This window comes from Pristiophorus japonicus, chromosome 5, assembly GCF_044704955.1.
Source record: "Pristiophorus japonicus isolate sPriJap1 chromosome 5, sPriJap1.hap1, whole genome shotgun sequence".
Lineage (NCBI taxonomy): Eukaryota > Metazoa > Chordata > Chondrichthyes > Pristiophoridae > Pristiophorus > Pristiophorus japonicus.
The window spans coordinates 263471827-263735275 of NC_091981.1; the positions used below are offsets into that span (position 1 = coordinate 263471827).

At 46.7% G+C, this 263449-nt stretch overlaps 44 non-coding genes across 44 annotated transcripts; all 44 read left to right on the forward strand.

Annotated features, from left to right (window-relative positions):
* The first annotated feature begins 90442 nt into the window (after nucleotides 1-90442).
* On the forward strand, nucleotides 90443-90515 carry trnak-uuu (transfer RNA lysine (anticodon UUU)). Its single transcript has one exon. It is a non-coding gene; the product is annotated as a tRNA-Lys (tRNA).
* A 17640-nt stretch (nucleotides 90516-108155) lies between these two features.
* trnak-uuu (transfer RNA lysine (anticodon UUU)) lies at nucleotides 108156-108228 on the forward strand. Its single transcript has one exon. It is a non-coding gene; the product is annotated as a tRNA-Lys (tRNA).
* A 21218-nt stretch (nucleotides 108229-129446) lies between these two features.
* Nucleotides 129447-129519, forward strand: trnak-uuu (transfer RNA lysine (anticodon UUU)). The gene has a single exon. It is a non-coding gene; the product is annotated as a tRNA-Lys (tRNA).
* A 2048-nt stretch (nucleotides 129520-131567) lies between these two features.
* On the forward strand, nucleotides 131568-131640 carry trnak-uuu (transfer RNA lysine (anticodon UUU)). Its single transcript has one exon. It is a non-coding gene; the product is annotated as a tRNA-Lys (tRNA).
* A 2048-nt stretch (nucleotides 131641-133688) lies between these two features.
* Nucleotides 133689-133761, forward strand: trnak-uuu (transfer RNA lysine (anticodon UUU)). The gene has a single exon. It is a non-coding gene; the product is annotated as a tRNA-Lys (tRNA).
* Nucleotides 133762-135795: 2034 nt separating this feature from the next.
* Nucleotides 135796-135868, forward strand: trnak-uuu (transfer RNA lysine (anticodon UUU)). Its single transcript has one exon. It is a non-coding gene; the product is annotated as a tRNA-Lys (tRNA).
* A 2048-nt stretch (nucleotides 135869-137916) lies between these two features.
* On the forward strand, nucleotides 137917-137989 carry trnak-uuu (transfer RNA lysine (anticodon UUU)). The gene has a single exon. It is a non-coding gene; the product is annotated as a tRNA-Lys (tRNA).
* A 2048-nt stretch (nucleotides 137990-140037) lies between these two features.
* trnak-uuu (transfer RNA lysine (anticodon UUU)) lies at nucleotides 140038-140110 on the forward strand. The gene has a single exon. It is a non-coding gene; the product is annotated as a tRNA-Lys (tRNA).
* A 2048-nt stretch (nucleotides 140111-142158) lies between these two features.
* trnak-uuu (transfer RNA lysine (anticodon UUU)) lies at nucleotides 142159-142231 on the forward strand. The gene has a single exon. It is a non-coding gene; the product is annotated as a tRNA-Lys (tRNA).
* Nucleotides 142232-144279: 2048 nt separating this feature from the next.
* trnak-uuu (transfer RNA lysine (anticodon UUU)) lies at nucleotides 144280-144352 on the forward strand. Its single transcript has one exon. It is a non-coding gene; the product is annotated as a tRNA-Lys (tRNA).
* A 2048-nt stretch (nucleotides 144353-146400) lies between these two features.
* trnak-uuu (transfer RNA lysine (anticodon UUU)) lies at nucleotides 146401-146473 on the forward strand. The gene has a single exon. It is a non-coding gene; the product is annotated as a tRNA-Lys (tRNA).
* A 2048-nt stretch (nucleotides 146474-148521) lies between these two features.
* On the forward strand, nucleotides 148522-148594 carry trnak-uuu (transfer RNA lysine (anticodon UUU)). Its single transcript has one exon. It is a non-coding gene; the product is annotated as a tRNA-Lys (tRNA).
* Nucleotides 148595-150642: 2048 nt separating this feature from the next.
* trnak-uuu (transfer RNA lysine (anticodon UUU)) lies at nucleotides 150643-150715 on the forward strand. Its single transcript has one exon. It is a non-coding gene; the product is annotated as a tRNA-Lys (tRNA).
* Nucleotides 150716-152763: 2048 nt separating this feature from the next.
* trnak-uuu (transfer RNA lysine (anticodon UUU)) lies at nucleotides 152764-152836 on the forward strand. The gene has a single exon. It is a non-coding gene; the product is annotated as a tRNA-Lys (tRNA).
* A 2042-nt stretch (nucleotides 152837-154878) lies between these two features.
* On the forward strand, nucleotides 154879-154951 carry trnak-uuu (transfer RNA lysine (anticodon UUU)). Its single transcript has one exon. It is a non-coding gene; the product is annotated as a tRNA-Lys (tRNA).
* A 2048-nt stretch (nucleotides 154952-156999) lies between these two features.
* On the forward strand, nucleotides 157000-157072 carry trnak-uuu (transfer RNA lysine (anticodon UUU)). Its single transcript has one exon. It is a non-coding gene; the product is annotated as a tRNA-Lys (tRNA).
* Nucleotides 157073-159119: 2047 nt separating this feature from the next.
* trnak-uuu (transfer RNA lysine (anticodon UUU)) lies at nucleotides 159120-159195 on the forward strand. The gene has a single exon. It is a non-coding gene; the product is annotated as a tRNA-Lys (tRNA).
* A 2045-nt stretch (nucleotides 159196-161240) lies between these two features.
* On the forward strand, nucleotides 161241-161313 carry trnak-uuu (transfer RNA lysine (anticodon UUU)). Its single transcript has one exon. It is a non-coding gene; the product is annotated as a tRNA-Lys (tRNA).
* Nucleotides 161314-163361: 2048 nt separating this feature from the next.
* On the forward strand, nucleotides 163362-163434 carry trnak-uuu (transfer RNA lysine (anticodon UUU)). Its single transcript has one exon. It is a non-coding gene; the product is annotated as a tRNA-Lys (tRNA).
* Nucleotides 163435-165482: 2048 nt separating this feature from the next.
* Nucleotides 165483-165555, forward strand: trnak-uuu (transfer RNA lysine (anticodon UUU)). Its single transcript has one exon. It is a non-coding gene; the product is annotated as a tRNA-Lys (tRNA).
* A 2048-nt stretch (nucleotides 165556-167603) lies between these two features.
* Nucleotides 167604-167676, forward strand: trnak-uuu (transfer RNA lysine (anticodon UUU)). Its single transcript has one exon. It is a non-coding gene; the product is annotated as a tRNA-Lys (tRNA).
* A 2048-nt stretch (nucleotides 167677-169724) lies between these two features.
* trnak-uuu (transfer RNA lysine (anticodon UUU)) lies at nucleotides 169725-169797 on the forward strand. Its single transcript has one exon. It is a non-coding gene; the product is annotated as a tRNA-Lys (tRNA).
* A 2047-nt stretch (nucleotides 169798-171844) lies between these two features.
* Nucleotides 171845-171916, forward strand: trnak-uuu (transfer RNA lysine (anticodon UUU)). Its single transcript has one exon. It is a non-coding gene; the product is annotated as a tRNA-Lys (tRNA).
* A 2034-nt stretch (nucleotides 171917-173950) lies between these two features.
* On the forward strand, nucleotides 173951-174023 carry trnak-uuu (transfer RNA lysine (anticodon UUU)). The gene has a single exon. It is a non-coding gene; the product is annotated as a tRNA-Lys (tRNA).
* A 2047-nt stretch (nucleotides 174024-176070) lies between these two features.
* trnak-uuu (transfer RNA lysine (anticodon UUU)) lies at nucleotides 176071-176143 on the forward strand. Its single transcript has one exon. It is a non-coding gene; the product is annotated as a tRNA-Lys (tRNA).
* A 2046-nt stretch (nucleotides 176144-178189) lies between these two features.
* On the forward strand, nucleotides 178190-178262 carry trnak-uuu (transfer RNA lysine (anticodon UUU)). Its single transcript has one exon. It is a non-coding gene; the product is annotated as a tRNA-Lys (tRNA).
* Nucleotides 178263-180284: 2022 nt separating this feature from the next.
* trnak-uuu (transfer RNA lysine (anticodon UUU)) lies at nucleotides 180285-180357 on the forward strand. Its single transcript has one exon. It is a non-coding gene; the product is annotated as a tRNA-Lys (tRNA).
* Nucleotides 180358-182405: 2048 nt separating this feature from the next.
* Nucleotides 182406-182478, forward strand: trnak-uuu (transfer RNA lysine (anticodon UUU)). The gene has a single exon. It is a non-coding gene; the product is annotated as a tRNA-Lys (tRNA).
* A 2048-nt stretch (nucleotides 182479-184526) lies between these two features.
* On the forward strand, nucleotides 184527-184599 carry trnak-uuu (transfer RNA lysine (anticodon UUU)). The gene has a single exon. It is a non-coding gene; the product is annotated as a tRNA-Lys (tRNA).
* Nucleotides 184600-186647: 2048 nt separating this feature from the next.
* Nucleotides 186648-186720, forward strand: trnak-uuu (transfer RNA lysine (anticodon UUU)). Its single transcript has one exon. It is a non-coding gene; the product is annotated as a tRNA-Lys (tRNA).
* A 2048-nt stretch (nucleotides 186721-188768) lies between these two features.
* Nucleotides 188769-188841, forward strand: trnak-uuu (transfer RNA lysine (anticodon UUU)). Its single transcript has one exon. It is a non-coding gene; the product is annotated as a tRNA-Lys (tRNA).
* Nucleotides 188842-190888: 2047 nt separating this feature from the next.
* trnak-uuu (transfer RNA lysine (anticodon UUU)) lies at nucleotides 190889-190961 on the forward strand. Its single transcript has one exon. It is a non-coding gene; the product is annotated as a tRNA-Lys (tRNA).
* Nucleotides 190962-193009: 2048 nt separating this feature from the next.
* Nucleotides 193010-193082, forward strand: trnak-uuu (transfer RNA lysine (anticodon UUU)). Its single transcript has one exon. It is a non-coding gene; the product is annotated as a tRNA-Lys (tRNA).
* A 1990-nt stretch (nucleotides 193083-195072) lies between these two features.
* trnak-uuu (transfer RNA lysine (anticodon UUU)) lies at nucleotides 195073-195145 on the forward strand. Its single transcript has one exon. It is a non-coding gene; the product is annotated as a tRNA-Lys (tRNA).
* Nucleotides 195146-197191: 2046 nt separating this feature from the next.
* On the forward strand, nucleotides 197192-197264 carry trnak-uuu (transfer RNA lysine (anticodon UUU)). Its single transcript has one exon. It is a non-coding gene; the product is annotated as a tRNA-Lys (tRNA).
* A 2048-nt stretch (nucleotides 197265-199312) lies between these two features.
* trnak-uuu (transfer RNA lysine (anticodon UUU)) lies at nucleotides 199313-199385 on the forward strand. Its single transcript has one exon. It is a non-coding gene; the product is annotated as a tRNA-Lys (tRNA).
* Nucleotides 199386-201433: 2048 nt separating this feature from the next.
* trnak-uuu (transfer RNA lysine (anticodon UUU)) lies at nucleotides 201434-201506 on the forward strand. Its single transcript has one exon. It is a non-coding gene; the product is annotated as a tRNA-Lys (tRNA).
* Nucleotides 201507-203554: 2048 nt separating this feature from the next.
* trnak-uuu (transfer RNA lysine (anticodon UUU)) lies at nucleotides 203555-203627 on the forward strand. The gene has a single exon. It is a non-coding gene; the product is annotated as a tRNA-Lys (tRNA).
* A 2046-nt stretch (nucleotides 203628-205673) lies between these two features.
* On the forward strand, nucleotides 205674-205746 carry trnak-uuu (transfer RNA lysine (anticodon UUU)). The gene has a single exon. It is a non-coding gene; the product is annotated as a tRNA-Lys (tRNA).
* A 5457-nt stretch (nucleotides 205747-211203) lies between these two features.
* trnak-uuu (transfer RNA lysine (anticodon UUU)) lies at nucleotides 211204-211277 on the forward strand. The gene has a single exon. It is a non-coding gene; the product is annotated as a tRNA-Lys (tRNA).
* An 8023-nt stretch (nucleotides 211278-219300) lies between these two features.
* Nucleotides 219301-219373, forward strand: trnak-uuu (transfer RNA lysine (anticodon UUU)). The gene has a single exon. It is a non-coding gene; the product is annotated as a tRNA-Lys (tRNA).
* A 12028-nt stretch (nucleotides 219374-231401) lies between these two features.
* On the forward strand, nucleotides 231402-231474 carry trnak-uuu (transfer RNA lysine (anticodon UUU)). The gene has a single exon. It is a non-coding gene; the product is annotated as a tRNA-Lys (tRNA).
* Nucleotides 231475-240576: 9102 nt separating this feature from the next.
* Nucleotides 240577-240649, forward strand: trnak-uuu (transfer RNA lysine (anticodon UUU)). The gene has a single exon. It is a non-coding gene; the product is annotated as a tRNA-Lys (tRNA).
* A 9243-nt stretch (nucleotides 240650-249892) lies between these two features.
* Nucleotides 249893-249965, forward strand: trnak-uuu (transfer RNA lysine (anticodon UUU)). The gene has a single exon. It is a non-coding gene; the product is annotated as a tRNA-Lys (tRNA).
* The last annotated feature ends 13484 nt before the right edge of the window (nucleotides 249966-263449 follow it).

The following is a 263449-nucleotide window of genomic DNA, read 5'->3' on the forward strand; positions in this document are numbered from 1 at the left end:
AAGAAGTTTTTCCTCATTTCGGTCCTAAATGGCTTACCCCTTATCCTTAGACTGTGACCCCTGGTTCTGGACTTCCCCAACATTGGGAACATTCTTTCTGCATCTAACCTGTCTAAACCCGTCAGAATTTTAAATGTTTCTATGAGATCCCCTCTCATTCTTCTGAACTCCAGTGAATACAAGCCGAGTTGATCCAGTCTTTCTTGATATGTCAGTCCCGCCATCCCGGGAATCAGTCTGGTGAACCTTCGCTGCACTCCCTCAATAGCAAGAATGTCCTTCCTCAGGTTAGGAGACCAAAACTGTACACAAACTCTAAATCAGGGCTGACACTCCAATGCAGTGCTGAGGGAGTGCTGCACCATCGGAGGTGCCATCTTTTGGTTGAGACATTAAACCGAGAGTCCCATGGCATTATTTCAAAGAAGAGCAGTGGAGTTATCTATCCCTGGTGCCCGAGCCTCTATTTATCCCTCAATGAACATAACAGTGATAAACATCATCATCATCATCCGGCGCACTGGAGGCGGCGATGAACCTTGTCGCCAACTTCTGCCCTTGCTGATAATAGGCTCCTGAGGTATGGAAAGTGGTCTATGTTGTCCAAGGCCACACCGTGGATTTTGATGACTGGGATCCTCCACCAACCTGACCCCACCTCTCAGTGATAAACAGATTATCTGGTCTTAATCACGTTGCTATTTGTGGTGGTTGCTGTGCGCAAGTTGGCTGAACGTTTCCCACATTACAACAGTGACTACACTCCAAATTGGCTGTAAAACGCTTTGAGATGTCTGGTGGTCGTGAAAGGCGCTATATAAATGCAAATCTTTCTACGGCACCCTACCACAGGCTCCTACCGCCATCCCATTCCCCAAACCCCTTCCCCTCGACTTAGCTCCTTGCCGGCAAACCTTGCGTTGGTGTCGGCACGCGATCGCCTGCTGCTTGAATTTACAGTCCCACCCGCCAGTCACCATTTCGTGCGGCAGGCAGTCGAGGCCGTGTCTCACACCCCTGACGCGGACATGTTTTGTGCGCGCCGTTCCCACCACCGCCTAACCAAATTCCCATCCCAGTTAAAATTCCTTCCATGTATTGTTTGTTCTTCGGTCTCGTATTTAACAGCATTGTTTGCGTCTTGGATTTCTTGAACTTTATCTGTTAACTTCATACATTGTAGTTTCTAACATTTATCAACAGATGGCACTGAAGGTACAGTATTTAAATATCAGGCTTTATTTGACACCCACCCCCCCCCCGCCCGCCCTACATGCGCACAACTACATTTAATTGTGGTTTATTACAAATGACTTTCCTTCACTTGCAGTCATAGAAACAAAGAAACATAGAAAATAGGTGCAGGAGTAGGCCATTTGACCCTTCGAGCCTGCACCGCCATTCAATAAGATCATGGTTGATCATTCACCTCAGTACCCCTTTCCTGCTTTCTCTCCATACCCCTTGATCCCTTTAGCTGTAAGGGCCATATCTAACTCCCTCTTGAATATATCCAATGAACTGGCATCAACAACTCTCTGCGGCAGGGAATTCCACAGGTTAACAACTCTCTGAGTGAAGAAGTTTCTCCTCATCTCAGTCCTAAATGGCCTACCCCTTAACCTAAGACTATGTCCCCTGGTTCTGGACTTCCCCAACATCGGGAAAATTCTTCGCGCATCTAACCTGTCCAGTCCCGTCAGAATCTTATACGTTCCTATGAGATCCCCTCTCATCCATCTAAACTCCAGTGATTAAAGGCCCAGTTGATCCAGTCTCTCCTCATATGACAGTCCAGCCATCCCTGGAATCAGTCTGGTGAACCTTCGCTGCACTCCCTCAATAGCAAGAACGTCCTTCCTCAGATTACGAGACCAAAACTGAACACAATATTCCAGGTGAGGCCTCACGAAGGCCCTGTACAACTGCAGTAAGACCTCCCTGCTCCGATACTCAAATCCCCTAGCTATGAAGGGCAACATACCATTTGCCTTCTTCACCACCTGCTTTACCTGCTTGCCCATTTTCAGTGACTGATGAACCATGACACCCAGGTCTCGTTGCACCTCCCCTTTTCCTAATCTGCCGCCATTCAGATAATATTCTGCCTTTGTGTTTTTTCCCAGCAAAATGGATAACCTCACATTTATCCACATTATACTGCATCTGCCATGCATTTGCCCACTCACCTAACCTGTCCAAGTCACCCTGCAGCCTCTTAGCGTCCTCCTCAAAGCTCACACCGCCACCCAGTTTAGTGTCATCCGCAGACTTGAAGATATTACATTCAATTCCTTCATCTAACTCATTAATGTATATTGTAAAGAGCTGGGGTCCCAGCACTGAGCCCTGCGGCACTCCACTAGTCACTGCCTGCCATTCTGAAAAGGACACGTTTATCCCGACTCTCTGCTTCCTGCCTGCCAACCAGTTCTCTATCCACGTCAGTACATTATCCCCAATATCATGCGCTTTGATTTTGCACATCAATCTCTTGTGCGGGACCTTGTCAAAAGCCTTTTGAAAGTCCAAATACACCAATCCACTGGTTCTCCCTTGTCCACTCTGCTAGTTACATCCTCAAAAAATTCCAGAAGGTTCGTCAAACATGATTTCCCTTTCATAAATCCATGCGGACTTGGTCCGATCCTGTCACTGATTTCCAAATGCGCTGCTATTTCATCCCTCATGATTGATTCCAACATTTTCCCCACTACTGATGTCAGGTCTGCAATTACCCGTTTTCTCTCTCCCCACTTTTTAAAAAAGTGGTGTTACATTAGCTACCCTCCAGTCCATAGGAACTGATCCAGAGTTGATAGACTGTTGGAAAATGATCACCAATGAAACCACTATTTCTAGAGCCATTTTCTTAAGTACTCTGGGATGCAGACTATCAGGCCCCGGTGATTTATCGGCCTTCAATCCCATCAATTTCCCTAACACAATTTCCCGCCTAATAAGGATATCCTTCAGATCCTCCTTCTAACTAGACCCACTGTCCCCCAGTATAATCGGAAGGTTATTTGTGTCTTCCTTCGTGAAGACTGAACCAAAGTATTTGTTCAATTGGTCTGCCATTTCTTTGTTCACCATAAGGGAAGGTGGCTCAACCGTGGCTATCAAGGGAAATCAGGGATAGTATTAAAGCCAAGGAAGTGGCATACAAATTGGCCAGAAATAGCAGCGAACCCGGGGACTGGGATAAATTTAGAACTCAGCAGAGAAGGACAAAGGGTTTGATTAGGGCAGGGAAAATGGAGTACGAGAAGAAGCTTGCAGGGAACATTAAGACGGATTGCAAAAATTTCTATAGATATGTAAAGAGAAAAAGATTAGTAAAGACAAACGTAGGTCCCCTGCAGTCAGAATCAGGGGAAGTCATAACGGGGAACAAAGAAATGGCAGACCAATTGAACAAGTACTTTGGTTCGGTATTCACTAAGGAGGACACGAACAACCTTCGGGATATAAAAGGGGTCAGAAGGTCTAGTAAGAAGGAGGAACTGAGGGAAATCCTTATTAGTCGGGAAATTGTGTTGGGGAAATTGATGGGATTGAAGGCCAATAAATCCCCAGAGCCTGATGGTCTGCATCCCAGAGTACTTAAGGAGGTGGCCTTGGAAATAGCGGATGCATTGACAGTCATTTTCCAACATTCCATTGACTCTGGATCAGTTCCTATGGAGTGGAGGGTAGCCAATGTAACCCCACTTTTAAAAAAAGGAGGGAGAGAGAAAACAGGGAATTATAGATCGGTCAGCCTGACATCGGTAGTGGGTAAAATGATGGAATCAATTATTAAGGAGGTCATAGCAGCGTATTTGGAAAGAGGTGACATGATAGGTCCAAGTCAGCATGGATTTGTGAAAGGGAAATAATGCTTGACAAATCTTCTGGAATTTTTTGAGGATGTTTCCAATAGAGTGGACAAGGGAGAACCAGTTGATGTGGTGTATTTGGACTTTCAGGAGGCTTTCGACAAGGTCCCACACAAGAGATTAATGTGCAAAGTTAAAGCACATGGGATTGGGGGTAGTGTGCTGATGTGGATTGAGTACTGGTTGGCAGACAGGAAGCAAAGAGTAGGAGTAAATGGGTACTTTTCAGAATGGCAGGCAGTGACTAGTGGGGTACCGCAAGGTCCTGTGCTGGGGCCCCAGCTGTTTACATTGTACATTAATGATTTATTCGAGGGGATTAAACGTAGTATCTCCAAATTTGCAGATGACACTAAGTTGGGTGGCAGTGTGAGCTGCGAGGAGGATGCTATGAGGCTGCAGAGTGACTTGGATAGGTTAGGTGAGTGGGCAAATGAATGGCAGATGAAGCATAATGTGGATAAATGTGAGATTATCCACTTTGGTGGTAAAAACGAGAGACAGACTATTATCTGAATGGTAGCAGATTAGGAAAAGGGGAGGTGCAACGAGACCTGGGTGTCATGGTACATCAGTCATTGAAGGTTGGCATGCAGGTACAGCAGGCGGTTAAGAAAGCAAATGGCATGTTGGCCTTCATAGCGAGGGGATTTGAGTACAGGGGCAGGGAGGTGTTACTACAGTTGTACAGGGCCTTGGTGAGGCCACACCTGGAGTAGTGTGTACAGTTTTGGTATCCTAACTTGAGGAAGGACATTCTTGCTATTGAGGGAGTGCAGCGAAGGTTCACCAGACTGATTCCCAGGATGGCGGGACTGACATATCAAGAAAGACTGGATCAACTGGGCTTGTATTCACTGGAGTTCAGAAGAATGAGAGGGGATCTCATCGAAACGTTTAATATTCTGACGGGTTTAGACAGGTTAGATGCAGGAAGAATGTTCCCAATGTTGGGGAAGTCCAGAACCAGGGGTCACAGTCTAAGGATAAGGGGTAAGCCATTTAGGACCGAGATGAGGAGAAACTTCTTCATCCAGAGAGTGGTGAACCTGTGGAATTCTCTACTACAGAATGTTGTTGAGGCCAATTCACTAAATATATTTAAAAAGGAGTTAGATGTAGTCCTTACTACTATGGGGATCAAGGGGTATGGCGAGAAAGCAGGAATGGGATACTGAAGTTGCATGTTCAGCCATGAACTCATTGAATGGCGGTGCAGGCTCGAAGGGCCGAATGGCCTACTCCTGCACCTATTTTCTATGTTTCTATGTTTCTGTTATAAATTCACCTGAATCCGACTGCAAGGGACCTATGTTTGCCTTCATTAATCTTTTTCTCTTCACATATTAATAGAAGTTTTTGCAGTTAGTTTTTATGTTCCCTGCAAACTTCCTCTCGTACTCTATTTTTCCTGCCCTAATCAAACCCTTTGTCCTCCTCTGTTGAATTCTAAATTTTTCCCAGTCCTCAGGTTTGTTGCTTTTTAAGCCAATTTATATGCCTCTTCCTTGGCTTTAACACTATCCTTAATTTCCCTTGTTAGCCATGGTTGAGCCACCTTCCCCATTTTATTTTTACTCCAGACAGGGATGTACAATTGCTGAAGTTCATCCATGTGATCTTTAAATATTTGTCATTGCTTATCTACCATCACCCCTTTCAGTATCCTTTGCCAGTCTGTTATAGCCAATTCACGCCTCATACCGTTGAAGTTACCTTTCCTTAAGTTCAGGACCCTTGTTTCCGAATTAACTGTGTCGCTCTCCATCTTAATAAAGAATTCTACCATATTATGGTCACTCTTCCCCAAGGGGCCTTGCACAACGAGATTGCTAATTAATCCCTTCTCATTACACATAACCCAGTCTAGGATGGCCAGCTCTCTAGTTGGTTCCTCGACATATTGGTCTAGAAAACCATCCCTAATACACTCCAGGAAATCCTCCACCACCGCATTACTACTAGTTAGGTTAGCCCAATCAATATGTAGATTAAAGTTGCCCATGATAACTGCTGTACCTTTATTGCACACATCCCTTATTTTTTGTTTGATGCTGTCCCCATCCTCACTACTACTATTTGGTGGCCTGTACGCAACTCCCACTAGCGTTTTCTGCCCTTTGGTATTCCGTAGCTCCACCCATACCGATTCCACATCAGCCAAGCTAATGTCCTTCCTTACTATTGCTTTAATTTCCTCTTTAACCAGCCACGCCACCCCGCCTCCTTTTCCTTTCTGTCTATCCTTCCTAAATGCTGAATAATCCTGGATGTTGAGTTCCCAGCCTTCGTCATCCTGGAGCCATGTCTCCGTGATGCCAATTACATCATATCCGTTAACTGCTGTCTGCGCAGTTAATTCATCCACCTTATTCCGAATACTCCTCGCATTGAGGCACAGAGCCTTGAGGCTTGTCTTTTTAACACACTTTACCCCTTTAGAATTTTTCTGTAATGTGGCCCTTTTTGTTTTTTGCCTTGGGTTTCTCTGCCCTCCACTTTTACTATTCTCCTTTCTATCTTTTGCTTCTGCCTCCATTTTATTTCCCTCTGTCTCCCTGCATAGGTTCCATCCCCCTGCCATGTTAGTTTAACTCCTCCCCAACAGCACTAGCAAACACTCCCCCTAGGACATTGGTTGCGGTCCTGCCCAGGTGCTGACTGTCCGGTTTGTACTGGTCCCACCTCCCCCAGAACTGGTTCCAATGTCCCAGGAATTTGAATCCCTCCCTCTTGCACCACTCCTCAAGCCACGTAGTCATCTGAGCTATCCTATGATTCCTACTCTGACTAGCATGTGGCACTGGTAGCTATCCTGAGATTACTACCTTTGAGGTCCTACTTTTTAATTTAGCTTCTAGCTCTCCTGACACATCAGCAGCCATTGTTAACAAAGCACAAACTATAGAATCATAGAATCATAGAAGTTTACAGCACAGAAGTAGGCCATTTCGGACCATCATGTCCGTGCCGGCCAACAAGAGGCTACCCAGCCTAATCCCACTTTCCAGCTCTAGGTCCGTAGCCCTGTAGGTTACAGCACCTCAGGTGAACATCCAAGTACTTTTTAAATGTGGTGAGGGTTTCTGCCTCTACCACCCTTTCAGGCAGTGAGTTCCAGACCCCCCACCACCCTCTGGGTGAAGAAACTTCTCCTCAAATCCCCTCTAAACCTTCTACCAATTACTTTAAATCTGTGCCCCCTGGTTGTTGGCCCCTATGTTGTATGTGTTTTAGAAAATAACAGATGATTGTGGATGGATGGCTTCGTGGTTTCCCATACTGGCTCCAGGACAACTCAGCATCACCTTGCTGTCTGTGAGGCACCGGCTGCTTGTCACCTTCCGAGACCTAACCTAGATTTCCACTTAAGCCAACACACAATAAGTGAACATTGCTTTCAAAAGAATACCTGGAATTTCAAAGGTAAGTTTAAAAGCGTTGAGGGAGTGAAATGCAACTGCGACGAGTGGCCGTGGTAGTGAATCGATCGGCTGTTGTACACCTGACACTATTTTCCTTCCCAGTGAAGTCAATCGGACGGGTTTTACAACTAATGGCAATCCCCTACCACATGCTTTGTACGCTTGCTGAAGTTGAATTTCACTGCCAACCCCCGCCCCGCCCACACCGAGAGTATTATATTTTGAGTAGTCACAAATATTAAACATGTTGATTTTGAAATGGCACTGTGCAACATTGGAACATAGGAACAGGAGGAGGCCATTCAGCCCCTAGAGCCGGGTCTGTCATTCAATTCGATCATGGCTGCTCTGTACCTCAATCCCATTTATCCACCTTTCATCCATATCCCTTGATAAAAGAAAGAAAGCCTTGCATTTATGTAGTGCCTTTCACGGCCTCAGGACATCCCAAAGTGCCTTACAGCCAATGAAATATTTTTTGAAGCATAGTCACTGCAGTTGATACTGTTATCCAAGAGAAATCTATCGATCTCAGCCATGAAAATGTTAATTGTCCCAGCATCTGCCGTCTTTTGGGGGAGAGAGTTCCACATTTCCACGACACTTTGAGTGAAAAAGTGCTTCCTGTGGGATACAAACGTGCAAATATTTAATAAGTTTGTCTGAAATTCCTCTCGCTGCTCTTTTATTTTAGATAAGTTGGTATCTAAACTAAAATAAACCCTTATAACTAGGTCACCTCCAGTCTCAGGAAATGCTCTTTTCTCGCATATTAGTGCTTTCCGTTTCCTGAAGCCAGTTTTAACCTTTCTGCTGCGAGGGTCATCGACCCGAACCATTACCATTGTTTCTCGCTCCACAGATGCTGTCTGACCTGCTGAGTATTTCCAGCATTTCCTGTTTTAACTGTTCCTACCGGAGTGAATGGTAACATGAAATCATGGGCCCAAGTTTCGGCATCTGGTGAAAACGGCGCACCTCCGAGTCTTACGTGACCTGCCTGCGCCGGAATATTCTGCAGCAATTTTCCAGTCCTCCTGGACCATGGCGTGGCGTGGCGTGGCACAGCGTAGTATCCCTGGGGAGGAGACTGCCTGCAGGGGGGGCGGGGCTAGGGATCATGCCCTCTCCTCAGAGCCGGCAGCGTTGCGCAGGCGTGCTGGAGCATGCGCACCTGCGCAATGGCTCGGTATAGCGTGGGTACCGGGGGGTGGGGGGGTGGGTATGTGGATACTGGGGGGGGGCGCGGGGATGTGGATACTTGGGGGGGGGGAGGGGATGTGGATACCGGGAGGGGGGGCGGGGATGTGGATACCGGGAGGAGGGGCGGGGATGTGGATACTGGGGGGGGGGGCGCGGGGATGTGGATACCGGGGGGGGGGAGGGCATGTGGATACCGGGGGGGGGGGCGGGGATGTGGATACCGGGAGGGGGGGCGGGGATGTGGATACCGGGGGGGGGGGGGGCAAGGATGTGGATGTGGATACCGGGAGGGGGGGGAGCGGTGATGTGGATACCGGGAGGGAGGGAACGTGGGTACCGGGGAGGGGGGGAAGCGTAGGTATCGGGACGGGGTGGGGGGGGGGCGAGTGGCAACCGGGGTGGGGAGGGGGGGAGCGTGGCAACAGATGGAGGGGGGAGCGTGGCAAGGGATGGAGGAGCATGGGTTGGGGGGCACTCAATGGTCAAAGGCCGGAGAGAGAGCAGGGGTGCCTCTTTGTAGCCTCTTCCCCCCCCCCACACACCCCCATCCCCCCACACACCCCCCACCCCCACACACCCCCACCCCCAACACACACCCCCCCCACTCCCCCCACACACATCCCCCACCCCCCCACACACATCACCCACCACACCCCCCCCCACACACAACCCCCCACCACACACACACCCCCCCCCACACACAACCCCCCACCACACACACACACCCACCCCACACACACACACCCCCACACACACACACACCCACCCCACACACCCCCACACACACACCCCCCAAACACCCCCCCACCACACACTCACCCACCCCACACACACACCCACCCCCCCACACACACACACCCCACACACACACACACACCCACCCCACACACACACCCACCCCCACACACACACACACACCCCACACACACACCCACCCCACACACACACGCACACACCCCCCCACACACAAACACCTACCCCACACACACACACACATCCCCACACCCCCCCCACACACACATCCCCCCCACACACACACCCCCCCACACACACACCCCCCAACACACCCCCCCCCACACACAACCCCAACACACACACACACCCACCCCACACACACACCCCCCACACACAACCCCCCCCACACACACCACCCACCACACCCCCCCCCACACACAACCCCCCACCACACACACACACCCACCCCCACACACACACACACACCCCACACACACACACACACACCCCACACACACACACCCACCCCACACACACCCCCCCACACACATACACCACTCCCCCCACTCCCACACATACACCTCCCTCCCCCACTCCCACACATACACCACCCCCCCCACTCCCACACATACACCACCCCCCCCACTCTCACACATACACACACACACACACCACAGACACACACCACACACACACCGCCCCCTCCCCGCACCCCTACACATACACACACACAGACACACAGCACACACCCCCCACCCCCCCGCACCCCTCACTGTCAGATACAGGGAGAGAGAGACCCTGCAGAGAGAGACACTGACAGAGACACCTTCTCTTCACATAAAGGTAGGACTTCTATTTTTATTGATTGATTGCTTATTACTTTGGTCTTGGTGCTTTAGGTGCAGGGTTCCTTCTATTTTTTATTAATTAATTGCTTATTACTTTTTGTGCTTTGTTTAGTGCTTAGTGCTTTAAATGTACTTTGCTTCTTTAATGTTGTTGTGAAGGTGTTTATGGAAAACCCTCTAACTTCCCTTACCCCCCGCTGTTGTGATGTTGATGTGTCCTTTGTGTTTAATGCTTCCCACCCGCCGTCTCTGGCTGTGCCTGCACTAAACTTAACTCTAGGTAAGGTTTTTCAGAACTTACAAAAGTGGACACTTACTCCATCCTGAGTTAGTTTGTAGTAAGTTTTCACTGCCGAAACTTGCAAAACAGGCCTGAGTGGCTGGACACACCCCCTTTTGAAAAAAAAGTACCTTACCTAAAGCCAATCTAAACTAACTCACTAGAACTGGAGCAAACTAATATCTGAGAATTGCAATTTCTAACATACTCCAAACTAAACTAGTTGCTCCAAAAAACTAGGAGCAACTCCACCCGAAACTTGGGCCCGGAGAGTGGGATTACCCATTATTCTCTGGAGTCTTCGCTATGAATTGTTTGCAATCAAAATCTCATCTTTTATTTTAAGTTGGTAATTATGTTTTGCTAAAGGTGAGTCCAATTATGTTTCTATAGCAACTATGTCCACTTTTAACTGGAACTTCTTGAAAGGAAAATTGTAATTTTCGGTCCAACTTATGTTATAGCAGAGATTTAACACTAGTATGATGCATTGGATCTTGACTTCTTTAGTTTGACCTCCTCTATAATCCACTACACACACACAAACACACAGACACACACATACAGACAGACACACACACACACACAGACACACAGACACACACACACGCACACAAACACATAGACGCACACAGACACACACACACAATCAAACACACAGACACGCAAACACACACACAGACACACAACACACAGATACACAAACATGCACACACACACACACACAGACATGTACACAGACACACACACAGACACACACACAGACATACACTCAGACACACACACAGGCATACACTCAGACACACACACGCAGGCAGGCACAAACACACATAGCCACACACACACACCATAAAAATCTTTAATTACAGCAAACTTTCATTTTAACAACATTAAACTTCCTTTGAGACTGGTAGCAGCAACAGAACCTGGTCCAACCATGGTTTATAAGGATAGAAATTCCAATGGTTGAAGTTCACACTTGAACACTTAATACACTCGTGTTACATTCCTGTACCCACTATTTTTATGCGGGTGTTAACTTGTTTAAAATAAACAGGTTTGTGCCTGTAAAAATAGTGCACACAGGATCATAATGCAGTATTTCAAGTGAACTGCCTCTGTCAACGTTTCGAGTGACAACTTGGCTCAGTGGCAGCACTACTGCCTCGGAGTCAGAGGTTGTGCTGTCGAGATCTCCTTGAAGAACTTGAGCACATAATGACACACTTCTCCCGACCTTTCTACGTGCAGGGTTCATTTGGATAGCGGATCAGGAGTGAAAGCTTTGGCCGATTCCTCCTTCCTATGCTAGACGTGCTGACCAATTTTCATCATCGTTATGTATGCAATATAGGTTCAAACCGAGTACTGTTTAACTAATCAAGGTACAACCTTGGCTCTGCGTAATTAGGCCCAAAGTGCCTGACTCTCAAAATGGCTGGCCTTTTATACCTGAGCAGCGCCATGCCAACAATGACGCCATCTGGTGGCTACAAACAGAATGTACATACATGACAATCATCATAGGCAGTCCCTCAAAAATCGAGGAAGACTTGCTTCCACTCTAAAAGTGAATTCTCAGGTGATTGTACAGTCCAATACAGGAATTACAGTCTCTGTCACAGGTGGGGCAGACAGTGGTTGAAGGAAACAATGGGTAGGGAGCCTGGTTTGCCACACGCTCCTTCCGCTGTCTGCGCTTGGTTTCTGCATGCTCTCAGCATCAAGACTCGAGGTGCTCAGCGCCCTCCCGGATGCTCTTCCTCCTTTTTGGGCAGTCTTGGGCCAGGGACTCCCAGGTGCCAGTGGGGATGTTACACTTTATCAATGAGACTTTGAGGATGCCCTTGAAGCGTTTTCTCTGCCCACCTGGGCCTTGCTTGCCGTGTAGGAGTCCCGAGTAGAGCGCTTGCTTTGGGAGTCCCATGCCGAGCATACGGACGATGTGGCCTACCCAACGGAGCTGGTCGGGTGTGGTCAGTGCTTCGATGCTGGGTTTGTTGGTCTGAACGAGAACACTGACGTTAGTGCGTCTGTCCTCCCAGTGGATTTGCAGGATCTTGCGGAGGCAGCGCTGGTGGTATTTCTGCAGCGCTTTGAGGTGCCTATTGTACATGGTCCACGTCTCTCAGCCATATAGGAGGGTGGGTATCACTACTGCCCTGTAGACGATAAGCTTGGTGCCAGATTTGAGATCCTGGTCTTTAAACACTCTCTTCCTCAGGCAACTGAAGGCTGCGCTGGCACATTGGAGGCAGTGTTGGACCTCGTCATCAATGTCTGCCCTTGCTGATAGTAGGCTCCCGAGGCATGGAAGATGGACCACGTTGTCCAAGGCCGAGCCATGGATTTTGATGACTCGGGGCAGTGCTGTGTGGCGGGGTCGGGTTGGTGGAGGACCTTTGTCTTACGGATGTTTAGCATAAGGCCCATGCTTTCGTATGCCTCAGTGAAGGTGTTGACAGTGGCTTGGAGTTCGGCCTCAGTGTGCGCAAACGCAAGCGTCATCCACGTACTGTAGTTCGATAACAGAGGATGGGACGACCTTGCATCTAGCCTGGAGGCGACGTAGATTGAACAGGTTGCCATTGGTTCGATAGTTTAGTTCCACTCCAGCGGGGAGCTTGTTGAGGGTGAGATGGAGCATTGCTGCGAGGAAGATCGAGAAGAGGGTTGGCGTGATGACGCAGCCCTGCTTGACCCCGGTCCATACGTGGATTGGGTCTGCGGTGGATCCATTGGTCAGGATCACGGCTTGATGTCGTCGTGGAGTAAGCCAATTTTAACTCCCTGCTGCCGCACTAGCTAAATCAACACAGACGGATTGAACAAGAAACAGTCCTGGTCAATGTGGCTTAGCTATTCATTGAATAAGGCTGCTGAATAACCTAGAATTTAGTAAGCCTATCCTCTCCTATTTTTAAGCTCATCATACAGACCTTGATTCACCTCCCGTTGGTGAGTTTGTGGCAGAGTGATACTAATGCGCGCCAATGTCAAACCACCACTAACCTGTGTAATTCCTCCAAGAACCCTTATTAGCTACGAAGGGCAGTTTTGGAGGCCAGATAACCACCCATCCATTGGATTACCACCACTGGTAGGAAGGGCGATACAGTTCTGGTGCAGCATTTAAAGGGCTGCAGCCAGCTAAAGGGCAACGAGGCTGAGAAATTGATTTTGCATCAGAAATCGGTTATAAGTGGGTGGTGCACCTGGAACACGCACCTGAAGATCTTGGCCTGTCACTGATATCAGGAGGCACATCCCTCCAACAGCAAACCGATATCAAGAGGCACAGGTGTCAGCTGTGGCTCAGTGGGTAGCACTCTCGCCTCTGAGTCAGAAGGTTGTGAGTTCAAGTGTCACTCCAGAGACCGGAGCACAAGAAAATCTAGGCTGACGCGCCAGTGCAGTGCTGAGGGAGTGCTGCACAGTTGGAGGTGCCGTCTTTTGGATGAGATGTTGAACTGAGGCCCAGTCTGCTCTCTCAGGTGGATGTAAAATGCTAGTTTGAAGGAGAGCAGGGGAGTTATCCCAATGCCTTGGCCAATATTTATCCCTCAATCAAAATAACAAAAACACAGTTTATCTGGCCATTATCACATTGCTATTTGTGGGAGCTTGCTGTGCGCAAATTGGCTGCCATGTTTCTCACATTACAACAATGACTACATTCCAAAAATAATCCATTGGCTGTAAAGCGCTTTGAGACATCCGGTGGTTGTGAAAGGTGCTATATAAATGCAAGTCTTTCTTTTTAGCATCTGGGAGGATGCCCCTTAGCTCTGAGGAGGGCAATTCTCTTTTACTGCACCTTGAGGGCAGAATCTTCAAATAGAGTAGTCTTGCCCCCTCTGTTGCTAAGGACTTGATTTTCCAGTTTGCTGCTCTTCTAGGCAGCTTTCCCTTTTAAGCGCAGGAAGCAGAAGGTCCTGACTCACTCCAGAGTCAGTGAACCCATGCACCTGGGGCATCGTCGCAAGGGAACAGCTTAAAATAACGCTGACGAGGCGACATGAGGTCGTCTCTGCAGGAACTGCGTGTGCATTGTAACCACCCACAGCCCAGTGACAGCGTGCCGCAACGATAATCTCTATCCTTTAATAGATTCTACCCGAGAATTATCAACAGACATTTTTTATACCTGTCTGATACCTTGGAGCAGAATTCAAACAGTCCAATTCCTGTTGCTGCTCAATCTGCTGATGCGCATTACTCAAAGTAATTCAGCAACATCTGCATAATTGCCTTTGGGGAAAGGATTTTGGAATAAAAAGGGCATATTTCTAAAATTGAGCAAACGTTGGCTAAGCCTTTATATTTAACAGAGACATTTTCATGATGTTTGACAAGCTGCCATTTCCACTGGGGAGCGGGGGGGAGAGAGGGGGGAAATTAATTCCAGCCCTCCGCGCTTAATGTCTGAAACTCCAACTGTTGTTTCAATATTCTTCTTTAAAAGTGAACAACCTTCTAATTTGCTTGCAGCAAGAACACCAGGCTTTCACCCCGTCGAACTTAGACGGGTTGTTACTTTAAGAAATGTGTTCTGAGTTAATGCGATGTTACTTAATATTCCTGGATTGGTGGCAGGAGCCCAATCACTCTGCTCCTGGAGTCGCTGAGTCTACATGAACCGCTGGAGTTTTGATGTCGTGTGCGCGTGAATGAGCGCAACTTCCATCATTTCTCAATTAACAGAAAAACTTGCTGGAATTTTTCTCTTTTTTTACACGCCAATGCCAGTTTCAATTCAAGGCTTTGGTGGCAGCTTCTGATCATGAAGATAGCTGATCCCAAGTGGACCATTTCCCCCAATTTATTAAATGATTGATGGGAATCACTCGCGAAGATGCTGGTCTGGAAATAGGTGACGAGAGGCTCCGCAGAGAGAGATGCGATTTACTGCCGTGGTGATTTTTGCACTTGCTGAATTCCACACGTGTTTTATACAACACTGTTGACCTGGAATTCCCTCGGACCTGCTCCTGCCCATAACTCCGCTGGAGGTGTGGCTTGAACCCATTGCAATGTGTGTAAGCGGGACTTACGCCGCACCTACGACGAAGTCACGGTGGATGGTCGGAGCTGCCGTGAGGGAACTCCTGGCCTTTGTTTTCAACTTAAGTGTACTAATTGGAGGAAGTTTATATTTGTTCTGTATTATACTGGGTCTGGATTTTCCTCCAAATTAGTGCTTGTTTTGGGGTGGTAAATTGTCTAAAACGCCTGTGAAATTTAATTTTTATAAATCTGGTCATTTCTGGGTTAGCATCAAGAAAAATATAACCAGGAAAGCTGTTGGATTGCTGTAAAAAACCCAACTGGTTTGTGAATGTCCTTCAGGGAAGGGAACTTGCCACCCCTACCAGTTCTGGCGTATGTGTGAGTCCAGTCCCAAACCATGTGACCGACCCTCAGAGCTACGAGAGATGGACAATAAATCCTGCCAAAACTCCATTTGATTAACTTTGTTCAATGTACAGCTTTTCATTAGATGATTTGGATTTCACAATGGGAAAACAATGTTTATGTTATGAGCTGTGGCTCAGTGAGTAGCACTCTCGCCTCTGAGTCAGAAAGTTGTGGATTCAAGTCCCATTCTAGAGATTTGTGCATGAAAACCTAGGACCGAGGCTCCAGTGCAGTACTGAGGGAGTGCTTCACTGTCAGAGGTGCTGCCTTTTGGATGAGATGTTAAACTGTGGTCCTGTCTGCCCTCTCAAGTGGATGTAAAAGATCCCATGGCATTATTTTGAAGAGCAGGAGAGTTATCCCCGGTGTCCTGGCCAATATTTATCTCTCAACCAACAACAAGAAGAACTTGTATTTATATAGCACCTTTAATGTAGTAAAACGACCCAAGGCACTTCACAGGAGAGTTATCAAAATAAAATTGACACCGAGCCACATAAGGTTATATTAGGGCAGATGACCAAATGGTTGGTCAAAAGAGGTAGGTTTGAATATCACTAAAACAGATTATCTGGTCATTATCACATTGCTGTTTGTGGGAACTTGCTGTGTGCAAATTGGCTGCTGGGTTTCCTACAATACAACAGTGACTACACTTCAAAAAGTACTTCATTGGCTGTAAAGCGCTTTGGGATGTCCTAAGCATGTGAAAGGCTGTAGAGAAATGCAAGTCTTTTTCTTTATGGAGAGGAGGAGGATGAGGACGTGGACGAGGTTAGATTGAAGGCCCTTGGAGTCAGGCTATACACTAGGTGGGCAAAACTGCTCTGCTCCCGGATTGGGGGCCGTAACCCTCTGGGGCCGGTAATTCCCGTGCCCAGCACAGGAAGTCCCGCCCCCACCATTAAACTCGGCTTACCGCCCCTCAAAGGAAGAGGAGCTCAATTTCGCTAGCTGCACTTCCTTTGGAGGCGGCTCCCGGGGCGCTACTGGGGCGGTGAGTCAAGCGCTGGGCGAATGCTCCACGTACTGCAGGCGCATTTCAATGCCCATCCCCTCCGCTTAAAGGTGAAGGGAGACTTTCTGATCATCAGAGCCTCAGAAGGCTGGTCATTGGGAAAAGACATCAACCTCTGGTTGAAGACCTGCAGACCAGCAATGTGTGTACCAGTCAAGGTCACCACCGCCTTGCATTTCTTTGTGACTGGATCCTTCCAGGCAGCAGCAGGTGAACTTTGCTACATTAGTCAGGCAGCTCACCATTGCGTCAAGAAAGCCACTCATGCTCTATTTAGGAGGAAACAGCCAAACAGAGAGAGCTATGCAGTTCCACAGGTGCACGGATGAGTAGTAATTGCTGATTGTAGCACTTTGCGATACTTTTGAGAAAATGCATAAAGCGGAGACTACCTATTGTAATGTATTTGCTTCATGGGCTTTTGCTTAAGAATTCATATCAATACATTGCTATTAACAACTAGTTGGTTTATTAGCAAAGGTTTAACAATCACACTACACATTACCAGTTCATCCACCAGGCTCACAACCATCTGCCTCATTGTGGATCCCCCGAACCCAACTGGCTGGGGTTTTATTGAGTCCTGTGAACATCACATGGCTGGCTGAGCCACTCGCAACTCAACAGCTCTGCAACTATTTTGGTAAAACTATAATGTAAGTGGACTGGCACTAAAATTGACAAATTAAATAAATTAAACTTTTGATAGTAAACAAATCAAATTAAAATTTGGTTGACGGGGGTGATAATGTACTCCAGTCCCTCCAGTGCCCACTTCTCGTGGAAGGCCAAGAGCATACCGGTGGACACTGCGTGCTCCATTTCCAGGGACACCCTGGCTTGAACATAACTGTGGAGGAGAGGCAGGCAGTCGGGCTGAACGACCCCCCTCGCCTGCCCGCTGCCTTGACTGGACAATGGCCACCTTGGCCGTGCCCAGGAGCAGTCCTACGAGGAGGCCTTCTGATCTGCCCGCTCCCCTCTGCACAGGGTGCCCAAAGGTCACGAATGTGGGACTGAAGTGCAACCAGAATTTGAGGAGCAGCCCCTTCAAATATTGGAACAGAGCCTGCAACCTGACACACTTGCTCCATGCAACATCCTCCAGACAAAGTCCCCAATAAATAAAGGGCGGACTCCCGCGTAGAGAGCACTCCATTGGGGACCCTCGCCTCCTCCAGACAGCAAGATGGTGCGCCATGGTGTGTCTGGATGGCAGACGAGGATGGCAAAATGGAGAGTGTGTAAGAGCAGCCCGCACAGGAATCCCCTCCGTGCAGAATTGAAAGGCACGGAGGGGATTTCCCGGAGGAGGATCAAGTTGTGAGAGGCCGGCACCTCAACAGCTCTATAACTATTTAGTTATGCATTTTAATCAAGTGCCCTCTGATTAAAAGGGGGGCACACTCCAAAACCTTTTTAGTGCCCCCTTGTTTTTTTTTTTGAGGGCACAAAAACACAAATTCTGCAAGTGCTCCCTGGCTAAAAGGGGGGAGGCACTAAAACCGACAAACATGGACAAATTAAACTTTAGACACTAACAGATCAAATCAAAATTTGGTTGCCGGGGGTGATGATGCACTCCAGTCCCTCCGGCGTCCACCTCTCGCGGAAGGCCACGAGCGTACCGGTGAACACCGCGTGCTCCCCATCTCCAGGGACACCCTGGCTCGGATGTAACCGCGGAAGAGAGGCAGGCAGTCGGGCTGAACGACCCCCTCGACCGCCCGCTGCCTGGACCGGCTGATGGCCCCCTTGGCCATGTCTAGGAGCAGTCCTACGAGGAGGCCTTCCGACCTGCCCGCTCCCCTCCGCACAGGGTGCCCAAAGATCAGAAGTGTGGGACTGAAGTGTAACCAGAATTTGAGGAGCAGCCCCTTCAAATATTGGCTACAACCTCGCATAATCAATAAAAACATCAAACACGGACTCCTCTAGACCGCAGAAATCACAGGCAGCCTGGGAGCCCGTGAGCTGACTTGAAAACTTATTGCACGGGACAGCTCCGTGCAACACTCTCCAGACCAAGTCCCCAATAAATAGAGGGAGGACTCCCGCAAAGAGAGCACTCCACTGGGGACCCCCGCCTCCTCCGGACGGCAAGATGGTTCGCCATGGCGTGTCCGGATGGCAGATGAGGATGGCAGAGTAGAGAGTGTGCAAGAGCAGCCCGTACAGGAATCCCCTCCGTGCAGAACTGACAGGCACGGAGGGGATTTCCTCGGAGGAGGCTCAATCAACAGCGCCACAAACCTGTGAGCATCCTCACAGGTGCACACATTACACCGGTGATGAGCATTTCCCAGTTTTTACCAACATTCTGTTGCCCCCTTGCCGTCTCCGACAGGGTTCTTGTCTGCCTGCTCACGATCTGCACCTCGTGCCTCCTCTTCATGTGCACTCAGGGTTTTCAGCACTGTTGCTACTTCCCCAAATACATTTCTTCGCTGCTGGTTTAAGCGATCTTTGACGTCGGAAGGAGAGAAGACAACATTAAGGGTATATACGAGTGACGTAGACACTTTCACCCACGGAACGGACGGGTTGGCGGAGAGCTCTGCCAGTCGGCCGCCTAAAAGTCAAAATCGCCCCGTGTCAGATAAAATTTGCCTATCTACACCACTTTGGCTCTTTAATGCCCTGCTTGCTCTAGAAACTCTGCCTTCCATATTCTCATGGGTGACATTTTGCTGCCTATGGCCTTGTGAGTGAGTATCTTCTGAGGTAAGTTTTTAACATAGAAACATAGAAACATAGAAAATAGGTGCAGGAGTAGGCCATTCGGCCCTTCGAGCCTGCACCACCATTCAGTAAGATCATGACTGATCATTCACCTCAGTACCCCGTTCCTGCTTTCTCTCCATACCCCTTGATCCCTTTAGCCATAAGGGCCATATCTAACTCCCTCTTGAATATATCTAATGAACTGGCATCAACAACTCTCTGCGGTAGAGAATTTCACAGGTTAACAACTCTCTGAGTGAAGAAGTTTCTCCTCATTTCGGTTCTAAATGGCTTACCCCTTATCCTTAGACTGTGACCCCTGGTTCTGGACTCCCCCAACATCGGGAACATTCTTCCTGCATCTAACCTGTCCAATCTCATCAGAATTTTATATGTTTCTATGAGATTCCCTCTCATTCTTCGAAACTCCAGTGAATACAGGCCCAGTCGATCCAGTCTCTCCTCATATGTCAGTCCTGCCATCCCGGGAATCAGTCTGGTGAACCTTCGATGCACTCCCTCAATAGCAAGAATGTCCTTCCTCAGATTAGGAGACCAAAACTGAACACAATATTCCAGGTGAGGCCTCACCAAGGCCCTGTACAGCTGCAGCAAGACCTCCCTGCTCCTATACTCAAATACCCTTGCTATGAAGGCCAACATGCAATTTGTCTTCTTCACTGCCTGCTGTACCTGCATGCCAACCTTCAATGATTGATGTACCATGACACCCAGGTCTCGTTGCACCTCCCCTTTTCCTAATCTGCCGCCATTCAGATAATATTCTGCCTTCGTGTTTTTGCCACCAAAGTGGATAACCTCACATTTATTCACATTATACTGCATCTGCTATGCATTTTCCCACTCACTTAACCTGTCCAAGTCACCCTGCAGCCTCTTAGCATCCTCCTCACAGCTCACACCGCCACCCAGCTTAGTGTCATCTGCAAACTTGGAGATATTACTCTCAATTCCTTCATCTAAATCATTAATGTATATTGTAAATAACTGGGGTTCCAACACTGAGCCCTGCGGCACTCCACTAGTCACTGCCTGCCATTCTGAAAAAGACCTGTTTATCCCAACTCTCTGCTTCCTGTCTGCCAACCAGTTCTCTATCCACGTCAGTACATTACCCCCAATACCATGTGCTTTAATTTCTTGTGTGGAACCTTGTCAAAAGCCTTTTGGAAGTCCAAATACACCACATCCACTGGTTCTCTCTTGTCCACTCTACTAGTTACATCCTCAAAAAATTCTAGAAGATTTGTCATGCATGATTTCCCTTTCATAAATCCATGCTGACTTGGACTGATCCTGTCACTGCTTTCCAAATGCACTGCTAATTCATCTTTAATAATTGATGCCAACATTTTTCCCACTACTGATGTCAGGCTAACCGGTCTATAATTCCCCGTTTTCTCTCTCCCTCCTTTTTTAAAAAGTGCCATTTTTAATAGCATGGCCACAATAATGAATAGAAAACATTTCTGAAACTTTCTTAAGCTGCTGCACCTATCACTTGCCTCAACAGCAAATCCTGTGGTAGGGTTTAAGTGCCAATTGAATTAATTGAACAATAGGAAAAATTACAAATAAATGACAATGATTATAGATATTAAACTATACCAACTCCTTGAAATAAGAATAATTAATTATTTGTAATCTCTAATGTTGAATTTTATATGTGCAATTGTTGTTCCCTCACTATAGCCCTGAAGTGACTTCACATTTTCCCACAATGAACTCCATCCGCCATAGTTTTGCACATTCACGTAATCGGTCTATGTCCCTTTGTAACGTGTTACTCCACAGCCTGAGCCTAAGTTAGGAGCGACGGATAGTGTGGATGGGTACAGGATGTCGCTTTACAACTTCCTGCTCCCATCTGCACTACTTTCCGTTGCTCCTAACTCAGGCTGTGGAGTAACACGTACTCAGCATATAGTCACAGACTCCCCACAGCTATCTCTGTCCTCTTTGCCGATGTGCTGGCCTCCAGATTGTTTTAGTGAAGATAGTGTTGCGATGCCAGTGACATCATTGGGCGGTCATTTCTGAATGCTCAGTAGGCCCCCCGGCTGCCCGGGCCGGGCGGCCCACCTCAACTATTTTTTTCCCCAAGTAAAAATAGTGACTGGCGGGAAACACGTCGGTGATGCGGCACAACCCCCGCCAACCGCCCTTGTGACTATTGGTCTGCCTCGTGGGGCTTGGTTAAAATTGGGCCTTATATTTTACAAATTGTTGCAGATGATTTGTTCCCTTCAGAAGTTTCAGCCGACTTCCTCTTTCTCTTGGATCGTGCAATCTAATGAAATAGTACGCTGAAAATTGCTGCCAGGACTTCATGAATTTGAATCACTCTCGGATAAATTCAAAAGAACTGGCACAATACTGAACAAATCCCACATTTGGTTATTTTGGTTTCTCCCGTCAAGCTTACAGCCCAGCAGGCAACATCACTGTCCTTGCAACAAACAGTTTAGTTTGGGGAAATGAATGTGAATTCCATTGTTTGTTTTGAACTTCTTGGGGGGCAAATTTTCTCTTCAACCTTCTCTCAGTGGTGGCTCTCTCACCAGTGAGTCAGTGTGTTCAAGCCCCACTCCAGATTGGAGCATAAAAATCTAGGCTGACACTCCAGTGCAGTACGTCCCAAGGCGCTTCACAGCCAATGAAGTACTTTTTTTTGAACTGTAGTCACTGTAGTGATGTAGGAAACGCAGCAGCAGATTTGCGCACAGCAATGTCCATCAAACAGTAATGTGACAATGACCAGATAATCTGTTTTAGTGATCTTGGTTTCATCTAGATGAAAACTACCAAGACTCACTCATTAAGAGAATTGCTGATTATCCAAGCCTGAAATTGAAAGCAGCCCTGCTTGTTTAACAAAAAAATACTCTTGCACAGAGCAGGCAGTTTATGCAGGAGAGCAAGCTGGATCTCAGCTTACTGATAATGCTTACAATTAATTAGAGTGACAGCAGCTGAACAGAGGCAGTGACTCTTTTCAGTACTGTAAAATGAGTTAAGTTCATTTACTTTAATATTGAAGGAATAAATGGCAATCTTTACATGCTGCTGTAATGCGTTTGTGCAATAGAGCTGTTGACAAGCTTTTAATTTCTGATTGTAGTTAACTCCATTGGAAATAGTTTTTCACTTATATTAATTATCTATCATCATATGTCACTGGCAAATGGTCTTTTAAACGGATGAAATGACAAATATGTTCTGACAAAGAGTTTTTTAATTGACTAAGTATTTAATCCTTTGAGACCTATAGTTGGAGCCTGCAATGAATAAATCTGACAAGTTTAATTAACATAAAACAATTTAATTCAGAATAAAGACGTCCAATAGGATTGAATTATTCTCTTAAACTTTTCTGGAGTTTAAAGCAATCCTTTAAATGCAGAAATAAAAAAGTAAGATGGTTGTAGCTTTTCTGAACAACAGTAAAACACAGTTGCATCTAAAATATTTTATTGCTTAAGGCAGAAATATATATATTTTTATTTTATGATATTCAACATTTGTACACAGTTTATGCACAGTGTCATTCACATGATTATGAGTTAGAAATGATAAAAGCAATTTACTAGCATATAGCATTATATTGTAATAACTAATATAAGGTTCATTTATAATCTGCGGTATTTAATTAATTTGATGTTGATCTGTTTCATCATTGACTTGCATGTTGTAACATACATCTGACCTTATACAACTTAAAACTGTGACCCCTGGTCCTCTGTGACCGATTTAATAGGAACAGACTGTCAACGCGAACACAATCTATTCCCTTCATCGTTTTATAAAGCTCGAGCAAGTGATCAAACTTACGCTGTCAATACATCGGGTAAGACATCATGCAGCCACGAACGCGCTCACGTTTGGTGGCCAGGGCAGCAGGGTAGGTGGAGTGAGGAGAAGGGGAATGCAATGGGGTGGTTAACATGAGATATGCTAGATAAATCTTTCTGTGGGGCACTCGGGGCAAGATTGCATGGAGTAAATTGGATGAGGTATTGTACTCTCTAACTGCGGAATCAAGGTCCTTAGCTAAATGTGAGATGCACATCCCTGGCACACATTCCAAACTTGTCTGGAGCTGAGCGGAAAACTGAGATCTCGCTGAAATCAGGAAGAACTGCAACTTCTTCAGAGGGAGGGGGCATTTGGGAGCTGACTCTAGGGAAAGGGCGGGAGTGGGATCCTAAGGTACAAAAAGAATAGAAAGGACTGGATTCCTGAAGCTATTGAGGGAGTTGTTTTGTACAAGCCTTTATTCTGCACTGCCACCTTGTGGATTTCCAGTGGAGCTGCACCTCAACACATGCCGAGTTTAAGAGTGGGAATACGTTAGAATGCTAGGTTTTGAGCTAACATTATGTGACTGATCTTTTATCATTACAAATCATGCACCATCTACAGGCGCAACAGGTACTGCAAGTAAATGTTGACACTTTTAAAATGGGGTTTACCATTGATAAAGCCTGATGTGGGAGCTTTCAACGTACTTTGGATTTGGAATATGGTGACAAATTCAGCATTTTTAATATTTAATAGATATTATTACCTCTGGAAGCTAGCCCACTACTGTATGTTAGGCTGACTGGCCTACAGTTACCTGGTTCATCATTTTCTTTTTGGAACAGAGGTGTTACTTTGATAACCCCTCCAGTTCTCTGGCACAACTTTGATATCCAAGGATGTTTGACAGATTGTAGTCAGAGCCTCTACTATTTCCTCTCTGACTTCTCAGACACAGGCTCTCATTTGCTCTGTGACTTTTCCACTTTGAGTTCTGTCAGTTTTTTTCAATACGACTTCCTTATCTAAAATTAGACTAAATATATATTTGTTCAGGACATTTACAATTGAACAGTGGAAGTTTTCACTGATGGTTTTTCTACTGTGATATAACTTAGTGAGTTTTAAAGGAGTATTACAGGGGAGGCAGGGTGCGGAACAGCCAGATAGCAATGTATTTGCTCAGGATTAGCTTTCAGGCCAGTCTGAAGTCATGACCCCTGATGCTTCCAATGGAACTGCTCTGGGAGGCACAGGAATATTCCCCATCAGTGATGTTATGGAGAAACCTAGCAGGTCTCTGTGTAGATAGGAACATTTTTATTTTCATTAATTAAAAAAATTCAAATAATTTATCCCTGTGTGTGTTTTTTTTCAGTATAAAATGGAGGAACTCTTTGAACAAAAACTACTCCTAAGTTCAATAAAGGAAGGATGGGTAGAGAGTCACAAAGGCCTTCAACTCTATCAATTGAGAGGGATTATGGCGTGTTCTCCTCAAATTCGGCTGTCCTCAAAAATTTGTCAACATCCTCCGCCTGCTTCATGATGACATGCAAGCCGTGATCCTGACCAACGGATCCACCACAGACCCAATACATGTGCAGACCGCGGTCAAGCAGGGCTGCATCATTGCACCAACACTCTTCTCAATCTTTCTCACTGCAATGCTTCAACAAGCTCCCTGCTGGAATGGAGCTAATCTATAGGACGAACGGGAAATTGTTCAACCTCCGTTGCCTCCAGTCGAGTACCAAGGTTGTCCCAACCTCTGTCACTGAATTTCAGTTTGCAGACGACGCATGCATTTGCGCACACTCAGAGGTCGAACTCCAAAGCATCGTTGCCACCTTCACTAAAGCGTACGAGAGTCTGGGCCTTACATTAAACATCCGTAAGGCAAACGTTCTCTACCAACCTGCCCCCACCTCACAGAACTGCCCCCCCGATCATCAAGATGCATGACAAAACCCGGGACAACCTGGACCACTTTCCATTCCTTGGGAGCCTCCTGTCAGCGAGGGTAGAACCCAACACCGCCTTCAGTGTGCCAGCGCAGCCTTCGGTCGCCTGAGGAAGAGACTGTTTGAAGAGCAAGATCTCAAACCTGCCACCAAACTCATGGCCTGAGAGCAGTTGAGATACCTGCCCTCCTATATGCTTCAGAGACGTGGACTATGTACAGCAGGCACCTCAAAGCACTGGAGTAGTACCACCAATGCTGCCTCTGGAAAATTCTGCAAATCCATTGGCAGGATATGTGTACCAACGTCAACGTTCTGTCTCAGACCAACATTCCCAGCATCAAAGCGTTGACCACCCTCGATCAGTGGGACACGTAGTCCGTATGCCCGATACTAAACTCCCAAAACAGGCACTCTACTCCGAGCTCCGTCATGGCAACCGAGTCCCAGGAAGGCAGAGAAAATGCTTTGCGGGCACCCTCAAAGCTTCCTTGAAAAAATGGAACTCTTTGGAATATACTGGCCCAAAACCGCTCAGGTTGGAGAAGAAGCATTCGGGAAGACGCCGAACACTTTGAGTCTCTTCGTCGGGAGCACACGGAAGTCAAGTACAAACAGCGGAAGGAGCGAACGACAAACCAAGCACCCCATCCACCCGTCCCTCCAACCACCACCTGCCACACCTGTGACAAAGTCTGTAGAGCCTGCATTGGACTTATCAGCCATCTTAGAACTCGTGTTAGTGTGGAAGCAAGTCATCCTCGACTCCGAGGGACTGCCCAAGACAAGAGAAAGAGGATTTCAATCTCCAGATTAACATTTCAGTTCACTTATTGGGTCACTGGAAATGGGTTTCCCCTAAATGTTGTGAAATAATGTCCTAGGGGGAGTGTTTGCTAGTGCTGTTGGGGAGGGGTTAAACTAATATGGCAGGGGGATGGGAACCTATGCAGGGAGACAGAGGGAAGCAGAATGGGGGCAGAATCCAAGGATAGAAAGAAGAAAAGTAAAAGTGGAGGGCAGAGAAACCCAAGGCAAAAATCAAAAAGGGCCACATTGTAGCAAAATTCTAAAGGGGCAAAGTGTGTTAAAAAGACAAGCCTGAAGGCTCTGTGCCTCAATGCGAGGAGTATTCGGAATAAGGTGGACGAATTAACTACGCAGGCAGCTATTAACGAATATGATATAATTGGCATAACGGAGACATGGCTCCAGGATGACCAAGGCTGGGAACTCAACATCCAGGGGTATTCAACATTCAAGAAGGATGGACAGAAAGGAAAAGGAGGTGGGGAAGCGTTGCTGGTTAAAGAGGAAATTAATGCAATAGTAAGGAAGGACATTAGCCTGGGTGATGTGGAATCTGTACGGGTAGAGCTGCGGAATATCAAAGGGCAGAAAACGCTAGTGGGAGTTATGTACAGACCACCAAACAGTAGTTGTGAGGTTGGGGACAGCATCAAACAAGAAATTAGGGATGCATGCAATAAGGGTACAGCAGTTATCATGAGCGACTTTAATCTACATATAGATTGGGCTATAACCAAACTGGTAGCAATATGGTGGAGGAGGATTTCCTGGAGTGTATTAGGGATGGTTTTCTAGACCAATATGTTCATGAACCAACTAGAGGGCTGGCCATCCTAGACTGGGTGATGTGTAATGAGAAAGGACTAATTAGCAGTCTTGTTGTGCGAGGCCCCTTGGGAAAGAGTGACCATGATATGGTAGAATTTTTTACTAAGATGGAGAGTGACACAGTTAATTCAGAGACTAGGGTCCTGAACTTACGAAAATGGAACTTCGACGGTATAAGACGTGAATTGGCTAGAATAGACTGGCGAATGATACTTAAAGTGTTGATGGTGGACAGGCAATGACTAACATTTAAAGATCACATGGATGATTGTACATCCCTGTCGGGAGTAAAAATAAAACGGGGAAGATGGCTCAACCGTGGCTAACAAGGGAAATTAAGGATAGTGTTAAATCCAAGGAAGAGGCATATAAATTGGCCAGAAAAAGCAGCAAACTTGAAGACTGGGAGAAATTTAGAATTCAGCAGAGGAGAACAAAGGGTTTAATTAGGAGGGGGAAATAGAGTATGAGAGGAAGCTTGCTGGGAACATAAAAACTGACTGCAAAAGCTTCTATATATATGTGAAGAGAAAAAGATTAGTGAAAACAAACATAGGTCCCTTGCAGTCAGAATCAAGTGAATTTATAATGGGGAACAAAGAAATGGCAGACCAATTGAACAAATATTTTAGTTCTGTCTTCACGAAGGAAGACACAAATAACCTTCCGGAAATACTAGGGGACCGAGGGTCTAGTGAGAAGGAGGAACCGAAGGAAATCCTTATTAGTCAGGAAATTGTGTTAGGGAAATTGATGGCATTGAAGGCCGATAAATCCCTGGGGCCTGATAGTCTGCATCCCAGAGTACTTAAGGAAGTTGCCCTAGAAATAGTGGATGCATTGGTGATCATTTTCCAACAGTTTATCGAATCTGGATCAGTTCCTATGGACTGGAGGGTAGCTAATGTAACTCCACTTTTTGAGAAAGGAACGAGAGAGAAAACGGGGAATTATAGACCGGTTAGCCTGACATCAGTGGTGGGAAAAATGTTGGAATCAATTATTAAAGATGAAATAGCAACGCATTTGGAAAGCAGTGACAGGATCGATCCAAGTCAGCATGGATTTATGAAAGGGAAATCATGCTTGACAAATCTTCTGGAATTTTTTGAGGATGTAACTAGTAGAGTGGACAGGGAAGAACCAGTGGATGTGGTGTATTTGGACTTTCAAAAGGCTTTTGACAAGGTCCCACACGAGAGATTGATGTGCAAAATTAAAGCACATGGTATTGGGGGTAATGTACTGACGTGGATAGAGAACTGGTTGGCAGACAGGAAGTAGAGAGTTGAGATAAACGGATCCTTTTCAGAATGGCAGGCAGTGACCAGTGGCGTGCCGCAGGGCTCAGTGCTGGGACCCCAGCTATTTACAATATACGTTAATGATTTAGCTGAAGGAATTGAGTGTAATATCTCCAAGTTTGCAGATGATTCTAAGCAGGGTAGCGGTGTGAGCTGTGAGGAGGATGCCAAGAGGCTGCAGGGGACTTGGACAGGTTAAGTGAGTGGGCAAATGCATGGCAGATGCAGTATAATGTGGATAAATGTGAGGTTATCCACTTTGGTGGCACAAACACGAAGGCAGAATATTATCTGAATGGCGGCAGATTAGGAAAAGGGGAGGTGCAACGAGACCTGGGTGTCATGGTACATCAGTCATTGAAAGTTGGCATGCAGGTACAGCAGGCGGTGAAGAAGGCAAATAGCATGTTGGCCTTCATAGCTAGGGGATTTGAGTATAGGAGCAGGGAGGTCTTACTGCAGTTGTACAGGGCCTTGGTGAGGCCTCACCTGGAATATTGTGTTCAGTTTTGGTCTCCTAATCTGAGGAAGGATGTTCTTGCTATTGAGGGAGTGCAGCGAAGGTTCACTAGACTGATTCCCGGGATGGCAGGACTGACATATGAGGAGAGACTGGATCAACTGGGCCTGTATTCACTGGAGTTTAGAAGAATGAGAGGAGATCTCATAGAAACATATAAAATACTGACGGGACTGGACAGGTTAGATGCAGGAAGAATGTTCCTGATGTTGGGGAAGTCCAGAACCAAGGGACACAGTCTAAGGAAGGTGTAAGCCATTTAGGACCGAGATGAGGAGAAACTTCTTCACTCAGAGAGTTGTTAACCTGTGGAATTCTCTACTGTAGAGAGTTGTTGATGCCAGTTCATTGGATATATTCAAGAGGGAGTTAGATATGGCCCTTACGGCTAAAGGAATCAAAGGGTATGGAGAGAAAGCAGAAAAGGGGTACTGAGGTGAATGATCATCCATGATCTTATTGAATGGTGGTGCAGGCTCGAAGGGCCAAATGGCCTACTCCTGCACCTATTTTCTATGTTTCTATGTTTCTATCCCCTGACTGACCATGGGAGATCTACCAGTAATCCGAAATATTATAAAGAGAGATACCTGTCTACTAATCGGGCCCTCAGTTGCTTTCTGATTTATGATTCAGGTGTCAGCCTTGGCTCAGTGACAGCACTCTAACCCATGTTAGAAAGTTGTGGGTTCCGGTCCCACTCCAGAGACTTGAGCACATAATCTAAGATGACACTGCAGCGCTGTACTGATGGAGTGCTGTATTGTCGGAGGTGCTTCCTTTTTGATGAGACAGTAAACTGAGGTTCCCTTCATCATAATCATCATCATCGTCATCATCATCATAGGCGATCCCTCATATCGAGGATGACTTGCTTCCATGCCAAAAAGGATGAGTTCACAGGAGTTCCAATGAAGGACCTAATATTGCAGGTCCTAAACTACATATTGAAGAGTGGACGATGCCTGTGCGTGGATTTTTTTAACGTGTGGTGACCGTTACACACCAGCCACCACACGGGCTTGACAGAGCTAGGTCTTGATCCAGTGGCAAGGATTAACCAAGACGACTGGAGACCAGCTCTGCTGCACGGACCTAGTACGCGCACATATCGCAGTGTGGGCTGGCCCGTGCTGCCCCTGAGCCCACGCCTCTTCTGGGCCCCAAACTCATGTCTCTCCTGGGCCCCGATCACGTCGCTCTGCAATCTCTCGCCTCTCATTCGCCCCGATCTCGCCGGTCCTGCAGTACCTGCCCACGCTCCAATCAGCGACCTGGATCTTGGTGACGTCCAATCCAGTCGCCCTCTTCATAGCCATCGCCCTCTTGAACCGGCTCACGCTGCACCTTGAAGTGGCACGCCTCCACGCTGCTCCTTTGAAGGCCACCCGACCCGGCAAAATATCTCATGGCGGTATTCAAAGATGAGCAGGGGAGCTCTCCTGGCTAAAAGTTATCCCTCAACCAATATGACTAAAACAGGTTATTTGGTCATTTATCTCATTGCTGTTTATGGAACCTTGCTCTGTGTGACTTGGCTGTCATTTTTTCCCACACTATAAAAGTGACTACATGTTAAAAGTACTTCATTGGCTATGAGGTGCTTTGGGACATCCTGAGGGTATTAAAGGCACTTTATAAATCTTATTTTTCTGTAACTGCTAGTTAGAGGCAACATTATGAATTATGCCATTTTAATACTTGTGGAATAAACTCAGTTACAAACCATTAACAGTGGAATCATCCGGTTCTGGTAATATTGAAATACTTTCAATTAGTGCCGAGAAATAAAACTATCTGTCCCAATTTTAAGGGAATAAAATTTATCATCTCTTAACTATACTGACAATTGAAATCTTATCTTTATTACACTTTAATAGCATGCCATAAGTGATACTGTCACGCTTGTACAGTTGGTGTCAGAGTGCAAACATAAATGAACTCACGCATAGAGTAAATGAAAGCCTTGCAGGGAAAACATCTACATTTCTTTTAGAAATATTGCACATTATTTAATGATAATGAGGGCCCCTGAACTACCTGTACTTTCTAGTTGTTCCCACGTGATTAGGTAAATAATGAACCACATTTGCAATGAACATTATCCAGCATTAAAATTAATGTGATTCAAAATGCAAATTGGACTCTCCTTCTGCCTCTCTCGAAATATTCAGAAATTAAGGGTCTTGCATATCTGCACATATTGATGCTGTCTTTATCCCAGAGACCATCAGTTCAGGTAAAATTGAATATGTCATGCCCTAAACCTCCCTGATTGCAGGACTTGGCATGTTTGTCAATAGGGCAAAAGATAAGTGACACACCAAAGTCAAGTTTAATTACTGTCAATGAAAATATCTGATCCGCAACTATATGAAATCATAATATTTTGAAAGTTTTAAAATACAGTTGTACTATTTTACCTGTAAACATGTACAGACTTTCCCCAACAAAAGGTAAGAAACAGCAACAATTACAAAATTTGATAGTCTGAATAATTTAACAGATACTTGACAAGTGCACAAAAATATCACCAACGCACTTGTGGAAACCTCATTAGTCAGTGATAGCACAGTTTCTGCATCAACATACAAAATGGAATATAGCTTGAAGTTTGAGGTCGCTGATCTGAGTATGATCCACATTTTGGCAACCAGTGTGAAACAATTTTTTTCAAAGCTGTATGTTTGTTAGTAAAGAGTCAGCAGCATAGTCAGCTCTTTAACAACATTCAGGGATTCGTTCAGGCCCAATTCGGGCCTGGAATTGGTGCTGCCAATAATCCTATGGGCGGAACTAGAAAGTAAAATTAGTCAGGGGCCCTCACTATCATTAAAAAAGGTGGGCTGTCAGTGCTATTCATAAAATCATAGAATGGTTACAGCACAGAAGGAGGCCATTTGGCCCATTGAGCCCGTGCCGGGTCTCTGCAAGAGCACTTCAGCTAGTCCCACTCCCCCGGCCTTCCCCTGTAGCCCTGCAATTTTTTTTTTCCTTCATACACTTATCCAATTCACTTTTGAAAGCCACAATTGAGTCTGCCTCCACCACCCTTTCAGGCAATGCATTCCAGATCCTAACCAATCACCACGTAAAAAAGTTTTTCCACATGTCACCTTTGGTTCTTTTACCAATCACCTTAACTCTGTGACCTCTGGTTCTCAACCCTTCTGTCAATGGGAACAGTTTCTCTCTATCTACTCTGTCCAGACCCCTCATGATTTTGAACACCTCTATCAAATCTCCTCTCAATCTTCTCTGCTCTAAGGAGAACAACCCCAGCTTCTCCAGTCTATCCAAGTAACTGAAGTCCCTCATCCCTGGAATCATTCTCGTAAATCTTTTCTGCACCCTCTCTAAGGCCTTCACATCCTTCCTAAAGTGCGATGCCCAGAATTGGACACAGTACTCCAGTTGAGGTTGTAGCAGTGTTTTATACAGGTTCATCATAACTTCCTTGCTTTTGCACTCTCTGCCTCTATTTGTGAAGCCCAGGATCAGGTTAGCTTTTTTAACCACTTTCTCAACCTGCCCTGCCATTTTCCACGATTAGTGTACATATACCCACAGGTTTCTCTGATTCTGCACTTCCTTTAGGATTGTACCCTTTAGTTTATATTGCCTCTCCTCATTCTTCCTACCAAAATGTATCACTTCACACTTTTCTGCATTAAATTTCATCTGCCACATCTCCGCCCATTCCACCAGTCTGTCTATGTCCTCTTGAAGTCTATCACTATCCTCCTCATTGTTCACAATACTTCCAAGTTTTGTGTCATCTGCAAATTTTGAAATTGTGCCCTGTACACCCACATCCAAGTTATTAATATAGATCAAGAAAAGCATTGGCCCTAGAACCGACCCCTGGGGAACACCACTGTGTACCTTCCTCCAGTCCGAAAAACAACCAACTACTCTCAACACTACTCTCTGTTTCCTGTCACTTAGCCAATTTCATATCCATGCTGCCACTGTCTCTTTTATTCCATGGGCTTCACTTTTGCTGGCAAGCCTATTATGTGGCACTTTGTTAAATGCCTTTTGGAAATCCATGTCAACTACATTGCCCTCATCAACCCTCTCTGTTACCTCATCAAAAAACTCCATCAAGTTGGTGAAACATGATTTGCCTTTAACAAATCTGTGCTGGCTTCCCTTAATTAATCCACACTTGTCCAAGTGACTGTTAATTTTGTCCCTGATTATTGTTTCGAAAAGCTCACCCATTATTGAGGTTAAACTGACTGGCCTATAGTTGCTGGTTTATCTTTACACCCTTTTTTGAACAAGGGTGTAACATTTGCAATTCTCCAGTCTTTTGGCACCACCCCCATTTCTAAGGAGGATTGGAAGATTATGGCCAATACCTCCATGATTTCTTTCTTCATTTCCCTCAGTGTGCTAGGCTGTATTCCATCCGGTCAGTGTGTGTATATTTTGCAGGTTCAGAATATCCCATTTCATACATGCCAGACATACCAGTCCAGCTTCTGATCCTGCCATTACTATGCTTTTGAAATCTGTGTTATTCTAGACTTAATTAAGTCGAACTAATTCTCAGTTATCTACTTGGTCTTGTAGATTCGAGCTCTTGCTGCCTCGCTACCAAATTCCTATTCAGGCCAAGCTCACTTCTTTCTCTTTCAAAAACTCAGTTGGCTTCTCAGAGCTCAAGAAGCCTCTGGCTATCACATATATACCTATTAGTGAGGCCACATCTGCAATACTGCTTGCAGTTTTGATTTCCATATTTAAGGAAGGATATACTTCCTTTAGAGGCAATTCAGAGAAGATTCACTTGGTTGATTCCGGAGATGAGGGGGTTGACTTACGAGGAAAGGTTGAGTAGGTTGGCCTCTACTCATTGGAATTTAGAAGATTAAGAGGTGATCTTATTGAAACGTATACGATTATGAGGAGGCTTGACAAGGTGGATGCAGAGAGAATGTTTCCACTGATGGGGGAGACTAGAACTAGAGGGCATAATCTTAGAATAAGGGGCCACCCATTTAAAACTGAGACAAGGAGAAACTTATTTTCTCTGAGGGTTGTAAATCTGTGGAATTCGCTGCCTCAGAGAGCTGCGGAAGCTGGGACATTGAATAAATTTAAGACAGAGATAGACAGTTTCTTAACCGATAAGGGGATAAGGGGTTATGGGGAGCGGGCGGGGTAGTGGAGCTGAGTTCATGATCGGATCAACCAAGATCGTATTAAATGGTGGAGCAGGCTTGAGGGGCCGATTTCTTATAAGAATCTATCTGATGAATGAATTCAGGAATTCACTCTCAACTCTCTTAACCATACCCTCAATACAAATTGCACAATTCAATTACCTTAAGTAAACATAAGAACATAAAAATTAGAAGCAGGAGTAGGTCATTCGGCGCTTTGAACCTGCTCTGCCATTCAACAAGATCATGGCTGATCTTCTACCTCAACTCCACTTTTCTGCACTGTCCCCAAATCCCTTGATTCCCTTAATATCCAAAAATCTATCGATCTCTGTCTTGAATATACTCAAAGACTGTGTTTCCACAGCCCTCTGAGGTAGCGAATTCCAGAGATTCACCACCCTCTGAGTGAAGAAGTTTCTCCTCATCTCAGTCCTAAATGGCCGACCTCTTATTCTGAGATTGTTAAACCTGGTTCTAGACTCCCCAGCGAGAGGAAATATCCTCCCTACATCTACCCTGTCAAGCCCTGTAAGAATTGTGTATGTTTCAATGAAAACACCTAAACTCTGGAGAATTTAGGCATAGGCTACTCAACCTCTCCTCATAGGACAATCACCCCATCCCAGGAATCAGTCTGGTGAACCTTTGTTGCACTCCTTCAATGGCAAGTATATCCTTCCTTAGGTAAGGAGACCAAAACTGTACACAATACTCCAGGTGTGGTCTCACCAGGGCCCTATATAATTACAGTAAGACCACCTTTACTCTTATTGTCAAATCCTCTTGTAATAAAGGCTAGCATATCATTTGCTTTCCTAATTGCTTGCTGTACCTGCATGTGACCTTTCAGTGATTTGTGTACAAAGACACCCAGGTCCCTCCGAACACCAACATTTCCCAATCTTTCTCCATTTAAGAAATACTCTACTTTTCTATTTTTACTTTCAAAGTGGATAACTTCACATTTCTCCACATTATATTCCATTGCCATGTTCTTGCCCGCTCACTTAGCCTGACTATATCCCCTTGAAGCCTCTTTGCATCCTCCTCACAACTTACATTCCCATCTAGCTTTGTATCATCAGCAAACTTGGATATATTACATTTGATCCCCTCATCCAAATCATTGATGTGGTCGTTAATAGTAGTTGATCTTGTTAATTTAAAAGGAAAGCAGCCTAATCAGCGTAACAACCTCAGTTACACCTGTACATTTAAAACACAGCATCCACACCAACTCCTGTTCAGGTACATCGCACTTCCTTAACTTTCTTCAGCAACGCTCAGTCTGCCAACCTCCATTGGCCTCTTGCAGTTCAACAATCAGTGCACCTGTTTTGATGTTCCCACATTCCTTCCTCGTCTACGCCTTGGAGCACCATGGGACGCTCCCCAAAGGAATTCCTATTCTTAGCACTACGCTGCAGCAACATAAGAACATAAGAGATAGGAGCAGGAGTAGGCCATTTGGCCTCTTGAGCCTGCTCTGCCATTCAATAAGATCATGGCTGATTTGATCATGGACTCAGCTCCACTTCCCTGCCCACTCCCCATAAACCTTTACTCCCTTATCGTTCAAAAATCTGTCTATCTCCACCTTAAATATATTCAATGACCCAGCCTCCACAGCTCTCTGGGGCAAAGAATTCCACAGATTTACAGCCCTCTGAGAGAAGAAATTTCTCCTCATCTCAGTTTTAATTGGACAGCACCTTATTCTAGCACTATTTTTAGTTTCCCCAATGAGTGGAAATATCCTCTCTTCATCCACCTTGTCGAGCCCCCTCATTATCTTATAAGTTTCAATATGATCACCTCTCATTCTTCTGAACTCCAATGTGTATAGGCCCAACCTACTCAACCTTTCCTCATAAGTCAATCCCCTCATCTCCAAAATCAACTTAGTGAACCTTCTCTGAACATCCTCCAATGCAAGTATATCCTTCCTTAAATACGGAGACCAAAACTGTACGCAGTGCTCTAGGTGTGGCCTCACCAATACCCTGTACAGTTGTAGCAGGACTTCTCTGCTTTTATCCTCTATCCCTCTTGCAAAAAAGGCCAATTGAATCCGCAAGCAATAATACTTGTGGGAAAAAAACAATGTTTTAGTTCAAAAGCAGCTGTCAAAAGGGAATTAGATAAATATTTGATGGAGAAAAAAATTGCAGGGATATGGGGAAAGAGCGGGGAAGTGGGATTAACTGGATTGCTCTTCGAAAGAGCCGGTGCAGACTCGATGGGCCGAATGGCCTGATTCTGTGCTGTACTAGTCTATGATTCTACAGTTCCACATGGATTCATTCACCTTCCTCATCTACGTTTTGGAGCACCATGGGAAGCCCCCCAAAGAAATTCCTACTCTTAACATTTTGCCGCAGCAATATCAATTGCCGCAGCAAGTAACAATACTTGTGGGTAAAAAAACTTGTTTGAATGCAGAAATAGCATCCTTCCCAACAACAGAAATGAATGCAGGGTGCAACTAAGCTTCAATTATTGTTGAAAAAAATGCAACTTTAGTACGAACTTTTACTACAGAAATCTAGCTTTAAGAATGGATTTGTCACTCATCCATTTCACGTGGGCCTGGTGATTAGTACCAATCATCATCATCATAGGCAGTCTCTCGGAATCGAGGAAGATTTACTTCCACTCCTGAAGTGAGTTCTTTGGTGGCTGAACAGTCCAATACGAGAGCCACAGACCCTGTCACAGGTGGGAAAAATAGTTGCTGAGAGAAGGGGTGGGTGGGACTGGTTTGCCGCTGCCTCTCTCCACTGCCTGCGCTTGATTTCTGCATGCTCTCGGCATTGAGACTCGAGGTGCTCAGTGCCCTCCTGGATGCACTTCCTCCACAAGGCGGTCTTGGGCCAGGGACTCCCAGGTGTCAGTGGGGATGTCGCACTTTATCAGGGAGGCTTTGAGCTTGTAGCATTTCCGCTGCCCACCTTTGGCTCGTTTGCTGTAAAGGAGTTCCGAGTAGAGCACTTGCTTTGGGAGCCTTGTGTCTGGCATGCAGACTATGTGGCCTGCCCAGCGGAGCTGATCGAGTGTGGTCAGTGCTTCAATGCTGGGGATGTTAGCCTGAATGAGGATGCTGATGTTGGTGTGCCTGTCCTCCCAGGGGATTTGTAGGATCTTACGGAGACATCGTTGGTGATATTTCTCCAGCAACTTGAGGTGTCTACTGTACATGGTCCATGTCTCTGAGCCATACAGGAGGGCAGGTATTACTACAGCCCTGTAGACCATGAGCTTGGTGGCAGTTTTGAAGGCCTGGTCTTCAAACACTGTTTTCCTCAGGCAGCCGAAGGCTGCACTGGTGCACTGGAGGTGGTGTTGGATCTCGTCGTCGATGCCTGCTCTTGTTGATAGGAGGCTCCCGAGATATGGGAAGTGGTCCACGGTGTCCAGGGCCACACCGTGGATCTTGATGACTGGGGGGACAGTGCTGTGCGGTGAGGACAGGCTGGTGGAGGACCTTTGTCTTACGGATGTTTAGCGTATGGCCCATGCTTTCGTATGCCTCAGTAAATACGTCGACTATGTCCTGGAGTTCAGCCTCTGTATGTGTGCAGACGCAGGCATCGTCCGCGTACTGTAGCTCGACGACAGAGGTTGGGGTGGTCTTGGACCTGGCCTGGAGACTGCGCAGAATGAACAGGTTCCCACTGGTTCTGTAGTTTAGTTCCACTCCAGTGGGGAGCTTGTTGATTGTGAGGCTTCCCACCACATCACCCATCAGTGACCTCCAGCGACCAGTGACATTCCCCGACGACCTCGACCTAGACCTGGCTATCGGGCCTCCACCCTCCCCTCCAGTGACGATCGGAACACCTCTAGCGGCAGCGGATGGGCCTCTCCTCCACGACGGAGTCTGGGCCTCCTCGACGAAGGCTGGACCTCCCGTGGCGACAGACGACATCCTCCTCAACGACGATCGAGTCCCCCTCTCCCACATCGGCGACTGGGAAGCGACAACTGGAGCTTTCCTTCCCCTCCGGGGACCTGGCCTCTTCTCCACTTCCAATACATGGTGAGTACTATGGCTGTCACCCCCCTGTCCTCCCACCCTGAACCCCGGTGGGCCACTGACCCTCCCAATGCCTGCCCCCAACCAGGCCTCGGACCACCTGCCACCAAGGGCACTACCCAGTGCTGAGCCTGCGGCCAACATCTCGCCGTAGGCAACTAGGTCCAAATAGCAGTGCCTGGTCTCCAGTCGTCTTGGACCCCCTTGGCACTGGATCAAGACCTCGCTCAGCTAAGCCCGTGTGGAAGCCAGTGTGCAATGACCACTCCATGTTAAAAGAACTCACGCACAGGCATCTTCCACTCCGTTAACATGATGTTCAGGACCTGGAACATCAGGACCCTCATGGACAACCCCAACAGTGACAGGCCGGAACACCGCACCATTATAGTTGCCCGGGAACTTAGATGATTTGATATCGACATCGCCGCCCTAAGCGAGACCCGGCAGGCAGGGGAAGGCCAGCTCAAGGAACAAGGTGGAGGTTACACCTTCTTCTGGAAAGGGAAACCAGAGGCAGAACGCCGCCTCCACGGAGTCGGCTTCACCATTAAACCGAGCTGGTCGACTGCCTCAAATTAGGGCCCATAACCCATTGGAGTTGCTGACAAGCTATATCTACGGTACTTAGGCGGCACAAATAACTTGAATGATTTCAGCATTTGTGCAACTAAGTATTTGTTTAAGAAAGACAGCGTCATTATGGAAATGGAATAATTTGGCCTTTACATAGAAAAATGTCCAGAAACTGATCCACTGTTCAAGGTCAAAACTGAATATTTACATTCTAGCATTTTATTACAGCATATTTGATACGAAGCTAGTTGTGGAAACTTATATAAATACACCACTACCACCTGCTGCAGGAAAGAGACCCATTCAGAAAATAATTCATCATGATTGATGCAATGTTTGACAGGAGACCCGACTTTCCAAATATTTAATATTTCTGGATTACTTGCCTTGCTGTCCTTCTGAACCCTATTGTACAGTGAAATTCTCAACCACACAGCAATCAATAATAATACTCGTCAGCAACCATTACCAGAATATAAAGCCTTTTTCTTATAGCACTTAGTCCTGGCTGTTTCAAATTACCTGTTATATGTGTGTTACATTATTAAATGTTTTAAGGTTAAATTTGTATTGATGTCTTTGATGAGTTACTATGTGACACTTCATTAAAAGATCAGAGCTTCCTGTTCTAGACTATTTACTCATATTATTCAGGATCACTTTTTGCACCGTTACACAGGAACTAATAGCAAGTCAGAATTAAATATCTAGTTGTTATTCTGATGTCAACAAATTTATGAGATCTTACTGCAGTTTTAACTGCCTTTTTTAATGAATATATTTATTTTATATATAGATATATATAGCTCTATAGGGCTCAAGTTTCGGACTCCCGCTAGAACGGCGCACATCGGAGAGGCCCGCGTAAGTTGTAGAACAAAAATTGCAGCGAATACTTACCTCGCAATTCTCCGATACCTGTAAGCCTGTTTCCAGCTCGGCGCGGTGCAGATGGAGCTGCTGGGGGTGGAGCTACAGCCCTGTGACAAAAACAATGCCGGCAGCTGCGCGCGTCCGCAGTAGCTCCTGGCCCTTCCAGCGCGTCCTGTCTCCGGGCGACGACCCTATCCTAGGCCGAAGGGACATCGCCCCTATCCCGGGCCGAGTGGCCTAACACATCTTACCTCGTCGGCGGCGGGGCCCGTCCGCCCGGCCTCTCGCTGGGGGTGGGCCCTGCCCGAAGTCCTCCATGGGAGCCCAGTGGCAGCGGGGTTCATTCAGCCCCCCTCCCTCCCCCCCCATTCAGCCCCCCTCCCTCCCCCCCCCCGTTCAACCCCCCTCGATCCCCCTCCCTCCCCCCCGTTCAGCCCCTTCCTTCTTCGCCCCCGTTCAGCCCCTCTCCTCTCCTCCTCCCCCTCACTCCTCTCTCCCCCCTCCCCTCTCCCCTCCCTCCCCTCTCCACCTCTCCTCTCTCCTGCCTCCGCTCTCCCCCCCCCCCTCCTCTCCCCTCCCTCCCCTCTGCTCCCCTCTCCACCTTCTCCCTCCACTCTCCTCTCTCCTCCCTCTGGTCTCCCCCCTCCTCTCCCCTCCCGCCTCTCTCCTCTCTCTCCTCTCCCCCTCCCCTCCTTCCCCTCTCCCCCCTCCTCTCCCCTCCTCCTTCCCCCTCTCTCTCCCCTCCCCCTCTCTCTCCCCCCTCCCCCCCTCACCCCCACCCCCACCCCCCTCTCCTCCCCCCCTCCTCCCCCCTCTCTCCTCCCCAGCCCCCTCTCTCCCCCCACCCATCGCTGTCAGAAACAGAGAGAGAGGGAGAGAGACACTGGGGGGGTGGGTCTGTCCCAGCATGCTGTTGGAGGGCTCCCGGTGCTGCAATCGGTGAGTAGAAACTTAATTTTTTTATTTATTGATTGATTTTTTAATTTTTTTAAATTTTTAAATTTTTTGATTGATTTATTGGTTGATTTATTGATTTATTTATCATTTATTATTGATGATGGCTCTTTATTTGTAAAAGTGAAGTGTTTAATGTTTTTAAACCCCCCTTTCCCCCCTCCCATCTCTCGTTCCCTACGCCTGATTTATAAGTGTAGGCAAGGCTTTTCTGAGTGTACAAAAATCTACACTTACTCCATTCTAAGTTAGTTTGGAGTAAGTTTTCGCTGCTTAAACTTGCAAAACAGGTGGACACACCCTCTTTTGAAAAAAAAAATCTGTTCTAAAATGGAACTATTCTAACTCACTAGAACTAGAGCAAACTAAATGACGAGAATTGCAATTTCTAAGATGCTGCATTCTAAACTAGTTGCTCCAAAAAAATAGGAGCAACTCAGGCCGAAACTTGAGCCCATAGAATCAGTAAATAGCCCTGCAAGAAAAAGGTACGTAATTGGTTTATTACTAATTATTTTAAAATTCTCTTGTAGTGATTTAAGTGAAAAGGGTCCTGAGAATGTTTTTATGATTTTTTTATTTTATGATTTTTGAAAAAATATTTTTTGTGTTTTTCTCCTGCTAGGCCCAACCCGCAGCCTCGGTGTAAATTTTTAGTAAATTTATTCATTATCGCCCATTTTCTTTAAGATCTGCCCAATCGGCCCAAGATTCCATTTTTTTGCTGAGAATCGGGGTGCAATGCCCATTTTTTGGGCGGATTTTCTTCTTTTTTTGGGCGAATTCTTTGCCGGCGATAATTTGGGGAATCTTAGTGGTATTTTGGGCGGCAATCGGGCGCTGGTAGATTGTTTGGAAATTCTAGCCCATAGACTTTTTTCTCCCTGCTTCACTGTGTTTAACACTGAAAAATAATCTCTGATTAAGAGTTTGACAGCCTGCACCTTTACACCCAGAGGCAGCAGATGGAGATGAAAAGGAAGATTAGAAGGTCTTAAAGGGAAAATTTGAAAAAGGCTAATGGATAATATTAAAATAAATAGTAGGGGCTTCTGTAAGCATTGACAAAGTAAAAGTATAGTTAAAGAGAGGGTAGGACAGTACAGGGATGAAGGAGAGAGTTTAATTATGAAGATATGTCAGAGATATTAAATAAATATTTAGCATTGTTTTTTTTACAAATGGTGATGTAAGTGAGAATGTAGGTGTACTGGAGGAGGATATTGAACAAGGTAACTGTTATGTATGTATGCCTGGATTTACCTGCCACCAGAGGGAGATCATTAGGCCACAGACACACACATGCAGCCCTTGCATATAAAGAAAGCCTCCATGTTTAATCCTCACTTTGAGAGCTAATAAAGTAGAGTCAGGTCGCACCTGATTGAGTTCTCAGTACTAAGTCTATTGAGTCATTGCTTATGCAACAGTAACATTCACTTTAAATTGTCATTAAGAAAGTGAAGAGAGAATTTATTCATGCAACAGGTTGTTGGAGCATGGAATACTTTGTCACCTGGAATGGTTGAGACAGACCGTTGCATCTTTTAAGGAAAATTTGGAGAAACATTTAAAGCAAAGTAAGATATAAGATTGTGAGGAGAGGCAATTGGATTCATTTTCGATTGCCAGGAATCAGCACAGACACAATGACTAACTCCTGGGAATCCCAGGCCCAAGACCGCCCGAAGTGGAGGAAGAGCATCCGGGAGGGCGCTGAGCACCTCGAGTCTCATCACCGAGAACATGCAGAAAACAAGCGCAGGCAGCGGAAGGAGCATACGTCAACCCAGGCTCTCCCACCCACCCTTTCCTTCAACCACTGCCTGCCCCACCTGTGACAGAGACTGTAGGTCACGCATTGGACTGTTCAGTCACCTGAGAACTCACTTTTAGAGTGGAAGCAAGTCACCCTCAACTCCGAGGGACTGCCTACGATGGTGATGAATGGGCGGAATGGTCTCCTTTGTTGTAAACTTCTATGATTTTTTAGGATGCCTGTTCTTATCATCAATTACAACAACAACCACTTGCACTTATATAGAACATTTAACATAGTAAAACGTTCTAAGGCACTTCACAGGAGCGTTATCAAACATAGTTTGACACCAAGCCACATAAGGAGATATTAGGACAGGTGAGGTAGTTTTTAAGGAGTGTCTTAAAAGAGGGGAGAGAGCTGGATAGATGGAGAGATTTAGGGAGGGAATTCCAGAGCTTAGAGACCAGGCAGCTGAAGACACAGTTACCAATGGTGGCGTGATTAAAATCGGGGAAGTGCAAGAGGCCAGAATTGAAGAAGCGCAGAGATCTCGGAGGGTAATAGAGCTGAAGGAAGTTACAGTGATAGGGAGGGGTGAGGGCCATGGAGGGATTTGAAAACAAGGATGAGAATTTTAAAATCGAGGTGTTCCCTGACAAGGACCCAATGTTGTCAGTGAGCATAGGGGTGATGGTGGAACGGGACTTGTTGCGTGTTAGGATACGGGCAGCAGAGTTTTGGATGAGTTCATGTATATGGAGGATGGAAGATGGAAGATGGGAGGCTGACCAAGAGTGCATTGGAATAGTCAAGTCTAGAGATATTAAAGGCATGGATGAGGGTTTCAGCAGCAGATGAGCTGAGGCAGGAGGGGGAGACGGGCGATGTTACGGAGGTGGAAGTAGCCGATTTTGGTGATCGAGCGGATATAGCGGTATGCTAAATCAAAAGTGTTCTCGTTCTTCAACACGCAAGACATTTTACATAGAATGTGCAATTTGTTCAACCCCTGTGTTATAGAGGTAAAGACATTCCAACTCCTGAGGTTTATCACTTTGTGCTCTGATAAATGAATACTAGTTTCTACAGCACCAACGTAGCTTACTGGACTCTTAAATAATGACTGCTCTCCTATAGTGGCCATACAACATTCTTGAACGTGATATATAGACGGTGTGTGACCCGGGGGGGCTGGTGGGATCGGACGGTGTGTAACCCAGGCGTGGGGGGCCAGGGAGAGAAAGCAGGAAAGGGGTACTGAGGGAATGATCAGCCATGATCTTATTGAATGGTGGTGCAGGCTCGAAGGGCCGAATGGCCTACTCCTGCACCTATTTTCTATGTTTCTATATATTTGAATGTGAGGCATACTTGGGCCGGACAGTGCCAGATGTGAGTGTGTTTTCTGCTTTTAGCCAATGTATAATACTCACCCTCCATTGAATTTGTTTGGGTTGGCTCTGTTGTGCCTGTGTGAAGACTGAAAAAATACACGGCGAAGTAATCCCATTAACCAGTACTTTCATCCCTTCAAAAAGTAACATCAACTCATCAGACTGGAGAATGTCAATCTCTATTCCTAGGAGTTTGTGAACAACAACAACAATGCGCATTTATGTAGCACCTTTAACATAGTAAAACATCCCAAGGGACGTCACATGGAGTGTTATCAAACAAAATTTGACACCGAGCCACACAAAGAGATATTAGGGCAGATGACCAAAAGTTTGGTCGAAGAGGCAAGTTTTAAGGAGTGTTTTAAAGGAGGAAACAGAAGTAGTGAGGTGGAAGGGTTTAGGGAGGGAATTCCAGAGCTTAAGGTCTAGGCAGCTGAAGGTACTGGAGCGATTATAATCAGGGATGCTCAAGAGGCTAGAATTAGAGGAGCGCAGACATCTCGGAGGGTTGTGTGGCTGGAGGAGATTACAGAGATAGGGAGGGGCAAGGCCATGGAGGGATTTGAAAACAAGGCTACAAATTTTAAAATTGAGGCATTGCTTAACTGACCTTGGCAGTGAAGGCCGTGTTTGCCATGTGGTTAGTCGAATGGACATTTTGTCTTGGTAAAGATAGAAAGGTTTTTTTCAAGTTTGAATGTAACATATGTGGCATGAAATTGAGTAATTGATAGTACAGTAACTGCATATCATTCCCTCATCTTGAATATGGATGGAAATGTTTAACATCTGAAAGAGCACACTGTTAATATTTCCAAATGATAAGTGATTTGTCATTCGAGCAATGACTTTAAGGTTGAAACTGCCTAAAGCCAGAGAGGCAAAGGAGATTAATTTAAATTGGAACCTTCAGGTGTTACACGTGTTTAATTACAGCAGCCTTGCTCTTGTCGACCCAAATAAGTGGAAATATTGCAGTGAAAGTGAGTGTCGTGCCAAAATGGATCTGGAACTTGGGCAAGAATTTTACAGCACAGAAACAGGCCATTCTGCTCAACAGGTCTGTGCCCTTGTTTATGCTCCACATGAGACTCCTTCCACCTTAAAGCAAGGAAGTTATGATGAACCTGTATAAAACACTGGTTCGGCCCCAACTGGAGTATTGTGTCCAATCCTGGGCATCGCACTTTAGGAAGGATGTGAAGGCCTTAGAGAGGGTGCAGAAAAGATTTACGAGAATGATTCCAGGGATGAGGGACTTCAGTTACTTGGATAGACTGGAGAAGCTGGGGTTGTTCTCCTTGGAGCAGAGAAGGTTGAGAGGAGATTTGATAGAGGTGTTCAAAATCATGAGGGGTCTGGACAGACTAGATAGAGAGAAACTGTTCCCATTGGCAGAAGGATCGAGAACCAGAGGACACAGATTTAAGGTGATTGGCAGAAGAACCAAAGGCGACATGTGGAAAAACTTTTTTCCGCAGCGAGAGGTTAGGATCTGGAATGCACGGCCTGAAAGGGTGGTAGAGGCAGATTCAAGTGTGGCTTTCTAAAGGGAATTGGATAAATACCTGAAAGAAAAAAATGCAGGGCTACGGGGAAAGTGCGGGGGAGTGGAGGAGCTATCAGGGATATGAGGGAAAGAGGCCAGGGAGGGATTTACTCTTGGAAGCATGCCTGGGGTGAACAACAAGCTCCTTATACTGCTGATATGCTCACTGAATGGAGCATGAACCATATATCTTATTCTCCTTGATAGATCAGTAAATAACATTCTATAAATTTCACACTATAAACTATGAATCAGATATATCCAGAAGTATAAAATTGCCGGAAGCAATACTCAAATAACAGCAGACAAATAAATCAAGGTATCTTTCTTAGAGATCAGTTTGAAAATAACAAAACATCTTGAACTGTCAGAAATTTCTCATAACTTGGAACATGTATCTGTGAGTTAATGTTTATATATGAATTTGGAGATTTATGGATAGACTCAGCAGGCCTAGTTCATTCACCTGCATGAAAAGTGGAGCCTAATTATAGTTATACACACTTCTTCGCTTTGAAACACAAATTGAGGTAAAGGAATATTGAAATGTACCTCACAATTAATCCAAACCTGTGAAAAAAGAAGACAGATAGATAAAGCTCGCAATTAATCAATGCGGACTCAGCGTAAATTACTTCAGCAGTGCTAGACCCTTTAGTTAAATTAGATTACATAGATGGACAAGATATGAGAGGTTTTGTGTGTCACAGCAGCTTATAATCTAACCATATTCTTAGGCTAAAAATTCAACAGCACTCGAAAATGGGTGTGGGGATCGCATTGCACAATTAATCCACGCCCGTTCAAAGTAATGCAGGCAGCACGCAAACTTTGTGCTGCCTGCTAATTTAAATGATAGTGGCATGTGCCCAATGCTAACAGCGCTGCTGAGTGGCCGCAGGATCAGCTGGGGGGGCCAAGTTCATGCAATCAAAGCTAGCCTGCACTTCTTAAAGCCAGCCTGCCCCTCTTAAAGGTGAGATGCAGTTTGACAACACCAGGCACTGGAAGTAATTACAGAAGGAAGTTTTACCTGGAATACATACAGGAATGGCACAACAGGCCAGAGAAAGGGATGCAGCACTGAAGGCCTTAGTACAGGAGGTGGAGAGGAACAGAGAGATGTTGATTCCAAAGGGGGCCAGGAGGTCCTCCAGACAGACACTGCGAAGGCAGTGGAAGCAGATAGCCACAGAGGCCAATGCCAACAGTGTTGCCCCGAGGATCTGAATGCAATGCAGGAAGAAGTTCAATGACCACACACGAGTGATCAAGATCAGTGAATGCATCTTCAAATGCCAAATCCCACAAACTGCACCACTAGCCTCACACACTGTTCAATTCACCATAAACCTATTACTTACCTTCCAACAGTCTCTATCAATCATGACTCATTAATATGCTCCATCTCAACTTGACACACGTACCATTGCGGCAAGCCTCACACTCATATTGGAAGCTCAACAACAACAACAACTTGTATTTATATAGCACCTTTAACGTAGTAAAATGTCCCAAGGCGCTTCATAGGAATGTTATGACAAAAAATAAATAGATTTGATACTGAGCCACATAAGAATGGCAGATGATCAAAGAGGTAGGTTTTAAGGAGCGTCTTAAAAGAGGAAGCAGGGGTAATGAGGCGGAGAGGTTTAGGGAGAGAGTTCTAGAGCTTAGGACCCAGGCAGCTGAAGGCACGGCCACAAATGCATGAGCAGTTATAATCAGGGAGGCTCAAAAGAGCACAATTGGAGGAGCGCCGATATTTCGGGGGGGTTGTGAGGCTGAAGGAGATTACAGAGATAGGAAGGGGCGAGGCCATGGAGGAATTTCTAAACAAGGATGAGAATTTTGAAATCGAGGCGCTGCTTAACCGGGAGCTAATGTAGGTCAGCGAGCACAGGGGTGATGGGTGAATGGGACTTGGTGCGAGCTAGGAGACGGGCTACCGAGTTTTGGATGACCTCAAGTTTATGTAGGGTAGAATTTGGGAGGCCAGCCAGGAGTGCGTTGGAGTAGTCAAGTTTAGAGATAACAAAGGCACGGATGAGGGTTTCAGCAGCAGATGAGCTGAGGCAGAGCGGAGACGGGCGATGTTACGGAGGTAGAAATAAGCGGTTTTAGTTATGTTGTGGACATGTGGCTGGAAGCTCATTTCAGGGTTAAATATGACACCTAGGTTTTGAACAGTCTGGTTCAGCTTCAGACAGATAAGAACATAAGAACATAAGAAATAGGAGCAGCATTAGGCCATTTGACCCCTCGAGCCTGCTCCGCCATTCAATAAGATCATGGCTGATCTGATCATGGACTCAGCTCCACTTCCCTGCCCGTTCCCCATAACCCTTTATTCCCTTATCGCTCAAAAATCTGTCTATCTCCGCCTTAAATATATTCAGTGACCCAGCCTCCACAACTCTCTGGGGCAGAGAATTCCACAGATTTACAACCCTCTGAGAGAAGAAATTTCTCCTCATCTCAGTTTTAAATGGGCGGTCCCTTATTCTGAGATTATCCCCTATGAGTGGAAATATCCTCTCTGCATCCACCTTGTCGAGCCCCCTCATTATCTTATATGTTTCGATAAGATCACCTCTCATTCTTCTGAACTCCAATGAGTATAGGCCCAACCTACTTAACATATCTTCATAAGTCAACCCCCTCATCTTCTGCATCAACCTAGTGAACCTTCTCTGAACAGCCTCCAATCCTTCCTTAAATAAGTACTCCAGGTGTGGCCTCACCATACCCTGTATAGTTGTAGCAGGACTTCTCTGCTTTTATACTCTATCCCCCTTGCAAAAAAGGCCAACATTCCATTTGACTTCCTGATTACTTGCTGTACCTGCATACTAACTTTTTATGTTTCATGCACAAGGGCCCCTAGGTCCCTCTGTACTGCAACACTTTGCAATTTTTCTCCATTTAAATTATAATTTGCTTTTCTATTTTTTCTGTCAAAGTGGATAACCTCACATTTTCGCACATTGTAATCCACCTGCCAAGTTTTTACCCACTCACTTAGCCTGTCTATATCCTTTTGCAGATTTTGTGTGTCCTCCTCACACATTGCTTTTCCTCCCATCTTTATATCATCAGCAAACTTGGCTACATTACACTCGGTCCCTTTATCCAAGTCATTAATATAGATTGTAAATAGTTGAGGCCCCAGCACCGATCTCTGCGGCACCCCACTAGTCACGGTTTGCCAACCGGAATATGACCCATTTATACCGACTCTCTGTTTTCTGTTAGTTAGCTAATCCTCTATCCGTGCTAATATATTACCTCCAATTCCGTGAACTTCTATCTTGTGCAGTAACCTTTTATATGGCAACTTATCGAATGCCTTCTGGAAATCCAAATACACTACATCCACTGGTTCCCCCTTATCCACCCTGCTCGTTACATCCTCAAAGAACTCCAACAAATTTGTCAAACTCGATTTCCCTTTCATAAAACCATGCTGACTCTGCTTGATTGAATTATGCTTTTCCAAATGTCCTGCTGCTGCTTCCTTAATAATGGACTCCAGCATTTTCCCAATGATAGATATTAGGCTAACTGGTCGATAGTTTCCTGCTTTCTATTTGCCTCCTTTTTTAAATAGGGGCATTACATTTACGGTTTTCCAATCCGCTGGGACCTTCCCAGAATCCAGGGAATTTTGGTAGATTACAACCAACGCATCCACTATCTCTGCAGCCACTTCTTTTAAGATCCTAGGATGTAAGCCATCAGGTCCAGGGGATTTTTCCGCCTTTAGTCCCATTATTTTACAGAGTATTACTTCTGTAGTGATAGTGATTGTATTAAGTTCCTCCCTCCCTATAGCCCCTTGATTATCCACTATTGGGATGTTTTTAGTGTCTTCTAATGTGAAGACAGATACAAAATACTTGTTCAAAGTCTCTGCCATTTCCCTGTTCCCCATTATTAATTCCCCAGTCTCATCCTCTAGGGGACCAACATTTACTTTAGCCACTCTTTTCCTTTTTAGGGAGAGGGGTGGCGTTGGTGGCTAGAGAACATAGTTTGTGGCGGGGACCAAAGACAATGGTTTCGGTCTTCCCAATATTGAATTGGAGAAAATCTCTGCTCATCCAATACTGGATGTCGGACAAGTTGTCTGACAATTTAGAGACCAAGGAGGGGTCGAGAAAAGTGGTGGTGAGGTAGAGCTGGGTGTCGTCAGCGTACATGTGGAAACTGACACTGTGAATCTGGATGATGTCGCCAAGGGGCAACATATAGATGAGAAATAGGAGGGGCTAAGGATAGATCCTTGGGGGACACCAGAGGTAATGATGCGGGAGTGGGAAGAGAAGCCATTGCAGGTGATTTATTGGCTTCGATTAGATAGATGGAACCAGGCGAGTGCAGTTCCACCCAGCTAGGCTCAGATTGGGGAGGGCAGCAGCAGTCAAGTTCATGGCACCATGGCTGGCTCTGCTGCACAGGAGGGCAGGAAAAAGAGTGGGAGAGCGATAGTGATTGGGGATTCAATTGTAAGGGGAATAGATAGGTGTTTCTGCGGCCGCAACCGAGACCCCAGGATGGTATGTTGCCTCCCTGGTGCAAGGGTCAAGGATGTCTCGGAGTGGGTGCAGGACATTCTAAAAAGGGAGGGAGAACAGCCAGTTGTCGTGGTGCACATTGGTACCAATGACATAGGTAAAAAAAGGGATAAGGTCCTACGAAATGAATTTAAGGAGCTAGGAGCTAAATTAAAAAGTAGGACCTCAAAAGTAGTAATCTCGGGATTGCTACCAGTGCCACGTGCTAGTCAGAGTAGGAATCGCAGGATAGCGCAGATGAATATGTGGCTTGAGCAGTGGTGCAGCAGGGAGGGATTCAAATTCCTGGGGCATTGGAACCGGTTCTGGGGGAGGTGGGACCAGTACAAACCGGACGGTCTGCACCTGGGCAGGACTGGAACCAATGTCCTAGCGGGAGTGTTTGCTAGTGCTGTTGTGTAGGAGTTAAACTAATATGGCAGGGGGATGGGAACCAATGCAGGGAGACAGAGTGAAACAAAAAGGAGACAAAAGCAAAAGACAGAACGGAGATGAGGAAAAGTGGAGGGCAGAGAAACCCAAGGCAAAGAACAAAAAGGGCCACTGAACAGCAAAATTCTAAAAGGACAAAGGGTGTGAAAAAAACAAGCCTGAAGGCTTTGTGTCTTAATGCAAGGAGTATCCGTAATAAGGTGGATGAATTAACTGTGCAAATAGATGTTAACAAATATGATGTGATTGGGATTACAGAGACGTGGCTCCAGGATGATCAGGGCTGGGAACTCAACATCCAGGGGTATTCAACATTCAGGAAAGATAGAATAAAAGGAAAAGGAGGTGGGGTAGCATTGCTGGTTAAGGAGCAAATTAAGGCAATAGTTCGGAAGGACATTAGCTTGGATGATGTGGAATCTATATGGGTAGAGCTGCAGAACACCAAAGGGCAAAAAACGTTAGTGGGAGTTGTGTACAGACCTCCAAACAGTAGTAGTGATGTTGGGGAGGGCATCAAACAGGAAATTAGGGGTGCATGCAATAAAGGTGCAGCAGTTATAATGGGTGACTTTAATATGCACATAGATTGGGCTAACCAAACTGGAAGCAATACGGTGGAGGAGGATTTCCTGGAGTGCATAAGGGATGGTTTTCTAGACCAATATGTCAAGGAACCAACTAGGGGGGAGGCCATCTTAGACTGGGTGTTGTGTAATGAAAGAGGATTAATTAGCAATCTCGTTGTGCGAGGCCCCTTGGGGAAGATTGACCATAATATGGTGGAATTCTGCATTAGGATGGAGAATGAAACAGTTAATTCAGAGACCATGGTCCAGAACTTAAAGAAGGGTAACTTTGAAGGTATGAGGCGTGAATTGGCTAGGATAGATTGGCGAGTGATACTTAAGGGGTTGACTGTGGATGGGCAATGGCAAACATTTAGAGACCGCATGGATGAACTACAACAATTGTACATTCCTGTCTGGCGTAAAAATAAAAAAGGGAAGGTGGCTCAACCGTGGCTATCAAGGGAAATCAGGGATAGTATTAAAGCCAAGGAAGTGGCATACAAATTGGCCAGAAATAGCAGCGAACCCGGGGACTGGGAGAAATTTAGAACTCAGCAGAGGAGGAAAAAGGGTTTGATTAGGGCAGGGAAAATAGAGTACGAGAAGAAGCTTGCAGGGAACATTAAGACGGATTGCAAAAGTTTCCATAGATATGTAAAGAGAAAAAGGTTAGTAAAGACAAACGTAGGTCCCCTGCAGTCAGAATCAGGGGAAGTCATGACGGGGAACAAAGAAATGGCAGACCAATTGAACAAGTACTTTGGTTCGGTATTCACTAAGGAGGACACAAACAACCTTCCGGATATAAAAGGTGTCAGAGGGTCTAGTAAGGAGGAGGAACTGAGGGAAATCCTTATTAGTCGGGAAATTGTGTTGGGGAAATTGATGGGATTGAAGGCCGATAAATCCCCAGGGCCTGATGGACTGCATCCCAGAGTACTTAAGGAGGTGGCCTTGGAAATAGCGGATGCATTGACAGTCATTTTCCAACATTCCATAGACTCTGGATCAATTCCTATCGAGTGGAAGGTAGCCAATGTAACCCCACTTTTTAAAAAAGGACGGAGAGAGAAAACAGGGAATTATAGATCGGTTAGCCTGACCTCAGTAGTGGGTAAAATGATGGAATCAATTATTAAGGATGTCATAGCAGTGCATTTGGAAAGAGGTGACATGATAGGTCCAAGTCAGCATGGATTTGTGAAAGGGAAATCATGCTTGAAAAATCTTCTGGAATTTTTTGAGGATGTTTCCAGCAGAGTGGACAAGGGAGAACCAGTTGTTGTGGTATATTTGGACTTTCAGAAGGCTTTCGACAAGGTCCCACACAAGAGATTAATGTGCAAAGTTAAAGCACATGGGATTGGGGGTAGTGTGCTGACATGGATTGAGAACTGGTTGTCAGACAGGAAGCAAAGAGTAGGAGTAAATGGGTACTTTTCAGAATGGCAGGCAGTGACTAGTGGGGTACCGCAAAGATCTGTGCTGGGGACCCAACTGTTTACACTGTACATTAATGATTTAGACGAGGGGATTAAATGTAGTATCTCCAAATTTGCGGATGACACTAAGTTGAGTGGCAGTGTGAGCTTCGAGGACGATGCCATGAGGCTGCAGAGTGACTTGGATAGGTTAGGTGAGTGGGCAAATGCATGGCAGATGAAGTATAATGTGGATAAATGTGAGGTTATCCACTTTGGTGGTAAAAACAGAGAGACAGACTATTATCTGAATGGTGACAGATTAGGAAAAGGGGAGGTGCAACGAGACCTGGGTGTCATGGTACATCAGTCATTGAAGGTTGGCATGCAGGTACAGCAGGCGGTTAAGAAAGCAAATGGCATGTTGGCCTTCATAGCGAGGGGATTTGAGTACAGGGGCAGGGAGGTTTTGCTACAGTTGTACAGGGCCTTGGTGAGGCCACACCTGGAGTATTGTGTACAGTTTTGGTCTCCTAACCTGAGGAAGGACATTCTTGCTATTGAGGGAGTGCAGCGAAGGTTCACCAGACTGATTTCCGGGATGGCGGGACTGACCTATCAAGAAAGACTGGATCAACTGGGCTTGTATTCACTGGAGTTCAGAAGAATGAGAGGGGACCTCATAGAAACGTTTAAAATTCTGACGGATTTAGACATGTTAGATGCAGGAAGAATGTTCCCAATGTTGGGGAAGTCCAGAAACAGGGGTCACAGTCTAAGGATAAGGGGTAAGCCATTTCGGACCGAGATGAGGAGAAACTTCTTCACCCAGAGAGTGGTGAACCTGTGGAATTCTCTATCACTAAATATATTCAAAAAGGAGTTAGATGAAGTCCTTACTACTCGGGGGATCAAGGGGTATGGCGGGAAAGCAGGAATAGGGTACTGAAGTTGCATGTTCAGCCATTAACTCATTGAATGGCGGTGCAGGCTAGAAGGGCCGAATGGCCTACTCCTGCACCTATTTTCTATGTTTCTATATTTCTGTGACTGAAGTCATGCAAATTAAGCTTGCTGCCATGCAAGCACAGCCTGCTGCCACCATGGCTGGATTTACCAGTGTTGAAAGGGACTTGCAATGTATGACAGCAGTCCAGCAATGTATCCTCCAGCAGATTACTAGGATTGCTGAGGCGCTGTCCTGGGAGAGTGGCAGTGGCTCCGTGGAGCTTGAACCTGTTGTCCTTTCTCAGGATGACAGCATTCATTGTCCCACTACTGCCACTCCATCAGTGCCCTTGTTGCTGCCTGTCAGCCAGCCAGCTCAGTCTGCTGTCACCCATGCCGAGGTGCTGCAATCCGAAGCCAGGCCTACTAGGCCCAGAGCTGCCCGAAGTCATCCTACAACGCCATCTGCAGTCTCCCCCACTGAAAATTAGCAGCCTGCCTCCAGCCATGTTGCAGACACTGGGGTAGCACAGTGTAAGGGCACTAGGACAGGCAAAGGCATTGAAGACAGGTACTAAGGGAATGCACAAGGGTGATTAGTTGGCTTTTGAATGAAATATTGCAATGGTATGATTCATAAAACTGGTTTGGAATCTATGAGAGAGAAATTCGTGTGATTTGCACCACATGTTAGTGCCACAAGATGGTGCTAAAATGACATTGACAGCTGTAATGACAGCTGATGCTGGTTCCAAAGCCATATGTCATATTGGTGTTGCTGATAGTGCTGCCATTGAATGCGACCACCAGGCACCTCGCCATCATGGAGATCGCGACGTCATTGAGTGTGCAATGCTCACTGGATGTCCGGTCTCACAACTTCGTTACAGCCACTTACCTTAATGGTAGCGCAGACCAATGACAGGGCAAGCTGACATCTCCCAGCAGGAAGCAGGCTGCAGCAGCGATATTTAAAGCTACCATTCCCAATCAGCTCCAACTAACATGGTTCTGCAGTTTCAGTGCTTGTTTGCTACTTCCTGCAACTGAAACTGCTTTCTTTAGCTATTTCAAGTTTATTAGGGAGAGTTGATTCAAGTGCAAAAGTCACTCATTGTTTGTTAAAGGCTTCTGCCCACAACAATTCCTCACAGTCATGGGGGCTGCGGGATTGCGGGATTACCTCAGGAGGATGACGAGGCAGAGGTGGATGAGGAGCAAGAGGAATAGGCGGAGGAAGATGAAGAAGACAAGGAGGAAGAGGACAAGGCAGAGGAGGACAAGGAGGAACAGGAGGAGGAACAGAAGGGAGGGTGGAAACAGCAACAATCGGCCTTCTGGACAGTCTGTCCGTGACCGGCTCATCAGACTCTGATTCGCATGAATGAAACCCCCGACCCCCGTAGCTCACCACATCCCCATCATACACCTTGTCTCATGTCATATCACAGTGTCCTCTTGGGCACAAAGATGAAATGAGAGAGCAGGCTATTCCAAACACATTTAATAAATGTATCTATAAACATATCACACATATCACATGAACTCTAATAACTAATGACCCTTGTGCCTGCCATAGTTGAAGAGCTGTCATTGTGTGCAAGGTGTGAGATGTGGGTGTGAGTGTTGCTAGGTATAGATTGTTGCTGGGTGTGCGCTGGAGATGTGGTGCATTGAGCAGTGTGTGAAGCTTGTGATACAGATGTTGGTATGTAGCATTTGTTGAAGCCTTCACTCACCCTGACCACCCGTGTGAGCTCGTTAAAATTTCTCCTGCATTGAGTGTGGGTCCTGAGGACCACAGCGTTGCCCCTGATGTGGTGTGGTGTGCCACCTGCCACATGGTCCGGCAGACTTATGGTGAGGGCCTCCTGCCGGTGGGGGTGGAGGGGGGGGAGTGGGGGAATACAGGACCCACCTTCTCTCCAGCGCTAAAATTAATGCCTCAAAAGCTTCCAGGGAAAACCTCCGGGCTCTCTCCCTGGGGCGGACATCTACCATCAGGATTGGTAAATAAGTGTTCCTTCTCCTTGTCCTTCTTATGGTTATTGAGGCAGCTGCACACTCAGCAATGCTGAGAATGAGGTGCTTTGGCATCAATGAACCTTCCCTTTAAGTAGTGAACAAAAGGCGTTTAGACTGCCCCCGATATTGGGCCATCTTTTCAGTGTAACGCCAACGAGCTTGGGTTTTTAGACTAGAATCATGGCTGCACTCATTTTAATGAGCGAGGACGAATTTTGCGTGCAGCCTAGACGATTTTCAAATGGCGCTACTTAACCATTTTTCTTTCAAACACCGGCCATTGCTTTGCTATAATAAATATAATAAAGCCCTTTGTTTTGTGGTGGCTTTCATTTCAGCATTATGGCCAAGAGGATGCTGTGATGGTCAGTAACAGAGGGAAGGTAAGGTGTGGGACTAATGTTGAATTGAGAATTGGGTTGCATTCACTGGTACCACAGTCGGAGGAGTTGATTGCGACAGCCCGGGCATAAAGGGACTGTTTCCCTTCCGCTTCCTCCTCTTCCTCCTCCTCAACAAGTCGCCGTAAGCCCGGTGGCAAGGGCTGCGCCCTCATGATAGCGAGGTTGTGGAGCCTGCAGCAGACCACGGCGAATCTGGAGACGTGCTCTGGCGAGTACTGCAGGGCTCCTCCAGACCGGTCCAGGCAGTGGAAGCATTGTTTAAGGACATCAGTGGTCCGCTCTATCAGATTCCGTGTGGCAACATGGCTTCCATGGTGTTCATGCTGCCTACATGTTGTGTGGGTTGTGCAGCGGAGTCATGAGCCAGGTGGTCAGCGGATAGCCCTTGTTGCCTAGTAGCCACCCTTTTGTTTGCTACGGTGGCTCAAATGCTGATGGTACAGCGGACTGCCACACAATGAAGGCATCACGACTGCTGCCAGGTTACCGAGCGTTGACCTGCGTTGAATGCTGAGTGTGGTTGCATACCAGCTGGACGTTGAGGGAGTGGAATCCCTTCCGGTTGTGGTACACCTCCGGATTGAGATACGGTGCCTGTAAAGCAAGGTGCGTGCAGTCAATGGCACCCTGCGCCATGGGGAGGCCTGCTATCCTGGCGAAACCGCGTGCTCGCTCCAGCTGCTTATCACGAGCAAGAGAGAATGAAATGAAGTCAGCGCTCCTTGCATACAGAGCCTCACTCACTTCCCTTATACAGGAGTGGACGGCAAACTGGGAGATGCTACAGATGTTGCCTGCTCCAGCCTGACGTGATGAAGGTCATGGCCACGGTCAGTTTTACAGCCACTGGCAATGTTGTCCTTGCCCTGGAGTAAGTGCAGCAGATGACAGAGTTCAGTGACCACCTCATTAGTAAAACGGAGACATCGCATGCATCGGTGGCCCTACTTTCAGCTGCCCCACCCCAAGCTCTAGAACGCCCTCTCTAAACCTCTCCGCCTCGCTACCTCTCTTTCCTCCTCCAAGGCGCTCCTTAAAACCTACCTCTTTGACCAAGCTTTTGGTCACCTGCCGTAATTTCTTCTTATCTGGCTCAGTGTCAAATTAATTTTTTTGTCTTATAATACTCCTGTGAAGTGCCTTGGGATGTTTTACTACGTTAAAGGCGCTATATAGATAAAAGTTGTTGTTGTTCCTCGCTGAGGTTGAGGTAGGAGAATTGTTCCCTGACAGCCCTGGGTGGATATGGCCTCCTGCTGAGGGTCTTTCTCTTTCTCCTCCTCCTGCCTCCTCCAGCGGCTTGCCCTGCTCTGTGTCGCCTCTGCTCATTCTCCTTGTCACGCTGCAGGCCAAGGGGGGTTATAAACTGGGAGTGACTGATCTGAACAGACCCCTCGCAAGTCAATAGCAAATCCTTGAGCACATGCCACACCGCTCCTGGTAGACTTTAGGCAACGTTAAAGAAGTTGAGAAAATACCAAACCCTTCTACAAACTCTGCAACAGCGAGTAGAAATCACTCGGCGACTAGCCTGTAAATAGGAGATGATCCCTTTAAGTAGCGCTGGTGGGGTGTCCTTCCTGCTGCTGGACACATGTTCAGCTGTGCAAGGTGAAGAGAGGGCGCAGCTCCAGGCTTCAGGTCGAAAATGGCAGCACTGCCGTCATGATCTGTGTACTCTGTATTCGTCTGGTGCACGCTTCCAGCGCTGATGCTAACACCCTCACCAAAATGGTGTCTGGTGCGGCCCGCACCAGAAGTGTGCGAGCGCTGTTTGGATGTCATTTTCGAGCCGATTCGGCACCCGTAGGTCCCAAACCACGGCCGCCATGCAACCGCATTTTTAGGCCTTATTGTTCAAGTCGTTTCCAACTTTTTTTTCCTTTGGTAAATGGCTTGACAGTTAGCAGAACACTTGCGGTCTCTTAAGAACTGAAACGTGTGTTACTGGCTGTCTGTCATCCTGAGTTAATGTAGTTCTAGGGTAACAATTAACCCCAATCACAGTCACTTACTGAAGATTAAGGTGGGTGTCTGCTGTGTCTCCTCTCAGTCAGAAGACAGAAACTATCACAATGCTAGACCACTTAGTATATACTAAACTACTACCTCCACGACTATTATTGCTACTGCTAAAACTACTACTGTGCTCAGTGGGTAGCACTCTCACCTCTGCACCACACGGTTGTGGGTTCAAGTCCCACTCCAGGAACTTGAGCACAAAAATCTAGGCTGACAGTGCAGTGCTGAGGGAGTGCTGCACTGTAAGAGGTGCCATCTTTCAGATGAGATGTCAAACTGAGCCGCCGTCTGCCCTCTCAGCTGGATGTAAAAGGTCCCAGGGCTCTATTTTGAAGATGAGCAGTGGAGTTATCCCCGGTGTCCTGGCCAATATTTATCCCTCAATCAACATAACAAAGAAAAACAGATTATCTGGTCATTTTGTGGGAGATTGCTGTGTGCAAATTGGCTGCTGAATTTCCCACATTGCAACAGTGACTTCACTCCAAAAGTGCTTCATTGGCTGTGAAGCGCTTTGAGACGTCTGGTGGTCGTGAAAGGCGCTATATAAATGCAAGTCTTTCTTTCTTTTACTGCGGCCATTACTACTGCAACGTTTTATATAGCTGCTTGAATGTATAAAAACGTCCCAAAGCATTTCACAGGAGAGCATTCTAAAGAATTAGATGCTGAGCTAAAGAAGGAGATATTAGATGGGGTGACCAAGAGCTTGGTCAAAGATGTGGGTTTTAAAAAGGAGAGGCAGCTGGGGAGGCAGAGAGATTTAGGCAGGAACCCCACAGCATGGGGCCAAGGTGGCTGAAGGCATGCTTGCTAATGGTGGGATGCACAAGAGGCCAGACTGAGAGGGTTGGATTGTTGGGTTGGGGTTTGGGGAATGAGGGGTAGGGGGTGGGGCGGGGAGGTTGTAACTCTGGAGGAGCTAACATGGATAGGAGGGGGTGAGGCCACGGAGCAATTTATACCTGAGGCTTGGATTTAAACCTGAGGATGGGAATTTTAAACTTGAGGCAGTGGGGATCCAGAGCCAGAGTAGGTCAGTGAAGACAAGGGGATTTGGGTGAGCGGGACTTAGTGCAGGATAGGTTACGGGCTGCAGAGTTTAGGATGAGTTGAAGTTTATGGAGGCTGGAGGAAGGGAGGCCGGCCAGGAGAAAAGAAAGAAAGACTTGCATTTATATAGTGTCTTTCACGATCGCAGGACGACCCAAAGCGTTTTACAGCCAACTAAGTGTTTTTGAGGAGCAGTCACTGTTGTAATATAGGAAACAGAGACCATCAGAATAGTCAAGTTGGGAGGTGAGGGAACATGTGAGAGTCTCAGTGGCAGATAGCTGAGGTAGTGGTGAAATCGGGAGATATTCCGAAGGTATTACAAAGTAGGCAATCTTTGTGATGGAGAGGCAATGGGAGTCAGAAGGTCACCTTGAAGTCAAATAGAGAACTGAAAAGATAAATTTACCATTAAAATGCTCACAGAGGCAAAAATCATAGGCAAATTATCCTGAAGTAAAACCGATAATACACATACCTGGGATGCCTATTTGAAAGAATATGTTACTTTTCCAGCTCCTTGCGGCAATCTCTAGTAAAGACAAAGGGGCGGAATTTCGGTCTGTTACCGCCTCTGCTCATGCCCCGGAGGTGCGGTAATGGCGGCGGAAATGATTTCCAGCCGGGCGACTGGCGTCCAGTGCCCCGCCAGGACATTTAGTGCCGGATTTGCCGGGGCGTGGAGCAGCACTGCCCGGGAGAGTCGAGCCGGTGTGCAACGCCCCCGGTTGCGACACCGTTCTGAAAGTTACCTGCAGTGGGACCCGTAGCTCGCCCTACTGGGACCGCCCGGGCAAGTGGGCAGTCCGAGCTGTTCCGGCGCGGTGAGGGAAGGAATGACTACCTGAGGTACGTGTGATTGGTTTTATTTTAGCGATTTATGTTTATTGTGGAGTGAGCATGGTTTTGGGAAGGTTTTTTGTGTTTTTTTTTTACTGATTTTCTTTTCCACAGATGCCTCTCTTAGGGCGCTCCGAGGCCGGCTGTTTAGCTCGGGATTTTCAGTTGCTCAGCCGGCCTAGCACCCTAAGAACGCCTGCCTTAGAATTCCGCTCCACACTCAGGGCCCAGCTGATGAATGTTGTGGTTTCAGACGCAAACCATTTCCTGGCACAAAATTTACTGCCCCGCTGCCATTAGCACCCTAATTAGCCTCCAACCGAATTTTCCAGCCCATAAAGGACGATATTCCTTCCATTTTTAAACCCATTTCCGACGTTATAAAGGAACTAGTCTCCTGGTGTGCAGCAGGTGACAGACTCAATGTACTGCTGTTACTGACTGCCATTAGACAGCTGGAACTTGCTAACACTCAGGAAATCATTTCCCTTGTACCACATTAGAGGATAACATTCTTTATCCATTCCCACTAACTATCCATTTTTGTTTAAGCCCTTTACCCTGTTGTTACCCGTACAACTAACTTGCGGTGTTATTGAATGTGACAAGCCATATCTCTAGAATGTTTTTATTAATGTGCAAGTACACATGGAATAATAAAAAAACTCACAATCATAACATCTTACTTAAAATCATTTCTCAACAAATAGCAGCTGGCGTCCAAAGATTTTCCACATCTAAACTTCAGATTCTAACCATAATTCATGTTGTCGCCACACTTTCCGTTTTACTCACTTTAACCCACTGCTGCCCGAGTCTTTGCTTACTGCTGCTTTTTAGACAAATCTGTTTTCATGTTTTTTAATGAATGGCCTTGCAGCAACTTACATCAATAATGACATATTTGCATGGAAAAACATGTAATTATTCCAATTAACAGTTACTGCAGTTTTTGTACAATTAAACTCCCCTTTTATAACATTTGATGTAACATATTATGACCTTAGCACACATGAGACAGTTAATTCAAATGTTTCCTATATTTGGCAAGAAGGATTGCTTCTAACAAAGGAAGCTAACATTTGGCTGAGAAATAGACACCAAAATGGAGCTAAAAAAAAATTAACAGCGTGCAACAGTATTTTCCATATACTTACAAAATAAACTTCTAACACAAAAATGTGACATAACAAAACACTTAATAATTCACTCTGTCAATGCCTGGCTTGTACAAGTCAGTTGTTATGTCTGTTTTGTGAGCATGGAGCCATCCAATGTAATGTGTCAAAGATGATGCATTCTCTATTTTCTCCATATGGGCTTGAACAATCCGAGGTAGTACCAAAGCAGAGGGAAAACATCTGCTGTTAGAAATTCTAGAAGCATATGTCTATCTTCACGTATCATTGAAAAGCATTGAGGGTCGAAATTCCGTTTCTAACGCCACCTGTTACCACCGGAGAGGGTGGCTAATGGGCGGCAAAGTCCTACCGGTGGCAGTAAGCGGCGTCCACGCCTCCGAAGAAATTCAGTTGGGTCTTTGGTAGAGGCGCCAAGAGTTAACACCTACGCGGTGACGTCATCCAGCGTGCAATGCCCCCTTGTGGCCGCTCTCGTGACATTTAGTCTCAAGGGTGGCCTTCCCGGCAGGCATTCTTATAGCCTGAAAAAAGTGGTGAGTACATAGCGGATCTCAGGCGCAATCGCCCAGAAATGGGTACGTTATTTTCTTTATTTATTTCTGCATTAGTTGTACCAGTGGAGAAGCGTGTGTGTGGGTCGGAGAAGTTTTAGCTTTATTTCTTTCCCGTTTTTCCCCCTACCATGCCGGCAGCCTCCCGTTGTGAAATTGAGTGGGCCTCCTGAGCTCCCGCCCCGTTGTCGCTGAGGATGAGTGTTCAACGCCACTTTTTAGCGCTGCTCTCTCATCTTTGGACGTAAAATCTCAATTTGGCAGTCGGAGCCGGCACCTAACGCCTGGCGGTAAAATCAGCACTCAGGCGGTGACGTCGCCTCAAACACGGCGGCACCCAATTTCGACCCCTTCGGGCGGGTTTACTCTTGGAAAGTAGTGCACTAACGCTGTAGTAAAGGGCTTATAGATAGATCCATATTTCTGGTAGGAGCCACACATTATTACAACAACAACTTGCACCTTTAACATAGAAAAACGTCCCGAGCTGCTTCACCGAAATGTAATTAGACACTGAGCCCAAGAAGGAGATAGCAGCAGGGGCTGACTAAAGGTTTGGCGACAGCAGTAGATTTCAAGGAGCTTCTTAAAGGAGGAGGGAGAGGTGGAAAGGCGGAGAGGTTTAGGGAAGGAATCCCAAATCTTAGGGCTGAGACAGCTGAAGGCACGGCCACCAATGATGGGGTAAAGGGAGTAGGAGGACGCACAAGAGCCCAGAGCTGGAGGAGCCACAGAGTTCTTGGAGGATTGTAGGACTGAAGGAAGTGACAGATGATATAGGTTAGAGACCACGGGGTTGATGGGAGAGGGGGACCTGGTGCGGATTTGGATACGGCCAGCAGAGATTTGGATGAGCTGAAGTGTGTGGAGACGGGCGCGTGGGAGCTCGGCCAAGAGAGGTGACAAAGGTATGAATGAGAGGTTTGGCAGCAGGTAAGCTGAGGCGGTCCAGAGATAGGTGATATTATGTTATGGATAACTAAATTAAACATAAAATAGATAATAAAGCAATAAAAAGCAGATTGTACATAGCAGTAAGAGCTGGTCCATTTCTTTCAGCTAAATAAGTAAGTGGCATGAAAAAGACCAGACAAGTTCTTTAATGAGTAAGTTAAGAAAAAATATTATGAGCTTTATAAAATGGTAGATGTGTTTGTTGGATTCTTCACATTAGTTGTCACAAATAAAGACTGTGGCTAAGTTCCAGCGACAGTCCATCGGGCTCAGGAATCTGAAATATCGAAAGGGGTCAGTAAAGCTTATGTTGTGAAGAATGTCACGGTAATATTTTCACAGAAGGCACCCAGGTCACACAGGATAAACCTTTCCGTTTCAGCTGTGGCTCAGTGGATAGCACTCTCACCTTTGGAATTAGAAGGTTGTGGGTTCAAGTCCCACTTCAGAGACTTGAGCACAAAACCTAGCCTGACAAGTCAGTGCAGTGCCGAGGGAATCTTTCAGCAGAGGTGTTAAAGTGAAGCCTGCCATTGCTTTCAGGTGGATGTGAAAGATCCTGTGGCACTATTCAAGAAGAGCAGGGGAGCTATCCCAGGTGACCTGGTCAATATTTATCCCTCAACCAACATCACTAAAACAGCTGATCTGGTCATTATCACGTTGCTGCTTGTGGGAGCTTGCTGTGAGCAAATTGGCTGGCACATTTCCTACATTACGACAGTGACTACACTTCAAAAGCACCACAATAAGTACTTTGGGGCATCCTGAGGTTGTGAACAGCGCTATATAAATGTAAGTCTTTCTTTTTTTCATTTTGTAAGGAAATAAGAGAGCTTTGGCTTGAACTTTGATTTGACGCCTGTAACGGCGGTAATATCATCCGGGCACTAAATTTAGTGCTGGAAGATTTTTAGCGCCGGGCCCAGCAAAATGCAGTTTTTGCGCCCTGAGATTGAAGTGCAGTGCTAAAGGAAGCGTTGCACATCACTGTGAGGGCACTAGGCCAGGAGCAGTACCGAAGATCTGTCGGTAAAGAGCTGGCTTCGTAGCACCCGAAGAGAGGCCTACGTGATAAAATAAAAGTCAGGTCCAAAATCGCAAAAAACATTCACCATGCATTACACAGCACAAATAAAATTAAAATCGCTACCAAATAGTGCAACAAAACTCACTGGAACTGACCTTCTGGAGTTATTCCTTCACTTAGCGCCCTGGGACAGCTGTGACCGCCAGAGTTCACCTGGCGTGGTTACCACGGGGCGCTAATGCTGGCGAGTGGCTTCCGAGTCACTTCCGGGTCGCTGCAGGTCACGGCCGGGGCTTTGCACATTGGTGCAAGGCTCCCGGGCGCTACCCCTTATCGCCACCGGTACCGGCCAATTAAATTTGTCGAGCGTCGCGACTGTTGCTGCTCACTGGCACTGACCCCCCTAGCGCCCCTGTAGCGCCCCTCATGGGGTGGGGGGGGGGGGCGAGGCGGGGGGGCCAGAAAAACAACCAAATTTTAACCCGTTGTTGTTTAATATTTTTAGGAGCTCTGCGAATAAAGGGACAGGCAGATAATTTATGTAATCCCTCAATATTCAAAAAGGAGGGAATTATGAATCAGGGGATTACTTCAATACTGATAGCGTGAAAAATGCCTAGTAGCATTTTTCATAACACTGTTATTGTTCACTTCAAGAACATAAAGTCAACTTGGCTTTAAAACCATTTGGGGCTAATATATCATGTCAGGCTTCATTGTAATGCGTCAAGAGTGCCACATAATAGATTTGTTAGCAATATTGAAGCCCATGGGATTAAAGAGGCAGTGGCAGCATGAATACAAAATTGGCTAGGAGACAGAAAGCAGAGTGTAATGGTGAACGGTTGTTGTTCAGTTTAACATCTCATCTGATAGATAACACCTCTGACAATGCAGCACTCCTTCAGTACTGCACTGGAACCTCAGCCTGATTATGAGCTCAGATCCTGGAGAAGAGCTTTACCCTATCAGTAGAAAATTGTCCAGGCATGTCCTGCCCACAAAAAGCAGGACGAATCCAATCCAGGCAATTACTGCCCCATCACAATCTGTGCCACACGAGGAAGGGTTAAGCCAGTGGTAGCACACTCACCTCTGTGTCAGAAGGTTGTGGGTTCAAGTCCCACTTCAGGGACTTGAGTTCATAAATCTAGGCTGACACTCCTGTGCAGTGCTGAGGGAACGCTCCACTGTCGGAGGTGCCATCTTTCCGATAAGATTTTTAACCGAGGCCCCATCAGCTCTCTCAGGTGGATGTAAAAGATCCCACAACATTACTTTGAAGAAGAGCAGGGGAGTTATCCTCGGTGTTCTGGCCAATATTTATCCCTCAATCAACATAACTGTTATGTATCTAACCCCTTGTAACCTTGTAACCTGCATCATACCTGTCCAACAGAGGGCCTACCTGTTGGAGTCCCAAGGGATCCCAGCATCCCTTGGGACTACAGTATATAAGCAGGCCACCCACAAGGTACCTGCACCCTGGAACTACAATAAAGGAGCTAAGGTAACACTTGCTTATTACACACAGTACTCGGTCTGACCATTTATTATGAGTATAACAATAACGAAAACAGTTTATCTGGTCATTATCACATTGCTGTATGTGAGAGCTTGCAATGCCCAAGTTGGCTACCGCATTTCCCATATTACAACAGTGACCGCACTCCAAAAGTACTTCATGGGCTGTAAAGCACTTTGAGACGTCTGGTGGTCGTGAAAGGCGCTGTATAAATGTAAGTTTTTCTTTCTTTCTTTCAATCATCAGCAAAGTGATGGAAGGAGTCAGCAACAGTGCTGTCAAGCAGCAGTTACTCACCAATAACCTGCTCACCGATGCTCAGTTTGAGTTCTGCCAGGAGCACTCAGCTCTAGACCTCATTGCAGCCTTGGTCCAAACATGGACATAACAGCTGCATTCCAGAGGTGAAGTGAGAGTGAGTGCCCTTGACATCAAGGCTGTATTAGACCGAGTGTGGGGGGTTGGGGCAGTGCGGGGGGGGGGGAGCATTCCTGCTCCTCCTAGCTCACACTTACCAGCTTGATCCAGCCCTTCTTGCATTTCTTCAGCTGCCGGGTTTCCCAAAGCCTGTTAAATCTTGTTAAATTGGAGGCCCGCAGGCTTATTAAAATATTTTTAAAATGGGCCCACCTTCTGGGACAGTTTAGTCGCCCACCTTCCAACCTGCCTCTGTTAAAATCGGAAGTTGGGGTCGGGTTCCAGAATTTAACATTTTTAACCCTCTTCTCATCCGTCCTGGGGTGTTAATGTTACCCCCAATGTCTTGTTACAATTCTTGAACTCAATGGGCTAGAAATTGCGCAGCGTACATTTGGGGCAATAACTTCTGAATAGTCGCAAACATATCGCCGGGTGAAAAAGATTTGCTACTCCCGGGAACTTCAGCTTCAGCGTTCGAAGTGCAGCGCTAAAACAAGCGCTACCACTTCCTTTAGAGCGCTAAAGTGTTGTCGCGACAGAGCGCTGCAGTTTTACAGGCTCTTTCCCTCGCTTAAAGGGAAGGGCCAATTGTTATGTATGGAAACCTGTAAATACCATGTCTAACCACCAGAGGGCTTATCCCCTGGAGTCCCAAGGGATCCCGCAATCCCTTGGGAGCACCTGTATATAAGGAGGCCTCACAGGCTGGAGAGGCACTCTGAGATCTGTAATAAAGGACTACGGTCACACCTTACTTTGAGCTTGCAGTATCTAGTCTGACTCTTTATTCAAGACATAACACCAGTGATGAGTTCAATCAATCTTTCTGCTCTCTCTGTGGGGCCACGGGACCTGTGCTACGTGCATAACAGTCCCAAGCACTGAGAGAGTGGAGGGCTGAGGAATCGCGAGCCTAAAAGCAATCAGAAGGCACCAGACTGGTGCAAGTAATGAATTTTGCCCTACCTGACCACCACTGACTTTAAATATCACTCCCCGAGCGGCCAGCCGAGGTGACAACACCTCCTGTAGTTGCCGTTGTTGCTGCCCGGCGATGCTGCAGGGGACGGGAGCGAATATCACATCCGGGACGGTAACGGGGCGCTGAGCACCCAATGACGTCACGATCTATGGGGCACAAGAGAGCGAGGGGGTATGTGTTAGAGTCAGCGCAAAACCGCCAGGGAGCTTCGCGGGCGGTCGGTAACCCCTTAGCGCCCCGCAGGTGCTAACAAGAGGCGCAAACCAGGCCAATTTCTCTACCAATCTTTCTGGGTCGAATCCAAATTTGTGCTACAACACGCTGTCTTGAGGTACCTGAGTTTCGTGACAGCAAGACAGAAGCACACCTGATTCACATGCAACTTTACATTTGTAAGCTGCAGTGTACATGATACACAGGGCATTATATATGGGTGAAGCTGACGTCAATCATTCTGTTATCAGCTCTCCAACTCGCTACAGTGTACAGTTTTCCTCTTACTTCCTTTTGCTGAGGTCCACACCATTCTTTAATTCAGTTTTAATGAGATTAATAACAGTCCGTACCAGAAATGGATGCCTTCCTAGGTTCGGAGAATATGCAGATGCAATCTGTCTTTACAGAATGAGGGTTCGACAGAGAATTGAGTCTTCTGCCTTTATTTGTGTACCGCATCTACATGATAACCCTCTTCAGCCACGTTAACTAACGGCGGGATTTGAACTCATGACCTCTGGGTTGCTATGATCTTCGCTAGGCTGAAAACATGTGAATTGTTCAGTAATTTGAATGAAGAAACATAAATAATACAGAAATAATGTTAAGCAAATTTGAATTATTAGATCATTTGAATTAAGCGGCTTTGAATTAAGAGGAGTGGACTGTGTTTCGAACGTACTTACACAGTACAAATCAAGAGTCAGGATCTGACCTGAATCGGCAGTGAAATAGAGTAACATTTGCTGGAGGATGGCATCTTACGATACCTCCTTCACTGGTGTCGTGTTACCTGGTTTACAAAGTACTCAGGAGGATATATTGAATCCTCGTTCCCCCCCCCCTCCCACCTTGGGCAATTCGTCACCATTACTCTCTGTATTCTGTGTCCGTTAGCCAATTTTGTATCCATGCTGTCACTGCCCCTTTAATCCCATGGGCTTCAATGTTGCTATTATGTGGCACTCCTGAAGCATTACAATAAAGGTTGTAAGACATGATATATTAGCCCCAAATGTTTCTAAAGCCAAGTTGACTATCCCTGAGAGCCTTTATGCTCTTGAAGTGAACAATAACAGTGTTATGAAAAATGCTATTAGGCATTTTTCACGCTATCAGTGTTAAAGTAATCCCCTGATTCATAATTCCCTTCTTTTTGAATATTGAAGGATTACCTAAATAATCTGTCTGTCCCTTTATCCGTGGAGCTCCTAAAAGTATTAAACACAACAGGCCTGAAGTCGTGCTCTCCACGGGTGGGTACGAGGTGCACACACCCCTGGGGTCCCCGCAGGTTCAGGGTTTAAGTATGCGAAGCGCATGCGTCTAAGCCCCGGAACTTGCAGAATGCTCTTGACAGATCCACCGCATGCAAAACTAAAGGACCTCCGCGGGCAGACAGTTGGACTATTTGTCCAACTCCAGCCCAGCGAGTGTCCTGCTGTCATCAACGTAAGACTTTTAAAGTACAGAAAATTACATTAAAAAACTAATTTAGACATTTAAAATCCTGTCAAATAAGGTAAGTTTATTTTAGGGCCCTTTTAATTATGTAATTATGTGGAGCGGAGAGTAGGCAGCGTGGGGTTGGCAAGCTGGGGGGGGTCAGCAGCGGAGGTTCGGCGGAGCGGAGAGTTGGCGGCGGAGGGTCGGAGGTCGGAGGTCGGGAAAAACCTACGTTGAAGACCTGCAAAGAAGGTAAGTTGAAGGTATAATTTTTTATTTCTTTTTCATCAATTCAGTAGGTAAGGGTTTTGTGAATGTTTTGTGATTTTTAACTTTTTTTGTATTTTCCCTCCTCCCTAGACCCAACTCGCAGCGAAGTGATTGGTGGTATTTTCGGTGAAAAAAATACTACTATCGTCGTTTTAAAAATTTTTCTGGATTTCGGACGCTCAACCTGTATTTGCATTGCAGGCAGTTCACAGAAGGTTCACTCGGTTGATTCCTGAAATGAAGGGGTTGTCTTATGAAAACATTTTGAGCAGGTTGGGCCTATACTCATTGGAGTTTAGAAGAATGAGAGGTGATCTTATTGAAACATATAAGTTGCTTGACAGGGTAGATGCAGAGAGGATGTTTCCCCTCGTGGGGGAATTTAGAACTAGGGGGCATAGTTTCAGAATAAGGGGTCGCCCATTTAAAATGGAGATGAGGAGAAATTTCTTCCCTCAGAGGGTCGTGAATCTTTGGAATTCTCTACCCCAGGGAGCTGTGGAGACTGAGTCATTGAATATATTTAAGGTGGAGATAGACAGATTTTTGAGAGATAAGGGAGTCAAGGGTTATGGGGAGCAGGCAGAGATGTGGAGTTGAGGCCAAAATCAGATCAGCCATGATCTTATTGAATGGCGGAGCAGGCTTGAGGAACCAAGTGGCCTACTCCTGCTCCTATTTCTTATATTCTTATGTTCTTAGTCACCAAGAAGTCCAATAGGGAATTCAGAAGAAACTCCTTTACCCAAAGAGTGGTAAAAATGTTGAACTCGCTACTACAGGGAGTGATTGAAGCAAATAGTATAGATGAATTTAAGGGGGGGGCTAGATAAGCATATGAGGGAGAAGGGAATAGAGGGTTATGCTGATGGATTTAGATGAGGAAAGACGGGAGGAGGCTCGAATGGGGCGTAAACGCCGGCATGGATTATTTGGGCCGAATGGCCTATTTCTGTGTCGTAATTCCTATGTAATCCTATGTAATCCTGTTGCTAAAGAGTTTAGTACAACTTTCCACTGAAGAGGGTTTTTCAAGTTTATATTATATGCAATTGATGATAAATTAAACAGTAGTTGTATCACATTTTACACAACTAGAATATTACTTATCATAACAGAATTAAACACAAAACTCATTTGAGGTCATGTAATAGAAAATTGCACAAGTATACAATTTAACTGCAGTCAGTAGATACTGTTGTCAGATAGATTGTTGAATGTCACTAATTTAAACAACCACATTGTTGTTTGACCATGGAGTCTGCAGATTGAGCATTTGTAACGTTCGCTCCCCGATCTGTGGTATAGGTTCATGGAGGTAAAATATTGCAGAAAGCAGGTTATACAGTGTGGTGTTGTTTCTACGTCAAGATGTGATGTCGAAAATATAATTCAAAGGAAACAGCAAAGGGATATTGATAAGATGGGGGAATGGGCTAAATGGCAGATAGAATTCAACGTCATTAAGTGTCAGTTGATGCATTTTGGTAAAGAGCCTGATCCTCGAGTGGTGATTTTACACCACGTGTTGATGGAGAGCTCATTAGAATAGGCCGCAGGGAGTAGAGCAGCGAATGAGAAGCAATGTGGCCTATGGTCAAAGTAAAAGCCCGTTGCGATGTGATGCTACTGGGGCCTGGAAGTGTTTGGAATAGATGTTTGAACTGATGGGCAAAAACAAGCACAAATTCAAATTACAGAAAGCTGATTCGCCTGAAGGATTGTTTTGATATCTGATATCTGTCGGGTTAGTTCATTAGATGGAACAGTGACTCCACCCCACCGCCCCCTGCTAACTTTCCATTGTGGATATACGAACATTACGGAAATCAGAGGTTTCTAGTGTCCTGTTGCTTGAGCATTCTGTAATCCCAGAGCTATTTCTGATTTGCTATTTGAATTGTAATAAGGTATAAATAGGTATATTGTGATCACCACATCCACAACACATGGCATTAACAATCTGAATTGCATATAAAAATGTCTCCTTCAGATGGTAGTTTAAGGCTAGGGGAGCAGCCCACTCCCCGCAGATATGTATGACTCCCATTGCTTTGCACTTGGCATCAGTGAACCTCGACACTGTCATAGCCACACCGCTGAACAACAACAACAACGTGTATTTATATAGCACCTTTAACATAGTAAAACATCCAAAAGCGCTTCACAGGAGCGTTGTAAAACAAAATTTGACACGGAACCATATAAGCAGATATTAGGGCAGGTGACCAAGAGCTTGGTCAAAGAGATAGGTTTTGAAGAGCATCTTAAAGGAGGAAGGAGAGGTAACGAGGCGGAGAGGTTTAGGGAGGGAATTCCACAGCTCAGGACCTCGGCAGCTGAAGGCACGGCCGCCAATGGTGGAGCGATTAAAATCGGAGATGCTCAAGAGGCCAGAATTGGAGGAGCGCAGACATCTCGGGGCGGTTGTGGGGCTGGAGGAAGTTACAGAGATAGGGAGAGGTGAGGCCATGGGGGTATTTAAAAATAAGGATGAGAATTTTAAAACACAACACCTGATGAGTGCAACATAACAATATCTTAATTTAAACGGCAAACTACGGTTCCAAATGATTACCCTAAACATACTGAGCCCACAGGCCATTCTGCAATGGCCTAAGTGACCTCAGAAGTCACAGCGATGTCGCTTCCGCAGACTCGATCTCGCCATTGATTTTAATGAGGGCGGAGTTATGATAATTAGCTGTTCTACCGTTTCGGCAAGAGAAACGGCGGAGTGGCACAAAAGTCTCAGGAAATTATGGAATGGCTGGTGTTACGTACACCATAGACATAGAAAATAGGTGCATTCGGCCCTTCTAGCCTGCACCGCCATTCAATGAGTTCATGGCTGAACATGCAACTTCAGTACCCCATTCCTGCTTTCTCACCATACCCCTTGATCCCCCTAGTAGTAAGGACTTCATCTAACTCCCTATTTTCCTATAATTTCCTATAACTTTATGCACTGTAAACCAGGCCCTGTGATGTAGATGTGTCAATGGTTTATATCTCCAGGAAATTCACAGACCTGTTGAGCATTTCAAGCATTTTCTGTTTTTATTCTAGGAAATTCAACATGCTTATCACAGAGTAACTATAGTTTCCGCATAAACTCTCTTCCATGATTTATTGAATTAATATTTGTAAATTTAGATTCAGATTCTGCGCTGTGATGTGTGCCTGTGTGTGTGTTGGGGTAAAGAGCTCTCTTTGTTTGCTGTCATGAAGCAACACTAGATTTTTCCATTACTCCGATTGTCAATTACATTTGGAAAAAAAGCAGGAACGGCTGCATCAAAAGTGCCAAGTTCAAAGCATTTCTTACAGCTCATAGAATCACTGCAGCAGATCCAACACGCACTTAACTTTTATGTTAAAATTAGCCATTTGAAGTCCTTCACAATCACTGGGTCTTAAACAAAGCGAATTTGTCAAAAACACCCATCACATGAGTTCTGCGCCTTTTCATTTGGCGCTTGTAATCCGCGATAGCAAAGTTGTTCAGGATAGGCTTCTGTGTACTGAGTTTGCTGCAGTGCTATTGGAATGAGGTCATGTTTCGCAGGTAGTAATCCTTAATTATTGTTACAGGCTTCCATCCATCTAACAAGGATTTTCTACCGCTTTGTCCACACCATTGGGGACGATTTTCACTGTTTGCTATTTTTATCAAAACTCTATGTCTGCAATTTTCTGAACCTTGGCGGGTCCGGGGCGGGTGATGTTGGTGGCAGGTCCCGACCCAACTGCTGGCTCCATTCCGCTCTGTAAAATGACTTTCCGTTGATGGGACGTCCGTCCAGTGCGTTTCCCGGGCCATTTAGAGGAAGCATGTCTGGTGATGTCAGTTCATGACGTGTCATCAGCCGGTTTCTTTAAAGAGGACCATGGCCAACTTTCTTTTAACATTTGTGCGGTCAGTGTTCTACAGCATTGAAGTGCTGCAAACACTGCACAAAGGTGCACGGCTGTACCCTGGTTCTCCCATGACTCCCTCCATATATTTAGGGAGGAAGTCGCAATACGCAAGAAGGTTCTCTTCATTTCCGATGTGCAGAAGAGACCTCCCCAGCACACCAACACAGCCTGGTTGCACATTGCACAGGAGAACACAAGCAGGGAGGTCATGAGGAGTACCAGGCTGCAGTGGTGCAAACCTTTCAATGATCTCAGTAGATCACGAACTGTTACTACAAAGCCACACTCAACCTCATCCTGCTGTGCCACTATCACATCCCCATCACTCTGCCTTCCCATACCTACTCCTGCACTTCCTTACTCACACCACCTCCCTCTCTATCTATCGACATTATCACATTCCCATCTCACTAGCCACCCCTCACACTAACCCTCATCCTAGTGCAATCATACCAAATAACAACACACAAGGGTAGATGACGAGATCGCAAAGTTGCTGCTTAATGAATGGACTCAGTCGAGATATTTCATGGACTTTATGGGTTTTTTCCTGAGGGTATTTTTCCCTGTGATGGGATCACCCTGTGCAGATAAGTGAAAAAGCTGGTTTTGTTAAAACTCCAGAGACCGCATGGCAGTTAGCTGTGAGAAAAGAACTGTCAGTTATCCAGTTTGCCCCACCAGTCACAGCTAAAGGAAGGGGGCCACGAATATTGACAAAAGAGCTGTCAGCCAGGAAGGGGGGCCATTGACAAAGCCACTCTAATATGCAAAAGCACCTCTTACCTCCATCTCAGAAGGAAAATCAGAAACAATGAACCCACCAGCCTGGCCAGCCAAGGAGGAGCCGGGTGTTTCCCAACACAAAGACTCAGAGAGATGCGCAGATTAAGGGCAATCAGCCCAATACACATGGGTTGGATGGCCCATCACTGACTAAGTACCCGTGCTTAGAAACAAAGAGGTTTTAAAGATTGGCGGGAAAGATAGGGATTGCAAAACTCCCATAAAGACAGGGCCTTTTCCACTTTATTTTTTAGCTTGAAGCGTGTAGCTTGCAGGTGGGAGTGAAGCTTGGAGCTTGCAGCTTGCAGCTTGTATCTAGAGAGCCCTCTCTCCCTCTCGCTCTCGCTACACCAAGATCGATATACCAGGAGGAAGCCGCAGAAGAAGACACCGAGACTGAAAACCAGGCACTGACTTCCCACGGCTGAGCTGAGCGAGGAAACCAACTGTGTGTGGAGTGGTGAGCATGGTCGCAAGTGTCCCAAGCTGGGTGAGACTAAGGGCGCAGGGTTTTCTCAGAAGTGAAGCTTTTTCAGGGCTATTCCGGGGAGGAAGCTTCGACTGGGTAATTCGTTGGTAGGGGTGGAGTTAGAATCCACCAGGGAATTACTGCATGTTACTAGGTCTCATTTCTGTACTGTATGTATGGTGTTTGTAACCTGGATTTTATTCTCCACAGCGACAGTGATTTTGATCAGTGGTGCATGTTTAAGCCAGTGTGTGTTAGACCAAATAAATATAAGTACGATTTTTCACCGAAGCATTCCTGTCCGTGACTCATTCCATTTACACTCTGAATAATAATTCCCGGGTCTAGAACTTCCGTAAGGCGGGGGTGATTTGAACCGTCCGTCTAGCAATTGGGCTAGTATCAAAACCGCTTACATCTTTGGTGACCGCGGCAGGACCCGGGTTAAAGGAGTGTAAATCAGTCATGGACAGAGCTTCTGGTGAAGGATCCCAAATAGAGGAAGGGATTTCTTCATATGTATTTAAGAAGGTTAACATCACTAAGAAATGGGTGTCAGGCTTGTTGCGGCTGAGCGTCCAGTAGATGCAGCGGCAGAATGGACGAAGGGCAAGGAGCATAAGCGCAGCATTGAAAAGGCGATATGGCTCATCTGTCGACAAAGACAAGTCCAACTGCTAGATGAGCAGGTTGGTAAGTTAGAGGCAGAGCTCAGGGAGCCCGAGGCACAGTCAGACGCAGGGGCGGTAGTAGAGAGCAGAGTGCACAAAGTTAAAGGAGAGGTTAGGCAAAAGAAAGAATGGAGACAAGAGGGAGGTAATGCGTGTCAATCCCAAGAGTGTTATAACTAGGAATTTGGGACACTGGAGCCGGAATTGTAGGCCCTCGAAAGGAGGGAAGCCAGGTTACGAGGGTGCTGAGGCAAAACAGAGCCACAGGAAGGCAGCCGACGACCCAGTACAAATGTCAGTGGCCACATTACAGCAGGTTATGGGCACGGGTGGAGAAAAATCTCTGATGTTTCAGTGTGAATGGTAAAATTAAAAGCATGTGGATGGTTTGTAACTTGTCTTTAAGTGAGTGTGTTTCTGTATAGTTTTTTTCAACTGGCACTGGTTAGTTTGAAATTGGTTTGAATTAATTTGGAATTGAGGTTAATTAACCTGGGAAAACCAAACTTTCATTATGGCCATGGTGGAATTTTGGTTGGTTTAAATTGTGTGAAAAACCTCTAGTTCCGGACATGAGGCAAACACATATATTTGGTATTTTAAAATAAAAATTTTCTGACCAATTCAAGAATGTGATCAGTGGAGAAAAGGCTGTGTGCTGCTATTATGCATGAAAGAGAGAACCATTGTAATATGTAAGCTATGGGTATGTGTGATACCATGCATCAGTATGCGTGTTTGTTGAAAAAAAAAAGCAGAAAGCAACACCTTGTCAAGAGTGTATAATTATTCTGTGCATTTGTAAAATTTTGAAGTTATATTTTAAGTTATATTTGAGTGGATGTTTTCCCTCAGTAGCAATAAGGGAAAATCAGCTTGATGAATTAACCCATTGGGCAGACAGAAAAGCCACAATGGATGTTCTTTTCTTTTTCTTTTAAGCAGGCAATTACCAGAGAGGTGTAATTGATTTATATGGAAATGACCTCAAGGTGTAAGAAACATAGAAACATAGAAAATAGGTGCAGGAGTAGGCCATTCGGCCCTTCGAGCCTGCACCACCATTCAATAAGATCATGGCTGATCATTCACCTCAGTACCCCATTCCTGCTTTCTCTCCATACCCCCTGATTCAGTTAGTGAGGCGCGAGTCTGGGGTCGGAGGCCTATAAAAGGCCCAGCGGCAGCGAGAGGCGGCCCGGTATGGGAGGCGCGAGTCCGGGGTCGGAGGCCTATAAAAGGCCCAGTGGTAGCGAGAGGCGGGAGTGCGTGGTGTCGGAGCAGCCTATAAAAGGCGTGCTTGTGCAGCTACGGGAGAAGGCAAAAAAGAAATAAAAAGAAACAGAAAGGTGACGTCATAGCCAAAGGTGTAAGTGATTGGCTGGTGATTGGTGAGTAGTTTTTCTTTCTTCTCTTTAACAGTGAGTAAACTTTAACATTAATGTTGCCTATCTAAAGGTTAAGTCATGGCAGAAGAGCTCGGTCGCATGTTATGCTCCTCCTGTACCATGTGGGAACTCAGGAACGACTCTAGTGTCCCTGACGACTACGTGTGCGGGAAGTGTATCCACCTCCAGCTCCTGACGGTCTGCATTGCGGAGTTGGAGCTGAGAGTGGATTCATAGAAACATAGAAACATAGAAAATAGGTGCAGGAGCAGGCCATTCAGCCCTTCTAGCCTGCACCGCCATTCAATGAGTTCATGGCTGAACATGAAACTTCAGTACCCCCTTCCTGCTTTGTCGCCATACCACTTGATCCCCTGAGTAGTAAGGACTTCATCTAACTCCCTTTTGAATATATTTAGTGAATTGGCCTCAACTACTTTCTGTGGTAGAGAATTCCACAGGTTCACCACTCTCTGGGTGAAGAAGTTTCTCCTCATCTCGGTCCTAAATGGCTTACCCCTTATCCTTAGACTGTGACCCCACGATGCTGAGAATGACGTGAGTAGCACATGCAGCGAGTTGGTCATACCTCAAGAGAAGGGTCCACAGCCAGATAGGGAATGGAAGACCAGCAGGAAGAGCAGTGCAAAGAAGTAGTGCAAGAGTCCCCTGTGGTCATCCCCCTGCAAAACAGATACACTGCTTTGAGTACTGTTGAGGGAGATGACTCATCAGGGGAGGGCAGCAGCAGCCAAGTTCATGGCACCGTGGCTGGCTCTGTTACACAGGAGGGCAGGAAAAAGAGTGGGAGAGCGATAGTGATAGGGGATTCAATCATAAGGGGAATAGATAGGCGTTTCTGCGGCCACAACCGAGACTCCAGGATTGTATGTTGCCTCCCTGGTGCAAGGGTCAAGGATGTCTCGGAGCAGGTGCAGGACATTCTAAAAAGGGAGGGAGAACAGCCAGTTGTCGTGGTGCACATTGGTACCAACGACATAGGTAAAAGAAGGGATGAGGTCCTACGAAACGAATTTAAGGAGCTAGGAGCTAAATTAAAAAGTAGGACCTCAAAAGTAGTAATCTCGGGATTGCTACCAGTGCCACGTGATAGTCAGAGTAGGAATCGCAGGATAGCACAGATGAATACGTGGCTTGAGCAGTGGTGCAGCAGGGAGGGATTCAAATTCCTGGGGCATTGGAACCGGTTCTGGGGGAGGTGGGACCAGTACAAACTGGACGGTCTGCACCTGGGCAGGACCAGAACCAATTTCCAAGGGGTATTGTTTGCTAGTACTGTTGAGGAGGAGTTAAACTAATATGGCAGGGGGATGGGAACCAATGGAGGGAGACAGAGGGAAACAAAAAGGAGATAAAAGCAAAAAACAGAAAGGAGATGAGAAAAAGTGGAGGGCAGAGAAACGCAAGACAAAGAACAAAAAGGGCCACTGTACAACAAAATTCTAAAAGGACAAAGGGTGTTAAAAAAACAAGCCTGAAGGCTTTGTGTCTTAATGCAAGGAGTATCCATAATAAGGTGGATGAATTTACTGTACAAATAGATGTTAACAAATATGATGTGATTGGGATTACGGAGACGTGGCTCCAGGATGATCAGGGCTGGGAACTCAACATCCAGGGGTATTCAACATTCAGGAAGGATAGAATAAAAGGAAAAGGAGGTGGGGTAGCATTGCTGGTTAAAGAGGAGCAATAATACAATAATTAGGAAGGATATTAGCTTGAATGATGTGGAATCTATATGGGTAGAGCTGCAGAACACCAAAGGGCAAAAAACGTTAGTGGGAGTTGTGCACAGACCTCCAAACAGTAGTAGTGATGTTGGGGAGGGCATCAAACAGGAAATTATGGGTGCATGCAATAAGGGTGCAGCAGTTATAATGGGTGACTTTAATATGCACATAGATTGGGCTAACCAAACTGGAAGCAATACGGTGGAAGAGGATTTCCTGGAGTGCATAAGGGATGGTTTTCTAGACCAATATGTCGAGGAACCAACTAGGGGAGAGGCCATCTTAGACTGGGTGTTGTGTAACGAGAGAGGATTAATTATCAATCTCGTTGTGCGAGGCCCCTTGGGGAAGAGTGACCATAATATGGTGGAATTCTGCATTAGGATGGAGAATAAAACAGTTAATTCAGAGACCATGGTCCAGAACTTAAAGAAGGGTAACTTTGAAGGTATGAGGCATGAATTGGCTAGGATTGATTGGCGAATGATACTTGAGGGGTTGACTGTGGATGGGCAATGGCAGACATTTAGAGACCGCATGGATGAACTACAACAATTGTACATTCCTGTCTGGCGTAAAAATAAAAAAGGGAAGGTGGCTCAACCGTGGCTATCAAGGGAAATCAGGGATAGTATTAAAGCCAAGGAAGTGGCATACAAATTGGCCAGAAATAGCAGCAAGCCCGGAGACTGGGAGAAATTTAGAACTCAGCAGAGGAGGACAAAGGGTTTGATTAGGGCAGGGAAAATGGAGTACGAGAAGAAGCTTGCAGGGAACATTAAGACGGATTGCAAAAGTTTCTTTAGATATGTAAAGAGAAAAAGGTTAGTAAAGACAAATGTAGGTCCCCTGCAGTCAGAATCAGGGGAAGTCATAACGGGGAACAAAGAAATGGACAAGTACTTTGGTTCGGTATTCACTAAGGAGGACACTAACAACATTCCGGATATAACAAGGGTCAGAGGGTCTAGTAAGGAGGAGGAACTGAGGGAAATCCTTATTTGTCAGGAAATTGTGTTGGGGAAATTGATGGGATTGAAGGCCGATAAATCTCCAGGGCCTGATGGACTGCATCCCAGAGTACTTAAGGAGGTGGCCTTGGAAATAGCGGATGCATTGACAGTCATTTTCCAACATTCCATTGACTCTGGATCAGTTCCTATCGAGTGGAGGGTAGCCAATGTAACCCCACTTTTTAAAAAAGGAGGGAGAGAGAAAACAGGGAATTATAGACCGGTCAGCCTGACATCGGTAGTGGGTAAGATGATGGAATCAATTATTAAGGATGTCATAGCAGCGCATTTGGAAAGAGGTGACATGATAGGTCCAAGTCAGCATGGATTTGTGAAAGGGAAATCATGCTTGACAAATCTTCTGGAATTTTTTGAGGATGTTTCCAGTAGAGTGGACAAGGGGGAACCATTTGATGTGGTATATTTGGACTTTCAGAAGGCTTTCGACAAGGTTCCACACAAGAGATTAATGTGCAAAGTTAAAGCACATGGGATTGGGGGTAGTGTGCTGACATGGATTGAGAAATTGTTGTCAGACAGGAAGCAAAGAGTAGGAGTAAATGGGTACTTTTCAGAATGGCAGGCGGTGACTAGTGGGGTACCGCAAGGTTCTGTGCTGGGGCCCCAGCTGTTTACACTGTATATTAATGATTTAGACGAAGGGATTAAATGTAGTATCTCCAAATTTGCGGATGACACTAAGTTAGGTGACAGTGTGAGCTGCGAGGAGGATGCTATGAGGCTGCAGAGCGACTTGGATAGGTTAGGTGAGTGGGCAAATGCATGGCAGATGAAGTAGAATGTGGATAAATGTGAGATTGTCCACTTTGGTGGTAAAAACAGAGAGACAGACTATTATCTGAATGGTGACAGATTAGGAAAAGGGGAGGTGCAACGAGACCTGGGTGTCATGGTACATCAGTCATTGAAGGTTGGCATGCAGGTACAGCAGGCAGTTAAGAAAGCAAATGGCATGTTGGCCTTCATAGCAAGGGGATTTGAGTACAGGGGCAGGGAGGTGTTGCTACAGTTGTACAGGGCCTTGGTGAGGCCACACCTGGAGTATTGTGTACAGTTTTGGTCTCCTAACCTGAGGAAGGACATTCTTGTTATTGAGGGAGTGCAGTGAAGGTTCACCAGACTGATTCCCGGGATGGCGGGACTGACCTATCAAGAAAGACTGAATCAACTGGGCTTGTATTCACTGGAGTTCAGAAGAATGAGAGGGGACCTTATAGAAACGTTTAAAATTCTGATGGGTTTAGACAGGTTAGATGCAGGAAGAATGTTCACAATGTTGGGGAAGTCCAGAACCAGGGGTCACAGTCTAAGGATATGGGGTAAGCCATTTAGGACCGAGATGAGGAGAAACTTCTTCACCCAGAGAGTGGTGAACCTGTGGAATTCTCTACCACAGAAAGTTGTTGAGGCCAATTCACTAAATATATTCAAAAAGGAGTTAGATGTAGTCCTTACTATTAAGGGGATCAAGGGGTATGGCAAGAAAGCAGGAATGGGGTACTGAAGTTGCATGTTCAGCCATGAACTCATTGAATGGCGGTGCAGGCTAGAAGGGCCGAATGGCCTACTCCTGCACCTATTTTCTATGTTTCTATGTTTCTATGCTGGGAAGTTCCAGAACCAGGGCTGACAGTCTAAGAATATGGGTTAAGCCATTTAGGAATGAGATGAGGAGAAACTTCTTCACTCAGAGGGTGGTTAACCTGTGGAATTCTCTACCGCAGAAAGTTGTTGAGGCCAGTTCATTAGATATATTCAAAAGGGAGTTAGATATGGCGCTTACCGCCAAAGGGATCAAGGGGTATGGAGAGAAAGCAGGAAAGGGGTAGTGAGGTTGAATGATCAGCCATGATCTTATTGAATGCCGGTGCAGGCTTGAAGGGCTGAATAGCCTACTCTTGCACCTAATTTCTATGTTTCTATGTTATGAGGACCCATGGATGTAGACATCTAGGGCACCCTGTATGGGCTCTTTCTGCACAGGATGGGTCTCAAAGTTAATCAGGGGTAACGGTCATTCATGCAGGTCCCCCTCATAGATCAGAAATTGTGGCAGCAATGTGGTGGGTTTGGAAATGGTATCAATGTCTCTTTCCATAAATGCCAATGTCCATTTGCTGAGGCGTTGTGAGGAAACTAGTTAATCTCCAGGTTTCATCAGTAGTTTCAGAGGTGTGTGTCCGCTGTGCAGGAATGTAGCCTGTAACCCAGTAATAAAGATAAAGTGATGTACCGACCAGAAGACGGCCAGTAGGTGGCGCTCGCATTCGGTATACGTCTTTTCTGCCCCCTGCAGGATTCGAGACGCATATACAATGGGCTGTATTCGATTAGCTCGCATTTGGCACAGAACTGCAGTGAGGTTTTGCTCTATAGCCCCGACCTTCAAATGGAAGGGCTGCATGGGATCAGGAGGGATCAGACATGCGGCCTGTATCACTGCAGTTTTTAATTTAGCCACGGACTGGGTGTGGGCATCAGTTCATGCACACTCTGCAAAGCCTGGGATAAAGTTCCTTTGGTACCCCACCAAACCCAAGAATGATTGTAGGGCTGTTTTGGAAGTGGGTAACGGCAGCCGCTGTATTATCTCCACCTTGTGAGAGTCGGAGGATGATCCCTCTGGAGAAATGGACACTCCTAGAAAGGTGACCCGTTCTTTTACTAATTGAGCCTTACGGGGATTCACCTTTACTCCCGCCTGAACCAACAATGTCAAAAGCTCGTGCAAAAGGGACAGATGCTCCTCCATGCTGTCGGTTGCCAGCAGTCGGTCGTCTATGTACTGCAGCAAGCAGGTAGGGTGGGAAAAGTCTTTTAAAATTGCAGCCATTCTTTTGTGGAATATCATGGGGGCATTGTGGAATCCCTGAGGCAGGCATGTCCAGGTGTAGCTCTTTAACAGGGATACTCCAGAATCCATTGGCGATGTTGAGGGTCGAGAAGTACTTGGAACCAGCAGGAATTTGAGATAATATGGTAGGAGTTTCTCTTACTACCTGTGAGCAGGCTGGTGTTACAGAATTTAACTTTCTGTAATCAATAGTCACTTGCCAGCTGTTATCAGGCTTTTTAACCGGCCATGTGGGTGAATTGATCGTGAAAGTGCCTGCCCTAAGAACACCCTGCTCGACTAGGGATTTTATGGTGTCTCAGATGTAAGGGTGACTCCCTTGGGACGGGGTACTGTTTAGTGAATGAGTGGGAGGTCCCTCAATAAATTCCTCGCCTGCCATTTTTCCACAGTCATGCTTGCATGTAACAAACACAGCTAGGTGTTTCTGAATTAATTTTTGCCACAGCTTCATTTTCGCTCCCCGGAGGGTCATACACAGATGGCTTTTTAATAGCAAAAACCGAGTGAGCGTCTGAAATTTCTATCACTCCTGCCTTATCTCTTAATCCCATCCAAACACAATCCTGATTATAATCTATCACCGCGCCATACTGATCCAACACATCATTCCCTACAATCCCCCTTCCATCGGGGGTGGTCATCAGCATCAGCGCTGGGACTTTATAAGTGAGGTCTCCCAACTGAAGTTCAGTGGCCTTCCCTGTATACACGGTGGTTGTATCACGGTTAAACCCTTTAAGATTCATATATCACTTGCCCGCCGCTGCAGGGTATGGAGTGTGGATGATGGTAACGGCTGAGCCAGTATCGATAAGCATAATCTCCTGCCTGCCCCCTTTTAAGACAACAAGGACTATTGGTCTCCTGCTACCATCATGTTGGAACCCCGCTTCCGACCAATCCTTGGGGACCGAATCCTGTCATAGGGTCGATCCCTGAATGAGTGTGCATCAGCGATTGTGTGCACCGGTAAATGATTTTGCATCCTCCCTCTGGCAATTTGGGTTTGAATGATCCAATTGTTGACCTGTCCTAGTCTTTTGCTAGGCGACCTATGTTCTTACAATTAAAGCACTGTCCCTTAAAGGGGTAGTATGGAGATCCCTCCACCATTGACACTGGTTTATTTGCAGTGGGTGGTGACTTCACCTTTAACTGGTCTTTTGCCATTTCCCAGACTCTTTGAGTGCTGCTATCTATATCTGTCCACTGATTGGTGGGCATCATGGCTATTCCCAGGGTGGCTTTAACTAAAGGGTGGAGTTGGGTCAGGAACATCGATTTAAATTGTTCCTGATTCTTTCCTACTGTAGCATTTGCGGGTGCCTGGTTCTGTGTCCGTTGATAGATAATGTACAGGCAATTACTGAAGGCTTCTGGTTGCTGCTTGGTCTGATTAAGCAGAGCCACTAAGCTCAAGTTTAGGATCTCGATCATGAGTGCATCGGCCGCTGTGCCTGGCTGGAGGACTGTGTCTGGAGGATTATCTTTTAGGGAAGTGGAACAGGCCAAGAAGAGGACTCGTGTTAAGTCTCTCTCTTCCAACTCGGGGTGACCGCTCCTGAAATTTTCCCACCTCCTATTAACTTCCTGTGGGTCGTCCCCATCATTAATGGGCCCCAACTCGTGGCTTCAAGCCGTGGCGTCAGCACCAGATATGGGCCATGAGTCGGTATGGTTACTGGTTATGTGGCCGTGCGCATTACATTGTGAAGAAGTGGTTACTATGGCTACGATTGGCTCTTGTGTCTCCAAGGTATCCCAGTCTACACCACTCTCCTGGGGATTATACTGGCTTCTTTCCCAATCTGTCTCCACTTCGTCCCCTTCTGCTGTCTCTGTTATGACTCCCTGTGTTACTGCAGGGGGCCTGCTGCTCCCCTAACTTACTTTTTAGCCTCGCTATTTCTGGTTGGCACTGTGAGTGATCTGCCTCCCTATGTGGCGTCTTAATGACTTCCCTTAATGCCTCCACCCCCTCAGTTGGAGTTCAGGACTGGAACATCAGATTTTTCTTCGAAACACTTGTGAACTTGTGGAAGCAAGTCATCCTCGTTCGAGGGAACTCCTATGATGATGATGAGCATCTTCTATCTCTTGCTGGAACCTCAAGTTTTCCAATTTATATTTTTTTAACTCTAATTTGTTTTCATTTGCTTCAACAATGGCTGCTGTGACATTTAAGTTTGAGAGACTTTGTTGTTGTAGCTATGAAGCTGCCTGTTTGGCCCCTTTTTCTAATTGCTTAATACTGTGGTTTAATTGGCCAATTTCTTGTCTTAAATGCTGTATTTCGCCCTCTTTTAACTGCTTCACAAGTTGGAACCCCTCTTCCTTTTAACATAAGAATTAGGAACAGGAGTAGGCCATCTAGCCCCTCGAGCCTGCTCCGCCATTCAATAAGATCATGGCTGATCTGGCCGTGGACTCAGCTCCACTTACCCACCCTCTCCCCGTAACCCTTAATTCCCTTATTGGTTAAAAATCTATCTATCAAATCTATTTTGTTGTTTTATACCTTTAATCTCTCTTTCTATTAATTGAATCTCTTTTACTTGCAACTCTTTCAAATCTTGTATCACTTTAGAGTTCTGTCTCATTAATTCCTCATTTGTCTGGGCACAATAAAATGCGCTGAAGGCCACTAGACTGATTGCCCCTTTTGGTCTTAGCTCTCCCTTATCTATTCTCTCCTGGATAAGTGCCACCAGCTCCCCAAAGGATGCTTGTTGACCCTTGTGGAGGTACCATGCCTATGCCTTTAACTCTTTTATATCTTGTATCGCAATCTTTTTGGACAACTTCTCCTGATTATCTAGCTCAACATTTCTTTTTATTGTTGGCTTTCTGTCTATGACCGTTCCCTTCATCCTCTGTCTTTTGAATATAACTACTGGTGTGTCCCCACTTAAACAGTTACAACCCACTGCACTTAAACAGTTACAACCCACTGCACTTAAACAGTTACAACTATCGAGATGACCCTCCTTAAGACGCAATTTCTCCCGATCTGTTTAATCGTTTCAAGCTATACTTTGCAAAACAGTTTAGGATCACAACTTTAAAAGAATCATCAAAAAGCTGTCTCACCAGTTGCCTGCATCCTCACCAATTGTAAGATTTCTAAATCTCTGGTATTAAATTTGACAGTGAGACAATTCTTTTAAAACAATTGGAACAATTTATTAAAAAAATACACACACACGCACATCCACCTTACAACAGATACAATGAGGTTATAATAAAGAGTGATAAAAGTTACTTCCCTTTGGCTGGCTGGTTCAGGAGAGTGAGAAAAGTCTTTGCCTGAGTTCTTTTAAACCTCTCAAAGCCATTGTCCCTCCGAAAGCCTCGGGATTGGACCTTGGTTCCAGGGCAGTTCCTTATTGGCTCTCCTCACACATGTGGCTGTCTGACCTGGCTCAGCCATCATTTGGTTAATTTAAATGGCTTTCCAAAACACAAAACCCATGCGGCAGCTCTGTGGGCTTCCATTTTGTTTCAACACAAACAGGCCTTTCCGTATAACCTACACTTTTAACATTTATACATACACAGAATCAATTTTAATAATTAATAAACACTTTTATTCTTACAACTGCGATAAGTGATATCACGAAGGAGGTGAGGTGAGAGTTACTGCCCTTGACATCAAGGCAGCATTCGGCCGACTATAATATCTGAAAGCCCGAGTAAAACTGAAATCAATGGGGATCAGGGGGGGGAATCTCGCCAGTGTTCCCCAGGATGCTAATAGTGGAGGATTCAGTGAAGGTAATGCCATTGAATGTCAAGGAAAGGTGGTCAGGCCATCTCCTGTTAGAGATGGTCATTGCATAGCACTTGAGTGACACAAATGTAACTTGCCACTTATCAGCCCAAGCCTGGATGTTGTCAGATCTTGCTGCATGTGGACGTGGACTGCTTTATTATCTGAGGAATTTTGAATGGCGATGAACACTGTGCAATCATCAGCAATCACCCAACCCCCAGCAGGTGCCCAAGATGAGCCTATAGTGCCATGAATTCCTGTCTATTTAACGTAAATGGTTACCACAAACCCAGTGTGGTCAGGCCACTGTCCCGCCGGTAGGGCATGATTCCACTCCAGCACAGTCAGGGCAGCGGAGCGGAATGAAAATCTCCGCGCGCTGTTTGAAATCCATCCATTAAAGTGACTCCCCCAGAGGCCCATCATATGTCACTAAACTAGGCCTTGAATGTTGCCCCATTTCTGTGGCTTGCTTTGTCCAACTCAATGCTCTTCAGGTCTCACGCAATGTGTGGCAGGTGAAATTGTGCTGCTGTTCAATATTTATATGTTCTATAATGTGCCTACTCAACCTATCTCCATAAGTCAAATCCCTCATCTCCGGAATCAAACTGGTGAATCTTCTCTGAACAGCCTCCAATGCAAGTATATCCTTCCTTAAATATGGAGACCAAAACTGTACTCAGTACTACAGGTGTGGCCTCACCAATACCCTGTACAGTTGTAGCAGGACTTCTCTGCTTTTATACTCTATCTCCCTTGCAATAAAGGCCAACATTCCATTTGTCTTCCTGATCACTTGTTGTACCTGCTTACTAACTTTTTGTGTTTCATGCACAAAGACCCCCAAGTCTCTCTGAACTGCAGCACTTTGCAATTTTTTTCCATTTAAATTATAATTTGCTTTTCTATTATTTCTGCCAAAGTGGATAACCTCACATTTTCTCACATTATACTCCATCTGCCAAATGTTTGCCCACTCACTTATCCTATCTATATCCCTTTGCAGATTTTTTGTGTCCTCCTCACAACTTGCTTTCACACCAATCTTTGTTTCATCAGCAAACTTGGCTACATTACACTCGGTCCCTTCATCCAAGTCATTAATATAGATTGTAACTAGTTGAGGACCCAGCACCGATCCCTGAGACACCCCACTCGTTACCGTTTGCCAACCGGAAAATGACCCATTTATCCCAACTCTGTTAGCCAATCCTTTATGCATGCTAATATATTACCCCCAACCCCGTGAACTTTTATCTTGTGCAGTAACCTTTTATGTGGCACCTTCCGGTTCATTGGCAACAGTCACGTCCAAGAATCATAGTGGCATTAAGAAAAATGTTGTTCTTTGAACACTTTCATTCATTAGTTACAAAAATATCGGAGATGTGAAAAAAATGGTTGTTTGACTGGGCAGGGCAGTTAGAGGCAAGAGGTCATGTGATGAAACCTCCAGGAATACGGCCAACCTGAATTCCCAACCCTCCTCGAGGCAGCGATCCCAGCAATGCACCAGGAGCAGAGTTTGAAAAGCCTAAACAAAGACTTGTTCAGTGGTTAAGATACACATGTTAGCCTGTTAGCTAAAAGAGACCCTTTTATTGCCAATACAGTTGTGAAATAAATGACTTCTACACAATACATTGAGATACACTAAAACATTGAAGAAGTAAAATTTTGAAATAGATGGGGTTGAAATCCAGGGGGAACCGTGGCAGGAACCTTTGGTGGTTGATCCCACCAAAGTTTCCAGGGTCAGGAAGATAGGAACAGGAGGAGGCCATTCAGCCCCTCAAGCCGGTTCCGCCCTTCCCTTAAATCATGGCTGATCTGTGACTTAACTCCTCGCCTCGGTTCCCTAACCCTTAATGGGGGCGTCCTTCCCCAGCCGGCAACCTAGAGAGACCCATGCAGGCTTTTTTTTAAAGGCATTACAACTTCCCTTCTCCATCCCTTATCTCATTCCGAGACTAAATTTATGTCTTTCAACCCAATGTAATCAATGATTGCGTGTTTTCTTTTGACAAGTAAGCGTTTCGAAAAAATGTTTTTTAAGACCAACGGGACCACGTATTTTTAATCTTTTGCTCAAGAAATCTATCCTTTGTGCATTTCCGAACTCCGTAACTTATCATCCGAATAAATCCGCACCTGCGTTTCTAATGTAAAATGTAATTCAATTCTAGGTTCACACTTTTCTTAAAACTTCCCACGTACAGAACAACACTACAAAGGGTTAAAAAACTTTCACTCTGTTTTAGCTCCACCCACCTTTTCAGACAAACAGACAGTTCTACCATTTTTTCAAACAGGCTTTCAGACACATGAAAAATTCATTAATTCGCACCTCAAATATTCTGCAGTCAAAAATCACACACGCACTTTCACTTAAAGACAGACATTCACATAAGTCTCTTTTTATTCAACAAAGCTTATTAATTGTTTGGCCGGCTCTATTTTTGGATCCATATGTCACTTAAGATAGTCACTATCAGTTTTTTTTAATGGCATTACGTAGTTATGTAAGTTACAATTAATGAATGGTTTTATTTGCCTTTTTACTAGCTGGGTTACCCATCTTACTTTGGGGAAGTATAAGGGTTTTGGGCACTCCCTTCAATTTGTGTTAGGTATGCAGGATGTTGTTTATACGTCTTCCCTTGGCACCGTACACTTGTACTGCCATGCTTCCGGGTCAATATGTCTCGTCCCTGCGCCGTACGCTCGTACCGCTTTGGGTCAATAGGCCTCACCCCTATTTCTTTCCTTGCGTCGTACCCTCGCACTGCCGCGCTACCTACACGTGCGCGTCTCAGAGTATGCCTTTTAACCCCCTCCCACCTCTAGATCGTCCTTGTCCTCTGTCTCCGTCCCTCCGGGACCTGCTACAAATGGTTCTTGTACAGAAGTTCTTCCCTCCCGGTTTGCAATGCCACAGCTCTAACTTGAAGGTGGTAAATTTAACATACTCACCCCAACAGCTGGATCATTGTTCCGTTTGGGAAGTTCTTGCACACCCTGCTCGCAGCGCCAAATGTAGGGGGAAAATGGGAAGGCTTCTCCTCCCACAAGCAGGCCCCCTGATATAGAGGGTCAACGCTTGCCCCAACCCATGTAGCAATTCTCAAAGCTAGCAGACAGAGACGGATGGCAAGGTATAACGATCTTTAATTATGAACGTCCGGGAACACCTCTCATCACAGCCGCCTGTGAGTGGAGATGCTCCTCGTATAGTAAAATCACACACCATTTGTACATTTCACAGACCCCTTCACCCCCCCCCCCCCAGTACGACCCTCCCTGATCTCCAATTGGGTTACCTTATCAGTAATACTTTGGATTGACAGACCCCAAGGCAGCCTTAGACCCTACTAAGATGACTTCATCAGGTTAGAATTTGCTGATTCTCCTTGGTGCCCATGAGTCTGCCTCGAGCCTCTTCGCAAGGTCTTATCAATATCTGTTTAGGTTCTCACATCATATCCTGTCAGAATATTATCTAATGTCCTGGTACATATTGAATTAATAACTTCTAGAGCCTTGGTACTGGAATGTGCAAGGCCGAAGAAAGGGCTTTTACTTCCTTATGGGTCGGTGCAGGAACCAGCACTTTAACCCTTGTCCAGCTGGTACCCCTAATGCCAAATTTCTCTGACAGTGGGCAAATGCATGGCAGATGCAGAATAATGTGGATAAATGTGAGGTTATCCACTTTGGTGGCAAAAACAGGAAGGCAGAATATTATCTGAATGGTGACAGATTAGGAAAAGGGGAGGTGCAACGAGACCTCGGTGTCATGGTACATCAGTCATTGAAAGTTGGCATCCAGGTACAGCAGGCTGTGAAGAATGCAAATGGCATGTTGGCCTTCATAGCTAGGGGATTTGAGTATAGGAGCAGGGAGATCTTACTGCAGTTGTACAGGGCCTTGGCGAGGCCAAACCTTGAATATTGTGTTCAGTTTTGGTCTCCTAATCTGAGGAAGGATGTTCTTGCTATTGAGGGAGTGCAGCGAAGGCTCACCAGACTGATTCCTGGGATGGCAGGACTGAAATATGAAGAAAGACTGTATCGACTAGACTTATATTCACTGGAATTTAGAAGAATGAGAGCGGATCTCATAGAAACATATAAAATTCTGACAGGATTGGACAGGTTAGATGCAAGAAGAATGTTCCCGATGTTGGGGAAGTCCAGAACCAGGGGTCACAGTCTAAGGATAAGGGGTAAGCCATTTAGGACCGAGATGAGGAGAAACTTCTTCACTCAGAGAATTGTGAACCTGTGGAATTCTCTACCACAGAAAGTCGTTGAGACCAGTTCGTTAGATAAATTCAAAAGGGAGTTAGACGTGGCCCTTACGGCTAAAGGGATCAAGGGGTATGGAGAGAAAGCAGGAATGGGGTACTGAAGTTGCATGATCAGCCATGATCAAATTGAACGGTGGTGCAGGCTCAAAGGGCCGAATGGCCTACTCCTGCACCTATTTTCTATGTTCTATGTTTAAATTGTGCTAGCGGGCAACTGCATCACGATAAGTGCATCTTGTGAACCCACCAGTCCGATGAGGCTGTTCCAAAAAAAAACAAAAGACTCCTTCAATGCTCTTTAACCAGTGGAGCAAAAGTCAGCAGAATCCCCAGGCTGCATCCCCACCTGGGATAAATTTCGTTCTTAAATTTAAATTTAAAGGGTCTGGGGAAAGGGCAATGGAATGAGTAGTAAGCTCTTTCAGAGAGCTGGCACAGGGTGTGATGGGCGGTAAAATTGTAGGATTCACTGCATTTACACACGCACACAGATGCATATGTTCAATAGCACTCTTAATGAACGTCAAGAATATTTCTGCTTTTTTTTGCCAGCTCAGTACAGTAAAACATAGCATTCAGTTGTTTTATGTCCTATGTCTGCCTTTAAGTAATGCAGAAGTTAATCTCAATGTTGACTAAGTCGATCACAATAAAATAACGATGTGTACTCCAAACTCATTGAGCTGTTTTTGCAGTCACATCACAAACCAATTTAGGCCAACCCACAGAGAGAATTGTTAGACATTACGAAAGTGATGCATTCCTGATCTCATCGAAAACTCTCAATAATATTTTTTTATACCAAAAATACAAGGACCACAAGCATGTGTACTATTTCTAACTGTGTTTCTATTATCTCAACAATCATGTCCTTTCTCTGCTGGCCCAGTCATCCTCCTTCTTCCTTCGTTAACCCACATTTTATGAGATCCCATAGTCAGAGGGCAAAGGGCACAAAAGCAGGGACTCAACCTCCATTTTTTTTGAGGCGCCTGATCTGCTGCCTGCAACAGAAACATTAGGTTGCGCTTCCGGCACACAAAATTGCATGTAAATAAGGAACTCCCATGTTATGTTAAAATGTCAGGGCCTGAATTTTGCGAGCCGTGACTAGGGTTGCCAACCCTCCAGGATTGTCCTGGAGTTGCCAGGGATTAAAGATTAATTTTACGAATTCTGACCAAGGGTCGTCGACCCGAATCGTTAACTCTGTTTTTCTCTCCACAAAAGCTGTCTGATCTGCTGAGATTTCCAGCATTCTCTGTTTTTATTATTAAAGATTAATCTTTGGATATTGTTGCGAGCAACCAGGGAGAAAATTCATAGCGGAATTACAAAGCAATATTTTTCTCATTTTCTTTGAACACGAATATTATTAGTTCTGCAGTATAGTTAGTATCAATAATGGTGACCATGTAACTACTGGATTGTCATAAAAATCTATTTTGTCAGTGTGACTTCCTCGTTAATATAGTAATCAATATTCCTGCCTATCAGGTGGGAGACCGGGATTTAATTCCGCGATGGGCAAAGTTTGAGCAGAACCCGGATAGCTCAGTCGGTAGAGCATCTGACTTTTAATCTGAGGGCCCAGGGTTCAAGTCCCTGTTTGGGTGTTGCTTTTAAATCGTGAATCTCAACTCCACTTTCATGCAGTACCATAAAACACTCGGGGTCGAAATTCGGTACCACCGTTTGTGAGGAGGTGATTTTACCGCCGAGCGTTCGGTGCAGGCTCCACTTCCACATTCAGTTTTTACGCCCAAAGATGCGAGAGTTTTGCAGTTTACTCACCTGCTGGGAAGGCCGAAGTTCAAGCTAAATATCGTGATAGAGGCGCCAGGGAGGCATTGCACACTGGATGACATCACCACGCGGGTGGCATTAGCTGGCCCAGCGTTAGCTCTTGGCACCTCTGCCAAAGAGCCGACTGAATTTCTGCGCAAGCATGGACACCGCTTACCGTTGAAGGTCGGCCTTTGCCGCCTCCCGCGCATAGTAACAGATGGCAGTAGAAACTGAATTTCGACCCCGAGCATTTCATAATTATCATAGGAATAAAGTCAGCCATTTACCGCCCTCGAGCCTGTGCCACCATTTATTCATATTAAGGCTGATCTGTGACCCAACTCTGTTTATATACTTTAACATGAGGAAAAACATTTTTATGCAGCGAGTGGTTAAGATCTGGAATTCACTGCATGAAAGGGTGTTGGAGGCAGATTCAACTGTGACTTTCAAAATTGAATTAGATAGGTACCTGAAGGAAAAAAAATTGCAGGGCTATGGGGAAAGGGCGGGGGAGTGGGACTAGCTGAAGTTCTCTTGCAGAGAGCAGGCACGGGCTCGACGGGCCGTATGGTCTCCTACTGTGCTGTAACCATTCTATGATTCTATGATTCTATACTGTGATATCTTCAGGGAAGCACACAACACACAACCTGTAAGATGGCTGTAGGTTCCGGCAACTTCTGACCTGCTGGTCAGGTGACCTGCTCTTTATTAAACAGCACTAGCTGCACTAACACAGGCATCCACAGTGTGGAGCTACAGAAATTACAGTTCTCCCTCCTTAATGAAGAAGTTATTATAGCAAACAATCATCATACATAACTTGCATGGTTATACATAACAAAGAATTTGGACTTATTTTGCCATATTTACAAATCAAGCTTAACCACACTGTGGAGCTACAAACATTACAAGCTTACAGACATTACACTTCTCCCTCCTTAATGAAGAAGCCAGCATAACAAACATCATACATAACTTTCATGTTTATACATAACACAGGATATAAACTTATTTTTCTTCCATATTTACAAATTTAACTTCACCACTTGTTTTCTGTTCCGAAGAGGATACCTTCACTATCGAACAGAACCTTCCAAACATGGTGTCAAATTTAAACTCATTCGAGGCTGATCCTGAGGGAACTTTTCCTCCAAAGGATGTCCTTGATTTCCATTTGAACTCTCTCTAACTTCAGACTGTTTGTTTTCCTGACTCGGACTCAGACTTAAATTCTGACTTTCTCTTGGATTTGTTTCCGGTACATTGGATGTAGGATATGCTACTGGTGTATCAAAACCAAGTCAGAAATATTTCCATGTCTGTGGATAAAATATGATCAATGTGAACAAACCTAACCTGTCCATTATCAAACATCTTGACCAAATATGTGCGAGGACCACACACTTCACCACTCTTCCTGGTAACCACTTTAACCATTTAAGGTGATGGTTCTTCACTTTCACCTTCTGATTTAATTGCACACTTCTCTCTTTTACTCTACCTCGATCATGATTCTCTTTCTGTCTTAATTGTGACTCTTCTACAGACCGTGCGAAGTTTGGTTGTAACAACGAGAATCTGTTCGTGTCTGTCGTTTGAGAAACAACTCTGCTGGTGTTCTACCAGTAGTTGTATGCAGAGTATTACGATACGTTATTAGAAAATTAGCTAATTTGTGGTCCAATGACAACTGTCGTTTCTTTGGATTTGGATCCAACATTTGATTGATGAGGGCACGTTTTATTATTTGTACAGTGCACTCTGCTGCACCATTCGAAGCAGGGTGGTACGGTAGAACCTTGGTATGTTTCACACCATTTATGCTCGTGAACTGTGCAAATTCTTCTGACCGAAATTGTGGTCCAATATCGGAAACAATTTCTTCTGGGAGGCCAAATGAAGAAAATAATCTTCGCAAAATGTCTAATATTTTATTTGTTGTTATTTTTCACGTTGGAAACACCTCGACCCACTTCGAATGACTATCAATCACAATGAACAATTGTTGTCCTTCTAGCTCAGCAAAATCAATATGTAGCCTTTGCCACACCCTGGGAGGCCATTTCCATGGTTGTAATGGTACTGATGGTGGTTGCTTGCTTACCGATTGTGTAACGTTTGAAAATCCACTGCCGCATTTTATTGGAACACCCTAAGGACAAGAAAACTAAGATGGAATCGTCCTATACATTTTAAATGAACATTTTTGGCCAAGTAAAATCCTCAGACCAGGCAGGCTAGGAAACTTATGGGGAGATACAGACATTGTGGAATGTGGCTCACAAGCGAGACAGAGGCACTGGCCAATGGGGGAAAAGTGCATTCTGGCAGGCCAATCAGGGTCGAGTCAGGCCTGAAGCGGGGAAATCCTCAACCAATGAGGACTACCCGGCCCAGTTCGAAAATATGACTCACCTATAATCAAATTATGAATGTGGACCATCAGCTACCTAATTAATATGGACAGTGGACAATAGTCTTGAGATCACTGCGGTGATGGCCCATCAAAGGGGAGGCCCAAACCGATTGACTCCCAGGACTGTTACAATGGACCAGCAGACTTTGAGGCACCAATGTGCACTGAAACAATACTCCTGTCCTCACTCCTACCAGTACCTGTGACATCTTCTGATTAAATATTTAAAGCTATCTCCCCGCCCAAACTTACACAATGGACCACCAACTGAGTTTGGGCGCGAAAAGGCCAGAACTAAATTGGATACAAATATAGGACCTACGGAACCACCGAGGGGAGAAGCAGCTGGAGCAGTAGGGGAAGGAGTCGAGGAGCAGTAGCAGTCACAGACAGACAGAAACCGAGAGAGAACGGAGTCGGACTGTTACCGGCTGGGAAACCTACCATCGAACGGGCCCTGGACTCGACTTGTGTGCAGAATATACAACCCAACTACCGAGAGGCCCAACATCGTCTCAAGAAGCCGAGCCGCACACCAAACAACGCTCCGAGGCCAACCAGCTGAAGAACCGGAGACCGAAGTAACTGGGAGAGGCAACATTCACTCCAGCTACCCCAACCATCCGAAGGCTAAAAAAAAATAACAGTCAAAAGGGATCGTAAGTATTATCTTGGGGTTTCTTTTCCCAACTGTCAGCCTCGTTCAGTCAGGTAAAAAGGGGGGTGGGGGTGGTGTTGGAAATGTCTTGTAAAGATACAATTGTGTAAGGTTTTCGTTGTGTCCGTTTCTTCCCATAGATTTTCATAGTTTATAAGTGTGTGTCAGATATGTGTTTGGATGAAGTTTGACCTTGTTGGAAACTTACCGTGGTTAGTAAATTGGGCTTACCTGTTTTTTTCGTTCCAAGGACCACTTGTCTCTGAGTGTTTCCTTGTGGAAGCTCATAATCCACCAAAATTCTGAGGTTAGAACCAGATAGGGGTGCTAGGGCGCTTTGAAACCGCCAGTTTAGTGGTCAGCGAGCCATAAGCTGCTGGACCGTCCCCTAGAAGGTCAACTCTGCTGGTGTTCTACCAGTAGTTGTATGCAGAGTATTACGATACGTTATTAGAAAATTAGCTAATTTGTGGTCCAATGACAACTGTCGTTTCTTTGGATTTGGATCCAACATTTGATTGATGAGGGCACGTTTTATTATTTGTACAGTGCACTCTGCTGCACCATTCGAAGCAGGGTGGTACGGTAGAACCTTGGTATGTTTCACACCATTTATGCTCGTGAACTGTGCAAATTCTTCTGACCGAAATTGTGGTCCAATATCGGAAACAATTTCTTCTGGGAGGCCAAATGAAGAAAATAATCTTCGCAAAATGTCTAATATTTTATTTGTTGTTATTTTTCACGTTGGAAACACCTCGACCCACTTCGAATGACTATCAATCACAATGAACAATTGTTGTCCTTCTAGCTCAGCAAAATCAATATGTAGCCTTTGCCACACCCTGGGAGGCCATTTCCATGGTTGTAATGGTACTGATGGTGGTTGCTTGCTTACCGATTGTGTAACGTTTGAAAATCCACTGCCGCATTTTATTGGAACACCCTAAGGACAAGAAAACTAAGATGGAATCGTCCTATACATTTTAAATGAACATTTTTGGCCAAGTAAAATCCTCAGACCAGGCAGGCTAGGAAACTTATGGGGAGATACAGACATTGTGGAATGTGGCTCACAAGCGAGACAGAGGCACTGGCCAATGGGGGAAAAGTGCATTCTGGCAGGCCAATCAGGGTCGAGTCAGGCCTGAAGCGGGGAAATCCTCAACCAATGAGGACTACCCGGCCCAGTTCGAAAATATGACTCACCTATAATCAAATTATGAATGTGGACCATCAGCTACCTAATTAATATGGACAGTGGACAATAGTCTTGAGATCACTGCGGTGATGGCCCATCAAAGGGGAGGCCCAAACCGATTGACTCCCAGGACTGTTACAATGGACCAGCAGACTTTGAGGCACCAATGTGCACTGAAACAATACTCCTGTCCTCACTCCTACCAGTACCTGTGACATCTTCTGATTAAATATTTAAAGCTATCTCCCCGCCCAAACTTACACAATGGACCACCAACTGAGTTTGGGCGCGAAAAGGCCAGAACTAAATTGGATACAAATATAGGACCTACGGAACCACCGAGGGGAGAAGCAGCTGGAGCAGTAGGGGAAGGAGTCGAGGAGCAGTAGCAGTCACAGACAGACAGAAACCGAGAGAGAACGGAGTCGGACTGTTACCGGCTGGGAAACCTACCATCGAACGGGCCCTGGACTCGACTTGTGTGCAGAATATACAACCCAACTACCGAGAGGCCCAACATCGTCTCAAGAAGCCGAGCCGCACACCAAACAACGCTCCGAGGCCAACCAGCTGAAGAACCGGAGACCGAAGTAACTGGGAGAGGCAACATTCACTCCAGCTACCCCAACCATCCGAAGGCTAAAAAAAAATAACAGTCAAAAGGGATCGTAAGTATTATCTTGGGGTTTCTTTTCCCAACTGTCAGCCTCGTTCAGTCAGGTAAAAAGGGGGGTGGGGGTGGTGTTGGAAATGTCTTGTAAAGATACAATTGTGTAAGGTTTTCGTTGTGTCCGTTTCTTCCCATAGATTTTCATAGTTTATAAGTGTGTGTCAGATATGTGTTTGGATGAAGTTTGACCTTGTTGGAAACTTACCGTGGTTAGTAAATTGGGCTTACCTGTTTTTTTCGTTCCAAGGACCACTTGTCTCTGAGTGTTTCCTTGTGGAAGCTCATAATCCACCAAAATTCTGAGGTTAGAACCAGATAGGGGTGCTAGGGCGCTTTGAAACCGCCAGTTTAGTGGTCAGCGAGCCATAAGCTGCTGGACCGTCCCCTAGAAGGGACAGAGAGGGCCAATACACCAACAGCCACCAAAGACCCCCGTAATTGGGCAGAGCAAAAACCCCCTACAATTGACATATCGTACACTGACTTACAATGTACTCTATATCTTTATCAAGACCTGGCCACCAAAAGTAACTGCACGTAAAACTCTTGGTCAAACACATTCCCAGGTGCTGGTCATGGAGGTCTCCTAATAATTTGGAACCTGAATTTATTTGGTATAACCACTTTTACACTCCACATGATACAATCTTTATCGTCTGATAATTCATTCCTACGAATGAAGAATGGATAAATATCTTTGTCTGTTTCCTGGTTTGGCCATCCGTTTGCAATATAATCATACATGTTTGACATCACTGGGTCATTTTTGGTTGCTCTACCAATCTCTTCAGCTGTGACTGGCAGTTCATCAATGTATGAAAAATAGAACACCTCTTCCCTATTGGGTGTAACTTGTGATGGGGAAGGCAATCTAGACATAGCATCAGCATTACTGTGATCAACTGATCGTCTGTATTCAATATCATAATTATATGCTGACAAAATCAAAGCCCATCTCTGCATTCGGGCTGCAGGTAATGTTGGAACTGGGGACTTTGGATGGAGGATTGCTGTCAGGGGCTTATGGTCTATAACAAGAGTAAACTTATGATCATACAAGTATTTGTGGAACTTCTTGACCCTAAAAATTAATGCCAAAACTTCCCTTTCGATTTGTGCATAATTACGCTCACTGGCACTGAGAGTGCGTGAAGCAAAAGCAATTGGTCTCTCCTCCTCACTATGTAATACATGAGAGATTACTGCTCCAACTCCATAAGAAGAGGCATCACATGCTAGCTTGATCTCCTGAGATACATCATAGTGAACTAACATGGTGCTCTCTCCCAAGTTGCTTTTACACTCCTTGAATGCTGTATTGCATTCTTTTAATCATTTGCAATGGACCTGTTTTTTCAATAGTTCATTCAGTGGATGTAATACTGTAGCCAAATTTGCTAGGAACTTCCCATAATAGTTCAAAAGACCCAAAAATGATCAAAGTTCTGTGACATTCTTGGGAGTGGGTGCATTTCTGATTGCATCCAGTTTTTCCTTGGTTGGATGTAAACCATCTTTGTCTATTCTCTACCCATAGTACTCCACTGAGCCTTGAAATAACTTACACTTGCGAGCAGACACTCATACTTGTGCTTCTCTAGCCATTTGAGGACTTCTGCAATGTTATTATGAATTTGCCTTTTTGGTGCTGAAATTAGTATGTCATCTAATAAAACATACTACCCCTTCAATACCTTTCAAAATCTGCTTCATTACCCCTTGGAATATGGCCGGGGCAGAAGACATTCCAAACGGTAGCCTATTAAATTGATATACGCCTGGATGAGTGTTTATAGTCAAGCATGACTTGGACTCCTCATCTAGTTCAAGCTGTAAATAGGCATTCGTAAGATCCAACTTTGAGAAGATCTGACCCCCTGTCAGTGTTGTGAACAAATCTTCTACATTTGGCAATGTATTGGCGACATTACTCTCTATAACCTGGTTTACGGTTACTTTATAATCACCACACAATCTTCCACACCATCGGACTTAGGTACAACAACAATGGGTGTAGTCCAATTACATCGATCTATCTTAGAAATAATGTTCTCAGTCTCTAGTATTTTGAGTTCTTGCTCAACTTTCTCCTTGAGTGCATATGGTATGGAATGTGGCTTGCAGTAAACTGATTTAGCATCCTTCTGTACCCTGACACTCGCCTTGAAGCCTTGGATCGGACTGCCCATTTCGCAGAACACCTTCGGATAACTCTTTGGTGCAAATCTCGTTTCAACACGAAAAATCTTATTCCAATCTAGCTTCAGTGATCCCAACCAATTTCTTCCTAGTAAGGCAGGCTTGTCTCCTGCCACTACTATTAGAGGCAAGCTCTGAACTTGATCCTTGTATTTCACCGGTACGGTGATACGACCTCCCACTGGAATGTTCTCTCCCGAGTAGCCTCGCAGCTCTATCTTGGCTTTCTCTAATGGGAAAATCCGCAATTTGTCGAGGTATAGCGATTCCGGTATTAAACTCACGGATGCACGAGTGTCGATTTCCATGGGTATCTTGAATCCTGCAACATCTATGTGGATTATGACACTTTTTGATTCGCCATTCATTAACCTCGTGCTCCTGATGATGTTTAACTCTAACATCTCCCCGTCCTGTTGTTGTTCTTCCATGCTAGTCTCTGGGGATTTCTATTCATAGCTTTGAAAGCTGGTTTACCCTTCAGTCGGCATGCCTTCGCAAGATGCCCAGTTTTCCTGCAGACGAAACACTCTGCCTTCACATATAGACAACTTTGAGCAATGCGTTGGACTTCATTGCTCTGTTCCCATTTCCAGTTTCTGAGACTTTGGTGCCCCACTGCCTTTTACTTTGAACCTGCAGGCGATTCACCTCGGTTGTCTGATGACTGAAATTAGTATGAAATTCTTGGGAATATTGGTCGGCCATGCTCATCGACCTAGTTGTCTGACAAGCTAAATCAAAAGTCAAGTTAGGCGTCATCAATAACTTTCTTCTGATCGCATCATTTTCATCCCACAAACAAAGCGCTCTCACAATGCTGGGTTCTGAAAATCTCCGAAATTATAGTGAATAGATAGCTTTCTTAATGCTACAATGTACTCACTGATATTTCCTTCGGCCTTCTGATTTCGTATTCTGAAACAGTAACTTTCAGCAATTTCCAACGGAACGGGGCTGTAATGTTGTTCTAGCTTAGTTAGAATCTGTATCCTTTGGCTTGTCAGGCACAAGCAAATTTATCAGCGTTTCATACAACTCGGGCCCGGCCTCAGTTAAGAATATAGCTCTTTTTCATTCCAACACCGCCTGGTTATTGTCTTCATTACCGAGAATTTCGATGATATTATTTGCAGTGAAAAACATTTCTAGCCAATCCACATATGCTCTAAAATTTTCATGGTCTCGTTGAAATGCTCCCAAATGCCCTATAACTCCATTAGGGGCAGCCATTTTGACTGTGGTAGTTTAACCAAGTGTGCTCGTAATTTATCTCAGATTTGTTGCTGTTTCCAAAAACAGAGAAGCTCTCAAAGTCTCTCTGTCGGCTGGCTGAATCCTTCAGTAACAAAAATTTCAGCTTTGTATTATCTAAGTACATAACATTCCCGTCGCCAAATGTGATATCTTCAGGGAAGCACACAACACACAACCTGTAAGATGGCTGCAGGTTCTGGCAACTGCTGACCTGCAGGGGGATGGGAACCTATGCAGGGAGACAGGGGGAAGTAGAATGGGGGCAGTAGCAAAAGATAGAAAGAAGAAAAGTAAAAGTGGAGGGCAGAGAAGCCTAAGGCAAAAAGCAAAAAGGGCCACATTACAGCAAAATTTTAGAGGGGCAAAGTGTGTTAGAAAGACCAGCCTGAAGGTTCTGTGCCTCAATGCGAGGACCATTCGGAATAAGGTGGACGAATTAATTGCGCAGATAGCAGTTAACGGGTATGATGTAATTGGCATCACGGAGACATGGCTCCAGGGTGACCAAGGCTGGGAACTCAACATCCAGGCGTATTCAACATTTAGGAAGGATAGACAGAAAGGAAAAGGAGGTTGGGTGGCATTGTTGGTTAAGGAGGAAATTAATGCAATAGTAAGAAAGGACATTAGCTTGGATGATGTGGAATCAATATGGGTGGAGCTACCGAATACCATGGGGCAGAAAACGCTAGTGGGAGTTGTGTACAGACCTCCAAACAGTAGTAGTGATGTTGGGGAGGGCATCAAACAGGAAATTAGGGGTGCATGCAATAAAGGTGCAGCAGTTATCATGGGTGACTTTAATCTACATATTGATTGGGCTAACCAAACTGGTAGCAATGCGGTGGAGGAGGATTTCCTGGAGTGTATTAGGGATGGTTTTCTAGACCAATATGTCGAGGAACCAACTAGAGGGCTGGCCGTCTTAGACTAGGTGATGTGTAATGAGAAAGGACTAATTAGCAATCTTGTTGTGTGAGGCCCCTTGGGGAAGAGTGACCATAACATGGTAGAATTCTTTATTAAGGTGGAGAGTAACACAGTTAATTCAGAAACTAGGTTCCTGAACTTAAGGAAAGGTAACTTCGATGGTATGAGACATGAATTGGCTAGGGTTGACTGGCAAATGATACTTAAAGTGTTGGCGGTGGACAGGCAATGGCAAACATTTAAAGATCACATGGACGAACTTCAGCAATTATACATCCCTGTCTGGAGTAAAAATAAAACGGGGAAGGTGGCTCAACCGTGGCTAACAAGGGAAATTAAGGATAGTGTTAAATCCAAGGAAGAGGCATATAAATTGGCCAGAAAAAGCAACAAATCTGAGGACTGGGAGAAATTTAGAATTCAGCAGAGGAGGATAAAGGGGTTAATTAAGAGAGGGAAAATAGAATACGAGAAGAAGCTTTCCGGGAACATAAAAACTGACTGCAAAAGCTTCTATAGATATGTGAAGAGAAAAAGATTAGTGAAGACAAACGTAGGTCCTTTGCAGTCGGATTTGGGTGAATTTATAATGGGGAACAAAGAAATGGTAGACCAATTGAACAAATACCTTGGTTCTGTCTTCATGAAGGAAGACACAAATAACCTTCCCGAAATACTATGGTACCGAGTGTCCAGTGAGAAGGACGAAATGAAGGATATCCTTATTAGGCGGGAAATTGTGTTAGGGAAATTGATGGGATTGAAGGCTGATAAATCCCCGGGGTCTGATAGTCTGCATCCCAGAGTACTTAAGGAAGTGGCTCTAGAAATAGTGGATGCATTGGTGATCATTTTCCAACAGTTTATCAACTCTGGATCAGTTCCTATGGACTGGAGGGTAGCTAATGTAACACCGCTTTTTAAAAAGGGAGGGAGAGAAAAAGCGGGTAATTATAGACCGGTTAGCCTGACATCAGTAGTGGGGAAAACGTTGGAATCAATTATTAAGGATGGAACAGCAACGCATTTGGAAAGCAGTGACAGGATTGGTCCAAGTCAGCATGGACTTATGAAGGGGAAATCATGCTTGACAAATCTTCTGGAATTTTTTGAGGATGTAAATGGTAGAGTGGACAAGGGAGAACCAGTGAATGTGGTGTATTTGGACTCAAAAGGCTTTTGACAAGGTCCCACACAAGAGATTGTTGTGCAAAATCAAAGCACATGATATTGGGGGTAATATACTGATGTGGATAGAGAACTGGTTGGTAGACAGGAAGCAGGGAGTCGGGATAAACGGGTCTTTTTCAGAATGGCAGGCAGTGACTAGTGGAGTGCCACAGGGCTCAGTGCTGGGACCCCAGCTCTTTACAATATACATCAATGATTTGGATGAAGGAATTGAATGTAATATCTCCTCGTTTGCAGATGACACTAAACTGGGTGGCGGTGTGAGCTGTGAGGGGGACGCTAGGAGGCTGCAGGGTGACTTGGACAGGTTAGGTGAGTGGGCAAATGCATAGCGGATGCAGTATAATGTGGATAAGTGTGAGGTTATCCACTTTGGGGGCAAAAATGCCAAGACAGAATATTATCTGAATGGCAGCAGATTAGGAAAAGGGGAGGTGCAGCGAGACTTGGTTGTCATGGTTCATCACTCATTGAAAGTTGGAATACAGGTACAGTAGGCGGTGAAGAAGTCAAATGGTATGTTGGCCTTCATAGCTAGGGGATTTGAGTATAGGAGCAGGGAGGTCTTACTGCAGTTGTACAGGGTCTTAATGGGGCCTCACCTGGAATATTGTGTTCAGTTTTGGTCTCCTAATCTGAGGAAGGACGTTCTTGCTATTGAGGGAGTGCAGCGAAGGTTCACCAGACTGATTCCCGGGAAGGCAGGACTGACCTATGAGGAGAGACTGGATCAACTGGACCCTTTATACATTGGAGTTTAGAAAGATGAGAGGGGATTTCATAGAAATATATAAGATTCTGACGGGACTGGACAGGTTAGATGTGGGTGGAATATTCCCGATGTTGGGGAAGTCCACAACCAGAGGACACAGTCTTAGGATAAGGGGTAGGCCATTTAGGACTGAGATGAGGAGATACTTCTTCACTCAGAGAGTTGTTAACCTGTGGAATTCCCTGCCGCAGAGAGTTGTTGATGCCAGTTCATTGGATATATTCAAGAGGGAGTTAGATATGGCCCTTATGGCTAAGGGGATCAAGGGGTATGGAGAGAAAGCAGGAAAGGGTTACTAAGGGAATGATCAGCCATGATCTTATTGAATAGTGGTGCAGGCTCGAAGGGCCGAATGGCCTACTCCTGCACCTATTTTCTATGTTTCTATGCTGGTCAGGTGACCTGCTCTTTATTAAACAGCACTTGCTGCAGTAACACAGGCGTCAACAGTGAGGAGCTACAGATATTAGAGATGGGGGAAAACTGCTGTTTGACTGGGCGGCGTGGTTAGAGGCTGGAGGTCCTGTGACGAAACGTCCAGGAACATGTCCCATCAGAGTTGGCAACCTTAGTCCTGGCTCACAAGTAGCTACAATAACACTGAGCATTTTTACTACACGGGTATTACCCCAGGGACAACTCCCCCCTGGGTCAGAGTGGTCCGCTTCACAAGGCAGGCTACCATTTTGAGCATCCATTTGAAATTCTCATTCTGAATTTTGAGAGCTGGCCCACAAGTAATCGTCACACGTGGAGTACTGTCGAATGATTCTCACCCACCCACAGACTTAAACACCAACACACCTCATGCACACACGCACACCATCATCATCATCGTCATCATTGGCAGTCCCCTGAAATCGAGTAAGACTTGCTTCCACTTTAAAAGTGAGTTCTCAGGTGACTGAACAGTCCAATACGGGAATTACAGTCTCTGTCACAGGTGGGACAGACAGTCGTTGAAGGAAAGGGTGGGTGGGGAGTCTGGTTTGCCGCACGCACCTTCCGCTGTCTGCGCTTGTTTTCTGCATGCTCTCGGTGACGACACTCGAGGTGCTCAGCGCCCTCCCGGATGCTCTTCCTCCACTTAGGGCGATCATTGACCAGAAAAGTTCGTATCAGTAATGGTAACCATATAGCTACTGTATTGTCATAAAAGGTAACTCTCCAGTAGGAGGCAATGAGCAGCTAGTTAAAACCAGTTCTGTAAACGACTGACCAGCAGTGAGTCATCTGACCTAGATACAGTTTAAAAAGAGGCAGCTCATGCAGAGCACGGAGTGCAACAGCATAGAGTGGCATTTGTGAGTTTGGTAAGTGGGTGAGTTCGGGCAAGCGGGGGTGGCAGGTGCTGTTTTGTCTTGTTTTTCCTACCAGTGCTGACACTAGAGCAGCTGATAAGGAGTGCGAGAGTAGGAGACATAGGCCCAGAGACCAGCCCAACCAGTTGCAGACAAAGATAGAGGGGTGCAAAATCGAGAGGTGATGTCACAGCCAAGCTGGTAAGTGGTTGGCTGTTCGACTGGTAAGTATAACTCTCTTTTAGACTGACTTTTAGATTGGTTTAATTGGCAGCGAACTACTAAGTAGCTGTTTGGTGTTCAAGTAAATTTTAGTAAGTAAATTAATTTAAGGTTTAAGTCATAGCAGGAGAGCTCAGACCCGTGTCATGCTCCTCCTGTGCTATTAGGGAAGTCAGGGACGCTTCCAGTGTGCGGGAAGTGTGTCCAGCTGCAGCTCCTGACAGATCGCATTACGGCACTGGAGCTGCGGATGGACTCACTCTGGAGCATGTGCGATGCTGAGAATGTTGTGGATCGCACATTTAGTGAGTTGGTCACACCGCAGGTAAAGGTTAGGACAGATAGTGAACGGGTGACCAAGAGACAAGGCAAGAGCAAGAAGGTAGTGCAGGAGTCCCCTGCGGTCATCTCCCTCCAAAACAGATATATCGTTCTGGATACTGTTGGGGGAGATGACTTACCAGGGGAAGGCACCAGCAGCCAGGTTCATGGCACTGTGGGTGGCTCTGCTGCACAGAAGGGTGGAAAAAAGTGTGGGAGAGCTACAGTGATAGGGGACTCTATTGTAAGGGGAATAGATAGGAGTTTCTGTGGCCGCAACCGAGACTCCAGGATGGTATGTTGCCTCCCTGGTGCAAGGGTCAAGGGTGTCTCGGTGCAGCTGCAGAGCATTCTGGAGAGGGAGGGTGAACAGACAGTTGTCGTGGTACATGTAGGTACCAACGACATAGGTAAGAAGCGGGAAGAGGTCCTACAAGCTGAATTTAGGGAGCTAGGAGTTAAATTAAAAAGTAGGACCTCAAAGGTAGTAATCTCTGGATTGCTACCAGTGCCACGTGCTCATCAGAGTAGAGGGAGCAGAATAGTTAGAATAAATACGTGGCTTGAGCAGTGGTGTAAGAGGGAGGGATTCAAATTCCTGGGACATTGGAACCAGTTCTGGGGGAAGTGGGACCTGTACAAAAGGGACGGTCGGCACTTGGGCAGGACTGGAACTGAAGTCCTAGGGGTAACATTTGCGAATGCAGTTCGGGAGTGTTTAAACTAATATGGCAGGGGGATGGGAACCTATGCAGCGAGATAGGGCGAAGTAATATGGAGTCAGAAACAGATGGTAGAAAGGTAAAAAGCAATAGTGGAAGGCCGAGTAAACAAAGGCAAGAAACAAAAAGGGCCACACTACATCATAATTCTAAAAGGACAAAGGGTGTTAGAAAAACAAGCCTGAAGGCTTTGTGTCTTAATGCAAGGAGTATCCGTAATAAGGTGGATGAATTAACTGTGCAAATAGATGTTAACAGATATGATGTGATTGGGATTACAGAGACGTGGCTCCAGGATGATCAAGGCTGGGAACTCAACATCCATGGGTATTCAACATTCAGGAAGGATAGAATAAAAGGAAAAGGAGGTGGGGTAGCATTGCTGGTTAAAGAGGAGATTAATGCAATAGTTAGGAAGGACATTAGCTTGGATGATGTGGAATCTACATGGGTAGAGCTGCAGAACACCAAAGGGCAAAAAACGTTAGTGGGAGTTGTGTACAGACCTCCAAACAGTACAGTAGTAGTGATGCTGGGGAGGGCATCAAACAGGAAATTAGGGGTGCATTCAATAAAGGTGCAGCAGTTATCATGGGTGACCTTAATATGCATATAGATAGGGCTAACCAAACTGGAAGCAATACGGTGGAGGAGGATTTCCTGGAGTGCATAAGGGATGGTTTTCTAGACCAATATGTTGAGGATCCAATTAGGGAGGAGGCCATCTTAGACTGGGTGTTGTGTAATGAGAGAGGATTAAAAAGCAATCTCGTTGTGCGAGGCCCCTTGGGAAAGAGTGACCATAATATGGTGGAATTCTGCATTAGGATGGAGAATGAAACAGTTAATTCAGAGACCATGGTCCAGAACTTAAAGAAGGGTAACTTTGAAGGTATGAGGCGTGAATTGGCTAGGATAGATTGGCGAATGATACTGAAGGGGTTGACTGTGGATGGGCAATGGCAGACATTTAGAGACCGCATGGATGAACTACAACAATTGTACATCCCAGTCAGGCGTAAAAATAAAAAAGGGAAGGTGGCTCAACCGTGGCTATCACGGGAAATCAGGGATAGTATTAAAGCCAAGGAAGTGGCATGCAAATTGGCCAGAAATAGCAGTGAACCTGGGGACTGGGAGAAATTTAGAACCAAGCAGAGAAGGACAAAGGGTTTGATTAGAGCAGGGAAAATAGAGTACGAGAGGAAGCATGCAGGGAACAGTAAGACGAACTGCAAACGTTTCTATAGATATGTAAAGAGAAAAAGGTTAGTAAAGACAAACGTAGGTCCTCTGCAGTCAGAATCAGGGGTAGTCATAACGGGGAACAAAGAAATGGCAGACCAATTGAACAAGTACTTTGGTTCGATATTCACGAAGGAGGACACAAACAACCTTCTGGATATAAAAGGGGTCAGAGGTCTAGTAAGAAGGAGGAAGTAAGGAAAATCCTTATTAGTCGGGAAATTGTGTTGGGGAAATTGATGGGATTGAAGGCTGATAAATCCCCGGGGCCTGATGGACTACAGCCCAGAGTACTTAAGGAGGTGGCCTTGGAAACAGTAGATGCATTGACAGTCATTTTCCAACATTCCATAGACTCTGGATCAGTTCCTATGGAGTGGAGGGTAGCCAATGTAACCCCATTTTTTAAAAAAGGAAGGAGAGAGAAAACAGGTAATTATAGACCGGTCAGCCTGACATCGGTAGTGGGTAAAATGATGGAATCAATTGTTAAGGATGTCATATCAGCGCATTTGGAAAGAGGTGACATGATAGGTCCAAGTCAGCATGGATTTGTGAAAGGGAAATCATGCTTGACAAATCTTCTGGAATTTTTTGAGGATGTTTCCAGTAGAGTGGACAAGGGAGAACCAGTTTATGTGGTGTATTTGGACTTTCAGAAGGCTTTCGACAAGGTCCCACACAAGAGTTTAATGTGCAAAGTTAAAGCACATGGGATTGGGGGTAGTGTGCTGACGTGGATTGAGAACTGGTTGTCAGACAGGAAGCAAAGAGTAGGAGTAAATGGATACTTTTCAGAATGGCAGGCAGTGACTAGTGGGGTACCGCAAGGTTCTGTGCTGGGGCCCCAGCTGTTTACATTGAACATTAATAATTTAGACGAGGGGATTAAATGTAGTATCTCCAAATTTGTGGATGACACTAAGTTGGGTGGCAGTGTGAGCTGCGAGGAGGATGCTATGAGGCTGCAGAGTGACTTGGATAGGTTAGGTGAGTGGGCAAATGCATGGCAGATGAAGTATAATGTGGATAAATGTGAGGTTATCCACTTTGGTGGTAAAAACAGAGAGACAGACTATTATCTGAATGGTGACAGATTAGGAAAAGGGGAGGTGCAATGAGACCTGGGTGTCATGGTACATCAGTCATTGAAGGTTGGCATGCAGGTACAGCAGGCGGTTAAGAATGCAAATGGAATGCTGGCCTTCATAGCGAGGGGATTTGAGTACAGGGGCAGTGGGGTGTTACTACAGTTGTACAGGGCCTTGGTGAGGCCACACCTGGAGTATTGTGTACAGTTTTGGTCTCCTAACTTGAGGAAGGACATTCTTGCTATTGAGGGAGTGCAGCGAAGGTTCACCAGACTGATTTCCGGGATGGCGGGACTGACCTATCAAGAAAGACTGGATCAACTGGGCTTGTATTCACTGGAGTTCAGAAGAATGAGAGGGGACCTCAGAAACGTTTAAAATTCTGACGGGTTTAGACATGTTAGATGCAGGAAGAATGTTCCCAATGTTGGGCAAGTCCAGAACCAAGGGTCACAGTCTAAGGATAAGGGGTAAGCCATTTAGGACCGAGATGAGGAGTAACTTCTTCACCCAGAGAGTGGTGAACCTGTGGAATTCTATACCACAGAAAGTTGTTGAGGCTAATTCACTAAATATATTCAAAAGGGAGTTAGATGAAGTCCTTACTACTAGGGGGATCAAGGGGTATGGCGAGAAAGCAGGAATGGGGTACTGAAGTTGCATGTTCAGCCATGAACTCATTGAATGGCGGTGCAGGCTCAAAGGGCCGAATGTCCTACTCCTGCACCTATTTTCTCTGTTTCTATGTTTCTACTCATTGGAATTCAGAAGAATAAGAGGTGATCTTATCGAAATGTATAAGATTATGAGGGGGCTTGATAAGGTGGATGCAGAGAGGATGTTTCCACTGATAGGGGAGACTAGAACTTGAGGGCATAATCTTAGAATAAGGGGTCACCCATTTAAAACAGAGATGAGGAGTAATTTCTTCTCTCGGAGGGTTGTAAATCTGTGGAATACGCTGCTTCAGAGAGCTGTGGAAGCCGGGACATTGAATAAATTTAAGACCATGACAGACAGCTTCTCGACCGCTAAGGGATTAAGAGGTTATGGGGAGAGGGCAGGGAAGTGCACCTGAGTCCATGGTCGGATCAGCCATGATGGTATTAAATGGCAGAGCAGGCTCCGAGGGGCTGTATGGCCTACTCCTGCTACTATTTCTTATGTTCTTATGTTCTTATGTTCGTCATTCGGACAGTGATCTATATTCCTGCCTATCAGGCAGAGACCGTGATTTAATTCCGCGATGGACAAAGTCAGAGCAGAGCCCGGATAGCTCAGTTGGTAGAGCATCAGACTTTTAATCTGAGAGCCTAGGGTTCAAGTTCCTGTTCGGGTGTTGCTTTTAAATCATGATTCTCAACTCCACTTTCATGCAGTACCATAAAACACTCGGGTTCGAAATTCGGTACCACCGTTTGTGAGGAGGTGATTTTACCGCCGAGCGTTAGGTGCAGGATGACATCACCACACTGGTGGCGTTAACCGGCGCAGCGTTAGCTATTGGCACCTCTGCCAAAGAACCAACTGAATTTCTGCGCAGGTGTGGACGCCGCTTACCATCGAAGGTCGGCATTTGCCGTACGTTAGCCGCCTCCCGCTCGCAGTAACAGGTGGTGGTAGAAACTGAATTTCGACCCCGAGCATTTCATCATTATCATAGGAATAGAAGTCAACCATTTACCGCCCTCCAGCCTGTTCCACCATTTATTCAGATCACGGCTGATCTGTGACCCAACTCTGTTTATAGAAACATAGAAACATAGAAAGTAGGTGCAGGCGTAGGCCTTTCAGCCCTTCGAGCCTGCACCACCATTCAATATGATCATGGCTGATCATGTAACTTCAGTACCCCATTCCTGCTTTTTCTCCATATCTCTTGATCCCTTTAGTCGTAAGGGCCACATCTAACTCCCTTTTGAATATATCTGACGAACTGGCCTCAACAACTTTCTGTGGTAGAGAAGTCCACAGGTTTACAGTTCAGTTTAAATGAGAGAAAACTGATCACTTTAAATGAGAGAAAATTTATCACTCTAATGGGGAATGCTTTACTCAAAGACAAGAGAATACACAGCAGTACAACACCTCCCACCTCCCAATTCCCCCTATCGAACTAGGTTAGGCTCCGGGGCTTCAGGGACTATGCTCACCAATCCTTCCTTGACAGTTGGTAATGGGTCGCAGTTTCGGTGTACGTTGGATATTGTCAATTCTACTTCCTCAGTTGGGTGGTGTCCGCTGATGCGGTAGGGCGCGTATTAGATTTTATGCGGTAAGTACCCACTTTCTTCCGTCAGCAGTAAGTTCTAAAGTTCTTTTGGGTAATGTGTTCCCCATTGGTAGCTCAGGGATATCTTGTAGAGCGGAAACAACTTGCGAATCTTCGGGTTTTTGTCGAGTTGTCTTCGGTTTGCAAATCGTTGGTCGATATTACCAATTTGGTTGCTGGTAATATCTTGGTGGTTGTTCCGTGAGCATCTTGCTGCCACAGCATGCTTGGTGCCCTGGTCGCTTGCGATGCTGTCTCGGTTGATGTTCTGAAGAACCAGGTTAACGAAGAACTGGTGTTCTGATCTTGAAGTCTGCCAGGTCTGAAGCATACGCAGCTGGTGTAGAAGCGGCAGTTGGTGAGAGGCGGGAGCAGCGTCGGAGTGGCCTATGAAAGGCCCAGCGGGTGTTCCACAGGCAGCGGCAGTTGGTGAGAGGCGGGAGCAGCGTCGGAGCTGCCTATGAAAGGCCCAGCGGGTGTTCCACAGGCAGCGGCAGTTGGTGAGAGGCGGGAGCAGCGTCGGAGTGGCCTATGAAAGGCCCAGCGGGTGTTCCACAGGCAGCGGCAGTTGGTGAGAGGCGGGAGCGGTGTTGGAACGGCCTATAAAAGGCCCAGCGGGTGTTCCACAGGCAGCGGCAGTTGGTGAGAGGCGGGAGCAGCGTCGGAGCAGCCTATAAAAGGCCCAGCGGGTGTTCCACAGGCAGCGGCAGTTGGTGAGAGGCGGGAGTGGTGTTGGAACGGCCTATAAAAGGCGTACCGGTGCAGCTACAGTGGGGAGAGAAGGCAAAAAAGAAGTAGAAAGTAATCAAAAGGTGACGTCACAGCCAAGGGGGTAAGTGATTGGCTGGTGATTGGTGAGTAGCTTTTCTTTTTCTTTTTTATATCAGTAAGTAAACTGTAACATTGTTGTTACCAATTTAAGTGTATCTAAGGGTTAAGGCATGGCAGGAGAGCTCGGTCACGTGTTATGCTCCTCCTTTACCATGTGGGAACTCAGGGACACTTCCGGTGTCCCTGACGACTACGTGTGTGAGAAGTGTATCCGCCTCCATCTCCTGACGGACCGCGTTGCGGAATTGGAGCTGAGGGTGGATTCACTCTGGAGCATCCACGATGCTGAGAATGACATAAGTGGCACGTGTAGTGAGTTGGTCTTACCACATGAGAAGGATCCACAGCCAGCTAGGGAATGGAAGACCAGCAGGAAGAGTTGTACAAAGAAGGTAGTGCAGGGGTCCCATGTGGTCATCCCCCTGCAAAACAGATACACTGGGGAGGGCAGCAGCAGCCAAGTTCATGGCACCGTGGCTGGCTCTGTTGCACAGGAGGGCAGGAAAAAGAGTGGGAGAGCGATAGTGATAGGGGATTCAATCATAAGGGGAATAGATAGGTGTTTCTGCGGCCGCAACCGAGACTCCAGGATGGTATGTTGCCTCCCTGGTGCAAGGGTCAAGGATGTCTCCGAGCGGGTGCAGGACATTCTAAAAAGGGAGGGAGAACAGCCAGTTGTCGTGGTGCACATTTGGTACCAATGACATAGGTAAAAAAAGGGATGAGGTCCTACGAGACAAATTTAAGGAGCTAGGAGCTAAATTAAAAAGTAGGACCTCAAAAGTAGTAATCTCGGGATTGCTACCAGTGCCACGTGCTAGTCAGAGTAGGAATCGCAGGATAGCACAGATGAATACGTGGCTTGAGCAGTGGTGCAGCAGGGAGGGATTCAACTTCGTGGGGCATTGGAACAGGTTCTGGGAGAGGTGGGACCAGGACAAACCGGATGGTCTGCACTTGGGCAGGACCGGAACCAATGTCCTAGGGGGAGTGTTTGCTAGTGCTGTTGGGGAGGAGTTAAACTAATATGGTAGGGGAATGGGAACCAATACAGGGAGACAGAGGGAAACAAAAAGGAGACAAAAACAAAAGACAGAAAAGAGATGAGTAAAAGTGGAGGGCAGATAAACCAAAGGCAAGAAACAAAAAGGCCCACTGAATATAAAGGGGCTGCAGGAGGGGTCAAAACTAAAAATCATGGTTTAAAAACTAGGATGAAAACACTCTACCTACATGCACGCAGCATTCGAAATAAAGTAAATGAGTTGACGGCACAAATCATTACAAATGGGTATGATTTGGTGGCCATTACGAAACATGGTTGCAGGGTGGCCAAGACTGGGAATTAAACATACAGGGGTATCTGACGATTCAGAAAGATAGACAAGAAGGGAAAGAAGGTGGGGTAGCTCTGTTCATAAAAGATGATATCAGGGCAGGGGGGGGGGGGGGGGGGGTGATATTGGTTCCAATGAACAAAATGTTGAATCATTGTGGGTGGAGATTAGAGATAGTAAGGGGAAAAAGTCACTGGTCGGCGTAGTTTATAGACCCCCAAATAATATCTTCACGGTGGGGCAGGCAATAATCAAGGGAATAATGGAGGCATGTGAAAAAGGAACGGCAGTAGTCATGGGGGATTTTAACCTACATATCGATTGGTCAACTCAAATCGCACGGGGTAGCCTGGAGGAGGAATTCATAGAATGCATACGGGATTGTTTCTTAGAACAGTATGTAACAGAACCTACAAGGGAGCAAGCCATCTTCATTCTGGTCCTGTGTAATGAGACAGGAAAAATAAACGATCTCCTAGTAAAAGATCCTCTCGGAATGAGTGATCACAGTATGGTTGAATTTGTAATATAGATTGAGGATGAGGAAGTTGTGTCAGAAACGAGCGTACTATGCTTAAACAAAGGGGACTCCAGTGGGATGAGGGCAGAGTTGGCTAAAGTAGACTGGAAACACAGACTAAACGGTGGCACAATTGAGGGTCAGTGGAGGACTTTTAAGGAGCTCTTTCATAGTGCGCAACAAAAATATATTCCAGTGAAAAAGAAGGGCGGCAAGAGAAGGGATAACCAGCCGTGGATAACCAAGGAAATAAAGGAAAGTATCAAATCAAAGACCAATGCGTATAAGGTGGCCAAGGTTAGTGGGAAACTAGAAGATTGGGAACATTTTAAACGACAGCAAAGAATGACTAAGAAAGCAATAAAGAAAGGAAAGATAGATTACGAAGGTAAACTTGCACAAAACATAAAAACAGATAGTAAAAGCTTTTACAGATATATAAAACGGAAAAGAGTGACTAAAGTAAATGTTGGTCCCTTAGAAGATGAAAAGGGGGATTTAATAATGGGAAATGTGGAAATGGCTGAGAGCTTAAACAATTATTTTGCTTCCGTCTTCACAGTGGAAGACACAAAAACCATGCCAAAATTTGCAGGCCACAGGAATGTGGGAAGGGAGGACCTTGAGACAATCACTATCACTAGGGGGGTAGTGCTGGACAGGTTAATGGGACTCAAGGTAGACAAGTCCCCTGGTCCTGATGAAATGCATCCCAGGGTATTAAAAGAGATGGCGGAAGTTATAGCAGATGCATTCGTTATAATCTACCAAAATTCTCTGGACTCTGGGGAGGTACCAGCGCATTGGAAAGCAGTTAATGTAACGCCTCTGTTTAAAAAAGGGGGCAGGCAAAAGGCAGGTAACTATAGGCCGGTTAGTTTAACATCTGTAGTGGGGAAAATGCTTGAAACTATCATTAAGGAAGAAATAGCGGGACATCTGGATAGGAATAGTGCAATCAAGGAGACGCAGCATGGATTCATGAAGGGGAAATCATGTTTAACTAACTTACTGGAATTCTTTGAGGATATAACGAGCATGGTGGATAGAGGTGTACCGATGGATGTGGTGTATTTAGATTTCCAAAAGGCATTCGATAAGGTGCCACACAAAAGGTTATTGCAGAAGATAGAGGTACGCGGAGTCAGAGGAAATGTATTAGCATGGATAGAGAATTGGCTGGCGAACAGAAAGCAGAGAGTCGGGATAAATCGGTCCTTTTCCGGTTGGAAATCAGTGGTTAGTGGTGTGCCACAGTGATCAGTGCTGGGACCACAACTGTTTACAATATACATAAATGACCTAGAAGAGGGGACAGAGTGTAGTGCAACAAAATTTGCAGATGACACTAAGATTAGTGGGAAAGCGGGTTGGGTAGAGGACACAGAGAGGCTGCAAGGAGATTTGGATAGGTTAAGCGAATGGGCTAATGTTTGGCAGATGGAATACAATGTCGGAAAGTGTGAGGTCATCCACCTTGGGAAAAAAAACAGTAAAAGGGAATATTATTTGAATGGGGAGAAATTACAACATGCTGAGGTACAGAGGGACCTGGGGGTCCTTGTGCATGAATCCCAAAAGGTTAGTTTGCAGGTGCAGCAGGTAATCAGGAAGGCGAATGGAATGTTGGTCTTCATTGCGAGAGGGATGGAGTACAAAAGCAGGGAGGTCCTGCTGCAACTGTATAAGGCATTGGTAAGGCCGCACCTGGAGTACTGCGTGCAGTTTTGGTCACCTTACTTAAGGAAGGATATACTAGCTTTGGAAGGGGTATAGAGACGATTCACTAGGCTGATTCCAGAAATGAGGGGGTTACCTTATGATGATAGATTGAGTAGACTGGGTCTTTACTTGTTGGAGTTCTGAAGGATGAGGGGTGATCTTATAGAAACATTTAAAATCATCAAGATAGAGGCAGAGAGGCTGTTTCCACTGGTCGGGGAGACTAGAACTAGGGGGCACAGCCTCAAAATACGGAGGAGCCAATTTAAAATCGATTTGAGAAGGAATTTCTTCTCCCAGAGGGTTGTGAATCTGTGGAATTCTCTGCCCAAGGAAGCAGTTGAGGCTAGCTCATTGAATGTTTTCAAGTCAAAGATAGATAGATTTTTAACCAATAAGGGAATTAAGGGTTACGTGGAGAGGGCGGGTAAGTGGAGCTGAGTCCACGGCCAGATCAGCCATGATCTTGTTGAATGGCGGAGCAGGCTCGAGGGGCTAGATGTCCTACTCCTGTTCCTAATTCTTATGTTCTTATGTTCTTATGTTCCTGCTGGCTGTAAAAACAGGCCTTAATTATACTTTGAGAGACTTCCTTATCTGTGCCCCAAATCAACCTTGGTTCTTTGTTTAAGTTTTGCAGCCCAGCTAACTGAAACTTGATTAAGTTTTAATCTGGCATTGATAGACTTTTCTGAGTTGATGAGCTCCTGCCCATTGTGATGGCACTGCTTTTTGCTTTCGGAAGCCTGGCCTGAGCCAGATATTTCTATGCCTATTGAAAAGGTGTTAGAATATGTATGTGACATTTGGGTCCTTTGGGTGGGGTGGATAATGTTCCTTCCGTGGTCGATGGTTGAAATGCTAAGTTCCCAGACACCAATGTCCAAACTGGCCTTTTAGAGATTGACCCCACCCCTTTTCTTGCAGACCCAACATTCACCTTTTAAAAATCGCAAACTTGGTTAAAACTCGTAGATTTCTTCCATAAGCATTTTAGGATCCCAAACTTTCTGTTTGATAGTCCCAAATCGAATTTCCTTTTCAATGAGTCCAAACACTGAGGGGTTTCCACGAATTTTTCAATCCTACAGTTTCCCCTTGATACTCTACATGCTAGAGTGTCATGCTAGCTGAGCAAAGTTCCTGATTCACGAGAGCCAACCTTCCCCTGTAATTTACCTAGCTAAACCCAAACGTACATTCCCCTTTGAAATGTGTTACTGTTTACAGGGAAATTCAGTCATAAGTTAATTACAACATAGAGGGGGTCCAACACCCCTCCATTACTCCAGTTTCACAAAGATACACGGCAAAACACACATAGTAAAAACCTTTTAACACTTGACCTCTGCGTTTTTTTTTACAGCGGGCGGAATCTAAACCAGACCTCACCGGGTGACTGCGAATTTTCTGCAGTGCCCTGTCATATTTTGTGTTTTCCTCCCTGATACAACCCTTAAATTCAGCTAGGGCTCGTCCAGCACCCTCTGGTGCTGGGACCGACGACCTCTGCCTCTCACCCTGCAGGTAGTACAACATCGATAAAGAATAATCGCGAGCTGGCAGATAACTAAAATGTGGGAAGCAATTCTGATCCCAGCTGGGACCTCTATATTTCTGAAAATATCCCACCAGGGTGGAACTGTGATCTCCAGCATTTTTCTCCCTATCTCAATTGCTTTCTGTTCTAGAGTGTAGAAATGTTTCTGTGATATTACTACAGCTTCCAGTGGGGTGGTAAGATGTTCGGGTAGAGGAGGGATTTCGTAACCAAAATGTGCAACATAGTCTTGCAGGTTTGTTATGTTGTCACTCACAGTGAGGTGAACAGTGGAGGGTTCAGGAATGGGGACAATCCGTTCCTGGGCCACTTGAACTTCTGCCTCGGGTTTAAAACAGAAACTGCTGTCACTCACCGGACACCAAAAGTGTTGTCCATGCTGGTAGTGGGATGCACTGGTGGTGACACAATATGTCCCACCCCCTATGTATGCTACCTGTGGAGGAACATGGTCCTATGCCATTACCTCCATGGTACAGTTGATGGGCTGTGCGCCAGCAGCTTTAAACCCACACTGTGACATGGAATAGGCATTCAAGTGCTGGGGACACAGTATTATGTGTGCAGCCTGGCTCCGGCACCCGGAGAGGTCAGTACCCGTCATAGCGTGCTCCCACTTTATGACATAAGGTGGGACCGCTGTGAAATGAACGTGTGCACCTCCTTGAATGACTCCAATGTTCTCCACCCTGTATATAGGTGCGGGTCGGGCTGTCCCACCCATGACCGGCATCCTTAATACTATCCCCATGATGATGTGATTAGAATGCCCGCAATCTACTGGGACAGGGTAGGCTTCAGAAGCTCGACGGAGCTGGCACAGGCTTAGTTTATTACTGTACAGGTGGAGGGCTGCGAGGTGCTTGTTACTGATCCAGGAGGGGACTAAACCTTGTTTTAAATCTTCCTGGTTGTTACGGCCCTCACCCAACAACCATGCCCCATACAGCACGCACACCTCGTTCTGTGCAGCCTGGTCAGAAGCATTTCTATCCTCCTATATGAGTGTATTCACTGTCTGTGCATGTTTTTCCAGCTCAGCCACAATTTCTTTTAAATGGACTGTCACAGCCTGGTCCTCGTGTAGCTCTGAGCCTACTACTATGTTTTCCTCTTTTAGGATCTTTCTCAGTTGGTTCTTTAGACCATTTATCTGCGTTTGCAGTTCTATATTATCTATGCTATTAACAATACCCGTTCCTGTACTTAACACTGTGGCTACATCATTCCAGGTCCCTCTTCTCTGCTTCCCGGACCCCACACTATTCCCAATTCCTGAAACATCACTTTTAACAGAGCTTCATAAAGCTTCTCCATCTTATTCGGGCACCGCACAGGCAGGTGGACTTCAGTCAGGTTCAGGATCACGGATGCCACGGAGTAGTGCACGTTCTGAAACAAACCGTTGTCAGTGGGGATTAACACCAACCCATTCCCTGGGACACCTATCTACAGTCGTCTGCACCATCGGGGCTCTGGGCGGGGGCTTCCTGGTGTATGAGATGAGCTCTGTGGTGTTGCTGGTGTTCGGGGGATTTGGGATCACACAGACATTGGGCCTCAAACCCACACAGACAAGACAGACAAGACATGACATGGATCCCTTGTTTCTCCTTCCACCACCTTTCTCAACACAATCTCGTATTTTTGGCTCAATTCATTCCTATTAAGACAAAAAATGAAAGAAAAATCTTTTGCTCTGTTGGGGCTGCCCCCTCACAGATCCGTCTCCAGTTATTCACACTTTTTTCATCTTAAAATCAATTTAGCTAAGTCAAATGTCCAGCTTTTGTGATCTAAATTACTGGAGTTCACACAGCACTGCCCCATCCAGGTTCAAGTTCAGATACACCTTGAGGTCATTTCCATATAAATCAATTACACCTCTCCGGTAATTGCCTCCTTGAAAGATAAAGAAAAGAACATCCATTGTGGCTTTTCTGTCCGCCCAATGGGTTAATTCACCCAGCTATTCCCCGCTTATTGTTACTGAGGAAAAACATTCACTCAAAATATAACTTACATTAAAACTTCAAAATTTTACAAATGCTCGGAATAATTATTTCACTCTTGACAAGGTGTTGCTTTCTGCTTGTACAGAGTGTTGCTTTTTTTTTGAAAGTTCGACAAACACGCATACTAATGCATGGTATCATACATACCAATAGCTTACATATTATAATGGTTCTCGCCTTCATGCATAATAGCAGCACACAGCCTTTTCTCCACTGGTCACATTCTTGAATTGGTCGGAAAATTTTTATTTAAAAATACCAAATATATGTGATTGCCTCATGTCCGGAACTAGAGGTTTTTCACACAATTTAAACCAACCAAAATTCCACCATGGCCATAATGAAAGTTTGGTTTTCCCAGGTTAATTAACCTCAATTCCAAGTTAATTCAAACCAGTTTCAAACTAACCAGTGCCAGTTGAAAAAACTATACAGACACACACTCACTTAAAGACAAATTACAAACCATCCACATGCTTTTAACTTTACCATTCACACTGAAACATCAGAGATTTTTAGTCCAGCATTTCTCCACCCGTGCTGTAATGTGGCCACTAACATTTGTACTGGGTCGTCGGCTGCCTTCCTGTGGCTCTGTTTTGCCTCAGCACCCTCGTAACCTGGCTTCCCTCCTTTCGAGGGCCTACAATTCCGGCTCCAGTGTCCCAAATTCCCACAGTTATAACACTCTTGGGATTGACCCACATTACCTCCCTCTTGTCTCCCTGTGCCCATAGTGTTCCCAGCGTGCAGGGTGTATAAATCTGATTTGTCTACTTTGCCAAAATCTAACTCGTAACATTTCTTGAACATTTCTCTGAGTAGGGCCTGGTATAGCTGCTCCATTTCCTTTGGGCACCATGCAGGTAAGTGTACTTCTGTAAGGTTTAAGATGACTGAAGCTACTGCATAGTGTATCCCCTGGTATTCCTCGATGTCACCTCTGAGACCCGTACTCGCCCCCATTATGGCAAGCAGGAGCAAAGCCCCTCTCATCATTCGGTTCCTTCCCTGTAGGGACACAAAATAGATAGCCTTGCCCTTGAGAAAAACAGTTCTCTGGCTTGGCAAAGGTGATCATGTTCTACAATCCAACTTGAACTTTAAAATTTTAAAATTTCTAACATCTAAACTTAACTCCCCAAAATATTTAAAACACCCTTAAAATGGTATAGTAACTATGTACATTCACCACCCGTCTCCGGGTGGCCAGGCTAAATCCTGTTCTGCTTCTTCCTTTTGCGGCTTGTATGGCTGGATGTAAGGTGGTCTGTACCACAGGACCCGGAGAACTGGGGGTTCCTCTGAGTGCCAGATGATTGGGGGAATGGCACCTCCGGTACTACAGCACACTACCCCCCTCTGAGTAGCTGCTGGGTCCATGTCGTTCCCTGTGAGTTCCGTGCAACCTGAGGCTGCAGACTGGGGACTCTCAGTTGGTGTCTGGTACCACCACTACCTCTCCCGTGAGTCCCTCACCGCCGAAGGCTGCTGGCTGGGGGGTCCCTGTCCGTAGAACGGTTCACTGTTCCCAATGGTAGCGGGATGGAGAACGACACAGCCTGTTCGTTCCCTGTGAAACCCACTAGACTCTACGGGACCCCGTTACATAGTGGTGAGGCGGCTGGGTTATCTGCGTATACAATGGTGCTTGAGGCTCCAGTATCTAGCAGATAGGTCCCTGTCACCTTCTCCACCTCCATCTTAACGCATGGTCTCTTGTATTCTAGGGGACACAGGTACACAGACGGCGCCGGTTCTAGTCATGGGTCGGGATTTGGCGGGGCGGATGGGGTTCCCCTCCCGATGGCCGTAGCTACCTTCCCTGGGCCGTCCAATACGGATCGGAGCGCGGCCAAGAACTCCTCGAAAGAAGAGGGAGAGTTCTGCGCTCCGGGTCTGGGTCCGGCCTTTTGGGCAAGTGCTGGGGGTTCCTTAGCTACGTTATCCTTCCAAGGGTTCCGATAATCCTTTCTCCAATGCCCACTTTTCCTGCACCTAAAGCACCTAGCTTGGTGTCGGAAGGGATACCCCCTACATGGTGCCATACCCTCTTTGCTTGATGGGGCCTTAACTCATGTACCCTCCCCTTGGGTGCGTTCTCCTCTGTCCCTTGGCCGCTCCTAAAAGCCAGGGTTAGTTGCCTAATCACTGTCTCCTCGGTGGCGTTGGGATCCCTAGGATCGAATCACAGCTTGGCTTTGGCCTTCACCCATTACAAACTGTTTGCCACCAGGCTCCGGAACCAGTGGGCCCTCTCATCCCGGGTCAAGTGATCCCGGTTGAGGATTCCACTGCAGGCGCTCTCGTAGATGGGCCACAGCCTGTCTGTGAAAGCTTGTGGGGTTTCCCCTGCCTGTTGCATCGTCTTCTCCACTCGGGAGAAGGGACCCCCATCGTTGAGGCCCATAACCTCCAGGATTTCTTCCTGGATGGCCGCAGATGTACTTTGCCCCCTCTTAGTGTTTGTGGAGAGAGACTGGTACAATCTACTGTCCAGGGAGAATAGGAGCATTTTTGCTGTTTCGGAAGTCATAGAAACATAGGCCCCAAGTTTCCAGCCGTGCCAAAAACGGCGCAGGCCCAAGCTGCACGCCTGTTCTTCGCGCCTAAAAGTCGCATGAAAAAAACTGCGAGATTCTCCGGCTCCTCGGAGCTCGATCTCAGCTTGGCGCGGCGCGCACTTCACAGCAAGGGGCAGGGCCAAACACTTGCGCCGATTCTGTAAGCAGTGGGGGGGCGGGTCTAATTTAAATGAGCTAACGTCGTGCCGGCAACCCTGCGCGTGCGCGTTGGAGAGTGCACGTATGCGCAGTGTCAAACAAACATTGGCACTCGGCCATTTTTAAAGGGACTGGAGAAAAAGTGAGGATTTGTCTCTTGGACCCCTGGAAAGGCTTGTGATTTAATTTTTGTGATATTTTTGTGTGCGAGGGACTGCTTTTAGCAGCACTGTTGAATAAATCACCTGTTGAAATCAGTGAGTTCAGCTTTTCACTGCTAAACTTGCAGAACAGGTGCTGCATTGGTGCATGCAAATTAAGGACTGAGTGTTTTGAGAAATAAGAGTGCCAATTCAACTTTGCAATGGATCAACGTCCACCAAGAACAAAGAATTTCTTGCATGAGGAAGTGGAGATATTAGTCAACGTCATTGAGCAGAGATGGCAGGAGCTAGATACCAGCAACAGAGGTCGCATAAAAGTGCTACCTAAAGAAATGAAGAAACGCTGGAACCAAGTTGCAGAAGATTACTGCGCAGTGGTGCATACCCTGAGATCTGGAAGTAAGTGTAAAAAGAAATGGCACGACCTTGGTCAAGTAGTTAGTTAAGTAATATTTCCCATTTTTAATTTAATCGTAATTGTAACCTGGCTATCTGTATGTCCCACCTTGCAGACTGACACACTCTGTAAAAAGTTATATTTTACTCTTTGCAGAAGAAATTGTCCCACAACAAAAGGGAGGTAACTCGTACAGGAGGAGGTGTGCCCAATCTGCATCCACTGACATCCTTGGAACAAAGGGTAGCTGCTATGATGAGTCGTACATGGAGAAAAGCAATCAGTACAGCACAAGCTGGGCCCGCACGCAAGGAAAAGGACAAGTCCTGAAAATGCATCGTGGCCCTTTAAATCAACCTGCTGCCTGGCCTGCTATGTGTGAGAGTACTCATGCCACCCATCCGGCCCTCTCCCTTGCTGTTAAACATTTGACTGTTCTGATGTATTTTGCAGAACATGATGATGATGATGACAATGCTGCTGAGGATCCTGAGGGTACAGAACAAGAACCAGTACAACCAGCTGCGGACGAACCAGACTGGATGATGGCAGCGATGACTGAAATGTCTGCAGGGGAGAGCTTCCAAATTAATGTTTATGAGCCCCCATCAAGGGGCATCAGAGTTTCAACCCCAGCATAGGTTTTGGTTCTACCTTCCATGGTTTTGATTCCGATGTTGCGGGTCCCAGTGCTGCTGCTGATATCATGGAGCAGTTTACACCCATTCGCCCACCATCCCAGCCCACGGCTCGCACTCGAGTGCTGTAGACTGGAACACCGAGCGTCCCACCGTCCCAGCCCGTGCCTCTCCCTCTAGTTCTGCCGTCTGGAACACAGAGTGTCCCACCATCCCAACCCGTGCCTCCCTCTCTAGTACAGCCATCTGGAACACCGAGCGTCCCACCGCCCCAGCCCGTGTCTCCCTCTCCAGTACTGCCATCTGCAACACAGAGCGTCCCACCATCCCAGCCCGTGTCTCCCTCTCTAGTACTGCCGTCTGGAACACCAAGCGTCCCACCATCCCAGCCCGTGTCTCCCTCTCTAGTACTGCCGTCTGGAACACCAAGCGTCCCACCGTCCCAGCCCGCGCCTCCCTGTGTAGTGGTGCCACGAGGCAGACTCAGGCAGAGGAGAAGGAGATTGGAGACACGCTCTCCTGAGATGCAGCGTGCAACAGATGCGGCTCGGGTTGTGGCATTGGGTATGGAGACCAATGAGCTTACCCGATCACTCATCGGTGGTGTCAGTGCAGTGGGTGAAGAGTTGACGGGCCTGACGGGAGAAATAGCAGTAATGACACGGGAACTTCGGGAGGGAATGTCCGAGGGAGTGCAATCGACAGCACAGGCCGTCAGGGTGGACCTGGTTGAGGTAGCTGCTGCAATAAGGGCACACAGTCTGGCCAATCAAATGACACCCCCATGAGGAAGTGAACATTCACTGAGATGTGGATGAGACATGGTTGCAGCCTTTCTTTGCTGCTTTTGTTCTTGTTCTTGATGTAGCTGTAGTAGCGTTTTTCAAATTGAAGTTTTGTAAGTTTTGTAACTTTACAACTTATAAGGGATCTTATGGTTTTTAAGTGATCTTATAGTGTAAATGCTCTCACATTTTTTTGTATCTTATTTAATTTTTCACCTAAAAAGTGATCTTGAAGTTTAAGTGTTCTTCAGAGTGTAAGATTTTTCACAATGAAACTGTTTTGTAAGTTTTGTAACTTTACAACATATAAGTGATCTCAGGGTTTTCAAGTGATCTTATAGTATAAATGCTCTCACATTCTGTAACTTATTTAATTTTGCATCTAAAAAGTGATCTTGAAGTTTAAGTGATCTTAGAGTGTAAAATCTTTTACATAGAAATTGTTTTGTAACTTTTGTAACTTTACAAGTTTATAAGTGATCTTAAAGTTTTTAAGTGATCTTCAAGAGTCATATTAAAAAGTATAGTTTGAGACAACAAATATTTTATTAGAGTGACGTTAACTTTTCAATAAAATATTTTTTCATTAAAACTGTTTCATGTTCCATTAACACAACACAACGTAGGAACAACTGCAAAGAATAAACATGTCCATGCGCAACAGTGGTCACAGAGCCCTCAGGCATCAGTAGTTGAAGCGTTCACGGATGAGCTGCAGGCGCAGGGCTCGAGCAATCGTTAAAGGGGCACGATGGACGGCCCTCCTCCGACCTCATGCTCTGGCATCAGTCACTTGCAAGCTTTCCTGATTGTTGTCATCATCCACATCCTGCTGTTCCGTAATATTATCATCATGCACTGGACCCTCACGTAGATCTTCTGGTTCCACTACCAGCCCCTGTTGCCTCATGATGGCTAAGTTATGAAGCATGCAGCTCACAACAGTGAAGTGACCGGCAATCTGAGGAGAGTATTGCAAGTGTCCTCCAGAATGGTCCAGGCATCGGAATCGCTGTTTCAATATGCCAATAGTCCTCTCAATGATGCTGCGCGTCGCAATGTGCGCCATGTTGTATTAACGGTCAGCTTCTGTCCGTGTCACGCGTAGGGGCGTCATGAGCCAGGTGGTCAGGCCGTACCCTTTGTCTCCCAGTAGCCAGCTCTGCCCTTCTGGCTGCTGCTGAAACATGTCAGATAGAACACTGTCGCGTAGGATGAACGCATCGTGGGTGCTGCCAGGGTATCTCGCATCGACTGACATGATGCGCTGCTTGTCGTCACACACGAGCTGCACATTGATAGAGTGGAAACCTTTCCTATTTCAGTACTGCTCAGAATCCTCCGCAGGTGCTCGCAAGGCTCTGTGGGTACAATCAATGCAGCCCTGTACTTTTGGGAAGCCGGCAATCCTGAAGAAGCCCACAGCCCTCTCATGGATCGCTTGTGCGGCCATTGGCAAATTGATGAAGTCATTCCTTCGCGCACACAGTGCAGCCGTGACCTGGTAAATGCAGGCATGTATTGCACGTTGAGAGATGGCACACACATCTCCAGTTGTAGTCTGAAACGATCCCGAGGCATAGAAAGAAAGTGCAGCTGTTACCTTCACTGCAACAGACAAGGCAGTTGGCGTTCTGCTTCTGGGCTGCAAATCTGCTCTCAGCATATCACAGATCTCAGTGACAACTTCTCTGTGGAAACGCAGCCTTTTCACACAATCAGCCTCGCTCATGTCCAGGTACGAGCGCCTGGCTCGATATTGTCGACGTGGGTAAGGTCTCCTGCCCATCAATCTACGGGCTACGACGTTCCTGGTGCGGTGAGCTCTAATCAATTCTCTCCTATGCAGTGAATTGATGGCAAACCATTGCATAATACGTGGTGTTGACAATGCAGCACCCATTCTGCAAATTTAAATATAAAACTGTCGATGTGGCAGCCTCTCCCTGTCCAAATGGCCTCAGTCCTCCTCAAAGCTCGAAGGCTGCTGCTGTATCTTCGGCTGCCGTCGAGCCACTGACGCCGCCCCTAAAGCGTGGCCGAATAGCCTCAACCCCCTTGAAAAGCTGCGTGCGTCCGGTGTTGATTCTTCGGCTGCCGGCCACTAACAGAATGAAGGCCTGCCTGAAGCACCGCAGCTCAGCTCGAAGGCTGCTTGCTGCCGCTGTTGGGGCTGCCATTGAGACACTGACGCCCCACCCCTGCCTGTCTCCAACATGAAAGGCCTGCCTGAAGCACAGCAGCTCGAAGGCTGATGCTGTTTCACACAGGTAGGAACATGGTTTATTTAATCTTTTCTTTGCTTATAAATTTTTATTCAGGTTGGATTTATTTGTATAATATTTGTATAAGTATAACTAAGGATTGATTGTAGAATTTAATGACTTTCCTTCCCCCCCGCCCCCTTGTTCCCTACGCCTGATTTGTAACCTACGCCTGATTTTCTAAAGTGTAGACAAGGTTTTTTCGAACGTACAAAAATCTTCACTTACTCCATTCTAATTAATTTGGAGTAAGTTTTCACTGCCTAAACTTTGAAAACAGGCGTAAGTGGCCGGACACGCCCCCTTTTGAAAAAAAATTCTGTTCCAAAGTGAAACTGTTCTAACTGACTAGAACTGGAGCAAACTAAATGAATTCAAATTTCTAAGATACTCCGTTCTAAACCAGTTGCTCCAAAAAATCAGGAGCAACTCAGGCCGAAACTTGGCCCCACAGAAACATAGAAAATAGGCGCAGGAGTAAGCCATTCGGCCCTTCGAGCCTGCACCGCCATTCAATGAGTTCATGGCTGAACATGCAACTTCGTCGCACCGATTGATGCCTGCCGCTTGGTCCACTTCCATAAAGTGAACCGAAGGGTCCACTTTATGGGTGAGCTTGTCCAGGTGGGCTACCATGGTTCTAAGCTGCTGAGTGCTGTGGGGGACCACAAAGTTACTTTCGAGGGGCCCTGCCACCCCACCGAGAGTGGGCGCACCGTACCTCTGCTGCCGTACCGGGCACATCGGCCCTGATCCTGGCCCTTGTCGTACTTGTGTCACTCCCACCTCTCCCTGCTGCCAAGCCGAGTTACAACCCGACGCCACAGGTGGTGATGCAGCATCCCCGTCTGCCCTGCAAACTGTTCGCCCCTCCTGCTGCCAAACCGGGATAAGTCCCCATGCCACAGGTACTGGGTGAATGTCCCTCTCCGCTCGCCCCTCCTGCTGCCTGACCGGGCTAAGCCCCGGTGCCACAGATACTGAGTGAACGGTTCCCCCCTGCTCTTCCAGGTCTGCCCGAGCTGTACTCGGGTTTATTAGGCAGAACATGCCTTTGACCTCAGAAAGAGCAAAGTTTAGACTCTCAATTTGCTTTTGGCAGGGACCGTGGTCTCCAGTCTCGAACCCTCTGCTGCTTGCTACCTTACAAGCGGCCTGTACATCCTTTAACTTCTCCTCTTGCTCTTTAATTATCCTGGTGAGGCAGGTGTTTTCCTCCCGCAACACCAGTTCTTGACCCTACGCTTCAGTGACCTGGCATTGAAGGTAATCCTGGCAGTTTCTATGTGTTTCCACTAACTGTAGTTTCCCTTGCTTTTGCTTGGCTAACTCCTCAAATAATCTCTCCCCCATGATAGCTTTGGAACTCGAGTGTTCCTCGGTCTCCCTGAGGTCTGCCTCCAGCGACTCGACATTCTTGTCCAATTGCTAGACCTGTCAGTGTAGGCAGACTAACCATATTGCTTTCTCCACAGAGCGCTTATGGTCCTTACTCTCAGTCCATTTCGCTGCAGCGTCCACAGGACGCTCAGCGCGCAATAGGTTCAGTACCCATTTCTTTGTTATATTGACTTTCTTGAATATGTAAGAGGAAATCCTCTCTTCCATTTTGCTTCTTTCCTCAAAAACAGTGTCTACTGCATGACACCCTTTTGACCAAGCTCCTACCTGGCTCGCCATTCTGTAGGGGGTGGTGTGTGGGGTCAGTTTACCTCCCCTGACCCAGAGCAGTTGCAAGTCGCTCCCACTCCTTGGTTCTCAAGCCTGGATTTATTAATCAGGGTGTGATAAAGTACAGCAGGCAACTGTTTTGTACAAAGAACTGTATGGTTTTTATTCAAGAAGAACGAATACACCTTTTATCACTTTAGATGAGAGAAAACTTGTCACTTTATATGAGAGAAAACCTATCACTTTAAAAGAGAGAAAACTTATCACTCTAATGGGGAATCCTTTACTCAAAGACAAGAGAATACACAGCAGTACAACACCTCCCACCTCCCAATTCCCCCTATCTAACTAGGTTAGGCTCTGGGGCTTCAGGGACTATGCTCACCAATCCTTCCTTGACAGTCGGTAATGGGTCATGGTTTTGGGGTGCGTTGGATTTTATCGATTCTGCTAGCCGTACCCCAAACGTAGGAGAGGACGTCTTGCTGCGTGTTCCCCAGTTGGGTGGTGTCCGCTGATGCGGTAGGGCGCGTATTGGATTTATGGGGTAAGTACCCACTTTCTTCCTTCAGAAGTAGATTTTAAAGCTCCTTTAGATAATGTTTTACCCGTTGGTAGCTCAGGGATAGCTTGTAGAGTGCAAACAGCTTGCGAATCTTCAGGTTTTCGTCGAGTTGACTTCGGTTTGGAAATCGTTGATTGCGTTGGCTCAATATTACTAATTTGGTTGCTGGTAATATCTTGGTGGTTGTTCCATGAACCTCTTGTTGCCACAGCATGCTTGGTGTCCTGGTCGCTTGCGATGCTGTCTTGGTTGATGTTCTGAAGAACCAGGTTAACGAAGAACTGGTGTGCTAATCTTGAAGTCTGCCAGGTCTGAAGCATACGCAGCTGGTGGACAAGCAAAGTTTCCTGCTGGCTGTAAAAACAGGCCTTAATTATACTTTGAGAGACTTCCTTATCTGTGCCACAAATCAATCTTGGTTCTTTGTTTAAGCTTTGCAGCCCAGTTAACTGAAACTTGATTAAGTTTTAATGTGGCGTTGATAGACTTTTCTGAGTTGATGAGCTCTTGTCCATTGTGATAGCACTGCTTTTTGCTTTCGGAAGTCTGGCCTGAGCCAGATATTTCTATGCCTGTTGAAAAGGAGTTGGAATATGAATGTGACATTTGGGTCCTTTGCGTGGGGTGGATAATGTTTCTTCCGTGGTCGATGGTTGAAATGCTAAGTTCCCAGACACCAATGTCCAAACTGGCCTTTTAGAGATTGACCCCACCCCTTTTCTTGCAGACCCAACATTCACCTTTTAAAAATCCCAAACTGGGTTAAAACTCGTAGATTTCTTCCATAAGCATTTTAGGATCCCAAACTTTCTGTTTGCTAGTCCCAAATTGAATTTCCTTTTCAATTAGTCAAAACACGGAGGTTTCCACAAATTTTTCAATCCTACAACAGAGATAGACAGCTTCTCGAGCGCGAAGGGATGAAGAGGTTATGGGGAGAGGGCAGGGAAGTGTACCTGAGTCCATGATCGGATCAGCCATGATGGTATTAAATGGCAGAGCAGGCTCCGAGGGGCTGTATGGCCTACTCGTGCTACTATTTCTTATGTTCTTATGTTCCTCGTTAGTACAGTGATCAATATTCCTGCCTATCATACAGGAGACTGGGATTTAATACCGCGATGGGCAAAGGTTGAACAGAGACTGGATAGCTCAGTCGGTAGAGAATCAGACGTTTCAGCTCCGAGCCCAGGGTTCAAATCCCTGCTGGGGGGTGCTTTTAAATCATGATTCTCAACTCCACTTTCATGCAGTACCATAAAACACTCGGGGTCGAAATTCGGTACCGCTGTTTGTGAGGTGTTGATTTTACCGCCGAACGTTAGGTGCAGGATGACATCACCACACTGGTGGCGTTAACCGGCGCAGCGTTAACTCTTGGCACCTCTGCCAAAGAACCAACTGAATTTCTGCGCAGGTGTGGACGCCGCTTACCGTCGAAGGTCGGCCTTTGCCGCACTTTAGCCACCTCCCGCTCGCAGTAACAGGTGACGGTAGGAACTGAATTTCGACCCCGAGCATTTCATAATTATCATAGGAACAGAAGTAAACCATTTACCGCCCTCGAGCCTGTTCCACCATTTATTCAGATCACGGCTGATCTGTTTATAGAAACATAGAAACATAGAAAGTACGTGCAGGCTTAGGCCTTTCAGCCCTTCGAGCCTGCACCACCATTCAATATGATCATGGCTGATCATGTAACTTCAGAACCCCATTCCTGCTTTTTCTCCATATCTCTTGATCCCTTTCGCCGTAAGGGCCACATCTAACTCCCTTTTGAATATATCTAACAAATTGGCCTCAACAACTTTCTGTGGTAGAGAATTCCACAGGTTCACAATTCTCTGAGTAAAGAAGTTTCTCCACATCTCGGTCCTAAATGGCTAACCCCTTATCCTTCACATGAGGAAAAACATTTTTCAGAAGCGAGTGGTTAGGATCTGGAATTCACTGAGGAAGGGATGTTGGAGGCAGATTCAACTGTGACCTTCAAAATTGAATTAGATAAGTACCTGAAGAAAAAAAAATTGGAGGGCGGGGTGCTTGGAGGCTGGAGGTCCTGTGCCAAAACCTCTGGGTACATGTCCTATCAGAGTTGGCAAACTTAGTCCTGGCTCACAAGTAGTGGTCACAACTGGGAACTCACCTGCTGAAACAGGCCTCTTAAAGGGAACAGCTTCATCATCCCTCTCATGCATTTTGCTTCAAACATTAATAGGTTTTACAAGGTAGGCTCCAGTGGTTGCTTTTTTTTGTTTTTTCGGCCGGCGTCGTTACTGTTGATTTTGACAATGTGCCTCACAAAGGGGTAAGGATTGGTGTTCCTTCGAGGCTGCCAGTCACACTACATTATTAAAATGAGGAAGAGGAATTAGTAAGCGAGCAACAAATGCAGGTACAATAACACTAAGCATTTTTACTGCACCAGTATTACCCCAGGGACAACTCTCCCCTGGGTAAGAGGAGTCCGCTTCACAAGGTAGGTTGCCATTTTGAGCATCCATTTGAAATTCTCATTCTGAATTTTGAGAGCTGGCCCACAAGTAATAGTCACACGTGGAGTACTGTCTAATGATTCTCACCCACCCACAGACTTAAACATCCACACATCTCATGCACACACGCACACCATCATCATCATCATCATCATTGGCAGTGTCTTGAAATCGAGGAAGAATTGCTTCCACTTTAAAAGTGAGTTCTCAGGTGAATGTACAGTCCAATACGGGAATGACAGTCTCTGTCACAGGTGGGACACAGTCGTTGAAGGAAAAGGTGGGTGGGGAGTCTGGTTTGCCGCACGCTCCTTCCTCTGTCTGCGCTTGTTTTCTGGATGCTCTCGGTGACGAGACTCGGGGTGCTCAGCGCCCTCCTGGAGGCTCTTCCTCCACTTCGGGCGATCTTTGACCAGAATAGTTAGTATCAGTAATGGTGACCATATAATTAATGTATTGTCATAAAAGTCAATTTTGTCAGCGTGACTTCCGAGTGTAACATAGCCAAGTTCCTCGTTAGTACAGTGATCAATATTCCTGCCTATCATACAGGAGACTGGGATTTAATTCTGCGATGGGCAAAGTTTGAGCAGAGCCCGGATAGCTCAGTCGGTAGAGCATCAGACTTTTAATCTGAGGGCCCAGGGTTCAAGTCCCTGTTCGGGCGTTGCTTTTAAATCGTGAATCTCAACTCCACTTTCATGCAGTACAATAAAACACTCGGGGTCGAAATTCGGTACCGCCGTTTGTGAGGAGGTGATTTTACCGCCGAGCGTTAGGTGCAGCATGACATCACCACACTGGTGGCGTTAACCGGCGCAGCGTTAGCTATTGGCACCTCTGCCAAAGAACCAACTGAATTTCTGCGCAGGTGTGGACGCCGCTTACCATCGAAGGTCGGCATTTGCCGTACGTTAGCCGCCTCCCGCTCGCAGTAACAGGTGGTGGTAGAAACTGAATTTCGACCCCGAGCATTTCATAATTATCATAGGAATAGAAGTCAACCATTTACCGCCCTCGAGCCTGTTCCACCATTTATTCAGATCACGGCTGATCTGTGACCCAACTCTGTTTATAGAAACATAGAAACATAGAAAGTAGGTGCAGGTGTAGGCCTTTCAGCCCTTCGAGCCTGCACCACCATTCAATATGATCATGGCTGATCATGTAACTTCAGTACCCCATTCCTGCTTTTTCTCCATATCTCTTGATCCCTTTTGCCGTAAGGGCCACATCTAACTCCCTTTTGAATATATCTAACAAATTGGCCTCAACAACTTTCTGTGGTAGAGAATTCCACAGGTTCACAATTCTCTGAGTAAAGAAGTTTCTCCACATCTCGGTCCTAAATGGCTAACCCCTTATCCTTAACATGAGAAAAAACATTTTTAAGCAGCGAGTGGTTAGGATCTGGAATTCACTGAGGAAGGGATGTTGGAGGCAGATTCAACTGTGACCTTCAAAATTGAATTAGATAAGTACCTGAAGGAAAACAAATTGCAGGGCTACGGGGAAAGGGCGGGGGAGTGGGTCTAGCTGAAGTGTTCTTGCAGAGAGCCGGCACGGGCTCGACAGGCCGTATGGTCTCCTGCTGTGCTGTAACCATTCTATGATTCTATATAAATATAGGAGATGGGGGAAAACTGCTGTTTGACTGGGCGGGGTGCTTGGAGGCTGGAGGTCCTGTGCCAACACCTCTGGGTACATGTCCCATCAGAGTTGGCAACCTTAGTCCTGGATCACAAGTAGTGGTCACAACTGGGAACTCACCTGCTGAAACAGGCCTCTTAAAGGGAACAGCTTCATCATCCCTCTCATGCATTTTGCTTCAAACATAAATAGGTTTTACAAGGTAGGCTCCAGTGGTTGCTTTTTTTTGTTTTTTCGGCCGGCGTCGTTACTGTTGATTTTGACAATGTGTCTCACAAAGGGGTAAGGATTGGTGTTCCTTCGAGGCTGCCAGTCACACTACATTATTAAAATGAGGAAGAGGAATTAGTAAGCGAGCAACAAATGCAGGTACAATAACACTGAGCATTTTTACTGCACCAGTATTACCCCAGGGACAACTCTCCCCTGGGTAAGAGGAGTCCGCTTCATAAGGTAGGTTGCCATTTTGAGCATCCATTTGAAATTCTCATTCTGAATTTTGAGAGCTGGCCCACAAGTAATAGTCACACGTGGAGTACTGTCTAATGATTCTCACCCACCCACAGACTTAAACATCCACACATCTCATGCACACACGCACACCATCATCATCATCATCATCATTGGCAGTGTCTTGAAATCGAGGAAGAATTGCTTCCACTTTAAAAGTGAGTTCTCAGGTGAATGTACAGTCCAATACGGGAATTACAGTCTCTGTCACAGGTGGGACAGACAGTCGTTGAAGGAAAGGGTGGGTGGGGAGTCTGGTTTGCCGCACGCTCCTTCCTCTGTCTGCGCTTGTTTTCTGGATGCTCTCGGTGATGAGACTCGGGGTGCTCAGCGCCCTCCTGGAGGCTCTTCCTCCACTTCGGGCGATCTTTGACCAGAATAGTTAGTATCAGTAATGGTGACCATATAATTAATGTATTGTCATAAAAGTCAATTTTGTCAGCGTGACTTCCGAGTGTAACATAGCCAAGTTCCTCGTTAGTACAGTGATCAATATTCCTGCCAATCATACAGAAGACTGGGATTTAATTCTGCGATGGGCAAAGTTTGAGCAGAGCCCGGATAGCTCAGTCGGTAGAGCATCAGACTTTTAATCTGAGGGCCCAGGGTTCAAGTCCCTGTTCGGGCGTTGCTTTTAAATCGTGAATCTCAACTCCATTTTCATGCAGTATCATAAAACACTCGGGGTCGAAATTCAGGACCGCCGTTTGTGAGGAGGTGATTTTACCGCCGAGCGTTAGGTGCAGGATGACATCACCACACTGGTGGCGTTAACCGGCGCAGCGTTAGCTATTGGCACCTCTGCCAAAGAACCAACTGAATTTCTGCGCAGGTGTGGACGCCGCTTACCATCGAAGGTCGGCATTTGCCGTACGTTAGCCGCCTCCCGCTCGCATTAACAGGTGGTGGTAGAAACTGAATTTCAACCCCGAGCATTTCATAATTATCATAGGAATAGAAGTCAACCATTTACCGCCCTCGAGCCTGTTCCACCATTTATTCAGATCATGGCTGATCTGTGACCCAACTCTGTTTATAGAAACATAGAAACATAGAAAGTAGGTGCAGGCGTAGGCCTTTCAGCCCTTCGAGCCTGCACCACCATTCAATATGATCATGGCTGATCATGTAACTTCAGTACCCCATTCCTGCTTTTTCTCCATATCTCTTGATCCCTTTTGCCGTAAGGGCCACATCTAACTCCCTTTTGAATATATCTAACAAATTGGCCTCAACAACTTTCTGTGGTAGAGAATTCCACAGGTTCACAATTCTCTGAGTAAAGAAGTTTCTCCACATCTCGGTCCTAAATGGCTAACCCCTTATCCTTCACATGAGAAAAAACATTTTTAAGCAGCGAGTGGTTAGGATCTGGAATTCACTGAGGAAGGGATGTTGGAGGCAGATTCAACTGTGACCTTCAAAATTGAATTAGATAAGTACCTGAAGGAAAACAAATTGCAGGGCTACGGGGAAAGGGCGGGGGAGTGGGTCTAGCTGAAGTGTTCTTGCAGAGAGCCGGCACGGGCTCGACAGGCCGTATGGTCTCCTGCTGTGCTGTAACCATTCTATGATTCTATATAAATATAGGAGATGGGGGAAAACTGCTGTTTGACTGGGCGGGGTGCTTGGAGGCCGGAGGTCCTGTGCCAACACCTCTGGGTACATGTCCCATCAGAGTTGGCAACCTTAGTCCTGGATCACAAGTAGTGGTCACAACTGGGAACTCACCTGCTGAAACAGGCCTCTTAAAGGGAACAGCTTCATCATCCCTCTCATGCATTTTGCTTCAAACATAAATAGGTTTTACAAGGTAGGCTCCAGTGGTTGCTTTTTTTTGTTTTTTCGGCCGGCGTCGTTACTGTTGATTTTGACAATGTGTCTCACAAAGGGGTAAGGATTGGTGTTCCTTCGAGGCTGCCAGTCACACTACATTATTAAAATGAGGAAGAGGAATTAGTAAGCGAGCAACAAATGCAGGTACAATAACACTGAGCATTTTTACTGCACCAGTATTACCCCAGGGACAACTCTCCCCTGGGTAAGAGGGGTCCGCTTCACAAGGTCGGTTGCCATTTTGAGCATCCATTTGAAATTCTCATTCTGAATTTTGAGAGCTGGCCCACAAGTAATAGTCACACGTGGAGTACTGTCTAATGATTCTCACCCACCCACAGACTTAAACATCCACACATCTCATGCACACACGCACACCATCATCATCATCATCATCATTGGCAGTGTCTTGAAATCGAGGAAGAATTGCTTCCACTTTAAAAGTGAGTTCTCAGGTGAATGTACAGTCCAATACGGGAATTACAGTCTCTGTCACAGGTGGGACAGACAGTCGTTGAAGGAAAGGGTGGGTGGGGAGTCTGGTTTGCCGCACGCTCCTTCCTCTGTCTGCGCTTGTTTTCTGGATGCTCTCGGTGACGAGACTCGGGGTGCTCAGCGCCCTCCTGGAGGCTCTTCCTCCACTTCGGGCGATCTTTGACCAGAATAGTTAGTATCAGTAATGGTGACCATATAATTAATGTATTGTCATAAAAGTCAATTTTGTCAGCGTGACTTCCGAGTGTAACATAGCCAAGTTCCTCGTTAGTTCAGTGATCAATATTCCTGCCTATCATACAGAAGACTGGGATTTAATTCTGCGATGGGCAATGTTTGAGCAGAGCCCGGATAGCTCAGTCGGTAGAGCATCAGACTTTTAATCTGAGGGCCCAGGGTTCAAGTCCCTGTTCGGGCGTTGCTTTTAAATCGTGAATCTCAACTCCACTTTCATGCAGTACCATAAAACACTCGGGGTCGAAATTCAGGACCGCCGTTTGTGAGGAGGTGATTTTACCGCCGAGCGTTAGGTGCAGGATGACATCACCACACTGGTGGCGTTAACCGGCGCAGCGTTAGCTATTGGCACCTCTGCCAAAGAACCAACTGAATTTCTGCGCAGGTGTTGCTTACCATCGAAGGTCGGCATTTGCCGTACGTTAGCCGCCTCCCGCTCGCAGTAACAGGTGGTGGTAGAAACTGAATTTCGACCCCGAGCATTTCATAATTATCATAGGAATAGAAGTCAACCATTTACCGCCCTCCAGCCTGTTCCACCATTTATTCAGATCACGGCTGATCTGTGACCCAACTCTGTTTATAGAAACATAGAAAGTAGGTGCAGGCGTAGGCCTTTCAGCCCTTCGAGCCTGCACCACCATTCAATATGATCATGGCTGATCATGTAACTTCAGTACCCCATTCCTGCTTTTTCTCCATATCTCTTGATCCCTTTTGCCGTAAGGGCCACATCTAACTCCCTTTTGAATATATCTAACAAATTGGCCTCAACAACTTTCTGTGGTAGAGAATTCCACAGGTTCACAATTCTCTGAGTAAAGAAGTTTCTCCACATCTCGGTCCTAAATGGCTAACCCCTTATCCTTAACATGAGAAAAAACATTTTTAAGCAGCGAGTGGTTAGGATCTGGAATTCACTGAGGAAGGGATGTTGGAGGCAGATTCAACTGTGACCTTCAAAATTGAATTAGATAAGTACCTGAAGGAAAACAAATTGCAGGGCTACGGGGAAAGGGCGGGGGAGTGGGTCTAGCTGAAGTGTTCTTGCAGAGAGCCGGCACGGGCTCGACAGGCCGTATGGTCTCCTGCTGTGCTGTAACCATTCTATGATTCTATATAAATATAGGAGATGGGGGAAAACTGCTGTTTGACTGGGCGGGGTGCTTGGAGGCTGGAGGTCCTGTGCCAACACCTCTGGGTACATGTCCCATCAGAGTTGGCAACCTTAGTCCTGGATCACAAGTAGTGGTCACAACTGGGAACTCACCTGCTGAAACAGGCCTCTTAAAGGGAACAGCTTCATCATCCCTCTCATGCATTTTGCTTCAAACATAAATAGGTTTTACAAGGTAGGCTCCAGTGGTTGCTTTTTTTTGTTTTTTCGGCTGGCGTCGTTACTGTTGATTTTGACAATGTGTCTCACAAAGGGGTAAGGATTGGTGTTCCTTCGAGGCTGCCAGTCACACTACATTATTAAAATGAGGAAGAGGAATTAGTAAGCGAGCAACAAATGCAGGTACAATAACACTGAGCATTTTTACTGCACCAGTATTACCCCAGGGACAACTCTCCCCTGGGTAAGAGGAGTCCGCTTCACAAGGTAGGTTGCCATTTTGAGCATCCATTTGAAATTCTCATTCTGAATTTTGAGAGCTGGCCCACAAGTAATAGTCACACGTGGAGTACTGTCCAATGATTCTCACCCACCCACAGACTTAAACATCCACATACCTCATGCACACATGCACACCATCATCATCATCATCATCATTGGCAGTGTCTTGAAATCGAGGAAGAATTGCTTCCACTTTAAAAGTGAGTTCTCAGGTGAATGTACAGTCCAATACGGGAATTACAGTCTCTGTCACAGGTGGGACAGACAGTCGTTGAAGGAAAGGGTGGGTGGGGAGTCTGGTTTGCCGCACGCTCCTTCCTCTGTCTGCGCTTGTTTTCTGGATGCTCTCGGTGACGAGACTCGGGGTGCTCAGCGCCCTCCTGGAGGCTCTTCCTCCACTTCGGGCGATCTTTGACCAGAATAGTTAGTATCAGTAATGGTGACCATATAATTAATGTATTGTCATAAAAGTCAATTTTGTCAGCGTGACTTCCGAGTGTAACATAGCCAAGTTCCTCGTTAGTTCAGTGATCAATATTCCTGCCTATCATACAGAAGACTGGGATTTAATTCTGCGATGGGCAATGTTTGAGCAGAGCCCGGATAGCTCAGTCGGTAGAGCATCAGACTTTTAATCTGAGGGCCCAGGGTTCAAGTCCCTGTTCGGGCGTTGCTTTTAAATCGTGAATCTCAACTCCACTTTCATGCAGTACCATAAAACACTCGGGGTCGAAATTCGGTACCACCGTTTGTGAGCAGGTGATTTTACCGCCGAGCGTTAGGTGCAGGATGACATCACCACACTGGTGGCGTTAACCGGCGCAGCGTTAGCTATTGGCACCTCTGCCAAAGAACCAACTGAATTTCTGCGCAGGTGTGGACGCCGCTTACCATCGAAGGTCGGCATTTGCCGTACGTTAGCCGCCTCCCGCTCGCAGTAACAGGTGGTGGTAGAAACTGAATTTCGACCCCGAGCATTTCATAATTATCATAGGAATAGAAGTCAACCATTTACCGCCCTCGAGCCTGTTCCACCATTTATTCAGATCACGGCTGATCTGTGACCCAACTCTGTTTATAGAAACATAGAAACATAGAAAGTAGGTGCAGGCGTAGGCCTTTCAGCCCTTCGAGCCTGCACCACCATTCAATATGATCATGGCTGATCATGTAACTTCAGTACCCCATTCCTGCTTTTTCTCCATATCTCTTGATCCCTTTTGCCGTAAGGGCCACATCTAACTCCCTTTTGAATATATCTAACAAATTGGCCTCAACAACTTTCTGTGGTAGAGAATTCCACAGGTTCACAATTCTCTGAGTAAAGAAGTTTCTCCACATCTCGGTCCTAAATGGCTAACCCCTTATCCTTAACATGAGAAAAAACATTTTTAAGCAGCGAGTGGTTAGGATCTGGAATTCACTGAGGAAGGGATGTTGGAGGCAGATTCAACTGTGACCTTCAAAATTGAATTAGATAAGTACCTGAAGGAAAACAAATTGCAGGGCTACGGGGAAAGGGCGGGGGAGTGGGTCTAGCTGAAGTGTTCTTGCAGAGAGCCGGCACGGGCTCGACAGGCCGTATGGTCTCCTGCTGTGCTGTAACCATTCTATGATTCTATATAAATATAGGAGATGGGGGAAAACTGCTGTTTGACTGGGCGGGGTGCTTGGAGGCTGGAGGTCCTGTGCCAACACCTCTGGGTACATGTCCCATCAGAGTTGGCAACCTTAGTCCTGGATCACAAGTAGTGGTCACAACTGGGAACTCACCTGCTGAAACAGGCCTCTTAAAGGGAACAGCTTCATCATCCCTCTCATGCATTTTGCTTCAAACATAAATAGGTTTTACAAGGTAGGCTCCAGTGGTTGCTTTTTTTTGTTTTTTCGGCCGGCGTCGTTACTGTTGATTTTGACAATGTGTCTCACAAAGGGGTAAGGATTGGTGTTCCTTCGAGGCTGCCAGTCACACTACATTATTAAAATGAGGAAGAGGAATTAGTAAGCGAGCAACAAATGCAGGTACAATAACACTGAGCATTTTTACTGCACCAGTATTACCCCAGGGACAACTCTCCCCTGGGTAAGAGGAGTCCGCTTCATAAGGTAGGTTGCCATTTTGAGCATCCATTTGAAATTCTCATTCTGAATTTTGAGAGCTGGCCCACAAGTAATAGTCACACGTGGAGTACTGTCTAATGATTCTCACCCACCCACAGACTTAAACATCCACACATCTCATGCACACACGCACACCATCATCATCATCATCATCATTGGCAGTGTCTTGAAATCGAGGAAGAATTGCTTCCACTTTAAAAGTGAGTTCTCAGGTGAATGTACAGTCCAATACGGGAATGACAGTCTCTGTCACAGGTGGGACAGACAGTCGTTGAAGGAAAGGGTGGGTGGGGAGTCTGGTTTGCCGCACGCTCCTTCCTCTGTCTGCGCTTGTTTTCTGGATGCTCTCGGTGATGAGACTCGGGGTGCTCAGCGCCCTCCTGGAGGCTCTTCCTCCACTTCGGGCGATCTTTGACCAGAATAGTTAGTATCAGTAATGGTGACCATATAATTAATGTATTGTCATAAAAGTCAATTTTGTCAGCGTGACTTCCGAGTGTAACATAGCCAAGTTCCTCGTTAGTACAGTGATCAATATTCCTGCCAATCATACAGAAGACTGGGATTTAATTCTGCGATGGGCAAAGTTTGAGCAGAGCCCGGATAGCTCAGTCGGTAGAGCATCAGACTTTTAATCTGAGGGCCCAGGGTTCAAGTCCCTGTTCGGGCGTTGCTTTTAAATCGTGAATCTCAACTCCACTTTCATGCAGTATCATAAAACACTCGGGGTCGAAATTCAGGACCGCCGTTTGTGAGGAGGTGATTTTACCGCCGAGCGTTAGGTGCAGGATGACATCACCACACTGGTGGCGTTAACCGGCGCAGCGTTAGCTATTGGCACCTCTGCCAAAGAACCAACTGAATTTCTGCGCAGGTGTGGACGCCGCTTACCATCGAAGGTCGGCATTTGCCGTACGTTAGCCGCCTCCCGCTCGCATTAACAGGTGGTGGTAGAAACTGAATTTCAACCCCGAGCATTTCATAATTATCATAGGAATAGAAGTCAACCATTTACCGCCCTCGAGCCTGTTCCACCATTTATTCAGATCATGGCTGATCTGTGACCCAACTCTGTTTATAGAAACATAGAAACATAGAAAGTAGGTGCAGGCGTAGGCCTTTCAGCCCTTCGAGCCTGCACCACCATTCAATATGATCATGGCTGATCATGTAACTTCAGTACCCCATTCCTGCTTTTTCTCCATATCTCTTGATCCCTTTTGCCGTAAGGGCCACATCTAACTCCCTTTTGAATATATCTAACAAATTGGCCTCAACAACTTTCTGTGGTAGAGAATTCCACAGGTTCACAATTCTCTGAGTAAAGAAGTTTCTCCACATCTCGGTCCTAAATGGCTAACCCCTTATCCTTCACATGAGAAAAAACATTTTTAAGCAGCGAGTGGTTAGGATCTGGAATTCACTGAGGAAGGGATGTTGGAGGCAGATTCAACTGTGACCTTCAAAATTGAATTAGATAAGTACCTGAAGGAAAACAAATTGCAGGGCTACGGGGAAAGGGCGGGGGAGTGGGTCTAGCTGAAGTGTTCTTGCAGAGAGCCGGCACGGGCTCGACAGGCCGTATGGTCTCCTGCTGTGCTGTAACCATTCTATGATTCTATATAAATATAGGAGATGGGGGAAAACTGCTGTTTGACTGGGCGGGGTGCTTGGAGGCTGGAGGTCCTGTGCCAACACCTCTGGGTACATGTCCCATCAGAGTTGGCAACCTTAGTCCTGGATCACAAGTAGTGGTCACAACTGGGAACTCACCTGCTGAAACAGGCCTCTTAAAGGGAACAGCTTCATCATCCCTCTCATGCATTTTGCTTCAAACATAAATAGGTTTTACAAGGTAGGCTCCAGTGGTTGCTTTTTTTTGTTTTTTCGGCCGGCGTCGTTACTGTTGATTTTGACAATGTGTCTCACAAAGGGGTAAGGATTGGTGTTCCTTCGAGGCTGCCAGTCACACTACATTATTAAAATGAGGAAGAGGAATTAGTAAGCGAGCAACAAATGCAGGTACAATAACACTGAGCATTTTTACTGCACCAGTATTACCCCAGGGACAACTCTCCCCTGGGTAAGAGGAGTCCGCTTCACAAGGTAGGTTGCCATTTTGAGCATCCATTTGAAATTCTCATTCTGAATTTTGAGAGCTGGCCCACAAGTAATAGTCACACGTGGAGTACTGTCTAATGATTCTCACCCACCCACAGACTTAAACATCCACACATCTCATGCACACACGCACACCATCATCATCATCATCATCATTGGCAGTGTCTTGAAATCGAGGAAGAATTGCTTCCACTTTAAAAGTGAGTTCTCAGGTGAATGTACAGTCCAATACGGGAATGACAGTCTCTGTCACAGGTGGGACAGACAGTCGTTGAAGGAAAGGGTGGGTGGGGAGTCTGGTTTGCCGCACGCTCCTTCCTCTGTCTGCGCTTGTTTTCTGGATGCTCTCGGTGACGAGACTCGGGGTGCTCAGCGCCCTCCTGGAGGCTCTTCCTCCACTTCGGGCGATCTTTGACCAGAATAGTTAGTATCAGTAATGGTGACCATATAATTAATGTATTGTCATAAAAGTCAATTTTGTCAGCGTGACTTCCGAGTGTAACATAGCCAAGTTCCTCGTTAGTTCAGTGATCAATATTCCTGCCTATCATACAGGAGACTGGGATTTAATTCTGCGATGGGCAAAGTTTGAGCAGAGCCCGGATAGCTCAGTCGGTAGCGCATCAGACTTTTAATCTGAGGGCCCAGGGTTCAAGTCCCTGTTCGGGCGTTGCTTTTAAATCGTGAATCTCAACTCCACTTTCATGCAGTATCATAAAACACTCGGGGTCGAAATTCAGGACCGCCGTTTGTGAGGAGGTGATTTTACCGCCGAGCGTTAGGTGCAGGATGACATCACCACACTGGTGGCGTTAACCGGCGCAGCGTTAGCTATTGGCACCTCTGCCAAAGAACCAACTGAATTTCTGCGCAGGTGTGGACGCTGCTTACCATCGAAGGTCGGCATTTGCCGTACGTTAGCCGCCTCCCGCTCGCAGTAACAGGTGGTGGTAGAAACTGAATTTCGACCCCGAGCATTTCATAATTATCATAGGAATAGAAGTCAACCATTTACCGCCCTCGAGCCTGTTCCACCATTTATTCAGATCATGGCTGATCTGTGACCCAACTCTGTTTATAGAAACATAGAAACATAGAAAGTAGGTGCAGGCGTAGGCCTTTCAGCCCTTCGAGCCTGCACCACCATTCAATATGATCATGGCTGATCATGTAACTTCAGTACCCCATTCCTGCTTTTTCTCCATATCTCTTGATCCCTTTTGCCGTAAGGGCCACATCTAACTCCCTTTTGAATATATCTAACAAATTGGCCTCAACAACTTTCTGTGGTAGAGAATTCCACAGGTTCACAATTCTCTGAGTAAAGAAGTTTCTCCACATCTCGGTCCTAAATGGCTAACCCCTTATCCTTCACATGAGAAAAAACATTTTTAAGCAGCGAGTGGTTAGGATCTGGAATTCACTGAGGAAGGGATGTTGGAGGCAGATTCAACTGTGACCTTCAAAATTGAATTAGATAAGTACCTGAAGGAAAACAAATTGCAGGGCTACGGGGAAAGGGCGGGGGAGTGGGTCTAGCTGAAGTGTTCTTGCAGAGAGCCGGCACGGGCTCGACAGGCCGTATGGTCTCCTGCTGTGCTGTAACCATTCTATGATTCTATATAAATATAGGAGATGGGGGAAAACTGCTGTTTGACTGGGCGGGGTGCTTGGAGGCTGGAGGTCCTGTGCCAACACCTCTGGGTACATGTCCCATCAGAGTTGGCAACCTTAGTCCTGGATCACAAGTAGTGGTCACAACTGGGAACTCACCTGCTGAAACAGGCCTCTTAAAGGGAACAGCTTCATCATCCCTCTCATGCATTTTGCTTCAAACATAAATAGGTTTTACAAGGTAGGCTCCAGTGGTTGCTTTTTTTTGTTTTTTCGGCCGGCGTCGTTACTGTTGATTTTGACAATGTGTCTCACAAAGGGGTAAGGATTGGTGTTCCTTCGAGGCTGCCAGTCACACTACATTATTAAAATGAGGAAGAGGAATTAGTAAGCGAGCAACAAATGCAGGTACAATAACACTGAGCATTTTTACTGCACCAGTATTACCCCAGGGACAACTCTCCCCTGGGTAAGAGGAGTCCGCTTCACAAGGTAGGTTGCCATTTTGAGCATCCATTTGAAATTCTCATTCTGAATTTTGAGAGCTGGCCCACAAGTAATAGTCACACGTGGAGTACTGTCTAATGATTCTCACCCACCCACAGACTTAAACATCCACACATCTCATGCACACACGCACACCATCATCATCATCATCATCATTGGCAGTGTCTTGAAATCGAGGAAGAATTGCTTCCACTTTAAAAGTGAGTTCTCAGGTGAATGTACAGTCCAATACGGGAATGACAGTCTCTGTCACAGGTGGGACAGACAGTCGTTGAAGGAAAGGGTGGGTGGGGAGTCTGGTTTGCCGCACGCTCCTTCCTCTGTCTGCGCTTGTTTTCTGGATGCTCTCGGTGACGAGACTCGGGGTGCTCAGCGCCCTCCTGGAGGCTCTTCCTCCACTTCGGGCGATCTTTGACCAGAATAGTTAGTATCAGTAATGGTGACCATATAATTAATGTATTGTCATAAAAGTCAATTTTGTCAGCGTGACTTCCGAGTGTAACATAGCCAAGTTCCTCGTTAGTTCAGTGATCAATATTCCTGCCTATCATACAGGAGACTGGGATTTAATTCTGCGATGGGCAAAGTTTGAGCAGAGCCCGGATAGCTCAGTCGGTAGAGCATCAGACTTTTAATCTGAGGGCCCAGGGTTCAAGTCCCTGTTCGGGCGTTGCTTTTAAATCGTGAATCTCAACTCCACTTTCATGCAGTATCATAAAACACTCGGGGTCGAAATTCAGGACCGCCGTTTGTGAGGAGGTGATTTTACCGCCGAGCGTTAGGTGCAGGATGACATCACCACACTGGTGGCGTTAACCGGCGCAGCGTTAGCTATTGGCACCTCTGCCAAAGAACCAACTGAATTTCTGCGCAGGTGTGGACGCTGCTTACCATCGAAGGTCGGCATTTGCCGTACGTTAGCCGCCTCCCGCTCGCATTAACAGGTGGTGGTAGAAACTGAATTTCAACCCCGAGCATTTCATAATTATCATAGGAATAGAAGTCAACCATTTACCGCCCTCGAGCCTGTTCCACCATTTATTCAGATCATGGCTGATCTGTGACCCAACTCTGTTTATAGAAACATAGAAACATAGAAAGTAGGTGCAGGCGTAGGCCTTTCAGCCCTTCGAGCCTGCACCACCATTCAATATGATCATGGCTGATCATGTAACTTCAGTACCCCATTCCTGCTTTTTCTCCATATCTCTTGATCCCTTTTGCCGTAAGGGCCACATCTAACTCCCTTTTGAATATATCTAACAAATTGGCCTCAACAACTTTCTGTGGTAGAGAATTCCACAGGTTCACAATTCTCTGAGTAAAGAAGTTTCTCCACATCTCGGTCCTAAATGGCTAACCCCTTATCCTTCACATGAGAAAAAACATTTTTAAGCAGCGAGTGGTTAGGATCTGGAATTCACTGAGGAAGGGATGTTGGAGGCAGATTCAACTGTGACCTTCAAAATTGAATTAGATAAGTACCTGAAGGAAAACAAATTGCAGGGCTACGGGGAAAGGGCGGGGGAGTGGGTCTAGCTGAAGTGTTCTTGCAGAGAGCCGGCACGGGCTCGACAGGCCGTATGGTCTCCTGCTGTGCTGTAACCATTCTATGATTCTATATAAATATAGGAGATGGGGGAAAACTGCTGTTTGACTGGGCGGGGTGCTTGGAGGCTGGAGGTCCTGTGCCAACACCTCTGGGTACATGTCCCATCAGAGTTGGCAACCTTAGTCCTGGATCACAAGTAGTGGTCACAACTGGGAACTCACCTGCTGAAACAGGCCTCTTAAAGGGAACAGCTTCATCATCCCTCTCATGCATTTTGCTTCAAACATAAATAGGTTTTACAAGGTAGGCTCCAGTGGTTGCTTTTTTTTGTTTTTTCGGCCGGCGTCGTTACTGTTGATTTTGACAATGTGTCTCACAAAGGGGTAAGGATTGGTGTTCCTTCGAGGCTGCCAGTCACACTACATTATTAAAATGAGGAAGAGGAATTAGTAAGCGAGCAACAAATGCAGGTACAATAACACTGAGCATTTTTACTGCACCAGTATTACCCCAGGGACAACTCTCCCCTGGGTAAGAGGAGTCCGCTTCATAAGGTAGGTTGCCATTTTGAGCATCCATTTGAAATTCTCATTCTGAATTTTGAGAGCTGGCCCACAAGTAATAGTCACACGTGGAGTACTGTCTAATGATTCTCACCCACCCACAGACTTAAACATCCACACATCTCATGCACACACGCACACCATCATCATCATCATCATCATTGGCAGTGTCTTGAAATCGAGGAAGAATTGCTTCCACTTTAAAAGTGAGTTCTCAGGTGAATGTACAGTCCAATACGGGAATGACAGTCTCTGTCACAGGTGGGACAGACAGTCGTTGAAGGAAAGGGTGGGTGGGGAGTCTGGTTTGCCGCACGCTCCTTCCTCTGTCTGCGCTTGTTTTCTGGATGCTCTCGGTGATGAGACTCGGGGTGCTCAGCGCCCTCCTGGAGGCTCTTCCTCCACTTCGGGCGATCTTTGACCAGAATAGTTAGTATCAGTAATGGTGACCATATAATTAATGTATTGTCATAAAAGTCAATTTTGTCAGCGTGACTTCCGAGTGTAACATAGCCAAGTTCCTCGTTAGTACAGTGATCAATATTCCTGCCAATCATACAGAAGACTGGGATTTAATTCTGCGATGGGCAAAGTTTGAGCAGAGCCCGGATAGCTCAGTCGGTAGAGCATCAGACTTTTAATCTGAGGGCCCAGGGTTCAAGTCCCTGTTCGGGCGTTGCTTTTAAATCGTGAATCTCAACTCCACTTTCATGCAGTATCATAAAACACTCGGGGTCGAAATTCAGGACCGCCGTTTGTGAGGAGGTGATTTTACCGCCGAGCGTTAGGTGCAGGATGACATCACCACACTGGTGGCGTTAACCGGCGCAGCGTTAGCTATTGTCACCTCTGCCAAAGAACCAACTGAATTTCTGCGCAGGTGTGGACGCCGCTTACCATCGAAGGTCGGCATTTGCCGTACGTTAGCCGCCTCCCGCTCGCATTAACAGGTGGTGGTAGAAACTGAATTTCAACCCCGAGCATTTCATAATTATCATAGGAATAGAAGTCAACCATTTACCGCCCTCGAGCCTGTTCCACCATTTATTCAGATCATGGCTGATCTGTGACCCAACTCTGTTTATAGAAACATAGAAACATAGAAAGTAGGTGCAGGCGTAGGCCTTTCAGCCCTTCGAGCCTGCACCACCATTCAATATGATCATGGCTGATCATGTAACTTCAGTACCCCATTCCTGCTTTTTCTCCATATCTCTTGATCCCTTTTGCCGTAAGGGCCACATCTAACTCCCTTTTGAATATATCTAACAAATTGGCCTCAACAACTTTCTGTGGTAGAGAATTCCACAGGTTCACAATTCTCTGAGTAAAGAAGTTTCTCCACATCTCGGTCCTAAATGGCTAACCCCTTATCCTTAACATGAGAAAAAACATTTTTAAGCAGCGAGTGGTTAGGATCTGGAATTCACTGAGGAAGGGATGTTGGAGGCAGATTCAACTGTGACCTTCAAAATTGAATTAGATAAGTACCTGAAGGAAAACAAATTGCAGGGCTACGGGGAAAGGGCGGGGGAGTGGGTCTAGCTGAAGTGTTCTTGCAGAGAGCCGGCACGGGCTCGACAGGCCGTATGGTCTCCTGCTGTGCTGTAACCATTCTATGATTCTATATAAATATAGGAGATGGGGGAAAACTGCTGTTTGACTGGGCGGGGTGCTTGGAGGCTGGAGGTCCTGTGCCAACACCTCTGGGTACATGTCCCATCAGAGTTGGCAACCTTAGTCCTGGATCACAAGTAGTGGTCACAACTGGGAACTCACCTGCTGAAACAGGCCTCTTAAAGGGAACAGCTTCATCATCCCTCTCATGCATTTTGCTTCAAACATAAATAGGTTTTACAAGGTAGGCTCCAGTGGTTGCTTTTTTTTGTTTTTTCGGCCGGCGTCGTTACTGTTGATTTTGACAATGTGTCTCACAAAGGGGTAAGGATTGGTGTTCCTTCGAGGCTGCCAGTCACACTACATTATTAAAATGAGGAAGAGGAATTAGTAAGCGAGCAACAAATGCAGGTACAATAACACTGAGCATTTTTACTGCACCAGTATTACCCCAGGGACAACTCTCCCCTGGGTAAGAGGAGTCCGCTTCACAAGGTAGGTTGCCATTTTGAGCATCCATTTGAAATTCTCATTCTGAATTTTGAGAGCTGGCCCACAAGTAATAGTCACACGTGGAGTACTGTCTAATGATTCTCACCCACCCACAGACTTAAACATCCACACATCTCATGCACACACGCACACCATCATCATCATCATCATCATTGGCAGTGTCTTGAAATCGAGGAAGAATTGCTTCCACTTTAAAAGTGAGTTCTCAGGTGAATGTACAGTCCAATACGGGAATTACAGTCTCTGTCACAGGTGGGACAGACAGTCGTTGAAGGAAAGGGTGGGTGGGGAGTCTGGTTTGCCGCACGCTCCTTCCTCTGTCTGCGCTTGTTTTCTGGATGCTCTCGGTGACGAGACTCGGGGTGCTCAGCGCCCTCCTGGAGGCTCTTCCTCCACTTCGGGCGATCTTTGACCAGAATAGTTAGTATCAGTAATGGTGACCATATAATTAATGTATTGTCATAAAAGTCAATTTTGTCAGCGTGACTTCCGAGTGTAACATAGCCAAGTTCCTCGTTAGTTCAGTGATCAATATTCCTGCCTATCATACAGAAGACTGGGATTTAATTCTGCGATGGGCAATGTTTGAGCAGAGCCTGGATAGCTCAGTCGGTAGAGCATCAGACTTTTAATCTGAGGGCCCAGGGTTCAAGTCCCTGTTCGGGCGTTGCTTTTAAATCGTGAATCTCAACTCCACTTTCATGCAGTACCATAAAACACTCGGGGTCGAAATTCGGTACCACCGTTTGTGAGGAGGTGATTTTACCGCCGAGCGTTAGGTGCAGGATGACATCACCACACTGGTGGCGTTAACCGGCGCAGCGTTAGCTATTGGCACCTCTGCCAAAGAACCAACTGAATTTCTGCGCAGGTGTGGACGCCGCTTACCATCGAAGGTCGGCATTTGCCGTACGTTAGCCGCCTCCCGCTCGCAGTAACAGGTGGTGGTAGAAACTGAATTTCGACCCCGAGCATTTCATAATTATCATAGGAATAGAAGTCAACCATTTACCGCCCTCGAGCCTGTTCCACCATTTATTCAGATCACGGCTGATCTGTGACCCAACTCTGTTTATAGAAACATAGAAACATAGAAAGTAGGTGCAGGCGTAGGCCTTTCAGCCCTTCGAGCCTGCACCACCATTCAATATGATCATGGCTGATCATGTAACTTCAGTACCCCATTCCTGCTTTTTCTCCATATCTCTTGATCCCTTTTGCCGTAAGGGCCACATCTAACTCCCTTTTGAATATATCTAACAAATTGGCCTCAACAACTTTCTGTGGTAGAGAATTCCACAGGTTCACAATTCTCTGAGTAAAGAAGTTTCTCCACATCTCGGTCCTAAATGGCTAACCCCTTATCCTTAACATGAGAAAAAACATTTTTAAGCAGCGAGTGGTTAGGATCTGGAATTCACTGAGGAAGGGATGTTGGAGGCAGATTCAACTGTGACCTTCAAAATTGAATTAGATAAGTACCTGAAGGAAAACAAATTGCAGGGCTACGGGGAAAGGGCGGGGGAGTGGGTCTAGCTGAAGTGTTCTTGCAGAGAGCCGGCACGGGCTCGACAGGCCGTATGGTCTCCTGCTGTGCTGTAACCATTCTATGATTCTATATAAATATAGGAGATGGGGGAAAACTGCTGTTTGACTGGGCGGGGTGCTTGGAGGCTGGAGGTCCTGTGCCAACACCTCTGGGTACATGTCCCATCAGAGTTGGCAACCTTAGTCCTGGATCACAAGTAGTGGTCACAACTGGGAACTCACCTGCTGAAACAGGCCTCTTAAAGGGAACAGCTTCATCATCCCTCTCATACATTTTGCTTCAAACATAAATAGGTTTTACAAGGTAGGCTCCAGTGGTTGCTTTTTTTTGTTTTTTCGGCCGGCGTCGTTACTGTTGATTTTGACAATGTGTCTCACAAAGGGGTAAGGATTGGTGTTCCTTCGAGGCTGCCAGTCACACTACATTATTAAAATGAGGAAGAGGAATTAGTAAGCGAGCAACAAATGCAGGTACAATAACACTGAGCATTTTTACTGCACCAGTATTACCCCAGGGACAACTCTCCCCTGGGTAAGAGGAGTCCGCTTCACAAGGTAGGTTGCCATTTTGAGCATCCATTTGAAATTCTCATTCTGAATTTTGAGAGCTGGCCCACAAGTAATAGTCACACGTGGAGTACTGTCCAATGATTCTCACCCACCCATAGACTTAAACATCCACATACCTCATGCACACATGCACACCATCATCATCATCATCATCATTGGCAGTGTCTTGAAATCGAGGAAGAATTGCTTCCACTTTAAAAGTGAGTTCTCAGGTGAATGTACAGTCCAATACGGGAATTACAGTCTCTGTCACAGGTGGGACAGACAGTCGTTGAAGGAAAGGGTGGGTGGGGAGTCTGGTTTGCCGCACGCTCCTTCCTCTGTCTGCGCTTGTTTTCTGGATGCTCTCGGTGACGAGACTCGGGGTGCTCAGCGCCCTCCTGGAGGCTCTTCCTCCACTTCGGGCGATCTTTGACCAGAATAGTTAGTATCAGTAATGGTGACCATATAATTAATGTATTGTCATAAAAGTCAATTTTGTCAGCGTGACTTCCGAGTGTAACATAGCCAAGTTCCTCGTTAGTTCAGTGATCAATATTCCTGCCTATCATACAGAAGACTGGGATTTAATTCTGCGATGGGCAATGCTTGAGCAGAGCCCGGATAGCTCAGTCGGTAGAGCATCAGACTTTTAATCTGAGGGCCCAGGGTTCAAGTCCCTGTTCGGGCGTTGCTTTTAAATCGTGAATCTCAACTCCACTTTCATGCAGTACCATAAAACACTCGGGGTCGAAATTCAGGACCGCCGTTTGTGAGGAGGTGATTTTACCGCCGAGCGTTAGGTGCAGGATGACATCACCACACTGGTGGCGTTAACCGGCGCAGCGTTAGCTATTGGCACCTCTGCCAAAGAACCAACTGAATTTCTGCGCAGGTGTGGACGCCGCTTACCATCGAAGGTCGGCATTTGCCGTACGTTAGCCGCCTCCCGCTCGCAGTAACAGGTGGTGGTAGAAACTGAATTTCGACCCCGAGCATTTCATAATTATCATAGGAATAGAAGTCAACCATTTACCGCCCTGGAGCCTGTTCCACCATTTATTCAGATCATGGCTGATCTGTGACCCAACTCTGTTTATAGAAACATAGAAACATAGAAAGTAGGTGCAGGCGTAGGCCTTTCAGCCCTTCGAGCCTGCACCACCATTCAATATGATCATGGCTGATCATGTAACTTCAGTACCCCATTCCTGCTTTTTCTCCATATCTCTTGATCCCTTTTGCCGTAAGGGCCACATCTAACTCCCTTTTGAATATATCTAACAAATTGGCCTCAACAACTTTCTGTGGTAGAGAATTCCACAGGTTCACAATTCTCTGAGTAAAGAAGTTTCTCCACATCTCGGTCCTAAATGGCTAACCCCTTATCCTTCACATGAGAAAAAACATTTTTAAGCAGCGAGTGGTTAGGATCTGGAATTCACTGAGGAAGGGATGTTGGAGGCAGATTCAACTGTGACCTTCAAAATTGAATTAGATAAGTACCTGAAGGAAAACAAATTGCAGGGCTACGGGGAAAGGGCGGGGGAGTGGGTCTAGCTGAAGTGTTCTTGCAGAGAGCCGGCACGGGCTCGACAGGCCGTATGGTCTCCTGCTGTGCTGTAACCATTCTATGATTCTATATAAATATAGGAGATGGGGGAAAACTGCTGTTTGACTGGGCGGGGTGCTTGGAGGCTGGAGGTCCTGTGCCAACACCTCTGGGTACATGTCCCATCAGAGTTGGCAACCTTAGTCCTGGATCACAAGTAGTGGTCACAACTGGGAACTCACCTGCTGAAACAGGCCTCTTAAAGGGAACAGCTTCATCATCCCTCTCATGCATTTTGCTTCAAACATAAATAGGTTTTACAAGGTAGGCTCCAGTGGTTGCTTTTTTTTGTTTTTTCGGCCGGCGTCATTACTGTTGATTTTGACAATGTGTCTCACAAAGGGGTAAGGATTGGTGTTCCTTCGAGGCTGCCAGTCACACTACATTATTAAAATGAGGAAGAGGAATTAGTAAGCGAGCAACAAATGCAGGTACAATAACACTGAGCATTTTTACTGCACCAGTATTACCCCAGGGACAACTCTCCCCTGGGTAAGAGGAGTCCGCTTCACAAGGTAGGTTGCCATTTTGAGCATCCATTTGAAATTCTCATTCTGAATTTTGAGAGCTGGCCCACAAGTAATAGTCACACGTGGAGTACTGTCTAATGATTCTCACCCACCCACAGACTTAAACATCCACACATCTCATGCACACACGCACACCATCATCATCATCATCATCATTGGCAGTGTCTTGAAATCGAGGAAGAATTGCTTCCACTTTAAAAGTGAGTTCTCAGGTGAATGTACAGTCCAATACGGGAATGACAGTCTCTGTCACAGGTGGGACAGACAGTCGTTGAAGGAAAGGGTGGGTGGGGAGTCTGGTTTGCCGCACGCTCCTTCCTCTGTCTGCGCTTGTTTTCTGGATGCTCTCGGTGACGAGACTCGGGGTGCTCAGCGCCCTCCTGGAGGCTCTTCCTCCACTTCGGGCGATCTTTGACCAGAATAGTTAGTATCAGTAATGGTGACCATATAATTAATGTATTGTCATAAAAGTCAATTTTGTCAGCGTGACTTCCGAGTGTAACATAGCCAAGTTCCTCGTTAGTTCAGTGATCAATATTCCTGCCTATCATACAGGAGACTGGGATTTAATTCTGCGATGGGCAAAGTTTGAGCAGAGCCCGGATAGCTCAGTCGGTAGAGCATCAGACTTTTAATCTGAGGGCCCAGGGTTCAAGTCCCTGTTCGGGCGTTGCTTTTAAATCGTGAATCTCAACTCCACTTTCATGCAGTATCATAAAACACTCGGGGTCGAAATTCAGGACCGCCGTTTGTGAGGAGGTGATTTTACCGCCGAGCGTTAGGTGCAGGATGACATCACCACACTGGTGGCGTTAACCGGCGCAGCGTTAGCTATTGGCACCTCTGCCAAAGAACCAACTGAATTTCTGCGCAGGTGTGGACGCCGCTTACCATCGAAGGTCGGCATTTGCCGTACGTTAGCCGCCTCCCGCTCGCATTAACAGGTGGTGGTAGAAACTGAATTTCAACCCCGAGCATTTCATAATTATCATAGGAATAGAAGTCAACCATTTACCGCCCTCGAGCCTGTTCCACCATTTATTCAGATCATGGCTGATCTGTGACCCAACTCTGTTTATAGAAACATAGAAACATAGAAAGTAGGTGCAGGCGTAGGCCTTTCAGCCCTTCGAGCCTGCACCACCATTCAATATGATCATGGCTGATCATGTAACTTCAGTACCCCATTCCTGCTTTTTCTCCATATCTCTTGATCCCTTTTGCCGTAAGGGCCACATCTAACTCCCTTTTGAATATATCTAACAAATTGGCCTCAACAACTTTCTGTGGTAGAGAATTCCACAGGTTCACAATTCTCTGAGTAAAGAAGTTTCTCCACATCTCGGTCCTAAATGGCTAACCCCTTATCCTTCACATGAGAAAAAACATTTTTAAGCAGCGAGTGGTTAGGATCTGGAATTCACTGAGGAAGGGATGTTGGAGGCAGATTCAACTGTGACCTTCAAAATTGAATTAGATAAGTACCTGAAGGAAAACAAATTGCAGGGCTACGGGGAAAGGGCGGGGGAGTGGGTCTAGCTGAAGTGTTCTTGCAGAGAGCCGGCACGGGCTCGACAGGCCGTATGGTCTCCTGCTGTGCTGTAACCATTCTATGATTCTATATAAATATAGGAGATGGGGGAAAACTGCTGTTTGACTGGGCGGGGTGCTTGGAGGCTGGAGGTCCTGTGCCAACACCTCTGGGTACATGTCCCATCAGAGTTGGCAACCTTAGTCCTGGATCACAAGTAGTGGTCACAACTGGGAACTCACCTGCTGAAACAGGCCTCTTAAAGGGAACAGCTTCATCATCCCTCTCATGCATTTTGCTTCAAACATAAATAGGTTTTACAAGGTAGGCTCCTGTGGTTGCTTTTTTTTGTTTTTTCGGCCGGCGTCGTTACTGTTGATTTTGACAATGTGTCTCACAAAGGGGTAAGGATTGGTGTTCCTTCGAGGCTGCCAGTCACACTACATTATTAAAATGAGGAAGAGGAATTAGTAAGCGAGCAACAAATGCAGGTACAATAACACTGAGCATTTTTACTGCACCAGTATTACCCCAGGGACAACTCTCCCCTGGGTAAGAGGAGTCCGCTTCACAAGGTAGGTTGCCATTTTGAGCATCCATTTGAAATTCTCATTCTGAATTTTGAGAGCTGGCCCACAAGTAATAGTCACACGTGGAGTACTGTCTAATGATTCTCACCCACCCACAGACTTAAACATCCACACATCTCATGCACACACGCACACCATCATCATCATCATCATCATTGGCAGTGTCTTGAAATCGAGGAAGAATTGCTTCCACTTTAAAAGTGAGTTCTCAGGTGAATGTACAGTCCAATACGGGAATGACAGTCTCTGTCACAGGTGGGACAGACAGTCGTTGAAGGAAAGGGTGGGTGGGGAGTCTGGTTTGCCGCACGCTCCTTCCTCTGTCTGCGCTTGTTTTCTGGATGCTCTCGGTGACGAGACTCGGGGTGCTCAGCGCCCTCCTGGAGGCTCTTCCTCCACTTCGGGCGATCTTTGACCAGAATAGTTAGTATCAGTAATGGTGACCATATAATTAATGTATTGTCATAAAAGTCAATTTTGTCAGCGTGACTTCCGAGTGTAACATAGCCAAGTTCCTCGTTAGTTCAGTGATCAATATTCCTGCCTATCATACAGAAGACTGGGATTTAATTCTGCGATGGGCAATGTTTGAGCAGAGCCCGGATAGCTCAGTCGGTAGAGCATCAGACTTTTAATCTGAGGGCCCAGGGTTCAAGTCCCTGTTCGGGCGTTGCTTTTAAATCGTGAATCTCAACTCCACTTTCATGCAGTACCATAAAACACTCGGGGTCGAAATTCGGTACCACCGTTTGTGAGCAGGTGATTTTACCGCCGAGCGTTAGGTGCAGGATGACATCACCACACTGGTGGCGTTAACCGGCGCAGCGTTAGCTATTGGCACCTCTGCCAAAGAACCAACTGAATTTCTGCGCAGGTGTTGCTTACCATCGAAGGTCGGCATTTGCCGTACGTTAGCCGCCTCCCGCTCGCAGTAACAGGTGGTGGTAGAAACTGAATTTCGACCCCGAGCATTTCATAATTATCATAGGAATAGAAGTCAACCATTTACCGCCCTCGAGCCTGTTCCACCATTTATTCAGATCACGGCTGATCTGTGACCCAACTCTGTTTATAGAAACATAGAAACATAGAAAGTAGGTGCAGGCGTAGGCCTTTCAGCCCTTCGAGCCTGCACCACCATTCAATATGATCATGGCTGATCATGTAACTTCAGTACCCCATTCCTGCTTTTTCTCCATATCTCTTGATCCCTTTTGCCGTAAGGGCCACATCTAACTCCCTTTTGAATATATCTAACAAATTGGCCTCAACAACTTTCTGTGGTAGAGAATTCCACAGGTTCACAATTCTCTGAGTAAAGAAGTTTCTCCACATCTCGGTCCTAAATGGCTAACCCCTTATCCTTAACATGAGAAAAAACATTTTTAAGCAGCGAGTGGTTAGGATCTGGAATTCACTGAGGAAGGGATGTTGGAGGCAGATTCAACTGTGACCTTCAAAATTGAATTAGATAAGTACCTGAAGGAAAACAAATTGCAGGGCTACGGGGAAAGGGCGGGGGAGTGGGTCTAGCTGAAGTGTTCTTGCAGAGAGCCGGCACGGGCTCGACAGGCCGTATGGTCTCCTGCTGTGCTGTAACCATTCTATGATTCTATATAAATATAGGAGATGGGGGAAAACTGCTGTTTGACTGGGCGGGGTGCTTGGAGGCTGGAGGTCCTGTGCCAACACCTCTGGGTACATGTCCCATCAGAGTTGGCAACCTTAGTCCTGGATCACAAGTAGTGGTCACAACTGGGAACTCACCTGCTGAAACAGGCCTCTTAAAGGGAACAGCTTCATCATCCCTCTCATGCATTTTGCTTCAAACATAAATAGGTTTTACAAGGTAGGCTCCAGTGGTTGCTTTTTTTTGTTTTTTCGGCCGGCGTCGTTACTGTTGATTTTGACAATGTGTCTCACAAAGGGGTAAGGATTGGTGTTCCTTCGAGGCTGCCAGTCACACTACATTATTAAAATGAGGAAGAGGAATTAGTAAGCGAGCAACAAATGCAGGTACAATAACACTGAGCATTTTTACTGCACCAGTATTACCCCAGGGACAACTCTCCCCTGGGTAAGAGGAGTCCGCTTCACAAGGTAGGTTGCCATTTTGAGCATCCATTTGAAATTCTCATTCTGAATTTTGAGAGCTGGCCCACAAGTAATAGTCACACGTGGAGTACTGTCTAATGATTCTCACCCACCCACAGACTTAAACATCCACACATCTCATGCACACACGCACACCATCATCATCATCATCATCATTGGCAGTGTCTTGAAATCGAGGAAGAATTGCTTCCACTTTAAAAGTGAGTTCTCAGGTGAATGTACAGTCCAATACGGGAATGACAGTCTCTGTCACAGGTGGGACAGACAGTCGTTGAAGGAAAGGGTGGGTGGGGAGTCTGGTTTGCCGCACGCTCCTTCCTCTGTCTGCGCTTGTTTTCTGGATGCTCTCGGTGACGAGACTCGGGGTGCTCAGCGCCCTCCTGGAGGCTCTTCCTCCACTTCGGGCGATCTTTGACCAGAATAGTTAGTATCAGTAATGGTGACCATATAATTAATGTATTGTCATAAAAGTCAATTTTGTCAGCGTGACTTCCGAGTGTAACATAGCCAAGTTCCTCGTTAGTTCAGTGATCAATATTCCTGCCTATCATACAGAAGACTGGGATTTAATTCTGCGATGGGCAATGTTTGAGCAGAGCCCGGATAGCTCAGTCGGTAGAGCATCAGACTTTTAATCTGAGGGCCCAGGGTTCAAGTCCCTGTTCGGGCGTTGCTTTTAAATCGTGAATCTCAACTCCACTTTCATGCAGTACCATAAAACACTCGGGGTCGAAATTCGGTACCACCGTTTGTGAGGAGGTGATTTTACCGCCGAGCGTTAGGTGCAGGATGACATCACCACACTGGTGGCGTTAACCGGCGCAGCGTTAGCTATTGGCACCTCTGCCAAAGAACCAACTGAATTTCTGCGCAGGTGTGGACGCCGCTTACCATCGAAGGTCGGCATTTGCCGTACGTTAGCCGCCTCCCGCTCGCAGTAACAGGTGGTGGTAGAAACTGAATTTCGACCCCGAGCATTTCATAATTATCATAGGAATAGAAGTCAACCATTTACCGCCCTCGAGCCTGTTCCACCATTTATTCAGATCACGGCTGATCTGTGACCCAACTCTGTTTATAGAAACATAGAAACATAGAAAGTAGGTGCAGGCGTAGGCCTTTCAGCCCTTCGAGCCTGCACCACCATTCAATATGATCATGGCTGATCATGTAACTTCAGTACCCCATTCCTGCTTTTTCTCCATATCTCTTGATCCCTTTTGCCGTAAGGGCCACATCTAACTCCCTTTTGAATATATCTAACAAATTGGCCTCAACAACTTTCTGTGGTAGAGAATTCCACAGGTTCACAATTCTCTGAGTAAAGAAGTTTCTCCACATCTCGGTCCTAAATGGCTAACCCCTTATCCTTAACATGAGAAAAAACATTTTTAAGCAGCGAGTGGTTAGGATCTGGAATTCACTGAGGAAGGGATGTTGGAGGCAGATTCAACTGTGACCTTCAAAATTGAATTAGATAAGTACCTGAAGGAAAACAAATTGCAGGGCTACGGGGAAAGGGCGGGGGAGTGGGTCTAGCTGAAGTGTTCTTGCAGAGAGCCGGCACGGGCTCGACAGGCCGTATGGTCTCCTGCTGTGCTGTAACCATTCTATGATTCTATATAAATATAGGAGATGGGGGAAAACTGCTGTTTGACTGGGCGGGGTGCTTGGAGGCTGGAGGTCCTGTGCCAACACCTCTGGGTACATGTCCCATCAGAGTTGGCAACCTTAGTCCTGGATCACAAGTAGTGGTCACAACTGGGAACTCACCTGCTGAAACAGGCCTCTTAAAGGGAACAGCTTCATCATCCCTCTCATACATTTTGCTTCAAACATAAATAGGTTTTACAAGGTAGGCTCCAGTGGTTGCTTTTTTTTGTTTTTTCGGCCGGCGTCGTTACTGTTGATTTTGACAATGTGTCTCACAAAGGGGTAAGGATTGGTGTTCCTTCGAGGCTGCCAGTCACACTACATTATTAAAATGAGGAAGAGGAATTAGTAAGCGAGCAACAAATGCAGGTACAATAACACTGAGCATTTTTACTGCACCAGTATTACCCCAGGGACAACTCTCCCCTGGGTAAGAGGAGTCCGCCTCACAAGGTAGGTTGCCATTTTGAGCATCCATTTGAAATTCTCATTCTGAATTTTGAGAGCTGGCCCACAAGTAATAGTCACACGTGGAGTACTGTCTAATGATTCTCACCCACCCACAGACTTAAACATCCACACATCTCATGCACACACGCACACCATCATCATCATCATCATCACTGGCAGTGTCTTGAAATCGAGGAAGAATTGCTTCCACTTTAAAAGTGAGTTCTCAGGTGAATGTACAGTCCAATACGGGAATTACAGTCTCTGTCACAGGTGGGACAGACAGTCGTTGAAGGAAAGGGTGGGTGGGGAGTCTGGTTTGCCGCACGCTCCTTCCTCTGTCTGCGCTTGTTTTCTGGATGCTCTCGGTGACGAGACTCGGGGTGCTCAGCGCCCTCCTGGAGGCTCTTCCTCCACTTCGGGCGATCTTTGACCAGAATAGTTAGTATCAGTAATGGTGACCATATAATTAATGTATTGTCATAAAAGTCAATTTTGTCAGCGTGACTTCCGAGTGTAACATAGCCAAGTTCCTCGTTAGTTCAGTGATCAATATTCCTGCCTATCATACAGAAGACTGGGATTTAATTCTGCGATGGGCAATGTTTGAGCAGAGCCCGGATAGCTCAGTCGGTAGAGCATCAGACTTTTAATCTGAGGGCCCAGGGTTCAAGTCCCTGTTCGGGCGTTGCTTTTAAATCGTGAATCTCAACTCCACTTTCATGCAGTACCATAAAACACTCGGGGTCGAAATTCGGTACCACCGTTTGTGAGGAGGTGATTTTACCGCCGAGCGTTAGGTGCAGGATGACATCACCACACTGGTGGCGTTAACCGGCGCAGCGTTAGCTATTGGCACCTCTGCCAAAGAACCAACTGAATTTCTGCGCAGGTGTGGACGCCGCTTACCATCGAAGGTCGGCATTTGCCGTACGTTAGCCGCCTCCCGCTCGCAGTAACAGGTGGTGGTAGAAACTGAATTTCGACCCCGAGCATTTCATAATTATCATAGGAATAGAAGTCAACCATTTACCGCCCTCGAGCCTGTTCCACCATTTATTCAGATCACGGCTGATCTGTGACCCAACTCTGTTTATAGAAACATAGAAACATAGAAAGTAGGTGCAGGCGTAGGCCTTTCAGCCCTTCGAGCCTGCACCACCATTCAATATGATCATGGCTGATCATGTAACTTCAGTACCCCATTCCTGCTTTTTCTCCATATCTCTTGATCCCTTTTGCCGTAAGGGCCACATCTAACTCCCTTTTGAATATATCTAACAAATTGGCCTCAACAACTTTCTGTGGTAGAGAATTCCACAGGTTCACAATTCTCTGAGTAAAGAAGTTTCTCCACATCTCGGTCCTAAATGGCTAACCCCTTATCCTTAACATGAGAAAAAACATTTTTAAGCAGCGAGTGGTTAGGATCTGGAATTCACTGAGGAAGGGATGTTGGAGGCAGATTCAACTGTGACCTTCAAAATTGAATTAGATAAGTACCTGAAGGAAAACAAATTGCAGGGCTACGGGGAAAGGGCGGGGGAGTGGGTCTAGCTGAAGTGTTCTTGCAGAGAGCCGGCACGGGCGCGACAGGCCGTATGGTCTCCTGCTGTGCTGTAACCATTCTATGATTCTATATAAATATAGGAGATGGGGGAAAACTGCTGTTTGACTGGGCGGGGTGCTTGGAGGCTGGAGGTCCTGTGCCAACACCTCTGGGTACATGTCCCATCAGAGTTGGCAACCTTAGTCCTGGATCACAAGTAGTGGTCACAACTGGGAACTCACCTGCTGAAACAGGCCTCTTAAAGGGAACAGCTTCATCATCCCTCTCATGCATTTTGCTTCAAACATAAATAGGTTTTACAAGGTAGGCTCCAGTGGTTGCTTTTTTTTGTTTTTTCGGCCGGCGTCGTTACTGTTGATTTTGACAATGTGTCTCACAAAGGGGTAAGGATTGGTGTTCCTTCGAGGCTGCCAGTCACACTACATTATTAAAATGAGGAAGAGGAATTAGTAAGCGAGCAACAAATGCAGGTACAATAACACTGAGCATTTTTACTGCACCAGTATTACCCCAGGGACAACTCTCCCCTGGGTAAGAGGAGTCCGCTTCATAAGGTAGGTTGCCATTTTGAGCATCCATTTGAAATTCTCATTCTGAATTTTGAGAGCTGGCCCACAAGTAATAGTCACACGTGGAGTACTGTCTAATGATTCTCACCCACCCACAGACTTAAACATCCACACATCTCATGCACACACGCACACCATCATCATCATCATCATCATTGGCAGTGTCTTGAAATCGAGGAAGAATTGCTTCCACTTTAAAAGTGAGTTCTCAGGTGAATGTACAGTCCAATACGGGAATGACAGTCTCTGTCACAGGTGGGACAGACAGTCGTTGAAGGAAAGGGTGGGTGGGGAGTCTGGTTTGCCGCACGCTCCTTCCTCTGTCTGCGCTTGTTTTCTGGATGCTCTCGGTGATGAGACTCGGGGTGCTCAGCGCCCTCCTGGAGGCTCTTCCTCCACTTCGGGCGATCTTTGACCAGAATAGTTAGTATCAGTAATGGTGACCATATAATTAATGTATTGTCATAAAAGTCAATTTTGTCAGCGTGACTTCCGAGTGTAACATAGCCAAGTTCCTCGTTAGTACAGTGATCAATATTCCTGCCAATCATACAGAAGACTGGGATTTAATTCTGCGATGGGCAAAGTTTGAGCAAAGCACGATAGCTCAGTCGGTAGAGCATCAGACTTTTAATCTGAGGGCCCAGGGTTCAAGTCCCTGTTCGGGCGTTGCTTTTAAATCGTGAATCTCAACTCCACTTTCATGCAGTATCATAAAACACTCGGGGTCGAAATTCAGGACCGCCGTTTGTGAGGAGGTGATTTTACCGCCGAGCGTTAGGTGCAGGATGACATCACCACACTGGTGGCGTTAACCGGCGCAGCGTTAGCTATTGGCACCTCTGCCAAAGAACCAACTGAATTTCTGCGCAGGTGTGGACGCCGCTTACCATCGAAGGTCGGCATTTGCCGTACGTTAGCCGCCTCCCGCTCGCAGTAACAGGTGGTGGTAGAAACTGAATTTCGACCCCGAGCATTTCATAATTATCATAGGAATAGAAGTCAACCATTTACCGCCCTCGAGCCTGTTCCACCATTTATTCAGATCATGGCTGATCTGTGACCCAACTCTGTTTATAGAAACATAGAAACATAGAAAGTAGGTGCAGGCGTAGGCCTTTCAGCCCTTCGAGCCTGCACCACCATTCAATATGATCATGGCTGATCATGTAACTTCAGTACCCCATTCCTGCTTTTTCTCCATATCTCTTGATCCCTTTTGCCGTAAGGGCCACATCTAACTCCCTTTTGAATATATCTAACAAATTGGCCTCAACAACTTTCTGTGGTAGAGAATTCCACAGGTTCACAATTCTCTGAGTAAAGAAGTTTCTCCACATCTCGGTCCTAAATGGCTAACCCCTTATCCTTCACATGAGAAAAAACATTTTTAAGCAGCGAGTGGTTAGGATCTGGAATTCACTGAGGAAGGGATGTTGGAGGCAGATTCAACTGTGACCTTCAAAATTGAATTAGATAAGTACCTGACGGAAAACAATTTGCAGGGCTACGGGGAAAGGGCGGGGGAGTGGGTCTAGCTGAAGTGTTCTTGCAGAGAGCCGGCACGGGCTCGACAGGCCGTATGGTCTCCTGCTGTGCTGTAACCATTCTATGATTCTATATAAATATAGGAGATGGGGGAAAACTGCTGTTTGACTGGGCGGGGTGCTTGGAGGCTGGAGGTCCTGTGCCAACACCTCTGGGTACATGTCCCATCAGAGTTGGCAACCTTAGTCCTGGATCACAAGTAGTGGTCACAACTGGGAACTCACCTGCTGAAACAGGCCTCTTAAAGGGAACAGCTTCATCATCCCTCTCATGCATTTTGCTTCAAACATTAATAGGTTTTACAAGGTAGGCTCCAGTGGTTGCTATTTTTTGTTTTTTCGGCCGGCGTCGTTACTGTTGATTTTGACAATGTGTCTCACAAAGGGGTAAGGATTGGTGTTCCTTCGAGGCTGCCAGTCACACTACATTATTAAAATGAGGAAGAGGAATTAGTAAGCGAGCAACAAATGCAGGTACAATAACACTGAGCATTTTTACTGCATCAGTATTACCCCAGGGACAACTCTCCCCTGGGTAAGAGGAGTCCGCCTCACAAGGTAGGTTGCCATTTTGAGCATCCATTTGAAATTCTCATTCTGAATTTTGAGAGCTGGCCCACAAGTAATAGTCACACGTGGAGTACTGTCTAATGATTCTCACCCACCCACAGACTTAAACATCCACACATCTCATGCACACACGCACACCATCATCATCATCATCATCACTGGCAGTGTCTTGAAATCGAGGAAGAATTGCTTCCACTTTAAAAGTGAGTTCTCAGGTGAATGTACAGTCCAATACGGGAATTACAGTCTCTGTCACAGGTGGGACAGACAGTCGTTGAAGGAAAGGGTGGGTGGGGAGTCTGGTTTGCCGCACGCTCCTTCCTCTGTCTGCGCTTGTTTTCTGGATGCTCTCGGTGATGAGACTCGGGGTGCTCAGCGCCCTCCTGGAGGCTCTTCCTCCACTTCGGGCGATCTTTGACCAGAATAGTTAGTATCAGTAATGGTGACCATATAATTAATGTATTGTCATAAAAGTCAATTTTGTCAGCGTGACTTCCGAGTGTAACATAGCCAAGTTCCTCGTTAGTACAGTGATCAATATTCCTGCCAATCATACAGAAGACTGGGATTTAATTCTGCGATGGGCAAAGTTTGAGCAGAGCCCGGATAGCTCAGTCGGTAGAGCATCAGACTTTTAATCTGAGGGCCCAGGGTTCAAGTCCCTGTTCGGGCGTTGCTTTTAAATCGTGAATCTCAACTCCACTTTCATGCAGTATCATAAAACACTCGGGGTCGAAATTCGGTACCACCGTTTGTGAGGAGGTGATTTTACCGCCGAGCGTTAGGTGCAGGATGACATCACCACACTGGTGGCGTTAACCGGCGCAGCGTTAGCTATTGGCACCTCTGCCAAAGAACCAACTGAATTTCTGCGCAGGTGTGGACGCCGCTTACCATCGAAGGTCGGCATTTGCCGTACGTTAGCCGCCTCCCGCTCGCAGTAACAGGTGGTGGTAGAAACTGAATTTCGACCCCGAGCATTTCATAATTATCATAGGAATAGAAGTCAACCATTTACCGCCCTCGAGCCTGTTCCACCATTTATTCAGATCACGGCTGATCTGTGACCCAACTCTGTTTATAGAAACATAGAAACATAGAAAGTAGGTGCAGGCGTAGGCCTTTCAGCCCTTCGAGCCTGCACCACCATTCAATATGATCATGGCTGATCATGTAACTTCAGTACCCCATTCCTGCTTTTTCTCCATATCTCTTGATCCCTTTTGCCGTAAGGGCCACATCTAACTCCCTTTTGAATATATCTAACAAATTGGCCTCAACAACTTTCTGTGGTAGAGAATTCCACAGGTTCACAATTCTCTGAGTAAAGAAGTTTCTCCACATCTCGGTCCTAAATGGCTAACCCCTTATCCTTAACATGAGAAAAAACATTTTTAAGCAGCGAGTGGTTAGGATCTGGAATTCACTGAGGAAGGGATGTTGGAGGCAGATTCAACTGTGACCTTCAAAATTGAATTAGATAAGTACCTGAAGGAAAACAAATTGCAGGGCTACGGGGAAAGGGCGGGGGAGTGGGTCTAGCTGAAGTGTTCTTGCAGAGAGCCGGCATGGGCTCGACAGGCCGTATGGTCTCCTGCTGTGCTGTAACCATTCTATGATTCTATATAAATATAGGAGATGGGGGAAAACTGCTGTTTGACTGGGCGGGGTGCTTGGAGGCTGGAGGTCCTGTGCCAACACCTCTGGGTACATGTCCCATCAGAGTTGGCAACCTTAGTCCTGGATCACAAGTAGTGGTCACAACTGGGAACTCACCTGCTGAAACAGGCCTCTTAAAGGGAACAGCTTCATCATCCCTCTCATGCATTTTGCTTCAAACATAAATAGGTTTTACAAGGTAGGCTCCAGTGGTTGCTTTTTTTTGTTTTTTCGGCCGGCGTCGTTACTGTTGATTTTGACAATGTGTCTCACAAAGGGGTAAGGATTGGTGTTCCTTCGAGGCTGCCAGTCACACTACATTATTAAAATGAGGAAGAGGAATTAGTAAGCGAGCAACAAATGCAGGTACAATAACACTGAGCATTTTTACTGCACCAGTATTACCCCAGGGACAACTCTCCCCTGGGTAAGAGGAGTCCGCTTCATAAGGTAGGTTGCCATTTTGAGCATCCATTTGAAATTCTCATTCTGAATTTTGAGAGCTGGCCCACAAGTAATAGTCACACGTGGAGTACTGTCTAATGATTCTCACCCACCCACAGACTTAAACATCCACACATCTCATGCACACACGCACACCATCATCATCATCATCATCATTGGCAGTGTCTTGAAATCGAGGAAGAATTGCTTCCACTTTAAAAGTGAGTTCTCAGGTGAATGTACAGTCCAATACGGGAATTACAGTCTCTGTCACAGGTGGGACAGACAGTCGTTGAAGGAAAGGGTGGGTGGGGAGTCTGGTTTGCCGCACGCTCCTTCCTCTGTCTGCGCTTGTTTTCTGGATGCTCTCGGTGATGAGACTCGGGGTGCTCAGCGCCCTCCTGGAGGCTCTTCCTCCACTTCGGGCGATCTTTGACCAGAATAGTTAGTATCAGTAATGGTGACCATATAATTAATGTATTGTCATAAAAGTCAATTTTGTCAGCGTGACTTCCGAGTGTAACATAGCCAAGTTCCTCGTTAGTACAGTGATCAATATTCCTGCCAATCATACAGAAGACTGGGATTTAATTCTGCGATGGGCAAAGTTTGAGCAGAGCCCGGATAGCTCAGTCGGTAGAGCATCAGACTTTTAATCTGAGGGCCCAGGGTTCAAGTCCCTGTTCGGGCGTTGCTTTTAAATCGTGAATCTCAACTCCACTTTCATGCAGTATCATAAAACACTCGGGGTCGAAATTCAGGACCGCCGTTTGTGAGGAGGTGATTTTACCGCCGAGCGTTAGGTGCAGGATGACATCACCACACTGGTGGCGTTAACCGGCGCAGCGTTAGCTATTGGCACCTCTGCCAAAGAACCAACTGAATTTCTGCGCAGGTGTGGACGCCGCTTACCATCGAAGGTCGGCATTTGCCGTACGTTAGCCGCCTCCCGCTCGCAGTAACAGGTGGTGGTAGAAACTGAATTTCAACCCCGAGCATTTCATAATTATCATAGGAATAGAAGTCAACCATTTACCGCCCTCGAGCCTGTTCCACCATTTATTCAGATCATGGCTGATCTGTGACCCAACTCTGTTTATAGAAACATAGAAACATAGAAAGTAGGTGCAGGCGTAGGCCTTTCAGCCCTTCGAGCCTGCACCACCATTCAATATGATCATGGCTGATCATGTAACTTCAGTACCCCATTCCTGCTTTTTCTCCATATCTCTTGATCCCTTTTGCCGTAAGGGCCACATCTAACTCCCTTTTGAATATATCTAACAAATTGGCCTCAACAACTTTCTGTGGTAGAGAATTCCACAGGTTCACAATTCTCTGAGTAAAGAAGTTTCTCCACATCTCGGTCCTAAATGGCTAACCCCTTATCCTTCACATGAGAAAAAACATTTTTAAGCAGCGAGTGGTTAGGATCTGGAATTCACTGAGGAAGGGATGTTGGAGGCAGATTCAACTGTGACCTTCAAAATTGAATTAGATAAGTACCTGAAGGAAAACAAATTGCAGGGCTACGGGGAAAGGGCGGGGGAGTGGGTCTAGCTGAAGTGTTCTTGCAGAGAGCCGGCACGGGCTCGACAGGCCGTATGGTCTCCTGCTGTGCTGTAACCATTCTATGATTCTATATAAATATAGGAGATGGGGGAAAACTGCTGTTTGACTGGGCGGGGTGCTTGGAGGCTGGAGGTCCTGTGCCAACACCTCTGGGTACATGTCCCATCAGAGTTGGCAACCTTAGTCCTGGATCACAAGTAGTGGTCACAACTGGGAACTCACCTGCTGAAACAGGCCTCTTAAAGGGAACAGCTTCATCATCCCTCTCATGCATTTTGCTTCAAACATTAATAGGTTTTACAAGGTAGGCTCCAGTGGTTGCTTTTTTTTGTTTTTTCGGCCGGCGTCGTTACTGTTGATTTTGACAATGTGTCTCACAAAGGGGTAAGGATTGGTGTTCCTTCGAGGCTGCCAGTCACACTACATTATTAAAATGAGGAAGAGGAATTAGTAAGCGAGCAACAAATGCAGGTACAATAACACTGAGCATTTTTACTGCACCAGTATTACCCCAGGGACAACTCTCCCCTGGGTAAGAGGAGTCCGCTTCACAAGGTAGGTTGCCATTTTGAGCATCCATTTGAAATTCTCATTCTGAATTTTGAGAGCTGGCCCACAAGTAATAGTCACACGTGGAGTACTGTCTAATGATTCTCACCCACCCACAGACTTAAACATCCACACATCTCATGCACACACGCACACCATCATCATCATCATCATCATTGGCAGTGTCTTGAAATCGAGGAAAAATTGCTTCCACTTTAAAAGTGAGTTCTCAGGTGAATGTACAGTCCAATACGGGAATTACAGTCTCTGTCACAGGTGGGACAGACAGTCGTTGAAGGAAAGGGTGGGTGGGGAGTCTGGTTTGCCGCACGCTCCTTCCTCTGTCTGCGCTTGTTTTCTGGATGCTCTCGGTGACGAGACTCGGGGTGCTCAGCGCCCTCCTGGAGGCTCTTCCTCCACTTCGGGCGATCTTTGACCAGAATAGTTAGTATCAGTAATGGTGACCATATAATTAATGTATTGTCATAAAAGTCAATTTTGTCAGCGTGACTTCCGAGTGTAACATAGCCAAGTTCCTCGTTAGTTCAGTGATCAATATTCCTGCCTATCATACAGAAGACTGGGATTTAATTCTGCGATGGGCAATGTTTGAGCAGAGCCCGGATAGCTCAGTCGGTAGAGCATCAGACTTTTAATCTGAGGGCCCAGGGTTCAAGTCCCTTTTCGGGCGTTGCTTTTAAATCGTGAATCTCAACTCCACTTTCATGCAGTACCATAAAACACTCGGGGTCGAAATTCGGTACCACCGTTTGTGAGGAGGTGATTTTACCGCCGAGCGTTAGGTGCAGGATGACATCACCACACTGGTGGCGTTAACCGGCGCAGCGTTAACTCTTGGCACCTCTGCCAAAGAACCAACTGAATTTCTGCGCAGGTGTGGACGCTGCTTACCATCGAAGGTCGGCATTTGCCGTACGTTCGCCGCCTCCCGCTCGCAGTAACAGGTGGCGGTAGAAACTGAATTTCGACCCCGAGCATTTCATAATTATCATAGGAATAGAAGTCAACCATTTACCGCCCTCGAGCCTGTTCCACCATTTATTCAGATCATGGCTGATCTGTGACCCAACTCTGTTTATAGAAACATAGAAACATAGAAAGTAGGTGCAGGTGTAGGCCTTTCAGCCCTTCGAGCCTGCACCACCATTCAATATGATCATGGCTGATCATGTAACTTCAGTACCCCATTCCTGCTTTTTCTCCATATCTCTTGATCCCTTTTGCCGTAAGGGCCACATCTAACTCCCTTTTGAATATATCTAACAAATTGGCCTCAACAACTTTCTGTGGTAGAGAATTCCACAGGTTCACAATTCTCTGAGTAAAGAAGTTTCTCCACATCTCGGTCCTAAATGGCTAACCCCTTATCCTTCACATGAGGAAAAACATTTTTAAGCAGCGAGTGGTTAGGATCTGGAATTCACTGAGGAAGGGATGTTGGAGGCAGATTCAACTGTGACCTTCAAAATTGAATTAGATAAGTACCTGAAGGAAAACAAATTGCAGGGCTACGGGGAAAGGGCGGGGGAGTGGGTCTAGCTGAAGTGTTCTTGCAGAGAGCCGGCACGGGCTCGACAGGCCGTATGGTCTCCTGCTGTGCTGTAACCATTCTATGATTCTATATAAATATAGGAGATGGGGGAAAACTGCTGTTTGACTGGGCGGGGTGCTTGGAGGCTGGAGGTCCTGTGCCAACACCTCTGGGTACATGTCCCATCAGAGATGGCAACCTTAGTCCTGGATCACAAGTAGTGGTCACAACTGGGAACTCACCTGCTGAAACAGGCCTCTTAAAGGGAACAGCTTCATCATCCCTCTCATGCATTTTGCTTCAAACATAAATAGGTTTTACAAGGTAGGCTCCAGTGGTTGCTTTTTTTTGTTTTTTCGGCCGGCGTCGTTACTGTTGATTTTGACAATGTGTCTCACAAAGGGGTAAGGATTGGTGTTCCTTCGAGGCTGCCAGTCACACTACATTATTAAAATGAGGAAGAGGAATTAGTAAGCGAGCAACAAATGCAGGTACAATAACACTGAGCATTTTTACTGCATCAGTATTACCCCAGGGACAACTCTCCCCTGGGTAAGAGGAGTCCGCCTCACAAGGTAGGTTGCCATTTTGAGCATCCATTTGAAATTCTCATTCTGAATTTTGAGAGCTGGCCCACAAGTAATAGTCACACGTGGAGTACTGTCTAATGATTCTCACCCACCCACAGACTTAAACATCCACACATCTCATGCACACACGCACACCATCATCATCATCATCATCACTGGCAGTGTCTTGAAATCGAGGAAGAATTGCTTCCACTTTAAAAGTGAGTTCTCAGGTGAATGTACAGTCCAATACGGGAATTACAGTCTCTGTCACAGGTGGGACAGACAGTCGTTGAAGGAAAGGGTGGGTGGGGAGTCTGGTTTGCCGCACGCTCCTTCCTCTGTCTGCGCTTGTTTTCTGGATGCTCTCGGTGACGAGACTCGGGGTGCTCAGCGCCCTCCTGGAGGCTCTTCCTCCACTTCGGGCGATCTTTGACCAGAATAGTTAGTATCAGTAATGGTGACCATATAATTAATGTATTGTCATAAAAGTCAATTTTGTCAGCGTGACTTCCGAGTGTAACATAGCCAAGTTCCTCGTTAGTACAGTGATCAATATTCCTGCCTATCATACAGAAGACTGGGATTTAATTCTGCGATGGGCAAAGTTTGAGCAGAGCCTGGATAGCTCAGTCGGTAGAGCATCAGACTTTTAATCTGAGGGCCCAGGGTTCAAGTCCCTGTTCGGGGGTTGCTTTTAAATCGTGATTCTCAACTCCACTTTCATGCAGTACCATAAAACACTCGGGGTCGAAATTCGGTACCACCGTTTGTGAGGAGGTGATTTTACCGCCGAGCGTTAGGTGCAGGATGACATCACCACACTGGTGGCGTTAACCGGCGCAGCGTTAGCTATTGGCACCTCTGCCAAAGAACCAACTGAATTTCTGCGCAGGTGTGGGCGCCGCTTACCATCGAAGGTCGGCATTTGCCGTACGTTAGCCGCCTCCCGCTCGCAGTAACAGGTGGTGGTAGAAACTGAATTTCGACCCCGAGCATTTCATAATTATCATAGGAATAGAAGTCAACCATTTACCGCCCTCGAGCCTGTTCCACCATTTATTCAGATCATGGCTGATCTGTGACCCAACTCTGTTTATAGAAACATAGAAACATAGAAAGTAGGTGCAGGTGTAGGCCTTTCAGCCCTTCGAGCCTGCACCACCATTCAATATGATCATGGCTGATCATGTAACTTCAGTACCCCATTCCTGCTTTTTCTCCATATCTCTTGATCCCTTTCGCCGTAAGGGCCACATCTAACTCCCTTTTGAATATATCTAACAAATTGGCCTCAACAACTTTCTGTGGTAGAGAATTCCACAGGTTCACAATTCTCTGAGTAAAGAAGTTTCTCCACATCTCGGTCCTAAATGGCTAACCCCTTATCCTTCACATGAGGAAAAACATTTTTAAGCAGCGAGTGGTTAGGATCTGGAATTCACTGAGGAAGGGATGTTGGAGGCAGATTCAACTGTGACCTTCAAAATTGAATTAGATAAGTACCTGAAGGAAAACAAATTGCAGGGCTACGGGGAAAGGGTGGGGGAGTGTGACTAGCTGAAGTGTTCTTGCAGAGAGCCGGCACGGGCTCGACGGGCCGTATGGTCTCCTGCTGTGCTGTAACCATTCTATGATTCTATATAAATATAGGAGATGGGGGAAAACTGCTGTTTGACTGGGCGGGGTGCTTGGAGGCTGGAGGTCCTGTGCCAACACCTCTGGGTACATGTCCCATCAGAGTTGGCAACCTTAGTCCTGGATCACAAGTAGTGGTCACAACTGAGAACTCACCTGCTGAAACAGGCCTCTTAAAGGGAACAGCTTCATCATCCCTCTCATGCATTTTGCTTCAAACATTAATAAGTTTTACAAGGTAGGCTCCAGTGGTTGCTTTTTTTTGTTTTTTCGGCCGGCGTCGTTACTGTTGATTTTGACAATGTGTCTCACAAAGGGGTAAGGATTGGTGTTCCTTCGAGGCTGCCAGTCACACTACATTATTAAAATGAGGAAGAGGAATTAGTAAGCGAGCAACAAATGCAGGTACAATAACACTGAGCATTTTTACTGCACCAGTATTACCCCAGGGACAACTCTCCCCTGGGTAAGAGGGGTCCGCTTCACAAGGTCGGTTGCCATTTTGAGCATCCATTTGAAATTCTCATTCTGAATTTTGAGAGCTGGCCCACAAGTAATAGTCACACGTGGAGTACTGTCTAATGATTCTCACCCACCCACAGACTTAAACATCCACACATCTCATGCACACACGCACACCATCATCATCATCATCATCATTGGCAGTGTCTTGAAATCGAGGAAGAATTGCTTCCACTTTAAAAGTGAATTCTCAGGTGAATGTACAGTCCAATACGGGAATGACAGTCTCTGTCACAGGTGGGACAGACAGTCGTTGAAGGAAAGGGTGGGTGGGGAGTCTGGCTTGCCGCACGCTCCTTCTGCTGTCTGCGCTTGTTTTCTGGATGCTCTCGGTGACGAGACTCGGGGTGCTCAGCGCCCTCCTGGAGGCTCTTCCTCCACTTCGGGCGATCTTTGACCAGAATAGTTAGTATCAGTAATGGTGACCATATAATTAATGTATTGTCATAAAAGTCAATTTTGTCAGCGTGACTTCCGAGTGTAACATTGCCAAGTTCCTCGTAAGTACAGTGATCAATATTCCTGCCTATCATACAGGAGACTGGGATTTAATTCTGCGATGGGCAAAGTTTGAGCAGAGCCCGGATAGCTCAGTCGGTAGAGCATCAGACTTTTAATCTGAGGGCCCAGGGTTCAAGTCCCTGTTCGGGCATTGCTTTTAAATCGTGAATCTCAACTCCACTTTCATGCAGTACCATAAAACACTCGGGGTCGAAATTCGGTACCACCGTTTGTGAGGAGGTGATTTTACCGCCGAGCGTTCGGTGCAGGATGACATCACCACACTGGTGGCGTTAACCGGCGCAGCGTTAGCTATTGGCACCTCTGCCAAAGAACCAACTGAATTTCTGCGCAGGTGTGGACGCCGCTTACCATCGAAGGTCGGCATTTGCCGTATGTTAGCCGCCTCCCGCGCGCAGTAACAGGTGGTGGTAGAAACTGAATTTCGACCCCGAGCATTTCATAATTATCATAGGAATAGAAGTCAACCATTTACCGCCCTCGAGCCTGTTCCACCATTTATTCAGATCATGGCTGATCTGTGACCCAACTCTGTTTATAGAAACATAGAAACATAGAAAGTAGGTGCTGGTGTAGGCCTTTCAGCCCTTCGAGCCTGCACCACCATTCAATATGATCATGGCTGATCATGTAACTTCAGTACCCCATTCCTGCTTTTTCTCCATATCTCTTGATCCCTTTTGCCGTAAGGGCCACATCTAACTCCCTTTGAATATATCTAACAAATTGGCCTCAACAACTTTCTGTGGTAGAGAATTCCACAGGTTCACAATTCTCTGAGTAAAGAAGTTTCTCCACATCTCGGTCCTAAATGGCTAACCCCTTATCCTTCACATGAGGAAAAACATTTTTAAGCAGCGAGTGGTTAGGATCTGGAATTCACTGAGGAAGGGATGTTGGAGGCAGATTCAACTGTGACCTTCAAAATTGAATTAGATAAGTACCTGAAGGAAAACAAATTGCAGGGCTACGGGGAAAGGGCGGGGGAGTGGGTCTAGCTGAAGTGTTCTTGCAGAGAGCCGGCACGGGCTCGACAGGCCGTATGGTCTCCTGCTGTGCTGTAACCATTCTATGATTCTATATAAATATAGGAGATGGGGGAAAACTGCTGTTTGACTGGGCGGGGTGCTTGGAGGCTGGAGGTCCTGTGCCAACACCTCTGGGTACATGTCCCATCAGAGTTGGCAACCTTAGTCCTGGATCACAAGTAGTGGTCACAACTGGGAACTCACCTGCTGAAACAGGCCTCTTAAAGGGAACAGCTTCATCATCCCTCTCATGCATTTTGCTTCAAACATTAATAGGTTTTACAAGGTAGGCTCCAGTGGTTGCTTTTTTTTGTTTTTACGGCCGGCGTCGTTACTGTTGATTTTGACAATGTGCCTCACAAAGGGGTAAGGATTGGTGTTCCTTCGAGGCTACCAGTCACACTACATTATTAAAATGAGGAAGAGGAATTAGTAAGCGAGCAACAAATGCAGGTACAATAACACTGAGCATTTTTACTGCACCAGTATTACCCCAGGGACAACTCTCCCCTGGGTAAGAGGAGTCCGCTTCACAAGGTAGGTTGCCATTTTGAGCATCCATTTGAAATTCTCATTCTGAATTTTGAGAGCTGGCCCACAAGTAATAGTCACACGTGGAGTACTGTCTAATGATTCTCACCCACCCACAGACTTAAACATCCACACATCTCATGCACACACGCACACCATCATCATCATCATCATCATTGGCAGTCCCTTGAAATCGAGGAAGAATTGCTTCCACTTTAAAAGTGAGTTCTCAGGTGAATGTACAGTCCAATACGGGAATGACAGTCTCTGTCACAGGTGGGACAGACAGTCGTTGAAGGAAAGGGTGGGTGGGGAGTCTGGTTTGCCGCACGCTCCTTCCTCTGTCTGCGCTTGTTTTCTGGATGCTCTAGGTGACGAGACTCGGGGTGCTCAGCGCCCTCCTGGAGGCTCTTCCTCCACTTCGGGCGATCTTTGACCAGAATAGTTAGTATCAGTAATGGTGACCATATAATTAATGTATTGTCATAAAAGTCAATTTTGTCAGCGTGACTTCCGAGTGTAACATAGCCAAGTTCCTCGTTAGTACAGTGATCAATATTCCTGCCTATCATACAGGAGACTGGGATTTAATTCTGCGATGGGCAAAGTTTGAGCAGAGCCCGGATAGCTCAGTCGGTAGAGCATCAGACTTTTAATCTGAGGGCCAGGGTTCAAATCCCTGTTCGGGCGTTGCTTTTAAATCGTGAATCTCAACTCCACTTTCATGCAGTACCATAAAACACTCGGGGTCGAAATTCAGGACCGCCGTTTGTGAGGAGGTGATTTTACCGCCGAGCGTTCGGTGCAGGATGACATCACCACACTGGTGGCGTTAACCGGCGCAGCGTTAGCTATTGGCACCTCTGCCAAAGAACCAACTGAATTTCTGCGCAGGTGTGGACGCCGCTTACCATCGAAGGTCGGCATTTGCCGTACGTTAGCCGCCTCCCGCGCGCAGTAACAGGTGGTGGTAGAAACTGAATTTCGACCCCGAGCATTTCATAATTATCATAGGAATAGAAGTCAACCATTTACCGCCCTCGAGCCTGTTCCACCATTTATTCAGATCACGGCTGATCTGTGACCCAACTCTGTTTCTAGAAACATAGAAACATAGAAACATAGAAAGTAGGTGCAGGCGTAGGCCTTTCAGCCCTTCGAGCCTGCACCACCATTCAATATGATCATGGCTGATCATGTAACTTCAGTACCCCATTCCTGCTTTTTCTCCATATCTCTTGATCCCTTTTGCCGTAAGGGCCACATCTAACTCCCTTTTGAATATATCTAACAAATTGGCCTCAACAACTTTCTGTGGTAGAGAATTCCACAGGTTCACAATTCTCTGAGTAAAGAAGTTTCTCCACATCTCGGTCCTAAATGGCTAACCCCTTATCCTTCACATGAGGAAAAACATTTTTAAGCAGCGAGTGGTTAGGATCTGGAATTCACTGAGGAAGGGATGTTGGAGGCAGATTCAACTGTGACCTTCAAAATTGAATTAGGTAAGTACCTGAAGGAAAACAAATTGCAGGGCTACGGGGAAAGGGTGGGGGAGTGTGACTAGCTGAAGTGTTCTTGCAGAGAGCCGGCACGGGCTCGACGGGCCGTATGGTCTCCTGCTGTGCTGTAACCATTCTATGATTCTATATAAATATAGGAGATGGGGGAAAACTGCTGTTTGACTGGGCGGGGTGCTTGGAGGCTGGAGGTCCTGTGCCATCAGAGTTGGCAACCTTAGTCCTGGATCACAAGTAGTGGTCACAACTGGGAACTCACCTGCTGAAACAGGCCTCTTAAAGGGAACAGCTTCATCATCCCTCTCATGCATTTTGCTTCAAACATTAATAGGTTTTACAAGGTAGGCTCCAGTGGTTGCTTTTTTTTGTTTTTTCGGCCGGCGTCGTTACTGTTGATTTTGACAATGTGTCTCACAAAGGGGTAAGGATTGGTGTTCCTTCGAGGCTGCCGGTCACACTACATTATTAAAATGAGGAAGAGGAATTAGTAAGCGAGCAACAAATGCAGGTACAATAACACTGAGCATTTTTACTGCACCAGTATTACCCCAGGGACAACTCTCCCCTGGGTAAGAGGAGTCCGCTTCACAAGGTAGGTTGCCATTTTGAGCATCCATTTGAAATTCTCATTCTGAATTTTGAGAGCTGGCCCACAAATAATAGTCACACGTGGAGTACTGTCTAATGATTCTTACCCACCCACAGACTTAAACATCCACACATCTCATGCACACACGCACACCATCATCATCATCATCATCATTGGCAGTCCCTTGAAATCGAGGAAGAATTGCTTCCACTTTAAAAGTGAGTTCTCAGGTGAATGTACAGTCCAATACGGGAATGACAGTCTCTGTCACAGGTGGGACAGACAGTCGTTGAAGGAAAGGGTGGGTGGGGAGTCTGGTTTGCCGCACGCTCCTTCCTCTGTCTGCGCTTGTTTTCTGGATGCTCTAGGTGACGAGACTCGGGGTGCTCAGCGCCCTCCTGGAGGCTCTTCCTCCACTTCGGGCGATCTTTGACCAGAATAGTTAGTATCAGTAATGGTGACCATATAATTAATGTATTGTCATAAAAGTCAATTTTGTCAGCGTGACTTCCGAGTGTAACATAGCCAAGTTCCTCGTTAGTACAGTGATCAATATTCCTGCCTATCATACAGGAGACTGGGATTTAATTCTGCGATGGGCAAAGTTTGAGCAGAGCCCGGATAGCTCAGTCGGTAGAGCATCAGACTTTTAATCTGAGGGCCCAGGGTTCAAGTCCCTGTTCGGGCGTTGCTTTTAAATCGTGAATCTCAACTCCACTTTCATGCAGTACCATAAAACACTCGGGGTCGAAATTCGGTACCACCGTTTGTGAGGAGGTGATTTTACCGCCGAGCGTTCGGTGCAGGATGACATCACCACACTGGTGGCGTTAACCGGCGCAGCGTTAGCTATTGGCACCTCTGCCAAAGAACCAACTGAATTTCTGCGCAGGTGTGGACGCCGCTTACCATCGAAGGTCGGCATTTGCCGTACGTTAGCCGCCTCCCGCTCGCAGTAACAGGTGGTGGTAGAAACTGAATTTCGACCCCGAGCATTTCATAATTATCATAGGAATAGAAGTCAACCATTTACCGCCCTCGAGCCTGTTCCACCATTTATTCAGATCATGGCTGATCTGTGACCCAACTCTGTTTATAGAAACATAGAAACATAGAAAGTAGGTGCAGGTGTAGACCTTTCAGCCTTTCGAGCCTGCACCACCATTCAATATGATCATGGCTGATCATGTAACTTCAGTACCCCATTCCTGCTTTTTCTCCATATCTCTTGATCCCTTTTGCCGTAAGGGCCACATCTAACTCCCTTTTGAATATATCTAACAAATTGGCCTCAACAACTTTCTGTGGTAGAGAATTCCACAGGTTCACAATTCTCTGAGTAAAGAAGTTTCTCCACATCTCGGTCCTAAATGGCTAACCCCTTATCCTTCACATGAGGAAAAACATTTTTAAGCAGCGAGTGGTTAGGATCTGGAATTCACTGAGGAAGGGATGTTGGAGGCAGATTCAACTGTGACCTTCAAAATTGAATTAGGTAAGTACCTGAAGGAAAACAAATTGCAGGGCTACGGGGAAAGGGTGGGGGAGTGTGACTAGCTGAAGTGTTCTTGCAGAGAGCCGGCACAGGCTCGACGGGCCGTATGGTCTCCTGCTGTGCTGTAACCATTCTATGATTCTATATAAATATAGGAGATGGGGGAAAACTGCTGTTTGACTGGGCGGGGTGCTTGGAGACTGGAGGTCCTGTGCCAACACCTCTGGGTACATGTCCCATCAGAGTTGGCAACCTTAGTCCTGGATCACAAGTAGTGGTCACAACTGGGAACTCACCTGCTGAAACAGGCCTCTTAAAGGGAACAGCTTCATCATCCCTTTCATGCATTTTGCTTCAAACATTAATAAGTTTTACAAGGTAGGCTCCAGTGGTTGCTTTTTTTTGTTTTTTCGGCCGGCGTCGTTACTGTTGATTTTGACAATGTGCCTCACAAAGGGGTAAGGATTGGTGTTCCTTCGAGGCTGCCAGTCACACTACATTATTAAAATGAGGAAGAGGAATTAGTAAGCGAGCAACAAATGCAGGTACAATAACACTGAGCATTTTTACTGCACCAGTATTACCCCAGGGACAACTCTCCCCTGGGTCAGAGGAGTCCGCTTCACAAGGTAGGTTGCCATTTTGAGCATCCATTTGAAATTCTCATTCTGAATTTTGAGAGCTGGCCCACAAGTAATAGTCACACGTGGAGTACTGTCTAATGATTCTCACCCACCCACAGACTTAAACATCCACACATCTCATGCACACACGCACACCATCATCATCATCATCATCATTGGCAGTCCCTTGAAATCGAGGAAGAATTGCTTCCACTTTAAAAGTGAGTTCTCAGGTGAATGTACAGTCCAATACGGGAATGACAGTCTCTGTCACAGGTGGGACAGACAGTCGTTGAAGGAAAGGGTGGGTGGGGAGTCTGGTTTGCCGCACGCTCCTTCCTCTGTCTGCGCTTGTTTTCTGGATGCTCTAGGTGACGAGACTCGGGGTGCTCAGCGCCCTCCTGGAGGCTCTTCCTCCACTTTGGGCGATCTTTGACCAGAATAGTTAGTATCAGTAATGGTGACCATATAATTAATGTATTGTCATAAAAGTCAATTTTGTCAGCGTGACTTCCGAGTGTAACATAGCCAAGTTCCTCGTTAGTACAGTGATCAATTTCCTGCCTATCATACAGGAGACTGGGATTTAATTCTGCGATGGGCAAAATTAGAGCAGAGCCCGGATAGCTCAGTCGGTAGAGCATCAGACTTTTAATCTGAGGGCCCAGGGTTCAAGTCCCTGTTCGGGCGTTGCTTTTAAATCGTGAATCTCAACTCCACTTTCATGCAGTATCATAAAACACTCGGGGTCGAAATTCGGTACCACCGTTTGTGAGGAGGTGATTTTACCGCCGAGCGTTAGGTGCAGGATGACATCACCACACTGGTGGCGTTAACCGGCGCAGCGTTATCTATTGGCACCTCTGCCAAAGAACCAACTGAATTTCTGCGCAGGTGTGGACGCCGCTTACCATCGAAGGTCGGCATTTGCCGTACGTTAGCTACCTCCCGCGCGCAGTAACAGGTGGTGGTAGAAACTGAATTTCGACCCCGAGCATTTCATAATTATCATAGGAATAGAAGTCAACCATTTACCGCCCTCGAGCCTGTTCCACATTTATTCAGATCATGGCTGATCTGTGACCCAACTCTGTTTATAGAAACATAGAAACATAGAAAGTCGGTGCAGGCGTAGGCCTTTCATCCCTTCGAGCCTGCACCACCATTCAATATGATCATGGCTGATCATGTAACTTCAGTACCCCATTCCTGCTTTTTCTCCATATCTCTTGATCCCTTTTGCCGTAAGGGCCACATCTAACTCCCTTTTGAATATATCTAACAAATTGGCCTCAACAACTTTCTGTGGTAGAGAATTCCACAGGTTCACAATTCTCTGAGTAAAGAAGTTTCTCCACATCTCGGTCCTAAATGGCTAACCCCTTATCCTTCACATGAGGAAAAACATTTTTAAGCAGCGAGTGGTTAGGATCTGGAATTCACTGAGGAAGGGATGTTGGAGGCAGATTCAACTGTGACCTTCAAAATTGAATTAGGTAAGTACCTGAAGGAAAACAAATTGCAGGGCTACGGGGAAAGGGCGGGGGAGTGGGTCTAGCTGAAGTGTTCTTGCAGAGAGCCGGCACGGGCTCGACAGGCCCTATGGTCTCCTGCTGTGCTGTAACCATTCTATGATTCTATATAAATATAGGAGATGGGGGAAAACTGCTGTTTGACTGGGCGGGGTGCTTGGAGGCTGGAGGTCCTGTGCCAACACCTCTGGGTACATGTCCCATCAGAGTTGGCAACTTAGTCCTGGATCACAAGTAGTGGTCACAACTGGGAACTCACCTGCTGAAACAGGCCTCTTAAAGGGAACAGCTTCATCATCCCTCTCATGCATTTTGCTTCAAACATAAATAGGTTTTACAAGGTAGGCTCCAGTGGTTGCTTTTTTTTGTTTTTTCGGCCGGCGTCGTTACTGTTGATTTTGACAATGTGTCTCACAAAGGGGTAAGGATTGGTGTTCCTTCGAGGCTGCCAGTCACACTACATTATTAAAATGAGGAAGAGGAATTAGTAAGCGAGCAACAAATGCAGGTACAATAACACTGAGCATTTTTACTGCACCAGTATTACCCCAGGGACAACTCTCCCCTGGGTAAGAGGAGTCCGCTTCACAAGGTAGGTTGCCATTTTGAGCATCCATTTGAAATTCTCATTCTGAATTTTGAGAGCTGGCCCACAAGTAATAGTCACACGTGGAGTACTGTCTAATGATTCTCACCCACCCACAGACTTAAACATCCACACATCTCATGCACACACGCACACCATCATCATCATCATCATCATTGGCAGTGTCTTGAAATCGAGGAAGAATTGCTTCCACTTTAAAAGTGAGTTCTCAGGTGAATGTACAGTCCAATACGGGAATTACAGTCTCTGTCACAGGTGGGACAGACAGTCGTTGAAGGAAAGGGTGGGTGGGGAGTCTGGTTTGCCGCACGCTCCTTCCTCTGTCTGCGCTTGTTTTCTGGATGCTCTCGGTGACGAGACTCGGGGTGCTCAGCGCCCTCCTGGAGGCTCTTCCTCCACTTCGGGCGATCTTTGACCAGAATAGTTAGTATCAGTAATGGTGACCATATAATTAATGTATTGTCATAAAAGTCAATTTTGTCAGCGTGACTTCCGAGTGTAACATAGCCAAGTTCCTCGTTAGTTCAGTGATCAATATTCCTGCCTATCATACAGAAGACTGGGATTTAATTCTGCGATGGGCAAAGTTTGAGCAGAGCCCGGATAGCTCAGTCGGTAGAGCATCAGACTTTTAATCTGAGGGCCCAGGGTTCAAGTCCCTGTTCGGGCGTTGCTTTTAAATCGTGAATCTCAACTCCACTTTCATGCAGTGCCATAAAACACTCGGGGTCGAAATTCGGTACCACCGTTTGTGAGGAGGTGATTTTACCGCCGAGCGTTAGGTGCAGGATGACATCACCACACTGGTGGCGTTAACCGGCGCAGCGTTAGCTATTGGCACCTCTGCCAAAGAACCAACTGAATTTCTGCGCAGGTGTGGACGCCGCTTACCATCGAAGGTCGGCATTTGCCGTACGTTAGCCGCCTCCCGCTCGCAGTAACAGGTGGTGGTAGAAACTGAATTTCGACCCCGAGCATTTCATAATTATCATAGGAATAGAAGTCAACCATTTACCGCCCTCGAGCCTGTTCCACCATTTATTCAGATCATGGCTGATCTGTGACCCAACTCTGTTTATAGAAACATAGAAACATAGAAAGTAGGTGCAGGCGTAGGCCTTTCAGCCCTTCGAGCCTGCACCACCATTCAATATGATCATGGCTGATCATGTAACTTCAGTACCCCATTCCTGCTTTTTCTCCATATCTCTTGATCCCTTTTGCCGTAAGGGCCACATCTAACTCCCTTTTGAATATATCTAACAAATTGGCCTCAACAACTTTCTGTGGTAGAGAATTCCACAGGTTCACAATTCTCGGTCCTAAATGGCTAACCCCTTATCCTTCACATGAGGAAAAACATTTTTAAGCAGCGAGTGGTTAGGATCTGGAATTCACTGAGGAAGGGATGTTGGAGGCAGATTCAACTGTGACCTTCAAAATTGAATTAGATAAGTACCTGAAGGAAAACAAATTGCAGGGCTACGGGGAAAGGGCGGGGGAGTGGGTCTAGCTGAAGTGTTCTTGCAGAGAGCCGGCACGGGCTCGACAGGCCGTATGGTCTCCTGCTGTGCTGTAACCATTCTATGATTCTATATAAATATAGGAGATGGGGGAAAACTGCTGTTTGACTGGGCGGGGTGCTTGGAGGCTGGAGGTCCTGTGCCAACACCTCTGGGTACATGTCCCATCAGAGTTGGCAACCTTAGTCCTGGATCACAAGTAGTGGTCACAACTGGGAACTCACCTGCTGAAACAGGCCTCTTAAAGGGAACAGCTTCATCATCCCTCTCATGCATTTTGCTTCAAACATAAATAGGTTTTACAAGGTAGGCTCCAGTGGTTGCTTTTTTTTGTTTTTTCGGCCGGCGTCGTTACTGTTGATTTTGACAATGTGTCTCACAAAGGGGTAAGGATTGGTGTTCTTTCGAGGCTGCCAGTCACACTACATTATTAAAATGAGGAAGAGGAATTAGTAAGCGAGCAACAAATGCAGGTACAATAACACTGAGCATTTTTACTGCACCAGTATTACCCCAGGGACAACTCTCCCCTGGGTCAGAGGAGTCCGCTTCACAAGGTAGGTTGCCATTTTGAGCATCCATTTGAAATTCTCATTCTGAATTTTGAGAGCTGGCCCACAAGTAATAGTCACACGTGGAGTACTGTCTAATGATTCTCACCCACCCACAGACTTAAACATCCACACATCTCATGCACACACGCACACCATCATCATCATCATCATCATTGGCAGTGTCTTGAAATCGAGGAAGAATTGCTTCCACTTTAAAAGTGAGTTCTCAGGTGAATGTACAGTCCAATACGGGAATTACAGTCTCTGTCACAGGTGGGACAGACAGTCGTTGAAGGAAAGGGTGGGTGGGGAGTCTGGTTTGCCGCACGCTCCTTCCTCTGTCTGCGCTTGTTTTCTGGATGCTCTCGGTGACGAGACTCGGGGTGCTCAGCGCCCTCCTGGAGGCTCTTCCTCCACTTCGGGCGATCTTTGACCAGAATAGTTAGTATCAGTAATGGTGACCATATAATTAATGTATTGTCATAAAAGTCAATTTTGTCAGCGTGACTTCCGAGTGTAACATAGCCAAGTTCCTCGTTAGTTCAGTGATCAATATTCCTGCCTATCATACAGAAGACTGGGATTTAATTCTGCGATGGGCAAAGTTTGAGCAGAGCCCGGATAGCTCAGTCGGTAGAGCATCAGACTTTTAATCTGAGGGCTCAGGGTTCAAGTCCCTGTTCGGGCGTTGCTTTTAAATCGTGAATCTCAACTCCACTTTCATGCAGTGCCATAAAACACTCGGGGTCGAAATTCGGTACCACCGTTTGTGAGGAGGTGATTTTACCGCCGAGCGTTCGGTGCAGGATGACATCACCACACTGGTGGCGTTAACCGGCGCAGCGTTAGCTATTGGCACCTCTGCCAAAGAACCAACTGAATTTCTGCGCAGGTGTGGACGCCGCTTACCATCGAAGGTCGGCATTTGCCGTACGTTAGCTACCTCCCGCGCGCAGTAACAGGTGGTGGTAGAAACTGAATTTCGACCCCGAGCATTTCATAATTATCATAGGAATAGAAGTCAACCATTTACCGCCCTCGAGCCTGTTCCACCATTTATTCAGATCATGGCTGATCTGTGACCCAACTCTGTTTATAGAAACATAGAAACATAGAAAGTAGGTGCAGGTGTAGGCCTTTCAGCCCTTCGAGCCTGCACCACCATTCAATATGATCATGGCTGATCATGTAACTTCAGTACCCCATTCCTGCTTTTTCTCCATATCTCTTGATCCCTTTTGCCGTAAGGGCCACATCTAACTCCCTTTTGAATATATCTAACAAATTGGCCTCAACAACTTTCTGTGGTAGAGAATTCCACAGGTTCACAATTCTCTGAGTAAAGAAGTTTCTCCACATCTCGGTCCTAAATGGCTAACCCCTTATCCTTCACATGAGGAAAAACATTTTTAAGCAGCGAGTGGTTAGGATCTGGAATTCACTGAGGAAGGGATGTTGGAGGCAGATTCAACTGTGACCTTCAAAATTGAATTAGATAAGTACCTGAAGGAAAACAAATTGCAGGGCTACGGGGAAAGGGCGGGGGAGTGGGTCTAGCTGAAGTGTTCTTGCAGAGAGCCGGCACGGGCTCGACAGGCCGTATGGTCTCCTGCTGTGCTGTAACCATTCTATGATTCTATATAAATATAGGAGATGGGGGAAAACTGCTGTTTGACTGGGCGGGGTGCTTGGAGGCTGGAGGTCCTGTGCCAACACCTCTGGGTACATGTCCCATCAGAGTTGGCAACCTTAGTCCTGGATCACAAGTAGTGGTCACAACTGGGAACTCACCTGCTGAAACAGGCCTCTTAAAGGGAACAGCTTCATCATCCCTCTCATGCATTTTGCTTCAAACATAAATAGGTTTTACAAGGTAGGCTCCAGTGGTTGCTTTTTTTTGTTTTTTCGGCCGGCGTCGTTACTGTTGATTTTGACAATGTGTCTCACAAAGGGGTAAGGATTGGTGTTCCTTCGAGGCTGCCAGTCACACTACATTATTAAAATGAGGAAGAGGAATTAGTAAGCGAGCAACAAATGCAGGTACAATAACACTGAGCATTTTTACTGCACCAGTATTACCCCAGGGACAACTCTCCCCTGGGTAAGAGGAGTCCGCTTCACAAGGTAGGTTGCCATTTTGAGCATCCATTTGAAATTCTCATTCTGAATTTTGAGAGCTGGCCCACAAGTAATAGTCACACGTGGAGTACTGTCTAATGATTCTCACCCACCCACAGACTTAAACATCCACACATCTCATGCACACACGCACACCATCATCATCATCATCATCATTGGCAGTGTCTTGAAATCGAGGAAGAATTGCTTCCACTTTAAAAGTGAGTTCTCAGGTGAATGTACAGTCCAATACGGGAATTACAGTCTCTGTCACAGGTGGGACAGACAGTCGTTGAAGGAAAGGGTGGGTGGGGAGTCTGGTTTGCCGCACGCTCCTTCCTCTGTCTGCGCTTGTTTTCTGGATGCTCTCGGTGACGAGACTCGGGGTGCTCAGCGCCCTCCTGGAGGCTCTTCCTCCACTTCGGGCGATCTTTGACCAGAATAGTTAGTATCAGTAATGGTGACCATATAATTAATGTATTGTCATAAAAGTCAATTTTGTCAGCGTGACTTCCGAGTGTAACATAGCCAAGTTCCTCGTTAGTTCAGTGATCAATATTCCTGCCTATCATACAGAAGACTGGGATTTAATTCTGCGATGGGCAAAGTTTGAGCAGAGCCCGGATAGCTCAGTCGGTAGAGCATCAGACTTTTAATCTGAGGGCCCAGGGTTCAAGTCCCTGTTCGGGCGTTGCTTTTAAATCGTGAATCTCAACTCCACTTTCATGCAGTACCATAAAACACTCGGGGTCGAAATTCGGTACCACCGTTTGTGAGGAGGAGATTTTACCGCCGAGCATGAGGTGCAGGATGACATCACCACACTGGTGGCGTTAACCGGCGCAGCGTTAGCTATTGGCACCTCTGCCAAAGAACCAACTGAATTTCTGCGCAGGTGTGGACGCCGCTTACCATCGAAGGTCGGCATTTGCCGTACGTTAGCTACCTCCCGCGCGCAGTAACAGGTGGTGGTAGAAACTGAATTTCGACCCCGAGCATTTCATAATTATCATAGGAATAGAAGTCAACCATTTACCGCCCTCGAGCCTGTTCCACCATTTATTCAGATCATGGCTGATCTGTGACCCAACTCTGTTTATAGAAACATAGAAACATAGTAAGTAGGTGCAGGCGTAGGCCTTTCAGCCCTTCGAGCCTGCACCACCATTCAATATGATCATGGCTGATCATGTAACTTCAGTACCCCATTCCTGCTTTTTCTTCATATCTCTTGATCCCTTTTGCCGTAAGGGCCACATCTAACTCCCTTTTGAATATATCTAACAAATTGGCCTCAACAACTTTCTGTGGTAGAGAATTCCACAGGTTCACAATTCTCTGAGTAAAGAAGTTTCTCCACATCTCGATCCTAAATGGCTAACCCCTTATCCTTCACATGAGGAAAAACATTTTTAAGCAGCGAGTGGTTAGGATCTGGAATTCACTGAGGAAGGGATGTTGGAGGCAGATTCAACTGTGACCTTCAAAATTGAATTAGATAAGTACCTGAAGGAAAACAAATTGCAGGGCTACGGGGAAAGGGCGGGGGAGTGGGTCTAGCTGAAGTGTTCTTGCAGAGAGCCGGCACGGGCTCGACAGGCCGTATGGTCTCCTGCTGTGCTGTAACCATTCTATGATTCTATATAAATATAGGAGATGGGGGAAAACTGCTGTTTGACTGAGCGTGGTGCTTGGAGGCTGGAGGTCCTGTGCCAACACCTCTGGGTACATGTCCCATCAGAGTTGGCAACCTTAGTCCTGGATCACAAGTAGTGGTCACAACTGGGAACTCACCTGCTGAAACAGGCCTCTTAAAGGGAACAGCTTCATCATCCCTCTCATGCATTTTGCTTCAAACATTAATAGGTTTTACAAGGTAGGCTCCAGTGGTTACTTTTTTTGGTTTTTTCGGCCGGCGTCGTTACTGTACATTTTGACAATGTGTCTCACAAAGGGGTAAGGATTGGTGTTCCTTCGAGGCTGCCAGTCACACTACATTATTAACATGAGGAAGAGGAATTAGTAAGCGAGCAACAAATGCAGGTACGATAAAACTGAGCATTTTTACTGCACCAGTATTACCCCAGGGACAACTCTCCCCTGGGTAAGAGGAGTCCGCTTCACAAGGTAAGTTGCCATTTTGAGCATCCATTTGAAATTCTCATTCTGAATTTTGAGAGCTGGCCCACAAGTAATAGTCACACGTGGAGTACTGTCTAATGATTCTCACCCACCCACAGACTTAAACATCCACACATCTCATGCACACACGCACACCATCATCATCATCATCATCATTGGCAGTGTCTTGAAATCGAGGAAGAATTGCTTCCACTTTAAAAGTGAGTTCTCAGGTGAATGTACAGTCCAATACGGGAATGACAGTCTCTGTCACAGGTGGGACAGACAGTCGTTGAAGGAAAGGGTGGGTGGGGAGTCTGGTTTGCCGCACGCTCCTTCCTCTGTCTGCGCTTGTTTTCTGGATGCTCTCGGTGACGAGACTCGGGGTGCTCAGTGCCCTCCTGGAGGCTCTTCCTCCACTTCGGGCGATCTTTGACCAGAATAGTTAGTATCAGTAATGGTGACCATATAATTAATGTATTGTCATAAAAGTCAATTTTGTCAGCGTGACTTCCGAGTGTAACAGAGCCAAGTTCCTCGTTAGTACAGTGATCAATATTCCTGCCTATCATACAGAAGAATGGGATTTAATTCTGCGATGGGCAAAGTTTGAGCAGAGCCTGGATAGCTCAGTCGGTAGAGCATCAGACTTTTAATCTGAGGGCCCAGGGTTCAAGTCCCTGTTCGGGCGTTGCTTTTAAATCGTGAATCTCAACTCCACTTTCATGCAGTACCATAAAACACTCGGGGTCGAAATTCGGTACCACCGTTTGTGAGGAGGAGATTTTACCGCCGAGCATGAGGTGCAGGATGACATCACCACACTGGTGGCGTTAACCGGCGCAGCGTTAGCTATTGGCACCTCTGCCAAAGAACCAACTGAATTTCTGCGCAGGTGTGGACGCCGCTTACCATCGAAGGTCGGCATTTGCCGTACGTTAGCTACCTCCCGCGCGCAGTAACAGGTGGTGGTAGAAACTGAATTTCGACCCCGAGCATTTCATAATTATCATAGGAATAGAAGTCAACCATTTACCGCCCTCGAGCCTGTTCCACCATTTATTCAGATCACGGCTGATCTGTGACCCAACTCTGTTTATAGAAACATAGAAACATAGTAAGTAGGTGCAGGCGTAGGCCTTTCAGCCCTTCGAGCCTGCACCACCATTCAATATGATCATGGCTGATCATGTAACTTCAGTACCCCATTCCTGCTTTTTCTTCATATCTCTTGATCCCTTTTGCCGTAAGGGCCACATCTAACTCCCTTTTGAATATATCTAACAAATTGGCCTCAACAACTTTCTGTGGTAGAGAATTCCACAGGTTCACAATTCTCTGAGTAAAGAAGTTTCTCCACATCTCGATCCTAAATGGCTAACCCCTTATCCTTCACATGAGGAAAAACATTTTTAAGCAGCGAGTGGTTAGGATCTGGAATTCACTGAGGAAGGGATGTTGGAGGCAGATTCAACTGTGACCTTCAAAATTGAATTAGATAAGTACCTGAAGGAAAACAAATTGCAGGGCTACGGGGAAAGGGCGGGGGAGTGGGTCTAGCTGAAGTGTTCTTGCAGAGAGCCGGCACGGGCTCGACAGGCCGTATGGTCTCCTGCTGTGCTGTAACCATTCTATGATTCTATATAAATATAGGAGATGGGGGAAAACTGCTGTTTGACTGAGCGTGGTGCTTGGAGGCTGGAGGTCCTGTGCCAACATCTCTGGGTACATGTCCCATCAGAGTTGGCAACCTTAGTCCTGGATCACAAGTAGTGGTCACAACTGGGAACTCACCTGCTGAAACAGGCCTCTTAAAGGGAACAGCTTCATCATCCCTCTCATGCATTTTGCTTCAAACATTAATAGGTTTTACAAGGTAGGCTCCAGTGGTTACTTTTTTTGGTTTTTTCGGCCGGCGTCGTTACTGTACATTTTGACAATGTGTCTCACAAAGGGGTAAGGATTGGTGTTCCTTCGAGGCTGCCAGTCACACTACATTATTAACATGAGGAAGAGGAATTAGTAAGCGAGCAACAAATGCAGGTACGATAAAACTGAGCATTTTTACTGCACCAGTATTACCCCAGGGACAACTCTCCCCTGGGTAAGAGGAGTCCGCTTCACAAGGTAAGTTGCCATTTTGAGCATCCATTTGAAATTCTCATTCTGAATTTTGAGAGCTGGCCCACAAGTAATAGTCACACGTGGAGTACTGTCTAATGATTCTCACCCACCCACAGACTTAAACATCCACACATCTCATGCACACACGCACACCATCATCATCATCATCATCATTGGCAGTGTCTTGAAATCGAGGAAGAATTGCTTCCACTTTAAAAGTGAGTTCTCAGGTGAATGTACAGTCCAATACGGGAATTACAGTCTCTGTCACAGGTGGGACAGACAGTCGTTGAAGGAAAGGGTGGGTGGGGAGTCTGGTTTGCCGCACGCTCCTTCCTCTGTCTGCGCTTGTTTTCTGGATGCTCTCGGTGACGAGACTCGGGGTGCTCAGTGCCCTCCTGGAGGCTCTTCCTCCACTTCGGGCGATCTTTGACCAGAATAGTTAGTATCAGTAATGGTGACCATATAATTAATGTATTGTCATAAAAGTCAATTTTGTCAGCGTGACTTCCGAGTGTAACAGAGCCAAGTTCCTCGTTAGTACAGTGATCAATATTCCTGCCTATCATACAGAAGAATGGGATTTAATTCTGCGATGGGCAAAGTTTGAGCAGAGCCTGGATAGCTCAGTCGGTAGAGCATCAGACTTTTAATCTGAGGGCCCAGGGTTCAAGTCCCTGTTCGGGCGTTGCTTTTAAATCGTGAATCTCAACTCCACTTTCATGCAGTACCATAAAACACTCGGGGTCGAAATTCGGTACCACCGTTTGTGAGGAGGTGATTTTACCGCCGAGCGTTAGGTGCAGGATGACATCACCACACTGGTGGCGTTAACCGGCGCAGCGTTAGCTATTGGCACCTCTGCCAAAGAACCAACTGAATTTCTGCGCAGGTGTGGACGCCGCTTACCATCGAAGGTCGGCATTTGCCGTACGTTAGCCGCCTCCCGCTCGCAGTAACAGGTGGCGGTAGAAACTGAATTTCGACCCCGAGCATTTCATAATTATCATAGGAATAGAAGTCAACCATTTACCGCCCTCGAGCCTGTTCCACCATTTATTCAGATCACGGCTGATCTGTAACCCAACTCTGTTTATAGAAACATAGAAACATAGAAAGTAGGTGCAGGTGTAGGCCTTTCAGCCCTTCGAGCTTGCACCACCATTCAATATGATCATGGCTGATCATGTAACTTCAGTACCCCATTCCTGCTTTTTCTCCATATCTCTTGATCCCTTTTGCCGTAAGGGCCACATCTAACTCCCTTTTGAATATATCTAACAAATTGGCCTCAACAACTTTCTGTGGTAGAGAATTCCACAGGTTCACAATTCTCTGAGTAAAGAAGTTTCTCCACATCTCGATCCTAAATGGCTAACCCCTTATCCTTCACATGAGGAAAAACATTTTTAAGCAGCGAGTGGTTAGGATCTGGAATTCACTGAGGAAGGGTTGTTGGAGGCAGATTCAACTGTGACCTTCAAAATTGAATTAGATAAGTACCTGAAGGAAAACAAATTGCAGGGCTACGGGGAAAGGGCGGGGGAGTGGGTCTAGCTGAAGTGTTCTTGCAGAGAGCCGGCACGGGCTCGACAGGCCGTATGGTCTCCTGCTGTGCTGTAACCATTCTATGATTCTATATAAATATAGGAGATGGGGGAAAACTGCTGTTTGACTGGGCGGGGTGCTTGGAGGCTGGAGGTCCTGTGCCAACACCTCTGGGTACATGTCCCATCAGAGTTGGCAACCTTAGTCCTGGATCACAAGTAGTGGTCACAACTGGGAACTCACCTGCTGAAACAGGCCTCTTAAAGGGAACAGCTTCATCATCCCTCTCATGCATTTTGCTTCAAACATAAATAGGTTTTACAAGGTAGGCTCCAGTGGTTGCTTTTTTTTGTTTTTTCGGCCGGCGTCGTTACTGTTGATTTTGACAATGTGTCTCACAAAGGGGTAAGGATTGGTGTTCCTTCGAGGCTGCCAGTCACACTACATTATTAAAATGAGGAAGAGGAATTAGTAAGCGAGCAACAAATGCAGGTACAATAACACTGAGCATTTTTACCGCACCAGTATTACCCCAGGGACAACTCTCCCCTGGGTAAGAGGAGTCCGCTTCACAAGGTAGGTTGCCATTTTGAGCATCCATTTGAAATTCTCATTCTGAATTTTGAGAGCTGGCCCACAAGTAATAGTCACACGTGGAGTACTGTCTAATGATTCTCACCCACCCACAGACTTAAACATCCACACATCTCATGCACACACGCACACCATCATCATCATCATCATCATTGGCAGTGTCTTGAAATCGAGGAAGAATTGCTTCCACTTTAAAAGTGAGTTCTCAGGTGAATGTACAGTCCAATACGGGAATGACAGTCTCTGTCACAGGTGGGACAGACAGTCGTTGAAGGAAAGGGTGGGTGGGGAGTCTGGTTTGCCGCACGCTCCTTCCTCTGTCTGCGCTTGTTTTCTGGATGCTCTCGGTGACGAGACTCGGGGTGCTCAGCGACTTCCTGGAGGCTCTTCCTCCACTTCGGGCGATCTTTGACCAGAATAGTTAGTATCAGTAATGGTGACCATATAATTAATGTATTGTCATAAAAGTCAATTTTGTCAGCGTGACTTCCGAGTGTAACATAGCCAAGTTCCTCGTTAGTTCAGTGATCAATATTCCTGCCTATCATACAGAAGACTGGGATTTAATTCTGCGATGGGCAAAGTTTGAGCAGAGCCCGGATAGCTCAGTCGGTAGAGCATCAGACTTTTAATCTGAGGGCCCAGGGTTCAAGTCCCTGTTCGGGCGTTGCTTTTAAATCGTGATTCTCAACTCCACTTTCATGCAGTACCATAAAACACTCGGGGTCGAAATTCGGTACCACCGTTTGTGAGGAGGAGATTTTACCGCCGAGCATTAGGTGCAGGATGACATCACCACACTGGTGGCGTTAACCGGCGCAGCGTTAGCTATTGGCACCTCTGCCAAGAACCAACTGAATTTCTGCGCAGGTGTGGACGCCGCTTACCATCGAAGGTCGGCATTTGCCGTACGTTAGCCGCCTCCCGCTCGCAGTAACAGGTGGTGGTAGAAACTGAATTTCGACCCCGAGCATTTCATAATTATCATAGGAATAGAAGTCAACCATTTACCGCCCTCGAGCCTGTTCCACCATTTATTCAGATCACGGCTGATCTGTGACCCAACTCTGTTTATAGAAACATAGAAACATAGAAAGTAGGTGCTGGTGTAGGCCTTTCAGCCCTTCGAGCCTGCACCACCATTCAATATGATCATGGCTGATCATGTAACTTCAGTACCCCATTCCTGCTTTTTCTCCATATCTCTTGATCCCTTTTGCCGTAAGGGCCACATCTAACTCCCTTTTGAATATATCTAACAAATTGGCCTCAACAACTTTCTGTGGTAGAGAATTCCACAGGTTCACAATTCTCTGAGTAAAGAAGTTTCTCCACATCTTGGTCCTAAATGGCTAACCCCTTATCCTTCACATGAGGAAAAACATTTTTAAGCAGCGAGTGGTTAGGATCTGGAATTCACTGAGGAAGGGATTTTGGAGGCAGATTCAACTGTGACCTTCAAAATTGAATTAGATAAGTACCTGAAGGAAAACAAATTGCAGGGCTACGGGGAAAGGGCGGGGGAGTGGGTCTAGCTGAAGTGTTCTTGCAGAGAGCCGGCACGGGCCCGACAGGCCGTATGGTCTCCTGCTGTGCTGTAACCATTCTATGATTCTATATAAATATAGGAGATGGGGGAAAACTGCTGTTTGACTGGGCGGGGTGCTTGGAGGCTGGAGGTCCTGTGCCAACGCCTCTGGGTACATGTCCCATCAGCATTGGCAACCTTAGTCCTGGATCACAAGTAGTGGTCACAACTGGGAACTCACCTGCTGAAACAGGCCTCTTAAAGGGAACAGCTTCATCATCCCTCTCATGCATTTTGCTTCAAACATTAATAGGTTTTACAAGGTAGGCTCCAGTGGTTGCTTTTTTTTGTTTTTTCGGCCGGCGTCGTTACTGTTGATTTTGACAATGTGCCTCACAAAGGGGTAAGGATTGGTGTTCCTTCGAGGCTACCAGTCGCACTACATTATTAAAATGAGGAAGAGGAATTAGTAAGCGAGCAACAAATGCAGGTACAATAACACTGAGCATTTTTACTGCACCAGTATTACCCCAGGGACAACTCTCCCCTGGGTAAGAGGAGTCCGCTTCACAAGGTAGGTTGCCATTTTGAGCATCCATTTGAAATTCTCATTCTGAATTTTGAGAGCTGGCCCACAAGTAATAGTCACACGTGGAGTACTGTCTAATGATTCTCACCCACCCACAGACTTAAACATCCACACATCTCATGCACACACGCACACCATCATCATCGTCATCATCATTGGCAGTGTCTTGAAATCGAGGAAGAATTGCTTCCACTTGAAAAGTGAGTTCTCAGGTGAATGTACAGTCCAATACGGGAATGACAGTCTCTGTCACAGGTGGGACAGACAGTCGTTGAAGGAAAGGGTGGGTGGGGAGTCTGGTTTGCCGCACGCTCCTTCCTCTGTCTGCGCTTGTTTTCTGGATGCTCTAGGTGACGAGACTCGGGGTGCTCAGCGCCCTCCTGGAGGCTCTTCCTCCACTTCGGGCGATCTTTGACCAGAATAGTTAGTATCAGTAATGGTGACCATATAATTAATGTATTGTCATAAAAGTCAATTATGTCAGCGTGACTTCCGAGTGTAACATAGCCAAGTTCCTCGTTAGTACAGTGATCAATATTCCTGCCTATCATACAGGAGACTGGGATTTAATTCTGCGATGGGCAAAGTTTGAGCAGAGCCCGGATAGCTCAGTCGGTAGAGCATCAGACTTTTAATCTGAGGGCCCAGGGTTCAAGTCCCTGTTTGGGCGTTGCTTTTAAATCGTGAATCTCAACTCCACTTTCATGCAGTACCATAAAACACTCGGGGTCGAAATTCGGTACCGCCGTTTGTGAGGAGGTGATTTTACCGCCGAGCGTTAGGTGCAGGATGACATCACCACACTGGTGGCGTTAACCGGCGCAGCGTTAGCTATTGGCACCTCTGCCAAAGAACCAACTGAATTTCTGCGCAGGTGTGGACGCCGCTTACCGTCGAAGGTCGGCATTTGCCGTACGTTAGCCGCCTCCCGCTCGCAGTAACAGGTGGTGGTAGAAACTGAATTTCAACCCCGAGCATTTCATAATTATCATAGGAATAGAAGTCAACCATTTACCGCCCTCCAGCCTGTTCCACCATTTATTCAGATCACGGCTGATCTGTGACCCAACTCTGTTTATAGAAACATAGAAACATAGAAAGTAGGTGCAGGCGTAGGCCTTTCAGCCCTTCGAGCCTGCACCACCATTCAATATGATCATGGCTGATCATGTAACTTCAGTACCCCATTCCTGCTTTTTCTCCATATCTCTTGATCCCTTTAGCCGTAAGGGCCACATCTAACTCCCTTTTGAATATATCTAACAAATTGGCCTCAACAACTTTCTGTGGTAGAGAATTCCACAGGTTCACAATTCTCTGAGTAAAGAAGTTTCTCCACATCTCGGTCCTAAATGGCTAACCCCTTATCCTTCACATTCGGAAAAACATTTTTAAGCAGCGAGTGGTTAGGATCTGGAATTCACTGAGGAAGGGATGTTGGAGGCAGATTCAACTGTGACCTTCAAAATTGAATTAGATAAGTACCTGAAGGAAAACAAATTGCAGGGCTACAGGGAAAGGGCGGGGGAGTGGGTCTAGCTGAAGTGTTCTTGCAGAGAGCCGGCACGGGCTCGACAGGCCGTATGGTCTCCTGCTGTGCTGTAACCATTCTATGATTCTATATAAACATAGGAGATGGGGGAAAACTGCTGTTTGACTGGGCGGGGTGCTTGGAGGCTGGAGGTCCTGTGCCAACACCTCTGGGTACATGTCCCATCAGAGTTGGCAACCTTAGTCCTGGATCACAAGTAGTGGTCACAACTGGGAACTCACCTGCTGAAACAGGCCTCTTAAAGGGAACAGCTTCATCATCCCTCTCATGCATTTTGCTTCAAACATTAATCGGTTTTACAAGGTAGGCTCCAGTGATTGCTTTTTTTTGTTTTTTCGGCCGGCGTCGTTACTGTTGATTTTGACAATGTGTCTCACAAAGGGGTAAGGATTGGTGTTCCTTCGAGGCTGCCAGTCACACTACATTATTAAAATGAGGAAGAGGAATTAGTAAGCGAGCAACAAATGCAGGTACAATAACACTGAGCATTTTTACTGCACCAGTATTACCCCAGGGACAACTCTCCCCTGGGTAAGAGGAGTCCGCTTCACAAGGTAGGTTGCCATTTTGAGCATCCATTTGAAATTCTCATTCTGAATTTTGAGAGCTGGCCCACAAGTAATAGTCACACGTGGAGTACTGTCTAATGATTCTCACCCACCCACAGACTTAAACATCCACACATCTCATGCACACATGCACACCATCATCATCGTCATCATCATTGGCAGTGTCTTGAAATCGAGGAAGAATTGCTTCCACTTGAAAAGTGAGTTCTCAGGTGAATGTACAGTCCAATACGGGAATGACAGTCTCTGTCACAGGTGGGACAGACAGTCGTTGAAGGAAAGGGTGGGTGGGGAGTCTGGTTTGCCGCACGCTCCTTCCTCTGTCTGCGCTTGTTTTCTGGATGCTCTAGGTGACGAGACTCGGGGTGCTCAGCGCCCTCCTGGAGGCTCTTCCTCCTCTTCGGGCGATCTTTGACCAGAATAGTTAGTATCAGTAATGGTGACCATATAATTAATGTATTGTCATAAAAGTCAATTATGTCAGCGTGACTTCCGAGTGTAACATAGCCAAGTTCCTCGTTAGTACAGTGATCAATATTCCTGCCTATCATACAGAAGACTGGGATTTAATTCTGCGATGGGCAAAGTTTGAGCAGAGCCCGGATAGCTCAGTCGGTAGAGCATCAGACTTTTAATCTGAGGGCCCAGGGTTCAAGTCCCTGTTCGGGCGTTGCTTTTAAATCGTGATTCTCAACTCCACTTTCATGCAGTACCATAAAACACTCGGGGTCGAAATTCGGTACCACCGTTTGTGAGGAGGTGATTTTACCGCCGAGCGTTAGGTGCAGGATGACATCACCACACTGGTGGCGTTAACCGGCGCAGCGTTAGCTATTGGCACCTCTGCCAAAGAACCAACTGAATTTCTGCGCAGGTGTGGACGCCGCTTACCATCGAAGGTCGGCATTTGCCGTACGTTAGCCGCCTCCCGCTCGCAGTAACAGGTGGCGGTAGAAACTGAATTTCAACCCCGAGCATTTCATAATTATCATAGGAATAGAAGTCAACCATTTACCGCCCTCCAGCCTGTTCCACCATTTATTCAGATCACGGCTGATCTGTGACCCAACTCTGTTTATAGAAACATAGAAACATAGAAAGTAGGTGCAGGCGTAGGCCTTTCAGCCCTTCGAGCCTGCACCACCATTCAATATGATCATGGCTGATCATGTAACTTCAGTACCCCATTCCTGCTTTTTCTCCATATCTCTTGATCCCTTTAGCCGTAAGGGCCACATCTAACTCCCTTTTGAATATATCTAACAAATTGGCCTCAACAACTTTCTGTGGTAGAGAATTCCACAGGTTCACAATTCTCTGAGTAAAGAAGTTTCTCCACATCTCGGTCCTAAATGGCTAACCCCTTATCCTTCACATTCGGAAAAACATTTTTAAGCAGCGAGTGGTTAGGATCTGGAATTCACTGAGGAAGGGATGTTGGAGGCAGATTCAACTGTGACCTTCAAAATTGAATTAGATAAGTACCTGAAGGAAAACAAATTGCAGGGCTACAGGGAAAGGGCGGGGGAGTGGGTCTAGCTGAAGTGTTCTTGCAGAGAGCCGGCACGGGCTCGACAGGCCGTATGGTCTCCTGCTGTGCTGTAACCATTCTATGATTCTATATAAACATAGGAGATGGGGGAAAACTGCTGTTTGACTGGGCGGGGTGCTTGGAGGCTGGAGGTCCTGTGCCAACACCTCTGGGTACATGTCCCATCAGAGTTGGCAACCTTAGTCCTGGATCACAAGTAGTGGTCACAACTGGGAACTCACCTGCTGAAACAGGCCTCTTAAAGGGAACAGCTTCATCATCCCTCTCATGCATTTTGCTTCAAACATTAATCGGTTTTACAAGGTAGGCTCCAGTGGTTGCTTTTTTTTGTTTTTTCGGCCGGCGTCGTTACTGTTGATTTTGACAATGTGTCTCACAAAGGGGTAAGGATTGGTGTTCCTTCGAGGCTGCCAGTCACACTACATTATTAAAATGAGGAAGAGGAATTAGTAAGCGAGCAACAAATGCAGGTACAATAACACTGAGCATTTTTACTGCACCAGTATTACCCCAGGGACAACTCTCCCCTGGGTAAGAGGAGTCCGCTTCACAAGGTAGGTTGCCATTTTGAGCATCCATTTGAAATTCTCATTCTGAATTTTGAGAGCTGGCCCACAAGTAATAGTCACACGTGGAGTACTGTCTAATGATTCTCACCCACCCACAGACTTAAACATCCACACATGTTTAAGAATTGCTTCCACTTGAAAAGTGAGTTCTCAGGTGAATGTACAGTCCAATACGGGAATGACAGTCTCTGTCACAGGTGGGACAGACAGTCGTTGAAGGAAAGGGTGGGTGGGGAGTCTGGTTTGCCGCACGCTCCTTCCTCTGTCTGCGCTTGTTTTCTGGATGCTCTAGGTGACGAGACTCGGGGTGCTCAGCGCCCTCCTGGAGGCTCTTCCTCCACTTCGGGCGATCTTTGACCAGAATAGTTAGTATCAGTAATGGTGACCATATAATTAATGTATTGTCATAAAAGTCAATTATGTCAGCGTGACTTCCGAGTGTAACATAGCCAAGTTCCTCGTTAGTACAGTGATCAATATTCCTGCCTATCATACAGGAGACTGGGATTTAATTCTGCGATGGGCAAAGTTTGAGCAGAGCCCGGATAGCTCAGTCGGTAGAGCATCAGACTTTTAATCTGAGGGCCCAGGGTTCAAGTCCCTGTTTGGGCGTTGCTTTTAAATCGTGAATCTCAACTCCACTTTCATGCAGTACCATAAAACACTCGGGGTCGAAATTCGGTACCACCGTTTGTGAGGAGGTGATTTTACCGCCGAGCGTTAGGTGCAGGATGACATCACACACTGGTGGCGTTAACCGGCGCAGCGTTAGCTATTGGCACCTCTGCGAAAGAACCAACTGAATTTCTGCGCAGGTGTGGACGCCGCTTACCGTCGAAGGTCGGCATTTGCCGTACGTTAGCCGCCTCCCGCTCGCAGTAACAGGTGGTGGTAGAAACTGAATTTCAACCCCGAGCATTTCATAATTATCATAGGAATAGAAGTCAACCATTTACCGCCCTCCAGCCTGTTCCACCATTTATTCAGATCACGGCTGATCTGTGACCCAACTCTGTTTGTAGAAACATAGAAACATAGAAAGTAGGTGCAGGCGTAGGCCTTTCAGCCCTTCGAGCCTGCACCACCATTCAATATGATCATGGCTGATCATGCAACTTCAGTACCCCATTCCTGCTTTTTCTCCATATCTCTTGATCCCTTTTGCCGTAAGGGCCACATCTAACTCCCTTTTGAATATATCTACCAAACTGGCCTCAACAACTTTCTGTGGAAGAGAATTCCACAGGTTCACAATTCTCTGAGTAAAGAAGTTTCTCCACATCTCGGTCCTAAATGGCTAACCCCTTATCCTTCACATGAGGAAAAACATTTTTAAGCAGCGAGTGGTTAGGATCTGGAATTCACTGAGGAAGGGATGTTGGAGGCAGATTCAACTGTGACCTTCAAAATTGAATTAGATAAGTACCTGAAGGAAAACAAATTGCAGGGCTACGGGGAAAGGGCGGGGGAGTGGGTCTAGCTGAAGTGTTCTTGCAGAGAGCCGGCACAGGCTCGACAGGCCGTATGGTCTCCTGCTGTGCTGTAACCATTGTATGATTCTATATAAATATAGGAGATGGGGGAAAACTGCTGTTGACTGGGCGGGGTGCTTGGAGGCTGGAGGTCCTGTGCCAACACCTCTGGGTACATGTCCCATCAGAGTTGGCAACCTTAGTCCTGGATCACAAGTATTGGTCACAACTGGGAACTCACCTGCTGAAACAGGCCTCTTAAAGGGAACAGCTTCATCATCCCTCTCATGCATTTTGCTTCAAACATAAATAGGTTTTACAAGGTAGGCTCCAGTGGTTGCTTTTTTTTGTTTTTTCGGCCGGCGTCGTTACTGTTGATTTTGACAATGTGTCTCACAAAGGGGTAAGGATTGGTGTTCCTTCGAGGCTGCCAGTCACACTCCATTATTAAAATGAGGAAGAGGAATTAGTAAGCGAGCAACAAATGCAGGTACAATAACACTGAGCATTTTTACTGCACCAGTATTACCCCAGGGACAACTCTCCCCTCAGTAAGAGGAGTCCGCTTCACAAGGTAGGTTGCCATTTTGAGCATGCATTTGAAATTCTCATTCTGAATTTTGAGAGCTGGCCCACAAGTAATAGTCACACGTGGAGTACTGTCTAATGATTCTCACCCACCCACAGACTTAAACATCCACACATCTCATGCACACACGCACACCATCATCATCATCATCATCATTGGCAGTGTCTTGAAATCGAGGAAGAATTGCTTCCACTTTAAAAGTGAGTTCTCAGGTGAATGTACAGTCCAATACGGGAATGACAGTCTCTGTCACAGGTGGAACAGACAGTCGTTGAAGGAAAGGGTGGGTGGGGAGTCTGGTTTGCCGCACGCTCCTTCCTCTGTCTGCGCTTGTTTTCTGGATGCTCTAGGTGACGAGACTCGGGGTGCTCAGCGCCCTCCTGGTGGCTCTTCCTCCACTTCGGGCGATCTTTGACCAGAATAGTTAGTATCAGTAATGGTGATCATATAATTAATGTATTGTCATAAAAGTCAATTTTGTCAGCGTGACTTCCGAGTGCAACATCGCCAAGTTCCTCGTTAGTTCAGTGATCAATATTCCTGCCTATCATACAGGAGACTGGGATTTAATTCTGCGATGGGCAAAGTTTGAGCAGAGCCCGGATAGCTCAGTCGGTAGAGCATCAGACTTTTAATCTGAGGGCCCAGGGTTCAAGTCCCTGTTCGGGTGTTGCTTTTAAATCATGAATCTCAACTCCACTTTCATGCAGTATCATAAAACACTCGGGGTCGAAATTCGGTACCACTGTTTGTGAGGAGGTGATTTTACCGCCGAGCGTTAGGTGCAGGATGACATCACCACACTGGTGGCGTTAACCGGCGCAGCGTTAGCTATTGGCACCTCTGCCAAAGAACCAACTGAATTTCTGCGCAGGTGTGGACGCCGCTTACCATCGAAGGTCGGCATTTGCCGTACGTTAGCCGCCTCCCGCTCGCAGTAACAGGTGGTGGTAGGAACTGAATTTCGACCCCGAGCATTTCATAATTATCATAGGAATAGAAGTCAACCATTTACCGCCCTCCAGCCTGTTCCACCATTTATTCAGATCACGGCTGATCTGTGACCCAACTCTGTTTATAGAAACATAGAAACATAGAAAGTAGGTGCAGGCGTAGGCCTTTCAGCCCTTCGAGCCTGCACCACCATTCAATATGATCATGGCTGATCATGTAACTTCAGTACCCCATTCCTGCTTTTTCTCCATATCTCTTGATCCCTTTAGCCGTAAGGGCCACATCTAACTCCCTTTTGAATATATCTAACAAATTGGCCTCAACAACTTTCTGTGGTAGAGAATTCCACAGGTTCACAATTCTCTGAGTAAAGAAGTTTCTCCACATCTCGGTCCTAAATGGCTAACCCCTTATCCTTCACATGAGGAAAAACATTTTTAAGCAGCGAGTGGTTAGGATCTGGAATTCACTGAGGAAGGGATGTTGGAGGCAGATTCAACTGTGACCTTCAAAATTGAATTAGGTAAGTACCTGAAGGAAAACAAATTGCAGGGCTACGGGGAAAGGGTGGGGGAGTGTGACTAGCTGAAGTGTTCTTGCAGAGAGCCGGCACGGGCTCGACGGGCCGTATGGTCTCCTGCTGTGCTGTAACCATTCTATGATTCTATATAAATATAGGAGATGGGGGAAAACTGCTGTTTGACTGGGCGGGGTGCTTGGAGGCTGGAGGTCCTGTGCCAACACCTCTGGGTACATGTCCCATCAGAGTTGGCAACCTTAGTCCTGGATCACAAGTAGTGGTCACAACTGGGAACTCACCTGCTGAAACAGGCCTCTTAAAGGGAACAGCTTCATCATCCCTCTCATGCATTTTGCTTCAAACATTAATCGGTTTTACAAGGTAGGCTCCAGTGGTTGCTTTTTTTTGTTTTTTCGGCCGGCGTCGTTACTGTTGATTTTGACAATGTGTCTCACAAAGGGGTAAGGATTGGTGTTCCTTCGAGGCTGCCAGTCACACTACATTATTAAAATGAGGAAGAGGAATTAGTAAGCGAGCAACAAATGCAGGTACAATAACACTGAGCATTTTTACTGCACCAGTATTACCCCAGGGACAACTCTCCCCTGGGTAAGAGGAGTCCGCTTCACAAGGTAGGTTGCCATTTTGAGCATCCATTTGAAATTCTCATTCTGAATTTTGAGAGCTGGCCCACAAGTAATAGTCACACGTGGAGTACTGTCTAATGATTCTCACCCACCCACAGACTGAAACATCCACACATCTCATGCACACACGCACACCATCATCATCATCATCATCATTGGTAGTGTCTTGAAATCGAGGAAGAATTGCTTCCACTTTAAAAGTGAGTTCTCAGGTGAATGTACAGTCCAATACGGGAATGACAGTCTCTGTCACAGGTGGGACAGACAGTCGTTGAAGGAAAGGGTGGGTGGGGAGTCTGGTTTGCCGCACGCTCCTTCCTCTGTCTGCGCTTGTTTTCTGGATGCTCTCGGTGACGAGACTCGGGGTGCTCAGCGCCCTCCTGGAGGCTCTTCCTCCACTTCGGGCGATCTTTGACCAGAATAGTTAGTATCAGTAATGGTGACCATATAATTAATGTATTGTCATAAAAGTCAATTTTGTCAGCGTGACTTCCGAGTGTAACATAGCCAAGTTCCTCGTTAGTTCAGTGATCAATATTCCTGCCTATCATACAGAAGACTGGGATTTAATTCTGCGATGGGCAAAGTTTGAGCAGAGCCCGGATAGCTCAGTCGGTAGAGCATCAGACTTTTAATCTGAGGGCCCAGGGTTCAAGTCCCTGTTCGGGCGTTGCTTTTAAATCGTGAATCTCAACTCCACTTTCATGCAGTACCATAAAACACTCGGGGTCGAAATTCGGTACCACCGTTTGTGAGGAGGAGATTTTACCGCCGAGCGTTAGGTGCAGGATGACATCACCACACTGGTGGCGTTAACCGGCGCAGCGTTAGCTATTGGCACCTCTGCCAAAGAACCAACTGAATTTCTGCGCAGGTGTGGACGCCGCTTACCATCGAAGGTCGGCATTTGCCGTACGTTAGCCGCCTCCCGCTCGCAGTAACAGGTGGTGGTAGAAACTGAATTTCGACCCCGAGCATTTCATAATTATCATAGGAATAGAAGTCAACCATTTACCGCCCTCGAGCCTGTTCCACCATTTATTCAGATCATGGCTGATCTGTGACCCAACTCTGTTTATAGAAACATAGAAACATAGAAAGTAGGTGCAGGCGTAGGCCTTTCAGCCCTTCGAGCCTGCACCACCATTCAATATGATCATGGCTGATCATGTAACTTCAGTACCCCATTCCTGCTTTTTCTCCATATCTCTTGATCCCTTTAGCCGTAAGGGCCACATCTAACTCCCTTTTGAATATATCTAACAAATTGGCCTCAACAACTTTCTGTGGTAGAGAATTCCACAGGTTCACAATTCTCTGAGTAAAGAAGTTTCTCCACATCTCGGTCCTAAATGGCTAACCCCTTATCCTTCACATGAGGAAAAACATTTTTAAGCAGCGAGTGGTTAGGATCTGGAATTCACTGAGGAAGGGATGTTGGAGGCAGATTCAACTGTGACCTTCAAAATTGAATTAGGTAAGTACCTGAAGGAAAACAAATTGCAGGGCTACGGGGAAAGGGTGGGGGAGTGTGACTAGCTGAAGTGTTCTTGCAGAGAGCCGGCACGGGCTCGACGGGCCGTATGGTCTCCTGCTGTGCTGTAACCATTCTATGATTCTATATAAATATAGGAGATGGGGGAAAACTGCTGTTTGACTGGGCGGGGTGCTTGGAGGCTGGAGGTCCTGTGCCAACACCTCTGGGTACATGTCCCATCAGAGTTGGCAACCTTAGTCCTGGATCACAAGTAGTGGTCACAACTGGGAACTCACCTGCTGAAACAGGCCTCTTAAAGGGAACAGCTTCATCATCCCTCTCATGCATTTTGCTTCAAACATTAATCGGTTTTACAAGGTAGGCTCCAGTGGTTGCTTTTTTTTGTTTTTTCGGCCGGCGTCGTTACTGTTGATTTTGACAATGTGTCTCACAAAGGGGTAAGGATTGGTGTTCCTTCGAGGCTGCCAGTCACACTACATTATTAAAATGAGGAAGAGGAATTAGTAAGCGAGCAACAAATGCAGGTACAATAACACTGAGCATTTTTACTGCACCAGTATTACCCCAGGGACAACTCTCCCCTGGGTAAGAGGAGTCCGCTTCACAAGGTAGGTTGCCATTTTGAGCATCCATTTGAAATTCTCATTCTGAATTTTGAGAGCTGGCCCACAAGTAATAGTCACACGTGGAGTACTGTCTAATGATTCTCACCCACCCACAGACTGAAACATCCACACATCTCATGCACACACGCACACCATCATCATCATCATCATCATTGGTAGTGTCTTGAAATCGAGGAAGAATTGCTTCCACTTTAAAAGTGAGTTCTCAGGTGAATGTACAGTCCAATACGGGAATGACAGTCTCTGTCACAGGTGGGACAGACAGTCGTTGAAGGAAAGGGTGGGTGGGGAGTCTGGTTTGCCGCACGCTCCTTCCTCTGTCTGCGCTTGTTTTCTGGATGCTCTCGGTGACGAGACTCGGGGTGCTCAGCGCCCTCCTGGAGGCTCTTCCTCCACTTCGGGCGATCTTTGACCAGAATAGTTAGTATCAGTAATGGTGACCATATAATTAATGTATTGTCATAAAAGTCAATTTTGTCAGCGTGACTTCCGAGTGTAACATAGCCAAGTTCCTCGTTAGTTCAGTGATCAATATTCCTGCCTATCATACAGAAGACTGGGATTTAATTCTGCGATGGGCAAAGTTTGAGCAGAGCCCGGATAGCTCAGTCGGTAGAGCATCAGACTTTTAATCTGAGGGCCCAGGGTTCAAGTCCCTGTTCGGGCGTTGCTTTTAAATCGTGAATCTCAACTCCACTTTCATGCAGTACCATAAAACACTCGGGGTCGAAATTCGGTACCACCGTTTGTGAGGAGGAGATTTTACCGCCGAGCGTTAGGTGCAGGATGACATCACCACACTGGTGGCGTTAACCGGCGCAGCGTTAGCTATTGGCACCTCTGCCAAAGAACCAACTGAATTTCTGCGCAGGTGTGGACGCCGCTTACCATCGAAGGTCGGCATTTGCCGTACGTTAGCCGCCTCCCGCTCGCAGTAACAGGTGGTGGTAGAAACTGAATTTCGACCCCGAGCATTTCATAATTATCATAGGAATAGAAGTCAACCATTTACCGCCCTCGAGCCTGTTCCACCATTTATTCAGATCATGGCTGATCTGTGACCCAACTCTGTTTATAGAAACATAGAAACATAGAAAGTAGGTGCAGGCGTAGGCCTTTCAGCCCTTCGAGCCTGCACCACCATTCAATATGATCATGGCTGATCATGTAACTTCAGTACCCCATTCCTGCTTTTTCTCCATATCTCTTGATCCCTTTTGCCGTAAGGGCCACATCTAACTCCCTTTTGAATATATCTAACAAATTGGCCTCAACAACTTTCTGTGGTAGAGAATTCCACAGGTTCACAATTCTCTGAGTAAAGAAGTTTCTCCACATCTCGGTCCTAAATGGCTAACCCCTTATCCTTCACATTCGGAAAAACATTTTTAAGCAGCGAGTGGTTAGGATCTGGAATTCACTGAGGAAGGGATGTTGGAGGCAGATTCAACTGTGACCTTCAAAATTGAATTAGATAAGTACCTGAAGGAAAACAAATTGCAGGGCTACAGGGAAAGGGCGGGGGAGTGGGTCTAGCTGAAGTGTTCTTGCAGAGAGCCGGCACGGGCTCGACAGGCCGTATGGTCTCCTGCTGTGCTGTAACCATTCTATGATTCTATATAAACATAGGAGATGGGGGAAAACTGCTGTTTGACTGGGCGGGGTGCTTGGAGGCTGGAGGTCCTGTGCCAACACCTCTGGGTACATGTCCCATCAGAGTTGGCAACCTTAGTCCTGGATCACAAGTAGTGGTCACAACTGGGAACTCACCTGCTGAAACAGGCCTCTTAAAGGGAACAGCTTCATCATCCCTCTCATGCATTTTGCTTCAAACATTAATCGGTTTTACAAGGTAGGCTCCAGTGGTTGCTTTTTTTTGTTTTTTCGGCCGGCGTCGTTACTGTTGATTTTGACAATGTGTCTCACAAAGGGGTAAGGATTGGTGTTCCTTCGAGGCTGCCAGTCACACTACATTATTAAAATGAGGAAGAGGAATTAGTAAGCGAGCAACAAATGCAGGTACAATAACACTGAGCATTTTTACTGCACCAGTATTACCCCAGGGACAACTCTCCCCTGGGTAAGAGGAGTCCGCTTCACAAGGTAGGTTGCCATTTTGAGCATCCATTTGAAATTCTCATTCTGAATTTTGAGAGCTGGCCCACAAGTAATAGTCACACGTGGAGTACTGTCTAATGATTCTCACCCACCCACAGACTTAAACATCCACACATCTCATGCACACACGCACACCATCATCATCGTCATCATCATTGGCAGTGTCTTGAAATCGAGGAAGAATTGCTTCCACTTGAAAAGTGAGTTCTCAGGTGAATGTACAGTCCAATACGGGAATGACAGTCTCTGTCACAGGTGGGACAGACAGTCGTTGAAGGAAAGGGTGGGTGGGGAGTCTGGTTTGCCGCACGCTCCTTCCTCTGTCTGCGCTTGTTTTCTGGATGCTCTAGGTGACGAGACTCGGGGTGCTCAGCGCCCTCCTGGAGGCTCTTCCTCCACTTCGGGCGATCTTTGACCAGAATAGTTAGTATCAGTAATGGTGACCATATAATTAATGTATTGTCATAAAAGTCAATTATGTCAGCGTGACTTCCGAGTGTAACATAGCCAAGTTCCTCGTTAGTACAGTGATCAATATTCCTGCCTATCATACAGGAGACTGGGATTTAATTCTGCGATGGGCAAAGTTTGAGCAGAGCCCGGATAGCTCAGTCGGTAGAGCATCAGACTTTTAATCTGAGGGCCCAGGGTTCAAGTCCCTGTTTGGGCGTTGCTTTTAAATCGTGAATCTCAACTCCACTTTCATGCAGTACCATAAAACACTCGGGGTCGAAATTCGGTACCACCGTTTGTGAGGAGGTGATTTTACCGCCGAGCGTTAGGTGCAGGATGACATCACACACTGGTGGCGTTAACCGGCGCAGCGTTAGCTATTGGCACCTCTGCGAAAGAACCAACTGAATTTCTGCGCAGGTGTGGACGCCGCTTACCGTCGAAGGTCGGCATTTGCCGTACGTTAGCCGCCTCCCGCTAGCAGTAACAGGTGGTGGTAGAAACTGAATTTCAACCCCGAGCATTTCATAATTATCATAGGAATAGAAGTCAACCATTTACCGCCCTCCAGCCTGTTCCACCATTTATTCAGATCACGGCTGATCTGTGACCCAACTCTGTTTATAGAAACATAGAAACATAGAAAGTAGGTGCAGGCGTAGGCCTTTCAGCCCTTCGAGCCTGCACCACCATTCAATATGATCATGGCTGATCATGCAACTTCAGTACCCCATTCCTGCTTTTTCTCCATATCTCTTGATCCCTTTTGCCGTAAGGGCCACATCTAACTCCCTTTTGAATATATCTACCAAACTGGCCTCAACAACTTTCTGTGGAAGAGAATTCCACAGGTTCACAATTCTCTGAGTAAAGAAGTTTCTCCACATCTCGGTCCTAAATGGCTAACCCCTTATCCTTCACATGAGGAAAAACATTTTTAAGCAGCGAGTGGTTAGGATCTGGAATTCACTGAGGAAGGGATGTTGGAGGCAGATTCAACTGTGACCTTCAAAATTGAATTAGATAAGTACCTGAAGGAAAACAAATTGCAGGGCTACGGGGAAAGGGCGGGGGAGTGGGTCTAGCTGAAGTGTTCTTGCAGAGAGCCGGCACAGGCTCGACAGGCCGTATGGTCTCCTGCTGTGCTGTAACCATTGTATGATTCTATATAAATATAGGAGATGGGGGAAAACTGCTGTTGACTGGGCGGGGTGCTTGGAGGCTGGAGGTCCTGTGCCAACACCTCTGGGTACATGTCCCATCAGAGTTGGCAACCTTAGTCCTGGATCACAAGTAGTGGTCACAACTGGGAACTCACCTGCTGAAACAGGCCTCTTAAAGGGAACAGCTTCATCATCCTTCTCATGCATTTTGCTTCAAACATAAATAGGTTTTACAAGGTAGGCTCCAGTGGTTGCTTTTTTTTGTTTTTTCGGCCGGCGTCGTTACTGTTGATTTTGACAATGTGTCTCACAAAGGGGTAAGGATTGGTGTTCCTTCGAGGCTGCCAGTCACACTCCATTATTAAAATGAGGAAGAGGAATTAGTAAGCGAGCAACAAATGCAGGTACAATAACACTGAGCATTTTTACTGCACCAGTATTACCCCAGGGACAACTCTCCCCTCAGTAAGAGGAGTCCGCTTCACAAGGTAGGTTGCCATTTTGAGCATGCATTTGAAATTCTCATTCTGAATTTTGAGAGCTGGCCCACAAGTAATAGTCACACGTGGAGTACTGTCTAATGATTCTCACCCACCCACAGACTTAAACATCCACACATCTCATGCACACACGCACACCATCATCATCATCATCATCATTGGCAGTGTCTTGAAATCGAGGAAGAATTGCTTCCACTTTAAAAGTGAGTTCTCAGGTGAATGTACAGTCCAATACGGGAATGACAGTCTCTGTCACAGGTGGAACAGACAGTCGTTGAAGGAAAGGGTGGGTGGGGAGTCTGGTTTGCCGCACGCTCCTTCCTCTGTCTGCGCTTGTTTTCTGGATGCTCTAGGTGACGAGACTCGGGGTGCTCAGCGCCCTCCTGGAGGCTCTTCCTCCACTTCGGGCGATCTTTGACCAGAATAGTTAGTATCAGTAATGGTGATCATATAATTAATGTATTGTCATAAAAGTCAATTTTGTCAGCGTGACTTCCGAGTGCAACATCGCCAAGTTCCTCGTTAGTTCAGTGATCAATATTCCTGCCTATCATACAGGAGACTGGGATTTAATTCTGCGATGGGCAAAGTTTGAGCAGAGCCCGGATAGCTCAGTCGGTAGAGCATCAGACTTTTAATCTGAGGGCCCAGGGTTCAAGTCCCTGTTCGGGTGTTGCTTTTAAATCATGAATCTCAACTCCACTTTCATGCAGTATCATAAAACACTCGGTGTCGAAATTCGGTACCACTGTTTGTGAGGAGGTGATTTTACCGCCGAGCGTTAGGTGCAGGATGACATCACCACACTGGTGGTGTTAACCGGCGCAGCGTTAGCTATTGGCACCTCTGCCAAAGAACCAACTGAATTTCTGCGCAGGTGTGGACGCCGCTTACCATCGAAGGTCGGCATTTGCCGTACGTTAGCCGCCTCCCGCTCGCAGTAACAGGTGGTGGTAGAAACTGAATTTCAACCCCGAGCATTTCATAATTATCATAGGAATAGAAGTCAACCATTTACCGCCCTCCAGCCTGTTCCACCATTTATTCAGATCATGGCTGATCTGTGACCCAACTCTGTTTATAGAAACATAGAAACATAGAAAGTAGGTGCAGGCGTAGGCCTTTCAGCCCTTCGAGCCTGCACCACCATTCAATATGATCATGGCTGATCATGTAACTTCAGTACCCCATTCCTGCTTTTTCTCCATATCTCTTGATCCCTTTTGCCGTAAGGGCCACATCTAACTCCCTTTTGAATATATCTACCAAACTGGCCTCAACAACTTTCTGTGGAAGAGAATTCCACAGGTTCACAATTCTCTGAGTAAAGAAGTTTCTCCACATCTCGGTCCTAAATGGCTAACCCCTTATCCTTCACATGAGGAAAAACATTTTTAAGCAGCGAGTGGTTAGGATCTGGAATTCACTGAGGAAGGGATGTTGGAGGCAGATTCAACTGTGACCTTCAAAATTGAATTAGATAAGTACCTGAAGGAAAACAAATTGCAGGGCTACGGGGAAAGGGCGGGGGAGTGGGTCTAGCTGAAGTGTTCTTGCAGAGAGCCGGCACAGGCTCGACAGGCCGTATGGTCTCCTGCTGTGCTGTAACCATTGTATGATTCTATATAAATATAGGAGATGGGGGAAAACTGCTGTTGACTGGGCGGGGTGCTTGGAGGCTGGAGGTCCTGTGCCAACACCTCTGGGTACATGTCCCATCAGAGTTGGCAACCTTAGTCCTGGATCACAAGTAGTGGTCACAACTGGGAACTCACCTGCTGAAACAGGCCTCTTAAAGGGAACAGCTTCATCATCCCTCTCATGCATTTTGCTTCAAACATAAATAGGTTTTACAAGGTAGGCTCCAGTGGTTGCTTTTTTTTGTTTTTTCGGCCGGCGTCGTTACTGTTGATTTTGACAATGTGTCTCACAAAGGGGTAAGGATTGGTGTTCCTTCGAGGCTGCCAGTCACACTACATTATTAAAATGAGGAAGAGGAATTAGTAAGCGAGCAACAAATGCAGGTACAATAACACTGAGCATTTTTACTGCACCAGTATTACCCCAGGGACAACTCTCCCCTGGGTAAGAGGAGTCCGCTTCACAAGGTAGGTTGCCATTTTGAGCATCCATTTGAAATTCTCATTCTGAATTTTGAGAGCTGGCCCACAAGTAATAGTCACACGTGGAGTACTGTCTAATGATTCTCACCCACCCACAGACTGAAACATCCACACATCTCATGCACACACGCACACCATCATCATCATCATCATCATTGGCAGTGTCTTGAAATCGAGGAAGAATTGCTTCCACTTTAAAAGTGAGTTCTCAGGTGAATGTACAGTCCAATACGGGAATTACAGTCTCTGTCACAGGTGGGACAGACAGTCGTTGAAGGAAAGGGTGGGTGGGGAGTCTGGTTTGCCGCACGCTCCTTCCTCTGTCTGCGCTTGTTTTCTGGATGCTCTCGGTGACGAGACTCGGGGTGCTCAGCGCCCTCCTGGAGGCTCTTCCTCCACTTCGGGCGATCTTTGACCAGAATAGTTAGTATCAGTAATGGTGACCATATAATTAATGTATTGTCATAAAAGTCAATTTTGTCAGCGTGACTTCCGAGTGTAACATAGCCAAGTTTGCTGACCAGACAAAGATGGGAAAAAAATCAAAGTGTGAGGAGGACACTAAAACTCTGCAGGAGGTCATTGACAGGTTAAGTGAGTGGGCAAAAATTTGTCAGATGGAGTATAATGTTGGAAAGTGTGAGATCATGCACCTTGGCAGAAAAAAATCAAAGAGCAAGTTATTATTTAAATGCAGAAAAATTGCAAAGTGCTGCAGTACAGCGGGACTTAGGGGTAATTGTGCATGAAACGCAGAAGTTTAGTATGCAGATACAGCAAGTGATCAGGAAGGCCAATGGTATATTGACCTTTATTGTAAAGGTGATGCAGTATCAAAGCAGGGAAGTCTTTCGACAGCTATACAATGTATTAGTGAGGGCACACCTGGAATATTGCGTGCAGTTTTGGTTTCATACGAACATAAGAACATAAGAATTAAGCACAGGAGTAGGCCATCCAGTCCCTCGAGCATGCTCCGCCATTCAACAAGATCATGGCTGATCTGGCCGTGGACTCAGCTCCACTTACCCCCCCGCTCCCCATAACCCTTAATTCCCTTATTGGTTAAAAATCTGTCTATCTGTGGTTTGAATACATTCAATGAGCTAGCCTCAACTGCTTCCTTGGGCAGAGAATTCCACAGATTCACAACCCTCTGGGAGAAGAAATTCCTTCTCAACTCGGTTTTAAATTGGCTCCCCCGTATTTTGAGGCTGTGCCCCCTCGTTCTAGTCCCCCCGACCAGTGGAAACAACCTCTCTGCCTCTATCTTGTCTATCCCTTCCATTATTTTAAATGTTTCTCTAAGATCCCCCCTCATCCTTCTGAACTCCAACGAGTAAAGACCCAGTCTACTCAATCTGTCATCATAAGGTAACCCTCTCATCTCCGGAATCAGCCTAGTGAATCGTCTCTATACCCCTTCCAAAGCTAGTATATTCTTCCTTAAGTAAGGTGACCAAAACTGCACGCAGTACTCCAGGTGCGGCCTCACCAATACCCTATACAGTTGCAGCAGGACCTCCCTGCTTTTGTACTCCATCCTTCTCGCAATGAAGGCCAACATTCCATTCGCCTTCCTAATTACCTGCTGCACCTGCAAACTAACTTTTTGGGATTCATGCACAGGGACCCCCAGGTCCCTTTGCACTGCAGCATGTTGTAATTTCTCTCCATTCAAATAATATTCCCTTTTACTGTGTTTTTTTCCATGGTGGATGACCTCACATTTTCCGACATTGTATTACATCTGCCAAATCTTAGCCCATTCGCTTAACCTATCTAAATCTCTTTGCAGCCTCCCTGTGTCCTCTATATAACCCGCTTTCCCACTAATCTTTGTGTCATCTGCAAATTTTGTTGCACTGCACTCTGTCCCCTCTTCCAGGTCATCGATGTATATTGTGAACAGTTGTGGTCCCAGCACCGATCCCTGTGGCACACCACTAACCACCGATTTCCAACCCGAAAAGGACCCATTTATCCCGACTCTCTGCTTTCTGTTAGCCAGCCAGTTCCCAATCCATGCTAATACATTTCCTCTGACTCCGCGTATCTTTATCTTCTGCAGTAACCTTTTGTGTGGCACCTTATCGAATGCCTTTTCGAAATCGAAATGCACCACATCCATCGGTACACCTCTATCCACCATGCTCGTTATATCCTCAAAGAATTCCAGTAAATTAGTTAAACATGATTTCCCCTTCATGAATCCATGCTGCGTCTGCTTGATTGCACTATTCCTATCTTGATGTCTCGCTATTTCTTCCTTAATGATAGCTTCAAGCATTTTCCTCACTATAGATGTTAAACTAACCGGCCTATAGTTACCTGCCTTTGGTCTGCCCCTTTTTTAAACAGAGGCGTTACATTAGCTGCTTTCCAATCCGCTGGTACCTCCCCAGAGTCCAGAGAATTTTGGTAGATTATAACGAATGCATCTGCTATAACTTCCGCCATCTTTTTTAATACCCTGGGATGCATTTCATCAGGACTAGGGGACTTGTCTACCTTGTGTCCCATTAGCCTGTCCAGCACTACCCCACTTGTGATAATGATTGTCTCAAGGTCCTCCCTTCCCACATTCCTGTGACCAGCAATTTATGACATGGTTTTTGTGTCTTCCACTGTGAAGACCGAAGCAAAATAATTGTTTAAGGTCTCAGCCATTTCCACATTTCCTATTATTAAATCCCCCTTCTCATCTTCGAAGGGACCAACATTTATTTTAGTCACTCTTTTCCGTTTTATATCTCGGTAAAAGCTTTTACTATCTGTTTTTATGTTTTGCGCAAGTTTACTTTCGTAATCTATCTTCCCTTTCTTTATTGCTTTCTTAATCATTCTTTGCTGTCGTTTAAAATTTTCCCAATCTTCTAGTTTCCCACTAACCTTGGCCACCTTCTCCGCATTGGTTTTAATTTGATACTTTCCTTTATTTCCTTGGTTATCCACGACTGGTTATCCCTTCTCTTTTCACTGGAATATATTTTTGTTGAGCACTATGAAAGAGCTCCTTAAAAGTCCTCCATTGTTCCTCAATTGTGCCACCTGTGTTCCCAGTCTACTTTGGCCAACTCTGCCCTCATCCCACTGTAGTCCCCTTTGTTTGAGCATAATACGCTCGTTTGAGACACTACTTCCTCACCCTCAATCTTATTACAAATTTAACCATACTGTGATCACTCATTCTGAGAGGATCTTTTACGAGGAGATCGTTTATTATTCCTGTCTCATTACACAGGACCAGATCTAAGATAGCTTGATCCCTTGTAGGTTCTGTAACATACTGTTCCAAGAAACAATCCCGTATGCATTCTATGAATTCCTCCTCAAGGCTACCCCGTGCGATTTGGTTTGATCAATCGATGTGTAGGTTAAAATTTAAGGAAGGATATACTTGCTTTGGAGGTAGATCAGAGAAGATTCACTTGGTTGATTCCGGAGATGACGGGGTTGACTTATGAGGAAAGGTTTATAGATTGGGACTCTACTCATTGGAATTCAGAAGAATGAGAGGTGATCTTATCGAACCGTATACGATTATGTGGGGGCTTAATAAGGTGGATGCAGACAGGATGTTTCCACTGATACGGGAGACTACAACTAGAGGGCATAATCTTAGAATAAGGGGTCACCCATTTAAAACAGAGGCAAAGGAGTAATTTCTTCTTTCAGAGAGTTGTAAATCTGTGAAATATGCTGTTTCAGCGAGCTGTGGAAGCAGGGACATTGAATAAATTTAAGACCGTGACAGACAGCTTCTCGACCGCTAAGGGATTAAGAGGTTATGGGGAGAGGGCAGGGAAGTGCACCTGAGTCCATGATCGAATCAGCCATGATGGTATTAAATGGCAGAGCAGGCTCCGAGGGGCTGTATGGCCTACTCCTGCTACTATTTCTTATGTTCTTATGTTCTTATGTTCCTCGTTAGTACAGTGATCAATATTCCTGCCCATCAGGCAGGAGATGGGAATTTAATTCTGCGATGGGCAAAGCTTGAGCAAAGCTGGGATAGCTCAGTCGGTAGAGCATCAGACTTTTAATCTGAGGGCCCAGGGTTCAAGTTCATGTTTGGCTGTTGCTTTTAAATCGTGATTCTCTGCTCAACTTTCATGCAGTACCATAAAACACTCGGGGTCGAAATTCGGTAACACCGTTTGTGAGGCGGAGATTTTACCGCCGAGCGTTAGGTGCAGGATGACATCACCACACTGGTGGCGTTAACCGGCGCAGCGTTAACTCTTGGCACCTCTGCCAAAGAACCAACTGAATTTCTGCGCAGGTGTGGACGCCGCTTACCATCGAAGGTCGGCATTTGCCGTACGTTAGCCGCCTCCCGCTCGCAGTAACAGGTGGTGGTAGAAACTGAATTTCAACCCCGAGCATTTCATCATTATCATAGGAATAGAAGTCAACCATTTACCGCCCTCGAGCCTGTTCCACCATTTATTCAGATCATGGCTGATCTGTGACCCAACTCTGTTTATAGAGACATAGAAACATAGAAAGTAGGTGCAGGTGTAGGCCTTTCAGCCCTTCGAGCCTGCACCACCATTCAATATGATCATGGCTGATCATGTAACTTCAGTACCCCATTCCTGCTTTTTCTCCATATCTCTTGATCCCTTTTGCGTAAGGGCCACATCTAACTCCCTTTTGAATATATCTAACAAACTGGCCTCAACAACTTTCTGTGGTAGAGAATTCCACAGGTTCACAATTCTCTGAGTAAAGAAGTTTCTCCACATCTCGGTACTAAATGGGTAACCCCTTATCCTTCACATGAGGAAAAGCATTTTTCATCAACGAGTGGTTAGGATCTGGAATTCACTGAGGAAGGGGTGTTGGAGGCAGATTCAAGTGTGACCTTCAAAATTCAATTGGATAAGTACCTGAAGGAAAAAAAATTGCAGGGCTACGGGGAAAGGGCGGGGAAGTGGGACTAGCTGAAGTGCTCTTGCAGAGAGCCGGCACGGGCTCGATGGGCTGTATGGACTCCTACTGTGCTGTAACCATTCTATGACGCTGTATTGTAAAGTCCTGTCCCCACAGTCCAGATTCACACGAGGCACATACTGCAGTCAAGGTCACTCAGGAACTGCACCTTTATTACACTGCTCTCGAATGCCACAATTGCCTGAGACCTGTCCTTATATACCTGTCTGGGACAGGTATCCATAGAAACATAGAAACATAGAAAATAGGTGCAGGGGTAGGCCATTCGGCCCTTCAAGCCTGCACCGCCATTCAATGAGTTCATGGCTGAACATGCAACTTCAGTCCCCCATTCCTGCTTTCTCGCCATACCCCTTGATCCCCGTAGTAGTAAGGACATCTAACTCCTTTTTGAATATATTTAATTTTTGGTTGGCCTCAACAACTTCCTGTGATAGAGAATTCCACAGGTTCACCACTCTCTGGGTGAAGAAGTTTCTCCTTGTCTCCAGTGTCTCATGCAAGTGCACCCGTGGTGGTAAGTTAAGCTTGTGGTTACAGGTCATCTCTGGTTACAGGCATGTATCGCATGATAAGATACAGTTATGTACATTAGTGTGAGATACATGACATCACCCTCCCCCAAAGTCTTTTTGTCTTTATAGGTTCAGTCTCTCAGGTGGTCTACGCTCTCGAGTGGAGCGTCTTAGTTGTGGTTCAGTTGTTTGCCTTGGTGCCTGTTGTTCTTTCGGGTTGATTGCTGGTATCTCGCCTGGGCTGTCTGTTTCATTCAGTGTGATTGTTGGTGTCTCACCTGGGCTGTCTGTTGGGATTGCCCTTTCCTCAGGTTGTTCCCTCTGTCTGTCCACCAGGTGTGGTTTGAGTTCCACATTGTAGTCTGCCTCTGGTTCAGCAGTGTTGTTGGTAAATCTATTTTTGACTTGGTCTACATGCCTCCGGCAGTTTTTGCCATTGTCCATTTGTACCACCAGTGGCCTGTTTCCTTCCTTGTCTGTTACTGTCCCTGCAAGCCATTTGGGATCTCTGCCAAACACTTTGTCCCCTATCTCATTCCACCTCCCCCTCGAATTTCGGTCATGGTACTCGGTTAGCTTACGGTACTTTGTCTCAACGATTTCATGCATGTCTGGGAGGATTAATGAGAGCCTTGTCTTTAAGGTCCGTTTCATTAATAGTTGCGCGGGGGGAACTCCAGTCAATGAATACGGACGAGGTCTGTATGCCAGCAGCAGTCACGACAGGCGGCCCTGCAGTGTGGGACCTGGGATTTTGAGCATGCCTTGTTCAATGATCTGCACTGCTCGCTCCGCCTGGCCGTTGGAGGCCGGCTTGAACGGTGCCGTCCTAACGTGATTTATGCCGTGGTCACTTGTAAAATCTTGGAATTCTGCGCTGGTGAAGCACGGACCATTATCACTGAGCAATATGTCAGGAATGCCGTGCGTTGCGAACATGGTTCCAAGGCTCTCCACAGTGGTGGAGCTGGTGCTCGAGTTTAAAATGATGCATTCGACCCACTTAGAAAATGCATCTACAACTACGAGGAACATTTTGCCCATGAATGGGCCCGCATAGTCTACGTGCACCCGCGACCACGGTTTGGTGGGCCAGGGCCAGGGGCTCAGGGGGGCCTCCCTGGGGGCATTACTGAGTTGGGCACAAATGGTGCACCGTCGGACGCAGAGCTCCAAGTCCGCGTCAATGCCAGGCCACCAGATGTGGGATCTGGCTATGGCCTTCATGAGAATGATCCCCGGGTGCTCGCGGTGGAGCTCCCGGACAAATGCCTCTCTGCCTCGCAGAGGCATAACTACTCAGCTGCCCCACATCAGGCAGTCTGCTTGAAGTGACAGCTCATGCATGCACCTATGGAAAGGTTTGATCTCCTCGGGGCAGGCATCGCGAGCCTCTGCCCAGTCACCGGTTAGGACTCATCTTTTTACGAGGGATAACGTGGGATCGCTGGTCGTCCAGGCTCTGATTTGGCGAGCCGTCATGGGCGAACCTGTGGCATTGATTGCCATGACTATCACACAGTCCTGGTCGTCAGACCCTTCCGTGATCGCCAGGGGTAGCCTGCTAAGCGCGTTGGCACAGTTGTCTATGCCTGGCCTGTGCCTTATGGTGTAATCGTAAAACGCCAGCATGAGTGCCCACTGTTGAATGCGCACCGAGGCGTTGCCGTTTATTGCCTTGCTTTCAGATAGTAGGGACGTGAGGGGTTTGTGGTCGGTTTCTAATGCGAACTTGGCCCAGAAAAGGTATTGGTGCATCTTTTTGACACCGTAAACGCACGCGAGCGCCTCCTTCTCCACCATTCCGTACACGCGCACCGCCCACGAAAGTGACCTGGAGGCATAAGCAATGGGTTGTAATTTACCCGCACTATTGACATGTTGTAAAACGTACCCGACCCCGTACGCTGATGCATCACATGTAAGAACTAGCTTTTTACCTGGATCCAAGAAAGCCAAAACACTGTTGGAACACAGAAGGTTGCCTGCCTTATTGAAGGCGCGTTCCTGGGCATCTCCCCAAAAGCAATCCCACCCCTTCCTGAGTAGCACGTGGAGAGGCTCCAGCAGCGTGCTTAAGTTCTGCATAAAGATCCAAAAGTAATTGAGTAGCCCGAGAAAGGCGTGCAGTTCCGAGACATTCCGGGGCCTGGGTGCCAGGCGAATTGCTTCGGTTTTGGACTCTGTTGGGCGGATTCCATCAGCGGCAATCCTTCTGCCCAAAAATTCAACCTCGGGCGCGAGAAACAGGCACTTGGATTTCTTAACTCTTCGGCCTACCCGATCCAAGCGCTTTAGTACTTCCTCCAAATTGCGGAGATGGGAGTCGGTGTCCCTGTCCGTGATAAGTATGTCGTCTTGAAATACAACCGTCCCCGGGATGGAGTTGAGCAGACTCTCCATGTTGCGCTGGAATATGGCAGCTGCCGACCTGATGTCGAATGGGCATCGATTGTACATGAAAAGGCCTCGATGTGTGTTGATGGTGGTGAGTAGCTTGGACTCGATGGTCAATTCTTGCGTCATATACGCAGATGTGAGATCTAGTTTTGAGAAAAGTTTTCTTCCAGCCAATGTGGCAAATAAGTCCTCTGCTCTGGGCAGCGGGTATTGGTCCTGTAGGGAGACTCTGTTTATGGTAGATTTGTAGTCCCCACAGATTCGTACAGATCCATCAGGCTTCATGACTGTGATGATTGGACTTGCCCAGTCGCTAAATTCCACGGGTGAGATAATGCCTTCCCGCAGAAGCCTGTCCAGTTCATGTTCAATCTTTTCCCTCATCACATTGGGCACAGCTCTAGCCTTGTGATGGACCAGTCGAACATCCTGTATGATGTAGATTTTGACTTTAGCCCCTTTGAAGGTGCCCACACCTGGCTGAAAAAGATGTTCAAATCGACTTAGAGCTGTTGAGCAGGAGGTCCGTTTCTCTGATGACATGGCGTGAATATCATCCCATTTCCAGTTTAGTTTTGCCAGCCAGCTTCTCCCCAGCAGTGCTGGGAGATCTCCGGTCACAATCTATAGGGGAAGTCGGTTCACTGTCCCTTTGTGTGTGTCTGAGAGCATGGCGCTGCCAAGGTCTGGGACGATTTCTTTGGTATAGGTCCTTAGTTTGGTGTCGACCCTTTTGAGTTTGGGTCTGTCTCTTTTGTGCGGCCACAGCTGTTCAAATTGTTGAGCGCTCATGAGAGATTGACTCGCTTCCGCATCCAGCTCCATGTTGACGGGTATACTGTTGAGTAGGACCCTCATCATTATTGGAGGCATCTTATTGTCGGAGCAGTGGCCATTGATTGTGTTGACCCGCTGTACATCGGTGTCCCGGGTACTGTCCCCACTGTCTTCTGGTCCGCTTTCCGACCCTTCCGATTCGTATACCAGCCAAGCTGCAGTTTTTCTGCACGTGCGGGCCAGATGCACTGTATAGTCGCAGTTTCTGCAAACAGCATGCTGAAACCAACATGCCCTTGATGAGTGCCTTCCCCCACATCTCCAGCACAGACCACTTCCATTGTTTCCAAAGAATGAGCTGCGTCTGGCTGATCTCTCTTGAGCTTCTCTCAGTTTGGAGTTGATTGCTCGCATTGTGGGTTGATGAGGTGTGAACGGCCATTCATGTAGCCCTTGATGCCTTCTGGCACCACTGCCTGCTGTTGAGGGCCTGCTCTCCTGCCTTTGTCTGTGTGTGGGGGTAACAGCTTCTTTCACACTGTGAACCCCTTGTTCTGATGTTTCGTTAGTTGTCGTAACCGCACTGTAGATCAACCTCGTTTCTTCTTCTCCTGCCAAGAATGTCTGTGCAACCAGTGCTGCTGCCTCTAGCTCTTGGTTTCTATGAGCTTCCGGAATATGCCTGCGTGGCCTATTCCTTCAATAAAAAAGTCTCTCAGTACTTCTCTCCTTAGTTCATCGGAGAACTCACATAAGCTAGCCAACCCCCGAAGTTCCGCCACGAAGTCTGGTATGCTCTGGCCCACACAGCGTCTGTGGTTGTAGAACCTGTGTCTGGCCATATGTAGGCTGCTCACTGGCTTCAGGTGGTCTCTTACCAGTGTGCTCAACTCTTCAAATGACTGACTTGCTGGTTTCTCTGGTGCCAGCAGGTCCTTCATTAAAGCGTATGTTTTCGAGCCACAGCTGGTCAAGAGATGGGCTCTTCTCTTGTCTGCCTTGTCGTCGCCTAACCAGTCTTTGGTTACAAAGCTTTGCTGGAGCCTTTCTATAAAGTCCTCCCAATTATTTCCAGCATTGTATTTTTCATCTGAGCCGTTGTTCGCCATTCTGTGGATTCTGTTATCCCGTAACTCATCGCCACTGTAAAGTCCTGTCCCCGCAGTACAGATTCACACGAGGCACATACTGAAGTCAAGCTCACTCAGGGCCTGCACCTTTATTACACAGCTCTCGAATGCCACACTTGCCTGAGACCGATCGTTATATACCTGTCTGGGACAGGTATCCAGTGTCTCCTGCAAGTGCAGCCCTGGTGGTCAGGTAAGCTTGTGATTACAGGTCATCTCTGGTTACAGTTACCATTGCATGGTAAAATACAGTTATGTACAGTAGTGTGAGATACATGACATGTATAAATATAGGAGATGGGGGAAAACTGCTGTTTGACTGGGCGGGGTGCTTGGAGGCTGGAGGTCCTGTGATGAAACCTCTGGGTACATGTCCCATCAGAGTTGGCAACCTTAGTCCTGGCTCACAAGTAGTGGTCACAACTGGGAACTCACCTGCTGAAACAGGCCTCCTAAAGAGAACAGCTTCATCATCCCTCTCATGCATTTTGCGTCAAACATTAATAGGTTTTACAAGGTAGGCTCCAGTGGTTGATTTTTTTTTGTTTTTCAGCCAGCGTCGTTCCTGTTGATTTTGACAATGTGCCTCACAAAGAGGTAAGGATTGATGTTCCTTCGAGGCTGCCAATCACATTATAGTATTAAAATGAGAAAGAGGGATTAGTAAGCGAGCAACAAATGCAGGTACAATAACACTGAGCATTTTTACTGCACCAGTATTACCCCAGGGACAACTCTCCCCTGGGTAAGAGGAGTCCGCTTCACAAGGTAGGTTGCCATTTTGAGCATCCATTTGAAATTCTAATTCTGAATTTTGAGAGCTGGCCCACAAGTAATAGTCACACGTGGAGTACTGTCTAATGATTCTCACCCACCCACAGACTTAAACATCCACACATCTCATGCACACACGCACACCATCATCATCATCATCATCATTGGCAGCCCTTGAAATCGAGGAAGATGTGCTTCCACTTTAAAAGTGAGTTCTCAGGTGAATGTACAGTCCAATACGGGAATTACAGTCTCTGTCACAGGTGGGACAGACAGTCGTTGAAGGAAAGGGTGGGTGGGGAGTCTGGTTTGCCGCACGCTCCTTCCGCTGTCTGCGCTTGTTTTCTGCATGCTCTTGGCGACGAGACTCGAGGTGCTCAGCGCCCTCCTGGAGGCTCTTCCTCCACTTCGGGCGATCTTTGACCAGAATAGTTAGTATCAGTAATGGTGACCATATAATTAATGTATTGTCATAAAAGTCAATTTTGTCAGCGTGACTTCCGAGTGTAACATAGCCAAGTTTGCTGACCATACAAAGATGGCAAAAAAAAATTAAAGTGTGAGGAGGACACAAAAAATCTGCAGGAGGTCATTGACAGGTTAAGTGAGTGGGCAAAAATTTGGCAATTGGAATATAATTTTGGAAAGTGTGAGGTCATGCACCTTGGCAGAAAAAAATCAAAGAGCAAGTTATTATTTAAATGGAAAAAAATTGCAAAGTGCCGCAGTACAGCGGGACTTGGGGGAACTTGTGCATGAAGCACAAAAGTTTAGTATGCAGATACAGCAAGTGATCAGGAAGGCCAATGGCATGTTGGGCTTTATTGTAAAGGGGATGGAGTATAAAAGCAGGGAAGTCTTGCTACAGCTATACAAGGTATGAGTGAGGCCACACCTGGAATATTGCGTGCAGTTTTGGTTTCCATATTTAAGGAAGGATATACTTGCTTTGGAGGCAGTTGAGAGAAGATTCACTTGGTTGATTCTGGAGATGAGGGGGTTGACTTATGAGGAAAGGTTTATAGATTGGGCCTCTACTCATTGGAATTCAGAAGAATGTGAGGTGATCTTATCGAAACGTATACGATTATGAGGGGGCTTGATAAGGTGGGTGCAGAGCGGGTGTTTCCACTGATAGGGGAGACGAGAACTAGAGGGCATAATCTTAGAATAAGGGGTCACCCATTTAAAACAGATGTGAGGAGGAATTTCTTCTCTGAGGGTTGTAAATCTGTGGTATTCACTGCTTCAGAGAGCTGTGGAAGCAGGGACATTGAATAAATTTAAGACCGTGACAGACAGCTTCTTGAGCGCTAAGGGATTAAGAGGTTATGGGGAGAGGGCAGGGAAGTGCACCTGAGTCCATGATCGGATCAGCCATGATGGTATTAAATGGCAGAGCAGTCTCCGAGGGTCTATATGGCCGGCTCCTGCTACTATTTCTTATGTTCTTAAGTTCTTATGTTCCTCGTTCATACAGTGATCAATATTCCTGCCTATCAGACAGGAGACTGGGATTTAATTCTGCGATGGGCAAAGTTTGAGCAGAGCCTGGATAGCTCAGTTGGTGGAGCATTAGACTTTTAATCTGAGGGCCCAGGGTTCAAGTCCCTGTTTGGGTGTTGCTTTTAAATCGTGAATTTCAACTCCACTTTCATGCAGTACCATAAAACACTCGGGGTTGAAATTCGGTACCACCGTTTGTGAGGAGGTGATTTTACCGCCGAGCATCAGGTGCAGGATGACATCACCACACTGGTGGCGTTAACCGGCGCAGCGTTAGCTATTGGCACCTCTGCCAAAGAACCAACTGAATTTCTGCGCAGGTGTGGACGCCGCTTACCATCGAAGGTCGGACTTTGCCGTACGTTAGCCGCCTCCCGCTCGCAGTAACAGGTGGTGGTAGAAACTGAATTTCAACCCCGAGCATTTCATAATTATCATAGGAATAGAAGTCAACCATCTACCGCCCTCGAGCCTGTTCCACCATTTATTCAGATCATGGCTGATCTGTGACCCAACTCTGTTTATAGAAACATAGAAACATAGAAAGTAGGTGCAGGTGTAGGCCTTTCAGCCCTTCGAGCCTGCAGCACCATTCAATATGATCTAACAAACTGGCCTCAACAATTTTCTGTGGCAGAGAATTCCACAGGTTCACAATTCTCTGAGTAAAGAAGTTTCTCCACATCTCGGTCCTAAATGGCTCACCCCTTATCCTTCACATGAGGAAAAACATTTTTAAGCAGCAAGTGGTTAGGATCTGGAATTCACCGAGGAAGGGGTGTTGGAGGCAGATTTAACTGTGACTTTCAAAATTGAATTCGATAAGTACCTGAAGGAAAACATTTGCATTGCTACAGGGAAAGAGTGGGGGAGTGGGACTAGCTGAAGTGCTCTTGCAGAGAGCCGGCACGGGCTCGACGGGCCGTATGGACTCCTACTGTGCTGTAACCATTCTATGATTCTATATAAATATAGGAGATGGGGGAAAACTGCTGTTTGACTGGGCGGGGTGCTTGGAGACTGGAGGTCCTGTGATGAAACCTCTGGGTACATGTCCCATCAGAGTTGGCAACCTTCGTCCTGGCTCACAAGTAGTGGTCACAACTGGGAACTCACCTGCTGAAACAGGCCTCTTAAAGGGAACAGCTTCATCATCCCTCTCATGCATTTTGCTTCAAACATTAATAGATTTTGCAAGGTAGGCACCAGTGATTGCTTTTTTTCATTTTTACTGTTGATTTTGACAATGTGCCTCACAAAGAGGTAAGGATTGGTGTTCCTTCGAGGCTGCCAATCACACTATATTATTAAAATGAGGAAGAGGAATTAGTAAGTGAGCAACAAATGCAGGTACAATAACACTGAGCATTTTTACGACACCAGTAATAGCCCAGGGCCAACTCCCCCCTAGGTCCTATAAAGGCCCAGGTGCGTGGAGAGGCGGCGGCAGTCCGAGAGGCGGGAGTGCGTGGTGTCGGAGCGGCCTATAAAGGCCCAGGTGCGTGGAGACGCGGCAGCCATCCGAGAGGCAGGAGTACGTGGTGTCGGAGCGGCCTATAAAGGCCCAGGTGCGTGGAGAGGCGGCGGCAGTCCGAGAGGCGGGAGTGCGTGGTGTCGGAGCGGCCTATAAAGGCCCAGGTGCGTGGAGAGGCCCAGCCGGTGCAGCTGCAGCGGGGAGAGAAGGCAAAAAAGAAATAGAAAGAAATCAAAAGGTGGTTAGTGATTGGATGGTGATTGGTGAGTAGCTTTTCTTTTTCTTTTTTATATCAGTAAGTAACCGTTTAACATTGTTGTTGTCAGTAACTTGTAGCACTGTTGTTGCCAATTTAAGTGTATCTAAGGGTTAAGTCACGGCAGGAGAGCTCGGTCATGTGAGATGCTCCTCCTGTACTATGTGGGAAGTTGGGGACACTTCCGGTGTCCCTGACGACTACGTGTGCGGGAAGTGTATCCGCCTCCAGCTCCAGATGGACCGCATTGCGGATTTGGAGCTGATGGTGGATTCACTCTGGAGCATCCACGATGCTGAGAATGACGTGAGTAGCACGTGTAGCAAGTTGGTCTTACCGCAGGTGAAGGGTCCACAGCCAGCTAGGTAATGGAAGACCAGCAGGAAGAGCAGTGCAAGGAAGGTAGTGCAGGGGTCCCCTGCGGTCAACCCCTGCAAAATAGATACACCGCTTTGAGTACTGTTGAGGGGGATGACTCATCATGGGATGGCACCGTGGCTGGCTCTGTTGCACAGGAGGGCAGGAAAAAGAGTGGGAGAGCGATAGTGATAGGGGATTAAGTTGTAAGGGGAATAGATAGGCGTTTCTGTGGCCGCAACCGAGACTCCAGGATGGCATGTTGCCTCCTTGGTGCAAGGGTCAAAGATGTCTTGGAGCGGGTGCAGGACATTCTAAAAAGGGAGGGAGAACAACCAGTTGTCGTGGTGTACATTGGTACCAACGACATAGGTAAAAAAAGGGATGAGGTCCTACGAGACGAATTTAAGGAGCTAGGAGCTAAATTAAAAAGTAGGACATCAAAAGTAGTAATCTCGTGATTGCTACCAGTGCCACGTGCTAGTAGGAATTGCAGGATTGCGCAGATGAATACGTGGCTTGAGCAGTGGTGCAGCAGGGAGGGATTCAAATTCCTGGGGCATTGGAACCGGTTCTGGGGGAGGTGGGACCAGTACAAAGCGGACGGTCTGCACCTGGGCAGGACCGGAGCCAATGTCCTAGGGGGAGTGTTTGCTAGTGCTGTTGGGGAGGAGTTAAACTAATATGGCAGGGGGGTGGGAACCAATGCAGGGAAACAGAGGGAAAAACAAGGAGACAAAAGCAAAAGACAGAAAGGAGATGAGTAAAAGTGGAGGGCAGAGAAACCCAAGGCAAAAAACAAAAAGGGCCACTGAATATAAAGGGGCTGCAGGAGGGGTCAAAACTAAAAATCATGGTTTAAAAACTAGGATTAAAACACTCTATCTAAATGCACGCAGCATTCAAAATAAAGTAAATGAGTTGACGGCACAAATCATTACAAATAGGTATGATTTGGTGGCCATTACAGAAATGTGGTTGCAGGGTGGCCAAGACTGGGAATTAAACATACAGGGCTATCTGATGATTCGGAAAGATAGACAAGAAGGGAAAGGAGGTGGGGTAGCTCTGTTAATAAAGGATGATATCAGGGCAGTTGTGAGAGACGATATTGGCTCTAATGAACAAAATGTTGAATCATTGTGGGTGGAGATTAGAGATAGTAAGGGGAAAAAGTCACTGGTGGGCGTAGTTTATAGGCCCCCAAATAATAACTTCATGGTGGTGTGGGCAATAATCAAGGGAATAATGGAGGCATGTGAAAAAGGAACGGCAGTAGTCATGGGGGATTTTAACCTACATATCGATTGGTCAACTCAAATCGCACGGGGTAGCCTGGAGGAGGAATTCATAGAATGCATACGGGATTGTTTCTTAGAACAGTATGTAACAGAATCTACAAGGGAGCAAGCTATCTTAGATCTGGTCCTGTGTAATGAGACAGGAAAAATAAACAATCTCCAAGTAAAAGATCCTCTCGGAATGAGTGATCACAGTATGATTGAATTTGTAATACAGATTGAGGGCGAGGAAGTTGTGTCAGAAACGAGCGTACTATGCTTAAACAAAGGGGACGACAGTGGGATGAGGGCAGAGTTGGCTAAAGTAGACTGGAAACACAGATTAAACGGTGGCACAATTGAGGGTCAGTGGAGGACTTTTAAGGAGCTCTTTCATAGTGCGCAACAAAAATATATTCCAGTGAAAAAGAAGGGCGGTAAGAGAAGGGATAACCAGCCGTGGATAACCAAGGAAATAAAGGAGAGTATCAAATCAAAGACCAATGCGTATAAGGTGGCCAAGGTTAGTGGGAAACTAGAGGATTGGGAAAATTTTAAACAACAGCAAAGAATGACTAAAAAAACAATAAAGAAAGGAAAGATAGATTACGAAGGTAAACTTGCGCAAAACATAAAAACAGATAGTAAAACGGAAAAGAGTGACTAAAGTAAATGTTGGTCCCTTAGAAGATGAGAAGGGGGATTTAATAATGGGAAATGTGGAAATGGCTGAGACCTTAAACAATTATTTTGCTTCAGTCTTCACAGTGGAAGACACAAAAACCATGCCAAAAATTGCTGGTCACAGGAATGTGGGAAGGGAGGACCTCGAGACAATCGCTATCACTCGGGGGGTAGTGCTGGACAGGCTAATGGGACTCAAGGTAGACAAGTCCCCTGGTCCTGATGAAATGCATCCCAGGGTATTAAAAGAGATGGCGGAAGTTATAGCAGATGCATTCGTTATAATCTACCAAAATTCTCTGCACTCTGGGGAGGTACCAGCGGATTGGAAAGCAGCTAATGTAACGCCTCTGTTTAAAAAAGGGGGCAGACAAAAGGCAGGTAACTACAGGCCTGTTTGTTTAACATCTGTAGTGGGGAAAATGCTTGAAGCTATCATTAAGGAAGAAATAGCGGGACATCTAGATAGGAATAGTGCAATCAAGCAGACGCAGCATGGATTCATGAAGCGGAATTCATGTTTAACTAATTTACTGGAATTCTTTGGGGTATAACGAGCATGGTGGATAGAGGTGTACCGATGGATGTGGTGTATTTAGATTTCCAAAAGGCATTCGATAAGGTGCCACACAAAAGGTTACTGCAGAAGATAGAGGTACGCGGAGTCAGAGGAAATGTATTAGCATGGATAGAGAATTGGCTGGCGAACAGAAAGCAGAGAGTCAGGATAAATGGGTCCTTTTCGGGTTGGAAATCGGTGGTTAGTGGTGTGCTACAGGAATCGGTGCTGGGACCACAACTGTTCACAATATTCATAGATGACCTGGAAGAGGGGACAGAGTGTAATGTAACAACATTTGCAGATGACACAAAGATTAGTGGGAAAGCGGGTTGTGTAGAGGACACAGAGAGGCTGCAAAGAGATTTGGATAGATTAAGCAAATGGGCTAAGGTTTGGCAGATGGAATACAATGTCGGAAAGTGTGAGGTCATCCACCTTGGGAAAAAATACAGTAAAAGGGAATATTCGTTGAATGGGGAGGAATTACAACATGCTGAGGTGCAGAGAGACCTGGGAGTCCTTGTGCATGAATCCCAAAAAGTTAGTTTGCAGGTGCAGCAGTTCATCAGGAAGGCGAATGGAATGTTGGCCTTCATTGCGAGAGGGATGGAGTACAAAAGCAGGGAGGTCCTGCTGCAACTGTATAGGGTATTGGTAAGGCCGCACCTGGAGTATTGCGTGCAGTTCTGGTCACCTTACTTAAGGAAGGATATACTGGCTTTGGAGATGATTCATTCGGCTGATTCCGGAGATGAGGGGGTTACCTTATGATGATAGATTGAGTAGACTGAGTCTTTACTCGTTGGAGTTCAGAAGGATGAGGGGTGATCTTATAGAAAAATTTGAAATCATGAAAGGGATAGACAAGATAGAGGCTGAGAGGTTGTTTCCACTGGTAGGGGAGACTAGAACTAGGGGGCACAGTCTCAAAATACAGGGGAGCCAATTTAAAACCGAGTTGAGAAGGAATTTCTTCTCCCAGAGGGTTGTGAATCTGTGGAATTCTCTGCCCAAGGAAGCAGTTGAGGCTAGCTCATTAAATGTATTCAAGTCACAGATAGATAGATTTTTAACCAATAAGGGAATTAAGGGTTATGGGGAGCGGGCGGGTAAGTGGAGCTGAGTCCACGGCCAGATCAGCCATGATCTTATTGAATGGCGGAGCAGGCTCGAGGGGCTAGATGGCCTACTCCTGTTCCTAAGTCTTATGATGTTATGTTCTAAGGTCAGAGGAGTCTGCTTCACAAGATAGGTTGCCATTTTGAGCATCCATTTGAAATTCTCATTCTGAATTTTGAGAGCTGGCCCACAAGTAATAGTCACACGTGGAGTACTGACCAATGATTCTCACCCACGCGCATACTTAAACATCCACACACCTCATGCACACACGCACACCATCATCATCATCATTGTCATGTATGTAACATTCATGTAACTGTAAGCTTCATGTAACAACACTGCATACTGTATACACCTAAGAAATGCACACCTTGACCATAGGGGATGAACTTGTGGGAGACACTCCTCAGCTGGTCATCCAGATTATAAAGGGCGGTCCCACGCAGGGTCATCACTTATTGGTCCTGTTATTCAAGATTCAGGTCACAGATTGACCTTGTCTCCAGAATGTGCCTCGTGTGAATTTATATTAGAGTGTAAGGACACTACATTTGGTGACGAGAAACGGGAATCAACGACTCACGAGAATGGCCACCGGTCGCACAGAGGAACGGGACTGTGTTGGTGAGGACTAGGATGATTTCGTTGAGAGGCTCCAGCAGAGCTTTGTCACGAAGGATTGGCTGGGAGATGCAGCGGCTGACAAGCGAAGAGCGCTTCAACTGACCAGCTGTGGACCTAAGACGTACGCGCTGATGAAAGACCTGCTCGCACCCGAGAAGCCGGCGGTCAAAACCTGTGAAGAGCTCAGCAAACTGATCAGTGAGCACCTCAAACCGGCGAGCAGTATACACATGGCCTGACACCGGTTCTATACACACCAACGTCGGGAAGGACAGAGCATACCGGACTTCGTTGCGGACCTTCGGCGCTTGGCCAGCCTCTGTAAGTTCACAGACGCCTGCAGTGGGGATGTTAAAGGATTTCTTTATTGAGAGCATTGGTCATGCCGCGATTTTCAGAAAGCTAATTGAGACCAAGGACTTGACCTTGGAAGCGGCGGCATTAATGGCTCAGACCTTCATGGCAGGGGAGGAAGAAACCAAGATAATATATGCGCACAACTCTGCTTCCAACGTGGCGATGGATCAGGGAGTTAACATTGTAAACGCGACTCAGAACCCCGCAGGCAGGCAAGGGCAATTCAACACCACCCAGGCAGCAACAGACTCCAGAGTGGGTCCTCAACAGAGACAATGGCAGGTTGAACGGACATTTACGCCATCACAGTGGACAATGCGTCCCGGATAGGGGGCCATTGACACCCACTAATAGAGTGCTCAAGAGTAATCAAAGAGGCAATCAGAGAGGAATGCCTGGTAACAGCTCTTTTGTTTATAACAATCTAAGTCATGCTGGAGGTGCGTGGGCAGACATGCTGCAAAAACCTGTAGGTTTCAACAATTTATCTGTAGAATTTGTAACTTCAGTGGACATTTAGCCAGAATGTGCAGGAGGCCCGCAGCGAGGCTAATTTATGAGGCAGATGAACCAGAAGAGGGGTCTGCAAGATGGGTTGATGCTTGGGACAAAGCAATGGATGCTGAAGTTCAGCGGGTTGATGTGGCAAACATCTACAGCTCATATATCAAAACACCACCTATGCTGATGAAAGTCCTAATAAACGGCATCGAACTCACTCTCAATAAACACATGGAGCTGGACACAGGAGCCAGCCAGTCACTTATGAGTGTCCAATAATTCGAGAAACTATGGCCACTCAGAGCAAGCAGACCCAAACTAGAATGCATTGACACGCAATTATGGACGTACACCAAAGAGATCATCACAGTGCTAGGCAGTGCAATGTTGGTGGTCACACATAATGGATCAGAGAACTGGCTACCACTCTGGATTGTCCTGGAAATGGTCCTGCGCTTTTGGGGCGGAGCTGGCTCGCCGAGATGAACTGGAAATGGGGGGATGTGCACGCCATTTCATCTGTGAAGCGAAGTTCACAGGTCCTACAGAAATTTGAGTCACTATTTCAACCTGGTGTCAGGACTTTCAAACATACCAAAGTAGTGATACGCCTCACCCCGGAGACCAGACCAGTGCACCACAAAGCCAGAGCTGTGCCGTATGTGATGCGGGAGAAAATTGAGAGTGAGTTAGACAGGTTGCTAAGCGAGGGTATAATTTCACCCGTTGAATTCAGCGACTGGGCAAGCCCTATCGTCCCTGTCCTAAAAACGGATGGCTCGGTCAGGATCTGTGGCGACTATAAGGCCACCATCAACCGAGTGTCACTGCAAGACCAATACGCGCTTCCGAGAGCAGAGGATTTTTTTGCCACGCTGGCAGGGGGCAAGCTGTTCACCAAGTTGGACCTCACTTCAGCCTACATGACCCAGGAACTGGCCAAAGTATCCAAGCTACTGACCACCATCACTACGCACAAGGGGCTGTTTGTCTACAACAGGTGTCCGTTTGGCATTCAATCAGCGGCCGCTATCTTTCAAAGGAACATGGAAAGCCTGCTCAAATCCATCCCTGGAACAATCGAATTTCAGGACGACATCCTTATCACGGGTTGAAACACCGAGGAACACCTCCACAACCTGGAGGAGGTGCTACGCTGACTGGACCGGGTAGGCCTGCGACTAAAGAAGTCCAAGTGTGTGTTTTTGGCCCCAGAGGTCAAGTTTTTGGGCAGGATCCGGCTACCGAATCCAAAAACGGAGGTGATTCGTCGTGCGCCCAGGCCCAGCAACACATCGGAGTAGCATTCATTTCTGGGACTCTTGAACTATTTCAGGAACTTTCTGCCGAACTTAAGCACATTGTTGGAGCCGCTACACGTGCTCCTGCGTAGGGGTTGCGATTGGTTTTGGGGAGACTGTCAGGAACGGGCTTTCAATCGGTCGTGGAACCTGCTTTGTTGTAACAAGCTGTTGATCCTGTACAACCCCTGTAAGAAATTGGTTTTGACATGTGATGTTTCATCCTATGGGGTTGGGTGCATGTTGCAGCAGAGTAATGATGAGGGGCAACTCCAACCTGTGGCTTATGTCTCCAGGTCGCTCTCCCAAGCAGAATGGGGATATGGGATGGTTGAAAAGGAAGCACTCGCATGTGTCTACGGGGTGAAAAAGATGCAGAAGGTTCGATTTAGAAACGGACCACAAGCCGTTAACATCCCTGTTGTCAGACAGCAAAGCTGTCAATACCAATGCGTCAGCTCGCATACAGCGACGGGCTCTCACGCTGGCTGCATATGACTACACCATACGGCACCGGCCCAGCACTGAAAATTGCGCTGATGCACTCAGCAGGCTTCCACTGGCCACCACTGAGGGGGCAGCAGAGCAAAGCGCTGAGATGGTCATGGCTGTCGATGCCTTTGACAACGCAGGCTCCTCCATCACAGCCCGCCAGATCAAAATCTGGACTAACAGAGATCCCCTCCTATCCTTGATTAAGGAATGTGTCCTGACTGGGGATTGGGCATGCCCCGAGGAGGTCAGACTGTTTCACAGATGGATGTATGAGCTCTCCATCCAAGCCGACAGCCTACTATGGGGCAGCCGGGTAGTCATGCGCCACAAGGGAAGGGAAGCATTCATCAGGGAACTCCACAGCGAGCACCCAGGCATCGTGCTAATGAAGGCCATTGCCCGGTCACATGAATGGTGGCCGGGAATTGACTCAGACCTGGAACACTGTGTTCGCAGGTGCACGACATGTGCCCAGCTGGGTAATGCCCCCAGGGAGGCCCCACTCAGCCCGTGGCCTTGGCCCACCAGGCCATGGTCATGTATTCACGGAGACTACGCGGGCCCGTTCATGGGAAAAATGATCCTATTGTCGTTGATACGTACTCAAAATGGATCGAGTGCATCATATTGAATTCGTGCATGACATCCACCACTGTGGAGAGTCTGCATGCAGTCTTTACGACCCACGGCTTGCTGGACATCCTGATTAGCGACAACGGCCCGTGTTTCACTAGCTATGAATTCCGGGAGTTCATGTCGGGTAATGGCATCAAACATGTCAGGACAGCACCGTTCAAGCCGGCTTCCAATGGCCAGGTGGAACGTGCGGTCCAAATGATAAAACAGGGCAGGCTCCGGAATTAAGGACCATCCCTTCAATGCCGCCTATCGTGCCACCTGCTGGCCTATAGGTCCCGACCGCATTTTCTCACGGGAGTCCTGCCTGTGGAACTACTCAAAACACGTACACTTAAAGCTCGGCTGTCCCTCATTCATCCAGTCCTGTCAGACATTGTTGAGGGCAAGTGCCAGTCCCAAAATGAGTGCCATGACCGTAACTCAAAGGGAAGATGTACAGAAATCGATGACCCTGTATTTGTTCTTAATCACACTTTGGGGCCCAAATGGCTCGAGGATACTGTAATTGGCAAAGAGGGGAATAGGGTCATAGTGGTCAGACTTAACAATGGACAGATATGCCGCAAGCATCTGGATCAAGTAAAAAAAAAAGTTCAGCATGAACACTGAGGAACCTGAGGAAGATCATGAGATGTTGCCCACACCACCGCCAGTGAACGAGCAACAAGGACATTCAGCAGCATGCACAGTCCCTCCGGTCAGGCCGGACAAGACGGAATCACCACAGGTGACAGAGACGCATGCCAAGGCTCAAAAACCAGAGCCCCAACTGCGGCGCTCCACGAGAGAGCATCGACTGCCTGAAATACTTAATCTTTGACCCCCGCTGGGGGGGGGGGGGGGGTGGTGATGTCATGTATGTAACCTTCATGTAACTGTAACCTTCATGTAACAACACTGCATACTGTATACATCTGAGAAATGCACACCTTGACGACAGGGGTGAACTTGTGGGAGACACTCCTCACCTGGTCATCCAGATATATAAAGGGAGGTCCCATGCAGGGTCATGACTTCTTGGTCCTGTGAATAAAGGTTCGGGTCACAGAGTGACCTTGTCTGCAGAATGTGCCTCGTGTGAATTTATAATAGTGTGTAAGGACATTACAGTCATCATCATTGGCAGTCCCTTGAAATCAAGGAAGATTTGCTTCCACTTTAAAAGTGAGTCCTCAGGTGAATGTACAGTCTAATATGGGAATTACAGTCTCTGTCACAGGTGGGAAGTCAGTCGTTGAAGGAAAAGGTGGGTGGGGAGTCTGGTTTGTCACACGCTCCTTCCGCTGTCTGCTCTTGTTTTCTGCATGCTCTCGGCGACGAGACTCGAGGTGCTCAGCGCCCTCCTGGAGGCTCTTCCTCCACTTTGGGTGGTCTTTGACTAGAATAGTTAGTATCAGTAATGGTGACCATATAATTAATGTATTGTCATAAAAGTTAATTTTGTCAGCGTGACTCCGAGTGTAACATAGCCAAGTTTGCTGACCAGACACAGATGGGAAGAAAATCAAAGTGTGAGGAGGGCACAAAAATCTGCAGAAGGACATTGACAGGTTAAGTGAGAAGGCAAAAATTTGGCAGATGGAGTATAATGTTGGAAAGTGTGTGGTCATGCACCTTGGCAGAAAAATTCAAAGAGCAAGTTATTATTTAAATGGAGAAAAATTTCAAAGTGCTGCAGTACAGCGAGACTTGGGGGTACTTGTGCATGAAATACAAAAGTTTAGTATGCAAGTACAGCAAGTGATCAGGAAGGCCAATGATATGTTGGCCTTTATTGTGAAGGGGATGGAGTATAAAAGCAGGGAATTCTAGCTACAGCTATACGAGGTATTAGTGAGGCCACACCTGGAATACTGCGTGCAGTTTTGTTTTCCATATGTAAGGAAGGATATACTTGCTTTGGAGGCAGTTGAGAGAAGATTCACTTGGTTGATTCCGGAGATGAGGGGGTTGACTTATGAGGAAAGGTTTATAGGATGTGCCTCTACTCATTGGATTCAGAAGAATGAGAGGTGATATTATCGAAACGTATACGATTATGAGGGGGCTTGATAAAGTGGATGCAGAGAGGATGTTTCCACTGATAGGGGAGACTAGAACTAGAGGGCATCATCTTAGAATAAGGGGTCACCCATTTAAAATAGGGATGAGGAGGAATTTCTTCTCTCAGAGGTTTGTAAATCTGTGGAATACGCTGCTTCAGAGAGCTGTGGAAGCAGGGACATTGAATAAATTTAAGACCGTGACAGACAGCTTCTCGAGCGCTCAGGGATTAAGAGGTTATGGGGAGAGGGCAGGGAAGTGCACCTGAGTCCATGATCGGATCAGCCATGATGGTATTAAATGGCAGAGCAGGCTCCGAGGGTCTGCATGGCCTACTCCTGCTACTATTTCTTATGTTCTGATGTTCCTCATGTGTACAGTGATCAATATTCCTGCCTATCAGGCAGGAGACCGGGATTTAATAACGCGATGGGCAAAGCTTGAGCAAAGCCCGGATAGCTCATTCGGTAGAACATCAGACTTTTAATCTGAGGGCCCAGGGTTCAAGTCCCTGTTTTGGCGTTGCTTTTAAATCGTGAATCTCAGCTCCACTTTCATGCAGTACCATAAAACACTCGGGGTCGAAATTCGGTACCGCCATTTGTGAGGAGATGATTTTACCGGCGAACGTTCGGTGCAGGATGACATCACCACACTGGTGGTGTTAACCGTCGCAGCGTTAGCTCTTGGCACCTCTGCCAAAGAACCAACTGAATTTCTGCGCAGGTGTGAACGCCGCTTACCATCGAAGGTCGGCATTTGCCGTACGTTAGCCGCCTCCCGCTCGCAGTAACAGGTGGTGGTAGAAACTGAATTTCGACCCCGAGCATTTCATAATTATCATCGGAATAGAAGTCAACCATTTACCGCCCTCCAGCCTGTTCCACCATTTATTCAGATCATGGCTGATCTGTGACTCAACTCTGTTTATAGAAACATAGAAACATAGAAAGTAGGTGCTGGTGTAGGCCTTTCAGCCCTTCGAGCCTGCACCACCATTCAATATGATCATGGCTGATCATGCAACTTCAGTACCCCATTCCTGCTTTTTCTCCATATCTCTTGATCCCTTTAGCCGTAAGGACCACATCTAACTCTCTTTTGAATATATCTAACAAACTGGCCTCAACAACGTTCTGTGGTAGAGAATTCCACAGGTTCACAATTCTCTGAGTAAAGAAGTTTCTCCACATCTCGGTCCTAAATGGCTAACCCCTTATCCTTAACATGGGGAAAAACATTTTTAAGCAGTGAGTGGTTAGGACCTGGAATTCACTGAGGAAGGGGTGTTGGAGGCAGATTCAACTGTGACCTTCAAAATTGAATTAGATAAGTACCTGAAGGGAAAAAAATGGCAGGGCTACGGGGAAAGGGCAGGGATTGGGACTAGCTGAAGTGTTCTTGCAGAGAACCGGCACGGGCTCGACGGGCCGTATGGACTCCTACTGTGCTGTAACCATTCTATGATTCTATATAAATATAGGAGATGGGAAAAAACTGCTGTTTGACTGGGCGTGGTGCTTGGAGGCTGGAGGTCCTGTGCCAACACCTCTGGGTACATGTCCCATCAGAGTTGGCAACCTTAGTCCTGGCTCACAAGTAGTGGTCACAACTGGGAACTCACCTGCTAAAACAGGCCTCTTAAAGGGAACAGCTTCATTATCCCTCTCATGCATTGCTTCAAACATTAATAGGTTTTGCAAGGTAGGTTCCAGTGGTTGCTTTTTTTTTCAGCCAGCGTCTTTATGTTGATTTTGACAATGTGCCTCACAAAGAGGTAAGTGTCATGTTTGTAACCACAATGTAACACCACTGTATTACTGTATACACTCAACCTGGATGCAAACCTTGACCACAAGGGGTGAACTTGTGGGAGACACTCCTTACCTGATCACACAGGTATAAAAAGGGAGGTCCCATGCAGGGTCATCTTCTTTGGAGCAAAAGACAGAAAGGAGATGAGTAAAAGTGGAGGGCAGAGAAATCCAAGGCAAAAAACAAAAAGGGCCAATGGACAGCAAAATTCTAAAGGATCAAAGTGTAATAAAAAGGCAAGCCTGAAAGGTTGGTGCCTCAATGCGAGGAGTATTCGGAACCCAGGAGAGGTCTCTGAGCTAGTTAGAGTGTTTGAGAGCGCAGATGAACAGGACCCCAAGAAAGAATGCAAAAGGCAGGAGGCAACAGAGCAGTGTAGCACTGGGGTATGTGAAAACCACAAGGTGATAGGAAGGGACAATATGTATGAATATAAAGGGGCTGCAGGAGGGGTCAAAACTAAAAATCATGGTAAAAAAACTAGTATTAAAACACTCTACCTGAACGCACGCAGCGTTCGAAATAAAGTAAATGAGTTGACGGCACAAATCATTACAAATGGGTATGATTTGGTGGCCATTACAGAAACGTGGTTGCAGGGTGGCCAAGACTGGGAATTAAACATACAGGGGTATCTGACAATTCGGAAGGATAGACAAGAAGGGAAAGGAGGTGGGGTAGCTCTGTTAATAAAGGATGATATCAGGGCAGTTGTGAGAGATGATATTGGCTCTAATGAACAAAATGTTGAATCACTGTGGGTGGCGATTAGAGATAGTAAGGGGAAAAAGTCACTGGTGGGCATAGTTTATAGGCCCCCAAATAATAACTTCATGGTGGGGCGGATAATAATCAAGGGAATAATAGAGGCATGTGAAAAAGGAACGGCAGTCGTCACGGTGGATTTTAACCTACATATCGATTGGTCAACTCAAATCGCACGGGGTAGCCTGGAGGAGGAATTCATAGAATGCATATGGGATTGTTTCTTAGAACAGTATGTTACAGAACCTACAAGGGAGCAAGCTATCATGAGACAGGAATAATAAACGATCTCCTCGTAAAAGATCCTTTCGGAATGAGTGATCACAGTATGGTTGAATTTGTAATACAGATTGAGGCTGAGGAAGTAGTGTCTCAAACGAGCGTACTATGCTCAAACAAAGGGGACTACAGTGGGATGAGGGCAGAGTTGGCTAAAGTAGACTGGGAACACAGACTAAACGGTGGCACAATTGAGGAACAGTGGAGGACTTTTAAGGAGCACTTTCATAGTGCTCAACAAAAATATATTCCAGTGAAAAAGAAGGGTGGTAAGAGAAGGGATAACCAGCCGTGGATAACCAAGGAAATAAAGGAGAGTATCAAATTAAAAACCAATGCGTGGCCAAGGTTAGTGGGAAACTAGAAGATTGGGAACATTTTAAACGACAGCAAAGAATGACTAAGAAAGCAATAAAGAAAGGAAAGATAGATTATGAAAGTAAACTTGCGCAAAACATAAAAACAGATAGTAAAAGCTTTTACAGATATATAAAAAGGAAGAGAGTGACTAAAGTAAATGTTGGCCCCTTAGAAGATGAGAAGGGGGATTTAATAATGGGAAATGTGGAAATGGCTGAGACCTTAAACAATTATTTTGCTTCGGTCTTCACAGTGGAAGACACAAAAACCATGCCAAAAATTGCTGGTCACGGTAATGTGGGAAGGGAGGAGCTTGAGACAATCACTATCACTAGGGAGGTAGTGTTGGACAGGCTAATGGGTCTCAAGGTAGACAAGTCCCCTGGTCCTGATGAAATGCATCCCAGGGTATTAAAAGAGATGGCGGAAGTTATAGCAGATGCAATCGTTATAATCTACCAAAATTCTCTGCACTCTGGGGAGGTACCAGCGGATTGGAAAGCAGCTAATGTAACACCTCTGTTTAAAAAAAGGGGCAGACAAAAGGCAGGTAACTATAGGCTGATTAGTTTAACATCTGTAGTGAAAAAAATGCTTGAAGCTATCATTAAAGAAGAAATAGCGGGACATCTAGATAGGAACAGTGCAATCAAGCAGATGCAACATAGATTCATGAAGGGGAAATCATGTTTAACTAATTTACTGGAATTCTTTGAGGATATAACGAGCATGGTGGATAGAGGTGTACCGATGGATGTGGTGTATTTAGATTTCCAAAAGGCATTCGATAAGGTGCCACACAAAAGGTTACTGCAGAAGATAAAGGTATGCGGAGTCAGAGGAAATGTATTAGCATGGATCGAGAATTGGCTGGCGAACAGAAAGCAGTTGGGATAAATGGGTCCTTTTCGGGTTGGAAATCGATAGTGGCCCGACACAGATTCTACACCCACTGACATCGTGAAGGACAGAGCATACCAGACTTTGCAGCGGACCTCCGACGTTTGGCCAGCCTCTGTAAGTTCACAAATGCCTGCAGGGGGGAGATGCAAAGGGACTTCTTTATCGAGGGCATCGGTCATGCGGGAAATTTACGCAAATTAATTGAGACCAAAGATTTGACCTTGGAAGCGGCGGCGTTGATAGCTCAAAATTTCATGGAGGGGGAGGAAGAGACTTAAATAATATACGCGCGATATTCTGCCTCTAACGCGGTGATTGATCAGGGATTCAACATCATCAATGCGACTCAGAGCCCCGCAGCCAGGCAGGGGCAGTCCGATATTCTCCAGGCAGCAATAGACCCCAGGTAGGACTTCAACAGAGACAATGGCAGGCTGAACGGGCATTCACGCCATCACAGTGGACAATGCGGCCCGGGATGGGGCCACTGACACCCACTAATAGGGTACTTAAGAGCAGTCAAAGGGACAGTCAGCGCAGAATGCTTGGCCATAGTCCCTTTGTTCCCAACAATGGAAGCTTTGACTCATGCTGGAAGTGTGGGGGAAAACACTCAGCTAGATCTTGCAGATTTCAACAGTTTGTCTGCAGGGTTTGCAATCTCAGTGACCACTTAGCTCGAATGTGCAGGAAGTCTGCAACCAGACTAATATATGAGGCAGAATAGGGTTCTTTGAGGCAGGATGACTTTTGGGGCAAATCGATGGATGCCAAGGTTCAGCGGGTCCATGTGGCGAATATTCACAGTTAATACACCAAAATGCCACCAATGATGATGAGGGTTTTATTAAATGGTATCCCAGTATGCATGGAGCTGGACACCAGGGCCAGCCAGTCACTCATGGGCTATGGCCACTTAAAGCCAGTCGACCCAAATTAGCACGTATTGAGACACACTTACGGACTTACACTAAAGAAATCATTCCGGTGCTTGGCAGTGCAATGTTGGCTGTCACACACAATGGGTTAGTGAATCGGCTGCCGCTCTGGATTGTCCCGGGCAATGGTCCCGTATTGTTGGGGAGGAGCTGACTAGCTGAGATGAACTAGAAATGGGAGGATGTTCACACAATGTCATCTGTGGAGCGAAGTTCGTGCTCACAAGTCCGACAACAATTCGATTCACTATTCCAATCTGGCATCGGGACTTTCAAAGGCACTAAAGTAGTGATACACATCAGCCCGGACACCAGGCCAGTGCACCACAAAGCCAGAGCTGTGCCATATGTGATGCGGGAGAATATTGAGAACGAGTTGGACCGGTTGCTGAGAGAAGGCATCATCTTGCCTGTTGATTTCAGCGACTGGGCGAGCCCCATCGTTCCCGTCCTAAAAGCGGATGGCTCGGTCAGGATCTGTGGCGACTACAAGGCCACTATCAACCGGGTGTCCCTACAAGACCAATACCCGCTCCCGAAAGTGGAGGACCTTTTTGCCACACTGGCAGGCGGCAAGGTGTTCACCAAATTGGACCTCACTTCAGCCTACATGACCCAAGAACTGGCCGATGAATCTAAACTACTGACCACCATCACCACACACAAGGGACTGTTCGTTTATAACAGGTGCCCATTTGGCATTCGATCAGCGGCCGCGATTTTTCAACGAAACTTGGTAAGCCTACTTAAATCCATTCCTGGAACGATCGTGTTCCATGATGACATTCTCATCACGGGTCGAGACACCGAGGAATACCTCCACAACCTGGAGGAGGTGCTATGCCGACTGGACCGGGTAGGCCTCCGACTCAAGAAGTCTAAATGTGTGTTCTTAGCTCCTGAGTTTGAGTTTCTGGGCAGGAGAGTTGCTGCAGATGGTATTCGGCCCACCGATTACAAAACAGAGGCGATTCGACAAGCATCGAGGCCCTGCAACACAACGGTGTTGCGTTCATTCCTGGGACTGTTGAACTATTTCGGGAACTTTCTGCCGAACTTGAGCATGTTGTTGGAGCTGCTACACGTGCTCCTGCGTAAGGGTAGTGATTGGTTTTGGGGGGACTGTCAGGAACGGGCTTTTGATCGGGCGTGAAACCTACTTTATTCAAACAAGTTGTTGATCCTCTCCGACCCCTGTAAAAAATTGGTTCTGACATGTGATGCATCGTCCTATGGGGTTGGGTGCGTGTTGCAGCAGGGCAATGCTGAGGGTCAACTACAACCTGTGGCTTCTGCCAACAGGTCGCTCTCTCAAGCAGAACGGGGATATGGGATGGCCGAGAAGGAAGCGCTTGCATGTGTCTATGGTGTAAAAAAAATGCATCAGTACCTCTTTGGTAGGAAGTTTGAATTAGAGATGGACCACAAGCCATTAACATCCCTGTTGTCAGACAGCAAGGCTATCAATGCCAACGCATCAGCTCGCATACAGCGATGGGCTCTCACGCTGGCTGCATATGACTACTCCATCCGGCACCGGCCCGGCAATGAAAATTGCGCTGACGCGCTCAGCAGGCTTCCACTGGCCATCACTGAGGGGGCAGCGGAGCAAAGCGCCGAGATGGTTATGGCTGTCGATGCCTTTGACAGCGCAGGCTCCCCCATCACAACCCGTCAGATCAAAATCTGGACAAACAGAGATCCCCTCCTATCCCTGATTAAGAAATGTGTCCTGACTGGGGATTGGGCGCCCGCACACGGAGCATGCCCTGAGGAGATCCGACCGTTGCACATTCGGATGGATGAGCTCTCCATCCAAGCCGACTGCCTACTATGAGGCAGCCGGGTAGTTATGCCCCAGAAGGGCAGGGATGCATTCATCAGGAAACTCCACAGTGAGCACCCAGGCATTGTGTTGATGAAGGCCATTGCCCGGTCACACATTTGGTGGCCTGGATTTGATTTAGACCTGGAACACTGTGTTCGCAGGTGCACGATGTGTGCCCAGCTAGGTAATGCCCCCAGGGAGGCCCCACTCAGCCCGTGGCCCTGGCCCACCAGGCCATGGTCACACATTCATGTTGACTACACGGGACCGTTCATGGGTAAGATGTTCCTTATTGTTGTAGATGCGTACTCGAACTGGATCGAGTGCATCATTCTGAATTCATGCACGTCATCCACCACTGTGGATAGCCTACATGAGATCTTTGCAAACCATGTCATGTCGGACATCCTGGTTAGTGATAATGGCCCATGTTTCACAAGCTACGAATTCCGAGAGTTCATGTCGGGCAATGGCATCAACCATGTCAGGACTGCGCTGTTCAAGCCGGCCTCCAATGGCCAGGCGGAACGTGCGGTCCAAATCATTAAGCAAGGTATGCTCAGGATTCAAGGACCCTCCCTACAATGCCACCTATCGTGTCTCCTGCTGGCCGATAGATCCCGACTGCACTCGCTCACGGAGGTCCCACCCACAGAGCTACTAATGAAATGGACACTCAAAACTCGGTTGTCCCTCATTCACCCAGTCCTGACCGACATAGTTGAGGGCAAGCGCAAGTCACAAAACGAGTACCATGACCGTAAGTCGAGGAGGAAATGTATAGAAATAAATGATCCTGTATTCGTCCTCAATCACGCCATGGGGCCCAAATGGCTTGAGGGCACTGTAATTGACAAAGAGGGGAATAGGGTCATCGTGGTAAAACTCAACAATGGTCAGATATGCCGTAAGCATCTGGACCAAGTAAAAAAAAGGTTTAGCATCGACACGGAGGAACCTGAAGATGACCATGAGATGGAGCTCACAACACCGCCTGTGAACGAGCAACAAGAGCAATCAGAAGAATGCACAGTCCCTGCGGTCAGCCCGGACAGGCCGGAATCACCACAGGTGACAAATACTCACGTCAGTGTCCAACAACCAGAGCCCCAACTGCGGCGCTCCACGAGGGAGTGAAGACCACCTGAAAGACTAAACCGATGATCCCAATAAGACTTTGCGGGGGACTGGGGGGGGGGGGCGCGGAAGGTGATGTCATGTTTGTACCCACAATGTAACACCACTGTATTACTGCATACACTCAACCTAGATGCACACCTTGACCGCAAGGGGTGAACTTGTGGGAGACAATCCTTACCTGATGACACAGGTATAAAAAGGGAGGTCCCACGCAGGGTCATCGTCTTTGGAGTCCTGTGATTAAAGAGTTCAGCTCACAGAGTGACGTTGTCCCCAGAATGTGCCTCGTGTGGTTTCATACTGTAGAGCAAGGACTTTACAGGAAAGGGTGGGTGGGGAGTCTGGTTTGCCGCACGCTCCTTCCGCTGTCTGCGCTTGTTTTCTGGATGCTCTCGGTGACGAGACTCGGGGTGCTCAGCGCCCTCCTGGAGGCTCTTCCTCAACTGAGGGCGATCTTTGACCAGAATAGTTAGTATCAGTAATGGTGACCATATAACTACTGTATTGTCATAAAAGTCAATTTTGTCAGCGTGACTTCCTAGTGTAACATAACCAAGTTTGCTGAACAGACAAAGATGGGAAGAAAATCAAAGTGTGAGGAGGACACAAAAAATCTGCAGAAGGACATTGACAGGTTAAGTAAGTGGGTAAAAATTTGGCAGATGGAGTATAATGTTGGAAAGTGTGAGGTCATGCACCTTGGCAGAAAAAAAAATCAAAGAGCAAGTTTTTATTTAAATGGAGAAAAATTGCAAAGTGATGAAGTACAGAGGGACCTGGGGGAACTTGTGCATGAAACACAAAAGTTTAGTATGCAGGTACTGCAAGCGATCGGGAAGGCCAATGGTATGTTGGCCTTTGTTGTAAAGGGGATGGAGTATAAAAGCTGGGAAGTCTTGCTACAGCTATACAAGATATTAGTGAGGCCACACCTGGAATATTGCATGCAGTTATGGTTTCCATATTTAAGGAAGGATATACTTGCTTTTGAGGCAGTTGAGAGAAGATTCACTTGGTTGATTCCGGAGCTGAGGGGGTTGACTTATGAGGAAAGGTTTATAGATTGGGCCTCTACTCATTGGAATTCAGAAGAATGAGAGGTGATCTTAACGAAACGTAGACGATGATGAGGGGGCTTGATAAGGTGGATGCAGAGCGGGTGTTTCCACTGATAGGGGAGACTAGAACTAGAGGGCATCATCTTAGAATAAGGGGTCACCCATTTAAAACAGAGATGAGGAGGGATTTCTTCTTTCAGAGGGTTGTAAATCTGTGGAATATGTTGCTTCAGAGAGCTGTGGAAGCCGGGACATTGAATAAATTTAAGACCGTGACAGACAGCTTCTCGACCGCTAAGGGATGAAGAGGTTATGGGGAGAGGGCAGGGAAGTGCACCTGAGTCCATGATCGGATCAGCCATGATGGTATTAAATGGCAGAGCAGGCTCCAAGGGGCTGTATGGCCTACTCCTGCTACTATTTCTTATGTTCTTATGTTCTTATGTTCTTATGTTCCTCGTTAGTACAGTGATCAATATTCCTGCCTATCAGGCAGGGGACCGGGATTTAACTCTGCGATGGGCAAAACTTGAGCAGAGCCTGGATAGCTCAGTTGGTAGAGCATCAGACTTTTAATTTGAGGGCCCAGGGTTCAAGTCCCTGTTTGGGTGTTGCTTTTAAATCATGATTCTCAACTCCACTTTCATGCAGCACCATAAAACACTCGGGGTCGAAATTCAGGACCGCCGTTTGTGAGGAGGTGATTTTACCGCCGAGCGTTCGGTGCAGGATGACATCACCACATTGGTGGCGTTAACCGGCACAGCGTTAACTCTTGGCACCTCTGCCAAAGAACCAACTGAATTTCTGCGCAGGTGTGGACGCCGCTTACCGTCGAAGGTCGGCATTTGCCGTACGTTAGCCGCCTCCCGCTCGCAGTAACAGGTGGTGGTAGAAACTGAATTTCGACCCCGAGCATTTCATAATTATCATAGGAATAGAAGTCAACCATTTACCGCCCTCGAGCCTGTTCCACAATTTATTCAGATCATGGCTGATCTGTGACCCAACTCTGTTTATAGAAACATACAAACATAGAAAGTAGGTGCTGGTGTAGACCTTTCAGCCCTTCGAGCCTGCACCACCATTCAATATGATCATGGCTAATCATGCAACTTCAGTACCCCATTCCTGCTTCTTCTCCATATCTCTTGATCCCTTTAACCGTAAGGGCCACATCTAACTCCCTTTTGAATATATCTAACAAACTGGCCTCAACAACTTTCTGTGGTAGAGAATTCCACAGGTTCACAATTCTCTGAGTGAAGAAGTTTCTCCTCATCTCGGTCCTAAATGGCTAACCCCTTATCCTTTACTTGAGGAAAAACATTTTTAAGCAGCGAATGGTCAGGATCTGGAATTCACTGAGGAAGGGGTGTTGGGGGCAGATTCAACTGTGACCTTCAAAATTGAATTAGATAAGTACCTGAAGGAAAAAAAGTTGCAGGGCTACGGGGAAGGGGCGGTTGAGTGGGACTAGCTGAAGTGCTCTTGCAGAGAGCCGGCACTGGCTCGATGGGCCGTATGGACTCCTACTGTGCTGTATCCATTCTCTGATTCTGTCATGTATTCAACCAGCATTCTAACCCATGTATAATCTGACCTAAGTTTTACACTGTGAGAACAATAACCACCAGGTGGTGAACTTGTGGGAGACACTCCTAACCTGGACCTTCAGGTATAAAAGCGGAAGCTCCACCCACTTCCATCACTTGAGTGCTGAGGAATAAAGGACAGGCCACAGACTGACCTTCTCTCAAGCATGGGCCTCATGTGCATTTATACTGTATAGTAAGGATCTATCAATAGCGACAAGAAACTGGGATTTAAACCAGGCGAGTATGGCCACTAGCAGAACAGACGAGAGGTACTGTGTTAAGGAATGGTTGGGACAGAGATTCAACATTGTTAAAGCAGCACACAGTTCTCCAGGCAGGCAAGGGCAATCGGGCATGCCCCAACATGTAGTCGAACCCAGAGGAGGAGTTCGACAGAGACAATGGCAAGCTAAACGGTGATTCACGCCATTGCAAGAGACAATGCGGCCAGTACTGGGGCCATCAACACCTGTTAATGGCGCACTCAAGGACAGTCCCAGGAGCATTCAGGGTCGATCGACTGGCAAGGGACCTTTTGTTTCCAACAACAGCTCATGTTGCAGGCGTGGAGGCACACACTCAGCTGGAGTTTGCAGAGATGAGCAAAATAACTGCAGAAATTGCAGAAATGAACGCTGGAGGAAATCGCTGGAAGCTGAAGTTCAGCGAGTTCATATGGAGCACGTATACAGTTCATACACCAGGACGCCACTGATAATGATGAAAGTGCTCCTCAATGGCATCCCAGTATCAATGGAGCTAGACACAGGGGCCAGCAGTCCCTCATGGGTATCAAACAATTCGTAAAGTTGTGGGCATCCAAGGCCAGGAGGCCAAAATTATCGCCGATTGACGCACAGCTATGGACATACTCAAAGGAGATCATTCCAGTGCTAGGCAGCGCCACGGTAGTTGTGACCCACAAAGGTTCGGAGAATAGGTTGCCACTCTGGGTTGTCCCGGGGAACGGTCCCGCACTACTGGGGAGGAGTTGGCTTGCTGTCATGAACTGGAAATGGGGCTATGTTAATGCAATTTCCTCTCTGGAGCGAATGTCATGCTCACAGATCCTGGACAAATTTGGCTCATTATTTCAACCCGGCATTGGCATTTGTTATGTTCCAACAATCTGTTAACGCTTTATGACCCATGTAAAAAGCTTGTGTTAATGTGCGATGCATCGTCCTATGGTGTCGGGTGTGTGTTGCAGCATGCCAATGCCAAGGGTCAGTTACAGCCGGTAGCTTATGCCTCCAGAAGTCTGTCCCAGGTAGAAAGGGACTATGGGATGATAGAAAAGCAGGCGCTCGCATGTGTATATGCGGTAAAGAAAATGCACCAGTACCTGTTTGGCAGGAAATTTGAGCTGGAGACAGATCACAAACCCCTAACGTCCCTTTTGGCCGACAACAAGGCCAGAAATGCAAACGCATCGGCCCGTTTACAGAGGTGGGCACTCATGTTAGCCGCCTATGACTATACAATTCGGCACAGTCCGGGCACCGAAAACTGCGCCGATGCACTCAGCAGGCTCCCACTAGCCACCACTGAGGGGGCTATCGAGCATGCTGCTGAGATGGTCATGGCTGTTGAAGCTTTTGGAAGCGAAGGCTCACCCGTGACAGCCCGTCAGATTAAAGTCTGGACAAATATAGACCTGCTATTGTCTCCAGTCAAGAAATATGTCCTGAATGGGGACTGGGCAGCCACGTACAGGGCATGCCCTGAGGAATTTAAACCACACCTGGAGTATTGTGTACAGTTTTGGTCTCCTAACTTGAGGAAGGACATTCTTGCTATTGAGGGAGTGCAGCGAAGGTTCACCAGACTGATTCCCTGGATGGCGGGACTGACCTATCAAGAAAGACTGGATCAACTGGGCTTGTATTCACTGGAGTTCAGAAGAATGAGAGGGGACCTCATAGAAACGTTTAAAATTCTGATGGGTTCAGTCAGGTTAGATGCAGGAAGAATGTTCCCAATGTTGGGGAAGTCCAGAACCAGGGGTCACAGTCTAAGGATAAGGGGTAAGCCATTTAGGACCGAGATGAGGAGAAACTTCTTCACCCAGAGAGTGGTGAACCTGTGGAATTCTCTACCACAGAAAGTTGTTGAGGCCAATTCACTAAATATATTCAAAAAGGAATTAGATGAGGTCCTTACTACTAGGGGGATCAAGGGGTATGGCGAGAAAGCAGGAATGGGGTACTGAAGTTGAATGTTCAGCCATGAACTCATTGAATGGCGGTGCAGGCTAGAAGGGCCGAATGGCCTACTCCTGCACCTATTTTCTATGTTTCTATGTTTCTATTTCACAGACGCAGGGATGAACTCATGATTCAGGCCGATTGCCTACTGTGGGGAAACTGTGTAGTCATGCCCCAGATGGGCAGAGAGGTGTTCATCAGAGAACTCCACAATGAGCACCCGGGCACTGTTATGATGAAGGCAATTGCCAGGTCACATGTTTGGTGGCCAGGGATAGACGCAGATCTGGAACTTTGTGTTCGCAGGTGCAACACGTGTGCCCAGCTGGGCAATGCGCCCAGGGAAGACTCCCTTAGCCCCTGGCCATGGCCTGCCAAACCTTGGTCACGCATCCATGTGGACTATGCAGGTCTTTTCATGGGAAAAATGTTGTTGGTTGTAGTAGACGCCTACTCCAAATGGATCGAGTGAGACATTTTAAATTCAAGCACATCCTCTGCCACGGTAGAAAGTCTACGGGCAATGTTCGCCGACCACGGTCTACCGGACATCTTGGTCAGCGACAATGCTTCACAAGCACTGAATTCCAGGACTTCATGGCAGGCAATGCAATTAACTATGTCAGAACGGCACTGTTCAAGCCGGCCTCAAACAGCCAGGCAGAACAAGCAGTGCAGATAATCAAACAGGGGATGCTCAGAATCCAAGTGGGTTCCCTACAAAGCCGCTTATCACGCTTCCTGTTGGCCAATAGATCCCGACCACACTCGCTCACAGGGGTTCCACCCGCAGAGCTGCTAATGAAAAGGACGTTCAAAACCAGGTTATCCCTTATACACCCCACCATGAAAGAAATTGTTGAGAGCAGGCGCCAGCTACAATATGACAACCATGACAGGAATGCGAGGACGCGATGTATTGATGTAAATTACCCTGTTTTTGTCCTCAACTACGCTGCAGGGCCAAAATGGCTCGCAGGCACTGTGATTGCCAAAGAATGAAATAGAATTCTGTTAGTTAGACTTACCAATGGACAAATCTGCCGCAAACAGGTGGATCAAACAAAAAGGAGGTTCAGCAACCCCATAGAAGAATCAGAGGAAGAACACGATATAGAGTTCACTCCACCACAGGCGACCGAACACTGGAACCAAGTGGAGGAGAGCCCAGTCACTGTGGGCAGTCTGAACAGGCCTGAGGGACCGCAAACAGCAGACACTCAGGCCAGCACCCAACAACCGGAGCCCCAACTCAGGCGCTCTACAAGGGAGCGTAAACCACCAGAGAGACTTAACCTGTGATCCCAATAAGACTCTGGGTGGGAGGTGATGTCATGTATTCAACCAGCATTGTAACCCATGTATAATCTGACCTAAGTTGTACACTGTGAGAACAATGACCACTAGGTGATGAACTTGTGGGAGACACTCCTAACCTGGACGTTGAGGTATAAAAGGGGAAGCTCCACCCACTTCCATCACTTGAGTGCGAAGGAATAAAGGACAGGTCACAGACTGACCTTCTCTCAAGCATGGGCCTTGTGTGCACTTGTACTGAATAGTAAGGACATATCAGATTCTACATAAATATAGGAGATGGGGGAAAACTGCTGTTTGACTGGGCGGAGTGCTTGGAGGCTGGAGGTCCTGTGATGAAACCTCTGGGTACATGTCCCATCAGAGTTGGCAACCTTAGTCCTGGCTCACAAGTAGTGGTCACAACTGGGAACTCACCTGCTAAAACAGGCCTCTTAAAGGGAACAGCTTCATCATAAGGGATGGTTTTTTAGACCAATATGTCAAGGAACCAACTAGGGGGGAGGCCATCTTAGACTGGGTGTTATGTAATGAGAGAGGATTAATTAGCAATCTCGTTGTGCGAGGCCCCTTGGGGAAGAGTGACTATAATATGGTGGAATTCTGCATTGGGATGGTGAATGAAACAGTTAATTCAGAGACCATGGTCCAGAACTTAAAGAAGGCTAACTTTGAAGGTATGAGGCGTGAATTGGCTGGGATGGATTGGCGAATGATACTTAAGGGGTTGACTGTGGATGGGCAATGGCAGACATTTAGAGACCGCATGGATGAACTACAACAATTGTACATTCCTGTCTGGCATAAAAATAAAAAAGGGAAGGTGGCTCAACCGTGGCTATCAAGGGAAATCAGGGATAGTATTAAAGCCAAGGAAGTGGCATACAAATTGGCCAGAAATAGCAGCGAACCTGGGGACTGGGAGAAATTTAGAACTCAGCAGAGGAGGACAAAGGGTTTGATTAGGGTAGGGAAAATGGAGTATGAGAAGAAGCTTGCAGGGAACATTAAGACGGATTGCAAAAGTTTCTATAGATATGTAAAGAGAAAAAGGTTAGTAAAGACAAACGTAGGTTCCCTGCAGTCAGAATCAGGGGAAGTCATAACGGGGAACAAAGAAATGGCGGACCAATTGAACAAGTACTTTGGTTCGGTATTCACGAAGGAGGACACGAACAACCTTCCGGTTATAAAAGGGGTCGGGGGGTCTAGTAAGGAGGAGGAACTGAGGGAAATCCTTATTAGCTGGGAAATTGTGTTGGGGAAATTGATGGGATTGAAGGCCGATAAATCCCCAGGGCCTGATGGACTGCATCCCAGAGTACTTAAGGAGGTGGCCTTGGAAATAGTGGATGCGTTGACAGTCATTTTCCAACATTCCATTGACTCTGGATCAGTTCCTATAGAGTGGAGGGTAGCCAATGTAACCCCACTTTTTAAAAAAGGAGGGAGAGAGAAAACAGGGAATTATAGACCGGTCAGCCTGACATCGGTAGTGGGTAAAATGATGGAATCAATTATTAAGGATGTCATAGCAGTGCATTTGGAAAGAGGTGACATGATAGGTCCAAGTCAGCATGGATTTGTGAAAGGGAAATCATGCTTGACAAAACTTCTGGAATTTTTTGAGGATGTTTCCAGTAGAGTGGACAAGGGAGAACCAGTTGATGTGGTATATTTGGACTTTCAGAAGGCGTTCGACAAGGTCCCACACAAGAGATTGATATGCAAAGTTAGAGCACATGGGATTGGGGGTAGTGTACTGAAGTGGATTGAGAACTGGTTGTCAGACAGGAAGCAAAGAGTAGGAGTAAATGGGTACTTTTCAGAATGGCAGGCAGTGACTAGTGGGGTACCGCAAGGTTCTGTGCTGGGGCCCCAGCTGTTTACACTGTACATTAATGATTTAGATGAGGGGATTAAATGTAGTATCTCCAAATTTGCGGATGACACTAAGTTGGGTGGCAGTGTGAGCTGCGAGGAGGATGCTGTGAGGCTGCAGAGCGACTTGGATAGGTTAGGTGAGTGGGCAAATGCATGGCAGATGAAGTATAATGTGGATAAATGTGAGGTTATCCACTTTGGTGGTAAAAACAGAGAGACAGACTATTATCTGAATGGTGACAGATTAGGAAAAGGGGAGGTGCAAAGAGACCTGGGTGTCATGGTACATCAGTCATTGAAGGTTGGCATGCAGGTACAGCAGGCGGTTAAGAAAGCAAATGGCATGTTGGCCTTCATAGCGAGGGGATTTGAGTACAGGGGCAGGGAGGTGTTGCTACAGTTGTACAGGGCTTGGTGAGGCCACACCTGGAGTATTGTGGACAGTTTTCGTCTCCTAACCTGAGGAAGGACATTCTTGCTATTGAGGGAGTGCAGCGAAGGTTCACCAGACTGATTCCCGGGATGGCGGGACTGACCTATCAAGAAAGACTGGATCAACTGGGCTTGTATTCACTGGAGTTCAGAAGAATGAGAGGGGACCTCATAGAAACATTTAAAATTCTGACGGGGTTCGACAGGTTAGATGCAGGAAGAATGTTCCCAATGTTGGGGAAGTCCAGAACCAGAGGTCACAGTCTAAGGATAAGGGGTAAGCCATTTAGGACCGAGATGCGGAGGAACTTCTTCACCCAGAGAGTGGTGAACCTGTGGAATTCTCTAACACAGAAAGTTGTTGAGGCCAATTCACTAAATATATTCAAAAAGGAGTTAGATGAGGTCCTTACTACTAGGGGGATCAAGGGGTATGGCGAGAAAGCAGGAATGGGGTACTGAAGTTGAATGTTCAGCCATGAACTCATTGAATGGCGGTGCAGGCTAGAAGGGCCGAATGGCCTACTCCTGCACCTATTTTCTATGTTTCTATGTTTCTATCCCTCTCATGCATTTTGCTTCAAACATTAATAGGTTTTGCAAGGTAGGCTCCAGTGGTTGCTTTTTTTTGTTTTTTCAGCCAGCGTCGTTACTGTTGATTTTGACAATGTGCCTCACAAAGAGGTAAGGATTGGTGTTCCTTCGAGGCTACCAATCACACTATATTATTAAATGAGGAAGAGGAATTAGTAAGCGAGCAACAAATGCAGGTACAATAACATTGAACATGTTGACTACACCAATATTACCCTAGGGACAACTCCCCCCTGGGTCAGAGGAGTCCGCTTCACAAGGTAGGTTGCCATTTTGAGCATCCATTTGAAATTCTCATTCTGAATTTTGAGAGCTGGCCCACAAGTAATAGTCACACGTGGAGTACTGTCTAATGATTCTCACCCACCCACAGACTTAAACATCCACACACCTCACGCACACACGCACACCATCATCATCATCATCATTGGCAGTCCCTTGAAATCGAGGAAGATTTGCTTCCACTTTAAAAGTGATTTCTCAGGTGACTGAACAGTCCAATACGGGAATTACAGTCTCTGTCACAGGTGGGACAGACAGTCGTTGAAGGAAAGGGTGGGTGGGGAGTCTGGTTTGCCGCACGCTCCTTCCGCTGTCTGCGCTTGTTTTCTGCATGCTCTCGGTGACGAAACTCGAGGTGCTCAGCGCCCTCCCGGAGGCTCTTCCTCCACTTCGGGCGATCTTTGACCAGAATAGTTAGTATCAGTAATGGTGACCATATAATTAATGTATTGTCATAAAAGTCAATTTTGTCAGCGTGACTTCCGAGTGTAACATAGCCAAGTTTGCTGACCAGACAAAGATGGGAAGAAAATCAAAGTGTGAGGAGGACACAAAAAGTCTGCAGAAGGACATTGACAGGTTAAGTGAGTGGGCAAAAATTTGGCACTTGGAGCATAATGTTGGAAAGTGTGAGGTCATGCACCTTGGCAGAAAAAAATCAAAGAGCAAGTTATTATTTAAATGGAGAAAATTTGCAAAGTGCTGCAGTACAGCGGGACTTGGGGGAACTTGTGCATGAAACACAAATGTTTTGTATGCAGGTACAGCAAGTGATCAGGAAGGCCAATGGTATGTTGGCCTTTATTGTAAAGGGGATGGAGTATAACAGCAGGGAAGTCTTACTACAGCTATACAAGGTATTAGTGAGGCCACACCTGGAATACTGCGTGCAGTTTTGGTTTCCATATTTAAGGAAGGATATACTTATTTTGGAGGCAGTTCAGAGAAGGTTCACTTGGTTGATTCCAGAGATCAGGGGGTTGACTTATGAGGAAAGGTTGAGTAGGTTGGGCCTCTACTCATTGGAATTCAGAAGAATGAGAGGTGATCTTATCGAAACGTATACGATTTTGAGGGGGCTTGATAAGGTGGGTGCAGAGAGGACGTTTCCACTGATAGGGGAGACTAGAACGAGAGGGCATAATCTTCGAATAAGGGGTCACCCATTTAAAACAGAGATGAGGAGGAATTTCTTCTCTCAGAGGGTTGTAAATCTGTGCAATACGCTGCTTCAGAGAGCTGTGGAAGCCGGGACATTGAATACATTTAAGACCGTGACAGCCAGCTTCTCGAGCACTCAGGGATTACGAGGTTATGGGGAGAGGGCAGGGAAGTGCACCTGAGTCCATGATCGGATCAGCCATGATGGTATTAAATGGCAGAGCAGGCTCCGAGGGTCTGTATGGCCGGCTCCTGCTACTATTTCTTATGTTCTTATGTTCTTATGTTCTTATGTTCCTCATTAGTCCAGTGATCAATATTCCTGCCTATCAGGCAGGAGACCGGGATTTAATTCTACGATGGACACAGATTAAGCAGAGCCCGGATAGCTCAGTCGGGAGAGCATCAGACTTTTTATCTGAGGGCCCAGGGTTCAAGTCCCTGTTTGGGTGTTGCTTTTAAATCGTGATTCTCAACTCCACTTTCATGCAGTACCAGAAAACACTCGGGGTCGAAATTCGGTACCACCGTTTGTGAGGAGGAGATTTTACCGCCGAGCGTTAGGTGCAGGATGACATCACCACATTGGTGGTGTTAACCGGCGCAGCGTTAGCTCTTGGCACCTCTGCCAAAGAACCAACTGAATTTCTGCGCAGGTGTGGACGCCGCTTACCATCGAAGGTCGGCATTTGCCGTACGTTAGCCGCCTCCCGCTCGCAGTAACAGGTGGTGGTAGAAACTGAATTTCAACCCCGAGCATTTCATAATTATCATAGGAATAGAAGTCAACCATTTACCGCCCTCCAGCCTGTAGAATTTACCAATATTTCGCAAAGATTCCTGGTATCTTTCCGCTGCAGATGAGAAGAATGGAAGGAAAAACTTCAGGTCACAAATGAGTTTTAAAGGGGGAGAAGGAGCCTGCAGGGGATAAAAGGGAGACCCCCCCCCCCCACCGCCCGTGTTTTCGGACTCATTGGAAAGGGAATTAAATTTGGGACTATCTACCAGAAAGTCTGAAATCCTAAAGTGCACATGGAAGAAACTACGAACTTTAATCAAATTTGGGAATTTTAAAGGTGAATGTTGGGTCGGCAAGAAAAGGGGTGGGGTCCATCTCTAAAGGGCCAGTTTGGACATTGGAGCTAATCAAATTGTCTGGGAACTGCTTACTCTCGAAAACTTGCCCCTAGAAAACATTAGCATTCAAACAATCGACCATGGAAGAAACAGTATCACCCCACCCAGAGGACCCAAATTTCACATACATATTCCAACACCTTTTCAACAGGCATAGAAATATCTGGCTCAGGCCAGACTAGCACAATGGACGAGAGCTCACCAACTTCGAAAAGCCGATTAACGCCAGATTAAAACCACTTAATTAAGTTTCAGTTAGCTGGGCTGCAAAATCGAAACAAAGAGCTGAGCTAGCTTTGATTGAAGATAAGGAAGCCTGTTTTAGTATAAGTGAAGGCCTGTTCTGGCAGTTAGGTATGCTTCTAGAGACACTATTAAGTTAGCAGTCTCGTTGCATAAGTTCTACACCAGCCGCGAAAAGTGGGACCCCAAAACATCGGCGAAAGGAATCTCTAAAACCCAGACGGACAGCACCACGACAGCAAACAGGCTTTCAAAACGACTATCGGAAAGTTTCGGACCATCATGACCAATCAAGCAGTCAACCAGAACCAACCCGACAAAACCGAAGAAAAACCGAAGATTTTTCCACTCTACAAGCTGGTCCGACGCTACCAAGGGGAACAGACTACAGAACATGGACAACTAAGGCGAACCCCAGGGACAACTAAGGCGAACCCCGGAGTTGGAACTGTCAAAAGGGGATTGGTGAGCATAGCCCCTGAACCCCCCAGAACTATCACTTAGTTAGTTTGCCGAATTGGGAGGGGGGAGGCTGGAATAACTTGTGTAAATGTATCTGCATTCTCCTCTTTACCCCATTTAGAGTTTCAGCTGTATTCTTTTCCACACAGGCTGTAATTTGACATTTTATTGAATGTGTTGTACCCCACAGTGTGTATTGGTATTAATATTCTGTGTGTGTTATTAAAGGTGTGCCTTTTACTTCTTTTTAAACACAATAAAGCCACACCTGCTTCCAACCTTGAAACCGATTGTCTGTCCAAGTCTGTCACAGCTCCTTCATAATTCCAGTGTCGAGAACCAAGGGTGTGGGAGCGATTCGGAACGGCTCATATAAGGTCAGAAGGGAAAGCTGACCCCCTGAAAACCACCCCTTACATAATGGCGATCCAGATGGGACACTGGTACAAGAGAGAGACTGGTTTCAGGAAAAGAGAAGCAAAATGGAAGAGGGGATTTCCTCGTATGTGTTTAAGAGGGTAAATGTGGCTAAGGAGTGGGTCCTCGATCTATTGTATGCTGAGCGTCCAGAAGATGCTGCAGCTCAATGGACCGAGAGCAAGGACCATAAAAAGTCGATAGAGAAGGCCATTTGGCTAATTTGCCTTCAGCGACAGATCCAGCTTCTAGATGAGGAGAATGAGAAATTAAAGGGAGTATTGAGGCAGGCAGAAGAGAGCTCCAGTGCAAAGGCCACAGTCGGGGAAAGGCTGTGGACAGAGGTGGGGCAGTTAAAGGAAAGTAGAGAGCTCACTAAAGGAAGGCACAAAACCCAACTGGACCTTTTACAGTGTCAGATTATTGAAGCCAAGAATAGCGAACTGGCGTTGCGGGAAGAGAATTCCTGCCTCGCCAAGCAAGTTAAAGAGTACGGGGAGAGGGTGAGAGACATTCAGGTAGCCTATAAGGTAGCCAGTACCAGGGAATTTGAGGCAGGAGACCACGGCCCCTGCCAGCAGCAGATCCAAAGCTTGAACCTTGCTCTATCCCGGGCTAAAGGCATGGTGTGCCTGATAAACCCGGGTTTAGCCCAGGAACATCTGGTAGAGCAAGGAGAAACCCCTCAGTCACCGCCTGCAGCTCCCGGGAACTGCCCGGAGCAGCACGGATGTCAGCCAGAGTGCGGGGCAGGCAAGGATTGCGAACTACCAACACCGGCAGCCCCGAGTTTTAACTCGGCTTGGCAGCAGGGGGAAGAGGGCGAGCCAATACAAGAAAGGGCCGGAACCAGGGCCAATGCACCCGGTCCGGCAGCAGAAGTTTGGCCTGCCTGGCGCCAATGGGGCAGCAGGACCCCTAGAAAGCAACTTCGTAGTCTCCCACGACACCCAAAAACTGAGGGCTATGATAGACCACCTAAGTAAGCTCACCCAACAGGGGGATCCCTCGGTACACTTCCTGGAAGTGGAACACACCAGGGGATATTAACGGGTGCGATGATTCAGAGCAGGCTAAGCTGTTGCTCTTCTCGCTAGACACCAAGCTGTGCCATTTCCTCTCTGCAGACAGCAGAAAGGGGCAAAACACGTACGCTGCGGTTAAGGAGGAGGTTCTCGAGGCCATGGGTATGAACGACGGGAGTCCTTTCTCCCGAGTGGAGAAAACAGTGCAGCTCTGTGGGGAGACTCCACAGGCTTTCGCCGACAGGTTGTGGCCGGTCTACGAAAGGGCCTGTAGTGGGTTTCTTGACCGGGCCCACCTGAACCCTAACGAGCTGGCTCACTGGCTCCGCAGCCTGGTGGCAAACAGCTTACCTGGAGTAAAGGCAAAAGCCGAGGTCTGGTTCGATCCAAGAGATCCCAGAACCACCGAGGAGACAGTGGTCAGACAGTTGACCCTGGCTTCCCGGAACGGTAGATGGACAGAGGAGCCCTCCTCTAAAGGGAGTGTCCATGAGATTAAACTCAGCCAAGGTAAGAGAGAGTGGCATCAGGAAGGTGGGAACCCTCCCCACAAAGGGGGCGAGTGTTTTGGGCGTGGGAAAAGTGGGCACTGGAGGAAGGACTATTGGAGCCCCTGGAAAGAGACGAAGAGAAAGGCCACCCAGTCCCAGCCCATAAGGCCGGGGCAGGAACACCCAACTCATATGAGACACTCGTAGCCGCCCTACAGACACTCATCGCAACCGGTGCAGTAGCCAGTACGGTAAAACCCTCTGCTCCAACCCACCCAGATGCATGACTAGAGCCAGCACAGCCTGTGTACCTGTGTTCACTATAGAGTATGATGCCTGGAAGAGACCATGCGTTATGATGAAGGTGGAGAAAGTGAAAGAAACCTACCTGCTAGATACTGGTGCTTACAGCACCCTTGTATATGCAGATAACCCAGCTACCTCACCTCTATCGAACGGGGTCCCGTACAGTTTAGTGGTGTTCACAGGCAATGAACAAACTGGTTCGTTTTCCATCCCGCTCACCATGCAGTTAGGGACACTCAAAACCAAATGGAAGTGTGTCCTGATGAAATGGGAGCAGGAGGGAAAAGCGATCCTGGGGGCTGATTTTATCATTGGCCACCAGATCCTAGTGGATCACAGGAACCCCTGTCTATGGGGAGCCATAGGGATTGACAGGGAAGGTGAGGTGGCGGTGATCCCAGAAAAAGGGGCCAAGGGAACGTTGTCTGCCGTGAAGCCAAAGGAGGGTTACGACTTGGAATTACTGGTCAGTAACACCCCAGTAGAGTACCAGACATATGTACGGGCACACCTTGCAGCATTCCCCACCCACAAACATGACTGTGGCAGGGTAACGGGGGTGGAAGTTAGTATAGAAGGGGACCCCATGACCCGACCACAAAAGCAATATAACTTCCCCAGGGAGGCAGAGGCAGAGGCAGACCTGACAACGGCGCTGGGATCACTGGTAGAGCAAGGGGTGTTAAGACCGATAGCTAACCATGTGAACTCTCCATTGTGGCCAGTCAAGAAACCGGACAACTCATGGAGGGCCACCGTGGACTATCGAGTACTAAATAAGAATATCCCTGCCTGTGCACCCACTGTAGCAGCCATAGCAGACCTCATAGGGAGTATTCCAGCATCCGCGACCACTTTCACGGTGCTGGACATTTCAAATGGGTTCTGGTCCATTCCTTTAAAACGGGAGGACCAGTACAAGTTCGCCTTTACCTTCAAGGGCCAACAGTACACGTGGAACTGTCTTCCCCAGGGCTTCCACAACAGCCCCAGCATTTTTCACCAATGCATGGCGAACTGTTTAAAGGGCTTTAGCAGACCCCAGCAGTTGGTGCAGTATGTGGATGACCTGCTCCTGTTTACCGATCAGGGGGAGGAGCATGGCCCACTACTGGCTGAGCTGCTGGAGCTGCTAAAAGAAGAAGGGTTCAAAGTAAACCCCAAGAAGGCACAGATCGGCCAGAAGGAAGTCAAATTCCTGGGGCTGACTGTGCACGCTGGGGAAAGGGCCATAGACAAGGCTAGAAGGGAGGCAGTACAGGAGTTAATAGCCCCCAACACAGTGACAGGGGTAAGATCTGTTCTAGGGCTCACCGGGTACTGCAGAGACTTCATTGAGGATTATGCAGCCACCGCAGCCCCTCTGCTCAGGCTCCTACACAAGAGTGTAGAGTGGGACTGGGATGAGGGTTGCGAGGCAGCATTTAATCAGCTCAAGAAGGACTTGCAGACCGCGCCAACCTTAGGAGCGATAGATGTAGGAAAGGAGTTTTTCCTGGAGGTGGCAGCCAGCGGGGACTTTTTGAGCTCAGTGCTGCTTCAAGAGCGGCACGGCCAGCTGAGACCGGTGGTTTACTCCTCCAGGATCCTCACAGATGTGGAGAAGGGGTACTCCAACTGTGAAAGACACCTCCTAGCCACACATTGGGCAGTGAAAAGATCCTTGATCTTCACGGGAGGGTCTCCTCTAACACTTCTAACCCACCACACACCTACTCAGATGCTCCGAGATGGGAGGATTAAGGACGGGATGGTGAGCAGTGCCCGCATTGCTCGCTGAACCCTGCTCCTCTCCCAGATGCACTGCAGAGTAGAAGGCCCCCGCGAGCCAAGGCTCACAGCCAACCTAATCTACCCAGGTGCTCCATAGAAGGGGTATGGGAGGTGAACATTGGCCTTCGGGCGGGGTTACACCCTGCAGGCCCGGACATCTACGTGGACGGGTCCAGCACGGTATCTGCTGGCGAGCGACTCACTGGGTGTGGAGTCTATGACCCAAGGGCAGGTATTGCCCAGACAATCAAGCTCCCCAGCACCATGAGCGCCCAGCATGCTGAACTGTCCGCCGTAATGTACGTAGTGACCCAACCCGAGGAATTCCCTACCCCGTACACGATTTGCTCGGACAGTATGTTCACCTGTAATTCGTGTACGGAGTTCCTGGCTATCTGGTCCCGTCGCAGATACACGTCCGCTGACGGGAGACCCCTGGCAATCAAGCCCCTGCTGGAGAAAATCATGACAGTGGTGGAGGAAGAGGGAAAAGTCTACATACATAAGGTGAACGCCCATTCAAAAACCGAACCCCGTGCAGAGGGAAACCAACAGGCTGACAAACTGGCCAAAGAAGGTGCCCGCACGGGAAAGTTCTGGGACCCCTATGACACCGGTCGCATAGCAGCGGTCAAGAATAAGAACAGGGCAGCAGAGAGTACAGGGATAGCCTTGGCCCCGGACTTAAAAACAGTTCAGGTACAGGACCCGGTCCTGAAAGCTGTCCTGAATGCGCTAGCTAGAGGAGAGAGAGTAGAAGGTCCGTACGGCACAGCAGCCATTACCGTTAAGGAAGGCATGCTGTTTAAAGAGGGACAATGGGTCGTGCCACAGCAGCACCAGAGGGAATTCCTAAAACTGGCCCATGAGGGTCCAGGAGCGGGACACCCCGGGCCTGAGACCACCTGGCAACGGGTGGAACAGGCAGGATGGTGGCCGGGACTCAGGGAGGACGTCCGCGAGTTCGGTGCGAACTGCCTGGTGTGTGCTGCCAACAACCCTGACCCCCAGAAAAGGAAGGTGTCCCTAGGACACGTCAGTAGGGTAGAGGGACCATGGCAGTCAATCCAAATTGACTACATCGGGCCCCTACCCACCGCCCAAGGAGGCTACAAATACTGCCTAGTCCTGGTGGACGTGTTCTCAAAATGGGTTGAAGCCTTCACCTGCCGAACAGCCACCGCACTAGGGACAGCTAAGAATCTAGTGAGGGAGCTGCTCTCATGGTGGGGACTCCCACAGTATGTGGAGTCAGACCAGGGGAGCCATTTTACCAGACAGGTAATGCAGCAAACCCTTAAGGTGCTCGGCATTGAGGGGAAATGGCACGTTGCCCACAACCCACAGTCATCGGGTATTGTGGAGCATTTAAACCGCACCATTAAAGAAAGGCCAATAAGGGAATTAAGGGGAGCAGGCGGGTAAGTGGAGCTGAGTCCACGGCCAGATCAGCCATGATCTTGTTGAATGGCGGAGCAAGCTCGAGGGGCTAGATGGCCTACTCCTGTTCCTAATTCTTATGTTCTTATGTTCTTAAGGCTGCGGAAGGAGACGGGAGACTCACCCCAAAAGTGGGTGGAGGTCTTACCGTTGGTCCTAATGGGGATCCGAGCCAGCCAGTCAAAGAGCACCGGGTATTCCCCATACGAGCTCATGACTGGCCGGATCATGCGGACCCCCACCCATGCCCTAGCCCCGGTGCTCACAGAAGGTCAGCTCAGAGAGGTGAACCTGTTTGAACACCTCAGACAAATTCACTGGCAGGCTGTTAGTAACATGGACAGACAGCATCGGAGTAACTGATTGCTGCTAGAACCCAGCAAACACCACGAATGGGAGATAGGGGACCAGGTCATGGTGAGGAACTATGCTCGGGTAGGGGTTTTTGAAGCATTATATATGGGACCATACAGCATTGTCGACAAGGCAAGCCCGATGGTCTATGCCATAAAGCTGCCCCGCCGTACTAAGTGGTTCCACATTAACCAGTGCAAGCTGTACAACCCAGGGTCAGCTAAGCACAGAGGGCAGCAAGGAGGGGTGAACCGTCCTCAGGACAGGGACCCTCCGTTGGCCACCCCTGATGGTGGAAGGCCCACAGGGAATGTGGCAGACTCAGAAACTGTGCCTATAGGGGTGGTGAATTGCACTACTGGAGGGGCTATCCCACCCATCGTTTGGGATTTGGACGCACCCCCAGTAACCCAAGCCCTGAGAAGGACCCTCCGTACACCACGGCCAAAGATACCATGGTCACCAGCATCTGAGCCTCAGCGATTCTACCCTTGGAGAAGGGCAGCCCGACAGGGAAGGCCAAAGTTCAGAAGTACAGAGGCCGCTCAGAGTAGGGACCCCCAGCCAGCCGCCTCCAGCGGTGAGGGTCTCACAGGAGCAGTAGCAACGAGCTGTCCCAGAGACAAGGGTCTCCAGCTCACCGGCTGCGGGGAAACCCTAGCATCCAGGCAGCTATCAGGCCGCACAAGGCATGGGCCTGGCAAGGATTAACCTGGCCACCCGGAAACAGGTGGCGGTTGTACATAGCTCTAATTTTTAGTTTAAGGCAGTTGACTGCACCATTTTACATTTTAAGTTTAGTTTAGAACTAAGGTTAATGTTGCAGTAATGTTAAGGTGATTGTTTTGAGTTTTGTCTTTTGTGTCAGCCAGCCTGAGAGCAGTTCTCAAGGGCAGGGCGGTGTGTTCTGTGTATTTTACAGGAGTGGAAAGGAGGGAACGAACCAAGATGAGAAGGATCATGTGTCTGCTCACCCTGGCAGGGTTGAGCATCGGGGACCGAGGTGACGTGGAGGAATCCCGCATTTATGAGTGCTCGGGAGAGAGAGCACCAACGGCGACTACCGGAGATGGCACACAGGGGTTGGAGGAGATTACTGTTTATTCCCAATGAGGGACAGTGGCCAAGGTGGCTGGGGTCTAACTCCACCTGATACTCCAGCCAGGACGGGTTCACCTACGGGGAGGCTTCCATCCCATGCCCCAGGGTACAGGTCGTTGCGGCGTGGGTTAGTGTGACCGAGGGAAAACGGGTCTGCCTTATCTGTAAAGGGAAGATTCCTCTGGATAGGTGGTGGTGGCTCAGAAAACTGAGCAGTGACATGGGAGACTTCACAGCCAATTAGGAACGACTGGGGAACGATACCTACTGGACTATCACAGGGACACAGGGGGGAGTGAGCGTGTGTTGGGATAAGTAGTGGGAATCGGAACAAGGGATCTATGTCTGCATGTAAGGGTCAGAGAGGGTCTGTCCCGCAGGCATGTCGATCGCCTTTGCCAGAAGATGGCAAGATAACGGGGAAAGGATGGGATGGGACACAAGTCTGCTTGCATGTGAGGTCCCATACGCCCTGGTCCCAGTTAACACCACTGAACTGCTAGCACGTCCCAAAAAACCCTGCCTACAATCCTGACTGAACGTACAGTAACTGATACATGTCCTACCACCACCGAGGGATCAGGGAATGGGCTAGTCCTCATACCAACTGACAAGATACTCTACCAGGGCGTACACTACGCTGTAGCTTCAGTCATCCTAAGCCTTACTGAGGTGCACTTACCTGTATGGTGCCCCAAGGAAACAGAACTACTATACCAAGGATTGCTTCGAGACATATTTAAAAAATGCTACGAGTTAGACTTTGGCAACGTAGACAAAACAGACTTATATACATTCTACGGCAAAACCGACAAGGGTACCGGGAGACACAGGAGGGGAACCTGGAATGGCATTTTCACATCATACAACACGGGATCCTCTGTGGTGAATAGTCTAGATGACATGGAACTACAGCTACAAATAAATACCCGAATGAACCAGCTACGTAAAATCCTAAACGAGGAGAACACAGTGGTGGGCTCAGAACTACATGAGGATCAGGCCATGACAGTTCATTTAAAAGAAATCATAGAAGAATTAGAAGGACATGCTAAAACGATAAATGCACTCATACGGGAGGACAGGAATGCTTCAGATCAGGCTGCATAGAAGGAGGTGTGTGTGCTGTACGGGGCATGGTTGCTGTGCGAGGGTCGCAGCAAACTGGAGGATTTAAAACAAGGTTTAGTCCCCTCCTGGATCAGCAACAAGCACCTCACAGCCCTCCACCCGTTTAGTAATTCGCTGAGCCCGTGTCAACTCCGTCTAGCTTCGGAAACCTACCCTATCCCAGTGGACTGTGGGCATTCCAATCACACTATCATGGGGATAGTAGTGAGGATGCCGGTCGTGGGTGGGACAGCCCGACCCACACCGGTATACAGGGTGGAGAATATTGGGGTCATTCAAGGAGGTGCACATGTCCGTTACTCAGCGGGCCCACCTTATGTCATAAAGTGGGAGAGCAGTATGACAGGTACTGACCTCTCTGGATGCCGGAGCCGGGGCACAAACATAGTGCGGTGTCCCCAGCACTTGAACGCCTACTTGAGACCACAGTGTGGGTTTAAAGCTGCTGGTGCACAACCTATCAACTGTACCATGGAGGTAATGGCACAAGATCATGTTCCCCCACAGGTAGCATACATAGGGGGTGGGACATATTGCGTCATCAACAGTGCACCCCACTACCAATATGGACAACACATATGGTGTCCGGTGAGTGAAAGCAGTTTTTGCTTTAAACCTGAGGCAGAAGTTCGAGTGGCCCAAGAACGGATTGTCCCCATTCCTGAACCCTCCACTATTCACCTCACTGTAACAGAAAACTTTACCAACTTACAAAACTATGTCACACATTTCAGTTATGCAATTCCTCCTCCACCTGAACATCTTACCCCTTTGTTGAAATCTGTGGAAGTATCGCAAAAACATTTCTACACACTAGAGTAAAAGACAACCGTAATAGAGAGCGAGATTTCAGACATCACAGTTCCACCCTGGTGGGACATTCTCAACAATATAGAAGTCCCTCCTTGGACTAGGATAGTCTCCCATCTTTTAGTGGTTTGCCAGCTTGGAATAATTCTGTATTTATGGTGTTCTAAGTGTAAGAGGAGAAAGCAAAAGCGCCGATCCAGACATGACTGGGTGATGGACAAACCTCAGGAGGCCAATTGATGTTGTTTAATTTTAATCTATGTTTTTCCGTTTGTACGTTGTACGTTGTACGTTGCCTACATGCTGGTGAATATAATGTAATTGAAATGAAATGTAACTGTGCTGAAATGCAATTGTAGTGATTGAACCCCCTCCAAGCTGGGAGGATGTAAATGTAAAAAGTTTGTACCTATAAAGGGAAAAGTATGTATCTATGGTGATGTTGCATAAGTGTAATGCATATTCTGGGGATTAGTTGAAGGTTATCTCTTGGGAGTCAGGAACTTTGCTCACCTGGAAGATGATACCATAAGTATAGTATCACAGGGGGGAGTGTAGAATTTACCAATATTTCGTAAAGATTCCTGGTACCTTTCCCCTGCAGAGGAGAAGAACCTCTTTCTGGACTTTTAAAATGAGTTTAAAGGGGCAGACGAAGCCTGCAGGGATAAAAGGGGATGCATTCATGGAAACCCCCCCAGTGTTTGGACTCATAGGAAAGGGAATTCAAAATGGACCTAAATTACAGAAGCCTGAGATCCTCTAAACATCTATGGGATGGAGCATATCAATTTTAAGATTCTACAACATTTTGGCTGCGAAAAAGAGTTACCGAATAGAGGAGGTAGAGCTAACCTCTGTGAAGCAAATTCATGTATTAAGGATCCCAGACTGTCTGGGGGAACTATGCAACACCAATTCACCCCCTAAGAGACAATCAAATTACCCAATCAAGCACAATGGAAATCATGGGCCCAACTAGGTGGCCATGAAACTGGACAATCCTAAAACAATACAAAACCAGTGATAGCACATTATCACACCCTAATCGAGTTACTGCTGACTAGCCCACAAAAACACTGACAAAGGAGACATTTGAAAATCAATGGACAGAACAGTTTAAACAAAGCCCAAGAACTGATTTGGCGCAAAGATAAGGAAGCCTGTTTTAGTATAAGTGAAGCCTGTTCTGGCAGTTAGGGGTGCTTCTAGAGACATTATTAAGTTAGCAGTCTCGTTGCATAAGTTCTACACCAGCCTCGAAAAGTGGGACCCCGAAAGATCGGTGAAAGGGATCTCTAAAACCCAGAAGGACAGCACCACGACAGCAAACAGGCTTTCAAAACGACTATCGGAAAGTTTCGGACCATTGCGACCAATCAAACAGTCAACCGGAACCAATCTGATAAAACCGAAGAAAAACCGAAGATTTTTCCACTCTACAAACTGGTCCGACGCTATCAAGGGGTACAGACTACAGAACATGAACAACTTAGGCAAACCCCAGCGACAACTAAGGCAAATCCTAGAGTTGGAACTGTCAAAAGGGGATTGGTGAGCATAGCCCCTGAACCCCCAAGAGCTATAACTTAGTTAGTTAGGGGAATTGGAAGGGGGGAGGCTGGGATAACTTGTGTAAATGTATCTGCATTGTCACTTCACTCCATTTAGAGTTTAAGCTGTGTTCTTTTCCACACAGGCAGTAATTTGACATTTTATTCAATGTGTTGTACCCCTCAGTATGTATTGGTATTAATATTCTGTGTGTGTTATTAAAGGTGTGCCTTTTACTTCTTTTTTAGACACAATAAAGCCATTCCTGCTTCTTACCTTGAAACCGATTGTCTGTCCAAGTCTGTCACAGTCCCTTCATAATTCCAGTGTCCAGAACCAAGGGTGTGGGAGCGATTCGGAACCGCTCATATAAGGTCAGAAGGGAAAGCTGACCCCCTGAAAACCACTCCTGACAGTGCGACTAGTTGAAGTGCTCTTGCAGAGAGCCGGCACGGGCTCGACGGGCCGTATGGACTCCTACTGTGCTGTAACCATTCTATGATTCTATATAAATATAGGAGATGGGGAAAACTGCTGTTTGACTGGGCGGGGTGCTTGGAGGCTGGAGGTCCTGTGACGAAACCTCTGGGTACATGTCCCATCAGAGTTGGCAACCTTCGTCCTGGCTCACAAGTAGTGGTCACAACTGGGAACTCACCTGCTAAAACAGGCCTCTTAAAGGGAACAGCTTCATCGTCCCTCTCATGCATTTTGCTTCAAACATAAATAGGTTTTACAAGGTAGGCTCCAGTGGTTGCTTTTTTTTGATTTTTCAGCTGGCGTCTTTACTGTTGATTTTAACAATGTGCCTCACAAAGAGGTAAGGATTGGTGTTCCTTCGAGGCTGACAATCACACTACATTATTAAAACGAGGAAGAGGAATTAGTCAGTGAGCAACAAAAGCAGGTACAATAACACTAAGCATTTTTACTACACCAGTATTACCCCAGGGACAACTCCCCCCTGGGTCAGAGGAGTGCACTTCACAAGGGAGGTTGCCATTTTGAGTATCCATTTGAAATTCTCATTCTGAAATTTGAGAGCTGGCCCACAAGTAATAGTCACACGTGGAGTACTGTTTAATGATTCTCACCCACCCACAGACTTAAACACCCACACATCATCATCATCATCATTGGCAGTCCCTTGAAATCGAGGAAGATTTGCTTCCACTTTAAAAGTGAGTTCTCAGGTGAATGAACAGTCCAATACGGGAATTACAGTCTCTGTCACAAGTGGGACAGACAGTCGTTGAAGGAAAGGGTGGGTGGGGAGTCTGGTTTGCCGCACGCTCCTTCCGCTGTCTGCGCTTGTTTTCTGCATGATCTCGACGATGAGACTCGAGGTGCTCAGCGCCCTCCCGGAGGCTCTCCCTACACTTAGGGCGATCTTTGACCAGAATAGTTAGTATCAGTAATGGTGACCATATAATTACTGTATTGTCATAAAAGTCAATTTTGTCAGCGTGAGTCCGAGTGTAACAAAGCCAAGTTTGCTGACCAGACAAAGATAGGAAGAAAATCAAAGTGTGAGGAGGACACAAAAAATCTGCAGAAGGACATTGACAGGTTAAGTGAGTGGGCAAAAATTTGGCAGATGGAGTATAATGTTGGAAAGTGTGAGATCATGCACCTTGGCAGAAAAAATCAAAGATCAAGTTATTATTTAAATGGAGAAAAATTGCAAAG